Below are 288,358 nucleotides of genomic sequence, written 5' to 3' on the forward strand. Positions count from 1 at the left end.
ATGTCTCAGTACCTAGTCTAACTGGAACCTACATCCTGGTTTCACTTCTATCAGGAACTGACCACCCCAGGTCCACCAGAGCCAGGGTCTGCAGGATGACCTAGACCTGGGGCAAGAAGGAAGGTGACCAAACTGGCTTTCCAAATATATGAAGGACTTACCCTGGCCACTAACCAGGGTTTCTGCCCTAAATAAATGCCCACCATAAACATGTGTTCTTTTCTAGTCTATTTCTTAGTGTAAATACCCTTCTGAAGACTCCCTAGTCAGCTCCTGTGGTCAGACAACATCTCTGTGGTGCAGCAGCAGGTAGTCATACCACAGGGTAGGTGGATAGGGTCAGGAGCTATGGCCTGGTGCTCAGAGGATGGTATCCTGAGGTAAAGGATTTGGCTTGGCCCAGCGTTCGCAGATGAGGAACAGTTGATCTGATGAAGATTACGAAGCAATCTGCAGCATCAGAGATAAAGGTGTTTTCTTGTACTGGGGTTCATAATTAACTCAATTTTTTCATCCTATTCACATGCCATAGCTTATAAGCCTTAAACCAAACATTTAAAAGATACTAGATACAGAGAATTGCCCAGCATCATTGCTTTTAAGCTTCTTATTTTAAAGTAGTTTAAAACTCATAGAAAAGTTGAAAATTGAGTCTAGAGCAGTGGTTCTCAACCTTTCTAATGCCGCGACCCTTTAATACAGTTAGTTCCTCATGTTGTGGTGACCCCCAACCATAAAATTATTTTCGTTGCTACTTCATAACTGTAATTTTGCTACTGTTATGAATCGTAATGTAAATATCTGTGTTTTCCGATGGTCTTAGGCTCTACAGTAGCGGTTCTTAGGCTGATGGTCTTAGGTGACCCTGCTAGCGGTTCTCACAGGTTGAGCCTAAGAACCGCTACTGTAGAGCCTAAGACCATCGGAAAACACAGATATTTACATTACGATTCATAACAGTAGCAAAATTACAGTTATGAAGTAGCAACGAAAATAATTTTATGGTTGGGGGTCACCACAACATGAGGAACTAACTGTATTAAAGGGTCGCGGCATTAGAAAGGTTGAGAACCGGCCGAAACCGGTTTGGCTCAGTGGATAGAGCGTCGGCCTGCGGACTCAAGGGTCCCAGGTTCGATTCCGGTCAGGGGCATGTACTGTGGTTGCAGGCACATCCCCAGTGGGGAGTGTGCAGGAGGCAGCTGATCGATGTTTCTCTCTCATCGATGTTTCTGGCTCTCTATCCCTCTCCCTTCCTCTCTGTAAAATATCAATAAAATATATTTAAAAAAAAAAAAAAAAAAAAAAAAGAAAGGTTGAGAACCACTGCTCTAGAGGGTTCCTGTAAACCCTTCACCCAGATTCTTCAATTGTAATATTTTAACACATTTTGCCTATTTTCTCTCTTTGTCTCTGTCTCAGCCTCATACATACATAAATTTTTTTCTGAGCCACTTGGGAGTAAGATAGAGATATGATGGCCCTTAGCCCATAATACTTTGGTGCATATCTCCTAAAAAGAGGAAAATTCTTCTATATAATCATAGCACACCCTTAAAATTAGGAAAATTACCATATAATCACAAGATCCCATTTAAATTTTGTGAACTGTCCCAATAATGTCTTTTGTGGATCCAGAAACCAACCTAGGAACACACATTTGTGTGATGCCTCTTTAGACCCTCTTCCATCTGGAACAGTTCCTCAGGCCAGTTTTTGTGGCCTTCACATTCCTCAATTTTGGTTTGTTTATTATAAGTTTTTCTTAAAGGAAACCATTCAGTAAACATTTAATAAAAAACACTGTTTTATATTGATATATATACAGATGGTTGTTTTAATAGTTGCATAATATTCTACTGTATGAAAGGGCTATATTTAACCAATCTTGTGTTAAAGGACATTTACCTTGCTTCTAGTTTTCCACAGTATAAACCACATTACAATTAGTAGTTCTGAGCAATTTATGGGTTTTATGGGTGGAATTACCGGGTTAGAGTATTCAAATTAAAAATTTTGGTACAATTGCCAGATTGCCATCCTGAAAGATTATACTTAAAATTCCACCAGTGATTCACAAGAATGCCTATGCCCCACACAACATTAGCACTGGACATCTTTCCTCTTTTAATCTTGGCTAATAAGGCAAAAAAGTCATTTATCTGATTATTAATGAGGCTGAACAGCTTTCATGCTGTTTAAATTTCTTTTGCCCATATTTTTATTGGGAAGTTTCTGTTTTTTTTCTTTTCTTTTCTTGTTTTGTTTTTCCTTTATTTTATTTTTTTCCATCATCATTTATCCCCCTTATACCCTCCTCCACCTTGCTCCTTCCCTCTCCCTGCAAAGTTTCTGTTTTTAAAGTGATTTGTCACCTCATTACTTGGCATTTAAGTCTTGAGGGAAAGAGATATTACGCATTCACTTTAGAGCTTTGTTTGAAGCTCTGTTGAAATGGTTCTAGTTTCTTATAGAAAGCCAATTTCCTGCCCTGATCGGTTTGGCTCAGTGAATAGAGCATCGGACTGCGGGCTAAAGGGTCCCAGGTTCGATTCCAGTCAAGGGCATGTACCTTGGTTGCAGGTACATCCCCAGTAGGGGGTGTGCAGGAGGCAGCTGATCGATGTTTCTCTCTCATCGATGTTTCTAACTCTCTATCCCTCTTCCTTCCTCTCTGTAAAAAAATCAATAAAATATATTAAAAAAAAAAAGAAAACCAATTTCCTGAGAAAACACATGAAGAACTACAAGGTAATAGAATAGCTGTTGGTCAACTCAGCCCCACACAGCTCTCTGGTACATAGCTTCAGAAATAGGAGGTGGGTACAATGTGAGAAACAATAAAAGCAGAAAATGATGAAAAACATGCAGGCTACATTTCTCTCCACTCAATGTCTCTGGTTAAGTGTTTCAGTAAAGTTCTGGGTCAAGACAGAGCAGTTCCTCACTAACTTACTCTACTAGTTCTTGTTTCTTTCTTTCCTCCAAAAATATTTTAAATGGAAGGACAGATATACAATAAGTGTTGATCTGAATGTAGGTCTTAATTATTTAGGTTTAAATGCTATTAAAACCCATCATTTATATTAGGTAAGAGCACCTAGTTTTCAGGCAAGGGAAATTTGAAGCTTGGAAATAAAACTTAAGGCTAATGTAGGCTTCTTCCTTTATCCTTAATTGCAGAAATAGGAGCAAAAAATCTGCATATATCGATGTAAGCTTATATATGGTGCAAAACTCAAATCTCAACTGATACAATGAAATATGTCCACAAGGAAATGCATAATGTTTACTACTTCTAAAGAGAAGAGTCCTTTGTCAAAAAAGTAAATCAGAAACAAATATATTCAATTCTCACTTTTTAATCAATCAAATTCACCAGTTAACCAGTTACAGTCAATACTTACTAAAAGCCAAGTATAATGGTACTCTGGCAGATATAAGAGAAATATAATGTGCTCTTGAGGAACATACTATCTAGCAGGGGAACAAGGCAGACAAATGTGAAACATTAAGGGACAATCCCTGAGAATGCCAAGTTAGAGCACATATTGTACCTGGGGCAGGATTTCAGAGAAGGGGAAGTCACTACTCATGGGGAGTGGGGGTGTCTAGCGCAGTTAGAGAGGCTTAGTGAAAAAGTAGGATTTGAGTTGGGCCTGGACAGGTGGTCAGATGGTCAGATATGCATAGGCAGAGGGAAGGGGTGGATATCGGGGCCCAGGGAACAGAAGGCACAGAAGTGGCAGTTGACAAATTGCTGAGTGAGGAGGAGTGCTAAGGACGTGAGGCGGGTGTCCCAACCGATGCTGTGGCAGGCAGCTGGAAGTCACTGAGGTCTCCAGAGTAGGGAGCACCCTGAGGGACAGGTAGGTTGTAATGTTCAATCCCACACCAAGCTGTTCTAGAGCCAGAGGCAAAAGGAGAACTCAGTAATACTGATCCTATCTGTATTTAAAATGTTGATATTTTGTTAATTATGGATTTTTTGCATTAATTTTGAGTTTTAAATATGATTTATTTTGATTACTATTGTTTTTTTGTGTCACACATTTCTTTGTGCCCCAGGTAAGTGCCTCACTGGCTTTACCCTGGTGGAAGCCACATGTTCTATTTGTCAAGTTCAGTGATGGGCACACGGTATTTATATTATTATTATTAATTGTAGCTTATTCATGTTGCAAATATTCTTTTGCTTAGAAGACAGTATTTAATAAAAACAATTAAGATAAATAAATTAGAATTTTGAGATTAATTTGGAACTTTGGAGCCCAAAAAGCATGACCAAGAAAAGAACGCTTTGTACTCCTGAGTCAATCTCTAGAGCAGTGGTTCTCAACCTTTCTAATGCCGCGACCGTTTAATACAGTTCCTCATGTTGTGGTGACCCCCAACCATAAAATTATTTTCGTTGCTACTTCATAACTGTAATTTTGCTACTGTTATGAATCATAATGTAAATATCTGTGCTTTCCGATGGTCTTAGGCAACCCTGCTAGCGGTTCTCAACCTGTGGGTCGCAACTCACAGGTTGAGAACCGCTGCTGTAGAGAAATGTACATGAAGCAGGGAAAGGTACATGAACTCTAAAAATATCTCAGGGCTCCTTGCATCTAGGAGAAGAGGGGGTGTTTTGACACAAGGAGCATTAATAACACATCTAAGAATGTAAACCTGAAATCTATTGTTCATTAGTAAACAGATGACTAATGAAAGATTTTTTTGAGTCAATTAGTATGTAGCACAAATCTCAAAAAAGGCCAAGGGAGAGGTTAAAGGGTGCAGGCTGCTCCCTGTACTTGTCACCAGATGCACTTCTCTGTCACTTAATGTGGACCTCCCAGTCAGTACCAATGTTCAGCGAGAGGTTCTCCAGGCTCAGGGTGGATGTTCCGGCACAATATGTAAAAGCCACAGGCTGATCTTTACCATCTAAATATCAAGACAATAAAAGGGAAAATTTGATGAACATCTAGGAGAGAAAATTTCTTTCTTTGTCTCTGAAATCTTTCTGACTTAGTCATAAAACTTTATCCCCTACTTAGGAGAATTTTACCTATAATTTTTACCCATGGACTTTTAAATATGAAATACTCCCATGGTTTGAATGCAAGATCAGTTGAAAATAAACTATAAGGAACAAAGTGACTTGTCCAAGAAATTCAGTATGTTAGAAAGGATATATCTCAACATATGCACTTTAAGAAACTCCATAAACACAAATAGGGCTTCAGATATCTACAGTTTAACAAAAATAGTCAGAGAAGCCACAATATTATTTCAAGCTCAAGTTAATTTCCCTTAGAAAAATATCAACAGCTTACAGTGAGCAGAAAGACCAGTTGATGAAGAGAAGCAGGATGGCCTTGCTCCCTCTGGATACCAGTGTATTTGACCTCTACCAGGAAGTGTAGAGTCCACTTGGCTAAGACATTATGTCAGTTTTAGGGCTAATCATCTCTTCACCTTAGATATTTCTATGTTTACAAAAATAAATGGCTTGTTTCCTCACCAGATGAGTGGGTGGTCACAGAAGATGGCTGCTTCTTGAGGCCTAGGACAAAGATCTGCTCCACCACACACTTGCTGGTATAATGACCCCTCTCGTCAGCACAACTGAAATAAATATACATGGCATCAGGAAAAGAAGAGAAAGAGGGGTTTGGACTGGTTACCAGGTCCAACATCCCCAGCCTTGATAGTTCCCCTTCCTCCTTTTCCTATGGAAGCCTGAACCATATAGTTATCATATTTACTAGGATGGAAGGATGGAAACAGATGACTCTACATGCTGAGGGCTAAGTAACCAGTAGCTAAACCAATGTCTCTTTTTAAAGAAGTCATTTGGAGAGAAATCAGCTAAGGACACTGAAGTCATAAATATGACTTGGATACAGCAATCAAATAGGAAGAAATCAAATACTTAATTGTTGAATGGTTGAATAAATGGGACTAATGGGAACTTAAAATAGAATTTTTTTTTCTTAAGAGAGGGGAGGAAAGAAAGATGGCGATAATAAGGAAGAGAGGTGTATGGAGTGACTGAAAAAAATTATCCAGGGGACTCCAAACCAAGATGGTGATATAAAAGGTTCCTGAATTTCCCTTCTCCCTCAGATGAACCACATATAAAGCTATACATGGAGCAAGTCCCTTTGAGAGATATCCAGAAACTAGCTGACTGACTCCTACACATATGGTGACTGAAAAAATACCCACATCAAAACAGGTAGGAATGGCTGAGACACACTCTCTCCATAACCCCCAGACCCAGCACAGTGCCATACAATTGGGAGAGAACCTCAACTCCCAGCTTCTCCCTGAAGAATGAACGATCTGGACCATACTTCTAGCATCCCAACTTTTAAGTTCCCCACCTGAGGATTAGGCCCCCAAATCACCTAACTCTGATAGCGAACAGTGTTTATGTTCACAAGTTCTACAGGGTTAAATCAAACAAAGAATCAGTTGTTAATGGGTGTGCTGTAGCTATCCCCCTCAGACACAGCACAGAGGGAGCAGGCAAAAACACCATTTCCCAATTTCTTCCCGGAAGAGGTATGACTACAAACTTTTTCAGCTACTGCCTGGGGGTCCAGCTTCTAATTAGCCTGCATCTAGGTGCTGACTGCATTCTCCCCTTTGGGTCACTGATGGGTCTTGGTACATCCTCAACTACTGGCAGCCACTAAGAGCAAAGATGGCCGCTTGGATCATCACAAAAGCTTGAGAAGCAACCAGGAGCTCAGGCTGGGCTGATTGATGAAATTCATCTCCTACACAAAACCAACCTATTAGAACTGAAAGAGGCAGACGTTTTATCTAATGTGCAGAAACCAACACAGAGAATCAAGGAATATGAAGAAACAAGGGAGTATCTTCCAAACAAAAGAACATGATTAGTCTATAGAAACTGACCTTAATGAAATAGAGATGCTATTTACATGACAGAGAGTTCAAAATAATGGTCATAAAAATATCAATGTCAGAAAGTAATGCATAAAAAGAATGAGAATTACAACAAAGTGATAAAAATATTAAAAAGTACCAAACAGAAACCATAGAGCTGAAGAATATAATAACTGAACTGAAAAGTTCAATAAAGGGTTTCAAAATGAGATCAGATCAAGTAGGAGAAAGGATCAATGAACTCCAATACAGGGCAGTGGAATTCATCCAATCAGAGGAGCAAAAAGAAAAAAGCATATAAAAGAATAAAGATAGCTTAAGAGATTTATGGGACACCATCAAGTGGACCAATATATGCATTATAGTGGTCTCAGAAGGAGAAAAGAAGAGAAAGGGGCATAAAACTTATTCAAAGAAATATGGCTAAAAACTTCCCTAACCTGGGGAAAGAAACAGACATCCAGATCCAGGAACCCCAATGAGTTCCAAAAAAGATCAATTTAAAGAACCCACACCAAGATATAGTATAACTAAATTTTTAAATGTTAAAAACAAAGAGAATCTTAAAAGCAGCAAAAGAAAAAAAGAGAGAGAAAAGAAAAAAAACCAACAAAAAAACAAAACCAAAAAACTTATGTACAAGGATATCCCATAAGACTATCAGCAAATTTTTCAGCAGAAATCTTGCAGGCCAGAAAGGAGTGAGATGATATATTCAAAGAAAAAAAAATACCTGCCAACCAAGAATACCCTACCTGGCAAAGCTATTCTTTAGAATTAAAGGAGAGATAAGAGTTTTCCAGATGAACAAAAGCTAAAGGAATTCATCACCACTAGGCTAGCCTTACAAACATGTTAAAAGGAGTTCATGAAGTTGAAATGAAAGGATGCTAACTAGTAACATGAAAATATATGCAAGTATTAAACTCACTGGTAAAGGTAAATATACAGTTAAATCCAGGATACTCAAATGTTGTAATGGTTGTGGGTAAATAATTTATAACTCTTGTATAAAGGTTAAGAGAAAAAAATATTAAAAATAATTATAACTACAATAATTTGTTAATGAATACACATTATAAAAAGATAAAAATTGTGACATCAAAAACATAAAATGTGGGAGGAGAGTGTAAAAATGTAAAGCTTTTGTATGTGTTCAAAATTAAGTTATCAGCTTAAAATAGACTGTTATAACTAAAAGATGTTTTATGTATGCCTCATGATAACCAAAAAAAGCCAAAACCTATAGTAAGTACACAAAAGATAAAGAGAAAGGAATCAAAGCATACCACTATAGAAAATCATCAAATTATAAAGGAAGACAAAAAGAGAGGAAGAAAGGAAGAAAGGAACTACAAAACAGCAAGAAAACCATTAACAAAATGGCAATAGTAAGTCTATACCTATCAATAATTATTTTAAGTGTATTTTGACTAAATTCTCCAATCAAAAGAGAGAAAGCTATTGAATGGCTAAACACACACACACACACACACACAAACAAAAAACAAAACAAAAAAAAAACAAGACCCAACTATATGCTGTCTTTAAGTGACTCACTTCAGCTTTAAGGACATACAGAGTGAACATGAAGGACTGGAAAAAGATATTGATGCAAATAAAAACCAAAAGAAAGCAGGGGTAGCTATATTTATATCAGACAAAACAGACTTTATGCCAAAGACTGTAACAAGCAATAACAAAGGTCATTATATAATGACTAGAGGCCCGTTGCACGAAGAGATTCGTGTAATAGGCCTTCCTTCCCTTGGCTTCCAGCACTGGTTTTCCTCTAGCACCTGGGACCCAGGCCTTCGCTCTGGCCACAGTCTGCCTTCTTCATCTTTGCTGCAGGCTTGGCCAGAGTCTGCCATCTTCGCTGGTCTTCGCTGCAGACTCAGGCCGGAGTTTGCCATCTTCACTGCAGACTCTGGGCAGAGTCTGCCATCTTCATCTTCGCTGCTTCGCTGCAGACTCTGGCCAGAGTCTGCTGTCTTCATCTTCACTGTGGCCAGAGTGCCGCTCTTGTAGATCCCTTTGCCCCCTGCCCTCCCTCTCATAGCAGGCGTCCTGCCCTGCCCAGCCACTCCGCCTGGAGCAGCTGGGCTGCCGCCATCTTTCTCCTTCTAATTTGCATATTCCCTCCTGATTGGCTGGTGGGCGTAGTGGAGTGATGGTTAATTTGCATGTTTCTCTTTTATTAGTGTAAATTAGTGTAGATAAAAGGGTCCATTCATTAAGAGGATAGGATATTTGTAAGTATTTATGCACCCAACATCAGAGCTCCTAAAATATATAAAGCAAACATAAACAGCTCTGAAGGGAGAAATAGTTAGCAGTACAATAATAGTAGAGCACTTCACTACCCCATCTTCAACAATGAACAAATCATCCAGACAAAAAATCATTAAGGAAACATTGGACTTAAAACTACATTAGACCAGATAGATTTAACATAGTCAATAGCAGCAGACTACACACTCTTTTCTAGCACATGTGGAAATTTCTCCTGGACAGATCATATGTTAGGCTACAAAACAAGTCTTAACAAATTTAAGAAAACTGAAATTATATCAAACTTTTCTGACCAAACTTTACTATATTTGATAGTAGAAATCAAATACAGGAGAAACTGGAAAATTCACAAATATAAGGATATTAAATAAAATGCTCCTGAACAACTACTGGGTCAAAGAAGAAATCAAAAGGGAAGTAAAATATCTTGAGACTAATGAAAATAAAAACACAACATACTAAAACTTAAGGGATACAGCAAAATAATTCTAAGAGGCAAGTTTATAGCAATAAATGCCTATACTAAGAAAAAACAACCTAACTTTACACCTCAAGGGACTAGGGAAAAAAAAAAAAAAGAACAAACTAAGCTCAAAATTAGTAGGAGGGAGGAAATAATAAAAATCAGAGCAGAAATAAATAAAATAATATCTAAAATGACAATAGAAAAGATAGATGAAACTGAAAACTGTTTTTTGAAAAGATAAAAAAATAGAAAAACCTTTAACTAGACTCACCAAGAAAAAAGAGAGGGCTCAAATAAAATTAGAAATGAGACATTACATTTTATACCTCAGAAATGCTAAGTATTATAAGAAACTACTATGAACAACTATACACCAACAAATTGGATACGCTAGGAGAAATGGGTACATTCCTAGAAACATACATCCTATCAATACTGAATCATGAAGAAATAGAAAATCTGAACAGAGCAATTACAAGTAAAGAGATTAAATCAATAATTAAAAACCTCCCAACAAAGAAAAGTTTAGGACCAGATGGCTTCACTGGAAAATTCTACCAAACTTTAAAGAATACAAATCCTTTTTAAACTTTTACAAAAAAAATGTAAGAGGGGACACTTCCAAACTCATTTTTCAAGGCCATCATTACCCTAATACCAATGCCAGCAAGGATACTACACAAAAAGGAAATTATAGGCCAATATCCTTGATGAACACAAATGTAAAAATCCTCAAAAAATATTAGCAAACTGAATTCAACAGTTCATTCAAAGGATTATACACCACAATCATGTGGGATTTACCCCTGGCATGCAGAGATGGTTCAACATAACAAATCAAAAAATGTGATACACCACATTAACAAAAGGAAGGATACAAATCATATGATCTTATATACCTGAAATTTATATATTATTAATTAATGTTAACCTAATACATTGAATTAAAAAAATCATATAATGCAGAAAAAGCTTTTGACAAAATTCAACATGTTTTTCATGATAAAAACTCTCAAAAATTAGATATAGATGGAACATATCTCAACAGGCCATGTTTGGCAAGCCCACAGCTAACATTATACTCAAAGATGACAAGGATGTCCAATCTTGCCACTTTCATTCAACATAGTATTGGACATCCTAGCCAGAGAAATTAAGGGGGAAAAAAAAGAAATAAAAGGCATCCAAATCAGAAAGAAAAAAGTAAAACTGAGTCTATCTGCAGATGATATGATATTATATATAGAAAACCCTAAAGACTCCACCAAAAAACTGTTAGAAGAAACAAATTCAGTAAAGTTGAAGGACACAAAATCAATATACAAAATCAGTTGTGTTTCTCTACATTAACAATAAACTATTGGAAAGAGAAATTAAGAAAAACAATCACATTTATGATAGCATTGAAAAGAATACTCAGGAATAAATTTACTCATGGAGGTGAAAAAACTGTACACTGAATACTATAAGACACTGATGAAAAAAACTGAAGAAGATTCAAACAAAGAAAAAGATATTCTGTGTTCATGGTTAGAAGAATTAATATTGTTAAAATGTCTATACTATCCAAAGCAATCTACAAATTCAATGTAATTCCTATCAAAAGCCCAATGGCATTTTCCACAGAAATTGAAAAAGCAATCCTAAAATTCACATGGAATTACCGAAGACCCCAAGTAGCCAAAACAACCTTAAAAAGAAGAACAAGGCTAGAGGCATTACAATGCCTGATTTCAAACTACATGACAAAGATATAGTAATCAAAACAGTATGGTATTGGCATAAAAACACACATCAATCAATGGAACAGAATAGAGACCCCAGAAATATAAAACAGGGAAAGGAGAGTCTCTTCAATAAATGGTTTTGGGAAAACTGGATAACCACATAAAAATAAATAAATAAATAAAATAAATAAAAAAGAAAGAAAAAGAAATTGGACCCCTATCTTTCACCATACACAAAAATCAACTCAAAATGGGTAAAGATTTGAATGTCAGACCTGAAACCATGAAACTCCTATAAGAAAACATAGTGAGTAAGCTCCTTGACATTGGTCTTGGTGATGATTTTTTTTTGGACTTGACACCAAAAGCGAAGGCAACAAAACCAAAAATAAACAAGTGGTACAGCAAAGGACACCAAAAAAGCACAGCAAAGGACACCATCAACAAAATGAAAATGCAATCTGTGGAATAGGAGAAAATATTTGTTAGCCACATATCCAAAAAGGATATGTCCAAATATATAATTAACATCCAAAATATAATAGGAACTCACATAACTCAATAGCAAAAAATAAATAAAATAAAATAACCCAATTAAAAATTGGCAAAGTACTTGAGTAGGTATTTTTCCAAAGAAGACATATGAATGGCCAACAGATGTATAAAAAGGGGCTCAATATCACTAATCATTAGGGAAATGCAAATCGAAACCACAATGAGATGTCACCTCACACCTGTTAGTATTCTAATTATCAAAAAGACAAATGCTGGTGGAAATGTGATGAAAAGGGAACCCCTGTACATTGTTACTGGGAATGTAACTCATATGACCACTATGGAAAACAGTATGAATGTTCTTCAAAATATTAAAAATAGAACTACCATATGATCTAGCAATTCCACTTCTGGGTATACATATCTGAAGGAAATGAAATAAGTATCTTGAAAAGATATCTATCCTCATGTTCACTGCAGGATTATTCACAATAGCCAAGGTAGGGAAACAATCTAAATGTCTGTCAATGAATGAATGAATCAAGAAGATGTGGTATCTATCTATATATATGTACTAGAGGCCTGGTGCATGAAATTCGTGCATGGGGGGTCCCCTCAGCCCAGACTGCACCCTCTCCAATCCAAGACCCCTTGGGAGATGTCCGACTGCCGGTTTAGGCCCGAACCCCGGGATCGGGCCTAAACCAGCAGTCGGGCATCCCTCTCACAATCTTAGACCACTGGCTCCTAATTGCTCACCTGCCTGCCTGCCTGGTTGCCCCTAACTGCCCCTGCTGCTGGCCAGGTCACCCCCAACTGCCCCTTCCCTGCCAGCCTTGTCGCTCCTAACTGCCCCCCTCGCCAGCCTGGTCACCTCTTACTGCCCCCCCCGGTTGCCCCCAACTGCTCCCCTCTGCCAGCCTGATCGCCCCTAACTGCCCCCCCCCCGCTGACCTGGTTGCCCCCAACTGCCCCCCCCCGCCGACCTAATTGCCCCTCACTGCCCCCTCCCTGCCAGCCAAGTCGCTCCTAACTGCCCCCCCTTCCGGCCTGGTTGCCCCTAACTGCCCCCCTCTGCCAGCCTGGTCACCTCTAACTGCCCCCCCTGCTGACCTGGTCACGCCCAACTGCCCCCCCCCCACTGGCCTAGTCGCCCGCAACTGTCCCCCCTGCTGGCCTGGTTGCCCCATGCAGCCTGCTTGTTCAGTCGTTTGGTCATCCCTCACTAACCCCCCTGCCGGCCTGGTCTCCCCACGCAGCCTGCTTGTTCAGTCTTTGGTCGTCCCTCACTAACTCCCCTGCCGGCCTGGTTGTAGGCAGCCATCTTGTGAGGGCGTGAGGGTCAATTTGCATATTACCTCTTTATCTATACTAATAAAAGGGTAATATGCTAATTAGACCAGGAGACCTTCTGGACATTCTTCTGGACAAAACCGTGGTGGCAGAGCCGAGGCAGTGGCGGTTAGGGGCAATGAGGCCAGGAGGGGAGGGCAGTTGGGGGTGATCAGGCCAGCAGGGGGGGGGCAGTTGGGGGCAAGCAGGCCGGCAAGGGGGGGGGCAGTTGGGGGTGAGAAAGCCAGCAGGGGGGGGGGGCGTTGGGGGTGAGCAGGCTGGCAGGCAGAGTGGTTAGGGGCTATCAGGCAGGCAGGCAGGAAGGTGAGCGGATAGGAGCCAGCAGTCTGATTGCGAGAGGGATGTCCCTGTGGGATTGGGCCTAAACCAGCAGTTGGACATCCCCCGAGGGATTGGAGAGGCTGCAGGCTGGGCTAAGGGACACCCCCTGTGCTCGAATTTCGTGCACCGGGCCACTAGTTATCCTATCTAATAAAAGAGTAATATGGAAATTAACCACCACTCTGCTACACCCACAAGCCACGCCCACCAGCCAATCAGGAGCAAATATGCAAATAAACCCAACCAAGTTGGCTACAGCCACAGAGAGCAGGAGGGAGGCTTGGGTTTCCCCAGCAATGGAGGAAGCCAAGCTTTCCGCCTGCCCTTGCCGGCCTAGGCCTCCACTCAAGGCTACAAAGTTTCAATGATAAAAGATACATAAAACCAAACAGAAATGGCGGCAGGCACGGAGCTGGAAAGAGAAGGAGGCTAGGGTTGCCCCCGGTGATGGAGGAAGCCAAGCTTTCCGCACACCAAGGCTGGCCAGCCCAGGCCTCCGCTTAAGGCTACAGAGTTTCAATTATAGAAGATACATAAATCCCCCCAAAAATGGCTGCCGACTCGGAGCAAGCAGAAGGCTTGGCTCCACTCCAGGCTACAAAGTTTCAATTGTAGAAGATAAATAAACCCCAGATACCAGGGCCTCCGCTTGGGTCACCAGGGGGCATGGCCGGCCTGCAAACCACCACAGGCCCCTCGCCCAGGCTGCCCCACACCCCAAGGGAACCCCCACCCTGATCCAGGACACCCTTCAGGGCAAACCAGCTGGCCCCCACCCATGCACCAGGCCTCTATCCTATCTAATAAAAGGTAATATGCAGATTGACCATCACTCCAACACACAAGATGGCTGCCCCCATGTGGTCAAAGATGGCTGCCCCCATGTAGACAAAAGATGGCAGTTGGGGGGGACCAGGCCTGCAGGGGAGGGCAGTTAGGGGTGACCAGGCCTACAGGGGAGGACAGTTAGGGGCAAACAGGCTGGCAGGGGAGCAGTTAGGCATCAATCAGGCTGGCAGGGGAGTGGTTAGGGGGTGATCAGGCTGGCAGGCAGAAGCGGTTAGGGGCAATCAGGAAGGCAGGCAGGTGAGCAGTTGGGAGCCAGCAGTCCTGGATTGTGAGAGGGATGTCCGACTGCCCGTTTAGGCCCGATCCCACCGGGATTGGGCTTAAACAGGCAGTTGGACATTCCTCGAGGGGTCTCAGATTGGAGAGGGTGCAGGCTGGACTGAGGGACACCCCCCTGCCCCGTGCACGAATTTCGTGCACCGGGCCACTAGTTAAATAGGATAAAACCCTAATATGCAAATAGACCGAATGGTGGAACAACCTAACAACCGAACAACCAGTCGCTATGACGTACGCTGACCACCAGGGGGCGCGCATGAAACATGGCGGGCGTTGGCAGCAGGCACAGAGTGCGGAACATGGTGGGTGTTGGCCGTGGTGGGATGGTGGAGCAGGTGAGCGGGGGCGCCAGACCAAGGTGGGGCACTGGTTGCTGTCATCAGGGCAAGCCTCTGGTGGTTACTGAAAATTCTCTGCTCCCATGCACCATGGTCCAGCCTGGCGCTCGCACCTGCTGCTGGCACCAGCCCCTCTCGCACTCACTGCTGGCACCAGAGCCGCCGCTCGCACCCGCTGCTGGTGCCCAGTGCCGGCCCCGATCACTCGGCGTTGTCAGCAGGTGTGAGCGGTGGCTGCCGGCCTCGATCACCCCTCAGGGCTTCTCCACCTTCCCCTGCTCCTGAGGGGCGATTGGGGCCGGCAGCCACCGCTTGCATCCACTGACAGCACCGGCCCCGCTCGCACTTGCTGCTGGCGCTGGCCCCAATTGCTCTGCGCTGTCAGTGGGTGCGTGTGGGGCTGGCGCTGTCAGCACGTGGGAGCAGCAGCAGCGGGAGCGGGGCTGCTGGCAGACAGGGAACCAGGGGCCGTGCAGGAGGGGCCAGGTGGGGGCACGGAGGATGGGCGAAGACCCGCCTGTGTGCCCACCACAGACTCCCGGCCCATAATTCCTTTCAAGGTGCTCGAATTTGTGCACTGGGCCCCTATTATATACATAATAGAATATTATTCAGCCTTAAAAAAGAGGGGTAATTTGCCATTTGTGACAACATGGATAAACCTAGAGGGCATTATGCTAAGTGAGATAGGCCAGATATAGAAAGACAAATAACAGCATGATACCATTTATATGTGGAATGTTAAAAAACAAAGTTAAACTCATAGAAACAGAGAGTAGAATGGTGGCTGCCTAGGGATGGGAGGTGGGGGAAATAGGGAGAGGCTGGTAAAAGGGTACAAACTTTCAGTTATAAGATGAGTAAGGTCTGAGGTTCTAATGTATAACCTGGTGACTATATTGATACCATGTTGTATAATTGAAACTTGCTAAGGGAGTAGAACTTAAGTGTTCTCATCAAAAAAAGGTAAATGTGTGAGGTGATGGATGTATTAACTCTGTGGCAGATCCTTTCACAATGTGTACATCTATCACATCATCATGTTGTATGCTTTAAATATGTTATAGTTTTATTTGTCAATTATACCTGAATGAAGCTGAAAAAAAGTAAAGAAGAACACTCCATAAATGGCTTTCATCATTAACTTCTTAAATTGTATCTTAAAATATCAGCTGTGTATTTGAGGATAGCAAAAGAATAGCATAATTTACTTCAGAAAACACACAGATTTTTAGCTGTCATTACCTGTTGCTCAAAACACCTGAACAGAAACAAAACCTCCTGTGTAAGAATTGCTGCTTTTGGAGGTATTGGAATGAATGGCCATCATCGAGATACAATTCACCCACAGCAGAACCCTAGAGAGTGAATCACAGATAGAGAATGTGGTTATATAATAGTTTTCTGGGAAAAGAAGGCCACGCCCTAAAGAGAAATAATAGATTTAAAAATTTGTGAAAAATTATGTTGAACATAAGCTTAATATTCAAGCTGTACAAAGTAGTCATACAATCAATACCCATTAGTGAAATAATATAAATAAGGAAGTCACATAGGAAGAGCACAAAGAGTTAGGCCTTGTTGAAAGAAATTTAAACCACGAAGTATGGTCAGTGGCATAGGTGGCTTCCCTGAAAATACGATCCTAGAATGTGATAACAGGTCATAAATGAAAATGAAGTTAAAAAATTAGTATATAATGGATGAGATCAACTCTCTTTAGTAGACCCTCTATGTAGGGAATGATATCTAATTCCTGTTTTTTTTAGTAGGAGGACTCCCTTTGCATGTCCTACAATGTCAGCACTCCACATGGCAGCTTACTGTTTTGGACAACACTTGATGTGCTATGGATCTTGTGTTTTATTCTGTGGCCTCTTATGTGCCTGAAGGCCATAGTTTGGGCCAATAAAACATGACTAAGTGAAACAGATGGAAAAGAAGGATGTAAAAAAAAAAGAAAGCTGAATTATTTTATAATATTTGCATGAGTAAGAATTTGTGTTTGGTACTGCATTTGGGAAAATGGATAGGAAAGAAATATGCTTTCTCATTTTGGCTTAAAAGTACAGATCAATTCTGAATCCTTCCAGGCTTTACCCAAGGAGATTTCAGTTGTTTGAACCATCTGATGAGAACAGAAGTTAGTGTGTGTGTTTGTTGTGGGGCGGGGGGGAGGGGGGGAGAGGGCGGGGGGGGGGGGGGAGTTGTCCCTGAAACGTTGCACTGATACAGATACCTTTTTACAGGAGACTGAGTTTCAGGGACAGGCTGCCTAGGCCCCAGTGACCTTTCAGTCCAGTGGTATCAATGCCAAGTTGCAAAGCACCAAAGGTCACAGTGCCCCAGAAGAAATTTCTATCATTTCTAGTTCTCAGAGCTCTTTAAAGAACAACCCCAGGCAAGTCAGACAAGTTTCAGAAATGATTCAGAAATGATTCAAAACTTTGATTTCTAGATAAACATCTGAAGCACTTATCCCATAGATGGGGTTCACCACTTTTACACAGTGTCACACACTCAAGAGGCTACCACTGTGAAGAGATAGAGTGGTAACAAATGAAATGTGTAAAGGTAACATTTTCCAAATACCTTAGTGCTTAGAGCCACCCGGAGTCCATATGGGGAATCAGTCATCCAGCCTGTGGATTTTCCTATAGTTGTCTTTATAGGCACTACACTTCCACCCCGTTGAAACACTGGTATCTATAACAGAGCGACATTCTCAGGGAAGGAGCTTTCATATACTAGTAAGGCAATTTCAAAGTAGAATTTAAAAATGTTTCATTGTACAAGACTCACATTCCTTACAAGTATAGATTCAAAGCCAATATAAATTTATGGGGCCCTGGCATTAAAAGGAATAGAGTTCAAACACTAAACAAACTTCTCAACCTTCATCAATTTATTACCTATTCTGCCTATTCTATAAGTGGCCTCTCCTGGTTTATATTTTTAATTTTCCTGTTAATATAATAAACTTGTTTATTTCTAGAGCCCTGCTAAAGAGTGAATTTTTCTGACTGTATAAGTAGGTCCAGATGTAGATGTGTATAGATAAAAGATGGTAGTTCCTTTGTTTGTGGGAGGTAACTTTTGTTCTTATTCACTACAACCTATACCCATCTTGCTCCCTGATTTCCTGGATCATCAGGATGAATAATTCAATTCTGAGGATAAATCTGTGAAACTTCTGTTACAGAAGCCACCAAGGGCACTTTAAGTGACTCTAACAACAGGACTGGAGGCATGACCCATACCTACGGGTCTCCTGAATGCCATTCCCAGCAGGGAAAGCCCAGCAGGTGTCCTGTTTGCCAGGATGGTTCTCTGTAAGAAAGCTCCCTGGGATCACCTAAGGCAGTGGTCAGCAAACCGCGGCTTGCGACCATAATCTAGCCACAATCCTGGACAAGTAAGTTCACCTCTCTGAACCTCGGTGTCTTTACCTGTAAACATGAGAGATTGGAGTAAATGCAAGTTAAGGTCTCTTCTAGATCTGAAAGTTGACATCTGAAATCATTTTCTTTATAATGGAGTTCATATTGCTACTGATAATTAAAAGAAAATAACATCAATACCTATTTGTTAATCTTCACACTACTTAGGGTTTGTGGTGGCAATTCAGCTGCAGGAGCCACCTTCCCTTCAGAAATTCTATCCAGATGGGCCACTTTGATTCTAACATCATAACTGATTGCATTCCCTTGGGCCTAGAGGTCCAGCGTTACAATTCAAACATGTTTTTTGACTTGGCCCAGTAGAAGGACATTCTGTATGTCCTGTGTGGTGACTACCATGTTTGCTTTCTGTGTTCAGTGTTATTTTTCTTAGACATATTAATGTAAATATATGGGAAAGAGTTGTTTGTCCTTTATGTTTCAGCAGAGTATATATTATTGTACACTCCTTTTCTCATATTTTTTTTTAAATATATTTTATTGATTTTTTACAGAGAGGAAGGAAGAGGGATAGAGAGTTAGAAACATCGATGAGAGAGAAACATCGATTCAGCTGCCTCCTGCACACCTCCTACTGGGGATGTGCCCGCAACCAAGTTACGTGCCCTTGACCGGAATCGAACCTGGGACCTTTCAGTCCGCAGGCCGACGCTCTATCCACTGAGCCAAACCGGTTTTGGCCCTTTTCTCATATTTTAACAGCTTTATTGAAGTAATTCACATGCCATACAAGTCACCCTTTTAATGTATATAGTTAAATGGCTTTTAGTATATCCAGAGTCCTGCAACTATCACCACAATGAATATTAAAACACTTTTATCACCCAAAAAAGAATCCCTGTGCTCATTAGCAGTCACTTCCCATTACTCCCCAAATTATCTCCTTTCCCCAGCCCTAAGCTACCACTAATCTACTTTCTGTCTCCATATGTCCATACCATTTTGTAGGACTCTAATATCCTTGGTTCTTTCTATGTAAGCACATGTTATGGACTGAATGTTTGTGTCCCCCCAAATTCATATGTTGAAGCCCCAACCTCCAATGTGACTGTACACATTTGGAGATAGGGACTTTACAGAGGTAATTAGGGTAAAGTGAGGTCATAAGACTGGGGCCTTGATCCTATACCTCACTCTCCCTCTGTTGTGTGAGGATACAGCAAGAAGGCAGCTGTCCACATTTCAGGAAGAGAGTGAGGTATAGGATCAGATGCCAATTGGTTGGCATCTTACTCTAGTACTTTTGCCACCAGAACTATGAGATATTAAATTTCTGTTTTTTTGTTTGTTTGTTTTTAAGAGAGAGAAGAAGGGAGAGGGAGAGTGAGAAACATCTTTATGAGAATTAGCATCAATTGGCTGCCTCCTGCACATTTCCTACTGGGGATGGAGCCTGAAACCCAGGCATGTGCCCTGACCAGGAATCAAACCGACAACCTTTTGGTACACAGAACAACACCCAAGCAACTGGCCAGGGCAATACATTTCTATTTTTTAAGCCAACCAGTCTATGCTATTTTGTTATGGCAGCTCAAGCAGGCTAATATAGTACAACAGGTAAAAATAACAGTCTGAAAACAACTTACAGTGCCCAAGGCTACTGGGATCTTCACAGTACATGCTCTTTCCCAAGAAGCAAATGTCTTAGAGTCATACCAGACCTGGAAAGGAACATACCCCAGTGAAAAAGAGTATATGAGCAACTCTGCTCACAATTTTATTATTCAGTAAAACATCCATTTATCTTGATTTCAAATACATGTAACCAGAAAGCTAAAATAAGTATAATTTAAAAAATCTTGAGTAGAAGTTAGGAAGAACACATACTTTTAAGAAGATCCCAAAAGACTAACCTACTAATGTGACAGATTAATTTGACTAAAAAGGCCACTCATTTGTCCATCCATCCATCCATCCATCCATCCAAAAGTTATCAATTAAATAACCTACCAAGTGCCTAGCACTGCTAGGTAAACATGAGTGAACAGAAAGATGCAGTTCCTGACCTCATGGATTTTACAGTCCAGTTGGCTTATAAGAACTTAATGCGTCTATTAGTAAAAAATATGATGAAGGAGAGAAGGCAGCAACAAAGAAGGAAAGCACATTGCAAGCAAATGAATGACAGATGAGGCGTGGAAAAAAGAAAGTGTCAGAGAAGGAAGCATCTTGTAGAAAAACAAATGGAAACTTGAATGACTACAATAGGATCATTTTTTTTTTTTTTTTTTTTTTTTTTACAAAGTACAATTCAGGGACGAGGTTCAAACTCTTATCTGGGGCTCCTGTCCAGAGGGTTTCGTTGCTGAAGTACCAAAGAGGTACTACAAAGTAATTTGATGGGCTAAATCCTCAAGAAACCATCAGCGTGAAAACAAAAACCTCTTTTTCTCTCTTCCAATCCAGCCACAGAGCCTCCTTCACAAATTCATGTCCTGGGATTATCACATCCTTTATATAGCTGGGCTGTTGCGTCTGTCACTGTCCTGCTGTGACTGTGAGAGCTGTGACTTTACTATGATTAGCTACAGTGAACTCTTTAATTCAACAGGATCAATCCCACTTCATCATAATGTAGTATCCTTGGCTGGATTCAATTTGCTAATGTTTTATCAAGTATTTCTGTGTCTGTGTTTATAAGGGATATTGTCTTAGGTTTCTTTTCTTGTAATGTCTTTCTTTGGCGAATTCTAGTAGCTTTAAATAAAGAGATTTTTGGAGTAAAAGCTAAAAACAAAAAAAAAAATACTGACTCAAATAAGATTTTAGAATTACCTGTCTACCACTTTTAGAACTAATTAGAATGAGAGGTAGAGGGTATTTTTGCTGGTGCCATATACAAAGATCTCCAACCTAGAAAGAGTATAACTGGTATAAAACACCATATAGACCAGACCTAAAGCTCAGTCACCAAACTCCTCACCCAGCAAGTGTTTATCAAAGGCCTACTATGTGCCAAGAACCCATCTAGATGCTGAGGATGCAGCAGTGAACATAGATAAAAATAAGCCTTAAAAAAGCTAACATTCTAATGGGAGAGAGAGATTATAAACAAAACATCTAAGTAAATATACAGAATGTTAGGAGGTGGCACCATTTTGTGGAGAAAAATAAAGGATGAAGGAGGGCTGGACAGGAGCAGTGGGGGTGGTGTATAATCTTAAAGAGGTGGTCAGAGAAGACCTCACTGGGAAGGAGATGTTCAAGGAAAGCCTTGAAGGAAAGAGAATGGGCCATACAGAAACACGGGGAAAATGACAGTGAGGGACCTTTGATATTTCCCTTGCACCCTGTGATGTGGTGCTAGCCAATCAGTGAGGCAAATGTCTGGCAAGGAACGGCTTGGCTCTTCCACCCAGGCTTTGGGAAGATGTAGCAAGAGAAACAATTAAAGATGCTCTGGGAGACAGTGTTGAGGGAGTACATTACATAGTCACAACAATGTGCTTGCAATTATGACAGGCCATTCATAAAAATTTATGGCCAAATCAGAAAGGAGGCTGGTTCTTCTTAATGGGAGCCTATGCTTTGTTAGAATTAACTTGAGAAACTCTCAGCAGCAATGCTTAGCAGGGCAATTTAAAAAAAATCTTTATTGTTGAAAGTATTACATATGTCCCCCTTTTCTCTCATTGTTGGTTGGCAGGACAATTGATTTAGCTGTTGTATTTGACCTTTTTCTCAAGTTTCTACTTGGCAAGGGAACCTTTGTAAAGAGCCCTCAGCTTCAGAATTGTAAATTCCTGGAGAAACCAAGGGCAAAGACCATACTGCATGAACATTCTGGAGAAAAGCCTGGCTACTTCCTAATCCCTGAAGGAGTGAATATTACTGTCCATGGTAACAGATTTGACTAAAGTAAGGAGCTTGAGCTAAGGAGATTACCTGGGATTATCCAGGTGGGCCCTAAATGCCATCACATTTAAGAGAGAGAAGGAAGAGGAGACACAGACACAGAAGAGAAGGCACTGTGGCGATGGAGGGGTAGACTGAACTAATGCAGCTACAAGCCAAGGAACATCAAAGATTGTGGGGAGCCGCCAGAAGCTGGAAAGAGCCATGGAATAGATCCTTCCTCAGAGCCTCCAGAAGGAACCAACCCTGCTGACACTTTGATTTTGAACTTAAGCCTCCAGTACTGTGAGAGGATAAATTTTTGTCGTTTTAAGCCACTAAGTTTGTGGTAATCCATTACAGCAGCCTCAAGAAACCAATACACAAGATGAATATATAAAGAGAACACATTACGCCCTTTTATTCAACCTGAAAAAAAGGAGCCCGTGCAACAACCATACATGTAAACCTGGATGGAGGGAGAACACTGGCACTGGCTTCCTGGTGTTGCCATGACAGCGCTTGACAGTACTGAGCATTGAGCATGGCCTGGCTCAGCTACCTCACCACTTACCTTGACAGTCCAAGAATAGCTTGCCATGACAGGCCCATGTCAGTTCAGTATTCTTCATGGCTCTTCCCCATCTGCTGAAGCCTGTGGCAATGCTCCAGTGCTCACAGATCCTCTCCAGGATCTGCCTCCTTCCTGCTCTCCATCCCTATACTCTTCTCCTAGTCTGATGCCTCGAGTTTCTGCCCTGTCTCTCCTAAGCCCCTTTGGATAGATCCTTGGTTTGTCTCTGGAGACTGTTGCTCTTATCACCCTCGGCTGGCTGCTCTGCAGCCCTTTGGCTTATATTCACCTCTGCCCCTTGCCCTGCCTGAGTTCAGTGTCCAGGGCTTCAACAGGTCCAGGATTTTATACAGTGACAAAAATCAATGACAATACTCAGTACAAGAGCAGAAGAAGGCTAGAGGGGCAGAGAGGAAAGTCACTGTTATTACTTTTTATTCACCTTGGTGAATGTCTGGATACCAACTTTTGGTGACAAAAACTCAGGATTCAGAGAGAGCCAGAACCAAAGAGAAAAGTCTTTTTTTTATATATATATATATTTTATTGATTTTTTACAGAGAGGAAGGGAGAGGGATAGAGAGCTAGAAACATCGATGAGAGAGAAACATCGATCAGCTGCCTCCTGCACAGCCCCTACTGGGGATGTACCCGCAACCAAGGTACATGCCCTTGAACGGAATCGAACCTGGGACCCCTGAGTCCGCAAGCCGACGCTCTATCCACTGAGCCAAACCAGTTAGGGCAGAAAAGTCTTTTTATACTTGTTTTCCCCAGAGTTTGATACCTCATAGTAGACTAAAGATTTATTCCTACTTAAAATCTCAGTGTGTTTATAAGGAGTCACTTACACAAGTTAATGTGTGAAGACAAAGAACCATTCTAATCCACCTATTCAACTTTCTCCCTGCTCTTCCATTAAGTTTCTTGATCTCTGAGTACAGTGATCATGACTTATAAGAATCTTTAGTTGCTCTAATCATTTGGGCTGTCTTCACAACTGCATGATGAAGAAATCTATTTCCTAACAGGGGCTAATTCATCAGAATAAAGAATGAGACATGAGACATATAAAATATGTGACTGTCATTTACTCTTACCTCATTTGATCCTGGCAGAAACACATCAACCATAGTAGCTTTTGGCTCTGTGACTGGATGAACCAATAGAGCACTTCCTGAAAAAAATGGAGAAGAAATAAAGTTGAAAACAAAGTCTTAAAACATGTTTCCTTTTAATTGAGTGATTTTGTGGTTTTAAGGACCACTAGACTGAACTTCTTAAAAGTAGAGACCTTGGTGAGTTGAACCTATGATTCATCAGAGAGATGCATTGCTAGAAAAAGGATAGGTGCTCACAGAGGTGGCTATTATTGCCTGTCATCAACCCACTTACAGTATATTGAAATTCTAGGGAGGGACCATCAGTCTCTTTTTTGTACATCATTGTGCATCATTGTGGCAAGTAGTTGGACAAACATAGCAGAGTATGAACGACGGGCAAGGTCACCAGGGTGAAAGCTCCAGGTGCCTAGCATTGGGCAAAACTGAGAAAACAAGGACCTCCCCCCCACCCCCCCACCACCACGCTTTTCCTCCCTGGTTATGTGGTTTAAACCCCCTGAACATTCATATTGATGGTCATGAGATTCGGAACCTCCTCTGATCTTTCCTCCCTTGGCGTATTGCTAGTAAGTGGTTTTAGACATCCTTAGAGGAAGAATAAGAGGGCAGGAGAATGGCCTCATAGGATTCCCTTGCACGACCACACCCTTAAGCATTGGGCCCTCAGGACAATGAAGTTCTGACCCACATCAAATAATCTTAGGAACAAAGCTTGGGTCTGTTGACTATAGGACACAGTTTTGGTCAATCTAGAGACAACATTTAGGCCTCAGTATGTTTCAGCTCCAGGCCAGAAAAGCAGCAAAACCAGAGGGGGCAACACCATGATTGACATTAGAACCAGATGCAATGACTAATGACCCCTTCTCTTAGCTCTGACCAATCAGTGGAAACCAGGACCCTGAAATGACACACCTGGAAAGCCAATGAATATTCTATTGAGATCCTCCCCTGAGACCTCCCCAGAAACTTACCTTTAGAAAACAGATAAAACTTCTTAAGGTAACGGAAGCCAGCCCAGAGGGAGCCCACACCTTTCTTCTTCCTTTCTTTCTCAGGCATATATCTCTGCTCTCTTTCTCCTAAGTTCTAAGGATCCTCGAATGACTTGCAACCAGGAGAGCAATGGACAGCAGCAACTCATCCTGGGCTAACCCCCTAAGCCTGTCTCCAAGGCCCCCTTTTCTTGGACTTTTCAGTGAGGTAACAGCAGCCTCACCGTGGCTCACTCTATCACTCTGACTTTTACTTCTCAGTGAGTCCAAGCAGCCCAGCGTGGCTCACTTTTTTCCTATACTGTTTCTAGAGAGCCAAACCAGAGCACTGCCTAGGCTCTAGCCTGTTGCTTCTTCTATCCTAAGCCCTTCCTTTGTTTCACTGTCCCCAGCTTCCATAAACATACTCTCAAAATCACCTGGACTCAGGTGAAATCTTTCCACACACTACAGGCCAGCCCGAGGCAGACCCTCTCTGGACCTGGTGCCTTTCCAGTGACAAAACTGCTTGTGTGTCAGTAATCTGAAAGCACCATTGCACTTCCCCAAGTGCCTCATTGTTTGCTATAAGTGATTTTGGTGATGGTGAGCCTACAATTATTATCTAGAAGTGTGGTCAGCATGGACATTCAGATCTTTTTCCTTGACTACAGGACAGAGTTTTGGTCAATCTAGAGACGACATTTAGGCCTCAGTGTGTTTCAGCTCCAGGCCAGAAAGCAGCAAAACCAGATGGAGCAACACCATGGTTGACATCAGAACCAGATGCACTGGGAAGGCTAAAATTCTCCTAAACACGATCTGAATTGTTAATTTTGTTTTGGCCTTGGTACCACATATATGTAAAATTCATCCATTTATGAATTCAATTATTTACTTATTTTCTAGAGAGGAAAGGTGAGGGAGAGAGAAATAGAAACATCAATGATGAGAGAGAATCACTGATCAGTTGCTGCCTGCACACCCCCAACTGGGGATCAAGCCCACAACCCGGGCATGTGCCCCTGACCAGAATTGAACCTGGGACCCTTCAGTCTGCAGGCCAACTATCTATCCACTGAGCCAAACCATCTAGGGCTATGAATCCACTCTTTAATTCAACTAATATTTATAGAGTGCCTACGGAGTAATAGGCACTGTGCTGAGCTCTGGGGATATAGTGACAAATAAGGCAGACATGGTCCCTGCTCTCACGGAGTTTACAGTCAATGAAGACAGGTATTAAGTAAGTAATTACAAACTAATTAGAGTTCAGATGGATACCAAAAAGGCAAAGTAAAAATAAAATAAAAATTATGTAATAGGAGGGACTGACTTGGATTTAAATAGGTGGAATTAGGAATTAGGAAGCAATTTTGGTCCTTTGGAAGGAAATTTTTTTCCAAGAAAGTTGCTATTTCAACTGAGAACTAAGTATGAATGGAGACCTAAAGAGCAAGATGTTTTACATTTTGAGGTTTCCCTTCTCTTTTGTTCCATCTTTTTGGCAATTCTGTTGAGCCTAGCTTTTTTTTTTAATATATTTTATTGATATTTTACAGAGAGGAAGGGAGAGGGATAGAAAGTCAGAAACATCGATGAGAGAGAAACATCGATCAGCTGCCTCCTGCACACCCCCCACTGGGGATGTGCCCGCAACCAAGGTACATGCCCTTGACCAGAATCGAACCCGGGACCCTTGAGTCCGCAGGCCGACGCTCTATCCACTGAGCCAAACCGGTTTCGGCTGAGCCTAGCTTTTTGAACCTTATTGCCAAGATGACAGACTTCCATGTTCTAGATTTGGTGGTTAACTCTTGTTAAAGAGGAGGCCACCCTCTCTGCCCTGCCCCCCAATCCTATTTTGCATATGAAATAAGCTCCTTTGGGTCTTTACTACCTGTGTTTCCCGAAAATAAAACATCCTCCGAAAATAAGACCTACTTACAGGTTTCCTTCTGAGTGAAATATAAGACATCCCCCGAAAATAAGGCCCCCAGGCTCTGTCTCAGAATGAAAATTAATTTACCGTAAACTGGTCGCTAGGGCCACCCCGATTGGCGTCTAGCAACCAGTGACGTTACGCGGAGTCCTGACGTCACTGCTGTGTGGAGGCGGAGCGGAGGTCGGAGTGAGCGGTGAGCGCGGGGCGGGAGAGAGGAGGAGACTTTCGCAGATGCGTGTAGAAGAACAGGAGGATTAGAGCGGATGGGACGCGGCGAAGGTGGTGAGTGCTGGTCTGTCTCTGGTGACACTACCTGATGCTCGCGGCCGCCTTCATGATGACTGAAGGTTCTCAGTCAGTGGCAGACCCTGCTCCAGCCCAGATCCAGGCCCCAGCAAGCCCAGTGACAGTCCCCAGGCAGGCCCCAGGGGGTAAATGTCTGATAAAGGGGTAGGGGGGATGTCTGGTGAAGGTGTTCAGTGGCACAGGGGTGGGGGGAGGGGGATCACTTAAAATGACACAGGAGGATCAGAGGGGGCAATCAAAATGACACAGGAGGATCAGAGGGGGCAATCAAAATGACACAGGAGGATCAAAAGGGGTTACTAAAATGGTAATCCCCCCTCTGATTCTCCTGTGCCATTTTGATTCCCCCCTCTGATCCCCCCTGAATCATTTTGAGTGATCCCCCTCCCCCCACCTTGATACCCCAATTCCTTTTTTTTTTACCCCTAGAAATGAGGGCAAAAAGAAAAAGCTACTCCGTGGAGTACAAGAAAGGAATCGTGGAAGACTCTTGGGGCCAAAATCTTACTGCTTTCTGCAAAGAGAAGATGTTGAGTATCCGATTGGTCCGAAAATGGCGAGCAGAGTATGGTAACCTCATTGAACAAGTGGACAAGGGAAATGCTAAAAAGTGCAAGTGTGGATCAGGTTGGCAACCATTATTTTCCGAGCTGGAAGACCTGATCTGTGAATGGGTTGTTGACAGGAGAGCAAAGGCTTTGGTTGTGAATAGGGCTCAGATTCAAGAATTTGCCCTTGCAATGGCACCACAGTTTGACATAGCCCCCGAAGACTTCAAAGCATCACAACACTGGCTGGATAATTTCCTTCAGCGAAGTGAACTGTCTTTAAGAAGATCTACAACATTGTTTAGGTTGGAAGATACTCAAGTTATTAAGCGAGCACTTGCATTCAAGTCCTTTATTGATGATGCTGACTTCTCTAAATACAATTTTTCCAACATGATTGCTATGGATGAAACTGCAGTGTTTATGGGCCAATCATCTCAAACACAATTAAACAGCGTGGTGCCTCCTTAGTGTACATTCCCTCCACCTCTTACGAAAGTGCACATGTTTCCTGTATTTTGGCAATTCGTCTGGATGGCACTAAAATCCCACCTTTAATCATTTCTAAGGGCAAGAAGGAAAAGATTGAACGTGTTTTGGGCGTTTTTATTCTTGAAACTGAAAAAGCCTGGGCCACACAAGCAGTTATAAGGAAGTGGGTCGATTTAATGCTGCCGCTTGTTATGCGAGGGAGCCAAAGAGGTCTGCTAGTCTGGGATACAGCCAGCACTCACCGTGCTAAAGACATGAAGACATTTCTTCACGAAAGAAAAATAGATCAGATAATGATTCCCGCAGGAATGACGGCCTATCTCCAGACTCTTGATATTGCAATCAACAAGCCATTCAAAGACAATTTGCGCATGGAAATTAATGACTACATTGAAAATAGAATGGAGAGAAATCAGCGTGGAAACTTTGTGAAACCTAAACTGCAAGAAGTTGTGACTTGGGTGAAGAATTCATGGGAGAAAATCACTGACAGTTGCATTGCAAATGCACTGCGAGCAGGCTACCTTGACAAGAAGTACTCATTTAAAGACAGTGCTATTGCTAAACATGAGAGATTTGGTCCACTGATTCTGAAAGAAATGGAGTCACAAGAAATTCACCAGGAAATTCAGGAATTGGATTGTTATGATGATGTTCCAGAAGATGATGACATGATTGTCATTGAATAAATGAGTAAATTCTTGATACTGTAGGATTCACAGTTTGTCTGGTTTGTGTTGACAACGACCGTACTACCGTACCGTATACAGGTAATAAATTTCCTTTATTTTCATTTAACAATAAATGTGTACCGTATTCTTCTTCATGGAAAAATAAGACATCCCCTGAAAATAAGACCTAGCGTATCTTTGGGGACAAAAATTAATATAAGACACTGTCTTATTTTCGGGGAAACAGGGTACAACCATCAGGTCTATTTTTTTCTCACTTCTCTTCCCCTTAATGGCATCACAAGGCTTAGGAGTGGACCCAGAAGAAGAATACCAATTGCATTCACAAATAGGATGGATTTATTTAAAGTTAATATGAGCGGTACTACATGACAACAGAATACCTATGATTCCACTTAGCACTAAAAATCTTGGTGATGAAATTTATTTTTTTGGCTTTCTTGAAATTAGGGATTTTTTTTTAGTCCTCTTACGTTAGAAAGTATGACAAGAACATGATTACAGTATTTATCATAATTATAATTAATCAAGAAATGCTTACCCAGCATGTATTCATCTTCCACACCAAAAGTCTCTAATTCATCAGGGAACTCTACCCACAGAGGCCTGGGGTAAAAAAAAAATAAAAAAATTCTTTCTTCAATATTATTAGATTCTTATTATAATTCAATCACTTACTAGTATACTTTCAGTTTTGTAACCATTCAAAGGAAATTAGAAAAAGCCAGAGCCAAGTCTCCTTTCATCTGTTTCAAGATTTTTTATGAGCAGTTGCTATGATTACTTATATTTTTCTTATGTAAAAGAGCTATCAATTAGCTTAAATGTTTAAATGAAAGATTGAGAAATCTGGTACCTGCAATTTTTCCTTTTGATTGTTGAACTAGAAATAAATATTACTTTGACAGGCAGAATCAGAAGTCCAAATGCCTATCATGCTTGGTGTAAAACAAACTAAATGTTTGTAGGATCATTTTATAATGATATAAAATCTGTGCCATTTCTTCATGCTGTCACTGCCTTTCATGCATCCTTAATCATTACCTATTGAAATGGGAAGAACTATTTTTTTCTTGTTTTCAAACTGGCAACATTATTAGAGGTTTGAGAAACTGTTGTGTGGTTTTTGTTTTATTGTTATTGTTGTACATAACTACTTAGAAGGCATTTGGGCTTATAAAGAAAACCTTCAATATCTATGTATCTGAATATTAACTTAATGGTTCTAATAATATTTTTCAATTTCACGAGGAAATGATCTTTTTAAATAAGAGACTTACTTTTAGTTTATTCACTAGCCTTTGTAATAATGTATTCCCTCTTCTACTGAAAATGGTAACAAGGCAATGATCTCTAAAGCTGGCTGATGTCTAGAACCACCTGGAAATTTTCTAACAAATACAGATCCCTGGAACCTTCTCAAAGAGATTCCTAGTAGGTCTGGAGGTGTGGCCTTAGAATCTGTATTTTTTAAGAAGCTCCCAGATGATTCTGATCTGGACCAGGTTTAGGGACGGAGGATCCAAGAGACTTAGTATGTCTCTGTGTGATTCCTCCTCTAGCTTAAAAAGTTTTTTTCATTTCTGCCTTCCAAATACAATCAGAATATAATTTGTACACCAGGAAAAATGTTCACCTCAAACTTGGAACAATTTAGTCCTAAGGACGAGATAGAGCAGTGGTTCTCAACCTTTCTAATGCCGCGACCCTTTAATACAGTTCCTCATGTTGTGGTGACCCCCAACCATAAAATTATTTTCTTTGCTACTTCATAACTGTAATTTTGCTACTGTTAATGAATCGTAATGTAAATATCTGTGTTTTCCGATGGTCTTAGGCTCTACAGCAGGTTGAGAACCGCTAGCAGGGTTGCCGAAAACTATCGGAAAACACAGATATTTACATTACGATTCATAACAGTAGCAAAATTACAGTTATGAAGTAGCAGAAAATAATTTTATGGTTGGGGGTCACCACAACATGAGGAACTGTATTAAAGGGTCGCGGCATTGGAAAGGTTGAGAACCACTGAGATAGAGCTTAAGACTGGCAGAATAAAATGTTCTTCATGAGAGGATGCTTGTGGGTTAAATACTGAGTGAATTCAGTTACAAAGTCATTTCATATTTCTTTGAAAAAGCTCTATATCTGTCTCATATCAAATATTAACACTTGAATCACAGAGTTATCTTCTGCTACCTCCACTGCCAGCACTCTCCTCTCAGTTGGTGTTCAACAAGCTGAGTGACACGATTAAACACATGGCTTTCCTTCACCTGTTCTCTTGAAATCACTGTGTAATTACTCCGTTCCCCAGTGGTTGGTTAGATTGTTTGCTGGGGCCTCCGACAGGTGGAGCCTATTTACCTTATGATGGGTTCGGCGGTCACATGTGCACAGTAGAACAGACAATACCAATAGGGCAGGAGGGTGTAACGCTCTCTGATGGCTTCTCTGATGAGCCGGGTGTGTTCCTTCCCAAAGAGCCAGGGTTCCCGTCGCTTGCTGTTTATGGTGGCATGGCCACGAAAGAAGGGCTGGTAGGCTCCGGCCTGGTACCAACGCACTAGCAGCTCCGCCTCTGGATCCCCCACGAAGCCGCCGACATCAGCTGATTCATTAGTCAAAGAAAGGTTTGTGAGCCCTGGCCAGTGTGGCTCAGTGCTTAGAGTACCGAAGGGTTGTGGATTCAATTCCTGGTCGAGGGCAGGTATCTGGGTTGGGGGTTCGCTCTCCACCCCCTGGTCGGGGAGCATGTGGGAGGTAACCTATCCGTGTGTGTGTCTCACATCAAAGTTTCTTTCTCTCTCTCTCCTTCTCTCCCTTTCACTTTCTCTGAAAAGCAATGGAAAAAAATATCCTCTGGTGAGGATTGAAAAAAAAAAAAAAAAAAAAAGCTTGTGAGGCAACCAGGCTTCTAATAAATGATGCACTCCAGTAAAATAAGGCTTTGAAGACTGGCAGGAGAAAGGTGCTATGCATGCACTCAAAATGACACTGAGGCCTCAAATTAGGGAGCACACAGTAAAAAACTCTGTCTGTTTGGGGAGCTGACAGTACGCTCTTTTATATTCTATTCTTGTCAAAGGTCAGAGGCTTTACTGCAAGATCAACTTTCAGGTATGTTCCTGAACCCAGGTAACCCAGAAATTGCAAAATGTCTGTCTGAGTCAATGGCTATATTTAGGGGTGGGATAGCGGTGGAGGGCTAGCAATTGATTTCCTTTGAAAGCAACAGCTAGGGCAAGATAAAAATTACACTTATTTTTGAAGTCTAACTGAAGTCTGATTTTAGGAGGAACATTTATTATAGAAATAGCTAAAGAGAAACAGATAATGATAATGAGATGTTTAAGTAGAATTTCATGTTTAGTCCTTAAGCAGGATACATATTCCCTGTATGGACCAATGCCATAAAAACACACTTATCAAAAAGTGATATTAACTCACTTCTATTCCTAGAGAAAAGAAGGAGCAGCTGGATCTGTCACCATGCTGAGCACCTTCCATATTTAGATCTCTCATCTGCAGAGAATTATTAGGATTTGGGAAGGTGGCACACTAGGGAATCTTATTTTAACTAATTTATCTTTCCCAAGAGCATATATATATTTTTAACAGTAAAAATATGTCACAGAATTTTAAACTTGCAGAGCAAAAATTATTTCTGTAAGGCTGATTGCTTATTTGCAAAATTCTTTGTAGTTCTTTCCATTTTTCGTTCAAGACGAAAGGCATGTTTCAGGATGAGAAACTCAGTTACCAAGAGTGGCTGAGGAAGCAATAAGAGAATGAGGGAAAGCAGCACTCTGGCCCCCTCCTGACTTTATGTCTTCAATTCAAATTGAGGACATAACAAAACAGCTCTGAAGCTACCCTTTCTCTCCTCTCTAATCCCCCCTTCACTTTCCTCATCTTCTCTTTCCCACGTTCACCCCTATCCAAAACAGCCCATGAAAAGGGACCAGCTTTGACAAAAACACCCTCATTTTTTTTTATTTTCTCTCATTTCAAGCCTGAGGATATCATCTTACCTCCACAAAAAGAGATCCCAGTAACGCTGAGAGTGAGTAACATAGGGATAGAAATTTTCAGGTAACTCCATTTTGCTCTGTTGTCGCCTGTCCACACAGCACCTTTAGACACCAGTAACAAGGTATTAAAAAAAAAAAAATCACAAATCAGCCTATGCCCTTGATTTCATGTTTAGATTCCTTATTTGTATACACAAAATTAACATAAAGGAATGCATTTCTTCCTTACCTTAAAATATACAAATTCTGGTCTTCCACAATGAAAATATATTAATTTTCTAATGTGAAAAAGTCATTAAAATCGACAAAAGAAATTGTGAAAATATTCTGAAATCACTTATTTTTGAAGTCTAACTGAAGTCTGATTTTAGGAGAAACATTTATTATTATTTATTTATTTATTTATTTTAAAAAAAATATTTTTTTTATTGATTTTTTACAGAGAGGAAGAGAGAGGGATAGAAAGTTAGAAACATCGATGAAAGAGAGACATCGATCAGCTGCCTCCTGCACGCCCCCCACCGGGGATGTGCCCGCAACCCAGGTACATGCCCTTGACCGGAATCGAACCTGGGACCCTTTAGTCCGCAGGCCGACGCTCTATCCACTGAGCCAAACCAGTTAGGGCTAGGAGAAACATTTAAAAAAATCAACTTTACTAAGATATAATTTACATACAATAAATGCATTGTATTTTAAGTGAAGAGTTTGGTGAGTTTTTAAAATGTGTGCACCATGTAACCATCACCACAAGCAGGGTATACGGTGAGTGCGAAGCCTACCACCTGCTTCCCAGAAGGGGGGGCAGTAAAGAATGGGGGTGAGGGGCCGGGGAGAGGAAAGAATGTGGAGTGTCCTCAATGAAGAGGTGCTTAGGAATGAGGCTCGGAAACGTGACGGGGAGGTTTGTTCTGTTTGCCCTGTGGCTATCCCTTGGAAGGGCGGAGAGCGCGGCTGTGGCTGTGAGGCCTCCCTGCCTCCCTGCGTGCTGAGTCCAGTTCCACAGCCAACTGGAATTGGCTTCAGTTTCCTGGTCTGTAAAATGGATTAAGTGTGTCCCAGTGCCTTCGCTGACCTTTGAGGGCCAATTGAAATACTATATAAAGAAAATGAGGGAAGAAGTGAGAAAGAAAAGGAAAGGCAAACAACACAAAAGAAAGACTGGAAGGAATCTGTAAACCCATTGTCACTTAAATAGGGAATATAGTCAACAGTGTTGCAATGACGGTATGATGCCAGGTGGGTACTGGAAATATCAGGGAACATTTTGTAAAGTATATGATTGTCTAACCACTATGCTGTAACTAATATAAAACCTGAAACTAATACAAAATAATATTGAATGTAAAGAAATAAAAATAGGAGTGAAATTTTTATAAATTTCTAAGTTTTTATAAACTTCAAAGTTTAAATAAAGTTAAATAAATAAAGTTTAAAAAAGTTTACTTAAAGTTTAAGTAAAGGAAGGAAGGGGGAGAATAAAAAGTGTTTTTCATTTTACCACTTTATTGTCTTTTCAGTACATGAAAAACTTTATATGGTGCTTTTATACTTTTCTAAGTCATTATCTCATTTGATGTTCAGGGCAACTTAAAGACAAAATAATTATTCCCTCCACTATTCAAAGAAAGGAAATCTTGGTGTCTTGCCCCAATGATTCAATTGTTAAGCCCTTATTGTAAAGCAGGGTTAGTGAAATTTTCTGTGAAGGGTCATATCTATACTAATAAAAGCCTTGAAGGCAATCAGGCCAGCAGGGGAGGGCAGTTGGGGGTAATAAGGCTGGCAGGGGAGCAGTCAGGTGTCAATCAGGCCAGCAGAGGAGCAGTTGGGGGGCGATCAGGCTGGCAGGCAGAAGCGGTTAGAGGTGATCAGGCAGGCAGGCAGGTGAGCGGTTAGGAGCCAGCAGTCCCGGATTGTAAGAGGGATGTCTGACTGCCAGTTTAGGCCCAATTCCTGTGGCCTACACCAGCAGTTGGACATCCCCCGAAGGGTCCGAGATTGGAGAGGGTGCAGGTTGGGCTGAGGGACACCCCTCACCCCCTGTGCATGAATTTCATGCACTGGACCACTAGTCCTATATAATAAAAGCCTAATATGCTAAGTATCTGACTTTTGGACAGTTCAGCCAGTCGCTATGATGCGCACTGACCACCAGGGGGAAGACACTCCAATCAGTAGGTTAGCTTGCTGCTGGGGTCCGGCTGATCGGGACTGGTTGAGACAGGCTGGACACGCCCTGGAACCCTCCCCCGGTCCCTCCCTGGCCCTGATCATGCACTGGTGGGGTCCCTCAGCCTGGCCTGCACCCTCTAGCAATCTGGGACCCCTCAGGGGATGTCAGAGAGCTGGTTTCGGCCCAATCTCCGCAGGCCAGGCTGAGGGGCCCCACCAGTGCACGAATCTATGCACTGGTCCTCTAGTTTCATATAAATGAAAGCATAATACTAGTATATGCTTTTTTTGTGTTCTAGCTTTTTTCACTCAGTATAATATTGTAGTTTACTCCTTTTTATTTGCCGAGTAATATTCCATAGTAAGGATATATTGCAAGTTGTTTATCCATTCACCTATTGATGGATATTTGGATTCATTCCAAATTTGGGCTATTACGAGTGAAGCTGCTATAAACATTTGTGTACAAATCTTTGTGTGGCATATATTTTCATTTCTCTTGGGTAAACACCTGGGAGGAGAATTGCTGGGTCTATATGTGTATTTAACAATTTAAGAAAATTCCAAATTGTTTAGCAAAGTGGTTGTGCCATTTTACATTCACAATAGATGGGAGGTTCAGTTGCTCTACATCCTTTGACAACACTTGGTAGTGTCAGTCTTTTTAATTCTAGTCATTGTAATGGGTTTGTAGTAGAGTTCGTAGTAGTGTCTCTCTGTGGTTTTAATTTATAATTCTCTAATGACTAATGATATTGAGCATCTTTTCATGTGTTTATTATCACTCATATGTCTCCTTTTGTAAAGTATCAAAATCTTTGCTCATGTTTAAAAAAATTTTTTTTATTATTTCATTGTAAAAGTTCTTCATGTATTCTGGATAAAAGTTCTTTGAGAGATAGAGATGTATATCACAAATATTTTCTTTCAGTCTGTGACTTAAACTTTTCATTTTCTTAATATCTCTGAAAGGGTAGAAGTTTCTAATTTTGATGAAGTTCAATTTATCCATTTTTCTTTTATGGTTCATGCTTTTTGTGTTCTATTCTAAGTAATCTTTGCTTATCTCAAAGTCACAAAGATTTTTCTCCTGTTTCCTTTTAGAAAAATTTTTTTTTGTTTTAGCTTTTATAACTTAAGTCTATATTCCATTCTGAGTTACTTTTTGTGTATGGTACGAGGTAAGGATTGAGGTTCTTCTTCTCTCCTCCCCTCCCCCGACACACATGATATACAGTTGTTCTAGTACCATTTATTGATAAAAATGATTTTCTCCGTTGAATTGCCTTGGTGACTATGTTGCAAATTAATTCATCATATAAACGTTGGACTCTATCTGGATTCTCTATTCTGTTCCATTGAACTATATATGCCTATCCCCTTTCCCCCCGCAAACCCCCATTATAATTAGAGGAGAGTGGTACAGAACATATAGGGGAGACATAGTAACAATAGCAGTAACAACAGTTAGCATTTATCAAGCCCTTGCTGAACTATTTTGCTTATATTATCCCACTTAATCATCACAACAACCCTACCAGGTAAACACTATTATTAATGCCATTTTACAGATGAGGGAAATATGGCAAACAGTGGGTATTATAATCCATACAAAGTTATAGAGATACTAAGTGGTAGAGGAAGGATTTGAGCCCAAGCAGTCTGACTCTAAAGTCAGTGCTCTTGCCTGGCCAGAGGCTCAGTGGTTGAGCATCAACCCATGAACCAAGAGGTCACTGGTTTGATTCCCAGTCAGGGTACATGCCTGGGTTGCAGGCTTGATCCCCAATAGGGGCATGCAGGAGGCAGCTGATAGATGCTTGTCATAGATGTTTCGATCTCTCTATTCCTCTCCCTTCCTCTCTAAAATCAAGAAAAACATATTTTAAAGTCAGTGCTCTTTATTCATTGTATAATTGATAAGAGTTTGTGAAGATAGATTATATACCACTAAAGAGGTCCATAAAAAACCCCACAATCTTATTTTACTATTTCTAGACTACTCCTGAAGCATTTTTATCTATATTCTATCAAAATAGTTTTGTTTTAATCTTGTAGCTATTTTTGTTTTAATCTTTCATAGAAATTTTAGGTAGTCCTGTGGCCAGCAAAAATAAAAAAAATAATTCAAGGGACTGTTCTTCTTAAATAGTACTCTAATAATTTTTCCTTGACTTCAAATAAAATATGTATATATTTACATAAAGATTTTGAAATCCACACGATGGCATTCTCATCAAGAAAGAAAGTTCATATAAACATGCAGATGTTTTCATGTCTCATATGGTTGTTTAGTCAGAAGCTCTCTGACTATTGGTCTTAGCATATGACAACAGTGTTCTCTGTAATGCCTCACTACACTTTGGGGCGAAGCTGATAGCTTCACACAAAATACCAAAGACTAGCAGTGGGCCAACAAAGATTACTCAGAATGCATCATTTTTGTTATCTTAACAACTATTTGTAAATGCTTTCATTAAAAATACTTTATTCTTTTTAGTGATTAAAAGTGATGCTTGTAGAGAATTTGGAAAATAGAGATAGTTAAAAAGAAGAGAATTAAAATCACTTATAATAACCAAGGTACTATACTTATTTAGATTAACATATATAGTAATCTATATTATATATTATTTATTATATGTATACTAGAGCCCCAGTGCATGGATTCGTGAACAGGTGGAGTCTCTCAGCGTGGCCTACGCCCTCTCACAATTTGGGACCCTTTAGGGGATGTCGGACTGCCGGTTTTGGCCCGATCCCCCAGGCCTGTGGGGATCGGGCCAAAACCGGCAGTCGGACATCCCCCAAGTGATGTAGTATTGTGAAGTGGCAGGTGGCCGGGGAGGAGCCCAAGCCTGGGCTGGGCGCGCTGTCGTGGAGGCGGGAGAGGCTCGCACTGCTGCAGCTGCACTTGCCAGCCATGAGCCAGGCTTCTGGCTGGGCGACGCTCCTGCTATGGGAGCGCACTGACCACCAGGGGGCAGCTCCTGCGTTGAGCATCTGCCCCCTGGTGGTCAGTGCGCTCCCACAGGGGGAGTACCACTCAGCCAGAAGCCAGGCTCATGGCTAGTGAGTGCAGCGGTGGTGGTGGGAGCCTCTCCTGCCTCTGCCACAGGCCGGCAGTAAGGAGCGAGGGGTCCTGGACTGTGAGAGCCCCAGACTGCGAGAGGAATGTCTGACTGCTGACTTAGGCCCAATCATAAGCAGGCGGACATCCCCGAGGGGTCCCAGACTGCGAGAGGGTACAGGCTGGGCTGAGGAACACCCCCCCCCAAGCACGAATTTCGTGCACCAGGCCTCTAGTAGATATATACACACACACACAAAATAAGGATGATATATAAATACATTTAGGCTTTTTTTTCTTTTATCATGATGTCAAACATTTTCTCATGCAATTAAGGCTATTTTAAATAACTTTATGACAGTCTAACATATAAATTATAGTTTTATAACTATTCCCTTACATATTTGGATTTTCTTTATTGTTTTGTTTCAAGAACTAATACTGTGGTGAGCAAATCTGTACATGAATCTCTGCTTAAGATGACAATATTTTAGCCTTTTGAGTACCACAGGTGCTGGTTTGCAGGGGTGGAGTAGGAGGCCTAGTAATGGCTGTATACAATAAAGGCTGGATTCTTCAAATGAGAACCTAAGCTCCCAGTTATTTGTGCCTGGGGACTTAAAATAGCTTTCCTGCCACAGGGTGGTAAAGCTGAACTAGATCTGCATTAGCTAGTAAACCAAATCCAGTTATAGATGACCCTGACCATAAGCCACAGCTAGGTCTATTTTAAGGCATATTGCTGAGTGAAATAGGTGGTTGAAGGAATGTGTTAGAAGTGTATTTTCCCTGGTTTTGATAAATCAAAGAGACAGGATCAGAGATGACCATCCCTGCAAACAGATACTCTGAAGTCATTCACCCAAAAATTAAGTGGCCATTTTTTCAGTGGGAAATGAGTAACTAAACTTTATTAAAATTGATTTACACTGATCATAGGACAAAAGTACATACTTCAGGGCACATCTAAGGCCTGCCCAATGGCTACTGAAAAGGAAGGCATTAAGAGCTCTATAAAGATTTGTGTTTTTAAGTCTGATCATATGAGCTATTCCTTACCATACTTTTGAGATCCAGCAAAGAAAGAACGTGTAAGAACAAAGGGTCTCTCCTTTCCCTTAGATCGTTGTATCAGTCCTTCTGCAGTAGCCTTTTGCTATAAAGTCAAAGGAGAAAAATGTCAAACAGATGATTGGATTAAGGCATTGTGTAGACATCCCCAATAAACTACTTAACATGAAAAAACAAATAGTAGGTGAAAATGTGAAATGGGAAATATTAAAATAAATCCATCAGACAATTTTTATGATGTAATGAAACTCTAAATTCATATGAGCTATTCCTTACCATACTTATTAAAATGGAAAATTTATTTGATTAAAATAGCAATGAAATAATCTATATATATAAAAGCCTAAGTGACTGAACTACCAAATGATCGAACAACCGTTTGACCAGTCGCTATGATGCACACTGACCACCAGGGGGCAGACACTCAATGCAGGAGCTGCCCCCTGGCGGTCAGTGCATTCCCACAGCAGGAGCACCGCTCTGCTGACTAACAGGCACCAGACACCGGGCTCATGGCTGGCGAGCGCAGCTGCAATGGCATGAGCCTCTCCTGCCTCTGTGGCAGCGGCAGTGCACTACCTAGCAGCCGCCATGGCAGGTACGATGGGGCCAGGATGAGTGGGAGCGGCGAGGTGCCTGGCTGCCTACAGCTTTGCGCACTACTACATCCCTTGGGGGATGTCGGACTGCCAATTTCGGCCTGATTCCCGCAGGCCAGACCAAGCCTTTTGGTGCTTACTATTATCAGGCATATTATAAGATTTTCTCTTATAATCTACACAACAATCTCTGAGACAGTCTTCATTAATGAAAAAAACTGAGATTCAGAGAGGTTAAGTGACTGGCTCTGGCCTACATAAGGAAATTCACTAAAGTCATTTGCAATTATAGCAAGAGGCTATTAGAGAAGTAAACACAGAAAACCAAGCTATATCTAGCCAGCAGCTCCCACTGGAAAATACCAGTTGGTGGGAGGGCCATGAGAACAGTTACATTCTGAAAATAATGGAGAACCACGGGTATAAATTAGGGCCAGTAACTACCAAGTAGAATCTCTATACATGCCTGGGTCTTTTAGATGTGATTGGCCAATGGAAGACAATTCTATTGAGAAAGCTAAGTACTTAAGAAAGACTTTCTACATTTAAAAAGTGTATGTGTGTTCTAAATCTTACTCTCCTGGTATAAATATAAGACTTAATATATTTAGAAATTTGTGAAATTTCAAAACATTTGTCCTAATTTCCTTTATATATTTACACATGGTTTGTTTACTTCAATAAAAGTTTTGAGGTAGCATCCAATACCATTTACTAATGGCTCCTGTCAAGGAAGATATTTTTATGTTACCACTAATCTTACAATATCTAGGAATTCATCAAGTTCATTATAGAAGGCAAAGGTACAAAAGGAGAAATGAGTCTTATATTGGCTACAACCGGGTAAGACTCATTGCAGAAAAGACACACAAAGAGAAATGAACAATATAGTATGGCTATTACAAAGGAAACAGCTTTAAGCCCCAAAGGCAGGGTACATGGGTACAGTTGGCTTCTTCTTAGCTGTCTTACCTGATAAAAGCCATAGAGGTTGTGAAGTTCTCTGTGCTCCCAGTTGCCATGATGAATGGCATTCTTCTGCATGGTTTGCTCTGGCCCTCTAAAGACCGAGGGTTCATTCATGTCATTCCATATGTAGAGGATGTCAGTAGATCCCTAGGAAATAAATCTTGGTCAAGGTACTACTTCTACAGTGATTATGTTAATATAACAGCTGCTCCTATTCCTCTTTCCTACTCCATTTCATTTATTATTCATTATGTTTATTATCTGTGCTCTGTCCTCAGCTCCACTGCTAGAATGAAAAGCTCGACTGGGCAGGGAGTTCATTGATAGTTCCCAAACACCTAGAACAATACCTGAACCATAGAAGGTTTCCAATAAGTATTTGTTGATGAATGAAAGAATGCTGTGCTCTATTGTCTGTGAAATACATATTGCCCAGCAAATCTACTCCGAGGTCTATCTGGAGAACCTCCACAGGAAAGATTGTGAATGATCACAATTAAGCTCTATATCATCCATCATTTGCTACAACTCTTAACTGAGGGAAGGGCAACTGTAGTTGTACATGATAAAATTCTGCTTTTCCTCTAATACTCTGAAAAATTTGACAGCTAAGATGCCTGCTTGTTAGTATGATCTATAGTTTATTTGCTACATAGAATTGGTCAATACAGAGTGAGAAGGGGTGATTGAGTCATTTAGTCATGGTCTTACACTCTCTTTATAGAATCCCTGGTCTCTCAGCATTTGCCTCGATAGCTACAATGACAAGAAGTCCCTCAGGCAGCTCATTCCATTATTTTCTGCATGGTAACATTCTGTCACAGGGTCTAGCTTGATTTCTGGGATACCACAGAATACATCTGTTGCCTCACCCACATGATAGTTTTCCAAAAGCCTAAAGGAGGCTCATGTGTTTTCTTTTGACTCTTTACCTTTCACTATTTCTAAATGTGTATGTCTATGAACAAGGCTATATGGTTTTCAATATTTAACTACCTTGACTGTTCTTCTTTAGCACCCTCTAGGGCAAGGTTGGCAGTCTTTTTCTGGAAAGAGCCAGTTTTTTAACTTTGTGGGCTATACGATCTCTTTTTCAGTAACTCAACTCTGCTTTGGTAATGTGAAAGACGTAGACAACAGGGAAATGAATGAGCACGTGGCTCAAGTGTTGTTCATACTGCTCTTAGTTATTTTCTGTGTCCTAAAATATGATGCTCAGAAACTAGCATTGAGTGGTTAAGAGCTGGGTTTAAAACAAACAGAACTGAGTTCAAATCTTGGGTCTGCCACTTACTAGATGGGTGAACTTAGCAGGTTTTTAAATATGTTCATGTCTCAATTTCCTCATCTGTGGGAATAGAGTTATAGTTTTAACTTCAGAGGGTTATTGTGAAGATAAAAATGGCATATGCACAGAAAGTGTTTAGCACACTGCTTGGCACATAGCAAATACTCGAATTTATATTAGACACTAGAGGCCCAGTACATGAAATTCGTGCACCGGGGTGGGGGGTGTGGTCCTTCAGCCCAGCCTTGCACCCTCTCCAATATGGGACCCCTCGAGGGATGTCAAACCAGGATCGGGCCTAAACGGGCAGTTGGACATCCCTCTCACAATCCAGGACTGCTGGCTCCCAACCGCTCGCCTGCCTGCTTGCCTGATTGCTCCTAACCACTTCTGCCTGCCAGCCTGATCACCTCCTAACCAGCCTGATCGATGCCTAACTGCTCCCCTGTCGGCCCGATTGCCCCTAACTGCCCTCACCTGCCGGCCTGGTCACCCCTAACTGCCCTCTCCTGCTTACCTGGTCGCCCCTAACTGTCCTCCCCTGCAGGCCTGATCCCCCCCCAACTGCCCTCCCCTGCAGGCCTGATCCCCCCCACAACTGCCCTCCCCTGCAGGTCTGGTCACCCCCAACTTCCCTCCCCTGCAGGCCTGGTCTTCCCTAACTGCCCTCCCCTGCTGGCCTGGCCACCCCCAACTGCTCTCCCCTGTAGGCCTGGTCCCTGCCAACTGCCTTCCCCTGCAGGCCCGGTCACCCCTAACTGCCCTCCCCTGCTGGCCTGGCTGCCCCCAACTGCTCTCCCCTGCAGGCTTTGTCCCCCCCCAATTATCCTCCCCTGCAGGCCTGGTCCCCCCCAACTGCCCTCCCCTGCAGGCCTTGTCCCTCCCAACTGCCCTCCCCTGCAGGCCTGGTCGCCCCCAAATGCTCTCCCCTACAGGCCTGGTCCCCCTCAACTGCCCTCCCCTGCAGGCCTGGTCCTCCCCAACTGCCCTCCCCTGCAGGCCTTGTCTCTCCCAACTGCCCTCCCCTGCTGGCCTGGTCCCCCCCCCCCGCAACTGTCCTCCCCTTCAGGCCTGATCGCCCCCAACTGCCCTCCCTTGCAGACCTGGTCCCTCCCAACTGCCCTCCCCTGCTGGTCATCTTGTAGTGCCCATCTTGTGTCCACATGGGGGCAGCCATCTTGTGTGTTGGAGTGATGGTCAATTTGCATATTACCTATTTATTATATAGGATCATTATCATAATCATCACAATTGGTTGAAAACAGTTCTCTAGATGTGGCCTCTCCTGTTTTCTCAGTGAATTTTATAAGATTTAGGAATTAATTTATTATTGTACCTTACTTTTAATGACATACTTTGCAAGATATTTCCACATATATCATCACCTTTCAATAATAGTTATAAAATGCTATTTTATATAAAAAGTATATAGTAATTTCAAAATGTAATACATCTCTATAATTAAGTACTTTGATATATTGTAATAGAGGTCAAAATCATAGCTTTTTGCATTTAATAATACACATGGCACCTCTCCTGGCACCACCTAAGTCTGTAATGTGATTCTACCCTTCCCTTTTCATACAAGCATTATTTATTAGGGGCTACTCAATGAAGCAGTATAATTCTATTCAATCACTTCTTTTCATTCTTTCATCATTTCAAGTAACTAGGGAAGAGAAAAGGAATAAAAACATACCTGATAAACAGAAAAAGCAAAAAGACCTGAATACCACTCTCTGACCTTGGGGTTGGTGAAATCCAGGTAAGAGGAGAGACCTGTAGAGTTACAAGAGTAGTCAGCCTGTTAGGAACCGTGGTCCTCATGGTAAGATGTGTAGTAAGGAGGGCTATCAGATGTGAAAGCTCGGCAGTCAATGGGCATCAAACATAAAAGTCAGCTGATACAGAGGCATGGTCTGGTGAGAAGCGAATGAATGCTGGACTTCAGTGATAATCTACTAGACCTTTCAACCCCAGAGCATGCCAATGAACAAGTATCAAGGTGGAGCCTGTCCTTCACTGAAATAGCCCAAAGAAGGATGGCAAGTAGTCTGTAGTGATCTGTCTGTTCTTAAAAAGAACAGAGAAGTGTTCCTAACTGATAAAAGGGGGAAATTCATGGGGTTTCTCTACCATGCAAGGATTTATGATAGAGTACTATGCTTTGATAGAGTGGTGATTTCCTCAAGGAGTCTCTACCAAGGCTTTAAACTAATAATTTCTGAAAGGAATTGTCCAGAGTTGCCAGAGGCAGCTGAGGTCACTCACGAAAGTCTGGAAGTCAAAAGGTTGGGCTAACAGGGCAAAGACGAATGGCAGGGGGAGAGACTGCAGGGCCCTTTTTCTTTTAAAAAATGTATTTTTTATTGATTTCAGAGAGGAAGAGGGCGAGAGATAGACAGAAACATCTATGAGGAGAGAGAATCATTGCTGGGCAGCTTCCTGCATGCCCCCTGTTGGGGATCAAGTCTGAAACCCAGGCATGTGCCCTGACTGGGAATCGAACCATGACCTCCTGGTTCATAGTTCTATGCTCACTGAGCCATACCAGCCAGATGGCCCTTTTTCTTTCCTTCTCTTCCTCTCCTTTTCTCATTCCTTGGCTTTTCATTTTTATTTGCTTAGAGAAATAGCATGGTAGAGGTTTGCTTATTTTTTATTTATCCATTGACTGATAAATGGATACAATGTACACTGTATCAGTATTATGAAAGATATAAAAGAAGGTAATACCATTTCTTAAAGGAGCTTAAAATGTAGCAAAAGATATCTACAAGGAATAAGAACAGTGGCTGTGAAACCTTCGTTAGTTGGGACGGAACAAGGGAAGTAAGTGTATAAAGTAATATCTCACCTGGCCAACATACCCCTTCAAAGTCTCCCCCTTCGTGATTCCTCACAAAGTAGCCCTGTTCTTTGGCCGTAGTGTACACTGAGTAGTCAGGGTCAATCTTGATATGCGGGTCACTGATGACCACAAGCTGTCAGGAGGACATAAAGGTTTGAAGATCTCATCAGTTTCACATGAGCCATATATTCATTTATATGTTTCCATCATAGTTCTTGGGTTTAAATTTTACTCAGAAACAACTACTATTAGCACTGACGTATTCCATGTGCTTACAGAAATATAGATCGATGTCAAAACTAGGTCATTGCTCTTTTATAATTATTGCTGCTTAATACATTTTTTAAAAATAGCATTGAGCTTCTATCTGTCTGCGGTGCTGGTGCTATACATAAAGGAGTAAGTAGGCAAGGTCTCTGCTTCTTAGACATGTAGAAGCTAACATAACACTGACAAAAGCATACATTAAAGAAAATAGGAGAATAGAATGTTAAAAACCCAAAGGTATAGGCATATTGAGGAAGGAAGTCTGAGAAAAGCTGTGATCACAGCTGTGTCTCTACCACCTCTCCCTGCCTTTCTTACACCATTCTTTTGTTTGGTTGTTTGCTTTTTTTGTTTGTTTTGTTTTGTTAATCCTCACCTGAGGATATTTTCCATTGATTTTTTAGAGAGAGTAGAAGAGAGAGGGAAAGACAGAGAGAAACATTGATTGGTTACCTCCTCATGCACCCAGACCAGGACCTGGGCCGGGGAGGAGTCTGCAACCAAGGTTGTGCCCTTGACCAGAATCAAACCCAGGACCCTTTGGTCCACAGGCCGATACTCTATCCACTGAGCCAAACCAGCTAGGGCTCTAAAACCCAATCTTTACACATAGCCTCAAACCTCAATACCTTTTTATTTAACTAGAACCTTCTAATCATCCTTCCTCATTATCTATTTAAATCTATTCTACATACTGAAATTTAATTTTCCAGTGCTATTACCACCACCACCACCACCCTTGAATTATACACTTTCCAGTGTCCTTTTCCTTCCCCATTTTCTGTTTTAGTTCTTTCTTTGGCCAGATTGTCAGGAGGAATCCATCAGGGAGGCATGCAGGAAAAATGGAGTAATAAAAAAATCAACTCTGTTTTTGATGGACTGTTAAGAGCTTTTAAGTCCACCACTCCCCCTGACCTTTCTTCCTACATCTGTGCATGCCGACAAAGAAAGCCCTGATGCTCCACCCTTTGGTGCCAGCAGAAAGTTCAAACTCACAAGCCCTGGCACATGCACAGGGATCTTCACTCCCATCTAACGCTCTAATCATGGTAAAAGCTGAGCTGATCTCCTTCCCAGCTCTCTCAGGACAATTTCAAATGAGCTTGGGAGCCAGCCTTACTCCCCCCAGAATGCCTTACTATGTGACTAATTAATATTTTTAAATTATTTATCATTTTTTAAACTTTATTTTTATTCGTTGACACTATTACAGATATCCCCATTACCCGACCTTCCTCCTTTGCCCACCTCCACCCAGACCCTACCCCTTGCCCTCTGGCCATCAACACGCTGTTGTCTGTGTCAATGGGTTATCCATATATGTTCTTTGGCTAATTAATCTTGGTACCTGTGTGATGTCATCAATCTTGACATCAGAACCAAATTTCCCATGGGCAGGGGGATCCATCAAAATACTACACGGGTGGCCGTGACAAATGGCCTGAATGCTAGACCCCTGCATCCTTATGGAGACCTAGATAACTGAAGCAGGGATGGATGGTGTCACCACCTTGTCACCATTACTTTTCTGTCATCCCAGTTTCAATTACATTTGAAGGTACTATTTTCATGGCCATTTTAAAAATCAGATAGTTCTCCACTTATGTATCAAATCAAGTTTTAAAATGTGCTTGTAACTAAAAGGTTCAGAAATGTTGGTTCATTTTACCTTGCGTTTTTTGTTTCGGAGCAGCTCCTGCATCCTTTTGGGGTTGGGGAATCTTTTCTTGTCCCAGGTGAAGTACCTTTTGCCCTCGGTGTGCTCTATGTCCAGCCACATGACATCATAAGGAATGTCATGTTTGTCAAATCCTGCATCCACTGCTTTTACATCCTGCTCATCTTCATAGTTCCAGCGGCACTGGTGGTACCCCAAGGAGAAGAGAGGGGGCATGGCTTGTGTGCCTAAAAGAGGACAATAACAACTGAGCCAACTACCACCACAGTGATAATTCTATATTTGTTAAAACATTTTCTAAATGCCAACAGGGTCTAAGCACTCAGCTTGGTAGTTAGACTCCCACTTCTAGGAATACATCCTTAGAAACCCGAAACACCAGAAAGAATGCATGCACCCCTATGTTCATAGCAGAATTTATTCCATTCTTATTTCCATAGCACTAGGCTGATGCCTTTAACATAGCACTTATACCTAAGAGCACAGCAGTTCATTTATATGCCTGCCTCTTCAGCCAAATTGTTACAGAAACTCTGCAGCCATTAAGCAACAACTTCCCATTACCCATTTCATCCTCCAGACCTTGGTAACTGCTAATCTACTTTCTGTCTCTATAAACTTGCCTATTGTAGGTACTTCTTACAAGTGGAATCATATGCTAAAGCCAGTGGTATATTTTAATAGAGAAGAGAACATAGAAAAGGTTGGGATACTGATAATCTGAGATGAAGGCAGAGAAAGCCCAGGGGTTAAAGGCTTCAAAGAGGCAGACAGCAAGTATTAAGGATGAGAGAATGGAGAGTTCTAGCTCCAGAGCAATGTTTAGCCAAACTGAATAGAATGAGGGTGGGAAGAGAAATGCTTCTTAAAAAGCCTGGGCAAGTTGTTTATGAATTCTATATGGTATACAATAAATATTAACTTATAGCAATGATATAGGGGATAGAGAAAATATAATGGAACAAGAAATGGGTTCTTCTACATGCAAGTACCTGTAAGAGATGAGTACTGCTTGAAGACGTCAAAAGGTGTAGGCCCTGTCAGCAGAAAAACATCAATGATTCCACTCTCTGACATCCAATGCACATCAGTTCGAGATCTGCTCTTTTGTTTAGCATCAACTGGGCCCATCTGGAAAAGAAATGGAATGAAGGTTTGAAATATTTCCCTCTAACCTACAATGTCCATCCATATGGGAATAACAGTCTGTTCCTTTCATAAATACCATAAACTTTCACTGATTATACTGCAATGACTGGTGGCAGAGAACTGCCACTATAAGCCCAGAGCTATGACTACACTTGACTAGTTTTGTTTCTTCTGTAAGTAGGACATACAGACATGGTCCATAGCTTACCTTTACTGCAGGCTCTGTATTGATCTCCACTAGTGTTTCTGAAGAATTCAGCCAAAAAATGCCTAAAGTCCTACCCAGTTTGTGGGCCAAGAGATAAGGCACTGAACCATAAATGCCCATTTTGTTATGTATTTCATAGCCATAGACGTCCAGGTTATAAAGACGGTAAGCATCCTCATCACTGAAACACACAATAAGGATTATCAATTATCATCACAAATGTATTATTAATGAATAGGATGGCTCCATTCTCCCCTGCACTTGGATCCTATGCATCTTTCAGGTTCAACTTTACCATTTCCCTAAAGGTTTCTGATCCAACCTGGGTGAATATGATCCTCCTCCTTTGATTCCTTTGCATCCCCTCAACTGACAATTGGTATACATAATCTCATATTTAAGATATCTTTTCTAAATATCTCTTGTGAGTTTAGGACTGTTTCCTGTGAATCCCCTACAATAGCAAGCACACAATAGATATTTTTGACGAATTTTGTATTTCTCTGCCGCTTAAACAAAATCTCTTAACATGCTGACCCAGTGCTGAGTAGGAAAAATTCAGGACCTGAATTGGGGTGGGAGCAGAGCTCAGGTTGGTGTCAGAGCAGCATGGTTTCTGATGCACTTGTCACTATGCCGCCCTGTAACATAAACAGCATCTGGACCTGGCAAGCCTGATCAGACTCTGTGTATCTTTGGTTTTGCTTCCAGTTAGTCATATGCCTCTGGCATTTATTTGCCAGTAGTGTTAGTTTGAAATGATCTCCCTGAGAAAATCAAAGGTGATATGAAATGCCACACTTTCCCATTCTCTGGCTCACTGTCCTTTCTTAGTAAAAGCGTTTTTCTAGGTCAGTGTTTTTCACAGTGCATTCTCTCAGGGTTCCACAGCAAGGCTGTGAGAGGTAAAGGCAAAAACCAGGAGGTGATGTGACGAAAATTCCCCCTGACCCTCATTTCAACCACAGCAACTCCATATATTGACTTCATATATATTTTTGGGTTCAGCATTACAGTTTTTAGAATTATCTAATTTTTTGCCGAAAAAAAATTGAGAACTACTGCTCTGAGTGGAAGATTCTTTTTAAAAAAATTTGTTATTTTTATTAATTTCAGAGAGGAAGGGAGGAGAGATAGAAACATCAATGATGAGAGAGAATCATTAATCAGCTGCCTCCTGCATGCCCCCTACTGGAGATTGAGCCTGCAATCTGGACATGTGCCCTTGACCAGACTTGAACTAGGGACCCTGCAGGCTGACGCTCTATCCACTGAACCAAACCAGCTAGGGCAATTCAAGGAAGATTCTTCAAAATCTATAAGCAATACTTTTCCCGTAAGAATTGTTTTAACTTTACCCAGTATTTTTAAGTTGGTGTGATTCTGCATGTTGTGGGATCCCATAGAGATGCTCAAATCCATGCAAGGAGAAATCCAAACCAATGGAGGCAGGACCTGTGGGGATCAGGACATTGACTGAGTTTTGCTTCTCATTGGGGCAATCAGTTAACTATGAATGTAGTAAGATGATTAAACTAGAGATCTAGAGATCGGAGCTTTCCCTGATCTATCAGTAAACCACTGTGCTGACTTCTGTATTCAGGTGTTGTGAGGATACAATGCAAAAGGCAAAATTCTGGTCACTTATTACTTATGTTCACTTAGCTGTGTGCTGAATCTCTCTGTGTCCTCATTTATAGTAAATCTTTTTATTGGTAACATATGGTTACAAAGTTTTAGCTTTCTTTCTAATCTAAACTTTTAAAAAATATATTAGGTACTCCTTTGCTTTAGAAACCAAAGGATACTGAGCAATTTTAATCTTTGCTAGATGAAGAGTGGGTGTCTTGTGCCTGATTATTTTTCTCACTGTGTTCAGGAGCTATAATGTCAAGGAGGATCTTTCTTGGCTCCTCAGAATACCCTGTGATTGTAAACACATAAATTTCCTTTAACCAAAGACAAAGTCTTTTATTTAACCATTATTTTAGAGATATGGGAAAATTCAAATAATTAGGAAGGATAACACTGCCTTAAATTCATTTGTAGGTTAAAGTATTTGACCTGAAATGATCCTTATTTGGAGGAGTTTATAGAATGAGAGTGCTATAGAAAAGGTAAAAAAGATTATGATATTCCCCTTGCTTATAAATTTTGGGTAAGTTGTCAGCGCTGATCATATACTAGGCTATAGAGACAGATGCTAGAACAGGGATTTTCAAGGATTTAGGGAGGGTCTGGCCTTCTACAGGGCAGGGAGGAGGAAGGAAGAAAGTATTTTTTCCAGCTACATAAGTCCCAAATATCTGAAAGGTATTTCCCAAAGAGACAAACACACACACACACACACACACACACACACACACACACGCACACACGCACACACGCACACACGCTCCCATCACTAAGCCTAGGGAGAAATGTCACAGATGGGCATCTGATGGGGAGGCCTGGCAACCGTTGAGAACCACTGGCTTGGCATGTTGGAGCTGATGAGCTCTAGAAATTGTTTTGTCACCACTTGACTCTCATAAAAATAGAATGTGGAATTTGCAGCTATCTGATATAGTGGATAGTGCAAGTAGTGTGCTGATCTAGGGCCCTCCATGAGACCATAAGCCCCATGAGGCCTATAGTTCTTTTATACTCTCCACAAAAGGCATATAATCATTATTTCTTTGTTGCAATGCATTATGGAAGAATAGGGGACTCAAATCTGAGATTTCTGTTCATCTTGCAGAAGTTACTTGTTTAGGTGCCAAAGCTCCAGGAACTTTTGGATAGAGATATTTAGCCATTTTGGAAAGATCTGTTTTAGCACTATACCAGATTCAATTTTACCATTAACTTTGACATCCACAAACTTTCCAAATTTCTCCTCCCACAGGCCTAGATCCTCTTGATTTTTCTGTTGGCACAAAAAAAAGGGAGCAAATTAAATTTATACATTGCAAGCACATTTTATTTGGATTATTAAAAAATTAGACCAAAAAATTAGTTCATCTCAAGACTAGTTTGTGATGTCAGTTTATTTAACAAATTAGATCTGTATCCTATATAAATGTCAATAATCATCCTTATGAACAATAGCTGACAAGAATATATTTTTTTATTGTGGTAAAATACACATAACAAAATTTATCATATTAACCAATTTAAGTGTATTAACCATTTTAAGTGGCATTAAATACATTCACATTGTTGTGTAACCATCATCACCATTCATCTCTAGCACTTTTACATCTTCCCAAACTGAACCTTTGTACCCATTAAACAGTAATTCCCCATTCCTCCCTGCCCCTAGCTCCTGGCAACCACTATTCTACTTCCTGTCTCCATGAGTCTGACTACTCATCTAGATATCTCATGTAAGTGGCATCATAAAGTATCTGTCCTTTTGTGTCTGGCTTATTTCATTTAGTGTAATGTCTTCAAGATTCATCCATTTGTAGCAGGTGTCAGAACTTTCTTCCTTTTTAATGGAATAATAATCCATTGTGTGTATATACCACATTTTGTGGATGCATTCATCTGTCAATGACACCCGGATTGCCAGACTGCTTCCACCTTTTGGCTGCTGTAAATAATGCGCTGTGAAGAACATAAGTATGTACAAATATCTGTTTGCTTACTTTCGCTTTTGGATATGTACTCATAAATGGAATTGCTGGATCATACTGTAATTCAATGTTTAATTTTTTGAAGAACTGCCACACCATTTAACATGGTTTGAAATTAGGTGAAAGCACTTTGAAAAATGTGGTCTTTACATATATATTTTTTCCTTGTAAATATGTGAGGCAAAACATTTAGAATCAAACTACTTGGATCCATTTTGAGAGACCCTAAGAAAAGATTTTGGCTGAGATGGGCACTTTCACCCTGCTTCATTTATCCAAACTGATAGCTATGTTCCTATTGCTGGCTTTGGAAGTCAACTGGGATGGCAACCACTCAGGTTCATAAATTCTTGATCTAGAGTTATAAACTCTTTCAGCTTTACAAAAGTCTCAATTCTTCAGTAGAAGCAAAAGTTTTTTTAAAAAAATTATGTGTGTGTGAAATGCATTATTTATTTTTAAAAAGTGAGTCCTGCTCTGGCTGGTTTGGCTCAGTGAATAGAGCGTTGGCCCTCTAACTGAAGGGTCCCGGGTTTGATTTCGGTCAAGGGCACATACCTTGATTGCAGGCTTGATCCCCGCAGGGCCTGTGCGGGAGGCAACCAATGGATGTGTCTCTTTCATATCAACATTTCTCTCTCTCTCTGTATCTCCCCCTCGCTTCCACTCTCTCTAAAAATCAATGGAAAAATATCCTCAGGTAAGGATTAACAAAACATTTTTTAAAAGAGTGAGTCCTTTGCCCATTTCTAAGCTGTTTCTTCATACTTAAAGCTTCTATAAAGTGATCCTATGTGTGTGTTTTAAATCACACCTGAATTATTATTTTTTTCTTGTGTAACACTCCTTTTACTCAGCATAATGTTTTGTTTTTTAATAATTTTTTCCAATTATAGCTCACATACACTTACAGTTGACATACAATATCATATTAGTTTCAGGTGTATAACCCAATGATTGGACATTCTGTAACTTAGTGATCACACCAATAATTCTAATACCCATCTGACACCATATATAGTTATTACATTACTAGAGGCCCGGTGCACGAAATTCCTGCACGGGGGGGGGGGGGGGTTGGTGTGTGTCCCTCAGCCCAGCCTGCACCCTCTCCAATCTGGGACCCCTCGAGGGATGTCCGACTGCCCGTTTAGGCCCGATCCCAGTAGGATTGGGCCTAAACGGGCAGCCGGACATCCCTCTCACAATCCAGGACTGCTGGCGCCCAACTGCTCTCCTGCCTGCCTTCCTGATTGCCCCTAACCGCTTCTGCCTGCCAGCATGATCACCCCCTAACCACTCCCCTGCCAGCCTGATTGATACCTAACTGCTCCCCTGCCAGCCTGTTTGCCCCTAACTGCCCTCCCCTGCAGGTCTGGTCACCCCCAACTGCTCTCCCCTGCAGGCCTGGGTCCTCTTCAACTGCCCTTCCCTGCAGGCCCGGTAGCCAACTTCCCTCCTCTGCCAGCCTGGTCACCCCTAACTGCCCTCCCCTGCAGGCTTGATCACCCCCAACTGCCCTCCCTTGCAGGCTTGGTCCCTCCCAACTGCCCTCCCCTTCTGGCCATCTTATGGCGACCATCTTGTGTCCACATGGGGGCAGCCATCTTGTGTGTTGGAGTGATGGTCAATTTGCATATTACTCTTTTATTAGATAGGATAGAGGCCTGGTGCACAAGTGGGGGCCAGCTGGTTTGCCCTGAAGGGTGTCCCGGATCAGGGTGGGGGTTCCCTTAGGGTGTGGGGTGGCCTGGGCGAGGGGCCTATGGTGGTTTGCAGGCTGGCCACGCCCCCCAGCGACCCAAGTGGAGGCCCTGGTATCTGGGATTTATTTATCTTCTACGATTGAAACTTTGTAGCCTTGAGCGGAGCCAAGCCTCCTGCTTGCTCTGTGGCCGCAGCCATTTTTGTTGGGATTTATTTATCTTCTATAATTGAAACTTGGTAGCGGAGACCAAGGCAGGCCAGGGCTGCGGGAGCTTGGCTTCCTTCATCGCCGGGGGCAACCCAAGCCTCCTGCTCCCTCTGTGGCCGCAGCCATCTTGGTTGGGTTAATTTGCATACTCGCTCCTGATTGGCTGGTGGGCGTGGCTTCTGGGTATAGTGGAGTGATGGTTAATTTGCATATTACTCTTTTATTAGATAGGATTATTGACCAAATTTCCTATGATGTACTTTACATCCCTATGACTATTCTGTAACTACCAATTTGTACTTCTTGTTTCACCTTTTTCAGCACCATCCCAAATCCCCCTCCCATCTTTAGAAAACCCAGTCCTCCAAACCGCCTCCCCTCTGGCAACCAGTAGTTCCCTTTCTGTGTCTATGAGTCTGTTTCAGTTTTGCTTGTTTATTTACTTTGTTCTTTAGATTCCACATATCAGTGGAATCATGGTATTTGTCTTTCTCTGGCTGACTCATTTCACTAAGATAATATCCTCTAGGTACATCTATGTTGTTGCTAATGTAAGATTTCATTCTTTTTATGGCTGAGTAATATTCCATTGTATATAGGTACCACAGCTTTTTTATCCACTCATCTATTAACGGGCACTTGGGTTGCTTCCATAGCTTAACTCTTGTAAATAATGCTGCTGTGAACATAAGGGTGCATATATTCTTTCAAATTAGTGTTCTGGATTTCTTCGGATAAATTCCCAGAAGAGGAATTACTAGATCACAGGTAAAAGCAATTTTTAATTTTCTGAGAAAACTCTATAGTGTTGAAGATTTTTGCATATATGTTAATTCATCAGGGATATTGGCCTATGATTTTCTTTCTTTGTAGTATCTTTATCTTTGAGTTTTTTTATTACTGCTTCAATATTATTAGTTGTAATTAGTCTGTTCAGATTTTCTGATTCTTCTTGATTCAGTTTTGGAAAAGTGTATGTTTCTAGGAATTTATCCATTTTGATTAGGTTATCCAATTTGTTAGCATATAGTTGTTCACATTATTTTCTTACAATCCTTTGTATTTCTGTGGTGTCAATTTTTACTTCTCTTTTATTTGATTTTATTTATTTGGATCCTTTCTTTTTTTTTCTTTATGAGTCTGGTTAAAGGTTTGTCAATCTTCTTTATCTTTTCAAAGAACCAGTTCTTGGTTTCATTGATATTTTGTATTTTTTTTTTTTAGTGTCTATGTCATTTATTTCCACTCTAATCTTTATTATTTCTTTCCTTCTACTCACTTTGGGCTTTGTTTGTTGTTCTTTTTCTAGTTCCTTTAGGTGTAAAGTTAGATTGTTTATTTGGGTGTTTTCTTGTTTCTTGAGGTAGGCCAGTATTCTTAAGTCGTTCCCTCTTAGTACGGTGTCCCATAAGATTTGGGCTGTTGTGTGTTCATTTTCATTTGTCTCAAGGTATCCTTTGATTTCTTCCCTGATCTCATTGTTGTCCCATTCACTGTTTAGTAACATGTTATTTTGCCACACCTGAACTCTTAATGTAGGGATTATTATCCTGGGATCTATAGATGAGCTTTGAACTCCCTCAAACAGTATAACAAATTATTTTGCTATAGAGATGATTCACAGCTTTCATCTGATTTTTCCAAGGGATTTCGAAGTTGTAATCCAAGGGAAGAAATACTGAAAAATTTGAGAAGGAGGCTGCTGAGATGGGGAAGGGCACCTTCAAGTATGGGATAAACCAAAAGCTGGACATGAGCATAGTATCACCACTGATATATCCCTGTGGATATTTGAGACCAGCAAGTATTAATCAGGGGTCCTCAAACTACGGCCCACGGGCCACATGCAGCCCGCCGAGGACATTTATCCGGCTCGCCGGGTGCCGCAGCCTGTCCTGCTTAGCAGCCGACTCGTCCCGGGCCCACAGTGCACATAGGAATTTGTTCATAGTTTTTTTTTAAACTATAGTCTGGCCCTCCAAAGGTCTGAGGGACAGTGAACTGGCCCCCTGTTTAAAAAGTTTGAGGACCCCTGTAGATGATCATCATTGATGCCCCAAAAGACAGAGACTTCATAAAAAACATGATTCAAAATAAAAAAACAAAACAAAAACAATGAAAAAAAACAAACATGATTCAGGCACATCTCAGACTGACTGTGCTGTCCTGATAGTTGCTGCTAGTGGAATTTGAAGCAGGTATCTCCAAGAACGGCAGACCTGTGAGCATGCCCTTCTGGCTTACACACTGGGTGTGAAAAACTGATTGCTGGTGTTAACAAAATGGATTCCACTGAGCTATCCTATACCCAGAAAAGATACGGGAAATTGTTAAAGAAGTCAGCACCTAATTAAGAAAATTGGTTACAACCCTGACACAGCATTTGTGCCAATTTCTGGTTAGAATGGAGACAACATGCTGGAGCCATGTGCTAATATGCCTTGGTTCAAGGGATGGAAAGTCACTCATAAAGATGGCAATGCCAGCCCTATCCGGTTTGGCTCAGTGGATAGAACATCAGCCTGCGGACTGAAGGGTCCCAGGTTTGATTCCGGTCAAGGGCATGTACCTTGGTTTCGGGCACATCCCCAATAGGGGGTGTGCAGGAGGCAGCAGATTGATGTTTCCCTCTCATCGATGTTTCTAACTCTCTATCCCTCTCCCTTCCTCTCTGTAAAAAATCAATAAAATATTTTTTAAAAAAGGTGGCAATGCCAGTGGAACTGTGCTGCTTGAAACTCTGGAATTGCATTCTGCCACCAACTTGTCCAACTGACAAGCCCCTGTGTCTGCCCCTCCAGAATGTCTACAAAATGATGGTATTGGTACTGTCCCTGTGGGCCAGGTGGAAACTGGTGTTCTCAAACTTGGCATGATGGTCACCTTTGCTCCAGTCAATGTTACAACTGAAGTCAACTCTGTTGAAATGCACCATGAAGTTTTGAGTGAAGCTTTTCCTGGGGACAATGTGAACTTCAATGTCAAGAACATGTCTTTCAAAGATGTTCATCGTAGTGACAGCAAAAATGACCCACCAATGGAAGCAGCTGGCTTCACAGCTCAGGTGATTATCCTGAACTACCCAGGCCAAATCTGTGCTGGATATGCACCTGTGCTGGATGGTCACAAAGCTCACACTGCTTGCAAATTTGCTGAGCTGAAGGAGACTGATCATCGTTCTGGGAAAAAGCTGGAAGATGGACCTAAGTTTTTGAAATCTGGTGATGCTGCCATCGTCAATATGGTCCTTGGCAAGCCCATGTGTGTTAAGAGCTTCTCTGACTATCCTCCTCTGGGCTGTTTTGCTGTTCGTGACATGAGACAAATAGTTGCTGTGGGTGTCATCAAAGCAGTGGACAAGAAGGCAGCTGGAGCTGGCAGTTACCAAGTCTGCCCAGAAAGCTAAATGAATATTATTCCCAACACCTGCCACCCCAGTCTTAGTGGTGGAAGAACAGTTTCAGAACTGTTTGTCTCAATTGGCCATTTAAGTTTAATGGTAAAAGATTGGTTAATGATTACAATGCATCGTAAAACCTTCAGAAGGAAAGGAGAATGTTTTGTGGACCATTTGTGTGTGTGTGGGGGGGGGGGGCAGTTTTTAAGTTATTAGTTTTCAATATCAGTACTTTTTAATGGAAACAACGTGACCAAAAATCTGTCACAGAATTTTAAGACCCATTAAAACAAAGTTTAATGAGAAAAAAAAGAATTATTATAAGAGACTCTGCAGAATTGCCCCTGCCTGTTTCTCTAGCCTAGTTACATAGCACCCTTTCCTTTGCTGTCTTTTCTCTTGCTAAAAGTTATATGTTTGTGTATATATGTATGTATGCATTTATTTAATTTTTTCAAATGTGCTCCTTTGTACCTAAGATTTTTGAAAATGCAATTCCTTCTATTTGGAATGTGCTTTTCCCACCTTTTTATTTTTATTTTTTACTAGCTACTGTATCCACATGCATCAATTTCAGCTTTAACATTATTTCCTTCAGGAGGTCTTTCCTGACCCTCATCCTGGTCAAGTTTCTTGTTGTAATCTCCTAAAGCACCCTTTTGTAACACTCTTCATACCTGTAATTATTTAGTGCCTGTCTTTCCAAATAGATTCTAAGATTCATAAAGACACAGGAATTGCTTTATTCACTCCTGACTCCCTTTGCCTAGCATTTTTTTGTGGCTGGCACAAAGCAGGCACTGTTTTATAAATTAATAAATACATGTACAAATGAATGAATCAATGAGAAGATAAGATGAGCAAAAGAGACAGGTAATTACATTTACAGAGAATTTATCAAATATCCATCTGTAGAAGAAGGAAAGAACAGGACACATTATATACTACACAATGATGATGATGATTAAAATGAAAAAAAAAAAAAAAAGACAAATTGCTCAATCTAGATTACCTGAGAGGTGTCAATTGATGCATTCTCCTTTTCTCTGGTAGCTCTGTTGTAATAAAAATAAAATTGTTTTACACATGGTAAGACTGATGGAATTTTGTTCAATTATAAAGATTTCCATTTCCAACTTTTGAAACTCTATAAATTATAACTCTATAAATTTTAACTTACTAAAAATAACATCACTATAAAAATAAAAATAAAGTTATGAAATTGAACATTTATGATAAACATTAATCCAAGAGTTTGCTTTCTTATTCAAATATAGATATATTTGAATTTTCTTATTAACCCTTTTAAAAATATCTTCATCAGTTTATTATAAATGTAATACATGCTCATAATATTTAAACAAACATACACAAGGTAGAACACAGCTTCCCTCACCTAGTGTTACTGTAGTAGAGAGCAGCATAATGCCCTGCCTTCCAAAATGACTGTGACAACTTACTCTATCACCTACAATTGTATTTGAGTGCTCATTTCTCCCTACTCGTCACAATATTGAACTTTATGGATTTTTTAAACTTTTGCCGACCTAAAGTATTTTAGAAAAGATAATGCATTTCAATTTGAATTTCTATAATTAATGTAGACTTAAAAAAAAACATTTTTATTGATTTCAGAGAGAAAGAGAGAGGGAGAGAGAGATAGAAACATCAATGATGAGAAAGAATAATTGATCGGCTGCCTCCTGCACATCCCCCACTGGGAATCGAGCCCACAACCCAGGCATGTGCCCTTGACCAGAATCGAACCTAGGACCCTTCAGTCTGCAGGCCGACACTCTATCCACTGAGCCAAACCAGCTAGGGTTGTAGACTAACTTTTTATACATTAAATGCTATTTCTATTTCTTCTATGAATTGTCTATTCATTATACATTATTTTTTCTTTAGTATGAAATATAGCATGTATATTGAAGAGTGTATAATGTATGTGCAGAGTTTAGAGAATAATACTTAAGGGTACAACTATGACCCGCCAGTGAGCATAAGCACAGAAATGACTTGTTCCTTTGGAGTTCCTGTGTGCCTCTCTTCAAATGTATCTGCCTCCTTCCCTCACCCTTCAGAGGTAACAAATAAATTTTGTATGAAATCATTTTCTTGCTGTTTTTTATAGTATTGCCATGAGTATATGAATCCTCAAACATATATAACTTGGTTTTGCCTTTAAAAAACTTTTATACAAATAGAGATACACTATACATATTCTTTTGTGACATGCTTTGTTTACTCAATATTAATAATTTTGATATTCATTTTAATATGCACAGCTGCAGTTTGTATCACCCATTTTTATTTGCTTATTATTTTTATTATTGATTGGTATATGTTCTTTTTATATTGTGTATATTTCTTTTTGATTTCTTATATATGTTAAAATTCTCTAGTGCAATTTAAGATAACTGTTATGTTGCCTTTTAATTTTTTTTAATTAGTAAACTTTATTTTTTAGAGCACTTTTAGGTTCACAGAAAAATTGAGCAGAAAGTGCAGAGAGTTCCCAGGTACCTACTGTCCCCCACAATCTCCCACTATCAACATCTTGCATCTGAGTGGTCCATTTGTTACATTCAATGAACCTACATTGACACATCATTATCACTCGAAGTCCATAGTTTAATTAGGGTTCATTCTTGGTATTGTACATTCTGTGGGTTTTGAGAAATGTATAATGACATGTATTCATCATTATAGTTTCATACAGAGTAGTTTCACTGTCCTAAAAATCTTCTGTGTTCTAGTCATCACTCCCTCCTCAACGCCTTGCAACCACTAATGTTTTTACTATCTCCATAGTTTTGTCTTTTTCAGAATTTCATATAGTTGGAATAAAAAAGGTACATACTTGTAGCATTTTTCAGATTGGCTTCCTTTACTTGGTAATATGTGTTTAACTTTCCTTCATGTCCTTTCATAGCTTCATAGTTCATTTCTTCTAAAACCTGAATAATAATCCTATTGTTTGGATGTAACACAGTTTATTTATCTATTAACCTACTGAAGGACATCTTGGTCACTTCCAAGTTTTGGCAAGTATGAATAAAGCTGCTATGAACATCCATGTGCAGGTTTTTATGTGGACATAAGTTTTCAACTCCTTTGGGTAAATTCCAAGGAGCACATTGCTGGATTGTATGGTAAGACTATATTTAGTTTTGTAAGATGTCAAATTGTCTTCCAAAGTGACGATCATTTTGCATTCCCACCAGCCATGAATATGAGTTCCTATTGTTTCACATCCTCACCAGCATTTTGTTGTCAGTTTTTTGAATTTTGGCCATTCTAGTAAATGTGTAGTGGTATCTTGTTTTAATTTGCAATTCCCCAATGACATGATGTTGAATGTCTTTTCATATGTTTACTTGCCACCTGTATATCTTCTTTGGTGAGGTGTCTGTTCAGGTCTTTTACCCATTTTTAAATTGGGTGTCTGATTTCTTATTACTGAATTTTAAAAGTTCTTTGTATATTTTGGATAGCAGTACTTTATCAGGTGTATCTTTTCCAATATTTCCTCCCAGTCTGTGGCTTGTCCTCTCATTTTCTTGACATTGTTTTTCACTGAGCAATAGTTTAATTTTTATAAAGCCCAACTTATCACTTATTTCTTTCATGGCTCATGCCTTTGGTATTATATCTAAAAAGTAATTGCCATGCCCAAGGTTATCTAGGTTTCCTCCTATATTATCTTCTAGGAGTTTTATAGTTTTACATTTTATATTTAAGCCTACAATCCATTTTGAGTTATTTTTTTGTGAAGGATGTAAGACCTGTGTCTAGATTCACTTTTTTACATGTGGATGTCCAGTCATTCCAGACTCTTCGTTGAAAAGACTATCTTTGCTCCATTGTATTGCCTTTTTCCTTAGTCAAAGATCAGTTTCCTATATTTATGTGGGTCTATTTTGGGGGCTCTCTATTTTGTTCCATTGATCTATTTGTTTATTTGCTAATACCATGCTGTCTTGATTACAGTAGGTTTATACTAAGTCTTGAAGTAACATAATGTCAGCCCTCTAACTTTGTTCTCCTTCAACACTAAGTTGGTATTCTGGGCCTTCTGCTTCTCCACATAAACCATGGAATCAGTTTGTTAATATCCACAAAATAATTTTCTGCAATTTTGATTGGGAAGTGTTGAATCTCTAGATCAAGTTGGGAAAAACTGACATTTTGATAATATTGAATCTCCCTATCCACAGACATAGAATCTATCTCCATATATATAGTCCTTCTTTGATTGCTTTCATCAGAATTTTGTAGTTTTTATCACATAGATCTCGTACATATTTTGTTAGATTTATACCTAAATACGTCATTTTGGGGGTGCTAATGTAAATGGTAATGTGTTTTTAAATTTCAAATTCCACTTGATCATTGCTGGTATATAGAAAAGCAATTTACTTTTGTGCATTAACTTTGTACCCTGCAATCTTGTTATACTGCTTATTATAACAAGCTTTCTTTTTTGTGTATGTATGCCAGTTTCAGACATTCCACACAGACAATTATTCAATCTGTGAACAAAGAGTATTTATCTCTTCTTTCCCAATCTATATAACTTTTATTTCTTTTTCTTGTCTTATCGCATTATCTAGGACTTCCAATATGATGTTGAAAAGTGGTGGTTACAGGGAACATCTTTGCTTTGCTCCTGAACTTAGTGGAAAACTTTGGGTTTCTCACCATTAAGTATGATAGTAGCTGTAGGATTTGGGTTGATGTTCTTTATCAAGTTGAGGAAGTTACCTTCTATAAATTTTGTCAAATGCTCTTTCTACATCTATTGATATGATCATGTGATTTTTCTTCTTTAGCTTCATGCTAAAAGATTACATTGATTGATTTTATGAATGTTAAACAAGCTTTGCATGCCTGAGGCAAATCTCAGTTGGCTGGGTTGCATGATTCTTTTTAGAAATTAGAGTCAATTTGCTAATATTTTGTTGAATATTTTTGCATTTATGTTCATAATAAATATTGGTTTGTAATGCTGTTTTATTGTAATGTCTTTGTCTTTTTTTAAAAATAAATCTTTATTGTTCAGATTACAGATGTTCCTCTTCCCCCACCCCACCATAGCTCCCCTCCACCTGATCCCCCACCGACCCCATGCCCTTACCCCCCGCCACTGTCCTCATGCATAGGTGTAAGATTTTTGTCCAATCTCTTCCCTCACCCTTCATATCCCCTTCCCCCCGAGAATTGTCAGTCCACTCCCTTTCTATGTCCCTGATTCTATCCTATTCATCAATCAATTCTGTTCATCAGATTTTTTATTCACTTGATTTTTAGATTCACTTGTTGGTAGGTATGTATTTGTTGTAACTTTGTTGTTCATAATTTTTATCTTTACCTTTTTCTTCTTCTTCCTCTTCTTAAAGAATACCCTTCAGCATTTCATATAATCCTGGTTTGGTGATGAACTCCTTTAGCTTTTTCTTGTCTGTGAAGCCCTTTATCTGACCTTCAATTCTAAATGATAGCTTTGCTGGGTAGAGCAATCTTGGTTGTAGGTTCTTGCTGTTCATCACTTTGAATATTTCTTACCACTCCCTTCTGGCCTGCATAGTTTCTTTTGAGAAATCAGCTGACATTCGTATGGGTACTCCCTTGTAGATAACTGTTTTTCTCTTGCTGCTTTCAAGATTCTCTCTTTGTCTTCTGCCCTTGGCATTTTAATTATGTGTCTTGGTGTGGTCCTCTTTGGATTCCTCTTGTTTAGGGTTCTCTGAGCTTCCTCGACTTGTAAGTCTATTTCTTTCACCAAGTAGGCAAAGTTTTCTGTCATTATTTCTTCTAATAGGTTTTCAATATTTTGTTCTCTCTCTTCTTCTGGCACCCCCATAATTCAGATGTTGGTATGCTTTAAGTTGTTCCAGAGGCTCCTTACACTATCTTCATATTTTTGGATTCTTTTTTCTTTTTGTTTTTTTGGTTGGGTGTTTTTTGCTTCCTCATATTTCAAATCTTTGGTTTGATTCTTGGGGTCCTCTAGTCTACTGTTGAATTTCTGTATATTATTCTTTATTTCAGACAGTATATGCTTAATTTCTGACTGGTCCTTTTCCATTTTTTTGGCATTCTCATTAAGATCCTTGAAGGTCTCACTAAGTTTCTCGGAGGTTTCTAGAAGATTCTTGAGTAACCTTATAACTGTGGTTTTGAACTCTATATCCAGTAGTTTGCTTTTCTCCATTTTTTTCATTCGTGACATGTTTCTTTGTCTCCGTATTTTGGCTGCTTCCCTGTGTTGATGGAGTGGGTTTGTGTGGTAGGTGACCTATAAGGCCCAGTGGCTCAGCCTCCCCAATCACCTGAGGTGGACACTTTTGGTGCACCCCTTAGTGGGCTGGGTGCACAGTCTTCGTGTAGGTAAGCCTGGATTGTTGTTGGTACACTGGGAGGAATTGACCTCCAGGCCAATTGGCTGTGAGGACCTGCTGTGTCTATAATGGAAGAACTGCTGTGCTGACGACACCCTTATGGGGCAGGACTTGCTTCAGTGGGGCTTTGGTGCTCACTGAGTCTGCCTCTTGAGTGTGTCACTTATGGATGTGCGGAGTTGAAATCTGGTATCGTCTCACACTGACAACTAGGTACACTGGCTCCTGGATCTCCAAGGAGGTGCAAAGTCAGCCACTGCCTAGGCCACCCATCAGGAGCTACAGCGAGATCTGCAGATTCCTCCTCTTTGTTTGGGATTTGGAAGTTTTGGAGCTGTCTGACCCAGCTGCAATTTGTTAGGTTAAGCTGCGAAAGGGCAGGCCATTCATATGCAAAAGCCGCTGCGCACAGTTTGGGTGGGTTTTTAAATTGTGTGGGGCGGGGTCTCAGGGAATCACCAGGGTGTAGCAAACAGCGATGGCTGGCAGTCAGCCATTTCTGTGTCTGTGTCTCCATGTCCTGCACCCCAGCACAGTAAACAATGATTCCTGCAAGCACCTCTGCAAGAAAGCCACCCTCACTTTCCAACCTGATGCCAGACAGTCCAGCTTCTCCCTGTAGGAGTCTGGGTCCCCAGAGTCTTGCCGGAAACTGGAGTTCAGAGCAGTCGGGAGCTTGTATCTCCTTCCAGATTGAAAAATACAGCACACCCAGTCGCCAGTCCGATTCGCGCGCCTCCGTACCTCTGCTTTTCCGCACTTCTGCACGTCCTACCCGGTCTCGATGCACTTTTTTCTTTCCTTTTAGTTGTAGAACTTCTACTCAGCCAGCTTTCCCGTGGTTCTGGGTGACAGTCGTTTTGTCTTTTAGTTGTAGTTTTGGTGTGGTTGTGAGAGGCAGCACATACAGGTGTATACCTTATGCCGCCATCTTGGTTTCTCTCTCTCTGTCTTTTTTTGATGTTAGATAATGCTGGCTTCATAGAATGAGTAAGAAAGAATTCCCTCTTCTTTTTCTAGAAGATATTGTAAAGGATTGTTGTAATATCTTAAGTGTTTGGTAAAATGTACCAGACTCCATCTGGGCTTGGTTCTTTCTTTTTTGGAGGGTTATTAATTATTGACTCAATTATAGGCCTATTCAGATTGCCTATTTCTTCTTACGTGAGTTTTGGCAGATCGTGTCTTTGAAGAAATTGGTCTGTTTTATCTAGGTTATCACATTTATGGGCTTAGAGAGTTGTTCATAATAGTCCTTTATTATCTTTTTAATTCCAGAGGAAATATAGTGATATCCCTTCTTTCATTCTGATATTAGTAATTTTTGTCTTCTCTGTTTTTCTCAGCCTGAATAAAGGCTTAATTATTTCATTGATCATTTAATCTTTTACTTATTTTTATTTTTTCCATTGATTTTTAGAGAGAGTGGAAGAGAGAGGGAAAGAGAGAGAAATATTGATGTGAGAGAAGCACATTGATTGGTTGCTTCCTGCAGGAGCCCAGACCACAGCCTGGGCTGGGGAGGAGCCTGCAACCGAGGTACGTGCCCTTGACCGGAATCGAACCCAGGACCCTTCAGTCCACAGGCCAATGCTCTCCACCGAGCCAAACTGGCTAGGGCATCATTTATCTTTTTAAAGAAACACTTTTGGTTTTGTTGATGTTCTCCTTTGATTTCCTTTTCAATTTCATTGATTTCTGCTCTAATTTTTAATATTATTTTGCTTCTAGTTATTTGTATTTAATATGCTCTTATTTTTCTAATTTCCTAAGGTGGAAGCTTAGATTACTAATTTATGTATTTTATTTATTTATTTATTTCTATTGAATCCATTGGGGTGACATTGGTTAATAAAATTATATAGGTTTCAGATGTATAGTTCTGTAATACATCATCTGTATAGTGTATTGTGTGTTCACTCCAAGTCAAGTCTCCTTCCATCACCATTTATTTCCCTTTTATCTTCTACTGCACCCTCTCCCCTTTCCTTCTGGTAGTCACCATACTATTGTCTGTCTATGAGGTGGTTTTGTTTGTTTTTTGCTTAATGCCTTCACCTTTTTCACCCAGTCCCCCAACTCCTTCCCCTCTGATAGCTCTAAGTTTGTTCTCTATATCTGAATCTGTTTCTATTTTGTTAGTTTATTTTATTAATTAGATCCTGCACATAAGTGAAATCGTATGATATTTGTCTTTCTCTGACTGGTTTGTTTCACTTAGCATAATACTCTCCAGGTCCATCCATGCTGTTGCAAAAGGTAAGACTTCCTTTTTTATGGCTGAGTTGTATTCCATTGTGTAAATATTCCACACCTTTTTTTTTTTTTAATTCAGTCTACCTTCTGATGGGCACTTGGGCTGCTTCTAAATATTGGCTATTATAAATAATGCTACAATGAACAGAGAGGTGCATATATTCTTTCAAATTAGTGTTTTGGGCTTCTTAGGATATATTCCCAGAAGTGGAATAGCTGGGTCATAAGGCAGTTCCATTTCTAATTTTTTTGAGGTAACTCCATACTGTTTTCCTGCACCAATCTGCATTCTCACTAAGAGTGTACGAGAGTTCCTTTTCTCTGCATCCTCACCAATGTTTGTTGTTTGTTGATTTATTGTTGATAGCCATTGTGACAGGTATACAGTGATATCTCATTGTGGTTTTCATTTGCATTTCTCTGATGATTACTGGAGCTGAGCATCATTTCATATGTCTATTGGCAATCTGTATGTTCTTTTTGGAGAACTGTCTATTCAGGTCCTTTGCCCATTTTTTAATTGGATTGTTTTTGTTTTTTGGTGTTAACTTGTATAAGTTTTTTATAAATTTTGGTTATTAAACCCTAATCAGATGTATTTTTTCTCTTCTAATATATTTATTCAATGCTAAAAATTCTCTCTAAGCACTACTTTTGCTACATGCCACAATTTTTGATAAGTTGTATTTTCATTTAGTTCAAAAAATTTTTTAATATTTTTAGAGGTTTCTTCTTTGACTTATGTGATATTTAAAAGTGTGTTGTTTAATCTCCAAGTATTTTGGAATTTTCCATCTTTCTGCTATTTACATCTGGTTAATTCCATTGTGATCTGAGAGTTAGCATGGTATGATTTATATTCTTTTACATTTTTTAAGGTGTGTTTCATGACTCAAAATATAGTCTATCTTGGTGAATGTTCCATGTGAGCTTGAGAAGAATGTATTCTACTGTTGTTGAATAAGGAAATCTATAGATGCCAATTATATCCAGTTGATTGATTTTGCTGTTGAATTCAACTATGTTCATACTGATTTTCTCTCTGTTGGATCTGTCCATTTCTGATATAAGGGTGTTAAGGTATCTAATTACAACAGTGGATTCATCTATTTCTTCTTGCAGTTCTATCAGTTTTGCCTCATGTATTCTGATGCTTTGTTGTTAGGCACATACACATTAAGGACTGTTATGTTTTCTCAAAGAATTGACCCCTTTATCATTACATAATGCTCTTCTTAATCCCTGCTAACTTTCCTTGTTCTTTTTAAAAAATATATATATTTATTGACTTCAGAGAGGAAGGAAGCGGGGGAGAGAGAGAGAAACATCAATGATGAGAGAGAATCATTCATTGGCAGCCTCCTGCATGTCCCCTACTGGGGATCAAGCCCACAACCTGGGCATGTGTCCTTGACAGGAATTGAACCTGGGACCCTTCAGTCCGCAAGCTGACGCTCAGAGTCTATCCACTGAGCCAAACTGGCTAGGGCATAACTTTTCTTGTTCTGAAGTCTAATCTTTCTGAAATTAATATGACTACTTTCACTTTATTTTCATTAGTGTTAGCATGGTATATCTTTCTCCATCTCTTTACTTTGAATCATGTGTCTTTATATTTAACATTTCTCATAGACAAGTCTAGGGCAACTCATGTTATTGTAAAGGAATAAAGTGAAATTCTGATTAGTTCGTATTAATATTTATCAAGTCAACAGAATGTTTAAGAGGGTGCAGTGGGTTGAGAATGCCATTACCTAGGATGTGTTAAGAGTGTTATGCTTGGAGAAACCAAGATGGCGGCATAGGTAAGCACCTAAACTGCTGCCTCGCACAACAATTTCAAAACTACAACTAAAAAACAAAACGGACATCATCCAGAACCACAGGAAAGCTGGCTGAGTGGAAATTCTACAACTAGAAGGAAAGAGAAAAGCTCACAGAGAATTGGAGGTACGGCAAAGGGTCTTCGTGCGCGCAGAGAGGAAGGGCGGCTGAGAGCCTGGCTGACTTTCTCTGGCGGAAGGGGGAAGGAAGCCCCCGACCGCACTGAACCCCAGTTCTGACTGCACTGAACCCCAGTTCCGGGCGAGCCCCTGGGGACCCATGCTCTTACGGGGGGGGGAGTCTGGACTCTTGGGCGGAGACTTGGGAGCTGGGAAAGGCAGAAGTCTGAAGGCGCGCGTGTGCCAGTGCGCACAAAGGCTGCAGAGGTTGCCACAGGCTTTCCCTAGTGGAAGGGAGTCGGAGGCTCCTAATTGCACTGAGCCCCAGTTCTGACTGCACTGGACCCCAGTTCCAGGCGAGCCCCTGGGAACCCACGCTCTTGTGGGGGGAATCTGGACTCTCAGGCGGAGACTCGGGAGCCGGGGAAGGCGGAGGACTGAAGGCGCGTGCGTGCCAGTGCGCACAAAGGCTGCGGAGGTTGCCACAGGCTTTCCCTGGTGGAAGGGAGTCAGAGGGTCCTGACTGCACTGGGCCCCAGTTCTGACTGCACTGAACCCCGGTTCCAGGCGAGCCCCTGGGGACCCACGCTCTTGTGGGGGGAGTCTGGACTCTCGGGCGGAGACTCGGGAGCCGGGGAAGGCAGAAGTTTGAGGGCGTGCACGTGCGCGCAAGGGCAAAGCTGACTGGAAGCCAAGACTGAGACTCCACCCCACCCAAGCTGAGCACAGAGGCTATTGCAATTTGGCAAGTCTAATCCTATAAGGCTGTCTCCAGCACCGGGCTTCTGCCAGCATAGACACAGCTGATCCTTACAGCCAACTGGCCTGGAGGTCAATTCTTCCCAGTGATACCAACAACAATCAAGACTTAATTACAACAAGGCTGTACACACAGTCCACAAAGGGGTGCACCAAGAGTGTCCACCTAAGGTTAACTGGGGAGGCAGACCCACTAGGCCATATTGGAAACCTAGCACACAAATCTACCTTACCAACTCAGGGAAGCAGTGAATATGCGGCGTCAAAGAATCAGATCACAAACGAAAGAAATGGAGGAAAACGAACGACTGGATATAGAATTCAAAACCACGGTTATAAGGCTTTTTAAGAATATCCTAGAAAAGGCCGATAAATATAATGAGACCCTCGAAGATATGAAAAAGGACCAACTAGAAATTAAATATACACTGACTGAAATAAAAAATATTATACAGAGACCCAAAAACAGACTAGAGGAACACAAAAATCAAGTCAAAGAATTGAAATACAAAGAAGCAAAAAACACTCAACCGAAAAAGCAAAAAGCAAAAAAAAAAAAAAAATCCAAAAAGTTGAAGATAGTGTAAGAAGACTCTGGGACAACTTCAAGCGTACCAACATCAGAATTATGAGGGTGCCAGAAGAAGAGAGAGAGCAAGATACTGAAAACCTATTTGAAGAAATAATGACCGAAAACTTCCCCCACCTGGTGAAAGAAATAGACTTACAAGTCCAGGCAGCGCACAGAACCCCAAACAAAAGGAATCCAAAGAGGACCACACCAAGACACATCATAATTAAAACGCCAAGAGCAAAAGACAAAGAGAGAATATTAAAAGCAGCAAGAGAAAAACAGTTAGTTACCTACAAGGGAGCACCCATACGACTGTCAGCTGACTTCTCAACAGAAACTATGCAGGCCAGATGGGAGTGGCAAGAAATTTTCAATGTGATGAATAGCAAGAACCTACAACCAAGATTACTCTACCCAGCAAAGCTATCATTCAGAATTGAAGGGCAGATAAAGAGCTTCACAAATAAGAAAAAGCTGAAGGAGTTCATCACCACCAAACCAGTATTATATGAAATGCTGAAAGATATTCTTAAAGAAGAGGAAGAAGAAAAAAGTAAAGATAAAAATTATGAAAACCAATACATATCTATCAACAAGTGAACCTAAAAATTAAGTGAATTAAAAACCTGAGGAACAGAATAATCTGGTGAATATAATAGAATCAGGGGCATAGAAAGGGAGTGGACTGATAATTCTCAGGGGGAAAGGGGTATGGGGGGTTCATGAAGAGACTGGACAAAAATCATACACCTATGGATGAGGACAGTGGGGGGGAGGTAAGGGCAGAAGGTGGGGTGGAAACCGGGTGGAGGGGAGCTATGGGGGGAAAAAGGAGAAACAATTGTAATAATCTGAAAAACAAACAAACAAACAACAAAAAAGAGTGTTATGCTTGCAAAAGTATGGAAATCATTCTTATCATTAAGCCTGCATTCACCTGCACAGGTGAAAGATGAAAAATTTCAGAACAATATTCCATAAAATAATGCAAACCAATTTTCTGTGTTGATATATTATAGATTTAGACAACTGGTATTCACAATCAGGTTTTCTTAAATTCTTTATGTTGCCAAGTAATGTGCAAAAATACCTTTGCTTGAGAGGAATCTGCAGATGCTCAAAATACAATTGGCCCAGGGCGTTTATGCTCATCACAACCTCTTCTTTAGACACCAAGTCTACTTTGAATGGGTTTGCCGTGATATGACACTTTAGATCTCCTTTTTCATCTGCCAATATGAGACTGCCTGTATCTCCTGAGCATGAAATCAGCCTAGAAAACAAAGCAGGAATAGAAAAACAAGTTATTATAGGTTTTGGCTCAACATATTTCTCAATTCAAATTCATTAATTAGTAAACCAATATTCATGTGACATAGCATAGATAAGGCAATGGAGAGCCATAACTGAGAGCATAGGCTTTGGTGTCAGAGAGCCTGGATTGAAGATAGCTCCATGCAATAGGTATTTAACTTTGGACAAGTTAATCTTTCTACTTCTCAGTTTCCTCATCTGTACTGTGGAAATAGTAAAAGCAAGAATAAATAGATCCAGTCAAGATAAACGTGGTACTTGCATACTCCCATGATATAAAAAATACAACTACAGAACAACTACCATTCAGAACCACCTGAAATCTAGCTAAATGGAGTCCTACAACTAAGGATATAAAGAAGAAGCCACACAGAGACTGGTGGGAGTGACGGAGATGTGGAATGTGCTAATCCCACACCCACATGTGGTGGACAAAAATCAGGAGGGATATCTTGGCTGCAGAGGTCCTCCCTGAGGAGTGAAGGGTTCCAGCCCCACACAAGGCTCACAAGCCCAGGGTTCCACTGCCAGGAAGAGAAGTCCCCATAACTTCTGGTTGTAAGAACCAGCCAGGACTGTGGCTGAGTGAGACAGAGAGCTTCTGGAGTCCCAGGTAGTAAGTAAGTCCTGCTCTGTGGGGTGGGCCTCCGTACAGGTGAACCTCTACATTGGTTGCAGACAGTCCTTGCAGCCAATCGGCCTGGGGGTGAAAATCCCTTCCACTGACATGCCAACAGTAATCAAGGCTCAACTATAACAGGAGATTGTACACTGCCCACACAGGGGTGGGGGGAATGCACCTGGAGTGCCCAACTCAGGTGAATGGGGAGGCTGTGCCACTGGACCCTACAGGAACCTACTGCATTAGGCCACTCTACCAAGCCTGGGAGACATAGAAGCTCTACCTAATATACAGAAACAAACACAGGGAGGCTGCCAAAATAAGGAGACAAAGAAACATGTCCCAAATGAAAAAAACAGAACCAAGCTCCAAAAACAAAACAAAAAAAACTCCAAACAGAGACAAGCAATCTATTAGATGCAGAGTTCAAAACCCTGTTATAACACTGCTCAATGAACTTAGGGGAAGAGTAGATGAACTTAGAACTTCAACAGCATAAAAAAGGACATAAAAAAGAACCAGTCAGAAATGAAGGATACACCAATTGAAATGAAGAATAATTTATAGGGAATCAACAGTAGAGTAGATGAAGCTGAGAATTAAAACAGTGATTTGGAATATAAGGAAGCAAAACAAAACAAAACACCCAATTAGAACAGCAAAAAGGAAAAAGAATTTTAAAAAATGAGGATAGTGTAAGGAGCCTCTGGGACAACTTCAAAGGTACCAATATTTTGCATTGCAGGGGTGCCGGAAAGAGAAGAGACAGAGCAAAAAATTGAAAACCTATTTGAAAAAATGACAGAAAACTTCCCCAACTTGGTGAAGGAAATAGACATACAAGTCCAGGAAGTTTAGTGAGTCCCAAACAAGATGAACCCAAAGAGGCTCACACCAAGACCAATCATAATGAAAATGTAAAAGGTTCAAGGCAAAGAGAGAATCTTTTTTTAAAAACTGATTTCAGATAGGAAGAGAGAGAGGGAGAGAGAAGAAGAGAGAGGGAGAGAGAGAGAGAGATATCCATGATGAGAGAGAATCATTGATTGGCTGCCTCTTACATGCTCTCCACTGGAGATTGAGCTTGCAACCTGGGTCTGTGCCCTGACTGGAAATTGAAGCATGACCTTCTGGTTCATAGGTCGATGCTCAACCACTGAGCCACACCAGTCGAGCAAGAGAGAATGTTAAAAGCAGCAAGAGAAAAGCTGTTAGTTAGCTACAAGGGAATTCCCATAAGACTGTCAGCTGATTTCTTAACCGAAACTTTGTAGGCCAGAAGAGAGTGGCAAGAAATATTCAAAATGATGAAAAGCAACGACCTATAACCAAGATTACACTACCCAGCAAAGCTATCATTTGGAATTGAAGGACATATAAAGAGCTTCCCAGACTAGAAAAAGCTAAAGGAGTTTATCACCACCAAACCAGCATGAAATGTTAAAGGGTCTTTTTGGAGGAGGAGAAGGGGGAATAGAGTGGGGAGGGAAAGGAGGGAGATGAGGATTGAAAATATGAGCAATAAAATGGCAATAAATACATATGTATCAACAGTTGAATCTAAAAAACAAATAAGCAGAGCAGAAACAGACTCATAGATATAGAGAACTTTTGATGGTTGCCAGATGGGAGGGAAGTTGGGTGAAAAGGTGAAGGGATTAAGTACAAATTGGTTGTTACAGAATAGTTATGAGAATGCACAGAATAGGGAATCTATAATAATAAAAGCGTAATATGCTAATTAGACCGGAGAGCTAAATGACCTTCCGGATGCCCTTCCGGATAACCTTCCAGATGAAGCCAGGGCTGTAATGGCTGAGGCAGCTGCCGTGGCTGCAAGGGCCAAGCCCCTTGCATGAATTTCATCTATCAGGCCTCTAGTATAGGCAATAATCCTATATAATAAAAGGCTAATATGCAAATTGACCAAACCGCAGAATGACCAGTCGCTATGACATGCACTGACCACCAGGGGGAAGACCCTCAATGCAGGAGCTCTCCCCTGGTGGTCAGTGCACTCCCACAGGGGGAGCGCTGCTCAGCCAGAAGCCGGGCTCATGGCTGGTGAGTGCAGCGGTGGTGGCAGGAGCCTCTCCCACCTGCTTCCGCGGGAGCCTCTCCTGTTTCTGCGGCAGCACTAAGGATGTCTGACTGACATCTTGTGGGGAGTGGGCTAAACCCATCAGTGGGACATCCCCTGAGGGCTCCCAGATTGCAAGAGGGCATAGGCTGGTCTGAGAGAGCCCCCCCAGAGTGCACAAATTTTGTGCACTGGGCCTCTAGTATTCTAATAACTGTGTATGGTGTCAGATGGGTATGAGATTTATTGGGATGATCATTTAGTAAGTTATATAATGTCTAATAACTGGGGTGTACACCAGAAACTAATATAATATGTATGTCAATTCTAATTGAAAAATAAAAAATTGATTTAAAAAATAATAGAGGGTTTTTTTTTTTTTGAGAGAATTAAATGATATCATGCAGGTAAAGCATTTGTCACAGTGCCTAGCACATAATAAGCACTAAATAGTGTTAACTAGTATCATCATTATTACCATGATCCAGATAGTAGAGAAACACTGGCACATAGAATCTAAACATTTTGCTTTTTCTTCTCATTCCAATCACATACTCAGAAACTGAGAAAATGACATAGATTGAATTATTGACCCCCTGAGTCCACAGGAGATGGAACCAGGTCAAAATTTTGTTTATCACCTTTCAGCACCCCGTTTGATGGGTAGACTCTTAAGATGTTTTGGATCCCCAGAATTTATGTAAACTCAAAGGCAGCACTAAAAATCCCTCAAAGGTTTAAATATTTTTTTCTCTGGTATATAGTCACCTTGGTAAATGGTCACAGACCTCTTTAGGGAAGGTTAGGAGAGATAGTTTATTCTTTTTATGTCCTTACAACATCCTTCTACATAAATTCTAGTCCTCCCACCTCAAACAAGATGTTTGGGTTCTGGAAACTAACTCTATTTGGAATTGTTTGAGAGGTTCTGTCTTACTGTCCATCAAATATAAATATAAATAGAATTCTTTTGATTATTCCATCAAGTAGGATGCCAGTCCATCTGTTTCAGTTTAACAGGCTCCTTGATATTACTGTTCTCTGCCCTGAATGTTTAACCATTAAAGCCCTGCTGCATATTATGGAAACATGTCCACCTTGTCTCTAACAATTAAGAGCTGCTACTATGATGAGTCTCATCATCTCCACTGAAATTAGAGGGCAATTTTAATGGCATTATTTCCCACCATTATCTCTAGCTTGCAAAAGATGTTCACGCACTACAATGCTTTCCAAGTGTTCCATCACCAAGATATTTCTCAATGAAGGGAGTATCTTCTGGATCCTCTTGGAGAACAGAATTAGGGGCTAGATGAGCTGTTTGATATATATGTATGTGTGTGTATATATATATATACCAGAGGCCCGGTGCACGAAATTCATGCATGGGGGGTGTGTGTCCCTCAGCCCAGCCTGCACCCTCTCCAATCTGGGGCCTACCGGGATCGGGCCTAAACAGGCAGTCGGACATCCCTCTCATAATCCGGGACTGCTGGCTCTCAACCACTCGCCTGCCTGCCTTCCTGATTGCCCCTAACTGCTTCTGCCTGCCAGCTTGATCACCCCCTAACCACTCCCCTGCCAGACTGATTGATGCCTAACTGCTCCCCTGCCAGACTGATTGATGCCTAACTGCTCCCCTGACAGCCTGTTTGCCCCTAACTGCCCTCCCCTGCAGGTCTGGTCACCCCTAACTGCCCTCCCCTGCAGGCCTGGTCCCTCCTCAACTGCTCTCCCCTGCAGGCCCGGGTCTCCCCCAACTGCCCTTCCCTGCAGGCCCGGTCACCCCCAACTTCCCTCCTCTGCCAGCCTGGTCCCCCACAACTGCCCTCCCCTGCAGGGTAGATCACCCCCAACTGCCCTCCCTTGCTGGCCATCTTGTGGCGGCCATCTTGTGTCCACATGGGGGCAGCCATCTTTGACCACATGGGGGCAGCCATCTTGTGTGTTGGAGTGATGGTCAGTCTGCATATTACTCTTTTATTAGATAGGATAGAGGCCTGGTGCACGGGTGGGGGTGGGGTCAGCTGGTTTGCCCTGAAGGGTGTCCCGGATCAGGGTGGGGGTTCCCTTGGGGCGTGGGGCGGCCTGGTCGCGGGGCCTGTGGTGGTTTGCAGGCCGGCCATGCCCTCCGGCGATCCAAGCGGAGGCCCTGGCATCTGGGATTTATTTATCTTCTATAATTGAAACTTTGTAGCCTTGAGTGGAGGCCTGGGCCTGCCAGGGTGTGCAGAAAGCTTGGCTTCCTCCATTGCCGGGGAAACCCAAGCCTCCTGCTCCCTCTGTGGCTGCAGCCATCTTGGTTGGGTTAATTTGCATACTTGCTCCTGATTGGCTGGTGGGTGTGGCTTGTGGGTATAGTGGAGTGATGGTTAATTTGCATATTACTCTTTTATTAGATAGGAGAGATATATGTATATACACACACACACACACACATATATATACATACATATATATATATATATATATGTATCAAACAGCTCATTCATCCTATATAATAAAAGGCTAATATGCAAATAGACCAAATGGCAGAACAACTGAACAAATGGTCGCTATGACGGGCGCTGACCACCAGGGGACATGCGTGGAACATGGCGGGTATCGGCTGCAGCGGGATGGTGGAACAGGTGAGCTGAGTTGCCAGACCAGGGCAGGGCACCGGTCGCTGTCATCGGGGCAAGCCTCTGGTGGTTACTGAAAATTCTTTGCACCCGCATGCTGCGGTCCTGCCTGGCGCTCACACCTGCTGCTGGAGCCGGGCCTGTTCACACCCGCTGCTGCGCCTGGTGCCGGCCCCAATCGCTTGGCGCTGTCAGCGGGTGCAAGTGGTGGCTGCCGGCCCTGATCGTTCCTGAGGGCTTCTCCACCTCCCCCTTGCTCCTGAGGGGCAACCACACCCATTGATAGCACTGGCCCTGCTCACACCCGCTGCTAGCACTGGCCCCAATTGCTCCGCTCCGTCAGCGGTGCAAGCAGGACCCACGCCACCAGTGCATGGGAGTGGCAGCAGAAGCGGGGCTGCAGCCAGACAGGGGACTGGGGGCCGCAGCGGGAGGGGCCAGGCAGGAGGCGCAGAGGATGGACTGAGACCCGCCCCATGCCCACCGCAGCCTCGCGGCCCACAGTTCCTTTCAAGGTGCATCAATCTGTGCACTGGGCCCCTAGTATATACATATATATGAATGATATATCCACTTCAACATCTTTATATCCCTAAGCTTATGGATCATTTCTTCTACAGTGTGCCAAGAAATTTCTGGTATCTCAGCTTCATTCGGCAGACTTCAATATAGCTGAATATAGACTATAGGTAACCAACCAAGCAAATAATTAGAACCACTTCTAGCTACCTTATCAAATCTAGATTCTCTAGTACATGTGCCCATGTCAATAAATTTAGTGTGATGCTAAAATTATATTCCTTCTTTTGGTCTAGGAATCCCTGAGAAATCATTTCCATGTATATTTCCCATGTTTTTGCCAATATAAAATCATAAAATTCTTTAGGTGTGTACACCTTCTCCTCCTGGATTTGACTGTATTTGGCTCCCTAGGCATGTTGGACTCTGATTGTGATAGTAGGTATGGAGGCAGTGAAGGGAGGTAAGGGTGAGGCACAAGGATCATTGGAATCCTCTTGCATGGCATATCTTAGGTGAGGTCAACATAGGATGTCCAAGCAAGGGAAGATTAGCTTTATCAGAAGAAAGAGCTGCTTCTGCTGAAATGGAAGACAGTGGAATTTTGAGGTTTGTATTCGGAATTATCCAAATCTTCTCAAATGTTGATATTCAATTTTGAGGGGTTCTACCTTTTCCCAGTTAATGCCCTAAATTCACAGACCTGATGAGACTGTGAATTCAACTTTATGGTCTAATTGAGAAAATCATGGAATCAAACAGCATCTGATTTTTAGCTACAAGGACTTTGTAGCTACAACAGACATAAGAGACTTTATTTTATTTTATTTTATTTTTTTAAATAAATCTTTATTCAGATTATTACAATTATTTCTCCTTTTTCCCCCCATAGCTCCCCTCCACCCCTTTCCCACCCCACCTTACCTCCCCCCCACTGTCCTCATCCATAGGTGTATGATTTTTGTCCATTCTCTTCATGAACCCCCCATACCCCTTTCCCCCTGAGAATTATCAGTCCACTCCCTTTCTATGCCCCTGATTCTATTATATTCACCAGATTATTCTGCTCCTCAGGTTTTTAATTCACTTGATTTTTAGGTTCGCTTGTTGATAGATATGTATTTGTTGTTCATAATTTTTATCTTTACTTTTTTCTTCTTCCTCTTCTTTAAGAATACCTTTCAGCATTTCATATAATACTGGTTTGGTGGTGATGAACTCCTTCACCTTTTTCTTATCTGTGAAGCTCTTTATCTGCCCTTCAATTCTGAATGATAGCTTTGCTGGGTAGAGTAATCTTGGTTGTAGGTTCTTGCTATTCATCACATTGAAAATTTCTTGCCACTCCCGTCTGGCCTGCATAGTTTCTGTTGAGAAGTCAGCTGACAGTCGTATGGGTGCTCCCTTGTAGGTAATTAACTGTTTTTCTCTTGCTGCTTTTAATATTCTTTCTTTGTCTTTTGCTCTTGGCATTTTAATTATGATGTGTCTTGGTGTGGTCCTCTTTGGATTCCTTTTGTTTGGGGTTCTGTGGGCTTCCTGGACTTGTAAGTCTATTTCTTTCACCAGGTGGGGGAAGTTTTCGGTCATTATTTCTTCAAATAGGTTTTCAGTATCTTGCTCTCTCTCTTCTTCTGGCACCCCCATAATTCTGATGTTGGTACGCTTGAAGTTGTCCCAGAGTCTTCTTACATTATCTTCAACTTTTTGGATTTTTTTTTTTGCTTTTTGCTTTTTCGGTTGAGTGTTTTTTGCTTCTTTGTATTTCAATTCTTTGACTTGATTTTTGTGTTCCTCTTGTCTGTTTTTGGGTCTCTGTATAATATTTTTTATTTCAGTCAGTGTATGTTTAATTTCTAGTTGGTCCTTTTTCATATCTTCGAGGGTCTCGTTAAATTTATCGGCCTTTTCTAGGATATTCTTAAAAAGTCTTATAACCGTGGTTTTGAATTCTATATCCAGTCGTTTGTTTTCCTCCATTTCTTTCGTTTGTGATCTGATTCTTTGACCCCGCATTTTCACTGATTCCCTGAGTTGGTAAGGTAGTTATTTGTGCTAGGTTTCCAATATGGCCCAGTGGGTCTGCTTCCCCAGTTAACCTGAGGTGGACACTCTTGGTGCACCCCTTTGTGGACTGTGTGTACAGCCTTGTTGTAATTAAGTCTTTATTGTTGTTGGTATCACTGGGAAGAATTGACCCTCCGGGCCAGTTGGCTGTAAGGATCAGCTGTGTCTATGCTGGGAGAAGTTCGGTGCTGGAGACAGCCTTATAGGATTAGACTTGCCAAATTGCAATAGCCTCTGTGCTCAGCTTGGATGGGGTGGAGTCTCAGTTTTGGCTTCCTGTCAGCCTTGCCTTTTGCGCGCATGTGCGCTTTCAGTCCTCCGCCTTCCCCAGCTCGAGTCTCCGACTGAGAGTCCAGACTCCCCCCACAAGAGCGTTGGTCCTCAGGGGCTCGCCTGGAACTGGGGTTCACTGCGGTCAAAACTGGGGCTCAGTGCCGTCAGGAGCCTCTGACTCCCTTTCACTAGGGAAAGCCTGTGGCAACCTCCGCAGCCTTTGTGTGCACTGGCACGCGCACGTGCGCTTTCAGTCCTCCGCCTTCCCCGGCTCCCGAGTCTCCGCCCGAGAGTCCAGACTCCCCCACAAGAGCGTGGGTCCCCAGGGGCTCGCCTGGAACTGGGGTTCACTGCAGTCAGAATTGGGGCTCAGTGCAGTCAGAATCCTCTGACTCCCTTCCACTAGGGAAAGCCTGTGGCAACTTCCGCAGCCTTTGTGCGCACTGGCGCGCGCGCGCGGGCACTTTCAGTCCTCCGCCTTCCCCGGCTCCCGAGTCTCCGCCCTAGAGTCCAGACTCCCCCCGTAAGAGCGTGGGTCCCCAAGGGTTCGCCCGGAACTGGGGTTCAGTGCTGTCAGAACTGGGGTTCAGTGCGGTCGGAAGCTTCCTTCCCCCTTCCGCCAGAGAAAGTCAGCCAGGCTCTCAGCCGCCCTTCCTCTCTGCGCGCACAAAGCCCCTTTGCCGTACCTCCAATTCTCTGTGAGCTTTCCTCTTTCCTTCTAGTTGTAGAATTTTCACTCAGCCAGCTTTCCTGTGGTTCTGGATGGTGTCCGTTCTGTCTTTTAGTTGTAGTTTTGAAATTGTTGTGCGAGGCAGCAGTTTAGGTGTTTACCTATGCCGCCATCTTGGTTTCTCCAGACATAAGAGACTTTAGATTGTTATAGAAACTTATTAGGTATCTGACAATGCCTTAGGCTAAGAATTTAAAGCCTCGAAATTGCTGTTTTCTTTCTTAAGCTCTTCACGGTAGCCAGGCCACCTCACAGTTTTGAATTCTGTATGGTCCTACCACTTGGTCTGCCATAGCTATGTTTTCAATAGTCACTTTATTTCAGGTTACTATAGGTAGTAATTTAAGTAACTTTGCCATGGAATGATGTAGTTTATTACTAGTTGTATTAGCTTGCTAGGGCTGACTAACAAAAAACTACAGACTGGGTGGCTTAAACAACAGAAACTTATTTTCTCACAATTCTGGAGGCTATAAGTCTAAGATCAAAGTCTCAGCAGTTTTGGTTTCTTCTGAGACCTCTCTCCTTGGTGCAAATGGCTATCATCTTGCTTTGTCCTGACACGGTCATTTCTCTGTGTTAGCTGTGTCCTAATCTCCTCTTCTTAAAGGACACTAGTCATTTAGATTATGGCCCGCCTCACGACCCAATTTTAACTTAGTTACTTCTTCAAAGACTCTCTCTATATAAAACCCTAATATGCAAATAGACCAAACAGCAGAACAACTGAACAACCAGTCTCTATGACGTGCGCTGACCACCAGGGGGCGCATGCGGAACATGGGGGCATTGGTAGCAGGTGGCAGAGCGCAGAACATGGTGGACATAGGCTGCAGTGGGATGGTGCAGCAGGTGAGTGGGGGCGCCAGACCAAGGCGGGGTGCCAGTCGCTGTCATCAGGGCAAGCCTCTGGTGGTTACTGAAAATTCTTTGCTCCTGCGTGCTGCGGTCCTGCCTGGCTCTTGCACCTGCTGCCGGCACCAGCCCTGCTCGCACCCGCTGGCCCTGATTGCCCCTGAAGGCTTGTCCAACTCCCCCTGCTCCTGAGGGGCTATTGGGGCCGGCAGCTGCTTTTCGCACCTGCTTGCATCCACTGCTGGCGCTGGCCCCAATCACTTCACGCTGTCAGCGAGTGTGAGCGGGGCCAGCGCTGTCAGCACGTGGGATCAGCGGTTGCGGGAGCAGGGCTTCAGGCAGACAGGGGTCTGGGGGCCACGGCGGGAGGGGCCAGGCCGGGGTGCAGAGGATGGGCCAAGACTCGCCCCTGTGCCCACTGCAGCTTCGCGGCCCACAGTTCCTTTCAAGGTGCACGAATTCGTGCCTGGGCCTCTAGTATCTAAATAAGTCACATTGTGAGATACAAGGATGAGGGTTTTAACATATAAGTTTGGCAGGGAGCACACAATTCAGCCAATAACACTAATATCTCATCCTCTAATGAAAATCAGGTCTTCACAGCCTTCAAAGCCAACTAGATCAGCTAACCAACTTCATGTTCCCATCCTTAATTATCTGTTGCTTCTACTCACTGCTGATATCACTGACTATATCAACCAAGACTCAACTGTAGATAACAGAAACTGGCTATTTTAAGCAGAAAGTAAATAGCTTCATATGGGAGAATTAGGAGCTTACAACATCATGGGAAGGGCTGAAGTAGCAGGTTCCTGTCTGGGCATCTAGAAATGACCTCTAGAACAATCCTATATAATAAAAGGCTAATATGCAAATTGTCTCCTCAGGAGTTTGACTGCCCGCTATGATGTGCGCTGACCACCAGGGGGTGGTGCAGAATGAAGGGAGGCCCCAGCTGGCAGCCAGTAACTGGGGGAAGGAAGGCCCCGATTGGCCCTGATCGTCGGCCAGGCCTAGGGACCCTACCTGTGCACAAATTTGATGCACCGGGCCTCTAGTACTACATAACTATATGGCCAATGGAACTTCCACCTCAGCTAGAATCAGGAAGTTGGGTAATCAGAAGTCACTGTGGCAACTGCTGGGGCTCCAGGATCATGCCACCAAGGCTGCAATCCAGAGATCAGGAAACCACTGCATTAACCAGTGTAGCTTTAGAGTCATTCTATATCTTCCAAATCCATACCAGCAAAATGGGAAACTCAGTTCTGAAATCAAGATACCTGTAAACGCTTGTGATTGATGGAACCTGACTGACACCTGAAACTAGCTACATGGGAATCTGGGAAATGGAGAGATGTAGTTTTTAGCTCTCTAGTTACTGCAATAGCCAAAGGCCTTCTAACAAAGAGATTGGAATAGAAGCAGAACTAATATACCATATTTCCTACATAAAGTTGTTATCACCCTGACCCCCAAACATGGCAAAGACAGCACAGAAAAAGAAAACTACAGCTTTGACAAGGATTTAATATCCAAAATATATAAAGAACTCATACAACTTAATACACAAACCAATTAAAAAATGGGCAGAGGACCTGAACAAACACTTCTCCCAAGAAGACAACATACAAATTAATGGTCAACAGACATATGAAAAGATGCTTAACTTCACTTGCTATTAGGAAAGTGCAAATCAAAACTACAATGAATATCACCTCACAACTGTTAGAATGATTATTATCAACAAGGCAAATAATAACAAGTGTTGGAGGGGTTATGAAGAAAAAGGAACCCTCATTCACTGCAGTGGGAATGTAAACTGAGGGCCACTATGGAAAACAGCATGGAGGGCCTTCAAAAAATTAAGAATATAGTTATCATATGACCCAGCAACCCCTCTTCTGGGTCTACCCAAAAAATTTGAAAATATTTATTCAAAAAAATATATGCATACCTATGCTCACTGAAGCGCTATTCATGATGGCCAAGACATGAAAACTTTGAAGTGTCCTTTGATAGATGATTAGATAAAGGAGATATAGTACATATATACAATGGAATACTACTCAACCATAAGAAAAGAGGAAATACTGCCATTTGTGACAACATGGATAGATCTTGAGAATATTAAGCTAAGCAAAATAATGATTTCATTCATGTGGAATATAAAACTGAAAATTACAAGTAAACAAACAAGATAAACAAAAAAACACAACTTATCACCACAGACAACAATATGGTGGTTACCAGAGGGAAGGGGAAAAAGGGCAGTAAGGATTAAGGGAGTCAAATATATGGTGATAGAAGATTTGACTTTGGGTGGTGGGCACCCAGTGAAATATACTAGTGCAGATGATATATCATACAATTGTACACTTGAAACCCATATAATCTTATTAACTCCAATAATGTCAATGTCACCCCAATAAACTTAAAAAAGGAAATATATACACACAACAAAAAAACTACAGACCAATTTTACTTTTGAACACAAACATAAAAATGTTAAATGATCTATTAGTAAAATGATTCCTTCAGGATAGTAAAACATAATATAGTATGGCCAAGTGGATATGTGTGTGTGTGTTTGTGTGTGTGTGTATGTCTTACATATACAATCATTTGCCAAACTGCAAAGCCTTGAGAACAGTTTCTTTTTCATTCCCATTTTCTAAATATTGGCATATAGTAGTGGCTTAATGAATAGACATATTTTAAATTTATGATGGTTCTATCATAACTGAATTAATTTCTCCTTATAACCTACTGATGTTTTATTTTCATTGAAATAATAAAAATTACTTTTCATGGAAAAATAATCTACATAAAACTATGATAATGTATTGAAAATTAAAGCATCTGGCATAATCTTATATTCCTTTAGGGGAATAATATGAAAAAATAACGGAAGTCAACAGGCAGAACCAAGTTGAGATATCACTGGAAAGTGTGCAGAGAAGTGATAAAGATTCTGCAGGTATATGAAAATGCTTTAATCCCCAAAGATTTTATTTCACCTAGAGACTGATTATTAATTAATCTCTGCCTCTAAGTCAATTAGATGTTACACTTCTAGGACTACCCTTAATTAAAAGTGAGTCAATCTAACTGTAAGTATGGGAGTTTGGCTAGTGTATTAAATCTCTGGAGCCCTGCTGATAATCAGAGTGAGTAAATGAAATAGCTCTTCTTCTATTTGCTCCCCAAAGTCTGGCTGATCAGCTGTTTGCTTTGTGAGGAAAGAAGGGATCAAAAGCTCCAGCTCTATTCTTTAATAAGTGTTGATGAATCAAATGGTAGATGAGAAAACAGAATGGATAATTTACAAAATGGAAACTAACTCTGCAAGTGATTGTGGATTTGAATGGACAAACTATGAGGTGTACACAAAATCTACTACTCAAAATATGATAAAATAACACAGTGAGGGTGTACTCAAGATATCTTGATCCTTGGCTTACCTTACAGTACTTAGTTTGCTTGTGATGACATCTGGGACTTCATACCTGGGCTTCAGGGGAGTTTCTTCATTGATTTTAAGCCTGAAGATATTTCCCTCTATACCAAAAACTTCAGCCAAAAGAGGAACCTAGGCACAGACATATGAGATTAATTTCCATAGGTTAACCCAGTGATGATCAGTTCTACAGTCAAATGACAATAATTAGAAAACTATGTTTAAATTATTACAGGCCAAGCAAACTGGACAATAATGGCAATCATGAAGAAATAAAGCTCCCCAATCTATGTATGTACTTGCTTGGCTATCCCTGTGGGAGACAAGAAACACCTTCTATGTGTTGTATGGCTAGGAAAACATAATTGTCTGGACCAGGACCTCCAAGCGTATAAATTAGACTATAAATTATTAGATTATGGTCTCTATTAATTATTATACTGGATTACACACATAAACTGAAACTGTTCTTGCAAAATTGGGACATATGACCACTGTATCTCTGACAAACTACAGATGTCTAGAGAATAAGAGTTTGATGTTAAAACTAGAGTAATTGGATTCCAGCTGAATGAAAGATGAAGGGTAACAAGCCATGGAATAGAATAGAATAGAATAGAATAGAATAGAATAGAATAGAATAGAGAGTAAAACAGTGGTCATTGGGGCTCTCTAGTATAGATATATGAGGCTTGTTACATAAAAATCAAGGTTCTTCCTGTACATCTGAGCGTATGGCCTTGGGAACTTTCTCAAGAGGCTGGGATATTCTCAGCTTTCTTAAGAGGCTTGGATTTTCTCAGCTTTATTAAGAGGCTTGGCAACTTAGGTAAAATTCTGCTTACAATGGGAGATGGAAGCAACATAGAATTATGAAGAGAATACAGGATTTGAAAAATAAGACACAAAACAACAAAACCCAAGAGAGTAGAAGGGGCTTCATTAAGGTTACAAAATGAGGCATTTAGATAAGAGAAGTATTTTAAGACTGTGTTTTTCAACTGTTGTGCCTTGGCACACTGGTGGACTGCAAACCCTTCATTAAGTGTGATGGCAAATTCGGTTGTCACTGGGGACACTGTTTCTATAATGTCTGTAAAATGAAAGGCTAAGCTGGGTAGGTTGTGTGACATACTAGCAGTATAGAGCAGATACAGTGTGCAAGTAAGAGATAGGAAGTAGGAGAATACCAAAGCAGCACCAAAAACAGTGATGTTACTGGAACCTCGCTTTGGGGAATACAGAAAAGTAGTCAGGGCGCTTAAATGGTGACATGACACTGAAGAGTGACCAGGAAAATAGTGCAGTGGCTGTGGCTGCTTTTTACAGACATTTTAAAGACAGGGTTATGTTGTAGTAGTAATAATATTTTAATTATTTGCCCCAGATTTATTGAAATGTAATAAATATTGAAATGTAATCAATAAATCTAACATGCAAATTGTCCCCTCGGGAGTTCGACCGCTCACTATGACGTGCGCTGACCACCAGGGGGCGGCACAGAACGAAGGAAGGCCCCAGCCGGAAGCCAGAAGGCCCTGATCGGCCTGATCGCCAGCCAGGTCTAGGGACCCTACCCAGGCACTGGGCCTCTAGTTGGTATATAACATTGTATAAATTTAATGTTTACAATGTGTTGATACACTTATATACTGCAAAATGATTACCACCATAGCCTTAGCTAACACTTGCATCATGTCTCATAATTATCATCTTTTTGTGGTGAGAACATTTTAGATCTACTCTTTCAGAAACTTTCAAGTATATAATAGAGTATTATTAACTGAAATCACTATACTGTACGTTAGATATCTAGAAGTTATTCACCTTACAGCTGAAAGTCTGTAGTCTTTGACCAACATACCCTCTTCCCCCCGACCCCTATCATACTGTAATTATTGATTAGGTGTTTAAAGTTCTTTTATATATTTGAATTATTGTGCTGTCAGAATTCTAAATTTGAAAATGTGTCCAAATATAAAACTAAAATCCTGTTAGATTACACATTCTCTCCCAAATTAGACAGATATTTCTATTGCCCTCCCAAATTCAATTCAACTAACATTTATTTGGTATCTAATATTGTGATGCGCTGTTTGTTGTGAAAAAGATGGCTGTACTCTTAGGGAGATGGCAATTTAGAGACAAAACATACATAGAAAACATAAAGCATTTTATGATGAGCTAGAAGGACAAGGAATGTGCTGTGGGAGAACAAGGAAGGGGAATATTAATGATGATTCTAGGAGAGGGGTTCTGGGAAATCGCTCCAGAGGAAGACGGACTTGAGCAGGGCCTTCAGGGACTTTGGGAGGCAAAAATGGGCAAAAAAAAAAAAAAGTTAAGCAGAGGGTACATGGGTTGTCTGTCTATATATGATTAACAAATTGTGTCTAATTTATGCACTCAGTAATCCTACTATTTTAGTGAAATCGCTTAAAAAATTTTTTTTAAAACCAAAGACTGCTCTGTATGTTTTGTTCTTGAAGCTGCATCCCAGGAAAGAATCCGAATTATATGAGAGGATGTAGCAATAACCCTGCTTTTACACAATAACCTTATGCAACCAAACTTAAAAAGCCCCATTTTGTTGTCTTTTTAACTTAATTAAGCAAGCCAATTTTTCCAATTAGGTAACTCTTTTTAAGGTCAATATCTAGATTCAATCTTATCTCTTACCACCAACATAGCTTCATGTTCCAAGCACATAATTTCCTTAGTATACATTTGCTCCTATGATCTGTTTCATGCGGTTTTTAGTGGCTTAAAATTTTTTTAAACAGTAGTGGACTCTCAGAAGTTCAATAAGAAAAGCTATTCAGGTTGAAGATAGTGGGGCGTAGCTCACAACCCCGACCTTTAAGCCCCCTCCCCTCTCTGCATGGAGTGTGAGATACCTCCATGGAAGCCTCAGGGCTCTGTGGATGACAGTTTATGAACCACTTCCCTGGGCTTCTTAACTGCCAGTTATTGCCCAATTCTTCCACCAAAACCTTGCTGTGTCAAAAAGTCTGGCCCTAGTCAGTTTGGCTCAGTGGATAGAGCATTGGCCTGTGGATTGAAGGGTCCCGGGTTCCATTCCGGTCAGGGCACATGCCTGGGTTGTGGGCTCCATCCCCAGTGTGGGGCGTGCAGGAGGCAGCCCATCAATGATTCTCTCTCATCATTGATGTTTCTCTCTCTTTCTCTCCCTCTCCCTTCCTCTCTGAAGTCAATAAAAAAATATATATTTTAAAAAGTCTGGACATGAATGTTTCATTCTTCTATCTAAAACATTAAGAATTTCTAGATATTCCTGCTCTTCTCTAGGGACCTGTCTAGACATTTATTAAACAATAATATACAAATAAATTATCCATTCTCTTCCTCTATTAGTGATGATTGGAAATGACAATGAAAAAATGTTAACATATTTAAGTTAGATCACATTAATTAAGAATTATTTAGTGTTAATACTTAGATAATAGTAGCAGTTACACTCAAATTGCAGCAAGATGGATTCATGTAAAATAAGTAAAGAAATATATAACATTTTAAATGAGGTGAGACAGCATGGGCTTTACTCCTTTAAAGAACTTAAGATGTGTAAATGTCCACCTATACAGAGAAGATGAGATAAATCCTCAGAGAAAGGAATATATTTTGGAGGTTCCTTTTAGTACAAGTCTCTACTTGTTTTTTCATAAACCTTTATTCAGAGGTTTACCTCTCATAGTTTGGGAAAGAGTATTAATTCCCTTTTCCTATTTGATTTCTCCCATACTTAATACAAAACCTGGTAGTCTGTCATCCATAAGTCAAGTTTTTTTGGCCATATGGGCAAAAATATCAGACAGGTTGTAAAAATCATGGCAATAGAAACAGTCTTGACTATGTATTCAAGTAGTGGCTTGATCATAATAATATTTAAACAAAACTTTTTGCCCTAGCTGGTTTGGCTCAGTGGATAGAGTGTCGGCCTTTGGACACAGGTTTAATCTGATGAAGGGCACATGCCTAGGCTGCAGGCTCGATCCCTGGTAGGGGGCATGCAGGAGGCAGCCAATCAATGATTCTCTCTCATCATTGATGTTTCTCTCTCTCTCCCCGTTCTTTCCTCTCTGAAATCGATAAAAAAAAATATTTTTAAGAAACCAAAAAACTTTTTGTTCACCCAGAACTGGGAATCACAACTACTAGAAACTGTGACTGAGTTAACAAATGCCCCTAAAACACACATTTAAATGGCAGTGGGTATTAAAAAGGGAAATTATGACATCAAGTTCTCCCTGATGGGCAGAGTTCTTGTTTTTCCTCTGGCACCAGGTCTCTCTACTACACTATATGGAACAGTTAACCTAAAAGGCCTAGAAGAGTGAGCAAAAAGCTCTCTCAGCAATAACCTCTTTTTTAAAAAAATATATTTTATTGATTTTTTACAGAGAGGAAGGGAGAGGGATAGAGAGTTAGAAACATCAATGAGAGAGAAACATTGATCAGCTGCCTCCTGCACACCTCCTACTGGGGATGTGCCCGCAACCAAGGTACATGCCCTTGACCAGAATCGAACCTGGGACCTTTTCGTCTGCAGGCCGACGCTCTATCCACTGAGCCAAACAGGTCAGGGCTCAGCAATAACCTCTTGATCAAGACCTCCAGGGATGCAGAGAATGGTCTAAGATTTAATTAAATTGCCGTAGGGCACCAACTGACCGGTCACTTCCACAGTTGCCGCCAGTTGGTTTATTGCAAGCACCGATTCTCTATGGAGAATGTTAGCAAGTTCATGCTGGGTTAATGCCCATTCTCCAAGTACAATTAGCCTGTCTAGGTGTGCTTCTGATTGTCTGGCCAGTTTCCAAATTAGCTTCCTGTTCCTGGCCATTTCTGCAGAAACAGTGTTGGTTAAAAAATGGTAGTTGTGCCTCATCTGCTGAGGAGATAACTGGTTAGGCAAAGTCCTATTTTCATCAGGCTTAGATGAAGAGGCAAGGGGTTACTTCATGGAGGTGCTCAGATATATCCATTCATCCTTGGAGAAGCTGCTAGAAGTGTTGTCTCTGTTGAAAACTTGCAAACAGGCTGCAAAAGAAAGTAAACATGTCATGAGAAAACATCAAAATTAGCAATATGAAGTAGGTCAAAGACAAGATATAGCTTTTTAGCTAGACTCAGAAGACAGCATAAATTTCCCTGCTCTGATGTCATAAGACTAGGTCTTCTTTGTTTTTCAATCCCGGTCAAATTTTCACTGAAGGTAAAAAACTGAAACCACTACAACAAAAAACCGTTCTAAAAAAGCTGTCAGTTAACCTAAAAGGCCTAGAAGAGTGAGCAAAAACCTCTCTCAGCAATAACCTCTTGATCAAGACCTCCAGGGATGCAGAGAATGGTCTAAGATTTAATTAAATTGCCGTGGGGCACCAACTGTCCCTTCCATAGTTGCAGCCAGCTGGTTTATTGCAAGCACCGATTCTCTATGGAGAATGTTATCAAGTTCATGCTGGGTTAATGCCCATTCTCCAAGTACAATTAGCCTGTCCAGGTGTGCTTGATAACTCTTTTCTTTTTAGATGTTCTTCTGTAAGCTTCTTTATTAAATATCTATCTTATTATTCTATCATCAGAAATAGGCAAGATACTACACTGGGACCCTATTGAGAAAATATATGCATTTGAACCTGCAACCAGCTCTTCTTCAAAGCCTAGATGTCCAGAGCATGACCTGGAGATAATACACAGGGTAATACTTCAGCTTGTATTATAACACTAGGGGCCAGTGCATGAAATTCATGCACGGGTAGGGTCCCTAGGCCTGGCAGGCAATCAGGGCTGATCAGGGCCTTCTGGCTGCGAGCCGAGGCCTCCCTTCCCCGGCTGCCGGCTGGGGCCTTCCTTCATTCTGCACCGCCCCCTGGTGGTCAGCGCACATCATAGCGATAGAACTCCTGGTCTCCCAGGCAAACTCCCGTGGGGACACTTTGCATATTAACCTTTTATATATATAGATTATTGTGTCCCAGAAACATCATGTTTGCTATGACTGAATTGTGTGTCCCCCCCAAATTCATGTATTGAAGCTCTAACCTTCAGTGTGATGTTATTTGGAGATGGGGCCTTTGGGAGGTGATAAGGTTTAGATGAGGCCATGAGGGTGGGGTCATGATGGGATTAGTGGCCTTACATGAAGAGATCAGAAAGTTGGCTCTCTCTCCACCATGTAAATATACAGCAAGAAGGTGACAATCTATAAGCCAGGGATAGAGTCCTCAACAGACACCTAGGTTTTGGATTTCCCAGACTCCAGAACTGTGAGAAATAGATGCCTTTTCTTTTAAGACCTCCACTCTATGGTATTTTGTTATGGTAGCCTGAGCTGACTAAGATATTGTTGAATGAAGCCTGGTTATTTTCTGGTTGCTTATTAAAAGGCAGATTGGGAAGAAGGATTTCAAAATTTAACAACGGATCTTGCTAACAAGGCTACTGCTTTAAGAGTTTTAAAGGTGTGGGGGAGGCTGGCACTAAGAGTGCTGGTTTTGTCAGAATCTGTCTCATCAGTGAAATCTGAGAACTACAGCTGTGAGCTGAATAGGATCCTCTTACACTTTGGGCTCTATTTCTCTGAACCTCAAATAAAAAGTTGTTATTCTGAATAAGTGGATATATGCAGCTTGTTTTAAACCTCCAGACCACACCCATACCATAGGCTAATGTGAAATCACCATAAAACTCCAATCTCATCCCTGAAACAAGCTCTAACAGAGACTCCTTGACTATGCAATAAGCGAGATACAAGGCTCAGACAACTTTAGAGATTACTGGCTGGATTTTTTTGTCCCTATCAAACAGACAGAGGGCATAAGGTCTTAAATCACTATCAGTCATATCATTAAAATGGAGTTCAGCTCAGAATTTCAGGGTGACCTCCCAAAACATATACATTTTCATGCATTTGCCTGAGATCAGGGTATGTAGCCCTGATATTTCCAATACCTGAAAATGAGGTCTGTTTCAAGGGGTCCTCGAAGTTCTGTCTTGAGAGCCATGTTGCTGACATCTGGATAACTTGTCTTTGCTTGTTGGGCTCCTCAGTTTGACCCTTGTGAGCCATGTGCTGTCTTGTGCTGAGATCCTGTGGATCCTCCTGGACTGTGGTTTCTTTTCCATTGAAGACATCCAAGATCTGGTGGGTTCTGGTTCTAGCACCTGATCTGAACCGCATTATTCCTCACATTTTCAGGATCCAAAGAGAGGTGTGTGCAGAGAAACTGATCTATAGTCTGAAAAAGGCCGTATGTGGGGAATCTACCATTAACTGTATGGGCATCAAGCTGTATTGAGAATTTTCATTTTGGCCCACCCTGGTATACAGGGTGCTTTTGCCTCATTTACTTTTCCTCAGCATGTGTCATCATGACACTGGATTGTTCAGGTGGTGCTCAATATAAGCCTCCCCAAGGATGGAGAGGGATGGCATCTACAACTCTGTAGGGTTAGACACACTCAGGACAGGAAGGAAAATGAACAATGACAGAGAAAATGAGACAGGAAAGGTACCTGACTTTTGGTAGGAGGCCTAATGCCTCCTGGAAGGTCTCTGGTGGATTCCTTGCATTTCCTGGAGCCAACTGTCTCTGCTGACCCTGAATAGAGGTGTTTGGCTGGGTGTCAGGCAATTAGACCACACACAAATGTCTGGTGGCTCTCTAGGAAAGAAATTAGTGTTGCCCCATGAACAGCTATCAGATTAGGCTACAAAAGGATGTATAGTTTGGGAGATTCAATCAGCAGTAGAGGATCTATAACTTCAGGGATATCATGAGCTGAGAACTCAAAGGGGTCAAATTCTTCCAGAAAAAAAATGGGTGGTATAAGAAGCAGCACTCAATTTTGGAGAAAGGATAACCGTCCCATCTGTGTAGTTAAAAGAGATAAACTAAGTGTACTGCCACCATAACTACATCCTTAAGTAAGCAGAAGTGGGGGACAGGGAACAGGGATAGAGAACACAGAACTGTTGATATGATTCCAGTCTCTATTTTGAATTCAGGCAAGAAAGCTATGTCAGACCGACTGGTGTGGTTCAGTGGTTGAGAGTCTACCTATGAACCAGGAGGAGGTCATGGTTCCATTCCCAGTCACGGCACATGCCTAGGTTGTAGGCTCCACCCTCAGTAGGGGGCGTGCAGGAGGCAGGTGATCCATGATTCTCTCTCATCATTGATGTTTCTATCTCTCTCTCCCTTTCCCTTCCTCTCTGAAATCAATAAAAATATATTTAAAAAAGAAAAAAGAAAGCTATGTTAGAAAATTCCACACTTATGAAATAAGCTAAAATCTGTAACACTTCATAAGAAGGTAGCCTTCCTCATTGTGTAATTACTCCTTCTATCTGAGAATAAGTTGGGGCTCTAAATTAAAGGGCTTACAAATGTTACAGAGAACCAGGTTTTGTGGGGTAGTTTTTGTTCTATCTTCTCAGAGGAGATTCCTCAGTGTGGTACTATAGAACCAGAGCTATGATAGTTGCCAGGAGACCTCTCACAGCTTCGCAGTGAAAGTGGGGATTTTGTCTCCATCTGCTTCTCAGAACTGGTATTTTTTAGTGAATGGGTGGAGTTACTATCCAAGCTATTAGGGACCTAGACAACATGGTTTTAACGATATCTTTCAGTTTTATGAGTTTCCAATTAAGCCAGATTGGTCTGGGAGGCCTTACAAGCTTAGGATGCCTTTCAAGATGGCAGAGGATCTGGAAACGAGGGTCAAGTTGGGAGCAACAGGTATTTGTGCATAGTCATACTTCCTAGCCCAGTCCACAGCCCTTCCTCTATAACTAGCCCATCTGTATTGGCCCATCTGAAGTAGTCTGGTGACTTGACAGGTGAGGAAATGAACTTAGACTATAATACTGCTCTAATCTTTTCAGTATATAATAACTAATCTGGCAGTGAAGCAGCTCAGGAGATGGGCAATTTCTGGCTTAGGTTTTTCAACTGCACAGTCCCTTGCTCCTCTTGCCCACCCACAATTTGAGGTTTGGACACTCACTGAGTCTGTACCATGCTCAGGCTGCACGATCAGCTGTACGTTGTGTAATAGTGACAGAAAGAGCATGATCGCTTGATAGAGTCCACAGATGCAGGTGAAAATCCTGGTCAGTAGCTGTCACTAGTAAAGATTCTAGTTACTAGCTGTGACTTTGAGCAGGTGACTTTTTAGACTTTAATTTCCTTATCTGAAAATTGGGGATAATATGAAAAGCCTTTGAGATGTAATATGAAGACTACTTAAGAGGAAATAACATTTGTAACACATCTAGGAAAGCATCTGATATACAGGTAACCTATACTATTGATATTCATGTTACTTTTAAAGTAATATTAATTAGATATGAAGAAGTTTATAGTACTTCCCTAACAAAGTTTATTTTTAAAACATACATAGTTTTAATTAGCCTTTGTGGAAATTTACTTCATTGAACCCAAATAAATGTAGAAATAAATAATTCTTTGTAGAAAATACTTGTATCTCACCTTAGTTGCTTCATTGATGATTTGGAACCTGGTGCTGTCTTTGCCTGTTGTGACTGAGTCTAGTAATGCCTGATAGGTGGACTTCTTGGAGAGCTGCTGTTTCTGACGCCTACAGATGTGAAGTGTACAGATGCCTGAGCATTATTTGTGACTGTCAACATTCAATAGACTATATTACTAGGGACAAGTCATTAAAATTTACTATGATAGTAAGTGAATTAGGCACAGACAGTAATACTATTCCAATAAAGTACTAACAGGAGTACTTTGTTATTAGAGTGCTAATAAAATTAGTAGTAACAAGAAAAATACTAATAAAAGTGTTTATAACATAACACTACTAAAAGATGGTCCTTTGTCCTCTTTACTGAGAAGATGGGGCAGTTTTCATAGATGACTTTTATTAGCTTATTAATTTCACTCCCTCTTTCCATGAAATGTACACTTTAATAGAAACTCAGTCATTTCTCGTAGAAATCAACATAATCCAGTGGTTTAACAAGGTGACCAGGAGTTCACTATACAATTCCCTCTAAGGTACTTGTTCAAATTAAAATGATAGAATTTTCTTCCTCCAGAGTAGTGTGAATAAATTAGGAAGTTGTAATATGTGATACTTTCAGGATCACATAAGGCTCTAGGGAAACAGGCAATCTTATATAGTGATGATGGCAATAAAAAATGATACAGTCTTATGGAGGGATAACTGGTAATAGCTAAAATTTCAAATACATTTACTCTTTGATCCAGTAATCCCACTCCAGGAAATTTATCTTATAAATACGCTTGCATGTGTAGGAAATGACATATGTATAGCTTTTCATTGTGGCAGAGCTATTATATCAAAACAGCCCCAAAGCCTACCCATATGAGAAAAACTGAATAAATTATAGTATATTTACCCAATGGAATACTATAAAGCTGTAAAAAGAGAGGACAATCCCCATATACTCATGCAGAGCTCTTCAGAATAAACTATGAAGCAAAAAAAAAAGAGGTACATAATAGTAGGTAGAAAACTACTTGGTATAAGAATGGTGATATAAGAATATATGCAGTCACAAAAATTACTGGAAGGATAAATAAGAAATTAATCTGGTTACAAGGACAAGATGTGGAATTGGGTGTAAGGGAACAGGAATGAACATAACTTTTCAATGTATATCTTTTCATATTATTTGATTTTTGAACCATGGAAATGTATTATCTATTAAAAGACAAAGTTTTAACATCATTTAAAATACTTTGACTTTTAAAATAAGCTACCTATTTACTGAAAGTTTAAATACTTCAGTAGTCATCTGTAATACTTTCAACAATAAAGATAAAAATACTACAGTAGTAAGTATATAAAGTTAAAGGCACATGTCTGAGATAAATTCCTTAACCACCAAATTTCCTAATTGGTTCTTTCCTTATAAAGCCTATCAGTTCTCAAAATTTATTAAACATCAGTTTTGAAATAATGTCAGAAATATTTTGATCTAAGGAATTAATTTCTTCTCCTTACCTGTAGAAAGCAATTTTGCTGCAGTTTTTAAAAATGTTTTTATCCACAGCTTCATCTTCAACACTAAATAAACAGATATTTTTAAGAGTTATTTTACATAGGGTTTGTGAATCCATTATTTGTACCTCTCTATCTATAGTATGAACATGAGAAGTAAACCTCTGCAATGCAAAATTGTGTCATGGCCATAACATAACACAGTAATATGTGCTATAGTATGAGATCCTTTTAGAAATCATCCATGGTAAAGAACAAAACATGAAGTTCCGGGATTACTCTGAAAGCAGTAGAAAAAGAGCACTGTCACTTATGAGGAAGGGTTCTTTGAAAATAATGAGCGAAAAATGGTCATGGAAGGAGGCTTGGCTTGGGGTGGTGACAAGACAATATACAGTTGATGTATTATATAATTGTACACCTGAAACCTATATAATTTAATTAACAGATATCACCCCAATAAATTAAATGTATAAAATAAAATAATTAGTGAAGGCTATGAATAGAACAATAAAATCTTAAGGAGCAAAAACAAACACAAAAACCCAAATCAAACAAACAAAAACCAATCCATCCATTTACTTATTCAACAAAATATTTTCAGAATATTCTTACTAAACGCTGGGTTCTGAGAAAGATACTAAAGACCGTGTCCATGATTTCTGTGAGAACCTAACCAACAATCACAAATCAACCTGACAAATGCTACAATGGAGTTATGTGCAAGGTGCTAGAATAAGAAGAGAAACAGGTGTAGAAGAAAAATCTTTAGCTTTTTACGATGATGATGACAATCTAGGTATCAGTGTTTTATAAGACCAACTTTCCAGAAAAGCTGGTTCTGGACTAGAACATGAACAAAATGTGTATATATATATTGCTAATTGAGATTATGTATTTAACATATGCCCAGTAACAACTACAAGGTATAAAGGGGGGAAAACATTGGATTCCATGCAGAGATGTGGCTGAATGCAGCTATGGTCAGCATATCCATGATTAAAGCTGTGATTGAACACCAATTTCAAAATATGAAAACAAGTCCAAACAGATATACTTGGCCATACTAAAAAATGATTTATCGTGGAAGTAATCAAATCCCTCACTGACTCAGTCTATGTTACTGTTTCTTTTAATTAAGTGTGCAAAGATTAAGAAATTGGCAGCTTTCTGTTTCCAGCTTTGAAGAATGACTTGGGAAAAGGTGGGAATAGCGGAACTTTGTAAGCAAGATGCTTGAAATTCATGTGTTAGAATTCTGATCACAACTCTTCCAGTTTTGTTAACCATCCTGAAAATATTTTATGAAGGTCTAGCTATTAATATCAACTAATCCCCAGGGAAGTGAGAAAAAAACAAAACCCGATGGAGTAAATGCACAAATATAAAGCATGCAAATAAGAAGTGCAATCAAACAATAAAAACATCAAAGCCAGAATGTTGCTTGCAGGCCTTCCAGATACTATCTATTATCCCCTGTCTCCCTGGGCCCTGGAGTCAGTCCCTGCAGGATCGCTCCGTCTTTACCTGATTTCTTCTTTTTCGGATACTTCCATGGTTTCCAAGTCACTTCACAGGCTCCAGGCTCTCTGTCCAAGTCCCTGGGCGACCTTTTCAAAACGGGGATAGCCCTCTTTCTAAATTATCACCAGCACTTCACCATCGTCAAGTTTCTGGGAAATGGGAGTCCCCTCCAAATACTTAAGGAGTGACAATTCGACTCTTCCTCCTGGAATTCCCAGGCCCAGCCGAGTGTTTCTATAGAGACTTACTTTATTTGGCAATTTTTTCTTGGTAATGAGTGGCCCATGAGAAACTGCTTTCGTTAGAAACCAAAACTGTCTTTGCAGCAGAGGGGGCGTGTACGCAGAGTTCTAGCGGATGACAATTTTGAGAGCATGAAAGCCAGGAAGTACCTAGATGGCCTGCCTGATTGTGGCGAAGCTTCTGCAGGTCTATCTCAGTGACGATCACGCCATATACAGAAAACCGACCCACTCCCTCCCCGTCTTAAATTTTGAGTGGGACGTGCCGGCCAGGTCTTTGCTGGAGCTTTATGTTCTCCACCCAGACTCCACAGTAGCGTCATACTTTTCAGGGCTAGAAGAGGCTTTTTAAAGAGGTTATATATTATATTCTCCAGTTTAGGAATCGCTTATACTGCACCACCGCCAAATTCCAGTCTTTGCTTAATTAACTCTAGACACTGATAACTCACTACTAGACCCTAAACAGGCAGCCAGATTACGACGGCTTTCCCGGACTTCTGACCCTGAAGTCTGACTTTGACTTAGACGGGATAAGGGGCAGGAACTAACAGGAGGGGGAGAACCAAACACTAATGGGGTGTTTGCCTCGTCCCCAAACCTGTGCAGGGCTGGGAGAGAGAAGAGCTGACTGAGGCGGGGTGGCTTTTGGAGACCATCCTAACTCACCAAGGTGACCAGGTTATGACAGAACGACGCCTGCGCAGTTTCCCCAAAGCCTCGCACCGATCAGTGACGACATCAGGAGGGAGGGGCCGCTGAGTCGCAAAACAAACGAACCTCGCGAGGCTGCGAAGACCCGGATGATCCGACCCCCGCCCCCGCCCCCCTCCCCAGCAGAGCCGGAAGAGGGCGGGACGAGCCGGAAGAAGGTGAAATGCTGTCGGTAGACGCTCCAAGGCTGTGAAGATGGCGGCGGCTGCGTGGCTTCAGGTGCTGCCTGTCATTCTTCTTCTAGGGGGTCAACCGTCCCCATTGTCGCTTTTGGGCGCAGGACCGGTACCCGTCGCTGCTGCCGATCGGTCCAAGTGGCACATTCCAGTACCGTCGGTGAGTGTTCCGAAGCAACTGAGCCCGGAGGAGCAAGGGGTGGGGCTACGGCGGCCCAAGGGGTCCATGAAGGTTTTGCAAAAGTCCGCTTCCAAAGGGGTGGGATCGCCGGGAATGTAGTTGCTTCGCTGGGGCCCACCTCCCTGGAGCGGAAAGCCGTGAATTTCTGTAGATGAGCAGGAGTGTCAGGGCCACACCAGGAGTGCAGAGGAGTGGCGAACGGTTTCGTAGCCAAGTCAGAGAACTTTCAGTGCCTGGCTTGAGACAGGTAGACGTGATGTGTAGGTCGGGAGTGGTTTCCCTTCCAGCTGAAGTTTTACAGAATTCAGGGACCCCGGGTTGGAGAAGAGGGATATGTAAATAGGCGTCTTTCTTTCCTCCCCTCTGCACTTTTTTGTTGCTGGATAGTTTTACGTACGAAGTTGTATGATTTCGTTTGAACTTTGAAATGGTTAGTCTAAGTTTTGCCGTGTGATTAGGAACCCTAGGCATTAACAAAATGTATTGTAATATTAGAATGGCTAAAGTGGAAGACATAGTATTCTAAAATTTGATATGGTAATAAGGCTAGTCTTTCTTTTGGACAGTTAACTAGATAGGTTTACCTTTTCTATCTGTCCCCTTCCCCCTTTTTAAACTTAATTTGAATAAGAGCTATCGTCCTGTGAGCAGACAAAAATCAGATGCAGGTAGGAGATGCGGAAAAGTATGAGTACTACTAAAACCACGGTGGCCTTTTTGTTTCTTTCTGCTCTGCTCACTGCTTGAAATGTCCAAAACTTACTTGAGATTTTATATGGCAAGCATGATAGTTTTTGTTCATTTGGTGGAGAACTTTAGGTTCTAAATTTAGGTGTTTACTTGTTACTAAAATGAGTTAAATCTGGCTATCTTCTCGTTGAATAGTTTCTTTCTTTTTTTTTTTTTTTTTATGATTGGTTATTTTGGCCAGTGATGAGTGGGTAAAGGGGATGAGCTGATTACGGAGTACCTCCTGTGACGATTTAAGTTGGGATTTCTTGCAGTCTTCCTTCTAGAGTACTTGCCTTATAGCCTGAGGGAGTGTGTGGGGGGGGAGGAATCATGTCTGTACGAAGCTTCAAAATCCTGCAGTTTGGATATCGTGGAATTTTACTAAAAGGGAGGCTATAGTTGCCTTTTTTTGTTAAGAAAATAAACTTCAACATTTTATAAATTTAGGTTTTTATACTATTTATATTTTACCTTGGGAGTTCTCATGCTAATTACCTTTCTCCTTTATCTTTTCAGGGAAAAAATTATTTTAGTTTTGGAAAGATCCTCTTCAAAAATACCACTATCTTCCTGAAATGTGAGTTTTTGCATTTCATGAAGTTTTTGTTTGAGTTTTTGAGTGATCTTTAAACTTTTAAATGACTTCTTTTCTACCTCTATTGACTTATTCTCAATATAAGTTCTGAAATTTAATAGTCCACTATCTAGGAATTAACATATGTGGTATAACTAATGTCCTTTCACTGAATAATCTTCAGAATATTTACTTGTGTGAACTTGCTTTTTTTTTTTTTCTTGTTTTTCTGGTGTTTATACAGTTGGCCCTTGAAAAATGAGGGGGTCAAGGGCTCCGACTCCCCACACAGTAAAAAATCCATGTGTAACTTTTGACTCCCCCAAAACTTAAGTTGTTCTTCAGTATCTCTGGGCGATAGATTGGTTCCAGGACCCCCACAGATACTAAAATCAAAGGATCAAGTCTCCTATATAAAATGGCATAGATCAATGCATACATTCAGCCCTCTGCATCCATGGACTCCTAGCTGCTGCTGAAAGCAATACGGGTATTTATTGGGGGGGGGGGGGGGGGAAGGGCATGTATAAATGGGCCCATGCAGTTCAGAACATGTTGTTCAAGGGTCAGCTGTATCGTTAGATTATGTTGGTTGATTGCTGGCATGGTGTTTTAATCTGTTCTGAGTTATACAGACAATACCGATTTTGCTTTTGTGTGCCTGATGGATGTTTACTGAACATATGACGTAGGTTTGTCAGATCACTGGCTGTGAATGAATATGTATAGTTTATCTTTTGTTTGCAAAAGGAGTATTTTACCACTTGGATCTTTGCAAGAGGAAACTCAAAGATATTCTTTATTAGGAAATAGGGGTTATGTAGAACAAAACCAGTCTGTCCAGTTTTAAAACCACTGAATCCAGAATATCCCATTGTGCATTAAAGAAAAGCTTCCTTTTATTTCTGAAACTGGCTTTATTTTAGAGAACATAGGCAGCTCTATTTCAAGATCAAGGATAAAAATCTAAGTCATCCATGTATATTTCTATGGATATCTCCAAGAAGTGCAAGGTTGGAAGTCATAGTTTCATGATTTTATCCTTTTAATAATTTAGTAAGTAGTTATTAAAAACTTACTATGTGCCAGGCACTATTTGAGACAGCAGGGAAGTGATAGAGAAGGACCTTTCTCTAGTTGATTTACTGGGGTTGAAGGAGGACAATATAATCTCCTGATAAATGACTTAAATTTGATTTAAATCAAATCTACTCTGACACACTGGTCTTTCTTATGAGGTTAATTTACTAGATTAGAGTAGCTTTTAGGGGTAGCAGTGTTTTATCTTTTGTCTGACAGTCTGTGTTGTGGTTTGGCTAGTGACTAGGGCTGTGAAAGAATTCACAGTTAGAAGAAGAGATGCAGAGAGGAAATTTTTTTTTACTTCCCAGGGAGCAAAGGGCCAGTCAGTACAAGGCTGGGAACCAATGGTTGCTTGCTCTTTTAAGCAGTGGCTATTGCAAGAAAGGGAGGGGGGGATTCTGTTGAAGTTGAGCAGATACCAGGGCAGGTTGTCTTGAAAAGTTAGTTTGCTTTCCAGGAGACAGTCTGGCAGATGTCCTAAGGAGGTGTCTTATCAGTATTTTTTCCACCTCTGTAAAACATGCTTAGAACAAAAGTTAATGAAGAGTTCAAAAGAGGCTTGTTTGAAGGGGAGTAGGGAAAGGAACTTTTCTACTAACTAGAGACTACTTTGGTATGAATTATTCCTTTGTTGTTAAAATAGCAGGGAGGAGGAGGGAGATGCAAGAATGTAGCCTTGAGAGTAGCTTATCTTGTCCTGCAGTTTGAATCAGAGGAGCCAATAATCTTGGGGTTTAATTACCAGGTTGCTTTTCATAAATTGTGGAAGGCCAAAGCAAAGAAAAGGAAAGGGCTTTTTCTGTCCTTACAGCCTGTATGCTATTCTTTACTTTTATTGTGTACAGTCTTTTCTCACCTGTTTTTTGATCTAGTGGTGTTTTGCCAAGTTACACAAGCTACATATTTTGAAGCTACATATATTTCATTGTTTTTGGAGCATTTGCAGCTCCTTAAAATTTACATTATTTTTCACTTCTTTGCTTTCTCATATTTACCATGTCTCTGATCTTATATTTTTGTGGGTGTGTTTTATAGCTTTCCATGAAACTGGCAGGACCATTTTCATGATTTCTTAAAGCCACCCATTCAAAGTTCTAACTGGTGTTTTTTTAAACATAAATAGTAGTATTTTTGCAGCCAAGTTTCCTTGCAAATCTCCTCTTTAGGGGCACTTCTCTTTTTTTTTAAGCTTTATTCTTTGTTTTATTTTATTTTATTTTACTTATTTTATTTTATTTTATTTTATTAATGATTTCAGAGAGAGGAAGGGAGAGGGAGAGATAGAAACATCAATGATGACAGAGAATCATAGATCGGCTGCCTCCTGCATGCCCCCTACTGGGTATAGAGCCCACAACTGGGCATGTACCCTGTCCTGGTTCACAGTTGATGCTCAACCACTGAGCCACACCAATCGGGCTAGGGGTACTTCTTACCGGCTTTTATTTAATTAATCCTGTCTCTGTATGGTTCTTTTGAGTAGTTCATAGCAAGCTAGCACTATCCTTTTATCATTCCCATAAATTCTGTTCAGCACATCAGATTTTTGTGTATTTTAATTGAACCTTGTAAAATTGTGTCATTTAAACATTAGTTTGAAAAACCAATTTAAAACAAAGAAAAGTGAAAGGTTATAACTTTAGGTATGCTGCTTTTGTTAGAACCAAAATAGGTTCCTAGGTACAGTCATGTTTATTTGTCATGTTTGCATAAAGTTGGAATTTCTAGTATATTTTCCCTTCTATAGCAAGAAGCAAAGTAAAAGGTAATGTTGACCCTCCTTCCCCCCCAGACAGCGAATCACTTCCAAATCTTACAATGCCTTGGTCCACTAGAATATTGTGTTCCCGACTAAGTTAATGAGGCTTTTATGATTTCGTAAGGTTCCTTGAGGTTTCTCTTAAGGTGGGTTTTGAAAAGAATCTAATATTCTTTTATTTTTGCTTTTGCTATTTTCTACCTTCCCCAGCCAGGTTTGCTTTTTATTCATAGTTCTTCCTACCCAATCTTGGTATCTTTCAAGGTTTAAATCATGAATTTTCTCCTTGGTGGAACTATTTTGAATATTGCCTTGTGATATGTCTAATGTTGTTATTCCTTATCTCTCCAACTAGAATGGAGTCTTTTTAAAGGTTTTACTAATTTTTCCCTTCCTATTTCCATCTTTGGCCTATCACAGTGCCATGTAGCACTGTATTTAAGTGCGCTGCTCAATAAATATTTGGATGATAATAGAAGACTGGTTTTAACTTAGAACTGCTTTATTATTTCCAGATTTTTCAAGGTTTTAAAGCATAAAAGTAGATACAGTTTCAAAGTTTAAAAACTGCTTAACTGCTTTTTCTTTTTGTGGGTAACTTAATTTTATACGAAGAATATCCAGTTCTTTTTGCATGTATTACTTCATTACCTTCTGTGCAGAGAAGAGATGGCCTATGAATATCTCATTTTAGCAGAAAATAAGTGGGGTGGTGGGGTTTATCTTTTATTCACAAAGATTCTTCTTTTATAGTTGATGGAGAACCTTGTGATGTATCTTTGAATATAACCTGGTATTTAAAAAGTGCTGATTGTTACAATGAAATCTACAACTTCAAGGTAAGGAACATAAAATTACAGACTTTTCTTGGACTTTAGAGATCGTCAGGTCCTAATCCAAGAGAGGAAGGAGTGTCATGAAACCATGGGGGAGAAAAACAAATTAGAGTCCATGCTTCCCAAGTTGCAGGCGTAGTTAATTGCCAGCAGTTCTCAAACTTTGTAGTCTCAGAATTGTTACATTTTAAAATATTAGGTAGACTCCAAAACGCCTTTGTTCATATTGTATTTATATTAAAAATTAAAACTGTGCTCACTTTGACAGCGCATATACTAAAATTGGAACCATATAGAGAAGATAGCATGGCTCCTGTAGAAGGATGACATGCAAATTGGTGAAGTGTTCCATATTTAAAAAGAAAAATGAGAAAATAGAGAAATATTTATTCAGCAATAATAAACTCACTGCATGTTATAAAACATTTTTAATAAAAAACTTAAAAAACCACCAGAAGAGTGGTATTATTTTGTATATTTGCAAATCTCTTTATTTAATGTCTGGTATAGTAGAAGACAGCCGGAATCTTATATCCTTCACTCAGTCTGTTTCAATGTCATTTTGGTTGAAGTCTATGCACAAACTGTAGGCTTACACAGATATGTAGTCGGAAAAGGGGAACAGTATTTTAAAAATGTTTTCAGTTAATTGTGGATATTGTTCTTTGATTCAATGCCCAAATGTAACAAGTGGAATTTCATAAAGGTTCGTGGTAATGTGGAATCTGAAACCATGTCCGTGAACTTTTTTTTTTATTCTGTTATATTAAATTGGTATGTTTTTACTTTGAATGGACTTTTACCCATCTTTGATTTTGTAACATCATTCATTGGTCATTTAGAAAATATTGGTTGGTTAAATTATATAAACTTTCCCAATATTTACTCATTTTACAATTAACTCAAAATTATTTTTATCAGTATCACCCTTCAGTTTCATCAGAACCTCCTTAAGTATTGGAAGTTATTAAGCTCATGGTGAGGCAGATACCAATTTTTCCAAAATTCCAGTTTTTACTTGAAAATTTAAATTTTATCATTGGCAATACTACTGTCAGTTGTCTTCCTTGAAGTGACAGCTTCCCTTTGCCCATTTTCAAGAAAATATCTTCCAACTAACCAAGTCTGAATAACTTGTTTGTCAGTCATTCTTTCAAGTAAATGAAAAAAGTAGACAGTTTAGCTTGTAAGTTAAAACAATTGCAAAGTGCTTTATCTTGACACAATCATTTATAGTATTTTGCACATTCCTATTTTGTCTGATAGAATATTAAAAAGGCATGTACTCAGAGGTTCAGATTTAAGCCCTGGCTGGGTAGCTCAGTTGGTTAGAACATTGTCTCAGTAAACCAAGGTTGTGGATCGATCCCTGGTCAGAGCACATATACAGATCAATGAATGAATGCATGGATGGGTGGAATAACAAATCAATGTTTCTCCTCTCTCCCTCTCCCTCTCCCTCCCTCTCTCCCCCACCACCCCTCCCCCCCCTCTCTCTCTCTCTATATATATATATATCATCCTTCTCTCTCTCCGCATTCCTCTCTCTCTCATAAGTCAATAAATAATTTTTTTAAAGTTCAGATTTAATAACTTCAATGATGATTACTGCTTCATCAAGGACATTCTTACATAAAACTAGCTTTATTTAAAAAAAAATACTGCAACTTTGCCCTGGCTGGTTTAGCTCAGTGGATAGAGTGTTGGCCTGCGGACTGAAGGGGCCCGCGTTTGATTCTGGTCATGGGCACGTAGCCAGGTTGCGGGCTCTATCCCCAGTGTCAGGCGTGCAGGAGGCAGCCAATCAATGATTCTCTCTCATCGTTGATGTTTCAATCTCTCTCTCCCTCTCCCTTCCTCTCTGAAATCAATAAAATATATTAAAAAAACACAACTGCAAGTTTGTTACTGTGAAGAGTACAATGAGTACTAGTACAGTTAGGTGCCATTGCATTGGTTCCTGATAAGGGGCAGCAGTTTACTCATCATTACTTTTGCGCTATTAGTACAAGGCAAATAACATGATGATGATGATGATGGCAAGGCAAATAACATACGATGAGGAAGAAGAGGAGGAGGAGGAAGGGGGGAGGGAATAGTTTTGACCTCTTAGACCTCATAAATGAAAGGGTCTATGGACCATACTTTCAGAATTACCATTGTGCACTGTACTTGAGCATTGAAGATTTATGGTTCCAGTATGGATTTTTTTTAGGCCTTTTTCATTCTTTCTTAAAAAAATTTTTTTTTATTACATTTCTCCTACTATTCTTGAGGTTTCTTTTCAAAGATAATCTGACTGGTCTTAAAAATATCTACCATTCAATCAGTTTTTCAAACCATAAACATTTTAAATCTCTGCCTAATATTAGGGTTTAAATTATCTTTTTGTGGTGTTGTAATTGTTTTTTTGCATTTGTTATACAACATTGGGTAGGATTAATAGGAGGAGGACTAAAGCACTGAAGAATTTAGAGTGATGATAATATCAAAATATAATTTGAAATATTGTTGGCTGATCTTTTTCTCCTAATTAATTACTAATGCATTTACAGTTAAAAACTTTATATATTTGAAACTTTTGATAAAATTGGTCAGGAGCTTAGCAGATCCAGTCTTCATAGGTAGTATAAGTTAAGAATGTAAAAGTTATTTTGTCATGGGACAAAATTATGGAAATGACAAGCAGATAGAGATGTGATACTGGACCTTAGAAAAAAGAGGGTGAGGTTAGGCATGTAGATATCTGAGAAAAATACACAGAACTAGTTAGGGAAGCCACAAAAATGGAATGTTTTCAGAGAGTATCAGCAGTGGGCTATTAATGGCTACAACAATTCTGTGCTCTATCTTAGCTTATGGGCACAAGTATATCTTTTCATAGGTGGTGTTAATTTAGTCAAGTAACTTTTAAATATGTACATGTATTTTTGAGGTGATGAATGTTAACCAAATTTATTGTGACATTTATTTCAATACATATATACAATTATATCTCAATAAAACCAGGAGGGGGAAGATTTACAGCTATCAAAGTTGAAGAAACCCATGTACTTATTTTACCTCACATCCCTCTATCTTCATATTTGTTAGCTATATTATTTTTTTTTAAATATTTTTATTGATTTTTTACAGAGAGGAAGAGAGAGGGATAGAAAGTTAGAAACATCGATGAGAGAGAGACATCGATCAGCTGCCTCCTGCACACCTCCCACTGGGGATGTGCCCGCAACCCAGGTACATGCCCTTGACCGGAATCGAACCTGGGACCCTTCAGTCCGCAGGCCGACGCTCTATCCACTGAGCCAAATCGGTTAGGGCAGCTATATTATTTTTATGGTACCCTTTCTCCCATTTTCCCCCTCTAATCTGTTTACCTTTTCTTTTCTTTACCTTATTGGTCTGGCTAGAATCTCCAGTCTGATTTTGAGTAATGGTAGTAAGAGTGGCTATCCTTGTCTTGTTCCTGATATTAAGGAAGAAGCAGTCAGTTTTTTACTGTTACGCATGATGTTAGCTGTAGCTTTTTGGTAGATGGCCTTTATCAAGTTGATGAAGTTCCATTCTATTCCTAGTTTGCTAAGAATTTTAATCATGAACGGATGTTGACTTTTGACAAGTGATTTTTCTGCATCTGTTGAGATTGTAAAAATCATATAAATATATTTTCTTGTAACAAAACCCTCTAGAGTCTGTTTCCCAGTTTTGCTAGAATTTTTAGAGGACCTACCCTTTCTTTAGAGTCTAACACTATTAGAGTCTAGGATACTATTATATAGAGTTTTTATCTGCTGTTAATTTTTAAAATAGTAAACCCCAAACTATATTTGTATAATAGGTGATCTATATGTTTTAAATATCTTAACTTGTGAAAGTAAGTTAAATACTTTGTATTTCTTTATTTTTCCAGACAGGAGATATGGAGAAATATTTGGAAGACCTTAGGGAAAAAAAGGGCTTGTCTGGGAAATATCAAACATCATCAAAATTGTTCCAGAACTGTAGTGAACTTTTTAAGGCACAGGTAATGTTTGGTAGTGGTGGGAGGGAAATAGAAAAAAATGAAAAATGTAATGCCTGTATTTTTGGTGATATCTATTTCCTGCTCCCTTGTTCGATCTTCTCACAGAAATAAGTTAGAAGCATGTTTTGATTGGTGCATAGTCAGTCACATAATTTCTCATCATAAAAGAGGATGTACTTTGTGTGTAAAAAGCAAACCCCCAATTTTTTTTTATATTGGTAAAGATACATAACATAAAATTTACCATTGTAATCATTTTAAGTGCGCCATTCACATTGTTTTGAAACTATAACCACTAAACATCTTTAGAACTTTTTCATCTTCCTAAATGATACTTTATAATGCTTAAACAATAATATCTAGACACATGTTCCTGGTAACTATTCTACTTTCTGTCTCCATGAATTTGACTATTCTAGATACCTCACAGAAGTAGAATCATAACAATATTTGTTTGGCTTCTTGCACTTAACGAAGTGTTTTCAAGGTTCATCCATATAGTGTGTACCAGAAATTCTTTCCTTTTTAAGGCTGAATAATGTTTCCTTGTACATATATAACACATCTTGTTTATCCATTGATGGACATTTGAAACCCCCAATTTTTAATTATTTTGTCATCTCATCTAATTGGTATATCCCCAGAAAAGTCAGCATTTTTAGATTTTACTGCTATAGACCTGAAGTGAAAGGGTTGAATTTTACACATATAAGTGGGATTTATATTGTAAAATTATCTTCTCTTAGAAATAAGATTAGACACAAATTTTTAAACAAAAATTATATATCTTATAGGTGTTAAAATAGTTACTGTAATTATAGCCTTTGCTTTGTGTTTACTGAATTTAAATATTGCTTCAGAATATTTAGCAAATTTCCTTGAAGAGGCAAGGAAGTTCATGGAGAGCTAGGTTTTCTGTCTAGTTACTAGAAGTAGTTTATTGATAAGGCTTTAAGGAATAGTTAGTAATAAGCAAATGAAGTAATTGATAATTGAACTGTAAAGATTGAGTTCTTATAACTTAGATTTTATGGACTTGGAGAAAAAGAAAATACCTTGTAATGGTGAAAGAATGGTAGAAAAAGAAAACTAGGAACAATGTGATATTGAGTAGGGGGTTTTCTGTTTGTTCTCCTAATTTATCCCCCTGGCTAGGAGAATCATTTGGCCTTTGCTGGATTTGATTGGGAAAGCTACCTATTTATACTGCTGCCCAAAGTTCCCTAATTTTAGATCTGCTATAATCTTTCCAGGGTGTCGGCATATACCCCTATTGGTAAGGTTTCCTCTCCTCAGTCTAATGTAACAGAGTTGAAATATGTGCTCTAAATACTCAGGAAGGAAAATGCCTCAACTGCTGATAACTAGTAAGAAAGATAAATGTTATAATTAGAGTAGGTTTTTTATAGCCAGGGAGTGTGTTGTGGTGGAAGGAGCAGTGGACCAAAGAGGTAGGAACCTTAGGTTCAAATCCAAAGCTTTGTAGTTTTGAGCCACGTTTTCCTTATCTGCAGAATGATGGGGAACTATAAGATTCCTCCATCCAAAGCATATATCTGATTGGACACAAGCCCATGGCAGGCACACTGGGGTCGGGATGAGCGGGAGCAGCAGGTGGGAGTTGCAAGTGGCGTTGGACTGTGGGTTTCGGCCCAATCCCTGCAGGCCAACCAAAGGGACCCCATCTGTGCACAAATTCGTGCACTGGGCCTCTAGTGTTATTATACTTACTGTTTTAACATGTTTTGCTTTAACCATTTTTATGAATTTAGAAATATACTTTTATTACATACCTTTAATTTTAGTTTTATATTTCTTTCATAGAGCTTTTCTGGGGATTCTGTGCATCGATTGCCTCTTTTAGGAGAAAAGCAGGAGGTAATTGTTTTCCTTGTTAAATATTTCTGGGAGTAAATAGTAAAATTTTTGAATTAATTTTCTTTTCTTTTTTTTAATGTTTTAAAGGCTAAGGAGAATGGAACAAATCTTACCTTTACTGGAGAAAAAATTGTAAGTGTAGTAGGGAATTCAGCTTTTCTGTTTGTGTATTTTGAATTGTCTTGATATGCTAACATTTAAAAAGAAACTTAAGACTGGAAGCTGTACACCAAAATGTTGATAATAGTTGTCCCTGGTTGGTGATATGAGTGATTTTTATTTTCTTCTTGGTGTTTTCTGTATTTTTCATATTTTCTGCAATGATTTTTTATTGTTTTTGTAATTATTACCCCATACATATATTCACCTAAAAATAAAAGCAAAGGTGACAGGCAAAAGAATATATTTGAGATCCAGGAGGAATTGCAATCCTGGGAATCACTGATTCTGACAGAAACCCAAGTAGAGTTCTGATTGGGCGGTAAAGGCAAGGGGTATTTATGAAAAAGGGGAGGAATTGAAGCAAGGAATTACTGTTGATGTTAATAAGTTAAGGAAGGAATTTCTATAAGTGCAAATAAGCTAAATTATTCTTTCACTCTACATGGTGGTGCTAATTCTAAAGAATGTCTTTAGTTTTCAGTCTGGTAGTCTGGCACTCTGCTTTTTAGTTAGCTTTGCAAACAGTTGTTTAGAATACAGTGTTGATTTGGCCCATTCCAAAGATTTGAGGAATAAGATGTGCAAGGCAATTCCCCTGGGGTGGCAGCTCTAGCTTCATTTTGAAGTGGTTCCGGTTATATTATTTTTCACAAATATTACTTGTAAAAAGGAAGAAACTTTTTTTTTTTTTAAATATATTTTATTGATATTTTACAGAGAGGAAGGGAGAGGGATAGAGAGCTAGAAACATCGATGAGAGAGAGACATCGATCAGCTGCCTCCTGCACACCACCCACTGGGGGTGTGCCCGCAACCAAGGTACATGCCCTTGACCAGAATCGAACCCGGGACCCTTCAGTCCGCAGGCTGACGCTCTATCCACTGAGCCAAACCGGTTTTGGCGGAAGAAACTTTTTTTAAAAAAATATATTTTATTGATATTTTACAGAGAGGAAGGGAGAGGCATAGAGAGCTAGAAATATCGATGAGAGAGAAACATCGATCAGCTGCCTCCTGCACACTTCCCACTGGGGATGTGTCCGCAACCAAGGTACATGCCCTTGACCGGAATCAAACCCGGGGCCCCTCAGTCCGCAGGCCGACGCTCTATCCACTGAGCCAAACCGGTTCCGGCAAAAGGAAGAAACTTTTATGAAAGAACCTTTAACTCCACCTTAAATTATCTTAGAATATAACTGGAAGAGATTTTGAAAAATTGAGATAGATTGAAGTCTATAAATATGCCTAAAAATTTTCATAATTCACAATAACTAATTCATCAAAACTTTGCCAGTTAAAAATATAGAAGAAATAATATAGTTATCCATGTTGGGTCATGCTTTTGCAAAACTGATTTAAGCTTTTAATTTTATAACAACTTTATTAAGACATACACATATCTCAGAATTTACTCTTTTAAAACATACAGTTCAGTCGTTTTTAGGATATTGACAACCACCAGTTATTATCTAGTTCCAGAACATCTTCATCACCCCAAAAAGTAATGGCATAGCCGTTAGCAGTCACTCCTCATTTCATCCTCCCCCCCCCCCCCCCCCCCCCGCTCCCGGCAACCACTATTCTCTGTCTCTAAGGATTTGCCTGTTCTGTTCATTTCATGTAAATGGAATCATGCAATTTTTGGCCTAATGGCTGACTTCTGTCACAATTTAAAACTTCCTGGACTTTTACTTTCTTGTTGTGCAGAGCCTGAAGATCAGCCAGAGGTGAGTGATTAGGGTCTTCTCAGGCCTCTCTCAGTCATGTGTGCACAGTCTCACACATACATGCACAGCCTTGCATGTGCTCCTTGCCTTCTAGATTTCCAGGGATAGCTTAGAGCTCTTCAAAACGCCTATGGACATCTTATTTCCAATTTTTCTTTTTAAGTTTCAGTCAGCCTCTTGATGCCCCCCTCTAGTAACACTGACGGGGCATCTGTGATCTTTCACAATTAATTGCTGAGTGTTTTTGCGAGTGTTGTGAGTACAGGGTCCTCCACTGCATGGGCTGAGTGAGGCCATATAAATGTTAAGCCCTGGGAATGGAGCTTTTCTGCATCTTCCAGAGAGCTCTGGCAACTGGGCTTTATGGGGACTCCAAACTTGTTCCCCCAGTGGTTGCCAAACTTCTGTTTTTCACAGTTACAGTTGTGAGCATTTTGGTTTCAAGGAGCTTGGAACAGGGCATAGGATTAGGGTGAACAAAAACACCACAAGCTTGCTTTTTCTACTGGATTCAGCTACTTTTCTTACTGAGATTACTCTTCAGTTATTTATTTTTCGTCAGGAAACAGTTGTAGAATTTCCAGAGTTCCCAAAAAGTTTATTTTGATAGTTTTTGCCCATATTCTTGTCGCTTTCATGAGTGAGTGTATTTTCAGAAGTCCTTATTTTGCCATTCTAGAAGTATCTCCACCCTCCCTCGCCCTATTATAATTGTACCGAATTTTAACCTAAAAATAAGTAGGCATGGCAGAGACTATCCATTGGATTTTTTTTTAAAGCAGAGAATATCCATTGGATTTTTGCTTATTATTCATATGTATATATTTAGTACTATAAAATTTTAGAAAATATACATAAATGAAAAAATAATCATCCGTAATACTACCACACACTGAGACTATAAATATATTTATCTTGTCTTTTGTCTTTGTGCATATTTATATTTAACTTATTTAAAAATAGGAATCTTCCAATATGTATTACTATAACTTTTTTAGCTTAGCAATATAACTTGGACATCTTTTCAGTTCAGTAACTATTTATGGCATCATTATTTAAATGCCGGAATAGTGTTTTATTATATGAATACATTGCAGTTTGTTAACAGATCCTGGACACTTGTGTTTCATTATCTTGTAATTTTAAACAACACTGCAGTGAATATTTTTGTAGATATATTAGTTTTTAGATTTAACAATTTCTTGTTTGTGAACGTTTTGCTTCTATAACTTTTGCCCTGGCTTGAGTTGCTAAATGGTTAAAGCATTGGCCCATGCACCAAAGGATGGCAGGTTCGATTCTCAGTTAAGGGCATGTACCTGGGTTGCAGGTTCCATCCCTGTTGTGGTGGGAGGCAACCAATCACTGTATCTCTCTCACACATTTTTCTTTCTTTCCACCCCCACTACCCACTTGCACTCTCTTTAAAAATCAGTGGAAAAATATTCCTGGGTGGGGATTTAACAACAACAACAAAATCCCTTGTAATTTAATTTTCTAGTTGTTTCATGTGATTACACAGAACACATGCATATTAATAAAGATGAGGTTATATTTTATATACTGCTATGTAATTTTTTCATTTTACTTGACAAATTAGTACATTTAGCACTACTTCACCTTTTTATGTCTGTGTGCTATTTCACTTTACCGGGATTTTTATAATTAACACCCAACTGATGTGCATTGGGTTGTTTCCAGATTTTCACTGTTATGGATAAGGTCACATTCATAATGTCTAGTTATATCTTTTTTTTTTTTTTAATTCTCACAAAAGGATATTTTTTCTTTTTTCTTTTCTTTTTTTTTCCAGAGAGAGTGGAAGAGAGAGAGGGAGAGACAATAGAGAGAAATATTGATGTGAGAAAAACACATCAATTGGTTGTTTCCTGCACGTGCCCCACCAGGGCACCGGCCAGGGAGGAGCCCGCAACCTAGTATGTACCCTTGACCGGAATTGAACTCAGGACTCTTTGGTCCATAGTCCGATGCTCTATCCACTGAGCCAAACTGGCTAGAGCTGTCTAATTATATCTTTGTGCACATTTATAATATTTCTTTGGACTAAATTCCTGGAGGTGGAATTGTTGGGTCCAAGTTCCTGTATTGATTTTTAAATTCTTTTTTTATGTTTTGTCAAAGTGCTCTGGAGGGAAATGTTGTAATTTGTGGTCAAAAGAAAAGACTTGAGTTTCCCTATTTCCTAACAAACTGGCTATTTTAATTTAAAGCATTTTATGCAGTTTGTTGGGTTAAATTGTTTAAATTGTACTTTTAAAAAATGGTTGTTAAAACTGAACATTTATGTATATGCATATTAGCTATTTGTAAATTGTGTTTTATTCAGTGACCTTCTGTATATATGCTTTTAAGTTCTACTCAAGGCTTGAGTCCTATCCTAGTGATTAAGGATGGCTGAAAGATGATGTTGAATATCACAAGTAATTCTTAGAAATATTTATTCAGATTATAGTAAAAAAGAAGTGAAAGGATTATCTGCCTTTTGATTATTCTTCCTAAAAATTGAACCTAAGGGAATACTTTATAATCCTATTTAAGGGATACAAGTTCAGTACCTCTCTACTCTGATAAAATATTATATTTTAGAGGAAAGGGCCTCTCACTGTTCCTTTACTTAAGAAAAGATTTAATATTTGATAAGTTCACTTTTCGGTTTGATTTCAGCAGTAATGTAATATACTTACCATAATATTTTTTCAATCAATAGACTTATTTTTAGAGCAGTTTTAGGTTCACAGCAAAATTGAGCAAAAAGCAGAGAGCTTGCACATACCCCCTCTACAGATGCACACTCAGACTCCCACCCCCTCTCCCCACCCACCACCACCACCACCACCATTCTGGTACATTTATTACAATTGTTGAACCAACTCTGACACATCGTTATCAACCAAAGCCCATGGTTTTTACATTAGGGTTAGTTCTTTGTGTTATACATTGTTTGGGTTTTAACAAATGTATAATGACAGACATAGACTGTTATAGTATCACTAGTGGCCAGGTGCACGAAATTTGTGCACGGAGAGGGGGGTTCCCTCAGCCCAGCCTGCACCCTCTCCAGTCGGAGACCCCTTGGGGGATGTCCGACTGCCGGTTTAGGCCCAATGGGATCGGGCCTAAACTGGCAGTCAGACATCCCTCTCGCAATCTGGGACCGCTGGCTCCTAACTGCTCACCACCTGCCTGCCTGATCGCCCCCTAACCGCCTCTGCCTGCCTGTCTGATTGCCCCAACCCCTCTGCCTGCCTGCCTGATCACCCCTAACTGCCCTTCCCTGCCTGCCTGATTTTGCCCCCAACTGCCCTCCCCTGCTGGCCTGGTTGCCCCCAACTGCCCTCCCCTGCCGGCCTGATCTCGCCCCTAACTGCCCTTCCTTGCTGGCCTGATCTTGCCCGCAACTGCTCTCCCCTGCTGGCCTGATCTCGCCCCCAACTGCCCTCCCCTGCCGGCCTGATCTTGCCCCCAACTTCCCTCCCCTGCTGGCCAATTTTGTTCTGATTGGTTGGTTTCTATGCCAGTCAGCATCTCTGGGCCTATCTCTGGGCCAGATCAGAGTAGTGGGGCTGATCAGCATCCCCCATGGAAGCCCGGAGAGAAACAGAGGCATGGCTGCTGGCAAAGCCTGGAGAGAAAGAGAGAGGCAATGGCTGATCAACAGCTGCCACAGAGGCTGCAGATCAGACCCTGCCTCTCTCTTCAGGCTTCTCTCTGGGCCTGATCCACAGCCCCCTCGGCTGTCAGTGCTGGGTCGCCACGGCAACCCAGCACTGACTGCAGGACTGACTTCCGGTGTTTGGTCAAGCCTTCATTCTGTCGTTACAGACCCTGGGTTTTTATATATATTAGGATACAGAATAGTTTCATTGCTCTGAAAATCCCTATGCCCCACCTATTCATCCCTCCCTTCTCCTAAGCCCCTGGTAATTACTGATTTCTTTTACTGTCTTCATAGTTTTGCATTTTCCTGAATGTTAATTAATTGGAATCATAATATACAGCTTTTCAGATTGGCTTCTTTCACTTAGTAATATGCACTTAAGGTTCTTCTTGCCTGTGGCTTCATAGTTAATTTCTTTTTAGTGCTAAGTAATATTCCAATGTCTGTTATCCACTCTGAGGTGTTTCATAGATCAATGAAGCTTACCCATTGGTCTGTGGATAGAAGTTCTCTGGATGTACCACAGTTTATGTATCCATTCACCTATTGAAGGACACCTATTGAAAGAACTGTTAATGGTACCTATTTGATAGGGTTATTGTGGGTATTAAATAATATAATAAATAAGTGTCTGCCATATGAATGTTATTTTTACAGTGTCAAAATATCTATCATTTCAAAATTAAATGTAAACTTTGTCAAATTTGGGAATATGAGAATTATTCAGTCCCTTTTGAAATTTTAAGAGGTAGTTTTAAGATACATGAAATTTATAGCAGAGCAGTGTGTTACACCAAAGTTGTATTGGTTAATGAGCAAGTAAGTTCAGTAAAGGTTCAGTCAATTATGGGTAAATAGGAAATGATATATTTACAACTTTGAAGCTATAAAGTTTTCACACAAACTGCTCCTGAATTTTGTCAGAAGAAGACCATCAGACAGGAATAAATATATGATTCATCATGGCATTTATGTTAAGTTACTAAGATAACCTAGAAAATGTATAGCTGAAAAATCATTTAATCTGCTTTGTGTGACACTTTGGATTTGTATATGAACTATAATTTTTTAAACTCTTGTTTAGCCTTTTCTTGGGTTGTAGGATAAGTTGAGCATTTGAGAAAAGCTGTGATTCCATAGGAAAATGCATAAATGTACAAAATCTATTATCTACTCTGGGGTTTTATAGAGCAATGAAGCTTACCCATTGGTCTCTGGATAGAAGTTCCTTTTAAGACCATAAGGTAATAAATTTCAAGTCTAAGTAGCAATACCTCCTTTCACACATGAGGAAGAAGCAGACATTCGTTTTCTATGTTCATCTCCTTTATCTTTGAGTCTTGGTCTTGTGTTTTGAAGGTCCATACTCTAGAATGTATGGCAACAAATCCTTTGAAGACTTTTTCCTAGGGCTATGCACAAACTAACTGGCCTTGGAACGGATGCTTCCTAAGTAGTCAATTCTAAATATGGAGGCTGTAACTCCACTTCCTGGACTTGGCGCGTCAGTGACTCCTGCTTTTCACATAGACTAGCCAAGATTAAATTTCATGTAAATGTGAGACCTGATCAGCAGAAATTCTGGTAGTCTTGGAAAGACCACGAGTAAAGGGAAATTAGATTCAGGAAGTGGTGTTTATAATTCACTAATTCATTGATGTCATCATGGGTGTTATTTTTTTAGGTGATTTAAATAATTTTAGTTCAGGATATTTATGTTTAAAAATACAACCTAGTGTCCTAGCATGGCTTACTTAAACAGATTCAATTTAGTGGTTTTAGTTGACGTTTTCCTCGTAGAAAAATAGATAAGTAATAACATGATAGATCTCCTGCCTTTTAGTAATTTATAACCTAACCTATTTTTTTATATGTACAATAGGCCTGTTTGTTTTGTTGTGTCTACTGTTTTAATGAACGAACACAAAGGACTCAACCATGTTTCTGGGTACATTCTGAAATAATTTTCATACTGTATTATTAACTTATGCTCTTAATTCTTAAGACTTGAAGTTTTAATGCCCTTTTTCTCTCTAGGCAATGCATGATCCATTGAAAACTTGGCAAGATGCACCATACATTTTTATTGTACATATTGGCATTTCATTCTCAAAGGAATCATCAAAAGAAAATTCACTAAGTAATCTTTTTACCAGTAAGTACATTTCATTTCTTTTTACCATTTGCATTATTATCTAGTTGTGTCATGTATGGTGAGTCATGTGTAATTGCTTTCAGGGAGGGAATAATTAATTAAGAATGTTCTGACATAGAAAAATTGAGGGAGAGAAATTAACATTTTTCTGTACTCAAGATGTAGCAGTCTTAGGCACTTAACATATGCTTTCTTATTATATACTAGAGGTCCAGTACACAAAATTCGTGCATGGGTACGGTCCCTAGGCCTGGCTGGCGATCGAAGCGCGAGCATCTGGCGTGGAAGGGCAGGTCCCAGCTGACCTCTGGGCCCTGGGCAGCACCTGGGCACCCAGGTCCTCATGCATCCCCTCTGCCTGAGTCATTGGGCCCCCACCCGGCTCCCTCAGCGCCTGAGGCTGGACAGTGGCCCCCCCACCCCACCCCCCACCCCCGCTGCCGCCACTGGTCGCTGTCTGTGGAGCGATCAGTGGGGCGATTGGGCCCCACTCGCACCCACCTTGGCTTGGTGCCGCCCGCTCACCTGCTCCACCATCCCGTTGCAGTCCCACTCTTGTTGGGGCCCATTGTGGCCGGCAGAGCCTCCACTACTGCCTGCTGCCAGTGCCGCATTGCCAATGCCCGCCATGTTCCGTGCTGCTCCCTGGTGGTCAGCACGTCATAGTGAGCAGTCGAACTCCCGGTCAACCTGTCAGTCGAGGGGACAATTTACATATTAGGCTTTTATTATATAGGATGATAGATTCTAGATTTCATTTCCTTTCATTTGATTCTCCAGCTTTTTAAATTTTTAATAGTATCATGTTCTTGGTACTTGGTTAGTAAGCTACTGCAAAATTCCAGAAAGAGATGACTTGTCAAAACTTGGTTACCTAGTCAAAACCTGGCAATTTAAAAATTAATGGACTTTGGTAATTATTTAATATCTCAATATTTTTTCTTTTTCTAAAATTTATTTTTAAATTATAGTTGAGATACAAAATCATAATATTACTATGATGTACACCTGGAACTAATATAATTTTGTATGTCAACTGTCTCAATTTTTCTTGATGTTCTCCTTTCCACTCTTGCTGCCCAGTTCATAGAAGTCATCTCTTTCTGGTATTTTGCAGTAGCTTACTAACTGTTCTTATTTCTTATAATTTTTTTGTCTTGTTTTGTTTCTTCCTTCTCTGTGGTTTCCTTTCCTCCTCTGCTTTCTTAAGGAGAATATCGAATAGAAACTATTATGGTGGCCATGCTTATCTCACAATATTAGCACATACCACCATTAAATATCATGTTAACTATAGATTTAAAATAATGTATTCTTTATTTGGTTAAGGCTATACCTTCCTATTACAAAATTAAATATATTTTATTAGTATTAAGAATGAATGCTCAGTTTTATCAGATGCTTTGATTATATTGATTAAAATGATCATATAGATTTAGATTTCCTCATTTAATCTGTTCATGTGATGCTTATATTAACTGGTTTTCTAATGTTAAACTGTTCTTGAATTTCTGAGATGCCATTATTTGGTCTTGATACACACACACACACACGTTTTCCAGCTTATATTCTTTTTTTGTTTTATCCATCTATTGTTTGGAGCTAAGGAGAAACTTTAAAGCATAGACCGAGCTACATTATGTGAAAGTTTTCTCTCTCAAACAGTTTTATCATTTTTCTTCCCTTCATTAAAACCTTTGAAGTCTCCCTATTGCCTATAAAATGTCAACATTTATAAGCAAGGTTTATAAAACTCTAAGTTGTCCCAGTTTACTTTTGTTGCCTTGTAGCAAAATGCTATGATATGGTACTGTGTTATCTCAGTCTACATGTTCTTTAAATATATTATGCATTTTTACACCTGTCTTTGTTATTTCTTCTGCCCGGATGGCTTTTTACTTTATCCTGGAAAATATAAATTTCATTCTTCTGGGTCTGTCTCAGAGGACAGTTCTCTGTGTTGCTTTTCAACTAACTCTCTCTTCCCTCTAGATGGTAATCCACTAGGATGGCAGAAAACATCTTATACATCTGACCATCCCCTATTTTCCATAGTGTGTATCATATAGTAAGTGCTTAAGTTCTATTTTAGCATAGAGCAGGGGTTAGCCAACTTTTTCTTGAAGGGTCAGACAGTAAATATTTTCTCTCCTATAACTACCTAACTTTGCCATTGTGTGAATGCAGCCATAGAGAATATGTAAGTGAATGGATATGACTGTTTTGCATTAAAATTTTATTTACAAAAAGTGGATGGCCAGATTTGGTCCATGTGCTGTATTTTACTGACCTTCTGGCATAGTGTAAGCAAAGAATGTGACAAATATTTGCTAATTATTTTATTTGCTTTTTTATTAAATTAAGAAGGTATAGATTTAAAAACCAGTTCTGCTATGACATTTTTATGATTGCTATTATGGGATGTTCCTTTTGTTCATAAAAGTATTAGATCCGATTTATTTATTTATTTTTAATCCTCACCCGAAGACATGCTTAGAAAGAGGGGTCATGAATGGGGGGAGGGGGAAGAACACAGATGTGAGAGAGAAACATTGATTGATTGCCTTCCGTATGCTCCCCAGCTGGGGATTAAACCAAACACCCAGGTATGTGCCCTGACCAGGAATCAAACCGGCAACCTTTCGGTGCACAGGCCTTATTTATTTTTAATAATGGTATGTCCTTTCTGCCTGATAGAAATTGTGGGGCCCAGCTGGCATGGTTCAGTGGTTGAGTGTCGACCCATGAACCAGGAACTCAGTTTGATTCCTGGTCAGGGCACATGTCCAGGTTTTGGTCTTGATCCCCAGTGAGGGGTGTGCAGGAGGCAGCCAATCAATGATTCCCATCAGTGATGTTTCTATCTCTCACTCTCCCTTCCTCTCTGAAATCAATAAAAACATATTTTTAAAAATGAGTGAGATATTTTTGTTGAATAGGCATTTATTAGTGTGTCTCTGGAGATAGATACTACTTTTTATTTGTTAATCAAATATAAAATTTATCCAAATAGTTTTATCCATTAACAACTTAAAAGTAGTCATAGGCTTGTTTCTGTAAATCAAATCTGTCTTTCAGATATTTGTTACCTTCATTTGTTCTGCTTCATTAAACACTTTGTTGTTATTAAGCACCTTCTAAAAATGATACATTAATGTAGCAAAGTCATATGAAATTGAAGTAGGTAAAATAAAAAACAATATGAAAATATAAGTAAGGAGAGAGAACAGATAGAGGGAGTCAGAATGAAGTCCTGTAATTTTCAAAACATATTAGTGCTGTGTTGTAAGAAAAGTATATATGAAGTGTGTTTGGAATTTAGAGGAGATGGGGAAGTTCCAGTTGGGTAGCTCACAGAAGGTTTTATGGAGGAAGTACATTCAACCTAGTCTTTAAAGGATGTGAGTATGGGAACAAAGGGCTTTTCACTTAAGATATTGACTGTAGCAGAAGCATGGAGACCTATGCAGGACATAGCACAAACCATAAGAACACTTAGTGAATTTCAAAGTGCTCTACACCTGTAATATTCGCCAGAATTGAAATGGTTAAAAGTAAATGACCCACTGGAATTTTCATTAATTTTTATCAGACAAATATCAGATAATGTTTTTGTTTAAACCCTGCATTGTTTACATTAACTCTGAGGACTGTGTTTTGGCAGTGACTGTTGAATTGAAGGGTCCCTATGAATACCTCACACTTGAAGAATATCCATTGATGATTGTAAGTAAATTTATATTCTTTAACTTCAACATTAAATGAAATTAACTTGAAAGAGTATCCATGTTTTGTGGCAATTTTCCTTTTTAAAGAATTGTTCCTGAACAGTTCACAAAATATTGTTTGTACTTTGGCACTTTTTACTAGAATGTGACCTTGTGAGTGTCAGTGAACCCCTTTGTGCCTCATTTTCTCATCGTTAAAATGAAGAGGTGATGATGTGTGGAATTGTAGAGTTGGAAAGTACCTCAAAGATTGTTTCAAGTCTCACATCTTCTCAAGGATCCAAAGCAGGACACTTCTTACTAGGTGTACCGGTTAATAATGGCGGATTTTGTAATCAAAGAAAACACGATAATTTCAAGAGAAACATCAAATGTGCTTTATTCAAAGTAATGTCCATCGCTAGCTACACATTTCTCCCATCTTTCAGGTAATTTGTGGGTACTGTCCCAATAGAACTTTTCTTATTTTGAGGCAATCCCTTCAGAGATCCAATTTTCCACTTTTCGTATGTTTTGAAGTGCTGCTCAGAAAGTGCGTGTGCCGTCGATCAGAACAAGTGGTAATGTGAAGGAGCAAGGTCTGGTGAATACAGTGGGTGGGTTAATACTTCCCAGGTGAGATCTTTTAACGCGTCTTTAACTGGTTTTGAAGTGTGTGATGGTGCGTCATCATGAAGCAAAATTACTTTGCCGTTTCTTCTGGAATATTCTGGTTGTTTCACAATCAAAGCATGGTTCATATTGATTATTTGTTGTCGGGAGCGATCAGCACTAACGGTTTCACCTGGTTTTAGAAGCTCATAATACACCACACCTTCCTGATCCCACCAAACGCAGAGTATTGTCATCTTTCCGAAGCTATTTGGCCTTCCAGTCGATGTTGATGGTTGACCTGGATCAACCCATGATTTTGTGCATTTGGGATTCTCAAAATAAGTCCACTTTTCATCGCCAGTCACAATTCGATGCGAAAAAGACTTTCTTTTGTGTTGCTGAAGCAACATTTTACTGATGACTTTTCTGTTTTCCATTTGTCTTTCGTTCAGTTGATGTGGCACCCATTTTCCTTCCTTTAAAATCTTACCCATTGCTTGTAAACGATGGGAAATTGCTTGCTGAACTATGTTTAATCTTTCTGCAAATTGTTTTTGAGTTTGACACGCATCTTCATCCAATACTTGTAATTGTTGGTCTTCAAACTTTTTTGGTTGACCTGGCCGTTCTTTGTCTTTCACATCGAAATCATCACTTTTAAAGCGTTTAAACCAGCGTTCACAAGTATCTTGAGATGGAGCATGTTCACCATAAGCTTCCCGAAGTATCCGATAACTTTTTCTTCAAAATAAAGTAATGAATTAAAACTTTCCGCAAATGCTCTTTTTTTGGCACGAAATTTGACATTTTTAAGAGTAAAAATATCTATGATGTTAACATCTTCAGCAAATTTGACATGAAGTTTTGAAGCTTGTTGTCAATACAACAAAATAGCATACATATCAAATCGCATATGTATAACTCCATGTATTGAAAAAAATCAGCATAATTAACTGGTACACCTAGTACAACCCTATAGTTTCTGATCCCACTTAAAGTAATTAAATGATGAAACTTCATCCTTTTTAGTGTGTGTGTGTCTATGGGAATACCCTTAATGTATTTTTTAGATTTCCTTTGTTCAATTTTTTTTTCTTCCTTTTCCTTTTATAGTTTGCCCACTTGGTCGTGTTTCATTTCCTTGCTAAACCTTTTTTTCTTCAGTGTTCTCTTCATTTATATAATTTTACATTGTGAGCTGAAAAAGCTCAATTAATACACATGAGCAGTCACTTGATGACAAGCCCTTAGGTAGTCTCCCTCTGCTCAAGAGGAGATAATTATTTTGTGTGTGAGTATCAAAATCCAAAGAAATAAAATAATTATCTTTCAAGTAGAAGGTATGATATGCATATTTTTTTTATATGTTGTTAAGAGTGTGTATTGATGCTAAATTGGCTCTTGGCCTTAATCCTCTTTTTTTATTTCTTACCCACTTCTGTGACAGTTTTTCATGGTGATGTGTATTGTGTATGTCCTGTTTGGTGTTCTGTGGCTGGCATGGTCTGCCTGCTACTGGAGAGATCTCCTGAGAATTCAGTTTTGGATTGGTGCTGTCATCTTCCTGGGAATGCTTGAGAAAGCTGTCTTCTATGCAGAATTTCAGAATATCCGATACAAAGGAGAATCTGGTATGTAACCAAAAAATGCCAATTTGTGAGTGAACAGCAGGTGAGACGTGACAGTTTTTCCTAAGGTTAGCAGTCATTAAGTAAGTTTAACTTTTCAGTTATTTAATTATTAGAATAACTTTGTGACTTTTGTTTTTAATCTTGTAACTTCCAGGTTCAGTGATTTAGGAGTATTTTACTAAAATATATTCACAAAAGTAGTGACTTTTGGGAAAGACTGTTAACATCATTGAATCTCATTGCCATTGATTTTTAAGGCACCATTATTATATGCATCTAAGAAAGTAAATACTGTGAATTTAATTTTAAGATACCATTGATTATAAGAGACACTTTGATTTTAAAGATGTTAAAATGGGGGTGGGGATACATCTAAGAATTGGTGAAATATAGTAGTACCAAGAAAATAAGAGGGTGCTTACAGTTTAGTAAGGTGAACAGATAATGACAGAAATTGTTTTGTACTGAAGTTTTTTTATGATAGATTCAGTTCTCTCTCTTCAGATCGTTTAATTATTGATAATTATTGTTACAAGTTACACTAATTAAATATTTCCCTGGTCTTTGAAAGGACTGAAAAATAGTAGATGTGAAAATGAATTGAAAATTGTGTGTGTGTGTGTGTGTGTGTGTGTGTGTCGTACTTTTCTATGGATAGTTATATTTCATACTTTTTAAAAATGGGGAGAATATTTCCTAGTTGCTATGAACTGTCCAAGTAGGGTAAAATATTCTGCTGAGGTTTTAGTGAAGTGAGGGGTGGGGAGGGAAGGTAAATTGAACATAGCCAGATTGCTATTCACACGAATAAGATTATGTTATATCAGTTTATATACTTGTAAAAATTAAAGAAGTATTTTTTTTTTAATAGAACTAATACCAGTGCTTATTCTGAAGAGTGTTAGAGATCTACTAGTATATTCTGGTTCTAGAATTGCACCTTTTCTCAAACCTAGATTTACAGCACTTTTTCCCCTTTCTTCTTTCTCATAGTTCAAGGTGCCTTGATCCTTGCAGAGCTGCTTTCAGCAGTTAAACGTTCACTGGCTCGAATCCTGGTCATTATAGTCAGTCTGGGATATGGCATAGTCAAGTAAGTATTCACTTCCTGTATGGAAGAACAAATTGAAACACTGATTAAATTGAAACAGTATTGCAGCCTCCCAGTGTAGTAGCCCTGTAACAGTTGGTAAAAAAAAAAAAAAAGTTCTGAAATAAGAAAAGGTATCTGAAATTTTGTAGATTTGTAAAAGTTGGAAAAACGTTAGTTTCATCTCACAGCTGAGAGTTCAAGGAGCATCTCCATATAGGAAAGCATGCAATTGTAGCAAAGGACATTGAAACACCAAACTTTTAGAGTAAACTTATAGTGACTTTACTCTTCCCAAATATTTTGCAAATCAGATTTTTTATGGGAAGAGCATTCTTGCTGTAACAGTCTGGAAACAATTTGTTGAAAAAAATGTATTTATTAAGTGCCTTAGCATTGTTCTAGACCCTGGAGAATATAGCAAATAGAAAACTTGGAGCTTACATTAGGGGAAAACGGATAAAATCAGTGAGTAAATATCTAGTATGTCAGTGATAAGTGCTAGGGAGCAGATAAAGCAGGCAGAAGGTATAGAGAGACTGCTAGACAGGAGGTAGGGCTTCCAAGTGTTAAATAGGGTGGTCAAGGAAGGCTTCACTTACATTTAAGCAAAGATCTCAAGTTGGTGAAGGAACTGCATGTATCTCCAGAGGAAGAGGTGCTAAAATGCAGTCAGATTCTGTATATATTTTGAAGGTAGAGCCAGTGGACTTTGCTGACAGATCAAATGTGTGATGTGAAAGAGAGAGTGATCAAGGATGATGCCAACTATTTTGGTGTGAACAAATGGAAGGATGCAATTGACATGTACTGAGTTCAGGAAGATCTTAGGTGGGTTAAGTTTAGAGTGGGGGCAAGATTAGGAGTTCAGAGTTTAGTTAGGTATACAAACGAGGGAAGTAAGGGGGAGAGATATAAATTTGCAAGTCATCAGGATGTAGATGTTATTTAGCCATGAGATGGGATGTGATCACCAAGGGTATAAGTGTATTTAGAGGAGAGGTTAAAGGATTGAGTCCTTGAACATTTTCTATTATTTAGAAGTCAGTGAGACAAAGTAGAATTAGAGTAGAGGAAATTGAGGAGGATGACCAAAGCTGTTGGAGGCAAGCCAAAGACTTTTAAGGAAAGAGTGAATAATTTTGTCAAAGAGGATTGAGACTTGACCATTGGATTTAACTACATGCAGGACATAGTGATCTTAGCAAGAATAGTTTTGGTCAAGTGCTAGGACTTAGCGTGAACTTTGTTGGAGTAAGTTCAAGTGAGAATAGAACAGGAATTGGAGTTAGCCAAGTATAGACAGTTATCTCAAGGAGTTTTAAGTGGGTTAAAGAAATGGGAGATTTTCACTTTTAAAACTCATTCATATAAATGAGACTAGAGGAATGGGGGAGTTACATTTTTAAACTTATTTAACAAATATTTCAATGCCTCCTTTATGCCAAAATGTATACCTGGTTTTTAAGATACAGCAGTGTGGAGAAAAATCACAGCCTGTATATAGAGCTTTTCTAGTATGTAATGCACTAATCAATAACCCAGGGATCTTGTTAAATTACAGATTCTGATTCAGTAGCATTTTGAATATCAAGGATCCTCCTTTAAGCAGAAGCTGCTTAAAAGATTTTTTGTATTTTGTTGGATTTTGAGCTCTATAATGCACTATTTATCTAATGAGATTCAGTAGGGTATTTGATTATGTTAAGGAGTTGTTTAAATTTTTCTATTTGAAAATGATATGATTTCTTTTCTTTAAAAAATTATCTATTTAAAAACATAACAAAACGTAGACAAATAAAAGATAGGATGTCTAGGATTTGTTTCAAGATAATATGAGAGGATGAGAAGTGGATGGGTTGTGCATGGGACAGGATTGGCCGTAGGTTGGTGGATATTAGGACTGGATAATAGGTATATGGGGTTTATTATACTGTTGAATATGTTTCAGAATTCTCTACAATAAATTTATATTTTTAAAAATGCTGCAGTGCCCTGGCTGATGTGGCTCTTGGGCATCATGCCATGCACCAAAGGGTGCTGATTCAGTTCCTGGTCAGGGGACATGACTGGGTTTTGGGCTTGGTCTAGCGTAGGAGGCAGGTACGGAGTGGGTGGGGGGTGGGGAGAGAGAATAATTGATGATTTACTCTCCCTTTCCCTTCCTCTCTAAAATTCAGTAGGGGGAAAAATTTTAAATGTAGAATTAAGGGGATCTGACCTAAAATTCTAGTATTCAGTATCTTGTTTTAAGAGCTTAAATTCTGAGTTTTTCTCTCTCATGTGACTTTACAGAGTATGTCTGGCTTACCTCCACTAAGTTGTTGTCCTATATAGTCAACATGAGTTTGTCTCAGGGTCTGTCACATTTGTACTCAACTTTATCTCTTTGCTTTCTCTTTAGACCTCGCCTTGGAGTCACTCTTCACAAGGTTGTGGTAGCAGGAGCCCTATATCTCTTGTTCTCTGGCATGGAAGGGGTCCTCAGAGTTACTGGGGTCAGTACTGCTTAATCTGAGTTTTTGTGGTCAGTTCAGACATAACTTTTTGTTTTTGAGAAGGTGAATTGGGAGTATCTGTGGGCTTCTTTACTGTTTTCTCTAAGTCACCTTTGGGCTCTGATTTTTAAAATGTATATGTAATTCACTTTTTCTTTTTAATCTGTATTAGAGCTTTAAATTCAGTGTGTGACCAGAATGAATGCTTTCCCACCCATCCCCAAATTATTATTGTTTAGTTCTTCCGGACAGTGGTTCCATTCTTTTGTATAAGTGGCAAACTTTGTAATCATGCACTTGCTGGTAATCTAATTTTTGTTTTAAAGTGACAGTGCTTTTTGCTTAACCAGCACTTGAGTTTCAAAGGCTTTCTTAAAATGTAACTAAGTTTCACATAATTCTTGAGAATTACATAATTATGCCCTTTTAGGGGAGGAAACCAAAGCACTGAGGTAGATATAAGCAATAAAGAAATTTATGTTAGAGCTGGATTAATGTGAAGAAGTGGGCCTCCCTAGGTCAGTGGTCGGCAAACCGCGGCTCGCGAGCCACATGCAGCTCTTTGGCCCCTTGAGTGTGGCTCTTCCATAAAATACCATGGCCTGGGTGAGTCTATTTTGAAGAAGTGGCGTTTGAAGAAATTTAAGTTTAAAAAATTTGGCTCTCAAAAGAAATTTCAATCGTACTGTTGATATTTGGCTCTGTTGACTAATGAGTTTGCCGACCACTGCCCTAGGTCATTGCTGTTACTTTCTTATTTAAAAATCACTCTATAAACTCCACATTTCCCTCAAGTAAACTGGGCTCAGTTAGTTTTGCTATAAATTGCTTCTTAAATAAAACACTTTTGAATGCAAATTAGATGTTCAGATCACACTGTCCTCTGTATGTAATTTTCTTAGACTTTAGCAACTTTAACCCTCTGTCAATTGCGTTTTCTTTCTTCTGCTGCTGTAGTATTTTGCTCATACCTTGGCTTTGATAGTAAACCTGGCCCTGTCAACAATTGATGCCTGTATTATTTTATGGATATCCTTTTAATAATACCCTGGTAATTGGGTAATTAGAGTTATATAAATAGCACGATACACACACACACACACACACACACACACACACACACACACACGGGCAAGCAGCATAGTTTGGGGGACAAATACTTGTATTAATATCTTATTTTGAGGTGAGCTCTTTTTTATAAAATTACATTATATTACAATTCAGGAAATCAATAATTCTTAGTATGTTAACGATGTAATACTTTTAAGTATAAGAAGGGCCTTTCAAGACTTGTAGCCAAAATAAAAATGATAGGAAATGATAAGATGGATGGAGACTTATATCACCATAACGTTTTTGATGTGGTCATTTAAAGTGGATTTTAGCATGCTAGGAGCTTGTTGGAGGTTAGCAGCATGTTTTATTGTATTGAGATTGTAATTGACAGTTTTCATGAAATACAGTTTTATATTCTGCATGATGGTTGTCAGAGGGGCACGATGATGAGGTACCAAGTGTTATTCCTATTTCTTTTCTTTCAGCTCAGATGCAAAACCATTCCATGTGATGATATAAATGCCGAATTGTGTGCTGGTCTCTTCTCTGTGCATCTCTAGACTCTCTTTTTACCACCTCTCTTTCTTTGTCTGCAGGCCCAGACTGATCTTGCTTCCTTGGCCTTTATCCCCTTGGCTTTCCTAGACACTGCCCTGTGCTGGTGGATATCCTTCTCATTGGCTTGTTGGATGGTGGTCCATTTTCTCCCCTTGAATATGGGTTTCCGTCGATCTTTCTGCAAAGGGTTTTTACCAGTTTTGTTGATTACTTCTTAATTTGGGGATTAGGATATTTCTGTTTAAAAATCTGAGCGCTCAGGTAAGCAGTTTTGTGTGTGTCTTTTTTAATTTTGAAAAGTGCTCGTAACTGTGGGCGGAACATAAAGATAAAAGCTCTGGTTTTTGTTTTTATTTTTAAATGAGCATTTTTACCTCAAATTTGGACTTATTTGTGCACTCCAATTAGTGTTAAAATCACTGACTTCTCTGCTCCTGCTCTTTCTTTCAGCCTCTAGGAATTATTAAATGTTTTGAAAATGATGAAAAGATTTTAATTCTTAAAATATGATTTTAGGAACTACATAAGATGGTTTGACTCTCTTAAAATTCTATGTAGGTTTAGCAGATTATAACCCTTATAGGGTTAGTGTTTTGTACCTTTATTCAAAAGTTAACTTGGCATTGTCTGAAGACTTCCACTGTAAAATAAATGTTGATTCATTTACAGGCAAAGTTAACCAGTAGATAACAAGCATATTTATATTTGGATAATCTTTTTCTCCTGCTGCTTAAAATTAGACACTTGTTTATTAGGGACTTGATCTGTTAAAGGAAGGATTAAAGTTTTTGGACTTTTATCTTTTTTGGGGTTTTAAAAATTAGTTTTGGTTGTGGAATTCAGTCCTATGTGTAATTGTGCAATATTATTGTTTTGCTAGACTGTGACTGTTATAAAAAACTAAATGTAAACCAAATTGTAATTTTGTGAATTTGAGTGGATTGTCATATATCAAAAATGTTTGAAATTGAAGTGTCTTGGGTTTAAATAGCCAAATCTTTTCTAGGTCAGTATCTTTCAGGTGTGCTTTGTAAACCTCTATGAATATTGGGAAGAATGGAGAGAGGTGTGGAGAGAGGGACTGGACCATGCAATAATGTAACCCAATGGATAGGGAGCAGCTAAGTCTCTGTCACAGGGAAGACTAAGGTCCAACTCATGTATTTTAATACCTGCTGATTCTCAGAGTTGGACATGAGAGCAGATATCATCTTTGGTAGTCATCACTTCCCCTCCTGTCTTTCTGTGGCAACTTCTACTTGGGAATAATGCTCTGAAAATAGAAAGTGGCTGATTTTAGAGCCTTTCTGCCTGGGATTTTCAGCCAATTGTAACTGTATGGTCCTATTAATTCAGAATTGAACAGGCAGGTGATGGCACAGGGGACTGACTATAGAACTCTGAGAGGTTATTGGCATGACTGTATTCATGACCCTGGACTGGATTAGCTATGACGTAGAAAACAGAGCTACCTACCTTAAAGGAAGAGAGATTTTACTCATTTTCATTTCATTAGTCTGTTACTTGTCTGTTTCCTTGTCTGATACTCATTTTCATTTCATTTTCTTCCATTTGTCTTCCTTTTTCATCTTTGTTTCTCTAAAAAACGTCTTCTGGTCTTTCTCTTTTTTTAATATTTTTTCATTTTTATTTTATCCTGATTCTGTATTCTCTTCAGTATCTCATTAAAAATGAATACTTTCTTAGTCATCATGGTCAGGCTTGGGGTGTTTGTGACACTGAGAATAAGAGAGCTGTAAGGCCTCTGGGATATCCAGAGCTCTAATATGACCCCAGATTCTCAAAGAAACTTGAGGATTAATTTACTAGCTTATTGTTTTTTTTGAATGTTGATTTCCTTGACCTGCAAACACATATTTATTAGCCTGACTCAAACAATGAAGCTATTAAAACTTCGGAGGAACATTGTAAAACTCTCGCTCTACCGACATTTCACCAACACCCTTATCATGGCAGTGGCAGGTAAGTGGGGGCTTCTTCCTGCTGTTTAAATGCCATCCTTTTAAAACAGATATTCTTAACCTGAGAGACCATAGGTGGGCTCTCTAAAATTATCTAGAAAGTTTTGTACATTTCACTTGGGGGAAGAGTCTTTGTCTTTTAGCTTTTGTCGAGTTCTCAGTGGGATCTGTGGTTCAAAAAGATTGAGAACCACTTATTTTAAGTATAATAGCTAAAAATCAGTTATATGTAATTTCAGTTCATGTATATCTCTCTCCTGTCTCAGTTCTTTTTCAGAGGCATTTTTTTTTTCCTTGAGGCAAGTTAGCTTGAGTGCCATATATCATTTAGATTCCTTTTAGAAAACATGAATACTGGCTTATTTGGCTTTATTAAATACCTATATGGTTTATCGCTATTATTTGGCTTTTACATGTGTCATAAGCAGCCATAAAATACAGACATTAGGTAGATCATAGCCAAAGTAGGCTAATTTAATTTGCTAATTTGCCTGCCTTTTGCCCCTTGTACCAGGAATGGGAGGTCTGGCCTATGAACCAACAACTCTGTCTTGCAGTAATTTTATCAACCTTTTTTCCCCTCCTGACCAGCCAAAGAAAAACTAGCATTATTATACTAAGGATGAAGGAAGGGAAAAAACTATTTTGTTGGTAATGCTGGGAAATGCCATGTTTTCAATACCTTCTTTTCCAATTTATGAGGATTACTGAAGTAACCAGATGGTAAAATTAGTCTTTAAGTACAGAAAGTGTTGACAAGAGTGTGGGCCTTGCTTATAGTAGTTGTGAAGGAAATTTGCATTGAATAAATTTGTTAAAATCACTTGATAAAAAATGATCGTGATATTTTGGGTGTTAGGGATGTGTGGGATTTCACTTAACCTGAGAACGTAATAGGGGATGTAAACCAGTATTCATATTCTGACTAGATTTTTCATTTCCTGTTAGCATCTATTGTGTTTATCATCTGGACAACCATGAAGTTCAGGATAGTGACTTGTCAGTCGGTGAGTTATAAACACATGCATTTATGAATAGGGTACTGTTTTTTATATGCAGATAGCCATGTTGATGACAATGGTAAGGTTCACACCTTACAAGAAATTAGGGCTAGGACTCTACCCTGAGTGTTAGAATGCTTCCTTCCTCCTAAGTATTCTACATTACTATGGCTCTTGGTATGATAGGATTTTTTGTTCTGTTTTAGGGGCGGGGGATCTAATTATCCCAATGGTGGGAAAAAATTTTATAAATGATAAACCACAGTCTGTCATAACCCAGTCTTAACTAAAAATTCTCAAGAAATTCAGAATCCTAAACATTAAGTATATATGAATAATGCTAATCTGAATAGAAGTCATGCTCCTAAGATCTGAGCACAAAGATTGTGGCCAATTTCTTTGGAGGTGCAAAGGCTCCATTTTGGTAAAAATAAATTAATTAATAGGAAAATCATAAAAAGTAACAATCTAATGTTACTTTTTCTTGCCTTGTATAAAAACCCGTCCCCAGAGATTCTCAGAGCTCTAATGAAGCACTCACAAGTGCTCTACTGTTGGTGCCTTTTTATTCTTTGTATTTTTAAAAATATGTTTTTGTTGAATTTTAGAGAAAGTAAGGGAGATGAATAGATAGAAACATCGATGAGAAGCATCATCGATCGGCTGCCTCCTGCACACCCCCCACTGGGGATCAAGTCTGCAACCCTGGTGTGTGCCTTGACCAGGAATTGAACCGGTGACCTGGTTCCTGGGTCAACACTCAACTGCCGAGCCATACCAGCAGGGCTGTTTGGTGCCTTTTCAAAAGAAATGCACTGATTGATTTTAGAGAGAGAGGAACATCAATTTGTTGTTCCACTTATTTATTTGTGCATTTATTAGTTGATTCTTGGATGTGCCTCACTGGGGATTGAACCTGCAATCTTAGCTAGCTAGTTGGTGCCTTTTCTCTAATAATAGTAAATACTACAAGGGAAGAAACTATGTTTCTTCACTTTTGTATTCCAGTCACTTAGCACAGTGCCTAGCACATAGCAGGCTCTTAGTAAATATAAGGTGAATTAATAAATAAGTGATCCTTGTTCTATGCCATAGGGCTTCTGAACAAAGAAATAAGATAATGTAATACATGTTATACTTTTTCCTCTTTGGTAGGATTGGCGGGAGCTATGGGTGGACGATGCCATCTGGCGGTTGCTGTTCTCCATGATCCTCTTTGTCATCATGGTTCTCTGGCGACCATCTGCCAACAACCAGAGGTTCTTGGACACTTCCTATTTACACAGCTAGACGGTGTTATCAAGGGTGGTGCAGTGGGTGTCAGTGTTGGGGTCATAATGGAAGGAGGAGCACTCACTGGGTCTGGAATCAGGAGAATTAAGTTCCTGTCTCAACTCTTCTATTAATTTGCATTGTGATTTTTGGCATGCTGCCTCTTTTCACCAATCTGAGCTTTAATTTCCTCTTTGTATAATGTGGGGGAATTGAACCAATTGATCTGAGGTCCCTTTCAGTTCTGACAACTGATAATAGATGTATTTGAATGGGAAAATAAGGAAGGTGGATAGATTTGACACTGGTAATGAGAGTTGTACCTGTCTAATGTCCAGAAGGAAAGAACAGTTTCTACAGTCAGTAGCCTAGCCCACTTTGTAACAATAGAGGCAAATCTCAATTAGTTAGGAATTATCTTAATTTTGTGACTATCTGTGCCTTTGTTTCCCTTCGTTTTTTTCCTTCCTTTTGTGCGTGTGGACAAAAGTATAGATTACACAACCATACCACCAAAGAAGGAAAAGGATTGAGATGCTATTAGACATACCAGTAAAATATTCAGAAAGAAAATAAATGACATTCTTTTACCCCATGAAAATAGTTTTGTCTTTTCACACTGTACTCTTAATATTTGTGTTCCTTGAAAAAAGTTGAAAACAAATGGTGTGAAAGAAAATAAAGATCTAAACTCATGCTATTCAGAAAGAGCCTAGACATCCTGGTGACCATCTTTTACATTGATCTATTACTCTGTCCACATGCTAGCTATATCTATGGATGGGGTAGGCAAAAGTACGTTTATAGTTGTAAAAAAAGTTTATTTTTATTTATTTTTTGTTGATTTTAGAGAAAGAGAGAGAAACATTGATGTGAGAAACATCGATTGGTTGCCTCCTGTACACTGACCTGGGGTCAAACCCACGACACTAGAGATGTGCCCTGAGTAGGAATCGAACCCATGACCTTTCGGTGCATGGGACATCACACTAACCGAGTCATACTGGCCAGGGCAGAGTTTATTCTTGTATTATTATTTATTAACTAGAGGCCCGGTGCACAAATTCATGCATGGGTGGGGTCTGCCTGGCCTGCCCCAATGGGGGCCCATTGGGCCAGGCTGGCAGGATGGAGGGGCTGCAGGCAGATGGGTGGCTGGCCCCGCACCCAGGGTGTGAGGGGCTGATATGGGCCTGGATCAGGCTGGTTGGCTGTCACAGTGCGTGTCATAGTTACCTCTCATTCTGGTTGTTCCAGACGCTGGGCTTTTATACATATAGACTAGAGGCCCGGTGCACGAAATTCATGCACAGGGGTATATGTCCCTCAGCCCAGCCTACACCCTCTCCAATCTGGGACACCTCAAGGGATGTCTGGGATCGGGCCTAAACGGGGAGTCGAACATCCCTCCCACAATCCAGGACTGCTGGCTTCCAACTGCTCGCCTGCCTGCCTTCCTGATTGCCTCTAACCGCTTCTGCCTGCCAGCCTGATCACCCCCTAACCACTCCCCTGCCAGCCTGATTGATGCCTGACTGCTCCCCTGCCAGCCTGTTTGCCACTAACTGCCCTCCCCTGCAGGCCTGGTCCCCCCAACTGCTCTCCCCTGCAGTCCTGGGTCCCTCCCAACTGCCCTTTCCTGCAGGCCTGGTCGCCCCCAACTTCCCTTCTCTGCCAGCCTGGTCACCCCCAACTGCCCTCCCTTGCAGGCCTGGTCCCTCCCAACTACCCTTCCCTGCTGGCCTGATCGCCCACAACTGCCCTCCCTTGCAGGTCTGGTCCCTCCCATCTGCCCTCCCTTGCTGGCCATCTTGTGGTGGCCATCTTGTGTCCACATGGGGGCAGCCATCTTTGACCACATGGGGGCAGCAATCTTGTATGTTGGAGTGATGGTCAATTTGCATATTACTCTTTTATTAGATAGGATAGAGGCCTGGTGCATGGGTGGGGTCTAGCTGGTTTGCCCTGAAGGGTGTCCTGGATCAGGGTGGGGATTCCCTTGGGGCGTGGGGTGGCCTGGGTGAGGGGCCTGTGGTGGTTTGCAGGCCGGCCATGCCCCCCGGCAACCCAAACGGAGGCCCTGCTATCTGGGATTTATTTATCTTCTATAATTGAAACTTTGTAGCCTTGAGTGGAGGCCTAGGCCGGCCAGGGTGTGCGGAAAGCTTGGCTTCCTCCATTACCGGGGAAACCCAAGCCTCCTGCTCACTCTGTGGCTGCAGCCATCTTGGTTGGGTTAATTTGCATACTTGCTCCTTATTGGCTGGTGGGCGTGGCTTGTGAGTATATCAGGGGTACAGTCAATTTACATATTACTCTTTTATTAGATAGGATATTATAACTGTAAGCCTACTTTTGCCCACCCCTTCAGTCTCTATAAGATTTTTTGGGAGAAACCAAGATGGCGGCATAGGTAAGCACCTAAACTGCTGCCTCGCACAACAATTTCAAAACTACAACTAAAAGAACAGACACCATCCAGAACCACAGGAAAGCTGGCTGAGTGAAAATTCTACAACTAGAAGGAAAGAGAAAAGCTCACAGAGAATTGGAGGTACGGCAAAGGGTCTTTGTGCGCGCAGAGAGGAAGGGCGGCTGAAAGCCTGGCTGACTTTCTCTGGCGGAAGGGGGAAGGAAGCCCCCGACCGCACTGAACCCCAGTTCTGACTGCACTGAACCCCAGTTCCAGGCGAGCCCCTGGGACCCACGCTCTTGTGGGGGGAGTCTGGACTCTCAGGCGGAGACTCTGGAGCCGGGGAAAGCGGAGGACTGAAAGCGCGCGCATGCCAGTGCGCACAAAGGCTGCGGAGGTTGCCACAGGCTTTCCCTAGTGGAAGGGAGTCAGAGGCTCCTGACTGCACTGAGCCCCAGTTCTGACTGCACTGGACCCCAGTTCCAGGCGAGCCCCTGGGGACCCACGCTCTTGTGGGGGGAGTCTGGACTCTCGGGCGGAGACTCGGGAGCCGGGGAAGGCGGAGGACTGAAAGCGCGCGCGTGCCAGTGCGCACAAAGGCTGCGGAGGTTGCCACAGGCTTTCCCTAGTGGAAGGGAGTCAGAGGGCCCTGACTGCACTGAGCCCCAGTTCTGACTGCAGTGAACCCCAGTTCCAGGCGAGCCCCTGGGGACCCACGCTCTTGTGGGGGGAGTCTGGACTCTCGGGCGGAGACTCGGGAGCCGGGAAGGCAGAGGTCTGAAAGCGCGCACGTGCGCGCAAGGGCAAGGCTGACAGGAAGCCAAGACTGAGACTCCACCCCATCCAAGCTGAGCACAGAGGCTATTGCAATTTGGCAAGTCTAATCCTATAAGGCTGTCTCCAGCACCGAACTTCTGCCAGCATAGACACAGCTGATCCTTACAGCCAACTGGCCTGGAGGTCAATTCTTCCCAGTGATACCAACAACAATCAAGACTTAATTACAACAAGGCTGTACACACAGTCCACAAAGGGGTGCACCAAGAGTGTCCACCTCAGGTTAACTGGGGAGGCAGACCCACTGGGCCATATTGGAAACCTAGCACACAAATCTACCTTACCAACTCAGGAAAGCAGTGAAAATGTGGCGTCAAGGAAACAGATCACAAACGAAAGAAATGGAGGAAAACAAACGACTGGATATAGAATTCAAAACCACGGTTATAAGGCTTTTTAAGAATATCCTAGAAAAGGCCGATAAATATAACGAGACCCTCGATGATATGAAAAAGGACCAACTAGAAATTAAACATACACTGACTGAAATAAAAAATATTATACAGAGACCCAAAAACAGACAAGAGGAACACAAAAATCAAGTCAAAGAATTGAAATACAAAGAAGCAAAAAACACTCAACCGAAAAAGCAAAAAGCAAAAAAAAAAAAAAATCCAAAAAGTTGAAGATAATGTAAGAAGACTCTGGGACAACTTCAAGCGTACCAACATCAGAATTATGGGGGTGCCAGAAGGAGAGAGAGCAAGATACTGAAAACCTATTTGAAGAAATAATGACCAAAAACTTCCCCCACCTGGTGAAAGAAATAGACTTACAAGTCCAGGAAGAGCACAGAACCCCAAACAAAAGGAATCCAAAGAGGACCACACCAAGACACATCATAATTAAAATGCCAAGAGCAAAAGACAAAGAGAGAATATTAAAAGCAGCAAGAGAAAAACAGTTAGTTACCTACAAGGGAGCACCCATACGAATGTCAGCTGACTTCTCAACAGAAACTATGCAGGCCAGACGGGAGTGGCAAGAAATTTTCAATGTGATGAATAGCAAGAACCTACAACCAAGATTACTCTACCCAGCAAAGCTATCATTCAGAATTGAAGGGCAGATAAAGAGCTTCACAGATAAGAAAAAGCTGAAGGAGTTCATCACCACCAAACCAGTATTATATGAAATGCTGAAAGGTATTCTTAAAGAAGAGGAAGAAGAAAAAAGTAAAGAGAAAAATTATGAACAACAAATACATATCTATCAACAAGTGAACCTAAAAATCAAGTGAATTAAAAACCCGAGGAACAGAATAATCTGGTGAATATGATAGAATCAGGGGCATAGAAAGGGAGTGGACTGATAATTCTCAGGGGGAAAGGGGTATGGGGGGGTTCATGAAGAGACTGGACAAAAATCATACACCTATGGATGAGGACAGTGGTGGGGAGGTAAGGGCAGAAGGTGGGGTGGGAACTGGGTGGAGGGGAGCTATGGGGGGAAAAAGAAATAATTGTAATAATCTGAATAAAGATTTATTTTTTTAAAAAAAGAAAAAAGATTTTTTGCTTTACCTCTCCTTTTCCTTTCTCTCTTATCTTTTTAAAAATATTGTGCCTACTGCCTGTAACTCCAATGTTACCAGCCTAATGTGATGTGTCCTTCCACATTTTACTCATTTAAATATGGGCTCTTCTTTTACTCAATAGTGGAAATGCCTTTGCAAGACAACTGCTTTAAATTAAACTTAACTATTTTCATGGATGGCACAATTTTACATGGTACAGATGTAGTAAGTACAGTTAATTAACTCATTTCTGTATTGATGGGCATTTGGACTATTTCCATTTGGGGTGATTCAGGGTCCTAAGATCACCGATATGTTTAGAAGGACTTAAGGAACTCAACATTTTCTTGTACTTAGAGCAGAGTGGGTTTTTTTTAACAGCAAAATGATGTGATCAGTAAGGGAAAAAGACACAGGTGGAGTCTAGAAAAATCCATATTTTCTTTCCTTCCTCTGAGGAAGTACATCAAGCGTGCTCTTTTCCTCAGCAACAAAAAGTGTAATAGCTGTGCTTCTTTTCAGGGGAGCCCATTAGAGACTCAGCACTCTGGTTTTTATTGGGGGCTTGACACATAAGCACCCTCTACTTAATATGTACCAAAATTCCAGGTTCCCAGAAGGTAAGCAAAGCTTATTATAGATTGAATTGTAGAGGTAATCTAGGCACAGTGATTACCCTTACCCAGTTAGGAAACAGGTCCAGGGCCAGGTTCCCAGACACCTTCCATGGGACATCCATGTAAGCAGGCCCCTCTAAAGGCCTGCTATGTTACCTCTTACGCATAGGGGTCATTAAAAATAGGAATAAGGTACAGTGATATTTTAAATACTTTTGTACATCAATTCTTATACACTTTAGTATTCCTTTGCCTAATTTTTTCTCCATCACACTTATAACTATTAACTGTACCCAGAGTTTGTTGGTTAACTTTAAACTTTTTTATGTGTTCTTGGTTATAGAAAAACTTGAAAATGGGGAGTCAAATTTGTCAGTTTTTTCCCCTCAGGGATTGTATATTTTGTGTCTTATTTAAGACATCCTTTCCTAGCTTGAGGTGAAGTCATTGTTACTTTATAATTTTTTACAAATTTCACCTTTGAGATTCCATTTATCCAGAATTGTTTGATTATAGGTTTTCCGTTCTCTTCAGTTGCTCTGATCCTGCATCAGTAGCACACTTAAGTAGTATCTGGAAGGCCTAAACCATGGTTCCTCTAATCCAGCCGTGGGCAAACTACAGCCCGCAGGCCGGATTTGGCCCGTTCGGTTGTTCTATCTGGCCCGCGGAGCCGAAAGAGCGGAGGGTTCTCTTGCTCTCCCCTCCGCTCCTTTACTTTGAATTTATATTAGTTCACACAAACACTCCATCCATGCTTTTGTTCCGGCCCTCCGGTCCAGTTTAAGAACCCATTGTGGCCCTCGAGTCAAAAAGCTTGCCCACGCCTGCTCTAATCTCTCCTTTTTTTAAAAAATATATTTTATTGATTTTTTACAGGGTGGAAGGGAGACGGATAGAGAGTTAGAAACAACGATGAGAGAGAAACATCGATCAGCTGCCTCCTGCACACTCCCTACTGGGTATGTGCCCACAACCAAGGTACATGCCCTTGACCGGAATCGATCCTGGGACCCTTGAGTCTGCAGGGCGACGCTCTATCCACTGAGCCAAACGGGCTAGGGAAAATCTCTCCTTTTTTTAAAATGTCCTTTGCTATTGGATCTTTTGCTCCTCAATAAAAATTTACCTTGATTGTTTAATTCTAGGAAAACCTTATTGGATTTTTATTGGAATTTAATTGAATTAATGGATTAATTAGGGAAATCCTTTTAATAATTCCATCTTTCATTATGGTATATGTCCTTTTATTTTTCTTTCAATGCTTGAGTTACATTTTATAATTTTAATTAAATGTTTTTAAAAGTTTTTATGACTCTTAGGATACATACTTTAAAAATAATACATGACTTTCCCAAATATGTCGGAAGGCTTTGGGCTTTGTATATTTATCATAGCCATACACTCTCCTACATTACCTTGTTAGTGCTGATAATTTTTAAGTTTTCTCAGTAGATTGGTTATTAGCTAAACTAATGACAGTGTTATTCCTTTCTAAATAATCTTGCTTCATTTCTGATTTTTGTGTTGGCTAGGCTATTGAATTGAGGCAGTGAGAGTGAGCCTTCTCATCTTAATCACTTTAAAATAAGTGCTTCTCAGGTCATCATTAACTTTGATATCTACTGTGAAATTTTGTTAGTTAACCTTTAACATGTTACAGGTGTTCCCTATTATTCCTGCTTTATAGAGTTGTCTCTTTTAATCAGAAGGGAGATTTAATGACAAGGTAAATGAAAGTAACAGGCAGCAGTAAGTACAGAGCAAGTTCAAAGATAAAGGTAAATGAAAGTAGTAACAGGCAGCAGTAAGTACAGAGCAAGTTCAAAGATAAAGGTAAATGAAAGTAACAGGCAGCAGTAAGTACAGAGCAAGTTCAAAGATAAAGCGTTCTAGGAATGTCCTGTCTGCTGAGTCTCTTGGAAGTTGTGTAGGAAATATATCTGAGATGTACCTGATTAGACCTTCATCTTCCCACTTCCACACTTGGAAACAGATTTTAAATTACTTGAAACACACAAGATCAGAACTTCCAACTCAGCTACCTAATTGAAGGCTGAGATTTTAAATTTCACGAGAATTTACTTACCTTTGAATGATACATATGCTTGTAAATGAACATTTATTAAATGCTTGCTGTGTGTCAGGTACTTTTTAAAGTGACTTATTTACTTTTCAGAGAACACCTCTGAGTAATGTTCTGTTATCCCCATTTGCAGATGGGAAAACAGGAGGTGCACAGGGAGAATAAAGAATAAGCAACTTGCTAAGTCATGGGTAGCATTGTAGCTGAGCCTGCATTTATAAGTACGGTACTGTCCTGCTTCTCCCTTGCTAATTGAGAGGAAATCGAGAGCTTTCTAAAGGGGAAGAATTATTTTAGTATTCAGCAAACTGATTTTATGAATGACTGTAATTGGGAGCTTCAACAGTCAGTCCTGTAAAATCCAGATAGTGGAGCAACTTTTGTAGTTTTCTAATTTTTTCCCTTATATTCTACCTTTGTTCTCTCAGGTTTGCCTTTTCACCTTTGTCTGAGGAAGAGGAAGAGGATGAACAAAAGGAACCTATGCTCAAAGAAAGCTTTGGTAGTGATAAAATTTACCTTTTATTTGTGCCTTAAATATTCTTTTCTGGTTTTTAGAAATAAAGTAAGTATAGTTGACCCTGAACAACGTGGAGGTTAGAGGTGCTGATTCCCCATGCAGTTAAAAATTCATGTATAACTTTTGACTCCCCAAAACTTTGCTACTAATAGCCTACTGTTGACTAGAAGGAGACCTTACTGATAACATAAAGTCATTTAACACATATTTTATATGTTATATGTATTATATGCTATATTCTTAAAATAAAGTAAGCTAGAGAAAGGACAGTATTATTAAAATCATAAGAAAAAAATACATTTACTGTGTTTATTGAAAAAATTTCACATATAAGTGAACCCACACAGTTCAAACATGCTTGTTCAAGGGTCAGCTGTATAACATTTTGAGTATTAAAATTAAGATACTTTGATGTAATTACATTATTATTTTATAGCTGTGTGGGGGTGAAGTTAGGGAGAAGCAAAAATAAGGGCATGAATCTTAAGATGAAGCTATGGTAAACTCTGTAAATAATTGGATATTAAATGTTCAGTTTACTTACCAGAGATGAGCTGGAAATCTGGTTTTGAATTTCCCAGCATAAATGTAAGGATAGAGAAGCATCTGTTGTATAATTCAATGTCAGTAAACTTAAAATAAAGGTCTGAATCTATTTTTGTGATCCTTGCTCGTATATTGACATAATTAGCCAATCTCCTTTTTTTTCCTTCTACAGAAGGGATGAAAATGAGAAGTACCAAACAAGAACCAAATGGAAATAGTAAAGTAAACAAAGCAGTAAGTGTGACTTCTTTTCTTTCCTTTGCCCTGCCCTCCAGCCTGTGGTGGAGCTCAGCAGTATGTGCAGGCCTTAATGACTTAATTCACCTGTGCTGTACTTAAGCTTGCTTTATAAATCTTTTAATGTCTGTTACATTTACTTTTTTTTTTTAATCCTCCTCTGAGGATATTTTTTTCATTTCTTTTTAGAGAGAGAGGAAGGGAGGAAGAGAGGGGGAGAGAGAAAGAGAAACATAAACATTGATATGAGAGAGACACATGGACTGGTTGCCTCCCACACAAGCTGGGGAGCATACCGCAACCCAGGTACATGCCCTTGACCGGGAATTGAACCAGTGACCTTTCAGTGTGTGGGCTGATCCTCCGACCATTTAGGGCAACATTTACATAGTTAAAAACAGAGACAGCAAGTGATTCTATCTAGGATAGAATCTTGAACTATGTGGTTTGCTACTATGTCCTGAAAAAGTACCAGACAAGTCTCATGGTTTTGTTTAATGGTTTTTATCAGTGAAGTCATAGCTTCATCAATAACCTAAAATATTTTCTGTAGTAAACTTCAGAGTTTTTAGTCAGCATTTGTGTGTGTGAGTGTGTGTGTGTGTGTTTTGATAATCCTCACCCAAGGATATTTTTCCATTGATTTTTTAGGGGCAGTGGCAGGGAGGGGGATAGACAGAAACATCGATGTGAGAGAGACATATCGATTGGTTGCCTCCCACACAACCAGGGCTGGGGATGGAGCCTGCAATGGAGGTATGTGCCCTTGGCCGGAATCGAATCCAGGACCCTTTAGTCTGCTGGCCGACACTCTATCCACTAAGCCAAACTGGCTAGGGCAAATTTTTATTTTTTAGAACTGCATTTACTCTACATTAAGGACTTTATCTCAGTTTTAAGAAGCAAAGCTTACATGAAATGAAAGTTAGGTATTAGATCCTTGAGCAGAAACCATTTAAGGATATAGAACATCATTTTACATTTTGGTGATGTAGTTTTTAAGTTATTTGACTTTACTGTTAGCAATCCCATTTGTTATGTGAATATACTACTTCAGAGTGACAAAAGATTAAATTTAAAGATGTTGAGACCTTTAGATTATTGCTCAAGATGTATTATTTTATGCATTTTAGTAACAACTGGTACTTGTATGTTCCCAGCAGGAAGATGATTTGAAGTGGGTCGAAGAAAATGTCCCTTCTTCTGTGACAGATGTGTAAGTTTTTGAATCATTACTATAAGAATCCTATTTCACAGTTAGTATTGAGGGCCAGAGTATACTAATGAGAATGTTTATACTTAACTTTTCAAAAGAATAATTAAAAAGATGTTTAAAAATAAAGATTAGGAATGATATACAAACAAAAGTAATTGAGATTATTCAGTCAGATGACAATTTTTGCTTAGAAAGATTTCAGTATAGATCTTTCCAAAATCAGTGGGATAATTCTTTTTTTCTTTTTTTACTTTTTCGTAAAAATTACCGTTTACATTCAGTATTATTTTGTACTAGTTTCAGGTGTACAGCACAGTGGTTAGACAATCATATACTTCACAAAGTGCTTCTCTTGATATTTCTAGTACCCACCTGGCGCTGTACATAGTTATTACATTATTATTGACTATATTCCCTATGTTGTACTTTATTTTATAACTACCAATTTGTACTTCCTAGTCTCTTCATCTTTTTCACCCATTCCCTCAACCTCCTTCCCTCTGGCAACCATCAGTCTGTCTCTGTATCTATGAATCTGTTTCAATTTTGTTTTTTCATTTATTTTTGGAATTTTTGAGTTCTTTTCCATTGCTATAATTTTGTTTATTTATTTTTAAAATATATTTTTATTGATTTCAGAGAGGAAGGGAGAGGGAGAGAGAGATAGAAACATCAATGATGAAAGAGAATCATTGATCAGCTGCCTTCTGTACACTCCATACTGGGGATTGAGCCTGCAACCCAGGCATGTGCCCTGACCGGGAATCGAACTGTGACCTGGTTCATAGGTCAATGCTTAACCACTGAGCCACACTGGCCGGGTATAGCTATAATTTTATTAAACATTGGTTCTATTACAATACAGAACGTGTTTTGTTTTTTAATACAGTTTTAGTAATTTTGATTCTTGTTTTTTATTTGTCCCCCCCCCCCAAATAGCCATTAATAAGATACAAATATTATATACTTAACAAAAAAAAAGGCTTTATATTGCATTCATTATTCCATTGTCCTTTTTGAACCACATTTGGCTTTATTTTTACATTATTCTATTTGGTGTTTTTCTCTCTGCAGAGCACTTCCAGCCCTTCTTGATTCAGACGAGGTTAGTAATCAAATCATGTGCATAAAATATGGGTCTAGTGACTTAATAGGGAGTCATAAGTTCTTTGTTCAGGGAGATTTTATTTGACTCAGTAAGAGTATCATTGAAAAGGATGAGAACAGAAATACTAACATTAGAACTCAAAATATTCAGGAGGGTTTACTTTCTGTATATGTCCTCCTTTTCCAAAGTTTTATGATCAGACTTGAGAATGTCTTTAATTTGGGTAGCAAATAACCATACTGTCCCACTTTCTACTTCCTTTGTCTTTAAGAAATTCAGATTTAACCCTTACTTAATCTAGGAAAAAATAATAAAAGGATTGAGAAAGGACTATCATAGACCAAAGCAAAATATAAATTATTTTAACTTACCTGTTATTCATTATTGTCTATGCAGCTATCTCCTTCATATATTAAGGATTATAATTAGTATCTCTGATGTTTATGTTGATTTTTAAAAATATATTTTCATTAATTTCAGAAAGGAAGGGAGAGGGGAGAGAGATAGAAACATCAATGATAAGAGAAAATCATTGATCGGCTGCCTCCTGTACGCTCCCTACAGGGAATGGAGCCTGCAACCTGGGCATGTGCACTGACTGGGAGTTGAACCATGACCTCCGGGTTAATAGGTCTATGTTCAACTACTGAGACACACCAGCTGGGCTTATGTTGATTTTTAATCTTAATATGCTTCCATACAATTCATCTGGAAGGCTTCACAATAATTGCCTGAGTTAATGGGAACTGGTTCTGGACATGTTCTGAATATTGGGTTAGAGTCTTTTGGTTTCAGGAAGCCTTTTGAGCACACCAAAAAATTATGGTGAAGAACAAATAAAATGACCATCTTAACAATTCTCAAATGCAAAGTGTTAACTATATGTGCATTCTTGGGCAACAGATCTCTAGAACTTTTTCATCAATGTAATTTTAGTGAGTATAATCTAGACTTATAATAGGGTAATATGCAAATTGGCCAGGACGCCATCACATAATGACCGATCAGCAGGAGGGTGGGGCAGCGAGCTACAAGCAGTGGAGAGCTACAGGGGGCGAGGAAGTGAGCTACGAGTGGCAGAGATTTACAGGAGGGCTGGGCAGCAAGCTATGAGTGGCAGAGAGCTACAGGAGGGCGGGGCAGCGGGTGGAGAGCTACAGGAGGGTGGGGCAGCGAGCTACGAGTGGTGGAGAGCTACACAAGCGGCAGTGGGCAGGGTGGCCAGCTGAGGCAAGCGGCAGCGAGCTACTTGCGCACGGATTCGTGCGCAGGGCCACTAGTTTATTTATAAGGATACTAGAGGCCCAGTGCATGAAAATTCATGCACTGGAGGCGGGGGGGTCCCTCAGCCTGGCCTGCCCCCTCTAACAGTCTGGGGGCCCTCAGGGGTGGGAGGTGACCCAGCGATCAGGGGAAGGCAACACCTCATCACACCTCTGCTGCTGCCACTGCCGGCAGCGCAAGCCTCAGCTGGCCCTGATTACCTGAGCCTCGGGCGACTCTGGATGGCTAGGCACCCACCATTTCAGCTTGCCTGTGCCTCAGGCTGACCCTGGGCGGCTGGGCAGCTACCATCCGAGGCTTACCTGCGCCTAGGGCTGGCCCTGGGTGGCTGGGCAGCCACCATCTGAGGCTTGCCTGCACCTAGGGCCGGCCCTGGGGGGTTGGAGGGCTGAGGGGACTGGGGGACTCTCGAGGCAGGTGCGTGGAGCGGCTGGACCTGCCTGGGGGTGGGCCCGGCCATGCTGCATGCCTGCCGCCCCAGCGGGGCTGAGGGGACTGGGCGCCGCTGTCTTGCCACCATCTTTGAGGATGTGGCAGTCAATTAGCGTATTCCTTCCTTATTGGCTGTGGGCACTGCCATCTTTGTGAGGGCATGACAGTCAATTAGCATATTCCCTCTTTATTGGATAGGATACCGTAGTTTGTTTATACAATTCTGTATTTTTGGACACTAAATTCTTTCTGGTATTTTATTATAATTCTGAGTTGCATTAGAAATTCTTGTGACTAAATTTTTGCCTACATCCCTGACTATTTCTAAATCAGTTAGAGGAGGTACACATTTTTATTAAAGTTTAATCTTAAGTAAATAGTTGTTTTAACATCTCAATTGACTCTAAAACATGCCGTTCCTTTTGATTTGTGGTTTTATATACAGAGGCCTAGAGATTTTGACTTGGTTAATCTTGTGTGGGGTCTGGACATGTCTATCTTTCAAAATCTTCATAAATGATTAGGAATCATCTCTCCTAAGTATTTAATGAACATAAACAAGTACTTGTAGGAAATGCCTGTGTGCCTCATCTATATAGAAGATACTTGGAATGTAGGCCATCATTTAAAATTAATGTATTTTGAACAAACCTTTTTTATTTTTTTCTCTAGGAACGAATGATCACGCACTTTGAAAGATCCAAAATGGAGTAAAGAGTGGGAAGATGTGCAGTTGAAGATGCTAGCACCTGGGAAGAGATCATCTGTCAATCCTCTGCACTGCTCCATGGATTAAAGGAGCAATGACATCCTGATCTGTTCCTTGATCTTTGTGCATTGGAGCTGGCGAGAGGTGTCAGAACTAGAACATCTTATTGAATGATGTTCATAGGATGAAAAAATTCTACAAGTTACTTATTTACAACATTGATGTCCCATTCCCTCCCGCACCCTGACATGGATGTTTATGCAACTTATGTGTGTTCTTCCTGAACCTTCTGTGATGTTTAAATTGTTTAATCTGTCAAACTAAAAAGTTCAACATCTTTTAAAAAATGTGACATCACCACCATAACATGTAATCTCCAGGAGCAACTGCCTGCAATTTTTATTTATTTAGGGAGTTACATAGGTGATGGGGAAATTGTTAATTATCTTTCCGTTTCCTGGGAAGCGAAGGTTACATCTTGCAGAGGTAGTTTTGAGGAAAAGTCCTTATGACTTGAGCCATGGTTCTACCAATAATTAAAAGATAGAAAGAAAAAAAAAAAAGAGCGAGGGAGAGAGAGAAACTGTTACAGTGTAATTCAGATCATTTTAAAAAGCAAAATCAAGTGCAATTTTGTTTACAAATGGTATATATTAAAGATTTTTCTATTTCAGATGTACTTTAGAGAAAAATATTAGCTTAACTCTTTGGACATCTGCTATTGTGACACATCCCATTGCTGGCAATGTGGTGCACACTCCAGAACTTTTAACTACTGTTTTGTAAGCCTCAAGGTAACATTGCAGACTCCAGACAATGCTTTGTTTGCCTTCATTCACTGGGTGTTGCACTAGATGTAGCGAGGCACTCCATCTAAGTGCTTGTGAATGAGCACCCTGTTAAAAACTCTTAATTCTTCAAAAGCAGGAGCTAATACAAAGGAAACAGTTCCTTCTGGTTTAAGTTTTGCTGCATGAAGTAGTATGGAGACCCTGGACTGCTGCTCATTCTTTAGGGTAAACGGTTCTTGTATCTGGTGTTGGTTTAGAGACTGTTTATAAGAGACATCACAAGGTGATGGAATTCATTTGAAGCACTCTATTTCTCTTTTAATGGTTTTGTCTACTTTTTCCTTCCAAGAGTTTTGTTCTACATAGAAAGTTCATGCCGTTTTTTAATATAAAAAATTTTAACAAAATTAATGTGTTTTCTGTCTTTTTTTCTTTTACTTTATCTAAAATGCTTTTTTCTCCCAAACTCTCATAGGATTTTCCTTCCATGGTTTTTATTCTGTATCGTCTTCTTGTTGAAGCCAATAACCACATAACCACAATCTTCACTAACTAATACTATAGTGAAAGTGTTTACATTTTTGTAACATTTCTCTACAGCTGTTTGTGGTGTGTTTTTAAAAAATATATATTTTTATTGATTTCAGAGAGGAAGGGAGAGGGGAGAGAGATAGAAACATCAGTGATGAGAATCATTGATCGGCTGTCTCCTGCACGCCGCCCTACTCGGGATTGAACCCACAACCCCGGCATGTGCCCCTGACCAGAATTAAACCCGGGACCCTTCCATCCACAGGCCGACACTCTATCCACTGGGCAAAATGGGCTAGGGCTGTGTTTTGTTTTGTTTTTTGTTTTTGTTTTTAAATCACTAAGGCAGTATATCTAAGGAACCCTATGAGGAATTGACTATATTCTTAGATTAACCCATTACAAAGGGCTGTTTTCTTGGGGGTAAATTGCCAGATACTGATCATTGCAGTGCTTCTCAAACTTTCAAGTGCGTGGGCTCACCTTGGGGAATCTATTAAACAGACTACTGGGCACCCCCTCCTCCATCTGCCACTCTTCAGAGTTTCTGATTAAGTAGGGTGGGAATGTGGCCTGAGACTTTGCATTTCTAACAAGTTCCCAAATGCTGCTAGCCTAGGGACCACCCTTTGAGAACCACTTGCTTGGAACACCTTTAAAATGTAAGGGTAAGGCTGTGATTATAATGGTAATACTAAAACTATCATTTATTGAGTGCTGTGTCAAGCATTGCTAAGAGCTCACAACGCTAGATAGGTATATAAAGTCATCGTTTTGCACATAAGGAAATTTAAGTCCTTGGGAGATTGAATTTTTTAAATGTCACAGCCAGTTTCCTAAATGGCAGATCTCCGTCCCAGGTCTGACGCCAAAGCCCGAATTCTATACTTCCTAATCCTATACTTCCACCACCACACTATACTTCCTAATACAGTTCTAAGATTCTATCATTTTCCCTCCTTTTTAAGCCCATGGCTACTCCATAATGGAGAAGCTCTAGGCCTAGGGTGAAATGGGAACCTAAGCATTGGTGCAGTCCTCAAAGGTGATTTAAGAACTAGGGCGGAAGGGGCGGGCTTCGGCTGCGGAAGGGGTGGGCTTAGGCCAGCAGGAAGTCCGGTGTAGGTGATGGCTCTGCTGCCAAAAGGCCTGTAGTTGGGGTCTCAGGCCAGCTCCTGTCCGGCCCTTTCCTTAGCGCGGTTCTCGGTTCTGTTCACGGCCCGGCCCGGCCCTCTCAGAGTGAGACTGTCAAGGCGAATCTCTGCTCGCCGCCATGCACGACGCCTTCGAGCCGGTGCCGATCCTAGAAAAGCTGCCTCTGCAGATAGACTGTCTGGCTGCCTGGGGTGAGTCGGGGGACCGAGGGGCCGAGGCGGGGGGCTACGCGGGAGCGGCACGGACCTTTCACAAGCCTGGGGAAGTGGACGGGCGTCTGGCTATGTGGGCCCCGGTCGGACGCCGTCCGAAAGGGAACTGGGATGAAGGAGTCAGAGCATTGTAGATAGCGAGGGCTCTTAGGACGATCCCCTGGGATCCAAGCATTTTAGGGAGGTTCCGCCTGCACTAGCTCTTGGTGCAGAGTTGGAGGTTGAGCTTTCCTTAATTGTGCTCAGCTTTGGCTTATTTCGATTCCCAAGAAGTCTTTAGTTTGGAGGCACAAGCAGTGGGAAGTTTTCAGGTTGCCAGGAACTTGAGCTTATCTGATGATTGTGTTGTACTGGTTTGGGGGGAATAGAGGGGGGGGGGGGCGGGGGATGAATGAGGGGGTTTTGAACAAGTTAACACCGTCTGCCATTTTTCCCTTAGTGATCATACATTGTTCACTTCTCATTATTGTAGGTAACTCATGTTGTTATTTAAACTCTTAATCTAGCCCAGCGATTTTCAACCAGTGTGCCACAAGAATTTGTAAAATATGCACTACCTGACTATTTAGTCAAGGGCACCGACCTCTTTTCCCTTAGATTGTAAAAAATAATAATAATAAAAAAATGAGAACAGCCAGCACAACAATAGCCATCCGGGAGTGAATGAATAAGAATTGTACCCATTTTTGGTCAGATCAGCAAAACAAACAGTTTTTGGTGTGCTGCAGAATTTTAGTAATTAGTTTGTGTGCCATGAGATGAAAAGTGTTGAAAATCGCGGATCTAGTCAAATTGTTCATTGCCTTATATTCAAGTGCCCAAGTTACCTTAACTCTGTAGGTAGAACTTTATCATTCCAGGCTGTCCTGAAATTTAACCCATAAAAACTGGCATAAGCCTCTTGGGAGTGGCCAGTGCAGAAAACAGACTCTAATCTCTTGTATACTGTGGAATAAAAAAGGTTTCAGCGGTCTAAACTTGGACTCAACTATGAACATTATGACTGGTTGTGTCTAACAGCCCCCAAAGACCAAACTGAAATCATTTTAATTTTTCCTGTTAATGTCCAGGTACTAGAAATCAAGGACTATAAAAAGGTAGCTCAGAACCCTTAATCAGATCTTATACTGAGGGCCTGGTAGGAATCTCAGTGGTGGCTGGCATTTTATGCATCATCTTATGGACAGTGCCACCCAGTCAGCCTTGCCCGTGATGGGCCTGGTGGAGTCTTGGTGGTGGCTGGCATCTTATGCATCATCTGTGGACAGTACCACCCAGTCAGCTTTGCAGAGTTCTTCACAGCCTCTTCAGTAGCATGCTTTCACTACAGATCTTCATGTTAATGTACACCCCTCCTGCCTTTAGCAGCCGTGGGCCTCTTTAAAATCGCATCTCCATAGTAAGCAGTCCTAGTTCTTTGGGTTAAGGAGAGAATCCTGCTTTCTCCAGATATCTCAAGAAGGCATTCATTTTCTGTCATTAAGTGCTCTCAGTAAGAATTTAAAACTTTAAAAATGAAAGACCTGGCACTGCACAAAGGGATTCATTCCCCTATTTCTTCATCAAATATGTATTAAGTGCCTACTTAGACCAATCTCTCTGCTAGGGACAGGAATAAGGATGAGTAAGACACAGTGCCTGTGCTTCTAGGACACACAGTGGGGGACAAAGACATAAAGAATTAATTCCCTTTTAATGTGCAAGATTATGATACAAGATAAATGATAACAGAGACATGCTGCTTATTAGGAAAACATGGAGGAGGGGTACCCAACTCTGCCTAGGACTTATGCTTCTGAAAAGGATGGGTGTAGTTGCTTACCACACTCTACTTAGTTTGTCAAAATTTGACTCTGATACCCTGTGGAACTAGTAGTAAACATATCTCAGCCTCTCTCACCAACAGCACTTTGTCACGGTAAAGATTCCCTCCCTGTACCTGTGCTTTTCAGGAAGACAGGTTTGAAATGGTAGGTAGCTTTGGACCTGCCTTGATCTTCCACCGAACAGGAGATATGCCTGTTGCCTATTAGGATGTTGTGGTAGGTATTGGGGCCACAAGAGGCCATTTACTGCCTCTTGCCTCAAAACTGCTTTATTTTCAGGCTTTAGCAGCAATCAGTATTGCTCTTTCTAGTTGCTATCCCTTTTACCTGATGTTCATCCAGGAACTTGCAGGACCAGACAGTATTTGAGCTAGAAGATGTCTTCAAGACACCATCATCTCTCTTCAGAAATGGAAATAAGGAGGGCACTGATGATGATGACCTCTCTAAACTCCAATTGTAGAATCCAGCTGCCTTTTAAGCATCTTCATTTTGGGTGTCTAGTAACATGGCCAGAAAATTCTTGATGATTACACTCTCCCAAAACATGTCTTTTCCTCATACCATATCTCAGCAAATGCCTTTTCTGTTTACTCATTTGGTTAAGGCCAAAAGCCTTGGAATCATTCTTGACTTCTCCTTTTCTCTTATACACCACATTCATTCCATTGCAAATCTTGTCTGCTCCTCCTCCAGAATAAATCTAGATTCCAGTTATTTCTTTCCATCTCCACTTTTCCTACTCTTGATGAGGTCACCATCCTCTCTAATCTGAATTACTATGGTATTCTTCTGACTGATTACCCTGTGTTTGCCATTATGCTGTTTTCAGTTTTTTATCCACATAGAGGTAGAGTGATCTTTCAAAAACTTAGCCTAATTACATCTCTTCTCTGCTCAAAATCCTTCAGTAGCTTCCCATAACAATTAGAATAAGTTCCAAAGTCCTTACCATGGCTGGCTACGCCTGAGATGGTCAGGCCTCTGGTTTTACTTCCCTAACTTTATTTCCTAGGCTCTTATCCCCCCTGAACCTGTCCGGTACTAGTCACACTGACTTTCTTGTTCCATGAACAAACAAGGTACATACCTACCCCAGGGCCTTGGCACTCACTCTTTCCTCTGCCTGGCATTCTCTTGTCTTAGATGTTTCATGGCTCATTCCTCATTTCATTCAAGTCTCCTCTGAAATGCCACATAAATCAGCAAGATCTTCCCTAACTATTCTGTATAAAAGAGAATGCTATATCCATCATTGTGCTATTCTCTTATTCAGTCTTATCATTCCTTTCATCATGGATTGTCATCTAATGCTATTTTATATGTTATTATTATTGTCTCTCTCACTCTATACTAATAATAGAGGAATATGTAAATTGGCCGGGACACTGTAACGTAACGACCAAACAACAGGGACCTGAGGCTGCATGGTGCCTGGTCGGGGTGGGGGATCTCAGGCCGCACCCCCTGCCCAGCGGGGCTTGACAGGAGTGGAGCCGGCCGGGTCTGGGTCTCCTGCGTTTTCGAAGTACGTGTGGGTGGTGGGCAGGGACTTGACTCTAGGTTCCGTGGCATACCCCCAGACTCTGACAGGAGGGAGATTTTCATATACATTTTACTAATTTTCTTTCATCTCTGACACTTCTATTATAGAGAAAGGGCAAATAGCAATATTAAAATATTTCCTCTTAATTAATTCCCTTTTAATGTGCACGAATTTTGTGCACTGGGCCACTAGTATTAGAATATAAATTTCTTCAGAGTAGGAACTTTGTCTTGTATATCACTTTATTTGCAGTGTCTAAAACAGTTCCAAAGTCCTAATGGGTATCCATTAAGTATTTGTTTAATTAATGAATAATATTATTAATTGTAATAGTTTCTATTTATTGAATGCTAATCTATTGAGCTTTTATAAATAATTTTGCAGAGGAAGAACCTGAGAATTTAAGTAATTTTTTCAAGATCATGTATCTAGTAAATTATGGCTGATTCTACAGCCTGGTTCCCAAACTTTAATGCATATTCAGAGCCTATAAAAAAAAATAAAAAGCAGATATGTATGTGTGTATCTGTATATGCATATACACAATCATATTTGCTTATATTATCCAAAGAAACAATGGAAAAATAAATCACAAACTACTAAAATGCTTACCTATAGTGGAAGGGAGAGAATAGTAGAGTGGACAAGGATGGAAGCTAGATTTCTTACAGTTTTACTTTTGGAACTACATAGATATCTAATGTAATAAAATAAAATATAAAAATACAAATTTCAGGGCACTCTTCCTTGCAGAATCATTGATGTGGGATCTCTGGAAGCAGGGCTCAGGAATGTGTATTTTTAATAAGTCCAAGTGATTCTGATGTGGCTAATCAGGAGCTTATGCTTTCAGAAACACTGTTCTTTGCCCTATGGCCTAATGAAGGGAAGTGACCACCAGCTTATTCCCTTCAGTGGCCAGCATTGGGCCAGGAATGGAATTGTTAATTACATGAGGTTGTACTGGGTTGTACTGCTGGACAGATCTTCAGTAGGGTAATTATGAGCAAGAAGGGCCAGCCTTACTCACTTCCCAGGTTGTATCTCAGATTTAGGCTGTCAGGAATTTTCTAGGGCTCACCATCACCTGTTTATATATGTGTTACTTGTGCATTCCACTTTCTAATGTGCAGTGTTGCATCTCAAAATGGACTGTTTAGCCTGTGCTGTGCTTGCTCTGCAGGCTCTTCATTCTCTGTGTTTTGCATGTATAGCTGTGTTATATGGCGACATGTCAATAGAATGTGAAGGCCCAATGTGGCTCAGGTCCTCTGGCCACCTGAGTCGCCACTGACTTCTGTAACCAAATTAAGCCTCTTCGAGGTTCTGTGCTGTTATTACATTTTTCTTATACTTTGAGGATTAGGAATGAGTATGTATATAGTGCTTTTACTATTTAAAGGAAAATTGTTATAATACTTTCCATATAAGATGAAGGTATTTTTCCATAACACCTCCAAATGAAAAAACTTAAAAGCGTTAAATAAAATTTCTTTTAAAAACAGCCCTGGCTAGTGTGACTCAGTTGGTTGGCATTGTCCTATGCACTAGAAGATTGCTGGTTCAATTCCCTGCTAAGGCATATGGCGGGATTGTGAGCTCCATCCCATGTGGGAGGGTGTGAAGGAAGCAGCTGATCAATGTTTCTCTCATCAATGTTTCTCTCTCTCCGTCTCTCCCCCATTTCTCAAATCAATAAAAACGTATTAAAATTTTTTTAAAGTTTTTCAATGAACTTATCAGACTCCTTTTGATGACCAGTAGAGTAGACATTTGATAAAAGCCATCTATTGGCAAATAAATATTTTTTTAAAAAATGGAAAATGGGCTCTCAAATGCCATGCTTATGAGTTTGACTTCATATTGTAGTGCAGCTTCATGAGAATTTAAGCCCCAGTGGAACAGCGTCAGAGATCTTCTATAAAGTAACCCATATGGAAGAACATGTGGAGTGAGACCAGTTGAGGCTATCTATCACAAGGGTCCCTGGAGAGACTATGAGACAGGGCTGTTGGGAGGTACCTTGTAGAGGGAGCATGATAGGCCTTGAAGACCCAGTGGAAGGTGAGACTGTTAAAAGAGAGAAAGAAAAACAGGAACTGGCAGGTGTTTGTGGGGCATAGTGAAGAGGAAGGATTATGTTGGCCTTTTGGTTATAGATATTTATGTATGCTATAAGAGAATTTTTTTAAAAAATTCACACTTCATTTTATTTATATTTGAAATATCAGTGGGTTTCTTAAAAATCAACTTTAATATTACCAATTACTCATACAGTAATATCTTTTACAAAGCAAGCACTGTAAGCTGAATTATTTTTCTATTAGAGGCCCAGTGCACGAATTTGTGCACCAGTGGGGTCCCTCCTCCTGGCCTGCAGAATCAGGCCAAAACCAACTCTCCAACATCCCCCAAGGGGTTCCGGATTGCAAGAGGGTGCAGGCTAGGCTGAGGGACCCGACTGGTGCACGATTGGGGCCTGGGAGGGACGCGGGAGGTTGGTCAGCGGAGAGGGACCACGGGAGGGCTCCAGGGTGTGTCTGGCCTGTCTCGCTCAGTCCCCATCTGCCGGACCTCAGCAGCACACTAACCTACCGGTCAGAGCATCTGCCCCCTGGTGGTCAGTGCATGTCACAGCAAGCGGTTGAGCAGCCTTAGCATATCATTAGTGTATTACGCATTAATTGGTTGAATGGCCAACTGGTCGACTGGGCACTTAGCATATTAGGCTTTTATTATAATATAAAATGCTCTGTTCCAACATAAATCTCCAGCATTCCATTAGAACTAGTGTTATTTCTGATTTCGACTTATGTCATTAAGAGCACACTGTGTTTGCCCATCCAGCATGGCTCAGTGGTTTAGCATTGACCTATGAACCAGGAAGTCATGGTTCCATTCCTGCTCAGGTCACATGCCTAGGTTGCAGGCTTGATCCCCAGTGTGGGGTGTGCAAGAGGCAGCCGATCAATGATTCTCTCTCATCATTGATGTTTCTGTCTATCCTTCTCCCTTCCTCTCTGATATCAATGAAAATATTTAAAAAATAAATAAAATGCACAATAAAAGAAGACAGAATCACTTTCTTTTTCTGGAAGACTAAGGATATCAACCTGGAAAATGTTCCTGAGGTGGCTCCTGACTCGTTTTTATAAATATAACCACTGCCTTCCTGACCGCCTCTGGCCAACACCCAGTCTTTTGCTGTGAGACGCCTTATTAAGTGCATCACAGCATGTGGTTAGGTCCTGACTCACATGCATATCTTACTACATGTGTGACTCTGGACAAATAGTTGTCCCCAAGGCCTCAACTCCCTCACCTATAAAATGGGGATTTATAAAAAGGACATATTTCGCCGAAACCGGTTTGGCTCAGTGGATAGAGCGTCGGCCTGCGGACTGAAGGGTCCCAGGTTCAATTCCGGTCAAGGGCATGTACCTTGGTTGCGGGCACATCCCCAGTGGGGGGTGTGCAGGAGGCAGCTGATTGATGTTTCTCTCTCATCGATGTTTCTAACTCTCTATCCCTCTCCCTTCCTCTCTGTAAAAAATCAATAAAATATATTAAAAAAAAAAGGACATATTTCAAAGGATAGTCATGAGGATTAATGAAATAACATTAATGATATGTGCTCAGTATTTTCTGGAATACAGTGCATGCTCAGTCTGTTTGTACCATTATCCAGTATTTTATTTTACAAAGGAGCAAGAGAGTGTATGACTGATTTCTGTTACAAGATCAGAAAGCTGAGGAAGTATCTGTATGTGCTTAGCTTCTTTTAATGAGTTAATATAGATTTGTCATGGTAATTATTTAAACACTTTCAGAGCCTCTTTAGTTTTACTATAGACCACTGTCTCCCAAAATGAGGCCCCTGAATCAACAGCATCAGCATCACCTGGGAACTTCTTAGAAATGCAAGTTCCAGGGCCCATTTCCAGACTTATTGAAAAAGAAGCAGGTCAGGGCCCAGCAATGTGTTTTCACAAAGCCTCACATGATTCTGATACACACCAAAGTTTTAGAACCATGGGCCTCGACCATCTTTTTTTTTTAACAAGAGCTTTATTGAAATGTAATTTACATACCATACAGCTCACCCATTTAAAATGTATAATTCAGTGGTTTTTAGTATGTTCACAGAATTGTGCAAGTATCGCCACAGCCGATTTTAGAACATTTTCATTACCCTAAAAGGAAACTCCGAACCCATTAGTATTCATTCCGCATTTCCCCCCAAGCCCACCAGTCCTAGGCAACCACTAATCTCTGTCTCCACAGATTTGTCTAATTCTGGACTTTTCATATAAATAGAATCATGAAATATGTAGCCCTTTTTGTCTGGCTTCTTTCATTAGCATAATGTCCAATTCATCCCTGATACAGCATGTATCAGCACTTCATTTCTTAATTTCCGTTGTATGGATATGCCACATTTTGTTTATCTCTTCATCAGGTGATTGACATTTGGGTTGTTCCCACCTTTTGGCTATTACAAATGATGCTACTCTGAACATTTGTGTAAAAGTTTTTGTGTAGATGTATGTTTTCATTTCTTTTATTTATATGCCCAGGGGTGGAATTGTTAGGTTATATAGTTACTCTATGTTTAATCTTTTGAGGAACTGCCGGACAGTTTTCCAAAGTGACTGCACCATTTTATATTCCTGCCAACAATGTATGAGGGTTCCAGTTATTCCCATCTTCATCAACACGTTATTATCTACTAGACCATCTTTTGAGATAATGAATTCTGTAACCTTAATATACCATGGCACTTCTTATTTTCCCAAAGGTTAAATCATTAAACTTTCAAAGGATGCCTTTTAGCTGTTATTTCTGAGATTACTTAGTTTCATGTTTATACTATCCATTTTATGATTTTATAAACTTCCATGATGTTTTAGGGCAGTTTAATTTAGAAACAATGAAGCCAGGGGCATTTTTTTCTTCTCTAATATGTCTAGTCTGGTAATTGTTGAATAAATGCTTTTTTGATTGGTTGATTCTCAAATAGTTCTTGACTATAAACATTGTTTAGCTTTGCAAAACACCTGCTATCAAAAAAACACAACTCACTTTCTTGACCCTTTGATTCTGATTACCACCCCCAGATAAGGAAAGAGGATCTGACAAAAGCTGACTGATGTTTCTCACAGCTCTTTTCTTTTCCAGAGGAATGGCTTCTTGTTGGAACCAAACAAGGACATCTTCTCCTCTATAGGATTCGGAAGGATGTTGGTAAGTGGCCACTTTCCAGAACTGAAAAGAAATGACTTACTGTCCATGTAAAAAAAAAAAAAGTTTCGATAGTTAGCTAATGTACAACTGTAAAATCAGTGATTTCTGGACCATTAAAAGAGGGGTTGGGGATTGGGAGTAGCACTGTGGGAAAGTGGGGAGAATCATGTGAGAATCTTCAGGGTTTTCTTAACTTTCAGACCATATGCCCCTGTGTCCATGGGGATGGTGAGGCCGGGGGTAAGGGGATTAGATGTTCCCCCTTCCTCATTTTTTGGAGACTTACTGCTAGAAATAAGAAATGATACGTTGGGAAATAAGATGTTTTGTAAATGATATGGTAGCAGAAAAATATTAGGAACCATTGATTTAAAAGACCTCATTGATTATGATGGGTAAACTAGGAGAAAAAGGATCTAGGTTTGAGTCCAGCTTTATTTCTGTTTGGCTACTTGACTTAGTAGGTCCTTTTCAATGTCATTTTTCCCTTCTATAAACTGTCAGTTTTTTGTTTTTTTTTAAATATATTTTATTGATTTTTTACAGAGAGGAAGGAAGAGGGATAGAGAGTTAGAAGCATCGATGAGAGAGAAACATCGATCAGCTGCCTCTTGCACACCTCCTACTGGGGATGTGCCCGCAACCAAGTTACGTGCCCTTGACCGGAATCGAACCTGGGACCTTTCAGTCCGCAGGCCGACGCTCTATCCACTGAGCCAAACCGGTTTTGGCATAAACTGTCAGTTTTTAACCACAGATTTGTTGGGGTCAGATTCAACAAAATGTTTGAAAGAACTTTAAAAACTAAAGTTCTAATCAAAATGTGACTTAGAATAGTAACTAAAAAGTATGTGAAATTTATTGTTAGAGTATCCTCTAACAGAAAAAAAAAGTACTTCACTTTCTTTTCCTAATTTTATTTCTATGCTCTCTTTATGGAAAATTGTTATGTTTGTATATTAAGCCCTGGAGCTTCAAGTCTGTAGAAATCTGCTGTTAATGCCACAGTAGGTTGAACCATATGAAATTGTCATTATTCAGCCATATTAGAAAAAACAAAATGTCATAGCTTTCAACCTGATAAATAACTTTCTATAGTAAATAGCTTAAGGAAACATGAAAATAGAGCCTTCTCTTTAGAACCTAGAGCAAAGGTAATATAGGGGGAAAAGAACATCTTATTAGTATAGGGAAAGAGAAAAATTATTTCCCCTCTATTCATTTTAGGTTAATTGGCTAAAGACCTGTAAATTAGACAAAGGACAGATTAACAAGAGGAAAATAAGTAGAGGTTTATTAACTTGCACATTGTACATACACATGAGAGCACTCAGAGATGAATAAGGCAAAGGGGTGATTCGAACTTGGGCCTTTGTATCATCCTAACAAGCAAACAACAAATTTTTAGAGAAGTGACCAGATAAAGGAAAAGGACTTGTGAGTTTCTAGAGTGGCAAATTGTGGGATAGCAAATATATGGGGGATCTAATTGGAGATAAATTTGCTATGTAGATTTCTCTGCTGCCATCTCTGGGCTGATAGGGTCTTGAGTTGTTTCCAGTGATTAAATTCTGTCCTTCCTGATAGAAAGGGGAGAGACAGCTTTGTAAATTTATGTCGTGCTTTTAGGCAAGTAGTAGGACAGAGAGAGGTTTTTTTTTATATATATATATTTGTTTTTATTGGTTTTAGAGAGAGAGGAAGGGAGAGGAGAAAGTGAGATATTGATGAAAGAAACATCTATCAACTGCCTCCTGCATGCTTCCTACTAGGGATCGAGCCTGCAACCCAGGCATAAACCCTGGCCAGGAATTGAATCGGCACCCTCTCAGTGCATGTGATGACGCTCAACCAACTGAGCCATATCAGCCAGGGCAGAGAGCGTTTATCTTATATCTGTTTCTTCTCAGCTGCCTCAGCTCAAAATAATTCTTAAGCCAAAGTAGCATATTTGGGGTGGCGTATTTGTCTACCCTTCACTGTGGTGCAGTGAGAAGAGAAACCAGAAGTTCAAAACAGTGGGTTTATTTCATTTCTAAGTATTTCAACTTTCTTTTCCATCAGCAATCAGCAAACTTGTTCCAATTAGGACCCAAGTAGTAAATACTTTAGGCCTTGCAGGCCATAAGATCTCTGTTGTGACCACTCAACTCTGCCATTGTAGCAAAAAGGCAGCCATAGGCAATACGTAAAAGAAAGGGTGTGGCTATGTTTCAATAAAACTATTTACAAAAACATGTCAAAGGCTGGATTTGACCCATGTGCAGTACTTTGCTGGCCCTTGCTATAAATTTTTAGTTTTCAGAGCCAGAATATTTGCATTCTGTGACATCTACCCAGTCTATAATTTGAAAATTAAGCTTGCCTTGGATTTTATTCAGCATTCAACAGCTGTGTTTTGACTCTACTTTGGGCTCAGCTATTGTGCAGAACAGGGAGATAAGAGCCTAGTATTCTTTTCCCCTAATAGATAATTAGTTCTTTTACCATCAAACACTAAGTACTACAATAAAGCCACTTGTTTCATATACCATTTCTGCATAAGTGGTGAGGAATTGACAACTAGACTATAAAAATAAATCTTTCAACATGGTATGGACTCAAACTGATAATATCAGTGTTAATCTGACATGGACCCGTAGTGTGAATGTTACTTGTCCTGTGATCAATTCACCATGTGCCCTTTGACAAGTTAATCTCCTGGGCCTCAATTTTCTCATAGACAACTTGAATAGCAATATTAGCCTACCTTAGACTATTAGGAAATCAAACTCTGATTAGAAACTTTCCTTCTTCCTATACCCTTAGAGAGCAGTTCAGTTCTGGCCTAGCTCTGCTCTGCTTAAGGGCCAGAAATAGGCCTGGGCCTCCGTGAATCAGCCATGGAACTAACTTGGTTTCTCAATTTGAGATATTATAAAGCTGGAGAGGTCTGCAACTGGACTGTCTTTCTGAGGAAAGGGAGTGGGTAACAAGATGTCATGGAAAGACCAGTATTAAGGGGACTGGGTTCTGATCTGACCTGAGCCATCTCCTTTAGCTCAAAAAGTCTCTAGGCCTCATTCTACTCATATCTTAAACAGAGGGGTTAGATTAGTTCACATCTAAGGTCTTAACAGCTTTAGGTTTGCTTCAGTGGTGCTGTCTGCCCTAGAGCAGTGGTTCTCACAGTGTGGTCCCCACGTCCTTTCAGAGGATCCATAAGGTCAAAACTAAGTTCACAGTAACAATAAAAGATTACTGTTTTTTTCACTGACAGTTATTGACATTTGCACCATGATACAAAAGTAACGGTAGCTAAAACTGCTGACCCCAACCCCACTGGTGTGACTTAGTGATTGAGCGTCGAACTATGAACCAGGAGGTCAGGGTTCTGTTCGTAGTCAGGACACATGCCCAGGCTGCAGGCTCGATCCCCAGTAGGGGGCGTGCAGGAGGCAGCTGCTGAATGATTCTCTCTCATCATTGATGTTTCTATTTCTCTCTCCCTCTCCTTTCCTCTCTGAAATCAATAAAAATATAAAAATAAATAAAGAAAATAAAACGGCTTGCCCCTTAGCACAAGTTCAAGACAGTGGTCAACAAACTCGTTGCTACCAAACTGTACTAGTAGTCGTGTTGTTCTCCATCATGCACTCACAGTGGTTTGGGGTTTTGTTTTGTTAAAGCCAGTTCCACTTAAGAATATTCTTTGTGCCGAAACCGGTTTGGCTCAGTGGATAGAGCGTCGGCCTGCGGACTGAAGGGTCCCGGGTTCGATTCCGGTCAAGGGCATGTACCTTGGTTGCGGGCATATCCCCGGTGGGGGGTGTGCAGGAGGCAGCTGATCGATGTTTCTCTCTCATCGATGTTTCTAACTCTCTATCCCTCTCCCTTCCTCTCTGTAAAAAATCAATAAAATATATTAAAAAAAAAGAATATTCTTTGTGAGGCAGTAAAAAGTCTTCATTTCATTATATCTTGACCTATGAGAACACATCTTTTTAATAATCTCTGTGATGTCATTGGAAGTTCTCATAAAGCTCTTCTGCTGGGTGCCCAGGCACGAAGCACAGTGGCAGTCTCGGTTTGGAAAAGTACTTGTGTTTTTGAGTTATGAGCCAAACTGGCCACTTTTTTTCACGGAGCATCGTTTTTGCTTGAAAGAATGACTGACAGATAGACTATGGTGTTTCAGATCATTTGGGTATTTGGTAGATATTTTCTAAAAAATGAGCAAAGGGAATCTGTCACTTCAAAAAACAACAACTGGCATTTTATTGCTAATGATACAATTAAAGCTTTCAAGAGAGAATTAGAATTGTGGAAAACTTGTACGCACCCCCATGAGCTTGACAGCTTCTCAATACTAAAGATTTTTTTTATGAGACTGGGGACAGGGGATAATGAGTGATTTAAAAAAAAAAATCCTATAATGAAATGTGCCAACATTTAGAAAATCTGCATAACTCAGTGAACCAATATTTTCCAGTGCATGTAGTTTCTAAATTATGAGTAAAAGATCCATTTAAAGAGTATGATAGACCAATGGACTTTAACAGAAAAGTTCATTAATAGGTTTCGAATTCCACATTGTAAGAAACTTCATTTGTCAAGTTTTGGAACAGTATCAAAGATGATCACAATTAATCTAGAAAAGCTATTAAAATATTCCTCCTGTGTCTAACTATATGCCCATGTGAGGACAGATTTTTGTCGTATGCTTCAACCAAAACAATGTATCAAAGCAGATTAATTGCAGAAGCAGATATGGGAGTGTAGCTGTCTTCTGTTAACCCAGACACTAAAGAGATTTGCAAAAATATAAAACAATGCATTTTTTTAATTTGGAAAAATAGCGCGTTTTTTTATTAAAATATGTTATGCTAAATGCAATGGGTTTATTGCTTGTTATTTTTGAGTTAATAAATACATATTTAAAATTTTTTCAGTTTTAATTTCTAGTATGGCAAACATTGCTAGTTGTAACCCACATAAAAGTTTTAGGGTCCTCAGTAATTTTTAACATTATGAAAGGGTCCTGAGACCAAAAAGTTTTTAAAATCGTTCCCTAAAAGCCAGGGGTGGGGAACCTTTTTCTGCCAAGGGCCATTTGGATATTTATAACATAATTTGTGGGCAATGCAAAATTATCAACTTAAAAATTAGCCTGCTATATTTGATCAAACATTTATTAACTCACTCCTAATGCCTTGGCAGGGCCAGACCAAATGATTTCTTGGGACTCATGTGGGCCTTTTCTTCTTTTTTAACATGAATATTTCAAGAAAAATGATTTTAATGTTACATGCAATAAACATTAAATGGGCCCTTCTTCATCTTCCCTGCGGAGTTACACATTGGGGAAGTGTGACCAGCTTTGGTGGCATGGGCCCTTGTGGCTGCCTCAGTGAATCTCTGCCGACTTTGGGGTGGGCAGGAGCCCACCTAGGAGTGGGGAGCAACAGGGGTCAGCAGTGTGAGCAGTTTGTCCACACGGTGAGAGGCAGGGAGCAAGGTGTGGACTCCGCACAGGCTGGAAGGTCAGCCCCGAGTTTGTTCTGGGCTGTCTTTCACGTTGCTGCTAGCGAACTGCTCGACCCATCAGGCCCCTCAGATAGGAAATTGGAATAATAGTACTGATTTCTTGGGGGTAGTTGTGAGGTTATAGAAAACACTTATACATTTTTAAACCCAATTAATGATAGCTGCTGTTATTATTAATTATTTCCTTTTTGACACTTTGGTGACTTTTGAGGCTGAATATTTTTATCATCCCAGCAAGGCTGGCTTCACATATTTTTATGGTACATAACTTCCCCCCCTTTTTTGCAACAGTGCCAGTAGCTGTGGCATCACCTGAAAGTGGCAGTAAGTGTAGATGCATTAAATTGCTTGAGCTCTGGGGATGGTGTTGAGTGTGTTTGCTCTGTCCCAGAATATCGGGTAGCAGCTGGGAGTTCGTTGGATTTGGATCTAAGGCTGCTTTGGGCTGGTTCTCATTGCTTGGTCTTAAATATTTGACTGTTACTCTTTATACTCTTTTTTTGTGTGTGAAATACTTTGCCAAGGTACTATTTTGTAGGATAAGATGTTCAGACTCACAAGTACCTTGCAGCTTCAGTAAACTTCTGTGGTGTCATACTGCCTGCTAATGCCACGTGGAAGCGCATGAAACCCTCTGCTCTAAAATTGGAGTTGAAAGCAACTTACTGTACGCAATAAAGACAACTGGCTCGTATACATCTCTGACTTCTAGTCTTTTAGGAATTGTTAAAGATTCATGTAGGAGAGCAGTATGGAGCAGCATTTTGTGTTGTTATTTTTAAATATGGCCCTGTGTTTGGAACTGTGAGTGTTTCTTTCTTTTCCATAGGCTGCAACAGGTTTGAAGTGACACTAGAGAAATCCAATAAGAATTTCTCCAAAAAGATTCAGCAGGTAGGCAGTGATGGTGATTGCTACATTTATATTTGACTTCTCTGAGACCCTGTCAGAACTAGAACTTCGGTAACATCATTTAACTCTTTGAATCCTCTGCTTTGACCTCCCATTTATTCAGGGATTTCTGTCTATCCATCATGTGTCTGAGATCCTTTCACAAGCAGAAACTGTGATTGCACATAAATATAAGTCAGATCCCTGTCATTGGTGTAGGCTCTTTAGTCCCTTTTTATTACTGTAGTTAAATGAATGTTTGTTAACCCTTGTCAGGAATGTTTAATTAAGTCTAATGATTTGCTGTTTTCCAGATCCATGTGGTTTCCCAGTTTAAGATTCTAGTCAGCTTGTTAGGTAAGAAAGGGGGCTATGATTTTATTTCATGTGTCAAAAAAAACAAGCTATGACCTAATTAATCCTTTCATGGTTAATTTGATAATAGTTACTAACAATGAAACTGGCATGTTCCAAATCCTATATAAGAAAAGGCTAATATGCAAATTGACTGAATGCCGGAATGACCAGTTGCTATGACGTGCACTGACCACCAGGGGGCAGATGCTCAACGCAGTAGCTGCCCCCTGGTGGTCAGTGTGCTCCCACAGCGGGGGTGCCGCTCAGCCAGAAGCTGGACTCACGGCTGGTGAGTGTAGCGGTGGTGGCGGTAGTGCTAAGGATGTCCGACCATGGGCCTAAGCCATCAGTTGGACATCCCCTAAAGGCTCCCAGACTGCAAGAGGGCATAGGCCTGGCTGAGGGATCCCTCCACACCACCACCCCCCCGCCCCCGAGTGCATGAATTTTATGCATCGAGCCTCTAGTAATATATAACAGGCTACACAGGTAACTAAGGCAAGAACAGCCTCCATAAACTTGAGTTCTGTTCTCCAAGAAGTGTCACTTCATTTATTCACTTATTCATTCATTCATTCATTCATTCAGTAATAGAGCAAATATTCATTGAGACCTACTCTAGGCATTGGGGATACTATGTTGAATAAGACATGGTTTCTATCTTTTGTTCCGATTGTGAAGACTGAAATGATAGAAAGTAATCATAATACAGTGTGGTAAGTTACAGTGGAGACTTATAAAAAGTGTTGTGGGATCTTAGTAATGGGAGGGACAACATTATCTAGTGGGTGATTAGGATTTTGACAGAAAGTGGTAGGCAGAGCATTATAGGCGGAAGAAACGGCTTAAGCAAAGGCCCTGAGAACAGGCCAGACTTAGGTGGAGAGAGGCAAGAGGAAGGTGAAAGACAGATCAGGGCAAGACTGTCTAGGGCCTTGTGTGACAGCCACAGTCTCATGGGAGGCAGCCAGAGGACTTTCCTTGGCGAGCAGACGACTAGAAGCCTGCTGCACACTCAGTACTGTTCAGCCCAGGGCCCACATGGTAGAGTCGTGTTAAACTTGGATTTAAAATGGAGAGAAGCATTGAAAGTAACAACTCTTCATGACAGAAGCTAGATAGGAGGCCTGAGTGAAATTCTCTTGCATCCTTTGCTAGAAAAGAAATCCTTGCAATTGGTTTGTACAAAATCCACGGGGGTTTTCTTTCTCTTATTGGAGCCTCCCCATGTAAGTAGCTTTGACAACCATTTCTTATACAAACATTGCATCACAAATTTCCAGACTTGAGAAGGAGTATGAGAGTGCTTGGAAGTGAAAGAGGTCTTTTATTTAAGCCGGCCACAATTTAAAGGAGCAAAATATCCAAGTTGAGAAGACTGAGTAACCTCTTCCAGGTTTTGTAACAGACCAGAGTAAATCATTGTTAGTGAAACTGAAGGTGCATCTACAACCAACACTTGCCATTTGCTTCTTCTGGTTGATACAGTTTTGTTTTTGTCTTGAAGGTGGCTATATTAGAGAACTGTGAAAATTAATTGTGATGTTTTGCCTCCTTCTAAACAGAAAATAATATTTATGTCCATGACCTATTGACATTTCAACAAATCACTACAGTTTCAAAAGCAAAGGGAGCATCGCTGTTCACATGTGACCTCCAGGTAAGTGTAGGCAAGATGAAATTCAACTTTGTGCTTAAATAAAAAGTCTTTCCTTTGTCGCTTATACTATTAGATGGGAAGAATAACATTGATATCCAATCCCAGCAGAGACTCTAAAGAGAATATTTGATTTTGGATTGTATTAGAGAAATTTCCCCATTAGTATGTAGTCTGTTGTTGAAGCATTTGCATTCCTGGTATGTGTGCCAATTAAAGCACCAGACATCTGTATGGCAGGAGGCAACTAACCAAGGATAAAAACACCTGTGATGGAGAAACCATTACTGGGAAATGAAACCTGTAACAGTATCATGAACATAGCTATGAGACATTAAATTGACTCTTATTTTAAGCATATCATCATGGCTTCTGTCTTTAGGGAGCTTTTGTCATTCAGGAAAGACATTTCTCATTTTTTGCTAATTCACCACCCTTACATTCTTCAAAATCTGCCTTACCCACAACTTTGATCACTTTTTAGCATTTATGATCTACATTGTTTTATGCGTAGACATTTTCTTTACCACCAACTCCTTTTTCTTTTTAAAATTTTTTAAAAAATTGATTTCAGCAAAAGGAAGAGAGAAGGAGAGAGAGAAACATTGATGAAAGAATCATTGACCACCTGCCTCCTGCACACCCCCTACTGGGGATTGAGCCTGCAACCTGGACATGTGCCCTGACTGGGAATCAAACTGGCCACCTCGCCGAAACCGGTTTGGCTCAGTGGATAGAGCGTTGGCCTGTGGACTGAAGAGTCCCAGGTTCGATTCCGGTCAAGGGCATGTACCTTGGTTGTGGGCACATCCCCAGTAGGAGGTGTGCAGGAGGCAGCTGATCGATGTTTCTCTCTCATCGATGTTTCTAACTTTCTATCCCTCTCCCTTCCTCTCTGTAAAGAATCAATAAAATATATTTAAAAAAAAAACAAAAAAAAACTGGCCACCTCTTGGTGCATGGGATGATGCTAACCATTGAGCACACTGGCTGGGTTTTCCCCCCTCCTCCCCCACTTCTTTAAAGGATTGAAAGTGACCACTGACCATGCTGATCTCAGATCCATGAGCTAGAAGCATTTAAAGGAAAAAAAGGAGGAAGCGGTTATGTAGGTAAAGGCCTGCCCTGAGATTTTTCTCTCTGAATTGTGAATGTCCACAAGATTTGCTGGTGCGAGGGCCTTTGACCAGCAGCCCGTGGGAAGGAAGTGCTCTCGGCCTGTTGTTTCTGAATGCATCTTAGAGAACGGTATTCTTCAGGTCATGATGGGATTTTCAGATTAGTAGCCATTTCAAGGTAGAAAATCTCTAGTCTAGTTGTCATTCAGTTACAGAGTAATTGTGTGCATATCCTCATTTGCTCTGGGTATGTATTTGCAGCACATAGAGACTGGTGAGGAGGTGTTGCGGATGTGTGTAGCTGTGAAAAAGAAGCTGCAGCTCTATTTCTGGAAGGACAGGGAATTTCATGAATTGCAGGTAAAGTCCACTGTCACCTGGTCCATGGGTTGGGTGGGAGGTCCTGCTATAGTTGACTCACAGCTTGAAAGACTAACGGTTCAGTGTAGTGAAGGTCATGATCCCAGTCTTGGAGTTCTCTCCAGATGAATGCTCTGCTATGTATACACAGAGCTTATTCATGCCCATTGGTCAAAGTCTCGTGGTCTCCAGAGGCCGCAGTAGTACAATTGTAGTGCAACTGTACAGATTGGTTTTTTCAAAGTGAGTTTTCACCTTTCCAAATGCACCTTGTCCAGTACTTGGGTGACTTACAGTAAGTCCTCACTGAACATTATTGATAGGTTCTGCAACTTTAAGCAAAATGACATGTAACAAAATAGGCCCATTGCTATAAACAAGATTTAAATTCCTACAGTATCTTGTCAACATTATAACAAAATGATGTTGAATGAAATGATGTTATTCAAGGACCAGCTATATTTTTATTATGGGTGGTTTCCTGGTCTTGTGCTTATGGAATTGAATTCAAATGAGGATGAGGGTGATTTTGCAGAATGGGAGTGGCATAATAGGAACGTTGTGATTTTTTTCTTTTTAATATCTTTCCAATTGAACTCTTGCTCTCTTTCTTCAGGGGGACTTTAGTGTACCAGACGTGCCCAAATCCATGGCATGGTGTGAAAATTCTATCTGTGTGGGTTTCAAAAGAGACTACTACCTCATAAGGGTAAAATTATTATTTTGCAAATATCATCAGTTTGCTTTGGGGAAGATGATTCTTTGCTTCTGAAGTATAAGTCAAGAGACTGCCTTAAGTAGAGTTTTTGGCATACAAGGGTTTATGCTTGTATGTTTGGTTATTTTTCATGCTCTCAGCATCTTTCACAAATATGATGTCTGTGTATCTTAAGCCAGGCAGAGTCAGCTCTCAGTTCTCTACATAATGAATTATCCACATCCTGAATCTAATTATTGGAACAGATCATTAGGGCTGCTTGCCTCCAACAGCGTTATCATGGACTGCTATTTTTTTTTTAAAATATATTTTATTGATTTTTTACAGAGAGGAAGGGAGAGGGATAGAGAGTTAGAAACATCGATGAGAGAGAAACATCGATCAGCCGCCTCCTGCACCCCCCCTACTGGGGATGTGCCTGCAACCAAGGTACATGCCCTTGACCGGAATCGAACCTGGGACCCTTCAGTCCGCAGGCTGACGCTCTATCCACTGAGCCAAACCGGTTTCAGCAGGACTGCTATTTTAGTATTAAGTATTTTTAAGACTTTGAGATATCTGCCTCTTTTAGTATATTTGTTTTAAAAATTGTTTTCATTGCTTTTTTTCTAAACTTCAAAAACCATACATATTTATTATATAAAATAAGAAAATATAGATAAAAGGAAAATAAATGAGGTGCAAATCATCCATAATCCCCCCACTCAGAAATAATCACTGTTAACCTTTTGGTATAGGGCTTCTATCCTGTTTATAAAAATACCAGGTTATACACGTATATGTATTGTATTATACTGTATATATTATGTAATATACGGTATAACCTGCTTTTTCTTTTCACCTAAGCAGTAAATATCCATGACATTAGTCTTTTTTCCTCTACTATGCAAACTATATGTACACAACTGTAGAAAAAGGTTGATAATCATTTGTTTCGTAATCTGAATTTTTTAGCTTCATATCCCTCTCATAATCCAGACTTGGCATTTCTAGAAGCCGTTCTCACCCTCTCCCCACTTCCCTACCCCCATTGTGTTAGCTCATCATTGTTTATCTAGTTACTGTATTTGTTCCATATTTACATTGTTGGAATAGCCTACCTTTTAGCAACATCAGAGTTGCAAGTTCGTAAAGGAGTTACTGGTGTACAGTTGACTGAATAGCAAGCTTGCATCTAGGCATATAATTGCTAAGAGAAGCCCGGGGGATGGGAGACAGCCAGAAGTTGGAGTGTTTTTATTACCTGACAACCTTGGATGCTTCCATCTCCCACTTAAGGCTAGAGTCATTTGAGCGTGGAAAATCTTGCTATGGGACCCAGGATATTTAAAAGTTATTCATTTATTTACATATAGTAAAATTCATTCTTTTTGATGTATAGTTCTGAGTTTTGACAAATTGCCCAGAGTTCTGTAACCACCACCACCACAATCAAGACTTAGAACATTTCCATCACTCCTGAAATTCCCTTATGCTGCCTCTTGAGGTCAGCCCCTCCTTCTACACTCATCTTCCAGTAATCTGTTCTTGCTTTTGCCAGATGTCAGATAAACAGAAGCATCAGAATCATACATATGATTAGTGTACTGTAATGCATTTGACATCCACCTGTGTTGTGTCAATATATTCTTTTTATGGCTGAGTAGTATTCTATGGTACAAATGTATTATAGTTTGTTTATTCATTCATCAGTTGAAAGGCAGAGTTGTTTCCAATTTTCAGCCATTATGATAAAGCTGCTATAAACATTTGCATATAGGTTTTTATGTAATAAAAAATAAATTTTATTTCTCTTGGGCAAGTGCATAGTAGTAGAATTGCTAGGTTACATCGTAAGTGTATATGTAACTTTAAAAGAAACTAACTAACAGAACAGCTATACCATTTTGCATTCTCACCAGCAGAGTCTGAGCATACCAGTTGCTCTTCATCCTGGTCAGCACTAGACATTGTTATTTGCCAGGCTAGATGCTTGTCTCTGTGTTAGAGAAGAAGAGAAGTGGTTCTACATAGTGATGACAAAATTTTTCTAACAAATTCTATTTGTTATCTATTTCCTTGTGCCAAACAAGGACTATTTTTGACTTCTATAGGTTTTGGGTTTTATCTTGATTTTTTCCAGGCCGTGTTCATGCCTCGGGTCAGAGAATGCTGGGTGACTGACTCTCTACCTTCCCGCAGGTGGATGGAAAGGGGTCTATCAAAGAGCTCTTCCCAACAGGAAAACAGCTGGAGCCCTTGGTTGCCCCTCTGGCAGATAGGAAAGTGGCCGTGGGTCAGGATGATCTCACCGTGGTGCTCAACGAGGAGGGGATCTGCACACAGAAATGCGCCTTGAACTGGACAGACATACCAGTGGCCATGGGTGAGACCAGCAGTAGCTGCTGTTGCCTGCTTTGGGCTAGATCTGTGTGCCACCTTCGAAGAATGGAAGAATAGCTTTAGCAGACTATGGTTAACAGTGTCATTGACTCTCAGTTCCCCTCTTATAACTAGGCAACTGTGGTAGGGTTTTTGAAAATGGAATATTCTGGTTTTTGTAGAAAGCTGATGTTTGTGCCAGAGGCAGGGAAAATCTAAGTAGAACTGCACATTTTATAAGTAATTGTCTACTGCTATCTTTACTTCTTAATTTCTTTTTAATGGTTTTATTGTGTCCTCTGCCAGGCAGTGGAAATTCCTTATTTATTTCTGTAATACATATAACTCAGTTTACATGGTGGTTATTGCTGCTGTTTTTGTAGCTTAGAGGTGCAAACTGCGTTTAGGTGTCAGTCTCTGTCCTTCGTTTCTGTCCCACACCTGCCTCAGGCTCCCAGCTCTCTGCGAAGGTGTTGCCAGTTGAAAGAATGAACATTTTAATAATAGTTACTGTTATGGAGTGGGGCATGCAGACTTTAAGGACTTTAGCTCTGGACACAAAAATTAAATTTTGTAAAAAGTGATGAAACTGCTTTAGGCGCTGCTTAAAGTGTTAAATTGGATGAGCTGAGATTCAGTAGTTCAGAAAGGGAAAGTTCATTATTCAGTAGTCAGAAGGTAGTTTCGTTACATCCATAAGATTGCACTAAACTGGCAGGGAATTTAGGATCTGGCTTAAAGAAAAATTCCCTTTCACTCCAGGTAGAAAGAATAGTTTGAAAAGCGAGTAAAATGTAGAAGACATGCTGATCTGTGAGAGGGCATGCCAGAGACTGAGCTGGCTAGAACAGGTGGTCTGAATTATCTGTACTAATAAAAGCCTAGGTGGCCCTTGCGCCCTCACATCATCACAAGATGGCTGCCACAAGATGGCCACCACAAGATGGCCGGCAGGGAAGGGCAGTTAGGGGCGTGATCAGGCCAGCAGGAGAGGGCAGTTGGGGGCGATCGGGCCAGCAGGGGAGCAGTTAGACATCAATCAGGCGGGCAGGGGAGCAGTTAGGTGTCAATCAGGCTGGCAGGGGAGCAGTTAGGGGGTAATCAGGCAGGCAGGCAGAAGCCGTTAGGGGCAATCAGGCAGGCAGGCAGGCAAGTAAGTGGTTAGGAGCCAGCAGTCCCGGATTGTGAGAGGGATGTCCGACTGCTGGATGTCCCACAGGGATCGGGCCTAAACTGGCAGTCGGACATCCCCCGAGGGGTCCCAGATTGGAGAGGGTGCAGGCTGGGCTGAGGGACACCCCCCCTTCCAGTGCACAAATTTCATGCACCGGGCCTCTAGTGGAAGAGTAAGGTTAGGGCCAGTTGTTAGAGGCCCATGCCAAGGTTGGAGAGGCCAATAGATTCCGCAGGGGTAGAACGTCTTATTAAAGTTCTAGGGTGGTTATTCTGATGGTGGTTAGAGACTAATACACCAGAAGGAAGAGAAATCAAAAGGATAGCATTTGATAAGGCCCAGGATTATGCATATTAGTGAGTTTTAGGGGTTAAGAGCTTCCCAAGAAGTTTCCTGAGGTCCTAGGGGCCCTTGTTCAGAAGAACGTTGGTAGATGAGATGAAGATGTGTGTAATATGCATGAAGCTTGCTTCTGACTCTCCAGTGTGAGAGTTCCTGTTTTAAAACCTCTGTCAGTGCCCAGTGCTTTCAGCAGTGTTTCTCAGAAACATTTCTGTGCCTTAACATTTTGAAGGAGAGGGCATTCTTTCTGGGTAGGGTGGGACTCACCTCTGACAGGAGGAAGACTAAGCTCAGAATGGCATACATTTTAAACCGCACTTTTATTTCTGCTCTCATCTTGACTACTTCACACAGGCTCCAGTCATTTTCTTTTTGTTTTGTTTTTTAATCCTCACCTGAGGATATTTTTGCATTGATTTTTAGAGAGAGTGGAAGGGAGAGGGAGAGACAGAGGGAGAGAAACATCGATGTGAGATTCTGGCTTAAGCCCCGATTAGATCAAGCCTGCAACCTAGGTATGTGCCCTTAACTGGAATCGAACCCGGGACCCTTCTGTCCGCGGGCCAACACTCTATTCACTGAGCCAAACCGGCCAGGGCAGGCTCCAGTCATTTTGGACTCCCCCTCACTGCCATTGTCTGCACTGTTTTCCTTTCTTCTCACCCAGCAGCATCCTGCTCATATGACAAGGCCCCATGCAACGGCACTTCCTCTGTGGAGGCTTCTCTGACCCACAGGCAGAGTTAGCCACTTCCTCCTTGTTGCTTCCAGAGCCTTTCAGGTTTCTCTGTCACGGCACCCACATGGTCCCTCTGGGTGCAGGGAGTTGTCACCTCTGCTACTGTAGGAGCTCTGTGAGCTCTGGACTCCTGTCTCCATCCACTCTGGGGAGTGTCTGAAACATGGCCTTTTAGTAAATGCTTGAGGAATAGATGAGTCATGCCATTGTCAGCCAGTTATTATGTCTGCTGCACACTAGCCACTGTGCTAAGTTTTGAAGATACAAAGATATCCAGACAATTTTTATTGTGTTTGAGAAACACTACTGAAGAGTTGGGGAGACTGAACAAATGCAGTATCACAACCAACAGGGTTTCTACTATAGATTACCTTTAAAAAATTATTAGACCTGCTATAGCTGGTTTTGCTCAGTGGATAGAGCATCGGCCTGTGGACTGGAGGGTTCTGGGTTAGATTTTAGTCAAGGGCACATGCCCAGGTTGCAGGCTCAATCCCCAGTAGGGGGCGTGCAGGAGGCAGCCAACCAATGATTCTCTCTCATCATTAATGTTTCTATCCCTTTCCCTTCCTCTCTGAAATCAATAAATATGTATTAAAAATAATAATTAGACCTTATTAAGATTAAAAAAGGAGAGAAATTTTATATATTTATACAAATTAACACTGAGGAAAATTATACTAGCTTTAAAAAAATGAGACCAACATTGAAAGAAAATTTAAAAATCAAGTGCAAAACTATGTTTTTTAATTGTGTTTTCTGGTAAGATGAAAAATAGCAGCATAGTAACAGTAGCATTTAAATTGATGAAAATATTACTTATGCTCCAGTTTCTTCATTTCTGAGTTCCCTTCTGGCTTTAAAATTTTATTGTACTATTCATTTAGAGTATAAATTACAAATATAAAATCAAAAGCTTTTTATCAGAAAATAGATGAGAAAAATTAAATCATAGCAAGTTAGCCACACTAAGAAACTATTCTTATGAATATATTCTTTGCGGTTGAATTTCTGTATGACAATTATGTCATCTAGTGGTTCATTTTTTATAATTTTTAAAAAATTTTAATTGTAGTAAAAAACAACATAAAATCTACCTTACCATTTAAGTGTACAGTTCAGTAGTGTTACATACATTACCAAGCAACAGATTTCAGAACTTTTTCATCTCCCAAAACTGAAACTTTATATCCATTAAACAACACATTTCTCCCTTCCCCTAGCCCTTGGCAACAATCATTCTCCTTTCTGTTGCTATGAATTTGACATTCTAGATACCTCATATAAGTGGTAGAAAGCAGCTGCACGGAGAACACAATCCAACTGCCTTCTCTGTGAGCCATTAAATGTTAAGGGGAGCCCTGGCTAGTGTGCCTTAGTTGCTTAGGCATCTTCCCATACACCAAAAGGTTGCTGGTTCCATTAGGTGATGTGCTGGAGGCAGCTGATCAATGTCTCTCACATTGATGTTTCTCTCTCTCTCTCTCTGTCTCTGTCTCTCTCCCTCTCTCTCTCCCTCCCCCCTCCCTCCCTCTCTCCCTCCCTCTGTGCCTTGCTCTCCTTCTCTAAAAATCAATAAAATTATATTTAAAAACAAAAATGTCAAGTGGAATTTTGCATCTCTTCCCTGTGAAAATCTCAAACAGAAACAACAGTGGCCAGAAATGTGGGACTCATTTTTTTAGCATAATTTTAGGGGTGAAGGAGTTGCACTCCTCTTGCCTTACTTTGTGACTGATGAGAAAGGAGCAAGTGAAGCTTCCACCCAGTTCTTTGGGAGAAATGGTAGGAGTAGGATCAGGTCACTCTTAGCAAAGCTGAGTGCATCCTTTTCGTGTAAGAGATTTCTCTTAGCATCACTCAGGCAAACAACCTTTTTGTCTTTATATATCGCACTAGAGGCCCGGTGCACGGATTCATGCAGCAGTGGGTCCCTTGGCCTGGCCTGCGGGAATCAGGCCAAAAGTGGCTCTCTGACATCCCCCGAGGGGTCCCAGATTGTAAGAGGGCAGTTCTCAGGTGATGCACCCCAGAATTGGGCTCCCTCCTCTCTGGGTCTGGGGTGTGGGTGAAGCAGATTTGGGGCTGACAGTGCCCCAGCAGCAACTAACCCACGGCCGATTCCACAAGGAATCAGGCTCCCTCCTCCCTCCTCTGGGTTCAGGTGCAGGTGAAGCAGATTCAGGCCGACAGTGCCCCAGCAGCAACCTAACCGATTCCATGAGGAATCGGGCTCCCTCCTCTATTGGTTGGAGTGTCTGGCCCCTGGTGGTCATTGTGCGTCATAGCTACCAGGCGAGCGGTCGAACCATTGGACTTAGGCTTTTATATATATAGATGATAAGATCCTGGCTTGGTATTTGACCTGTGGGCTTTTTGGAGATCCTGTTTAAATGCAACTTAGAAATGGGCAACTGACAGTTCATAGACCTAAAGCCTTAGATCAGAACTGCAACTCAAGGTGTTCTCTTTTGCACAGAGCACCAGCCTCCCTACATCATTGCAGTGTTGCCTCGATATGTGGAGATCCGAACACTTGAGCCCCGGCTCTTGGTCCAGAGCATTGAATTGCAAAGGCCTCGTTTCATCACTTCAGGAGGGTAAGGAGTTTCTTTCTTTGCTGTAATTGCCATATCATTATCATTACAAAGCTTTAAAGTCACCTATCCTATATAATAAAGAGCTAATATGCAAATGTTTGTCATGCCCTCACACCGTCATGCCAGAATGGCTCAGATACTCATCACTGGGGAGAGAGGAATGGGGATCAGCCAGGAAAAAATGAGCTCATGAGAGAGGAATGGGGACCAGCCAGGCTGCGGCCCAGGAGAGGGACAAGCTGCCCGCCCCGCAGTCCCAGGCGCCAGCAGCTGGGGCTGCGGCCTGGGAGAGGGACAAGCCGCCTGCCCTGCAGTCCTGGGCGCCTGCGGCTGCGGCCCAGACAAAGCCACCTGCCCACAGTCCCCTGCAGCTGTAACCTGCCCGGGCGAAGCCGGACCAGGTCCTGGGTGCCTGCAGCCGGCCAGAGGGAGGGAAGCCGGGGTCCAGGTGCCTGTGACCAGCCAGAAGAGGGAATTCTGGGTCCTGGGTGCGGGGCAAGGAGAGGCTGTTAGGGGTGGTCAGGCCAGCAGGGGAGCAGTTATGGTGATCAGGCCAGTAGGGGAGCATTTAGGGGCTATCAGGCAGGCAGGCAAAGGTTGTTAGGGGTGATCAGGCAGGCTTTTAAGCAGTTAGGAGCCAGCAGTTCAGATTGCAAGAGGCAGTTGGACATTTCCTGAGGGGTCCCGGATTGGAGAGGGTGCAGGCTGGGCTGAGGGACCAACCCCCTGCGCACAAATTTCGTGCACCGGGCCTCTAGTGTCATCATAAAGCCATGTTGTTTTGCTGATACTTTTTTTGCTCCTGCCTCCAGATCAAACATTATCTATGTGGCCAGCAATCATTTTGTTTGGAGACTTATTCCTGTCCCCATGGCAACTCAAATCCAACAGCTGCTCCAGGACAAACAATTTGAATTGGCTTTGCAGCTTGCAGTAAGTCTTGTTTCTAAGATTTGGGTGTGAGTCTGCCTTTCTCATTGTTCTCCAAAGTAGGTGATTTGGGTTTAGTTTTTCATATTTGGTTTTGACCGGTAGAAAAGCACAGAGCTGAAAGTCTGAGACCTTGGATTCAGGGTCTGACTCTGCCACAGAGTATCTATGTAACTTGAAGTGATTTCACTCTTTCAGTTTGCAAATGTAGAATTAATGTCAATTATAATTATAGTGCTTCATACAATTAATAGAATAAAATAATTTAGTATATAATGATCTGGTCCTGAAAAATTAAAGACAACGCAAATGTTGGAGTAAAGTAACAATTGTAAATGTAAGATTATAGTCTGGTTGCCCTGCCAGTGTGGCTCAGTTGGTTGAGTGTCCTGTGCACTAGGAGATCACGAGTTCGATTCCCAGTCAGGGCAAATACCTGGGTTGCCATTCATTCTCTAGTCAGGGCACATACGGAAGGCAACTGTTGTATCTTTCTCACATCCATGTTTCTCTCTCTCTCTTCCTTCCTCTCTAAAATAAAAAATAAATAAAAAACGATTCCGGTGTGGGTGATTGTAACCACTAGAGGGCATCAGCATCTCTTTCAACAGTAGACCATTATGTTTGAACAAGCAGGCCGTTAGGTATTCTATTCTCATCCTAAGTTGCTGCATTCAGCAGGCTGCGCCTTTATATTTATGACTGTCACTCTCCTTGAATGTTTGCATGGGATGATATTCTCGGCAAAGTACTGACCACGCTCTGGTTCCAGCGATGCTCCCAGGGCCCACAGACATCTTGGACACTGGCTTCTGAGGCTTGTCTTATTCTTTTAAACATCCCCGGTGTGGATTAGACATCTGTAGAGAGTGGGTTTGATTTTAGAGAACAACCAAAAGTCATTCTGAACCTTTCCTAGTCATTAAACCAGGTGTAATTTGGTAATAGCAAAGTGTTTATGAAGACAGTAGTAAGAAAAATTAATTTCTAGAGTAGCTTGTAAATTATTTCTGAAAGGAAAGCAGTTGTCACACAAAATTTTGGTATATATGCTTATGTCACATATGGTGGATATTCTTTTTTTTTTTTAATCTTTATTGTTCAGATTATTATAATTGTTCCTCTTTTTTCCCCCCATAGCTCCCCTCCACCCAGTTTCCACCCCACCCTCTGCCCTTACCCCCTATACTGTCCTCATCCATAGGTGTACAATTTTTGTCCAGTCTCTTCCTGCACCCCCCACACCCTTTTCCCCGCGAGAATTGTCAGTCCACTCCCTTTCTATGCCCCTGATTCTATTATATTCACCAGTTTATTCTGTTCATCAGATTTTTTATTCACTTGATTTTTAGGTTCACTTGTTGATAGATATGTATTGGTTGTTCATAATTTTTATCTTTACCTTTTTCTTCTTCCTCTTCTTAAAGAATACCTTTCAGCATTTCATATAATACTGGTTTGGCGGTGATGAACTCCTTTAGCTCTTTCTTATCTGTGAAGCTCTTTGTCTGCCCTTCAATTCTGAATGATAGCTTTGCTGGGTAGAGTGATCTTGGTTGTAGGTTCTTGCTATTCATCACTTTGAATATTTCTTGCCACTCCCTCTGGCCTGCATAGTTTCTGTTGAGAAATCAGCTGACATTCATATGGGTACTCCCTTGTAGGTAACTAACTGTTTTTCTCTTGCTGCTTTTAACATTCTCTCTTCACCTTTTGCCCTTGGCATTTTAATTATGATGTGTCTTGGTGTGGTCCTCTTTGGATTCCTGTTGTTTGGGGTTCTCTGCGCTTCCTGGACTTGTAAGTCTATTTCTTTCACCAGGTGGGGGAAGTTTTCTGTCATTATTTCTTCAAATAGGTTTTCAGTATCTTGCTCTCTCTCTTCTTCTGGCACCCCCATAATTCGGATGTTGGTATGCTTGAGGTTGTCCCAGAGGCTCCTTACACTATCTTCATATTTTTGGATTCTTTTTTCTTTTTGCTTTTCTGGTTGGGTGTTTTTTGCTTCTTTGTATTTCAAATCTTTGACTTGATTCTTGTGATCCTCTAGTCTGCTGTTGGATCTTTGTATAATATCTTTTATTTCAGTCAGTGTATGCTTAATTTCTAGTTGGTCCTTTTTTATATCCTTGGGGGATTCACTAAATTTATCGGCCTTTTCTAGAAAATTCTTGAAAAACCTTATAACTGTGGTTTTGAACTCTATATCCAATCATTTGCTTTCCTCCATTTCTTTCATTTGTGACCTGTTTCTTTGTCTCCGCATTTTGGCTGCTTCCCTGTGTTGATAGAGTGGCTTTGTGTGCTAGGTGTCCTATAGGGCCCAGTGGCTCAGCTTCCCCAGTTACCTGAGGTGGACACTCTTGGTACACCCCTTTGTGGGCTGTGTGCATAGTCTTGTAGTTAAGCCTTGATGATGTTGGTATCACTGGGAGGAATTGACCTCCAGGCCAATTGGCTGTGAGGATTAGCAGTGTCTACGCTGGGAGAACTTCTGTGCTGGAGACACGGTGATGGGAGAAGACTTGCAAAAGCCTCTGTGCTCAGCTTGGATGGGGCGGAGTCTCAGGGCAGAGCAGACAGCAATGGCTTCCCGTCAGCCCTGCCCTAAGAGACCCCTGGGTCTCAGTGTCCCTCGGTAATCGCTGCAAGTACCTCTGAGAGAGAGCCACCCTCGAGTTTCGCCCACTGCCAGACAGTCCAGTTTCTCCCAGAATGAGTCTGGGTCCCCAGAGTCTCGCCCAGAACTGGAGTTCAGAGCAGTCGGGAGCTTTTGTCTTCCTCTCGATTGAGAAAGCCAGCCGCGTACTCAGTTGCCAGCCCTCTCAGCACGTGCGCCTCCGTACTTCTGCCTTCCGCAGTTCCTCTGAGTCTCCGTGTGCTTTTCTCTTTCCTGACAGTCCAGTTTCTCCCCGAATGAGTCTGGGTCCCCAGAGTGTTGCCTGGAACTGGAGTTCAGAGCAGTCGGGAGCTTTTGTCTCCCTCCCGATTGAGAAAGCCAGCCGCACACTCAGTTGCCAGCCCTCTCAGCGTGCGCGCCTCCGTACCTCTGCCTTCTGTAGCTCCTCTGAGTCTCAGTGTGCTTTTCTCTTTCCTTCTAGTTGTAGACTTTCCACTCAGCCAGCCTTCCTGTGGTTCTGGATGATGTCTGTTTTGTCTTTTAGTTATAGTTTTGAAATTGTTGTGCGAGGCAGCAGTTTAGGTGTTTACCTATGCTGCCATCTTGGTTTCTCTCATGGTGGATATTCTTGAAGAACAACATTTATTTTGGATGTATGAGTTCTGGATTTAAAACTAAAATCCAGTCTTAATAGTTGAACATGTTTAATATCCCATAAAAATTATTTCTTTCTTGGGACATTTAATGTCAGCATCTTTCTATTCTGTTATTTTCCACTCATGCATTGTTCTGTATTATTTATTTCTATTTTAAATTAATGAATACCCACCACCTTAAGAAAAAGAACTGATAACCTTGTATGTTCTTCCCCAACCCATCCTTCTGCCTCCCCTCCAGACACAGCCATTATCCAAAATTATGTGTTTATCATGCCCTTTAAATTTTTTTAGGTATGTTAGAATATGTATTTAGTTTTAAAGTTAATAAAGAAACAGTATCATGCAGTACATAGCTTTTTTAGCATCTATATTTTTCTTAACACGAAGGTTTCAGATCTTTTCAGTGATCTTTCTGATGCAGGTTTTCTGTTTAATCTTCTATAGGAAAGATGGAAGTGGGCTTCCATTTTTCCTTCTCTTTGCTAGGCTTGCACTTACTAGGTGGTCTGCCCTATGATGAAAGAAGGTTGGTCCATAACATCTTAACTCTTGAGGAACCTGTCTTTTATTTAAATAAAGACCATATATGTCCCTTTCAGAGGGCAATAATATACTAAACTTCAGTGTTGACAAAATGTGAGAGAAGGGACAGTTCCCTGAGGGCTAGAGAAGACATCCTCAGATTGGACCCATTAGGGATAGGTAAGATCAGGAGCAGGAAGCAGGGGAGCATTGAGGAGTCCAAGGAAGTTAAAGAAGTGGTAACAAGTATTTCTAAGATGTTAGAAGCCCATCTTGACTGGAGTGGAGGGTATGGCTTGAATGTCTGGAAAGAAGCTGGATAAGAAAGTTGCACAATGTTTTGAAAACCTTTAGTGCTTCAAGTGGGAGAGCTTTAGGCGAGGTGCTGCCTCATGTTGATGGTGGTCTGGACTAGGGCAATGGCAATAGAAAAGGAGAGGAAAGGAAGAGAGAAAAATGCAAAGCATTTTGAAGGAAGAATTTAAATTTAGTAAAGATTGGTTAAAAGGGAGACAGCGGGGGAAAGGGGTTGTAAGTAAGGTACAGAGATAATAAATGCTGTGCCTGCTGTGTTAAGTGTCTTTTATTCCTGAGCACACTGTGTTCTCTCTCTGGTATTTTAGGGCCTTGACGTCTGCTGTTTTCTGCTTGGAGGAACACAGTCTCTGTCTCCCCTCCCATCTGTCACCTGCCTTAACTCCAGCTCATTTTTTATACCTTAGTTCACTTTCTCCCGAGAATGCTTCCCAGAGCCACTGCTCAGGCTGTTGCTTACCCCTTTTAGGTGCTTCTGTCATCTCTCTTCCTCTGTTTTGTTTGGGTTTTGATTATTTTTGTTTTTAAACTAAATTCTAGACTTTATTCATATTTTTCCAGTTTTTCCATTAATGTCCCTTTCTTCTGCTCTAGGTTTAAATTCAGACATCACATTGCATTTGGTCATTTGTCCTTAGTGTCCTCTGATCTGTGACAGCTTCTTAGTCGTTCCTTGCATTTTATGACCTTGGTCATTTCAGGAATACTAGTCAGGTATATTTTGTAGAAACCCTGTTGTATTTTAATTGCATAATTGCTTATCAGTCTTATGATTAGACTGTGAGGGCAGTCTTTGAGAGCAGATACTATGTGACTGTCTGTACATGTTGAATTTGTACCTCCTGGGTGTTGTTTAATACCTAGTGTGTACTGAATAAATATTTGTTGAATGAGTGAGCTCTTACCTATTCTACTCTCTTATTAGGAAATGAAAGATGATTCTGACAGTGAGAAGCAACAGCAGATCCATCACATCAAAAACTTGTACGCCTTCAACCTCTTCTGCCAGAAGCGTTTTGATGAGTCCATGCAGGTCTTTGCTAAGCTCGGCACAGGTAACAAGTGGGTGCAGCCTTGGGATAAGGAAGTAATGGAGGAAGGGAAACTGGACAGGAATAGGAGAAATGACACCAGATTTCTGAGAAAGGGGAAAGTTTACACTCACCTAAATTGATCCTCATACCTAACAGGATCCTGCAGGTGACATATTTATAGTCCTAATCTTAGGAATCTGGTCTCACCTGTAAATATGGACAGACTTCCAGTTTTCCAGGATGAGTTGCCCTAGCCATTAGAGAAAGGTAACAGAATGTCATTCATTTCAACAAATGTGTATCCCATAATCGAGTGTTTGTTGAATACTGTTCTAGACAAAAGTCCCTGACTTGAGCTTAGAATCAAATAGCAGGTCATTTTTGAGAGGCAGCACAGGGCAGGGTTGTGAAGCCCTTACTTTTCTCAGTGTCTTAAAAATCCTGAGCATCACGGTGACAAGCAGGCACTTTGGTGTCAGATGGCCTAACCTCCAGCAAAATTCCTGGACCTCTCTGGCCTTCAGTTTTTTTCTCTGCAAAACAGGGCAAATAATAATACCTCATATGAGATTATGTAAAATGCTTAGAACAGTGTGTGATACTTAATAAGTGCCATTTAAGTGTTTGCTATTATTACTGAATTTTTTATTTCTATATATTCCATTTTTTTGCTTAATTGGGATCAATCTATATGGTTAGACTCTATATAATATTATTTATCTCCTCTTTTCTCCTCTTTGTGCTGCCTTTTTCCCACCTCCCCTCATTTTTGGCCAATAATGAGCTGAGGTAACTCCCTGTATCAGTTAAGGTTCTTGGTTGTGAGCAATAGAGACCAGTGCTGGGTAATTTAAGTAGTATCTGAATAAACTAAGCATGGTTAGTGGAACATAAGGGGAATGGCAGTAGAGGAGCCCACAAAATTAATAGGCACCAGGCTCAGGAATGATAGGAACCGAAGGAACTTCAGAGGACCTCCTAGCAGGAAGCAGAAAGCCGAAGAGTAACCCCTTTGTGGCATGGGCAGGCTGGGCAGACTCCTCAGCACAGCCACTTCCTTAGCTGTTGCTGCCACCACCTTCCCTATTGTTGCTTCCTCAATAAAAATTGCCCCCTGCAAGCTTATATTACTATCTAAAGCCATGTTACAAACCACCCCAAAACTTAGTGGCTTAAAATAACAAATCATCTGTTACCTCTCTCGGTATCTGTTGGTTAGGAATTTGGGAAGACTCAGCTGGGGAGTTCTTGCTTAGGGTCTCTCATGTGTTTGCAGTTGTATGTGGGCTGAGCTACTGTCATCTGAAGTCTTAACGGGGCTGAAGGATCTACTTTTAAGGTGACTCCCTCTCATAGCTGACAAGTTAGTGCTGGCCATGGGCTGGGGCCCCGGTTCTTATCCAAGTGGGTCTTTCTACGAAGCTACTTGAGTGTCTTCGTGCAGAGAGACTAGGTTTCCCAATGGAAGCCTCGTTGCCTTTTATGACTCTCCTACCATATTCTGTTGATATACAAGGGTCCTTCCAGGTTTAAGGCAAGGGAACACAGACCAACCTCTTGATGGGTGAGTGTCCACATTCTATGAGAGGAGCATGTAGGATGCAGTATACTTTGGTGTGTGCCGCACTGCTTGTCATTCTTGAGTCACTTTCTCAAGGTCAAGGGGCTCTGATTGTCCAGATTAGGTCGTAGTCTCACTCCCTCTGCCAGAGGTGGGGAAAGAGTTTGTGGCCCCTCTCTGCTTCTGAAGACAAAGGTAGGTGCCCAGAACTATTCTGTTACCAAGACTACACCTGGCGTGGGAGAGGGAGTTGCCAAAAGGAAATAAGTTGCTGTTAAGAGGGGATATGGAAGCTGGGCAACCTGAAATCCATAAATATCTACTGTCCTTCCTTTGAATGAACTCATTTGGGACATTTATCCACCAGCTCTTTGAAAAGACACTGGAATAAGATAGAATTTTTGTAGTAATTTGATTCTTTTTCCATATACCAACGATGCTTGAACCCCAGTCCAAAGGTTTAAATTCATTCCTAATAAAGCTACTACCTTTGAATTTATTCATTCCACAAATATGTACTGAGCTCCTGGTGAGTTCAGTGCACTCTGCTGGGCCCAAGAAGAACTAATCAGATGGAATTCTGCTTTCAAAGATCAATCTAGTAGGAAAGATAAGGCACAGTGGATCCTTTCCAGTGGCAGGAGGACGTGCTGATGGCAGTGCTGTATAGGGGCATTTGGCTATTGATGACCTCTCGGCAGGTCCTCGGTTGACTAACCTTGGTCTAAGTCAGCCGTGGGCAAACTACGGCCCGCGGGCCAGATCCGGCTGTTCTATCCCGTTCTCTTGCTCTCCCCTCCGCTCCTTTACTTTGAATTTATATTAGTTCACACAAACACTTCATCCATGCTTTTGTTCTGGCCCTCCGGTCCAGTTTAAGAACCCATTGTGGCCCTTGAGTCAAAAAGTTTGCCCACCCCTGGCTAAGGTCTGGTCCTCCTGTCCAGTAGTGAATATTCTTAGCATTTGCAGAGATCATTTGTCTCTTCCTCATCCAAGCTTCTTTTCATGTGTATATTCCAACATAGTTATAATATACTTTCATAGCTTTTGTTACTTAAAAATTATTGTTTTTCCATGTTGCTAGGTGCCTTTTAGAATTTGTAATGACTGCATAATACTCTACCATTTGAATGAAAAATACATTATTTTGCTGTTGAAGGAATTCTTCATTGTTTCCAAAATTGCATTGTTACAGGTTTTGCTACCTGTCCATACAAATGTTGCCCTCCCCCACTCTTTTCCATTGTTTTTTTTTTAGGATTAACTCCTAGAAATAGGATTGGAGATGTTAATGCTTTTATCCTTTTTGAGGTAGAAAAATTTTTTGCCTTAGCAGTGTAAGGGTGATTGTTTCACAATGTTGCAAGCACTGGGTAATATCATATAAAAATACTCTTATTGCCCTAGCTGGTTTGGCTCAGTGGATAGAGCATTGGCTTGCGGACCAAAGGGTCCCAGGTTTGATTCCGGTCAATGGCACATGTCCGGGGTTGCAGGCTCTATCCCCAGTAGGGGGCGTGCAGGAGGCAGCCAATCAGTGATTCTCATCATTGATGTTTCTCTCTCTCTCTCTCTCTCTCTCTCTCTCTCTCTCTCTCTCTCTCTCTCTTCCCCTTCCTCTCAGAAATCAATAAAAATATATTTAAAAATAAAAATAAAAATACTCTTATTACTAATTAAATGGATATGAAAATGCCACTTGATATTTGTTATTGTTTTATAATATTTTATATTTATTGGTTTCAGTTTTATGGAAGTATAATTGACAAGTAAAATCATAATATATTTAAATATAAATATATTTAAAGATTTGCACAACCAAGTTAATTAACAAACCCATCAACTCACAAAATTAGCTTTTTAAAAATTTTTATGAGATTGCTTAAATTTTAGTCTCTTAGGAAAGACAAATATCATATGATTTCACTTACATGTGGAATCTAAAGAACAAAAGTAAACAAACAATAGATACAGAGACTCATAGATACAGAGAACAGACTGATCAGGCTGCCAGGGGGAAGGGGAGTTAGGGAATGGAATGAATAAGGTGAAGGGATTAAGAAGTCCAAATTGGTAGTTACAGAATAGTCACGGGCATGTAAAGTAGAACTTAGGGATATAGTCTACAATATTTGTAACAATTATGTATGGTGTCAGGTGGGGATCACTTCATAAATTATATAAATATCTACCTGAAAACAATATAAAATAATACTGAATTCACCTGACATTTTTAATGGTAAAAACGCTTTGATTGTTAATGTAGCAGAACATTTTCCCACTAATTTGTATTCTTCTTTTGTCAGTTGTTATGTCTTTTGCCCTGTTATCAAATGAAATCTTACGTGTTTTTTTAACCAATTTGTGTGCATTTGTTTTATGAAATCAACATATTAGCCTTTTGCCATATAAGCTGCAAATTTATACTGTAGTCTGTTACCTGGTCTTTTTGTTTTATTAATATTCCTTTTTGACTTTTTTTTTCTTTCAGTTTTTTTTTTATCTTTTCAACTTCACTGTCTTTGCAGTTTTTCCTTAGAAGTTTTTTTCTTCTTTGCTTTTAGAGAGTTAATAAATTCTCATTTCTAATTCTGCATATATGTGTGTGTGTGTGTATTGGAATATAGTCATGCCATTTTTGTAAAGTGACATGTGTATAAATAGTGCTCAAATTATAAGTGTATAACTCACTTGAACTTAGTCTTTATGAACTTAGTTATTCTTTTTTTTAAAAAGTCAGGAACTTGTTTTATTTTATCCTTACACTAGTGGCCCAGTGCATGAAATTCGTGCACATTAAAAGGGGGACCCAGAGTCAAGTCCTCGCCCACCCACATGCGCCTCAAAATCGCGTTGAGACTCAGACCCGGCCACCCCCCGCCCATTGGGCTAGATCCAGAACTGGCCAGTCCCACCCTTGTCAAGCCCCACCAGGCAGGGGACATTACCTCAGGTCCCCTGTCCGGATGGGGGGCGTGGCCTGAGGTCCCCTGTCAAGCCCTGCTGGGTGGGGGACACGGCCTGAGTTCCCCTGACCCAGCACTGGAGGTGCACCTTGAGGTCCCCCGTCAAGCCCTGCTGGGTGGGGAGCATTGCCTGAGGTCACCTGTCAAGCCCCGCCAGGCAGGGGGGCGCAGCCTCAGGTCCCCTGGCCCGGTGCTGGGGTGGGGGGTGTGGCCTGAGGTCTCCCAGCCTGGCACTGGGGCAGGGGGAGCAGCCTGAGGTCCCCTAGCCCAGCACCAGGATGGGAAGTGCACCTTAAGGTCTCTCGTCAAGCCCTGCTGGGCAGGGGGGGTGGCCTCAGGTTCCCTGGCCTGGCACTGGGGGCAGTTCCCTGGCCTGAGGTTCCCATCAAGCCCTGCTGGGTGGGGGGCATGGCCTGAGGTCCCCCGGCCTGGTGCCAAGGCAGGAGGCGCAGCCTGAGATCCCCCAGCCTGATGCCAGGGCGGGGGGCATGGCCTGAGGTCTGGTCCCCTGTCAAGCCCCACTAGGGCAGGGGAGGGCATAGCCTCAGGTCCCTGCTGATTGCTCATTAAGGCTCCTTAAGGGAACTTGGCCTCAGCTGTGGCTGCAGCCATCTTTGTGACGGAGTGATGGTTAATTAGCATATCCCCTCTTTATTAGATAGGATTATTAGATAGAATTGCTGTGCTTTCTGGGGACTCATGTGTACCTTCCATTCTAGATCCTACCCATGTGATGGGCCTGTACCCGGACCTGCTGCCCACAGACTACAGGAAGCAGCTGCAGTATCCTAACCCCCTGCCTGTGCTCTCTGGGGCTGAATTGGAGAAGGGTCACTTAGCTCTGATTGACTACCTGACACAGGTAGATATAAGAGAGAGGTGTATGGAGGAGTGACTCGGGAGTTTATTGGAACTGCTTCTTTACGGCAGGGCTTTTTGTAATACCACAGACATTCCATAAATGAACACTAGAAGTCTGGGCGGGCGGAGTGTCTTTCTGCTTCTTCTCCCTGCTTACCAGTACCATTGAGCTGCTTTTTGCCAAATCCTGACACTAGGAAACACACTCGATTCCTAGTAAATTCACAACTAACTAAGCTGTTCAGGGACTAAAAAGAGTACATTTTAGTTAACAGAAAATAGTAAATTTTTAACAGCAAACATTTTTTTTAGCATACATAATTTTAGAAAAAATACTGCGTTAAGCAGAAAACTTGGAAAACACAGTAAAAATACAGATCACCTGTAACTCTACCTAGAACCCAAAGGAAAGTAACTATGTTTTAGTGTTGTCCTTCCAGACTTTTATATATGTATTTGTGAACTAGGTTTTATTTATTTATTGGTATATTTATTACAAAGCGATATCAAACTATATAGCTTACCTTTAAAAAATTTAATTATGCATTGAGAAAGTTTTTTCTTGTTAATAAATAATTTTCTAAAACGTTTTTTTAGGTGAATTATTTTTAGATTTAAAAAATTTAATTTGTTGTTATGGACAGATAAGAGAAATTTTAAAGGCAACACTAAAACTAACATCTTCACTGAAGCTTCTTAACACCAAAGTTCTTTCACAGACGGCTGTGCACACACTCAGCGTCAGAGAACTTAGTATATTTTTCCCTCTTAAGTGTTCTGCAGACCTTTGTAAGGGCCCCCTGGGTAGGCACTGAGAAGTATTGCTAGGAAAATTTTAAGCCAGCTTCCCGTCTACTTCTGGGTCAGTAGGTGTCGCTCAGGACTAATCAGGCATGCAGGGCCTTGGCTCTTCCTTGACATTGGGTCCCAGCAGTACCCAGCTGTGGCGGGCAGCCTGCAAGGAGCACACAGACTTGCCTGTCTGCACACTGCGTGGCCCATGGACCAAGTCAGACAGGCTCCTGGAGCAGCATGTCTCCTGAGCCTGTGGCTTTACAGAAGGCCTTCAGTACTGGCAGCTTTAGCACTCTAGGCCCACAGTTTTCCCTGGCCTTCTCTACGGATGTTAGGAATGTATGAAGTTAGCTGACACTGGGATTATGCCAGAGAGATGGTAGAGCATATAAGGCGATGGGCATTGCCAACACAATACAAACTTGGTGATTCCATTATATAAAGTTCTGGAGGTGGTAAAAACTAATCTGTAGTGATAGAGATGGATCAGTGGGGAGAGGGTGGGTGGGACTGTTTGGAAAGGAAACTTTTTGGAGTGATAGAAATCTGTTCCTTGATTGGGGTGGTGGTCACATGCATGTATATATCTGCCAAAATGCACCTAATAGTGCATTTAGAAGGTGTACATTTTACTACATGTAACTTGTACCTTGATAACATTGACTTAAAAAAAAATAATAAAAGAACATGAGCTTTGGGATCAGACCCTAATTTGAAACTTGCCTCTGCAGTATCTAACATCTGTACTGTGGGTTCTTCATTCATAAAATGGGGATAATAATACCTGCATTTCTTTTAGCTTTAAAATAGAATAATACATGAAGTGCTTGACAGTGCTGGTGTGCAATAAATACTCAATTATTATCTGTGGCAGTTTGGCAATCATCTGAGGTTTTTTGTTTGTTTGTTAATCCTCACTTGAGCATATTTTTTCCATTGATATTTTTAGAGAGAGTAGGAGGGAGAAGAGGGGAAGAGAAAGAGAGAGCGAAACATCGATGTGAGAGAGACACATCAGTTGGTTGCCTCCTGCACGGGACCCAGGCCATGACTGAGGCACGTGCCCTGGTCCAGGTATCGCACCTGCCTCTCTTTGGTCCGAGGGCTGACGCTCTAATCACTGAGCAACTGGCCAGGGCTGGCAGTCATCTGTTTTGATCCCTGATAAAAATTGTGCATTATCACAGGGAGTCTCTTGAGGATTAAATGCGGAAAATCTGCGTTAAGGAAAATCTTAGCATTGTGTTTGACACATTAAAAATGCTCTGTAGGTTTCAACTATTTTAAAAAAGGTTTTTCTCAAAGAAAAAGAAAAAAAGAAATTTAGCATTGTTTCTTTTACTCCTTGAACTTTCATTTTTATTCCACTTTCTCCATAGAATTTGATCCTGATATATGCATTTGGTGCTTGAAGATCTTTCATTGAGTCCTCTGTCATATCTCTGTAACAGAAGTGTCATTTCAATTTTTAAAAATTTCCTGCAGCCAAATAACTTTGTGTTTTTTAAAATGTCATCTGAGTTCATTTGTAACTACTGTTAATGTACAATCGAGCAATACATCATAAACTTAAGTTTCCAAGAACCATTAAATATTTAAACTTCCAAAATATTGCATGCCAAGATGAGATCAGGGTGTGGACAGGTATGAGCTGATTTGGAGGTATTTGAAATTACCCAGTAGATCAAGTGATAAAGGAAGATTAGACCTGGCCTTGATCCCACATTTTTGGCTTTTGCAGAAACGGAGCCAGTTGGTAAAGAAGCTGAATGACTCTGATCACCACTCTAGCACTTCCCCGCTCATGGAAGGCACTCCCACCATCAAATCCAAGAAGAAGCTGCTGCAGATCATCGACACCACCCTGCTCAAGTGCTACCTCCATGTGAGTCCCTAGAGCAGGCGGGTACCCACAATCCCCAGCCTGCCGAAGCTGGAAAAGGGCCACTTTGGGGCACCTGCTGTTAACAAGAGCGAAGTCTTCAATGATGGGAACCACCTAGTCTTTGCCTTGATGCCTGTGAGCTTCTTGAAATTAAAGGTTTAAGTCAAGATATTGACCAGAGTGGGCTGGTCTTCTCTGGTAAGATTGGGGTTAGTGGTGTGGTGTGACCAGTGTTCCCCCAAAGGAAATATCTCCTTCCTCCCTGCCCCCCAAAACCGTTAAAACACGTGAAAGATTATAGTGCTGTAAAAGCCACTCCTTGTAGTCCTGAAAAAGGATTGTTTGCTGTCTCTGCTTTTGTTAAATCCCTGGCCTTTCTGCCTGAAGCAGGTCTTGGCTGGGGAAGGGCGGGGTCTCCAGGAAACACTTCCGCTCCAGGAAGCACTTCCGCTGAAGCCCTGCCTCCTCTGCAGACGAACGTGGCCCTGGTAGCCCCCCTGCTGCGCCTGGAGAACAATCACTGCCACATCGAAGAGAGCGAGCATGTGCTGAAGAAGGCTCACAAGTACAGTGAGCTCATCATCCTGTATGAGAAGAAGGGACTCCATGAGAAAGGTGATCGAGGCCGGGAGGGCAGGCCGGTGGGATGAATCTGTGGGATAAGCCTTGGAGGAGGCCTGTGACCTTGTTCTTGGGCTTTGTGGCCAGCCCTGCAGGTGCTGGTGGACCAGTCCAAGAAAGCAAACTCGCCACTGAAAGGCCACGAGAGGACGGTGCAATATCTGCAACATCTGGGTAAGTCCAGCTTTTGAAACCGGAGTTGGAAAGTGTTCAAACAGACCTGATCTCCCTCCATCTCTGATTCCAGCTGGTCAGTCCCCTCCCTCCTTGCTCCACCAGTTGGGGGAAAGTGCCCTGTGGGGGACCCAGGATAGCTCAGAATGTAGCCAGCCCAGCAAGCAGCTCTGAGTGACTGGTGCTTGGACAGAGCTCTCTGCTCTAGAAAATAAATCCTGGGACAGCCTGGGCATCTGCCTTCCCAGTCTTGTGAGCAGGGTAGGCTTTACCTGCTGACAAGTCTTACTTTTCCTCCAGGCACAGAAAACCTGCATTTGATTTTTTCCTACTCAGTGTGGGTGCTGAGAGACTTCCCAGAGGATGGCCTGAAGGTAGGTTTGAGGGGTCTTTGGGTTCATTTGGCACCACAGTTGGTCCTGATTCTGCTCTGGAGATGGGTGGATGGAGGAGGAAGGATTCATGCAGTTTCTCTTATGTTCAGAAGAGTGGACTGGGAAACGGGAGATGCCAGTGTGGGGTAGTGGGAAGAGCTTTACACAGGCACCAGGAGACCTGCCTAGGCTGTCACACACTGCCTGGCGACAGAAGCCTTGCACATTCCCCGCCCCCACCCCAGAAGTCTGTCCTGTGAGCCTGCACAGTTGGCACCGTTGCGGTCAGATAGTTCCGCTGCTGGAACTCGGGATTGTTTTAACAGATATTCACCGAAGACCTCCCGGAGGTGGAGTCTCTGCCCCGGGACCGAGTGCTCGGCTTCCTGGTAGAGAATTTTAAGGGCCTGGCTATTCCTTATCTGGTAAGATATTGTTTGGTCTGAACTAAAAAGCTTCAAACCCAGGAACCAGGCCTCATGGGTCAGCTCTTAGATGATTCCAATTGCAGTTTGTGTCACGTGGGGACTAATAGAAATGGACAGAAGAGGGTTATTTCAACATGCTCTACAGAGAGATTGCAGTGGGCGAAGATGGAAGGGTCACTTTTCATCGATACTTTCTAAACCTGGGTAGAGGAATAAAAGAGAAGGATGTTCGAGAAAAACATTTCAAAGCCATGTTGCACAATCTAACTCACTGTGGCCACAGGACAGTGAAATCAGTTTGAAGTACCAGAATGCAGATATTTAACCTTAATTACATGGGCTGATGTGGAGGAATATGAGACAAAATTAACAAAGGAACTTAGATTGGAAATCAAGAAAATAATTTCCAGTGTTGCTGGGTTGTATTGCGAAATTTCCCAGTGGTTTCAGAAGAGCTGTCCCTTGGTAGCCTTTGCAGCGTAATTAGGAAACAGTCTGGATGGGACCTATTGGGCCTTAAAAGTGTGAGGGAGCCTGGGTGACTGGGCTGGGTCAGAGTGTTGAGGGTACAGGCAGACCTGTGTCTCGCTTCAGGAGCACGTCATCCACGTTTGGGAGGAGACGGGCTCCCGGTTCCACAACTGCCTGATCCAGCTGTACTGTGAGAAGGTTCAAGGTCTGATGAAGGAGTATCTCCTGGCCTTCCCTGCAGGTACCAGTTCTCGTAGAAAGTCACAGGGCCCCTGGCCTTAGAGGAAGCTGGGCCCCAGGATACTGTGTGTGACATGGGAAGCAGATTTCTTTCCTGGCCCCAGGTGGGCAGGAAGTTCCTCAGAGGAGCCAGGGCAGCTAAGTGACCCAGAATGTGAGACTCAGCAGCTCATCCGGGTCTGGGCATCTCTAAGCATCGTGGCATCTCCCCTGGGGGAGGGGGAAGAAACAATCTGTCTTTAAGGTAAGAAACAGGTTTGCCTACCAGAGTGTTTCCTAGGCAGTTGTTTTTGTTTGTTTTTCCACCTCAAACTGATGTTTGGGGTCCATGTAGAGACCATAAACTAGAGAGGCCAACTGGAAACTACTCTGGAGGCCCTTTCTGATGATTATGGTGACATCACTGAACCCCATCCCCTCGTTTTTCTTGACAACCTCATGCTGCTGCCCAGCAGCATCCTTTCAGGTTGAGCTTTGTTTCCCTTAAAGGCCAAACTCCGGTTCCTGCTGGAGAGGAAGAGGGTGAGCTGGGAGAATATCGACGGAAACTCCTTATGTTCTTGGAAATTTCCAGCTACTATGACCCAGGCCGGCTCATCTGTGATTTTCCTTTTGATGGTGAGGGTTGGGTTGGGTCCAGAAGCTGCTTCAGCTGACAGTAGTGCAGAAACTGACCTTTCTCTTTGCCAGCTCCCCAAGCCTCTAAAAACCTGGGCCTGGGAATAACCACGTGTTTAGGCGAGTGCTCCTGCTCTGTTTCTGTTGAGGACTCGCTTTTGTACTGTGATTGAGGAGTCTCTTGGGGTGTGAGCCACGTGCTAATTGATAGCCAGGTTCAAACCTGTCTATTGCTTCAGTACATGTTCTTGCCCACCTTCATTATTTAGCAATTGTTGTAATTTGGCATAATTTGTCTAAAAAAGACATACCTGTCTGATGTGTAAGCTCAGTGAGAACAGAGACAGGTGTTTATTCCCCTTATTGGAAGAGCCTAGCACATTGTAGAGTTGCTCGATGTGTAAGTGCTAACAAAAAGATGGGATAGAGTCCCTTCTAAAGTAGCTCCCTCCCCCTTTTAAAAATTGTAGTAATAAATCCCAAATAATAAAAATATTTTCTCCCAGTTTAAGTTGCTCCGGTATCCATCCCTCTAATAGTTAGCCCTGGCCCTGTGCTTGCCTCGTGGTGGTAATGGTTACCTACATTCCTTTTCTTCACAGGCCTCTTAGAAGAACGTGCTCTCCTGCTGGGGCGCATGGGGAAACACGAACAAGCCCTCTTCATCTATGTCCACATCCTGAAGGATACAAAGATGGCTGAGGAGTATGTTGACCCTGCCATCCCAGCTCCCCAGGGGTCTGAAAGCAGGTCCCCCAGAGAGACAGGAGGCGTGAGAGACTAAGAGAGCCACCACCCCTCCACTCGGCCACAAGGAGAGTCACCTGTGCTGGCCTCTCATTTTGGCTGCCATTGGGCTGCTCGTGCAGGCAGCATCGATAGCCTTTCTGGAAACGGGGCCCCTCTGGCCTCGTCTAAGCATTTTCTCCTTTGCAGGTACTGCCACAAGCATTATGACCAAAACAAAGATGGCAACAAAGATGTAAGTAGTGACCCTGGTCCTAGAGAGCATGCATGCCTTCCACCGTCCCCCTCGGCCTTCCTAACGTCCTCTGGTTTGGCCGCAGGTGACACAGTGTGAATTGCTAAGACAAGATGGCATGGGTCAGGGTACCGACTGGATTTGCCTGTACATCTTCAGGGATTGGCGGGGTCCCCATGTCCTGGTTTGCTTGGCATAGCTCTGGCTTCCATCTGTTGTCATCCATGTGATAATGAGTGGCATCCTCACCCCTTTACTCTCACGAGTCCTGACTTGTATTATAAACAATGTGGTTAGCCTGTTGAGAAGGAACATCAGATGTGCTCTGTCGAGATTGCACATGGACTTGTCAATGTCTGGAGACATCTTTTATTGCCAGGACTGGGGGTGGTGGTGCTTCTGGAATCTAGGAGGTAGAGGCCAGAGTTGCTGTTAAATGGGACAGCCCAATGAAGAATTATCTGGCCCAAATGTTAAGTGCTGAGTTGAGAAGTCCTGTGGCACTGGTGCCAGTAGGAAGTGCAGATCTTATCTTGGTTTAATCCTTAGACCCAAAACATGACAGGGTCTCGGCCTTCAAAGCCAAAGGAAATGAGGGAGTGCTTTGTGTCATTTCGTAGTGCTGGCATTCTGACAATGGTTAACAAACAAGGGACACCACAATCCTTAAATTTTTATACCTTCAGTTGACTCTGACTTTACCAAAATCTTTTAAAAGGTGAAAATGATGAGTTTTAAGTGCTCCATGACAGCTGTTACTGTAGACCATCCCTCTTACTGGGCGTTCTGGGGGGTGCTGCCAGCCTGACCTGCGTGCCTGTACCTGTGTGAGACAGGTGTATCTGTCCCTGCTCCGGATGTACCTGTCGCCCCCCAGTGTTCACTGCCTGGGGCCCATCAAGCTGGAACTGCTGGAGCCCCAAGCCAACCTCCAGGCTGCCCTGCAGGTCCTCGAGCTGCACCACAGCAAACTGGACACCACCAAGGTCAGCTCTTCTCAGGGGGATGGAAGGCGCTTGCAGGGAGCACGGAATGGAAAGGGGTAGAGAAACGCTTGGGATTCTCCAGCTCTGGGGCTTCAGCCATTCCCTTGGTTTCATTCCTGTCCCGCCTCACTCTTTCCCATCTGTTTCCATCCTAGGCCCTCAACCTTCTGCCAGCGAATACTCAGATTAATGAGATACGCATCTTCCTGGAGAAAGTCTTGGAAGAAAATGCACAAAAGAAACGGTTCAATCAAGTGCTCAAGAACCTTCTCCATGCAGAGTTCCTGCGGGTATGAGCCTGGCAAACCCTAGGGTGGGCTAGTACTTTCTATTATGAGACAGTTACCACATATTCCTCTAGACAGAAGCAGACCTCTGTTCCTTTAACACAACTTTAACCAAGTGTTCCAAGTAGAGGAATCTTTGCGGGCAGACCATGGTACCCTCCCCAATCTCTCTGCCCTTCCAGGTCCAGGAAGAGCGGATTTTACACCAGCAGGTGAAGTGCATCATCACGGAGGAGAAGGTGTGCATGGTGTGTAAGAAGAAGATTGGGAACAGGTGAGCCTGCTCGCACCTCTGCGGGGTCTGCTCTGGATGGGTCACGCTCTGCCCTCTAACCCAAGGGGAAAGCGCAGATGCTGACCGTCTGGGCCCGTTTAGCTCCTGAGGCCCGAGAGGACAGTCCTTGCTGTCAGGAGTGAGCTTTGAGAATTTAAAAACCTGGAATGTATGGCATGGGGCTGTTGACTTCTTGCCCATAAAGTCCTTCCCCTCTGGCAGCTAGAAATTGGGATGTAGCCAGTGGGTATGTGAGAGTTGTATATGGGGAGAAGGTCCTTATCTTTTAGGGATGTACCTGTGAAGGAAGAAAAAGATCTTTCAGCCTGCTGCCTCATGATTTGAGTAAAATCATGAGCCAGGATCATACTGTTTTAAGGCATATACTCTAGTCCAGTGGTTCTCAACCTTTCTGTGCCGCGACCCTTTAATACAGTTCCTCATGTTGTGGTGACCCCCAACCATAAAATTATTTTCGTTGCTACTTCATAACTAATTTTGCTACTGTTATGAATCGTAATGTAAATATCTGTGTTTTCCGATGGTCTTAGGCGACCCTGCTAGTGGTTCTCAACCTGTGGGTTGCTGCTGTAGAGCCTAAGACCATCAGAAAACACAGATATTTACATTACAATTCATTAACAGTAGCAAAATTAGTTATGAAGTAGCAACGAAAATAATTTTATGGTTGGGGGTCACCACAACATGAGGAACTGTATTAAAGGGTCGTGGCATTAGAAAGGTTGAGAACCACTGCCTAGTCGATCCCCTTTCCCTCAAAGGAGAGTTATTTGTCCTTTGTCTTACATGGAAGAATTCTTTTTTTTAGAAAGACCTAACCCTGTCCTTTGTTAGAATTAGCCTGAATTGTTCTGAAGAGCATCGTTGCCTCTCAGTAAGCTGGTGCCAAGCTAGGCCGGCGCGCGGGCCTTTTCACTCATGTTTCACGTTGATGATTAACAAGAACATTCATGTACTCGAACTCCGTGGACCTCATCCTCTGTTCAGCTATTGGACAGGGATGATGGCTATGTAAATCCAGAGACACTGGGGCAGGCTGCTCTTTGTGGTGAGGGAGGGCTGCTGCTGGGATGGCTCCCAGGTAAGTGCCCGTCCTAGGTAAGAATCGGTCTCTATAGGCAATCACTCCCAAGCCATTTGTCTTCCCTGCAGCGCATTTGCGAGATACCCCAATGGAGTGGTCGTGCACTACTTCTGTTCCAAAGAGGTAAACCCGGCGGACACCTGAGTTCAGCGTGCCCAGGACTCAGCAGATGGACAGCTTCGTCACCCCAGAGAGGAAAGCAGGCACCGCCTTAAGAATCGGGCTGATGCCACCACAGGTGTCTCCCATTTGGACACTATTGGCTCCCTTGCGCCCTGGAGCATCTCTGAATTAATCAGACTTGTGGTCTGGTGTCGTCAGCTTTTTAATAGAAAAAGATTAGATAAACTTTGTAAACCAGGATGTTGCAGGCAGTTCCAGAGAATTTAACACCTGCTTGGACTGGAGGAGGAGGTGATGGGCACCGTCTTGCCTTTGCATACCAATCACCTGAATCAGGAAACTGCCTCCAGCTTTTGCAACCCCAGTATTTATTCAGTTTTCTATCAAGCCGCATGCAGGACTTCACAAGGAGCCCTTAGCATGGCTGACGGAGTCCATGAGAAGAGACCAAACCAGAACTCTTCTGCCTGCCAAGGCCAGACACTCCTTATCTAGGTCATGACAGTCACTTCTCCATGGTCACCGTGCCGTGCCCCCAGGAGCCGCCCACTCCTGTCTTCATTTCCAGTCTCCTTTTCTTTTGTATCTCCCCTCACTGCTCCACTCTCTTGCCCACTTTCCCGACACCAGGAATAACGTACGTAAGCAAGGCAGATTGAGAAGCAAGGGGAAGTCCACTTTCCAGGGCTTCCTTGATGTGTAGTGAATAGATCCTCCTTGGACTGTACGCTCTGCCTGGAAGCTGAGCAGTGCGTCGTTCTCGGCCTAGGAAAGGCCTGTGCACCTCCCTGAGGGCCGAGTGTGGCGGTAGCTCTAAGGATGGACAGCACTGCACAGAGTGTATGACCCCTTAGGCTGCCATCGGCAGAGGCTCCTGCTTCTGTTTCACCCACCAGCCATCCAGGCGGGTTAGTTTAGTCTTGGTGAGTGAGCGCTCTGTGTTTGGGCACCTCTCTCTTTCCAGCCGGTGTGACCCACTTTCAGCATGGCCTGGCCACCATTCTCCAGCTGGTTTTGCAGAGGTTGGAGGGCTGCACTGGGGTATCGTAGGTACACACAGGAATGACCCGATCAGGCACTGACAGTGACGTCGTGTCAGACATACTTGTGAGGTGCTTGGGGACTGCGAGAGTGCTACAGACGGCAGAGCGGCAGCACCTGGGTGTGTGAAATATCTCACCACCAGACCCGCTGAGCACTTGTGTGGGGGGACACCCTGGCTCCCAGAGGCACCAGGAGTGTCTAGCACTGCAGGCGGAGGACACGCGGGAGAGGGGTCTGCACCCTGTCCTCCCTGGGGTTTTGCAGTGTCTGAAATGGTAGTGAGAGTGAGTGACGGTGCCCAACGCTGACCCCCGCAGGGGTCTGTCCTTTGCCACTGTGCTGTTCGGGGCCTGTGCTGCAGACTGACTTGCTGGTGTTGTAGACTAGGCTTCTCCCAGCACGTGCTCTGTGGAGAGTCTGAAGGAACAGCGAGTGCCGGTGGCACCTTCACAGAGATGGGGGATTCTGCTCGGGTTTTGGAGGCCGAGCAGCACTTCATAAGAGTCACCATCCCAACTGGTCACACCCGCCCACAGGAAGCAGTGCTGTCTTGGCTATTAGCGCCAGCGAAGACCAGGCTCCTCCAGGAGCAGCAGTGACATCGGCAGGCCTGCCCTCCACTGTGTGGCAGAAACTGTCCCCACCACGTGAGCCCTGCCTCCAGGTCCGCTGTTTCTGTGTCTTCCATTCCCACTACCTGTGTGGCACATCTGTTTGAAGCACATCTGTTTGAAACAAAGAATGTGTGTTTTCTCCCCTGCTGGATACTTAAACGGACCAGTTTTCCCGGATTCCAGTCTTCCTTCCCTAGACTGTGCCCTCTGCAGTGGTGTGGAAAAGGCTGGCAGTGAAAGCTCTGTAGTGAGGATTGATGAAGGTCTCGCATAATAAACATCATAAAGTAACTAACCAAGCCTATTTGGGTCTCTTTTTCCGCCCCCTTCCTGTGGAGTTTGATGAAAATAATGAGGATCATAATTTCGCTAAGAATTGAGAAGAGTAAGCCCATCAGTTACTATGGAAAAACGTCAGTGTAACCCATCTGTTCTGTGTCTCGATCTGTGCCGTCCAGCACCGCAGAGCAGCAGATGGATCGACAGAACCGATGGGGAACGTTTCCAGCATCACAGTCTGCTGGACACACTGGAACCTAGTGAATCCCAGGGCTTCATGCCTCTTCCTGCAGCTCATAATGACTGGGAAGGCCATGGAAGCTATGGAATTGGTAGGATGGACAGACCCAGTGATGTTTGAGAAGTGGAGATGTGTTGGTCCACTTTGGCCAGTTCCAAAAAGACCATTCGATCCTTTATTCCCCCACTCGAGCCTTCAGTGGCCATTCCGAGCTTTCTCTGGGAATGAAAAACATCTGGAACTAAGAGGCATAACTTGGCTGAGGCACGGCCAGATGAACCCAGCAGAGTGGTACAGCCCAGAAAGCACTCCAGGCTATCTGCCCACCAGGCCGGCTTGCTTCACACCCCTCCCTCAGGCTCCTCTGTGGATCCGGGCCTTCTACATGCTGCCCTACAGGTCACCATGGGGTTGGGCTCTAGCATTCCTGAGACCCCAGCACAGGTCTTGGCTTCATGCTCCAAATTGAGTAGAAACAGTACCTGAGGTCCTGGGAGTTTCTGGTCTGAATTTGCCTACAGGGTTTGTTTTAAAGTTGAATCACCTGTGTTTTATTTTTTTTATTTTTATTTATTTTTATTTTTTTTCACCTGTGTTTTAGATGTTTGTTTTTCTCAGTCTCCAGCTCCTCCACCTCAGCTTTGGGAAGAGGAGTGGATGGAGATGACTGGGTCTGGGTTGAGGAACAGACATGTCTCTTCCAACAGCTCACTGCCCAGAGATGCTTTCTCCTGGAGCTGTGCCTTGTCTTGGCCACCTGGATGGTCAAGGTCCACAGAAAAGGGGATATCACATACCTCTGTAGCCTAAGGTTTATGGTGGTCAACAGAGGACCTTAAAGCCTTTACCTCCAGTAGTTTAAGGACTGGCAGGCCTGCTTTTTACCTGCCCTTACTGATACCCTTCCTCTAACCTGGACCAGCTAGGTATTTCCACTGATCTGGGAAGAGAGCCTGGGCAGAAGCCACAGGGAGTCATGAGATTGTCAATGTCTTCAGGATATGGGTGGGCCCTCCTTACCTTTGGTTCTAAGGCGTGGTGCAGGTCCTGCACAGAGCAGCCTCTCTTTGGAGAACAAATAAGGGAGGCCAGGAGAGATTAGAAATACCTAGGAGTCAAATGAAACACTGAACCAGGAACTTGAAAGGTATTGGTTTTAGGCTTTTTCTGATTGAGGAGATTGGCCTCCTGACACAGCACCTCCTGGCAGCTGTTCCCTCATCAAACCAAGTCCTGGAGAGTGGTGGGGTGGGGCTCAGGTATCTATTTTACATAAGCAGCCCAGTGATAACCAGGGTCTGGATTGGGAACCAGATTGCCTCCTGCCTAAGGAAATTGGTCACTTCCTGGAGCCTGTCAAACCCCGCCTCCAGCCCCAGGGCCCTCCCCACCCCAGTGCTACCTGTCAGACCTGAGCTAGCAGCGATTGTATGCAGAAGTGAGGAGGTGGCTCTGGGAAGCAGACGGGTTCTTGCTGGGAAGTGGGCTGCCTGGCCATGCTCTGGGCGCTCTGGCCAAGGGGACTGGCAAGCAAGGGGCTGCCTCTCCTGGGGGTAGTGTTGCTGCGAAAAAGAGAGAAGAGGGGACCTCAATGGAGTCACTGCCGGGTAAAGTACATGCTCTTCCCTGGGAAATGTGGACTGGAGGGGTCCTAGGAGTGCAGTCCCCCGTGAAGACAGGCCAGCCCAGTGACTGGATTTTGATGTGGGTGGGACCAAATTACTCCAGACAACCTGGGGGAGTTTAAATTAGAGAGGCTGGCCAAGACCTTGGCTCTTGAAAATAATCCCCTCAATTAGGAATGGAGGGCTAGGGCATGTAACACTTTGGCTGGGTTTTGCCTGGAATGCCCTAGTCTGGCTGTTGGGTTTTGAGGAGATAGACTCACTCCAAGGAGTTGCAGTCTGTTGCTCTCTCCTGAGCTCAAGCTGCAGTCTCCTTAGCAACTCGTCTGACCTGCACCAGCCGAGTGATTTTTGGTTTCCCTTCACCTGCCCAGCCTCCTAGGCCCGTGGTCGGCAAACTCATTAGTCAACAGAGCCAAATATCAACAGTACAACGATTGAAATTTCTTTTGAGAGCCAAATTTTTTAAACTTAAACTTCTTCTAACACCACTTCTTCAAAATAGACTCGCCCAGGCCGTGGTATTTTGTGGAAGAGCCACACTCAAGGGGCCAAAGAGCCACAGTTTGCCGAACACGGTCCTAGGCCACTCAGCCTTTGTCAGGGAGCTAGTGGGTGTGATTGATCACATTTTCTTCTAATATTTAATCTCCTTAAGCACCTCACTGCTGCACCTCTCCAGCTACAGCAGCGGCACTGTGGTCTGAGGGGAGTGCAGGTGTGTGGTGCATGATAACTAATAATTAGCAAAAATGGCTACAGGTATTAAGCACTTAGGCCAAGCACTTTACATGACTTCTTATTGAAAACTCACCACAACCCTATGAGATAATCATCATAACCCCCATTTTATAGATGGGAGACCTGAAGCATAAAGAAATCAAATAACTTGCCCAAGGCCATCCAGCTAGTCCATGGTAGAGCTTAGATTTGAAGCCAGCTTGACTGATTCCAAGGTCCAGGCTTGTTACCAACATGTTGAACTTCCAGTGCCTGCCCTGCCATGGCATTCCAGGTCCCAGTTATCCTGGGCCAATCTGCTGCTCTGTGATGAGAGAGGGAAACAGCAGCACTTAAGGGAGGTCAAGCCCCACCCCTGGCTCCTTGGAACTGAGTCCCCAAGTTCTATTGTTTCAGCGGGAAACCCACCCATACTATGACCTCCAGGTGAAGGTGCTGAGGGCCAGAAATATCCAGGGCAAAGACCTGCGTGAGTGACCTTCAATTCCACCTTTTCTCCTCTTCCTTTCCCTGCGGCCTCTGCAGAGCTCAGCAGGGGCTGGCCTGAAGTGAGTGTGTGTGTGTTTGGAGTGGGCAGAGGGCTGGTGCTGACTGAGGAGGGAGGTGAGGGAGCTCAGGCCACAGCCCCAGAGCTGGCAGGTAGGAGCTGGAGGGGAGCACTGTGCAGACCCTGACTCCTCCCTGAGCCTAGCAAGTAGAGCAGTGACAGCCTGGGAGAGTATGACACCTGCTCTTGCCAGAACTCTCCAGGTCAACGCTCACACTGGCAGGGGAGTTTGTCACCTGAATCAAGTCCTTTCTGGGAATTAATTGTGCAGTGGTCTGTGCTGCCATGTGATCTTTCCAACTGGCCATGGCAGGATTCCATTCAGTTGAATGAGAGGTTTAACTGCGGAGCGGAGTCAAGGATGAGGGCTCTGCCTCCATCTCCCACCCTACCCTGCCACCTGGGCAGCCTCCTCTCCTGGCTCTGCTCCTTCCTCCCACGCCAGCCTCCTCCAGGCAACCTTTTCAGCAATAAGAACTTAAAGCTAGGACTCCTTCCCCATCCCCGCAGTGTCCAAAGCTGACTGCTACGTGCAACTGTGGCTGCCCACGGCATCTCCCACCCGCGCCCAGACAAAGGTGATAGACAACTGCAGTGACCCTGAGTGGAATGAGACCTTCCACTACCAGATCCATGGCGCTGTGAAGGTGAGAGCCAGCGAGTGGCTGGGGTGGCAGGGGGAGAGGGCTCCTTCAGGGTGCCTGCCCTGCCTCAGACTCCCACGCCCTGCCTGCCCTGAATCCAGAATGTCCTGGAGCTCACCCTCTATGACAAGGACGTCCTGGGCAGTAATGAACTCTCCCGGCTGCTGTTTGACCTGAAGAGCCTCAAGCCTGGTCAACCCCACAAACACACCTTCCTACTCAACCAACAGGTGAGCTGTCCCACCTGTGCCAGCAGTGAGCTAAGCTCAGGGAGAGGACGCCCAGTCAGTCAGCAGAGACCAGGTCTCCAAGACAGACCCTCCATCCTGCACCACTGATCCTACCAGGGGGTCCCTCAAATAATTCTTCCCTGAGTAGAGTCTACATGTGAGCTCCTTGAGGGCAGAGCACTTTTTCTTGATCATTGCTGAATCCTCAGCGTCTAGAACAGCATCCGCACAGCGTTCAATGGATGAAGCTTCTCATGGAGATTCCATTATCCTTCCTGTCCCAGAGAAGCCACACATGGCTCCTCTTCTAGTCCCTGGGCTGAGGGTACGGACACTCCCTGAGGCTTTTGGAGCTCTTTGAAAACTGGTGCTTCCTTCCTCCCTCCATTAGGATTCACAAGAGCTGCAGGTGGAATTTGTTTTGGAGAACAGGTGAGTCCAAGTGGAGCCTAGGTCCTCCCATTTACTCTGAAGTCACAGACAGCTCCTAGCTGCCAGTCTCCAGGTCCTGTGCTGGCCTGGCCTGAGAGGGGATGTCCTGGTCTCAAGGCGAATTTGAGTTGTTGGCCAACACCCACCCCTCCCCCAAAACCCTGCCATGCTCCCAGGCTCTCCCAACTACTTTGGTCACATTATTATAGTAACAGCCACCTTGAGGGGCCCAGAAATCCAATGAACCCACCATCCTTTCCAGTCAGGTGCCTGCATCTGAAGTCATCACCAATGGAGTCCTGGTGGTAAGTAGGGGAGACACCAGCTTGGGGCTGTCCAGGGCTGGGAGCCATTGAGGAGTCCACGATTGAGCCCATCGTACCCACTTGCCTCTCTGAAGACCACTCGACCCCTCCTCAGAGTGGAGGTGTGCTTGGTAGGCATCTCCAGCAACAAGAGGAAAGAAGCTGCCTCACGGCTGAGTGGACAGCCTAAAAGCCAGCCTTCCTACCTGTGCACAGCACATCACTCACTCGGAACCCTGTCTCCTGCAACTGAAGGAGCCTCAATCAGGGCCCTCACCTCCTCCCCCTTTCCTGCCAGGGGCCATTTCCTCTGAGTCCTAGGAGTGGGGCTGCTACAGAAGATCCCTGCCTACAAGGCATTGGCTGGGAAGATTGCTATCTGGACACAGCCCCAGATACCCCTCCTTCCCTTCCCCCTCTTGGTCCGGGTCCTGTGCAGGGTGATGTGTCTGTCTGTCTACCATGGGCCTCTGCTTTCCTCAGGCTCAGCCCTGTCTGAAAATCCAAGGCACCCTTGGAAATGATGAGACAGCTCCACATCAGAAGTATGGTGAGTCTGGCCAGTGGCCTTGAGTCTTCCCTTCTCTCTCTTCGTGGGTTGAGGGGCTGCTGATTTCAAGAAGATGGGTCTGGGCAGAAAGATTTTAATTTTCACTGCTTAAAGCTGACCAAAGATGAAACGGATTGCTTCTGGAAGTAGTGAATGCTTGTCCCTGGAAGTATTCAAGCATAGTGGTTGTATCAGTCCAACTACTCTCTATTAAAACTCCCTCAAATCTCAGTGGCAGACAGCAGGAAGCATGTATTTAGCTCACACATCTGGTGGTCAGCTGGGACTGATCTTGGCTGGGCTTGGTGGGAGTGACCTGGCTCTGTACCATGTGTCCAGTGGGCCACAAATTTCATCTCCCCCAAGGTCATGAGCACAGAGGTTCTTGGGGCAAAGGCACGAGCCCCGTTGAGCAAGTGCTTTTCAAGCCTTCGGTCACATCATGGCCACTAACATTAAGTTGTCAAAACAAGTCCCAATGCTGACCCTAAAGGTGGAGGGCAGGGAATTTAGCCTCTCAGAGGGAGGAACTGAAGTCACCTGGTAGCTGACCCTAAAGGTGGAGGGCAGGGAATTTAGTCAGCCTCTCAGAGGGAGGAACTGAAGTCACCTGGTAAAGAGTGAGAATTCCAGAGTGAAGAGCTGGGCACACCCACGCATCTGCCACAGAGGCAGTCCCTCAGGAGGGGGGCCGGTGGGGAGGAACAGAGGCTGTGTGACAGCTAAGGTCCCTTCCAAGGCTGAGAAGCTGCCAGTCAGCTTCCAGGATGGGTCCCCACCTGAGTAACATCCAGCACTCATTATGAGTCAGACATTGTGCTAAGCATTTGATACGTGTTTTATTGTTTAATCTTCATAACAACCCTGTAAAGTAGGTATAATCATTTTCCTCTTTTAATTCATGAGACTGAGGCTCAAAGAAGGAACTTGCTTAAGGCCACACAGCCAGTGAGTGGTGGAGCCAGGACCAAATGCAGGTCAATGACGCGCAGGGCATCTGCTTTCTCCACCAGATCAGCTGTTTCTCACTGTGAACAGCACATGCTATCAATACCAGTCCATAACCACGGTGTGAAGGAATATACTTTTCTTATTTCTCTAATTCCTCCCCCCTGGGTCATACCAAGTCTCCAAGTCTCATTTACTGCCCAGGAGTGTGCACAGGGAGCGGCATTCCACATGGACCTCTGCTCCTGAGGTGTGTGGGGTCTGGGGCTCTTCTATAAGGCTGCCAGGGTGTCATGCTCAGCCATTTCTCTCTGGGGTCTTGCCTCTCCTCCAGAATGCTGCTAGGAACAGGCGGCCCTGCTGCTCCTGGGCTGCAGGCCTCTCTCCTGGCCTCACACCCCCTGCTTCTCCCAGCCACCTATTCTCTCTGTGCCCAGGAACCCACTTCTTTCTTTTACCTCCTTGGCAAACCTTCTGTGTTCTCCCAAGATCTTACACTTTGGAAACAAAGGACTGAGAAAATTGTGGCCTGGCCACAAATCTCCCTCAAGGCGATGAGCACAGAGGTTGAATGGGGGCAAGAGATAGGGGAACTACTAGTTGGAAACTGGTAATTAATGTAATGATTAATATATGATAATTACAATACAATTTTTGTGGAATGATAGTTTATATACTTAGTATAATAATCTCAAAATCATCAGCCCCATTAGCTCTGGGCGGGGGCCCTCTCCTCCTTGCCTTTCCCTTTCCCAGGCATTGTTTCCCACCCTCTCCCAGGTTCCCAGTTCTGACCAGGGCACATCATAGGTTCCCTGAGTGTCCTTCATGATACCTCTGCTATGGGTCACAGTGCCCGAGAGTGTTTCCAAGGGGAAGAAAAGGGCAGCTGCTACTAGTGGTGCTGCCATCATGACACACACACACACACACACCACCCTCTGATCTTACCCACTCACCCTGGCCCTCTGCTCCCAGGCTCTAGGCAGATTCGTCTGGCAGTGCCCGGGGCCTACGAGAAACCACAGCTCTTGCCCCTGCAGCCTCCTGTGGAGGCTCACCCCCCAGACACCTTTACCTTCCATGTGAATCCAGTGCTTCGCTCCAGGTTGCACGTGGAGGTGGGGGAGAAGCTCACGGTCCTGCAGGTGAGTGAGCCCAGAGCCTGGAAGAGACAGATGGTCATTGTGCTGGAGCAGCACCCCAGGGCTACAGAGTGCACGTGTCCTTCACTCTGGGGGCTCCATGCTGTTTTCTTTTCTGCAGAGCGACCCGAGTGCTGAGCTGGAGGCTCAGACCAGCAGTCTGGGCGAGGGAGGCATCCTACTCTCCTCTCTGGCCCTAGGTCAGGAGAAACAGCGCTTGGTGGCTGTGGGGAAGGTAAGGCTCCTGCTTTGTGATCACCAGAAGTAGTCTGGGCCAGGGGCCTGAGAGGAAGTCCACATCTGGGCCAGAGTTACCAGAGCAACAGGGGCTGCAGGTGGGAGAACCCACCAGTGTGCTCAGGGACAGATGTTGTCTCTTTCAGGGCCAGGAGGTGCCCCTGAGGGTGAAGGCAGAAATGAGGTGAGGAAGGCCCTGGGCCTGGGCAGGAAGTGTGGGGGCTCTCCTGCCTGCTCCGCTCAGCAGAGGCGGGAGGGGTGATGGGGGTGTGTCAGGTTCCGGTGGGATCTTTCTGAGGGGTCCCATGGAGTGTGGGTCTGCGCCTGTGAAGACTCGGCTTGGTTGAGGCTCTCCTCCACTGAACAGTCATCCAGCGCCTACTGTCCCCACCCCGCCCACCCCGCCCCACGACAGCTCTGGGGACCTTGACCTGCGCCTTGGCTTTGACCTCTGTGATGGGGAACGAGAGTTTCTGGACAAGAGGAAGCAAATCATATCCAAGGCCCTGCAGCAGGTGCTGGGATTGAGCCAGGCTCCCGCCAGTGAGCAGGTATGGAATGGAGGAGGCCCAGCATCACAAGAACCAAATCCAATCTCTTCCCTTGAGAGGACTGTGTGGCTAAGACCTGACAGGAAGCCTGGAGGAAGCATGGGGAGCAGAGGAGGAAGGGGGAGGCCTGTCACCTCAGCTGACTGGAAAAGTCAGGACCCCATATGGAATGAGGGCCGAATAGCCTTGGCCCAGGGAGGTGAGCAGTCAGCTTGGTGGCCATAGCAGAACACTGCAGACTGGGGGCTTAAACACAAACACTTATTTTCTCACCTGGAGGCTGGAAGTTCAAGATCAAGGTGCCGTCAGGGTTGGTTTCTGGTGATGCCTTTCTTCCTGACTTGTAGATGGCCACCTTCTTGCTATGTCCTCACACGGCCTTTCCTCTGTGCATGGGCATGGCTGGAGAGCTCCATCTCTCCCTCTTACAAAGACACTGGTCCTATTAGATTAGGGCCCCACCCTTATGACCTCACATAACCTGTATCACCTCCCTATAGGCCCTTGCTCCAAATACAGTGTCACATGTAATAAAAAAGAAGTCTCTGGCTAGAAATAAAAGATGGAGATTTATTCAAGGGTCTTAGAAACTGGAATAAATAGGAATAAATCTAGAAACGTTCTAAGAAACAAAGAAAAATCATTTATTTTTATGATGTAACTGAATCTCAAGAGAGAAAGGGGCCTTGCACTCTTAGCTATTTGATTGGCCCATTACGATGGATGATAATGGAGTTCAGGTGGTCACGCCAGCACCAGGCAATCTGGTCACGTAGACGTTGTATTTGAGGAGGTCTTACATTTGACTGGAGTCCAGGCACTGTGGGTACTGTACTGATGGTAATCTGTGTAGCGTCAAATGCAGGACTGAAGAGTTCCAGGCAAGTTAAAAGTTTTCCTCAAGCTTCAGGTTCTGTGAATAATTTAGCAGTAAGGCTGAGAAGAGACCCCATTAATTTCCCCCTAATGTTATTCTCTCCTCAATAACCACACTGGGCTTCAATGTTTGAATTGGGAGTTGTGGGGGGAGGGTGGGGAAGGGCAGGAACACAATTCAGTCCAAAACAGTAGACAGGAGGAAAGGCAGTGCTGAGGCGAGACCTGTGGTAAACCAGGAACAAGTTGGTGGCATTTTCCCGGCTGCGAGAGAACTCAGGAGCCAAGCCTGTGCCCAGCGCTGACAAGCTGAGCAAGCCAGGACTGTTCGTTTGGGTAATGCCTGCTCTGCGCTACTCTCCATTCTGTAGGTAGAAGGTTAGGAGGGCACGAGGGCACAGACCTGCATACAGGGAGCTCTGTCTCATCCAGGGGCGCTGCCCTTGTTGAAAGTGGCCAGGGAGGTGGGTGTTTTTTTTTGTTTTTGTTTTTTTTGAGAAAAATAAAGGAGGACAAGGAAAGGAACCAAAAATCTTGGGTGGAAAACATTCATGGAAAAGCTGAGCAACCAAAAAACTTCCAGTCTGATCCCACAGACACCTCTGATGTTGGGGCAGGTCCAGGCTGCTTGGTGGTTTTTGTCATTTTGGCAATTTCACTCTTGGCAATTTCAACCCCTCTCACCTCACACAGGGGACATGTTTTATTGTCACAACTGGGGGAGGGGAGAGGGATAATGCTGGCATCTACTGGGTAAAGGCCAGCGATGCTGCTAAACATCCTACAACACACAGGACAGCTCCTCACAACCAAGAATCATCTGGTCCACAACCATCAGTGGTGACAACACTGAGAAACCCCACTTTAGCTGTTTTGGGTGAATCCAGTGTACCTCACAGGTACTTCCTTTCACGATGTCATGGTTAAGAGCCATCTCTGGAGCTGTACTGCTTCAGATAATGGGCCCATCACTTACTAACTGTGCAGTTCCCTCATCTGAAAAATGGGGATCTCCTTGGGTTTCTGTGAGGACTCAGTGAGATAATAATGTGCGGATCGAGGTCTGATACTATAGGCAGCAATATAGAAATGGCAGTGGTAGTCGGTGTTGTTATCTTGCACATTCTGTACCCAGGTGCCTGTGGTGGCTGTGCTGGGCTCTGGAGGCGGAACCCGTGCCATGTCTTCCCTGTACGGCAGCCTGGCAGGGTTGCAGGAGCTCAATCTCCTGGACACTGTGACCTACTTGAGTGGGGTCTCTGGGTCTACCTGGTAAGTGAGGTGGGGACAGGGTAGGAGAGCTCTGAAGTGGCAGGGGTGTGACCTGGTGATCTGGTGGAGTCCTTGGAGTGGGGTTGGGAAGGTTGCCTCCAAGGGGGTCAGGAGGGACAAGAGTGGGTGATGTAGGGCAGTGGGTGCAAGTGATGGAGGAGGAAGGGTCACTCATAGATACCTGCTGTGCTCCCCTGCCCCTAACTGCCCTGAATTCCCTCCATGCCCAGGTGTATCTCCACACTCTTTAAGGACCCAGCTTGGTCCCAGGTGGCCTTGCAAGGCCCCACTGAGCAGGCCCGGGCTCGGGTCTGCAGCAGTAAGAAGGGGGCGGTATCCACAGAGCGCCTACAGTACTATGCTGAGGAACTGAAGAACCTGGAAAGCAGCAGCCATAGCATCTCCCTCATTGACCTCTGGGGCCTCCTCATTGAATATTTCCTGTACCAGGAGGTAAGAGAAGGGCAGGTAACACGTAAACATAGCTCCTTTCCACCTCTGCCCCTGCAGCACTTAATTCCACCTTAGCCGCGAGGCTAAGAAAATTTGATATTTGCAAAGCTACCCCTTAGGTCTGAGCTCCCTGGGAACAAAGAGTGAGCTCCCTGGGGGGGCTGCACCCCTTCATCTTTCCTGGCTCCTAACCCTGGGCGGGGAGAGGCTGGTCTGCGGTTCTCAGGTCAGAATCACTTGTGCAGCTTTTCAAAAACACCCCATGCCTGAGCCCCGCTTCTAGAGACACTGATTCTGATTGGTCTGGGGCCCAGCGCTAGCACAAGTGTTTTCAAAGTGTTCCAAGTGATTCCAACCTGCAGCTGAGGCAGAACACCACTCTCACCCATTGGCCAAGATGCCATGACTTTCGCCACCTGGTGGTTTCTCCTGGGACTGCAAGCCCAGAATGCCCTGGGAGAGGAGAGATTCAGAGCTGAGTGAGGGTCTCAGCCAGGGGGTGTGGCCCACTAGTGTGTGGTTCTTAGTGATGGATGTGTATCACACGTGGTTTCTAATTTCCAAAGGATTCATGTTTTCTAGTGATTTACTTTTTAAAGAAAGTAGACTAGATTTTCAGTGATTCATTTAAAAATGGCGCTCTGACTCTCTCTGGTTTTGATACGCTTTCTTGAATGGGAAAGAAGGGGAGAGGGTGTTACCAGTGCCCCTGGAACTGCACAAAACCCACAGAAGCCTTGCCTCTGCTGCAGCCTAAAGCCTGCCCCTTAGACCACTGGCCTTGGCAACCAGTCTTGTGGGCTCGCCACATCCTGCAGGCCATTGGGATGGGAAAAGCCAATCAGCTTCCCTTCTTTCCTACCCAGGAAAACCCCGCCAAGCTGTCTGACCAGCAGGAGGCAGTCAGCCGCAGCCAGAACCCTTATCCCATCTACGCCAGTGTCAACGTCCGCACCAATGTCAGCGGGGACGACTTTGCAGGTGCCTGGGTGTGGCGGCGATGGTTGGTCAGAGTGTGTCAAAGGCCAGGCTATCAGGGTACAGATGGAGCCTTGGAGCACAGTGGAGTTGCTGCCTCCCACTCTTGGCAAGGCAAAGATTCTTGCTCAGTCACAATGGCCAGAGGGAACACTGGGGTCCTGGTGGGAAGCCCTAGTGACATTTCCTTTACTCTGGGTCCCCAGAGTGGTGCGAGTTTACCCCCCACGAGGTCGGCTTCCCCAAATATGGGGCTTATGTTCCCACCAAGCTCTTTGGCTCAGAGTTCTTCATGGGGCGACTGCTGAAGCTCTGGCCAGAGCCCCGGATCTGCTACCTACAGGGTGAGTCTAAGCTGGAGGGCTGGGGACAGGGCAGGTCCTGGCCCAGCCCTGATGTGGGTGCAGGAGCTGTGAGGGCCTGGGCCCTGCCTGTGTCTTTAGGTATGTGGGGCAGTGCCTTTGCAGCCAACCTGGATGAGATCTTCCAGACGGGGGGCTTCAGCCTCGGCTTCCTGGACTGGCACCGAGGCAGTGTGAATGTCACAGGTGAGGGTTCATACCTGACCGTCCCCTCCCCTCCATTCTTCTTTCCAGCAATAGGGTCCTGGCAGAGGCATAGAGAATGAGGGAGAGGATGGTGAGGGACTGGCTATCCCACTGGGTTCAGAGAAGTCCTGCAGGGCCAACTTCTCTGCAGAGGCCGTGTGGGTGGGGATAGGGCCCAAGTCAGGAGACCCAGTGGGAACCGTGGGTGCTCTGTAATCAGGCTACACCTCTGCATTCACTGCTTGAACTCCTAATAGGTCAACTCAGCCCCGGACCACTGGGCATCTGGCTGATGCTCTGCCCACACACCTCAGGGCTCCTTAAATGGCCTATGAGCTTCCTGCTTCGAGAAATATCTTTTCCACCTTTCTCCCCTGAATGACTTTTGCTCAACTCTTAAGAGTCAGCTGAGCCATCCTTTTGTCAGGGAGTTTAGCTGTCCCATGTCATCCCTCCAGGCTGGTGAGGGTGCGACCACCAAGGCCCCTGCAAGACTACATGCAGGCCCCATCATTGTCCTTGCCTCAGGATGTTGTTAGGATTCGTTCTCTCTTTATATGACTCTCCCCTAGGTAGTGTGAGCCCCGAGGGCCAGGCCCCAGTCACCTTTGCATCCCTTGTGCTTAGCCCAGTGCCTGGCATGTAGCAACAGCTCAATAGGTGTTTCACAGATGAAATTTTGATTGGAAATTGTATATACAACTTTATTTTCAAAAGGGTGGAAAATAAATTATTATTTAATAAATGCAATGTCATGAGCAACTTTCAAAACATGGGAAAAAGGCATTTAAAGGGGGTTCTAGGAACAGTGGTCAGTGGCCTGGGAAGTGGGGGAGAGGAGGAGGGGTGACAGGAGGAGAAGTAGGAGTGCCCCTGCACCATGAAAGCCACTGGACAGAGGCTGGCACCACTTCTCACTGCATGTCATCATCCCACCCTCCCTAGACGACCACCAGAAGCTTCGAGACCCCACGAGGCTGCGAACGAGGCTCTTCACCCCCCAGGGGCCCTTCTCCCAGGCCGTGCTGGACATATTCACTTCCCGCTTTACCTCCGCGGAGAACTTCAACTTCACCGGTGGCCTCTGTCTGCACAAGGACTATGTGGCTAGCAGGGAGTTTGTGGCCTGGAAAGGTGGGTGCTGCTCTGGGTGGGGCCCTCCTGCTGTCTGTGCCTCTGGCTCACTGGGGCCAGTGCTATCCTTTGACCCAGGGTTGGGGTGTGGGCTCCTGCTATCCAGAGGGTGATGGGGGATGGGACTGGGGAAGGACACTACAGAGTGGCTGTCAGAGAGAAGGGCAGAAGCAGAGGTCTCCACAGAGAGGTATTCCCAGTGGGAAGAGAAGAGGGTTGCTAAGAAAAGCATAATTTTGTCCCTGTCCAGACACACACCCGGACGCCTTCCCCAACCAGCTCACTCCCATGCAGGACTCCCTGTGCCTGGTGGATGGGGGCCTTGCCATCAACTCTCCATTCCCGCTGATCCTGCTGTCGCAGAGAGCGGTGGACCTCATTGTGTCTTTTGACTACTCCCTGGATGCCCCTTTTGAGGTAAGGGGTGGGGATCCTCTGTTAGGGCCGCCTGACTGGGTGGGGTTTGGGGATGGTCCTTGGCGGAGGGTCTGGGTTCTAACCTGCAGGGGGCACCACTGTGAGTGCACTGGCCTCCTAGTTGGAGGAGAGGGTGCTGAGGTTATGGGAGGGAGTGGGAGTCAGTAGAGGAGGCCAAAGGGGGTCCTCAGGTGTCTTCTATCCTGGTGAAGAGAAGACCCCTGTTCTGAACCCTGCCTGTGCCTGATAACATTCCTTGCTCCCATCAGGGCCTGGTCTGGGTCGGCTGTCCCTTTGTTACTATGGTAACAACAGAGCCATCAGGTTCCCCTCAGGGGTCTCTCAAACCCTGTGTGGTGGACAGCTTTCACCATCTGCATGCAAGTCCTGGTTACCCTGCTGGGCCAGCTCTTCCCTCTTTGGCTTCCTCTCCCTCCTCCTCCTCTCGGATCCAACAGGACCTTCTGTAATCATTCGGTCTCAACCTGTGAAATTGAAATCAGCCCTTAAGAGGGAGTGGGGAGGGTTAAAGAAAGAAGCAGTGAGCAGTTCCAGGGAGGAATGGCAGCGAGAATGCTGGTGATTATTGTTAATCTGCACAACAACCCCTACAAGAGGGTTGTTCTCATTTTTATTTTATAAATGAAGAAACTGGCTCAGAAGGGTTATGTCACCTGCTTGAAGTCACTCAGCTAGTAGCAGGCAGAGCTGGTCTTGAAAACTGGATCTGTGTGAGTCCAGGTGAGAGCAGGCAGGTGAGAAGTCTGCTTCCTGCTCAGGTCTTACAGATGACAGAGAAGTACTGCCTGGACCGAGGCATCCCCTTCCCCAGAATCGAGGTGCTCTCTGAGGATCTGGAGAACCCCCGCGAGTGCTACCTGTTTGCCAGGGCCGAGGACCCCCGCTCACCCATCGTGCTGCACTTCCCCCTTGTCAACCGAACCTTCCGCACACACCGGGACCCAGGTGAGGGGAAGCCCTGGGCCTGGGTCTGGCCCACAGAGCCCTGGGGTGGTGATGGTGTGCTGTTCTGAGAGTGAATCCCCTTGTCAAGGTAGCAGAGTACCCTGGAGGGCCTGAGCCAGCCATTGCTTCCTGGGCCTCAGCATTGGCACAAGCTCAGCTCCTTCTGATGGGCAAGAGAGCAGAGATGTGAGCCCAGTAAGAGCCCACAAAAAACCAGCCAGATGTCCTGGGCAAGGGGCGGGGGGCGCTCCTGGGCTGGCAGCTCCTAGTCACAGAGTGCCAGCCTGGTCTCTCCACCTCTTCCAACCCACAGGTGTGGCGCGACAAACAGCTGAAGAGAAGGCCTTTGGGGACTTTGACATCAACGGGCCAGACACCCCCTATGGCATGATGAACTTCACCTATGAGCCCGAGCAGTTTGATCGGCTGGTAGCCCTGAATCGATACAATGTTCTGAACAACGTGGAGACCATCAAACAGGCCCTCCAGCTGGCTCTGGACCGGCGGCAGGCTGGGGCCCGGGCTGGAGGCTGACCCGGGCTGGAGGCTGACCTAGGCTGGAGCGAAGGACTGTGGTGCAGGAGGGACTATGGGGTTCCAGACCAGGGCTTGGTAGAGGGAAGGGTGGGCTCTGTGGGGCTTCTGTTTCCCATCTTCCCATCTTCCCTGCCTTAAGGTCCACCAGGCTCCAAAAGCTCCTACAGAATTTCAGCTTGTACTTGGCAGAGCCCTTCTCATATGTGTTTCTGGGAGAAGATGGGGCAGTAGGTCTTTCCGGGGGCTCTTGGGGATGTGAGGCAGAAGTGAGCAGTGCTCATTTTAGAGGTGATCGAGGCAATAGTCTAGTCCCACCCCACATGCAGAGGGGCCTCTGACCCTCCCAGAATGGGAGCTGTGAATGCTGAGGTGCAGGTTACTCTCCTTAAACTGAGGCTAAAAGCAAAGAGGCATCCATCCAATACACACATGGCCCAATCCCTGGGCCCCTCTCCTCCCCAGCCCCTGCCCTGTCCCCAGCTCCCGGGTGCAGTGTGAGTGCTTTCAAGAATAAAAGGGAACCACATGGGTTGCCAGTCTGGGTCACTAACTTTATCATCCTTTTTTTCCCCAAAAATATATTTTTATTGATTTCAGAGAGGGAGAGAGAATGGAAATATCAGTGATGAGAGAGAATCATTGATTGGCTGCCTTCTGCATGCCCCACACTGGCGATCAAGCCTGTAACCTGGGCATGTGCCCTGACTGAGTATCGCACCGGGACCTGGTTTATAGGTCGACACTCAACCACTGAGCTATGCTGCTGGGCTCCATCATCCTTTTTGCTAACCTTCCTTTTGCTAACCCCCACCCCTCCTCACTGTTCATGGCCCTTCTCTGCTCAGCCTCCTGAAGGCTGTGGGGTGATGGCCAGTCCTGGCTCCAGCTGATGGGTGTGTACACTGTCTTCCTGCTAATCACTCACACTGCACTTTTTAGACTTGGGCCACATTCCCTAGTCATGTGTACAGCTCCCACCCATGCAAATAGTCTCACCATTCCCATCAGGGTGTGTCTAGAGGCGTATCCATGTGTCAGGGGGCAGAGTGAATGTGCCCCTGCATGTGTGTGCGAGTTCCTAGTGAGGGCAGGCCGCAGAGCAGCTGTCTGTTGGCCAGGGCTGTGCAGTGGTAGAGGGAGCCTGGCTGGGAACTCAGGCGCGTTGGCTCCTGCCTCTTTCACAGACTCGGCCGATGATCTGGGCAATCTCTCCCTGTTTCTCATTTCTCCTGACCCACCTGGGACACTTGAAATACCTGGAGCCTCTCCAGCATGGGTAGGTTTTAGGTCTGTGGAGAGGAGATCACTCTGACCAGGCTTGGTCTGGGGGCTCTCCAGGTCCCTCGCCTGCGGCCTCACAGCCTTGTTCTCCTCAGCCCTGCCCCTGGGCTGCCTGGGGCCCTTCCATGACCCAACTGGCATAGCCATGTGAACACTCACTCCTACTGCCCCCTCCACCTGAAGTGCGCTCTTTGGCTGCACCTCCTCTTCACACGCATGCTCTCCAGGACCAAAGTCACCATTCCTCTTTCAATCAGGACACCTACTAGTATGCGAGGAAGCCACACGTGTGCTGACTCTGGGAAGAAGACCCTAGTTCTGGCTTCCATTGGGAAGAAGGCAGCTGGGTCCCAACCTCTGTCCCTGGCCTGGCCTGGCACCCCCAGCCTCCAGCTGGACACGAGCTGGAGGACTGAGGGAGTCGGGCCTTGAAAGCCCAGTGCTTTTTGCTGGCGGGGGGTGGGGACAGCTTGGTTCTCTCCTGCCTCCTCACCATTGCTGCTCATCATAGGCCAACACCGTCCCTGCCTCTCAGCTCAGCAGTAAGAGGTTCCCTTTGGGGCAGCCCCAGGCTGGTCCCTGAGCTCCTGTTATGGCAACTGTTATCACCACTGCTGCGCCCACCATCATCAATAACTTGTTATTAGAACCTCCATAGAGTTTATAACTTAGAACTTCATAGATTTCTTAGGACTTAAACTCATAAAGTTCACAGAGTTCTTAGACCTTTCTAGGGCTCAAAACCCAGAATCTTTAGTCTGTTTCATTTAATGCTTCACACAGTCTCAGGCTGTCTCTGACTCCCGAAAAGCCCAAGGGCAGAAATTTGTGTCTGTTTTGTTTGCTGCTGTATCCCCAGTGCTTAGAGCAGTAGCTGGCACATAGTAGGTGCTCAGTAAATATTTGACAAATAAATGAATGGGATCCTACAGTCTAAAGAGATGAATCACTAGCTACCAACCACGAAAAGGTGTATATCATTCTACTCCAGTGGTTCTTAACCTGTTTGGATCTTTTTGAAAAGCCCATGAAAGCCTTCTCCCAAGAAAAATGCAAATGTATATGAAAAGTTGTGTACAACAAGGTCTCTGCTTCACTATGTGATCACCACCCCCAGGGTGGTGGGAGCCAGAGTTTGCCTTCCCAAACCAGCAAGTTTTGTAAAGAAAGCAGGCATGTGGGCTTGTGCAGAGCTGGTTGGTGCCTTCATTCTCACAGACGCATAGGAAAAACCATGATAGCTCCTGTTAGGTTTCGAAAGACATAATGAGACAAGCTGGGAGGGCAGGACGGGGAGGCTGGTCCAGTGCTATAGCCAAGAACTTGGTCAGCAGGTGCAGGGGTAATCTCAGCTACAGAATGAGAAAACATCTCCAGGATTAAATGTGGGAGCCAATGAGAGTGAGAAGTTGGGAGGTCAAAGATGTCCTGGCCAGTTTGGCTCCTGCTCCTTAGATATGGCTTCTTCAGACATCTCCAGGCATTCAGAAGAGTCTTCTGCAGAAAAAAAGAAAGGCGAGTGGTTGGAAAGAAGGGTGGGAGGGATGGGAGGTAGGAAGGAATGAAGTATACAAATTTACATCCACATGTAACCATCACTATAATCAAGATATAAGCCCAACCAGCATGACTCAGTGGTTGAGCATCGACCTATGACCCAGGAGCTCACGGTTCTTCTGTCAGGGCACATGCCCCGGTTGCAGGCTCCATCCCCAGTGTGGGGCATGCAGGAGGCAGCTGATCAATGATTCTCCCTCATCACTGATGTTTCTATCTCTCTCTTTCCCTCTCCCTTCCTCTCTGAAATCAATAAAAATATATTAAAAAAGAAAAGATAGAGAATATTTCCACCACCTTCAAAAGTTCTCTTGCGTTCCATCCCAGTCAATCTCCCATTCCTGGTCCCGGTGACCACTGATCTGCTCTCTGTCACTATAATGTGCACTCTTTTTTGTCTGGCTGCTTTCATTCAACATAATGCTTTTGAGATTCATCCATGTTGTTGTACGTGTTAGTGGTTTGTTCCTTTTTACAGCTGAGTAGGAATTTATGGATATATCACAGTTTGTTTATCCATTTACCTGCTGATGGAAATTTAAGTTATCTCCAGTTTAGGGCTCTCATTAAGCTTTTAATACTTAAACTTCCAATTTTAAAAAATATGTATTTATTTCAGAGAGGAAGGGAGAGGGGGAGAGAGAGAGAGAGAAACATCAACGATGAGAGAGAATGCCCCACACTGGGGATCGAGCCCACAACCTGGGCACGTGCCCTTGACTGAAACCAAGCCTGGAATCCTTCAGTCCACAGGCCAAGACGCTATCCACTGAGCTAAACCGGTGAGGGCTTAAACTTCCATTTTTTTAACAAAGCCAGGCAGTCTCCATCTTCTCTCCCCAAATAAGACAAGGACCTTAGCATGCTAACATGTTTCCTGTGTTTCCTGCCCGACATCCTGCTTCCCACCCACCCAAACTTTCTATTCACTACCTAGGGGCTCTTACCTGAATTTTATTTCCAGTGTATTGCAAACTTCAAAATAGAAATATTTAATTCAGCTTTACAATATATTTTACTGGTTTACTTGCTCTTCATTGCTTATAACTCCTTCCTTTTGGGTTTATTTTCCTTTTTGTTGGACTCCAAAATTAGTTTTTTAATAGAGGGTCCATGGCTGGTAAACTTTCTGAGTTCTTATATGTTTGGAATTGTCTTTTCTTGCCCTGACTTATGAAGAATATGCAATTTTTGGTTCAAACTTACAGATATGAATGCCTTCTTGTATTTTTGATATTGCCGATGGTAATCTGATATCAATTGAATTCTTATTCCTAGGTAATTTGTCTTTAACTTTTAGGGCTTTCTCTTTGTCTTGGATTTTCAAACGTTTCACTATGATTTTTTTTTAAGTGTGACCTTAAAAAATATCAGTGAGCTCTTTCAATTTTGGGATTTATGTCTTTTTGAAGCTCTAGGAAATTCTCTACCAACTTTATCTGAACACAGTCTTCTTCGTGCTCTCTTTCTGGAATTCCTATTAAATGGATTTAGAAATACATATCTGAGTTGATTCCCTATGTCTCTAAACTTTCCTTTTATACATTCTATCTTTTCATTTCCATGTTCCATGAATACATTTTCGTCTGTGTCCAGTCTGCCCCTCTGCCCAGCTCTTGTGAGTTTTTGTTTCACTGTTGACTATCATATTGTTCAGTTTAAAGTGCTCTAGTAGGATCTTCCAAAACTGCTTGTAACTCAAATGGTGTTAATATATAGCATTTTAAGGAATTTTTCTGATTGTTCTGTGAACTCTTTACTTTGGGTAGGTTCTTTACTTGTTGCCCCTCTTTCATGGACTTTGCATTCTTTATATCTTTGGTAATTCGTGGTTGTAGTCTCTTCTCTAAAGGTGCTGGGCTGTGATGGCTCCTGGTCAGGTCATTGGCCATGCAATGGCAATAGTGGCCATTAGGCGGCAGTGTGGGACTTGGGGAGGAGGCAGAAGTGCCTCAGTTGCAGTGACTGAAAAGCTATGGTCCCGCCCCTGGGTGACAGTACAGCAGTGGCATGGATGGCACCTGGCAGTGGCACCCCGGGATACTGCTGAGGCTCCAATCTGTCTCCTTATTTAGTGTTGCCTCAGAGTTTTTGATCCTTAAAGAGCTCCCTTCCTTGTTTTTCAATCATGAGCTATGAATTTATACATGGATGTCTTTCCCATATTAATCTGGAAAGTAAAGTATTCTAAAGGAGAATTTCCAATTTCAAGATAAAAGAGGACAGGCTAAGATCACTCCCCAACCTTTAAAAAAAATAATTACACAGTAAGTTTACTAAATTTGTTTTTTTTTTTAAAGAAATATTTCTAAGTTGGAATTAACTATTGTACATCCTAAATAATAAAGAAATTTTAGGTATTATTATTTCATAAAAGTTTATTCTATTAACAATATCTGAGTTTTTTTTTTATCCCCACTGTACTTTTTAGTCCCCAAATGCACCATCAATCTGAACTGGCACCCACTCTTCCTCTGGACCAGCTGAATCTGACACATTCGAAGGAGAGAAGCCTCTTGGTCTGAGAGCTGCCCGCCTCCCTGAGGCTCGCAGGGGCCGCTCACAGAGTGCCGTGAGGGCGAAATGAGACAAGGTGTGTGACAAGCTGAGCATGGTGGCTGGCACGCTGCAAATTCTCAATACATGGCGGTTACTCTTTTACATGGGGTGCTGATTGCTCCGAGCTGCCAAGAAGAAAGGCCTCTTGGCTGGTCCTAAATGATTGGTCCTCACTGTTGCCTGCACCTGCCGGGTGCATTCAGAGCAGGCTGGCTCAGAACTGGGCCACACGACGGCAGTCAGGGGTGGCTGTGATGCTGACTAGAGTGACGGATACTCAGGTCCAACTCTCCCCTAGGCCAGGGTAGGACCTGGTCTTCTGGGACAATTCACAAGTTTCTTTGCCTTTGCCCCATGAATCTGCCTCATTTCCTTCCCTCTTCCTGGCCTGGGAGGAGATGTTCCACCTCGCATGTCTCCGTGTGCACACGCATGTGCTTTCTCTTTCTTTTATCAGCTGTGCCAGAGGTTCCTGGTGGTGCTGGCTGACCTCCAGGAGGTTGGGGAAAAGCCCTTGGCATGAGAACCAGCCCGAGGGCAGAGATCTGATCTCCTCGCAGGTCCCTACCTTGCTGAGCTGGGCAGATCGATGGTCCATCCTCGGGTGATTGTCTCTGTCATTGCTCAGGGAGCAGGTGTCTTTGTCAAGAGCTGGATTTGGAGTGAGCCAGAGCAGGGCTGGAGCCAGGGCAGGAGGGACTGGCAGGGTGAGCTGGTAGCTGAGGGCAACCAGGTACTAGCTATTGTTCCCAATATTCCTGGGTGGGAGACGCTGAGCTCCTCAGACCCTGAAGGGCTGCCCAGGCCTGGGTGTTTGGAGCCTCTGTTTTCCTCTTCTAGCTCCCGCAGACTTGTCGTTTACCCCGGTGTGCCAGGTCAGGGCTCCACTCTGTGGGAGCACCACCCATATGTAAAAGAGTGGAGAAGTATAGGGCCACTACCCTGAGGCTCCTTGTCTCACTCCCAGACTGTGCCTGGCTTCTGGAGCTTTGACCCTGAAAATGTAAACCTGGCCTGGGTCTAGATCAGGGGTCCTCAAACTTTTTAAACAGGGGGCCAGTTCACTGTCCCTCAGACTGTTGGAGGGCCAGACTATAGTTTAAAAAAAAAACTATGAACAAATTCCTATGCGCACTGCTGGCCCGGGACGAGTCAGCTGCTAAGCAGGACAGGCAGCGGCACCCGGCGGGCCGGATAAATGTCCTTGGCGGGCCGCATGTGGCCCGCGGGCCGTAGTTTGAGGACACCTGGTAAGCAGCTTCCGATTGGAAATCCCAGAGAAGGCTCCCTGTGGGGTCAGGTTGACTCTAGGGAATTCAGGAATGAGAGGCATTTGGGGGCTCCAGGGCCAGAGATCCCCTTTCATGGAGGAACAATACGACCAGGGGCTTGCCACCATAGCTTATGTCAGCCTGAGGTCCTGATGTTTCCAGCTGCTCCAGAGAACATGGTCCATTAGCAGGTGAACATGTCTTCTAGGGGCTGGGAGGAGCCAAGGCTGCAGGAACGGGTGGGTGGGAAAACAGAACTAGAGAGCAGGCTGGCATCCAGGACTGTTGTGGATCCTGCTTCCTGGGTCGTCTGATGCAGGGAGAAAGCTACTTCTCGATGGTGCAGGGCCTCAGCTCTGTCTGTAGTTCTACACCCTTTTTCTGGAACCCCCACCCCAAACCTCCTCACCACCACTTGGCCCTAGTTTAGCAGCTGAGTAAACGTCTTCCTTCAGAGGTCCCCAAGTCACCCTCATACTGGAGGCTCCTGTCCCTGGGACCTGAATCTCAGTCTGCAAGTGCTGGGCTGGTGGAGAATCTCTTCCTGGTGAGCACAGATGAATGGGTATAGAGGTGCCGGGAGCCAGGGGAGGACGCTGAGAGCTGGGAAGGATGGCAGAAGCTTTCTGGGTCAAGCCCTTCCTTCCAGGATGTGTAGTGATGTTCCTCTTTCTTCTTCTTTTTTTTTTTTAATCTTTATTGTTCAGATTATTACAGTTGTTCCTCTTCTTTCCCCCCCATAGCTCCCCTCCACCCGGTTCCCACCCCACCCTCTGCCCTTACCCGCCCCCATTGTCCTCATCCATAGGTGTAAGATTTTTTTTTTAAATATATTTTATTGATTTTCACAGAGAGGAAGGGAGAGGGATAGAGAGCCAGAAACATCGATGAGAGAGAAACATCGATCAGCTGCCTCCTGCACACCTCCTACTGGGGATGTGCCCGCAACCAAGGTACATGCCCTTGACTGGAATCCAACCTGGGACCTTTCAGTCCGCAGGCCGACGTTCTATCCACTGAGCCAAACCGGTTTCGGCAGGTGTAAGATTTTTGTCCAGTCTCTTCCCGCACCCCCCACAGCACCTTTCCCCCAAGAATTGTCAGTCCACTACCTTTCCATGCCCCTGATTCTATTATATTCACCAGTTTATTCTGTTCATCAGATTTTTTATTCACTTGATTTTTAGATTCACTTGTTGATAGATATGTATTTGTTGTTCATAATTTTTATCTTTACCTTTTTCTTCTTCTTCCTCTTCTTACAAAAATACCCTTCAGCATTTCATATAATACTGGTTTGGCGGTGATGAACTCCGTTAGCTTTTTCTTATCTGTGAAGTTCTTTGTCTGCCCTTCAATTCTGAATGATAGCTTTGCTGGGTAGAGTGATCTTGGTTGTAGGTTCTTGCTATTCATCACTTTGAATATTTCTTGCCACTCCCTTCTGGCCTGCATAGTTTCTGTTGAGAAATCAGCTGACATTAATATGGGTACTTTCTTATAGGTAACTAACTGTTTTTCTCTTGCTGCTTTTATCTATTTATTTTTTTAAATATATTTTATTGAGTTTTTTACAGAGAGGAAGGGAGAGAGATAGAGAGTTAGAAACATCAATGAGAAACATCGATCAGCTGCCTCCTGCACACTCCCCACCGGGTATGTGCCCGCAACCAAGGTACGTGCCCTTGACCAGCATCGAACCTGGGACCCTTGAGTCCGCAGGCCAATGCTCTATCCACTGAGCCAAACCGGTTAGGGCTCTTGCTGCTTTTAATATTCTCTCTTTGTCTTTTGCTCTTGGCATTTTAATTATGATGTGTCTTGGTGTGGTCCTCTTTGGATTCCTTTTGTTTGGCGTTCTCTGCACTTCCTGGACTTGTAAGTCTATTTCTTTCACCAGGTAGGGGAAGTTTTCTGTCATTATTTCTTCAAATAGGTTTTCAATATCCTGCTCTCTCTCTTCTTTTGGCACCCCAATAATTCGGATGTTGGTCCACTTGATGTTGTCCCAGAGGCTTCTTCCACTATCTTCATATTTTTGGATTCTTTTTGCTTTTCCAGTTGGGTGGTTTTTGCTTCTTTGTATTTCAAATCTTTGACTTGATTCTTGCGATCCTCTAGTCTGCTGTTGGATCTCTGTATATTATTCTTTATTTCAGCCAGTGTATGCTTAATTTCTAGTTGGTCCTTTTTCATATCCTCGAGGGATTCACTAAATTTATTGGCGGTTTCTAGAAAATTCTTGAAAAACCTTATAACCGTGGTTTTGAACTCTCTATATCCAGTAGTTTGCTTTCCTCCATTTCTGTCATTTGTGATCTGTTTCTTTGTCTCCGCATTTTGGCTGCTTCCCTGTGTTGATAGAGTGGCTTTGTGTGCTAGGTGTCCTATAGGGACCAGTGGCTCAGCCTCCCCAATTACCTGAGGTGGACACTCTTGGTGCACCCCTTTGTGGGCTGTATGCACAGTCTTCTTATAGTTAAGTCTTGATTGTTGTTGGTATCGCTGGGAGGAATTGGCCTCCAGGCCAATTGGCTGTGAGGATCAGTTGTGCCTATGATGGGAGAACTTCTGTGCTGGAGACACCCTTATGGGGCAGGACTTGCTTCAGTGGGGCTTTGGTGCTCACTGTGTCTGCCCCCTGAGTGTGTCCCTTATGGATCTGAGGAGTTGTAATCTGGATGGTCCCACTCTGACCCCTGGGTACACTGGCTCTTGGATCTCCAAGGAGGTGCAAATTTAGCTCTGCCTGAGGCTGCCCAGCAGGAGCTATGGAGAGATCTGCAGATTCCTCTTCTTTGTTTGGGGTTTGGAGGTGCCTAGATGAGGCCCAGCTGTGAAGCAATGCAAGCTGCTGTGGAGCCTTGTGCATTCTTTTGCAAGTTCTGGGGCTCTCTGACCCAGCTGCAGTTTGTTAGGTAATTTTAGATTGCAAAGGGCCAGGCCATTCATATGCAAAAGCCTCTGCAGACAGCTGGGGTGGAGTTGTAAATTGGGTGGGACGGGGTCTCAGGGAATCAACAGGGTGGAGCAAACAGTAATGGCTGACCTTCAGCCCTGCCCTAAGAGGCCCCCGGGGCTCAGTGTCCCGAGGTAATCGATGCAAGCACCTCTGAGAAAAAGCCGCCCTTGTGTTCCAGCCCGATGCCAGACAGTCCAGTTTCCCCCCGTATGAGTCTGGGTCCCCAGACTCTCGCCCAGAACTGGAGTTCAGAGCAGTCGGGAGCTTGTGTCTCCCTCCCGATTGAAAAAGACAACCGCATCCTCAGTTGCCAGCCCTTTCTGTGTGCACCTACGTACCTCCGCACTTTACTTCCGCACCTCCTCTGAGTCTCAGTGTGCTTTTCTCTTCCCTTCTAGTTGTAGAATTTCCACTCAGCCAGCCTTCCTGTAGTTCTGGATGATGTCTGTTTTGTCTTTTAGTTGTAGTTTTGAAGTGGTTGTGCAAGGCAGCAAATTCAGGTGTTTACCTATGCTGCCATCTTGGTTTCTCTCTGATGTTCCTCTTTCATTCCTGATATTTTTCGTTTATATTTTCTCTCTGTGTGATCTGTCTAGCTAGGAGGTTTATCAATTTTATTATTATTCTCAAAGAGCTAACTTTTGCTTTTGTTGGTTTCATGTATTATTTTCCCATTTTCTATTTGGAAGAGTTCCATTCTTTGTTTTCTTCTACTATAAGTTTAATTTCCCCTTTGTCTAGCTCCTTAAGGCAGAAGCTTAGACCACTTAATCTTGGTTCTCTTCTAACATATGTATTTAAACTTATAAACTTGGCTCTAAGTACAGCATCCCACAGATTTTGTCTAATATTTTTTTATTTAATTTAATTACATTTAATTGAACTTGCATTTCATTTAATTGCTGGTAATTAAAATAGTATTCAAGTCTTAATTGATTCTGTCATAAAAATAAAATTAACATATTTTAGAAAGTTACATTAGCTATATTGTCTAATATTTTATTGGTAGAATTGTCCAACGCAATCAGCTGTGAGAAAATAATTACAAGTTTAAGATCTGGACAAGAAGTAAAACTATCTCTGTTTACAGATAATATTATACCAAAAAAAAAAAAAAAAAACACACCAAAAGAATCAGTGGTAAAACTAATACATACAATAAAATAATTCAATAAGATGGCAGGATAAAAAAATTAAGAGCCTTCATATATACAGTCAATTAGAAGAGATAACAGGAATGAAGATCCTATTGTAGTAAGAAACATGAAAAACCTGTATTAAATATCTATAAGAACTTTTGAAAGGCATGAAAAGCTCACTTGAATAAATCAAAAGGCTTCTCTTCTTAAATAGAATGACTCATTGTCCCAAAGATGTTGATTTTCCCTAATGTGATTCAATTAAAAATAATTTTTTTTTCATCTAGACAAGTTGATTAGAACATGAAAAAGAAAAGCAATGTTTGCATGTGTGAATGGGGGACAGGGGACTAGCCTTATCAAATACTACAGCATAATAAAGCCTTCATAATTAAAATTATAAGCTTTTGGCACATAAATAAATCAATGGAATGTAAAGTATAGAAATAGATGGAAATATGTATGAAAATTTAGTGCATAATAAAGGTGATATCTCAAGTCACTGGAGAAAAGATGGAATTTTAAATAGGGGTGTGGTGACAACCAGATAGTTATTTGGTAAAAGATAAAATTGAATCCACACACCTCATATCAGGTACTATGAAAGCTCCAGGTGGACCAGAGACCTAGGTGCACAAAATGAAGACACAAGTACTAACAGTAAACATGAGCACGGGCATAGTTTCTATGATACAAAATACGTGCAATCTCTGAAAAAATGGATAAGTTTAATTACATTTAAAAATGTTAAAACCTTTTACATGATAAAAACACCAAATAAGTCAAAAGATAAATGACAAATTTGGAGGACTTTTTGTAGTTCATGCTAAGAACTCCTTTATTTTATTTTTTCCATCACCATTTATTCCCTCTATGCCCTCTTCTACCTCCTCCCTCCTCCCACATCCACCACACTGTTATCCATGTCCATGAGTTCTCTCTCTCTTCTTTTCTTTTTTGCTCAACCCCTCCAGCATTTCCCCCAACACCCCTTCTCCACTAGAGCTGCTCTCTATCTATGAATCTGTCTCTATTTTGCGTGGTCATTCAGTTTGTTCATTAAATTTCACATATGAGTGAAATCATATGGTACTTGTCTTTCTCTGGCTGGTTTATTTCACTTATATGCTAAGAACTCTTAAAATTCAAAAAAAGGAAAGCCCAAAGACCTGATAGAAAAATAGGCAAAGTAGATGAACAGGCAGTACATAGAAAAGAATGTATAATTGCCTTGGATGTTATATGTAATTAATACATGTTATTAATTATACATTAATATATTGATATATTATTATATCTAATTAAGATACATGACTATATGTTTTTATATACACATTCCAGTTTCTGGACCGGAAATCCATTGCCTTAAAGGAAAGCCAGGTCCCCAGAAAGAAGGACTCAGAAATATGAGCCTGGAATTGGGGGGCCTGGTCTAGTGATATAAATTTGGGAACCATCACTTTAGAAATGGCACTTAAGGCCAAGAGACTGGAAGAAAATCATTAAGGGAGCGAGTATAGACAGAGAAAAGAAGACACAAAGAAGTCTAAGAGCTGAGTCATGGGCACTCCAACCTTGAGAGGTCAGGAAGGTGGGAAGAGGCAGCGGAGGTGACTGTGAAGGAACAGCTGGTGAGGGAGAAGAAATACCAACTAAGTGTGGTGTCCGGAAGCCAGCAGAAGAGAGCATTCCCAGGAGGAGAGCATCACCAACCGCCTTACATGCCACTGAGAGGCCAAGTAAGGTAAAGCTGTGGACTCATCACTGGATTAGCAATGTGGGTTCACTGGGGGCCTGGTGAGCACTTTGGTGAAGTGGTAGGAGTGAAACCTGATGGTTCAAGAGAGAGTGGGAAGAGAGAAACTCTTTTGAGGGGCTATAAAGAAGAACAAAGGAATGGGGAAGTAGCTAAAGAGATGTGATATGTCGGGGGGCAAGAGAGTTTTTGTTGTGAGAAGGAGGAATTACTGCATGTTTAGTCAATGACAGGCATGATCCAATAGAAGAAGAAAAATGATGATGCAGGAAAGAGGATGAAAAATTTCTGGAGCGGAACCCTCCTGCACTGCTGGTGGGAATCGGACTGGTGTAGCCACTGTGGAAGACAGTATGGAGTTTCCTCAAAAAGTTAAAAATGAAACTCCATTTGACTCAGTAATCCCACTTCTAGGAATATATCCCAAGAAACTAGAAACACCAATCAGAAAGGATATATGCACCCCTATGTTCATAGCAGCACAATTTACAATAGCTAAGATTTGGAAACAGCCTAAGTGCCTGTCAGCAGATGAGTGGATTAAAAAACTGTGGTACATCTACACAATGGAATACTATGCTGCTATGAAAAAGAAGAAACTTTTACTATTTGCAACAGCATGGATGGAACTGAAGAGCATTATGCTAAGCAAAATAAGCCAGAGAAAGATAAATATCACATGATCTCACTCATATGTGGGATATAATGATCAACTTAATTTGATGAACAAGAATAGATCCAGAGACAAATGGCAGGGGAGCCGGCGGGGGCGGGGGTTAGAGAGCAACCAAAGGACTTGTATGCATGTATATTAGAATAACCAATGGACACAGGCACTGGGGCGGTGGGGACTTGCCCGGGTGGGAATGGCTGGCGGGGGGGTGGGGGGTCAATTGTGGAAAAAGCCGACATATGTAAAACTTAAGATTAAAAAAAAATTCTGGAGCAATGTCCATGAGTTAGGGAGCAAGGATAGGATCTAGTGGACAGTTGGTGGGTTGGCCTTAGATAGGAGATGGCCGATTGACCACTAGTAACGAAAGGGAAGGCTGGGGACACAGCAAGAACAGAGATGGTTGGTGGTGAGAGCTTGGGGAAGTTCTTTTCTAGTTGTTTCTATTTCTCAGTGTACATGAAAATAGGAATCAAGGCCCTCAGCTGAGAATTTGGAGGAGGTTTTTGGATAGAGGAGAAAGTATGACCCAACCATTAGAGTGAAAGAGCACATCGAATAGAGACACAGACTAGATCTGCTGAGCTGCACAAGGACCTACTTGATGCTCACGGTCATGGAGTTAAAGTGAGACTATCAGCTATGTGGGTGCAGGTGCCAAGTTGTCCAAGAGCTGGATTCCATCAGGGTTGTGTGCTGCCAAGCGAATATAATAAAGCAAGAGATGGGCAAGCAGGTTGAGAGTGGAGGTCAGTGAATGATTGCAATGATAGACCATAGACCTGATGATTGTCCTTATTATTCCCAAGAAAGAATGATAAATAGCAGGGTCCCTTTGGAGTTTCAGTGGGGACCAGTCTACCCATATTTCTAGTTCCACACATGAAAGCCAGCCTATGCCTATCCTGGAGGCCTCATCTTACCAGCTAAGTGGGAGGCCTCTGTGACCTGCTCCTGAATGCCTTCTCTCCCGCCTGAGGCAGGTGTCCCGGGCAGCCAAGTAAACTTTTCAATTTCTCCTCACTCTATTCTTTTTCCTACATTTATGTCCAAAGGGAAAGAGTTTGACCATTTCTGGCACCCATGTGACAACAGTGACATGCTGCAGACTGATATCCTGAAGGTTAGGGGCAGGAGGAGGCCTCCAGAGACCCCAAGAGCCACTCTCTGATCCTCCAAGGTCTGGAGGTTTAAGCCAATCTGGACTGGGCACAGCCAGGACCTTCTCTGGGCTGGAGTTTCCTGGCCTTCCAGACCTGGCCCCTTAGCAGCTGGTCTCAGTGCCGAGGGGCTGCATCCCACCTAAAGTTCTCTCTACTTCCATGGCTGGTTTGAGAAGAGCTGGCAATAAACTTCTCCCCAGTCCTATGGGAACACTGGTCCAACCAAACAATATTCACAGTAATTATTCTCGTGCCCCAGAAGAATGGATTTGAAATGTGGGCCAGAGGGCTCAGACCAGGGCGTGGGGGCAACAAGAGTCAGGGATGGCCTGGCCTGAGAGGCGACTCCAGCACAGAATAGAATGTGGGACGTGAGGCATGAGAAGACTCACCTCCCACTTCCCACTCAAGATTTGCATCACCCCAGCTGGCACACTGCAGGGGTTTGGGACAGACTCTCCTCTCATGACCCCTCTCAGGGTTCTTCTTCTAAGGAAGCCCCACCTTAGGGATGGGACCTGTGTGGATTCAGGTTCCCTGAGAAGGGTCTTTACTGTGCAAGAAATGTATTGGGAGAAACACCTGTGAATGAAAAAGAGCAAATTCCAGCTTGGGGAGTTCTGGAGCAAAGTTGCCAACAGAAAGCAGGACAGCCTCCAAGAGCATTCTCGATGTCTTCTGTAAAAGAGAGAGACCAAAATGTAGCCAGGCTGCTCCCAGAGCCTCACGGAAACACGGAGCAAAAGGGAGACTCGCACTGCAGGGGGCGGGACACTCAGTTTACTCATGCTAATCAAACGTCTCAACTCAGGGTTTTTTATAAATTCCAACATGCAGGCAATTAACCACCATACCACCCTATATCTTTGAGTGCTTACTTAAAGTATGCTCTGTTTGGGGCATGGGTGTGGAGAACATCATGAGAGGCTCAAGTCTAAAAAGAAAAAAAGGACTCTGCACCTGGGGAATGTTCAATAAAGTCAGAACCAGGGCTGAAAGGCACGCCAGAGTGAGCCGGGCTAAGCCTCAAGAACAACATGTGGTGTATCTGTCTGTTTGTCACATACTGACCCAACTGGCTGCTGTTACACCCAGGCCACCAGCCCCTCGAGGGCCTGTCAGCCCCACCCTCCCCTGGGTGAGGACTGTGACTTGGGCAGCTGTCAGGCCCCACCCTCAGTCTCCCTTGAGCATTGCACAAGGTACTTCCTGCAGCCTGTGGGCCCCTTGGGGGCTGGGCCCAGAGCCAGCTGGTGGAACTACTCCCCAGGCCTCAGCACAGGAAGGGCCAGCAGGCTGTTAGTCAGGGACACAGGCCCTTTCTGCCCAATCTGCTGTACGACCTAACAACCCTGCCATCCAATGGGCCTCAGCTCCAGCCCCCCCGCCCCCCGCCCCCGGCCAGTCTGGGGATGGGGCTTTAGGACTCAGCTTGTGGAAAAGATGAGCAGTCATTCAGCAGTTTTTGTGGGAAGAACAGAGCTAGTTGCTGAGGGGTGAGCTGCCTGGTGCTGGCTGCCCGTGTGAGGAGACCGAGGAGAAAGGCACATCCTCATGAGAAGATTTCTTGAAGGAAGGGGCTTAATAAGGTCACAAAGAATAGTGAGAGGAGGGGAGAGAGGCCATCAGGGCGAGGGAGAGGGGAACAGAGGGTGGGGGAGGGGTCGTCCTGGAGGGGACGTGAGAAGAGTTCCACTGTGGCTGTAGGAGCAGGAAGGTCGCTAGCTGGCTGTGCCAGGGAGAGCCAGACAGTGGGGACCCCGCAAGTCGGTAGGAGGGTTTGGATTCAGTAAGGTTGGCAAGTCAGAACTCTTATATGTTCTTGACTGAGGGTGTGCATGTGTGTGACAAAGATGGAAAATAAAGGAGGAGTTAAGGAGCTCACACTGACACCCACACCACCAGTAGCGGACACTTGCCCAGCAACTCCAGACCAGCTGTGGCCTGGCCAAACCAGGAAACGTCTCTGCCAGCCAGAGGGCCGGACCCACCTTCTCCCACAGGGCCGACCCCTTTCCGAGGTTGTCCCTCCTTGGGTGCTCTTCCTCAGTGGTAGGCTAGCTTATATTTATTCTTTTACCTTAGCTAACACTTCTTTATATGATATTAAGCATCCCACTTAACCCACTCTTGATTGGACCCAGACTGCCACAGTTTCTCTTTCTGATTAATCAGAAATTTGCTTTTTTATTTTATTAAAACAAGGAAGAGTTTATAAGATACCATGGGCCCTTCTCACTTTGTGCCCTATCACATGGGCATGCAGTGCCTTTGTGAGGAATTGCATAAGGCACTCCCTGTGGGAAAGCAAAGTACAAAGCAATCCCCTCTGTATAAAATCTTAGGTAAAACTTGTCAAGTTTCATTGAAAACTGTTCGTGAATTTCATTTGGAATGGCATTAAATGTACAGATTAACTTTGGAAACAATTCACATCTTTAAGTACGGAGTCTTTCTATCTAGGAACATGGCATATTTTTCCATTTTTAAGGTCTTAGTTAATGATTCAATTTTTTTTTTTATCCCCGATGACCTTCCCATTAAAGTCTCTTTTACCTGCATGTATACCAGTTTCCTGATGATCAGTGTTTCCTGATACAGCTTTTTCTAGTCTCTTATTTTCCACTTTTTGGGTCCTTATGTTTTCAGTGCACCCTTGAACATGGCAATTGGTGGTTTTTAGAAACCCTAGACTGACAGTCACTCTTTTAAAACTGTTTTATGATGATAAACTTTAATCACACAGAAAAGTAAATTGATGAATTTGTCTGTTAATATTTATTGTGATTATTGAAATATTTAGATTCATTACCACTGTTTTATTTTGTGCCTTCTATTCACGCTGCTTTTTCTAAGTTTTTTTTCTGAATTCTTTTTTATTTTTTAACCCCCTTCTTATTATATTGAAATTTATCTGCTCCGTTTCTATTCTGTTTGTAAATATGTTAAATTTTACTTTGTTTACTTAATTTGCTTACTTAAATTAGCAAAGTTTAAAGTTAATTTCTTTACTCCCTTCCAACACAAACCTCAGAATGCATTAGCTCCGTCACATTTTCCATTTGACTTGACATTGTTCTGTTTTACTTCCTTCTTTATTATTGCCAACATTAGTCATCATCATCATTATTAGTATAGTCAGTATTTTGATTTACCATAGGTTTACTAACTTGTTTTCCCACCAATACTATCCTTTCACCCTTTGTTCCGGTTCTATTTCCTTCTTCCAGGAGTAAATCTTTAGAAGTGGTTGATGAGGGGTGCTGGTGATAAATTTTCAGTTGTGGGGCTGATAGGCTCTTCATTTACTCATCAGTTTTAAGTTTGGCTGAGTCATAATTCTTACTTGGCCGTTTTTCTCTCTCAGCATTTTGAAGATATTTTACTGTCTTTAAAATATAAATATATATATATTTTATTTCAGAGAGAAAGGGAGAGGGAGAGAGAGAAACATCAGTGATGAGAGAGAATCTTTGATCAGCTGCCTCCTGCATGTCCCACACTGGGGACTGAGGCCAGAACCCTGGCATGTGCCCTGCCCAGGAATCGAACTGTGACCTCCTGGTTCACAGGGTGACCCTCAGCCACTGAGCCACACTGGCCTGGCAAAGATATTTTACTTAATTCTGGCTCTTTTTCTGATTGTCAGTCCTTTGTAGGCAACTGGTCTCTCCTTCTTGAGGGCCTTTAATATTTTGTTCTTTATCTTTGTTATTCTGCAGTTACACTACAATTTGTCCAGGATGAATATATTTTTTAAAATATTAATAGTACAGTTTTTGGATGATGAGATTATGACTATTTTTTTCACTCTTTCAATTTTCTGCAGTTTTAAATTTTGTTTATATTTATGTGTCACTTAATATATCAGATTGAACAAACACACAGTTTTATGTATACGTATATATTTTAAATATGTTTTTTTATGGATTTTTACAGAGAGTAATGAAGCGGGATAGAGAGATAGAAACATCTATGAGAAAGAAACATTGATTGGCTGCCTCCTGCACACCCACTGGGGATCGAGCCCAAAACCTGGGCATGTGTCCTGACCAGGAATTGAACCAGTGAGCTCTCGGTTTGTGGGTCTACGCTCAACCCCTGAGTGACACTGGCTGGGCAGGATGAATATTTTTATTAGTCCTCCAGATTTGTTGTGATTACTGGATAATAGCTTAGAACAGTGGTCGGCAAACTCATTAGTCAACAGAGCCAAATATCAACAGTACAATGATTGAAATTTCTTTTGAGAGCCAAATTTTTTAAACTTAAACTTCTTCTAACGCCACTTCTTCAAAATAGACTTGCCCAGGCGGTGGTATTTTGTGGAAGAGCCACACTCAAGGGGCCAAAGAGCCGCATGTGGCTCATGAGCCATGGTTTGCCGACCACTGGCTTAGAATAATAGGTATTATCTATTAAGTGTTGGCTATGTACCAGGCACTATTTAAAATACTTTAAAATGTTAACTCATTTCATAGTCACAACATTCCTATATAATAAAACCCTAATATACAAATCGACTGAACAGCAGAACAACCGACAGAATGACCCATCACTATGATGCGCACTGACCACCAGGGGCAGACACTTAACGCGGGAGCTGCCCCCTGGTGGTCAATGTGCTTCCACAGGGGGAGCGCCGCTCAGCCAGAAGCAGGTCTCACGGCTGGTGAGCACAGTGGCGGTGGCAGGAGCCTCTCCCACCTCCACAGCAGTGATAAGGAGCAGTGAGCTGAGTGGTAAGGAGCAGCAGGCAGGCGGATAGTAAGGAGAGAGGGGTTCAGGACTGCGAGGGGGATGTCTGACTGCCGGCTTAGGTCCTGGACTGCAAGAGGGCACAGGCCAGGCTGAGGGGACCCCCCCGCTTCCAGTGCTTGAATTTTGTGCACTGGACCTCTAGTACTATTATAACCCTCATGTTATAGGTGACTAAAGTATCTCATCCAAGTTACACAATGGTGAATGTTGAAGATAAGATTGGAACCTAGGCTTCTCCCAGGGTTTCCCTTGGACTTCATGGACTCCGCGAATTGCTTTTCTGCTTAAGCCAGCTGGAGTTTGCTTTCTGGTACTTGTACCTGGAAAAATTCTGACAATTTCTGGGCAATTGAGCGGATGTTGCTGCTACTTACTGAAAAAGAAAACTCAGGAGGGAAAGTTTCCCTTTTGGAAAAGAAAGGCACAGCATAGAATTACCTTGTCCAGGAATCTGTTGAATGTCTTCCTGGATGTCAGGAACTTTTAGAACCATCACTGTAATTTGCTATTGCTGTACCCGCAAACTCCCCTGTCTCTGTGGCCTCTGCTGGAACTGAGCATCTGAAGGAAATGAACTGACTCTGAGCTGTGGTTTGCAGCCATGGGTGCTGAAGCACTGGGAAGTGGCAATAAATTGTGATGTGTATTATAAGTGGTCTGTTAATGACAAAGCATCCACATTTTCAGATAATATATTTATTTTTATTAAAGTAATCTATGCACTTAGTTTTTTAAAAATCAAATAGGCCCTAGCCAGTTTGGCTCAGTGGATAGAGCGGTGGCCTGCCGACTGAAGGGTCCCGGGTTTGATTCTGGTTAAGGGCATGTACCTCAGTTGCAGACTCCTCCCCAGCCTGCGCCCTGGTTGGGGCACGTGCAGGAGGCAACCAATCAATGTGTTTCTCTCACATCTATGTTTCTCTCTGTCTTTCTCTCTCTCTTCCACTCCCTCTAAAAATCAATGGAAAAATGTCCTCGGATGAGGATTAAAAAAAAAATCAAATAGTTTTACAAAGTTTATAATGAAAAGCATTAACCCCCTGCCCCACTCCCACTCACTGGCAGCAACTGCATTGAACTCTTTTAGTTGGTATTTGCCTCCATATTTCTAAGCAACATGCTTATACTGTTTTTTTTCTTGATTTTTATTTACTTCCTACTATGGAAGATGAGGACTTAGTTCTTTTATCCTATTCTCCCTCAACTCTCAATATTGTTATCATTTTTTTGGTCAACATTTATTATGTACATTATTGTGATTATGCAGTATACGATTATATCCTTTTATCCTTAACTTTTAGTTTTCTTGGAGTTAATACTTGCCTCACTTTTCATTTGCTTAGCTTTCTTTCTTTCTTTCTTTTTGCAACAATTAAATTTTATTTCTGCTTCAACAATAAATACACCTGAGTTATTTTTTCAAATCCTTCCCTCCTAATCTAATGCCCTTAAAATTGAAATCTCACATTATCTTTAATTGTGATCTAATTCCACTTGGAAATTCATGTTTAGTTTTAAAACCATGATTTTAAAGCTCAGGCTTCACAGCATTGGCTGCTGAGGCACCTCATTAGTTCCAATAGTCACAGAATAGCAGCACCTATGGGCTACATAGGCCTCAATTTTCACGTAGATGCAGCATCTACAGGAAATGGGGGCTTTTAACCTGCCCAGAAGCTAAGTTTTGATGGATTTGCCTTCCATGGCATCAAACATGTCTTCTAGGCCTTATGCGCACATTGGAGAAACTCCCAGGCATTGTGGCTTGTGTAGGAGGAGACGTTGCAGCTTATCCAGTTGTCATGAACGGCATACCCAGCACCAAAGCCATCAGGGACCACGGGGGCAAATCCACCAATGTTCACTGCTGGGCTGGTCAGTGTGCTAGTGGACAGGATGTTGTGGTTTATCTGCCCACACGCAGGGTCCAGATACAGCTCAGGCAGGACAATCCCTTTGGCTGCTGCCAGGTACCGCAGAGCAAATAAGTGTCAGTCAAAACCCTGGCCCATTGCCGCTTCTTTGGTCAGCTGGCCGTGGTTCTGGAGCACTCGCCCATCATCTGCTTAAGCTCTCCCTCACTGTGCTTGGAGGGTTCCCTGACAAAGGCCTCAGAGCACCTCTTTGTGTAGATGGAGGCAGGTGGATGGTCTCGGTGCGGCCATGCTTGAACGCTGCAGTGCTGCAGGATTCATAGGTGGCCACTGTCTGCCCACATTGCTGCAGAAAGGCCATCTGGAAGGCCAACTGGGCCACCAAGTCAGGACTCAGCTTCTGCTTCTTCAAGAATTCTTTGCCTTCTCTCTGAACCTGGATGAAGTTTTCATGGTGGCATCAAACTTTTCCTTAGCAGCAATGATGCCCGTCTTTAAGGCATTGTTCAGCTTGAAGTTGTTTCTGCACAGCAGCAGAAGAGTCAGTGCTGGCCGGCTGGCTCTGAGGAGTAAGGCAGGGGCCTTAGTGCTGCCTTTAAACACTTCATTGAAAAACCTGAGCACTGCAACCCCATCGCCCCAAGCATGCTCAAAGTGACAGCGGCTGTGCCACCTTTGGCTATAATGAGATTAAAGAATTTATCAAACCAGCGGTGTGTGCCATCACTGTGCAGCATGGTATGTGGACAAGGTCCTTAATGGGAAAGTCATCTAGGCAGAGACAGAACACAGCAGAGTCCATTTTCCTCAGGATCTCCTCGTTGCCACCACTTACCAGCTTCTGCCTGAGCTCTGCCCAGATATCTCGGTTCTCACTGGGCAGATATGCCAGTGGAAACTCGGGGGTAGGGCTATTGTCTGAGAGAATGTACTTCAGATGAGCCTAGATTTCAGAGGCACTCACAATGTTCCCATTTTGATCCAGGACATCAAAGACATAGAAATGTCCTTTTCATAGGACCAAGAGGTGTCTGGCCTTATCATCAGTGAAGAGTCCATCCTGACTAGGTCTGGGTTTGAGTTGAATTGAAAAACCAAAAATGCTGGGACATATCCAGCGGATATGCATTGATCAAGTAGGCACCATACCAAGACAGAGAGGAAGGACAAAGCGTATGAGTTTCTTGAAGGTATCAGTGCCACTTTTGGCAGGGCTCAAGTGGAATGCTTCTGCTTCCAAAAGACCAGCTGGGAGTGTCTTCAGAAACCGGATGGCAGAAACCGTCATGGTGGTTGCCCGGGTGAGCTGTTCATTATACTCAGTCTTTGGGTCAGGGTTGAATGCCATAAATGGATTAAAGTTCAGGACAGTGGAGTCTCAAGCAGTTAAGTACATATCAAACCAGGGGCAATAATGTTTCTGAAGTTCATCAATGTTGTAGCATGTATCAGTTCTTCATTTCCTTTTATTGCTGAACTAGAGGCCCAGTGCATGAAATTCGTGCACGGGGGGGGGGGGGGGGGGGTTGTCCCTTAGCCCAGCCTGCACCCTCTCTAATCTGAGACCTCTTGAGGGATGTCCAACCGCCCGTTTAGGCCCAATCCCATGGGATCGGGCCTAAATGGGCGGTCGGACATCCCTCTCACAATCCAGGACTGCTGGCTCCAAACCGCTCACCTGCCTCTGCCTGATTGCCCCTAACTGCTTCTGCCTGCCAGCCTGATCACCCCCTAACCACTCCCCTGCCAGCCTGATTGACACCTAACTGCTCCCTGGCTGGCCCAATTGCCCCTAACTGCCCTCCCTTGGTGGCCTGGTAACCACTAACTGCCCTCCCCTGCCAGTCAGGTCGCCCCCAACTGCCCTCCCCTGCAGGCCTGGTCCCCTCCCCCAACTGCCCTCCCCTGCAGGCCTGGTCCCCCCCCCAACTGCCCTCCTCTGCTGGCCTGGTCACCCTTAATTGCCCACAACTGCCCTCCCCTGCAGGCCATCTTGTGGTGGCCATCTTGTGTCCACATGGGGGCAGCCATCTTTGACCACATGGGGGCAGCCATCTTGGGTCTTGGAGTGACGGTCAATTTGCATATTACTCTTTTATTAGATAGGATAATGTTCCATTATATAGATACTAGAGGCCTGGTGCATGAAATTCATACACGGGGGGGGGGGGGGGCGGAAGGGGGCATGCGGTGTCCCTCAGCCCTGCTTGCACCCTCTCCAATCTGGGATCCCTGTGGGATTGGGCCTAAACTGGCAGTTGGACATCCCTCTCACAATCCGGGACTGCTGGATCCTAACTGCTTGCCTGCCTGATTGCCCCCAACTGCCCTCCCTTGCCAGCCCGATCGTTCCCAACTGCCCTCCCGTTCTGGCCCAATGGCCCCCAACTGCCTTCCCCTGCTGGCCTGATCGCCCCCAACTGCCCTTCCCTGCCGGCCTGATCGCCCCCAACTGCCCTCCCCTGCTGGCTTGATCTCACCCCAACTGCCCTCCCCTGTTGGCCTGATCTTGCCCCCAACTGCCCTCCCCTGCTGGCTTGATCTCACCCCAACTGCCCTCCCCTGTTGGCCTGATCTTGCCCCCAACTGCCCTCCCCTGCTGGCATGGTCGCACCCAACTGCCCTCCTCCACAGGCCTGGTTGCCCCCAACTGCTCTCCCCTGCTGGCCTGGTCGCCCCACACAGCCTGCTGTTCAGTTGTTTGGTCGTCCCTCACTAACACCCCTGCTGGCCTTGTCGCCCCACGCAGCCTGCTGTTCGGTCGTTACTGTGATGGCGTCCTGGACAATTTGCATATTCCTCTATTATTAGTATAGATAGCACATTTGTCATCAGTTGATGGACATCTGGGTTGTTTCCACTTTTTGGTTATTATGAATTCTCTTGGGGATATAACTAGGAGTGAAATGGCTAGGTCATGTGTTAAGTATATGTTTGACCTTTTGAGGAACTGCTACAGTCTTTTCCAAAGTGCCTGCACCTTTACCACCAGCAGTGTATGAGGGTTCCAATTTCTCCACATCCTTGCAACATTTGTTATTGTTTGTCTTTTTGATTGGAGCCAGTCCGGTGGGTAACCATCATTGTGGTTTTGATTTGCATTGCCCTAATGTTTATTAACTGCCTTTTCTTCCTCATTCTCTTTCCTTTCTTGACTCTGAAATGTAGCTTGTATGTTTATTCTGCTTGTCCTGAGCAACCAGCTGATTGTGCAATTCTTTTCCAATCCTATTTTCAAAATTCTTGCAAAAGTCTTCTGTTTTCCTGAACTGCCCATCATCCAAGAGAGCCTTCTGTGCAGAGGTACCTTCCAATGGTGTCTTCAAGTTTGGGAACAGGCAGCCTGGGCAGGCTGTCCTGTAGTGCATGGTGGGCACAATGCTGCACTGCAGGTACTGTCCGGGCCAGAGCAGGCGCTCAGGGGCTGCTGGGGGCGCTCCCTGGCCGACGGCAGGGGCCTGGGGACAGGCACACAGTAGCAGGCGGGCCACCATTGTCCCTGGAGGAGGCAGCTGCATGATGCTGAGTCTCATTTGCTTAGTTTTCTATGTTACTGTCATTAATTTGTCCTCAAACTCTCATCAGAGTATAAGTTGACTGTTAATATGTCAAGTGATTATCAGTTTCATAATTTTCTCTCTTTGACCTCCTCCTGCTTTTGATGTTTCCTGATGTTCCAGTTTGGACTGGTTACCCTGTAGGTAATGTCCTGCGATTTCCTTTCAACATCCTTCTGGGTATTTCCTTTGACTGGCTTTTATGCTGGAGCCTTAGTTTCTTGGATCTTTAATCACATCTGAGGGTTCTCTTTTATCTTCTCCCAGAAAGTAATTCCAACCAAAGGTAACCCCTTTTTAACTTCTGTCAATAGATTAATATTGTCTGTTCCAGAGCCTGGCATACATGGAATCATGCAGTGTATACTCATTCTGTGTCTGGCTGGTGTTTCTTGGTGGTTAGAGTGTCAGCCTGCACACCGAAGGGTCATGGGTTCAATTCCCTCAAAGACACGTACCTGGATTGCAAGTTCAATCCCTCACCCCAGGTCAGGGTGCATGATGGAGGCAACTATTGATATGTCTCTCTCACATGGATGTTTCTCCCTCTCTTACTCTCTCTCTCCCTCCCACCTTTCAACTCTCTCTCTAAAAAAAAAAAAACAAAAACAATGGGAAAGTCAATGCTCAGAAGTTGAGCATTGACCCATGAACCAAGAGGTCACAGTTCGATTCCCAGTCAGGGCAGATGCCCAGGTTGCAGGCTCAATCTCTAGTAGGAGGCGTGCAGGAGGCAGCTGAAGGATGATGTTCCTCTCTCAGCAATGTTTCTATCTCTCTATTCCTCTCCCTTCCTTTCTCTCTAAAAATCAATTAAAAACAGCCCTAGCCAGTTTGGCTCAGTGGATAGAAGGTTCCTGGGTTCAATTCCTGTCAAGGGCACATACCTGGGTTGCTAGCTCCTCCCTGGCCCGGGCCCTGGTTGGGGATCATGCAGGAGGCAACCTATCGATGTGTTTCTCTCATATCGATGTTTCTCTCTGTCTTTTCTTTACTCTTCCATTCTCCCCAAAAATCAATGGAAAAATATCCTTGAGTGAGGATTAATAGCAACAAAACATTATGTCTATACAGACACTTTGTTTTCAGTTGCTGGTCTTGGTTTCTCTTTCACCATCCTTTCATCTCTTTCTCTTTGCTTGGCAGCCACTCCCAGCCCTCCTCACAACTCAGCACCTTCTCTGCCCCGCTTCCTGACGGCTGTGGGGTGATGGATCCATGCTGGCATGGCTCGCCTTAGTGGGTTTGCACAGTTTCTTCCCTGATTAGCCACAGTCGGCTCTTTGAACTTGGGCCAGGTGTGCAGCCACCACCGTATGCAAATAGGCTCATTGTCCTGGAAGCTAATGTGTATGTGAAACAATATGGGTGTGTGTGCATGCGAGAGAGCCTGGCCTGAATTTCTGGCTCTTTCACAGATGCTTCTTTTGATCTGAACAAGTCCGTCTCTCCCAAGCCACTTTGGTCCACCAAATATTGAGAACTTCTCCAGGGTCAGAGGGTTTTAGGTTGATGAAAAAGACTCATTCTGACCCAGCGGTCTGGTCCCTCTCCACTCAGGCTCCCCTCCCTGAGTGCTGAGCGGCCCGTAGTCAGGCTGCTGCATGGCCTGCGCCCTGCTCCCACAGCTCTTTGCCCCACTTACATAAATATCACCATTACATATGCATAATATGTGGTCAGCATAGAAAGTAGATAAAAATATTTGAATTAGCAAATGAAACATTATATAAAAAGGTGACTAATAATGAAAAACTGAGAAATAATATTATTTGATACTTTAAAAAAGTATGATATTAAGAAACTAAGTATGTCAAAGGTGTTATCTTGGAGTTAAGACCCAATAATCCCAGGTGCTGGAAAAGCTCTTTCTGAATCTATACAAGTGGAGGAATGGTCAGTAGCTAATTGGAAGCTAACTTGAAACTCTCAAACTTCTAACATTCCTCTGGGTCCTTCTTCAAACAGGTCCACCCCTCATTTGATAACTTTGAAGATATAGTATTGTAACTTGTTTAATACCTTTTTGTAGAGATGTCAATCTTTTCCTATCTAGCTATGTTTGTTGTTTCAAAGAAAGCATTTACTGATAGTTTTGGTTTTGTTTCATCGGGTATAGACAGAATATCCTGTTCAGAGTTCATTGATTTTAGTCCTGTCACATTTATATTCCAGGTGTTCCGAGAAACCTTTCCCTGGAGTGCACATGATTCTTGCAACAGAAGTTTTGCCTTGTGGATTATAATTTTCTTCCTTTTCTTAAAGATTAAGGAAGTATAAATAAGCGCTTTCTTAGAACGGTCCTTAATTTGATACAAAATGTTGCTGTAATGCCCACCTCTGAAGGGAATGAGTTGTGCTCAGTCAGTATGCTCAGCATAATGGGACGTTATGTAGAGTCATTGACATTAGCCTCAGATGGAAAGACTCTGATCCTCTAGCAAGGCTGACTCTGCCACCTCCGATCGCAGGGCCCTCCTGCCTGGGTGTCCTCAGCGGGGAATCCTCCCTCCCACCTCTACCCTCCCACCCCCTATTGCAGCTGGTCCTTTGCCTGCTGTCTGAGCCTTCTGGGAATGGGGCTCCTGGGACTTCAGCTTCCAGACACTCCTCTGCCCTGGGGTGAGGGTGGCGCGGGGGGAGGGACTCTGTTGGGTTCCTAACCCATGCCTAGTGGGAAGCTTCTGCTTTAGAGGGCTCCTGCACTCAGCCTTTCTGGGGAAGGGGAGATGGGAAGGGCTGGCAATATGCTATGAGCCAGGAGAAAGAGGTTGTAGGAGCTGAGTGACGGAGAGGGCTTCAGAGGGCCTGTGGTGAGAGGTCTGGGAAGGGTATGCAGGGGAATGGGGAGGGGTTACAGACAGCCCAAAAGGATGACCTCTGAAATAACATCTTACACCAGGAAGTATGTCGGTACTCTACTTTTAAGTAGCACAGAATACTTAATGGTGTTGCAATAACAATAAGTACCTACCCATCTCCAAGTACATACCCAAGTCTCCGCTTAAGGAATGTCTCCTCTGTGACTCTTTTCCCAGATGTCCCATTTAGATTTCTTTTCATTTTTATAACTCGTGTTATCTCATTTCTAAGTCCCCAAGCCTCTGGATGGTTGTGTAAGGGGGAGGTTGCCAAGGAATGGGAGGAATTAAAATCTGCCACTTAACATAAACTAAGTTCAGTTTTAGATTTGGGTAAACTCAACCTTTTTTAGGAAATGCATATTTCAGAGCCAATGTGGCAGCTAGGCATAGGGAGGGCCTCAGACCGCCTTGGGGGGTGGGGAATGTGAGCTGCATCTATTTGAGGTTTTCTGGAGTCTTCCTGGCCTGGCCTTTGGGCTACTGCTGGCTGAAAGCACAGCTGGTGGGGCATCTGTCCTATTCTATGCTGGTGAGGTCAGGGCCACTGGCTGACTTGGACCCACCTCAGCTCTTTGGAGGCCTGAGAATACTCTGTGCCTCATTCAGACCCTGTCCATCCTTTGGCTCAGGCTGGGCACCCCCAGGTTCTGTCACACCCCACCACTCTCCATGGCAGCCCCAGGCAGGCCTTTCGCTCTCAGCTCAGCTACCTTCTACACCCTCAGTGGGAGTTCAGGAAGACTTCTGGGTCCCTTCTATAGCACAAGGGGACCTAGGAAGCTTGGGAGCACCATTGATGGCCCCTGCCTTACATAGACCCTTCCTCAATCATTTCTAACAACCACTGTGGGCATCCCTGTGTCGGACCAGTGCTTCCCTCAGGGGACATGATTTTCCCATTGTGCACCTGTAGAAAGAAGACCAAGCCCACAGTTATGGGATTTTACCCAAATGATTTGTTTGTACATAATTGTCCCTCAGGGTTGGAGGCTGGGCCAGGAGCGAAGACACACAATGGCCCCCACTCTTGTCCTCCCTGCTCCCCCCCTGGAAGTATCAGCTTTCTCCCTTCATCTGGTGTTGTTGGATGGGCACGTCCCCTCAGTACTCTCTCTCTAAACAGGACTTTGCTTATGATATGTAAAAGGAAACTCTTGGAATTTAGAAACTCCTTTATTTTCTCACAACATTCAGCCTTCAAGCCTTGTCTCTGGAGAGTTGACTTTGGAACTGAAGCAGAAGGAGGGCCCCTTTTTCTCTCCAGCTTTTAAAACGGGTGCCATTAGCCAAAGAGGGGAAGGTGTACAGGACAAAAGGTCAAAACATGAAAAGCACATTAGCATATACATTTAAAATCCTGCTACATGAGAAAAAATGTCTAGTGTGGCTGTGGCTGGGCAGTGCGATGACCCTCAGGGTTCAGCTCCATCTCCAGGCACCGCTTCTGCCCCTGGTGGAGCAGGGAGGGACGGGGGTGTCCTCAGCACTGCGGGCGAGGCAGCTGGCACGGCTTTCCCAGCTGCAGGTGAGTTGGGGATCCAGGCCTTGCAGGTGGCACCGGTATAGGACACGCCCCTCCCGAACCCAGAAACGCTGATTGCCTCATGGTCCTTGCCCTTGGGGGTTGCAGGTTTGTGGGGTGTTCACAGGAAAGCGACCACATCGCAGATGAGTCAAAGCTGGGTGAAAGGAGAAGGGTGCATTTTATATGAACTCCTAGCAACAGAGCAGGATGCCTGAGATTCTGGACATGGGTTTGGGTGGTGTTGCGGGGAGAGGTCACCACTGGAGTTTAGAGAAAGAGTTTTTCTATTGAGGTAAACTAACCCCCGGAAATAAACATCATTAGAAGACCCATTCATGCTTAAAACAGCTTAGTTTTGGTTTGTGTTTTGAAAACATATAAAAGCCTTAATGACTCTATTTTAAAAATTATGAGCTAGGATATAAAAGTTATACACACTACACATTTCCAATGTGTGGGAGGTTTATGGGAAGAGGAATCGAAGAGAAAAAGACCAACAGGGCAGAGTGGGGGGCAGAGAGAGCCCCGCAGAGAAGGAGAGGCCAGATGGGGGAAGGCAGATGAATCCTGAAGGAAGATTGGTCCAGGTCCATCAGACATGCTCCTGTCTTAACATCCTGCAGCTCACGTACCTGCTATCACTGCCTCCAGACAAAGGTGATGAGCTAAATAATATGCGTTTACAGCTCTTCCATAGCTCTTCACCTTGACATTCCAGAGGCTCTACTCTCAGATACCTGCCGCGGCCCTCAGGGGCCTGCCCTGTAAGTCCCAAGTTCTAAGACGCTGGTGTGCCCCACTGGCTGAGGGACATGGAGTGGAAGGCAGATTGCACACCCGTCAGAAGCTTCCCGAGGTGAGAGCAGGCCTGTGCTTACTCACCTGGCCCTGTCTGGGGCACGGTAGACGCTCAATAAGTATTTGTTGGGTGAATGAGTAGCTTGGCTGGGTGAGAGGCACGTCCTTTTCAAGAGCCTTAGAATGAGGCCAGGGGCCAGTGCTCCTTTCCTGATTGGTCCTGAGCCATCGTGAACAGGAAATGTCCCTTGTCTCTTGTCATCTGAGTGAGTAACCTGTTCCTTGTGACACAAGAGCACAGGCCTGCCTGTGCCTTGATCCTGACATGGTAATTGGTGCCAAACATTGAAGCGTGTGTCATCCCTGCCTCGCACAACACGTCTTGCCACCTGTCCCACCACCTGCTTTTGCTAGAATCAGCTGGGCCTCAGCTCTGTCTCCTTCTCCACCCCTGACAGGTGCCTCCTCTCCTCTATGACAGTCATTGAGTGTTATTCTAGGGAAAGGAGAGGGAGGGGAGTGACTGAACCCTTCCTTCCCGGAGCTAAAGTAGATGAGGAAGGGCTGAGATCGAAATGAGAAGCCCAGAACTAGATTTACTCCTTCAGGCAAGGCTTGATCCAGGGACTCTCTTGTGCTCCCTCTTGCCTGCACTTCTGCTGGAGAGAGACCGTTTCACAGGTGATGGTTAAGAGTACTGCCTCTGGGATTATTTTGAGGTGATCTGGGGGCAGTTCCTCAACTAATTCCTGCCTAAGCTGTCTCATTTGTAAAGTGAGGATAATAACACCTGCCTCATAGGGTTTGGGGAATCAATAAATATGTTTGATCTATAAAGTGCTTGAGCAGTGTGACACATAGGCTATGAAGCCTGAATTTTATACAAACTGATGCATAATTAGGTAAGAATGTGAATGTTTATCTAGAATTAAAAAAGATACAAATTTTGAATGGCTGACAAATGCCAAAACATCACACAAAAATACTTTTTAAATAACATAACATTAATTAACCTCTATGCCTTTCCCTTCATTGTTTTGATTGCCTCTTTATTCAACAATTTTGTAATACCATTTTCTTTAGAGCAAAGAGAAAGCAATTTTCCCTCTAGTCTGCTTGATTGAGATTTCTTTTTTTTAAAAAAATTCATAGTTAATAATAGTTAATTATTGATAGTTTCTTTCCATTTCACAATTCTTCATTGGCAATGCCCTGTAAAAGTTTAGGATTGTTAGCAGATCTGGGAAAACCTCTGATTTTATTACTATGGCGACAGACCACCTAAACTAATGGCATAAAATAGCAACTACTTTCTTAGGCTCATACACTATGTGAGTCAGGAGTTCAGAAAGGGCACAGGCTGGGGTGACTCCACAGCTGGGCTGGAGTCATCTGAGGGCTCATCCTCATGTCTGGACCTGGGCTGGAAGGACCTGGAGATGAGGATCCCCGACTTGGGCACTGACTCATGGCCTCTCCATGTGGATGGGCTCCCTCACAGCACAGGGACCTCAGGGGACTTGGGCATCTCATGTGGTGGCTCTCAGCAGGAGAAGCTGCATCACCTTCTATGACCTACACTCAGAGTCAAGCAGCATTAAGTTCCTCACATCCTATCAGAGTCTCCAGCCCACCAGATTCAAAAGGAGGGAGAGGCATGGTTCTAGAAGAGCATTGTGGATGGAAAAAGGGGTTCTATGGAAAGTAGCTCACAGGGGGATCTGATCATGAAGTCCTAACTGGGAAGGTCATGGTGAACAGTCACACACCAATCACATAACTTTTTAAAAAACATATTTTTATTGATATCATGGAGGAAGGGAGAGGGGGAGAGAGCTAGAAACATCAACCTTGATCGACTGCCTCCTGCACACCCCCTACTGGGGATCGAGCTCACATCCTGGGCATGTAACCTTGACTGGAATTGAACCTGGGACCTTTCAGTCCTTGGGCAGATACTCTATCCACTGAGCCAAACCAGCTAGGGCCCAATCACATAGCTTTTTAGTAAAAGGTTTATCTTTGCCTTAAGCAAGCCCTGTCCATTGTTTCTATGCATCTAGGTCAGGGGTGGGCAAACTTTTTGACTCGAGGGCCACAATGGGTTCTTAAACTGGACTGGAGGGCCGGAACAAAAGCATGGATGGAGTGTTTGTGTGAACTAATATAAATTCAAAGTAAACATAATTACATAAAAGGGTATGGTCTTTTTTTTTATTTCAATAGTTTTATTCATTTCAAACATTTTAACAAGAAGAATGTAAACACTAATTATTATAATTTGAAACTTCAAAAAATGGAGGAATCATAGCACAATAACATACCTTATATTGAAGATGGCAAAGGCAAAATAAAATTGCCTAACAAAGGAAAGGTACAAAAGCCTTTCAAATTAAACTTAAATATAATAAAATAATTTAAAACTAAAACAAATAGAAAAGAACAAAATGTGTAAACAGTAAATTAAACATTTTCTTTAGTGCAACTTCCAAATTATGCCCGGGACGTAGATGTAGATGGCAATGTAGACTGGGTTGAAAGGTTTTTGGTCTTTAAAACATCAACTTCAGTGGGAACAGTGTTGTTGGTCTCCTTTTTAGCTAATGCTCTGATACTGTGCTCTCCAGGGGCGTGTCTCCCTACATCACCACGATAACGTGTCTACTCATTCCCAGGGTGATGTCGGGGGACGCGTCCGCGGGCATTACAAGGAGCCTCTGGAAGATTGAGAGGTTGTTCCTTCTACTGAATGGGCAGATATAAATCCGCTCACTCAGAAGAAGGAGCTGTGGCCGAAACCGGTTTGGCTCAGTGGATAGAGCGTCAGCCTGTGGACTGAAGTGTCCCAGGTTCGATTCCGGTCAAGGGCATGTACCTTGGTTGCGGGCACATCCCCAGTAGGGGGTGTGCAGGAGGCATCTGATCGATGTTTCTCTCTCATCGATGTTTCTAACTCTCGATTCCTCTCCCTTCCTCTGTGTAAAAAATCAATAAAATATATTTAAAAAAAAAAAAAAAAAAAGAAGGAGCTGTGGCCGTGTTTCCCAACGTTGCCATGTTAACACTGCTGCTGGTGAAGGGGCGGAGGGGAGAGCAAGAGAACCCTCCACTCTTTCGGCTCCGTGGGCCGGATAGAACAGCCGAACGGGCCGGATCCAGCCTGCGGGACGTAGTTTGCCCACGGCTGATCTAGGTTAACACACCTTTGAAATAAGCTGTAACCACCCTCACGAGAGCACATAGTGTTGTTAACTATCCTGTAATCCAATGCCTGCCTTGCTTCTCCCATCTACATGGAATCTTCCTTCGTTCCCTTCTTAATTTCAAATGCATAAAAGAAGCTGCAAAACTGTTATTCTCCAGAGCATTTGAGATCTTACTCCCCAGTATATGTCGTCAATTTGACTCATAACAATTCTCTCCAGATTTGGACATTTCCTACATGGACAACATGAAGGACAGGATATATTGTTGCAAACATTATTAGAAAAATAAAATCTGCCACAACCTTTATCAAGTTTTTCTCAGATCTAAGCTATTGTAGATGTGCCAACTATTGTCATATAGGTAAATAACGTCTGTTTCTCAATTCCCATTCAATAAAGGGAACGGGGCCTTTATGACATGATTGAACACAGCCAAAGATCAGGTGGCCCTGGAAACGAAATCTTTCACTTAAATTTGTATGTGTCTGATTGTAAGAATTTGCCAGACTTCTTTCTGGCTCTGTTTTTGTTTTTGTTTTTTAATATTTTCTCCTATCCTGTGGGTTCTTTTCACTTTCTTTTTTTTTTTAATATATTTTATTGATTTTTTACAGAGAGGAAGGGAGAGGGATAGAGAGTTAGAAACATCGATCAGCTGCCTCCTGCACACCCCCTACTGGGGATGTGCCCACAACCAAGGTACATGCCCTTGACCGGAATCGAACCTGGGACCTTTCAGTCCTTAGGCCGACGCTCTATCCACTGAGCCAAACCGGTCAGGGCTGGCTCTGTTTATTTCAGACCTTGTTTCTCTTCCTCTCTTCTCCTCCCACTGCAGTACCACCTCTGGCTTTGTGTACCTGTGTCACCATGCCAGATGAGTTGGCACAGCGGGTGGTAGGAGTCTTTTTGGAAATGATTCCTAAACCAGAATGGCTAGCAGTAACCTCGCTATACAGGAAACTGACTCCAAACCGCATAATTATGTCCCACTAAACTGAAATTAGATGCATCTCTAACTCAACTTCTCCTTACTCAGATTCTAAAAATAGGATCAGTCACATCAACACTAAGAGAGAAGGTGAAAGAATGGGAAGAAAATGGTCTAAACTGGTTGTAGTTTAAATAGTTTACTTTTGCAATTTTATGAACTTGTGAACGACCACCAGACCCTATTGCCGGGCTCTTCGGAGCCTTGGAAGGGCGCGCGCAAGAGGAGGACCCAGTTTAAGGCCCATTAGCTCCACAGTTAACCCACCTCTGCCTGGACACGATTGTTTAAGTATTACATGATCAGCTCCATTGTCTGACAGGTCATGAGGCGGCAAGATGGCTACAGTAGCAGCTCCAGCTTCACATCCTCCCAGGTGCTTATTCAGCAGGAAAGAGGAGGCACATCCCTCTGCACTTCATGCACCAGGATCTACTTTGCACCAGCCTGGGTCATGGGTCCAACGAGCCAATCACCCGGCCAGGGACGTTCCACATGCGGGGCCACCAGCCTGCTCCCGGTGCTGTGTTACCACGGCTGGCTGGAGGCGGTGGAGCAACACCACCCAAACTGTGGGGCTGAGGCCAGGGGGAAGGTTGGTTCCACAGAAAAAATTTGGGGGGAGGGGTGGGTTTTAGAGGGTCTATAAATGCTGAGTGAGTGTAGAGAGTAGTAGAAAGGGGGAAGCCAAGTGGGGGCGTTAAGAGCTAGTCACCCCAAGATGCGCTTCTGTGGTGGGCGGGTTGTTTTGAGCTAAGGGCGTTTTAGAGGTGGGCTCAGGAGAAACTTCTGCCTCTCCCTTGACTCCCTTGAGATAGGGGCCATGCTCAAAATGCTCAGAAATGAGCTCTTCTGTAGGGCAGGACACACTTCCATTTACTGAACATCTGCTCTTCTTATTCTATAACTGCCCTGCCTCTCATCAGCCGGGGACTTTGTGCATTGCTTCATCTATAACCCACTTTGGAATAAGTTGTTTGTAGGTTTCTACATTTTCCTCTTTTTCATTAGATTTTATATCTGGTTCATGCAAATTATTTCTTTCATTTGTTCATAGACCACTATTTTCCTTTTTTTTTTGGCTGATTCTGTAATAAAACATTTTACATCCATTTGCAATAATTTAACATTAATTCAGTTTCAGTTGCCTTGGAAAAACAAATCATTATTGCTCAATTGCATAGTGAATTGACAGTAAAATGACTGAATTTATGCCATTTCAGGAGAATATTTAGTGTTCTTGTGCACATTAAATAGTTTAAACACATGATTTCACCACGTTCTCCCCTCACCCCCTATAATACCATTTACGAATTTCCTTGACTGGTCTCTTCCACCTTTATTACAAAGTTTGCCATTTGAGTCTAATGAAAATCCTCTAAACTCCTGGGCCCAGCCAAATGGAAGGAGTGAGGGTAAAGCTGAGGGTGAGTGGTGGTGAGTGGTCTAGAACCAGAGTCCAGAGCCCCTGGCAGCTCTCAAAGGCTGCTCAGGGCCTCCACCGTGACTGCCTTTATCACACACCCAGGCTCCTGGCCTCTTGTCTGCCCCCAGAGGCACAGCCCTCCTCCCTCAGAGGCTGGCCTGGCTCAGGCTGGGCTGGGCTGTAGGGTTTTCTCAGCTCGCCCCCTCCCACCCTAGGCCTGCTGCCTCAGTGGAGCAGGTTCCTGCCACTGTTCTGGGACTCATCTCCCTGCCTTGCTGCATCTGCAGCCCTGACACCCCACATCTGGAAGTGCTGCTCCACCTGCTGGCCCTGGAGCCCTGCCAGAGGTTTCTGGAGATGCTGGTTGACCCAGCCTCTTGGGGAAGAAGAGAAGGCTCTGGGCTGAGGGAGTGACCTGAGGGTGGAGCCCCAACCTGTTTATAGGACCATGGCTCCTCAGAGGCTGGCAGGTTCACAGCCAGTCCCATCCCATTGGAAGAGTTGCTGCCAGCCAGCCAGGGAGCTGGGCCTGGAGCAGAGCTGAAAGGATTGTCATGGAGAGACTGACACCTAGGGAGCCACCTGGCCATCCTCATCAGGTAACCCTTCCCCTCCTCCCCTCAAAGCAACACAGATCCTGCCAGGCCCCCAGCCCGCCACTGCAGACAGTGGACTTCCTGGAACCCAGGAACCACCCTGTGCGTCTCCAAAACTCTGCCAGCCCAAATCCCCATCCACTATCAATTATTTACGCTGCCCAAGAGTGATGAGGCTGAAACCAGGCCAGGGAAGCTTACAAACTGCTCACCCTAGCCCTGCCCTGTGCTTCCCTTCAGCCCAGATTTCTCATTCTCTGCAGGGACAAGGCCAGAGAGACTGGCTGTTCAGGTCTCCCCTGGAGCCCCAGTGGGTGGCCATGAAGAGGCAAAGTGTACCAAGTACACTAAGCAGAGGCATATACCTTATTTGCAAACTTTCCTGGGCTTTTGGAGCCTTGGCCCTGAGATCCAGGCCTGCGTTGGGTTCAGACACCAAGGAATCCTGGGAAAGGCAGAGAGGGACCCACCCACCTGCGGCCCCAGCTGTGTCAGCCTGAGGTCTGGAGGACCCTCTGCAGGGCGGATATCAGTTCAAACGCCCGGATGGGGTCTGGGAGAAACTCAAAGCTGCGGGAGCAGGGTGGTGAAGGTGCTAGAAAGCCCTGGCTCCATCGGCTCCTCTAGCTGGAGCCTGAGCCCCGAACCCAGCCACAGAGGTTTCTGAAGTGTCCCTTTTATCCTCATCTCCCCGGAGAAAGCTGGGCTTCCTTCTCCTCCCACCCTCTGCCTGCTCTAAGCCTAGCCCAGGGGCAAAATTAAAGCCCACGGTTTAGTGACCTGGGATCCTGAGTTTGCCCTCACACCTGGAAAACACCTTGCCTCCTGCTGATATTCCTGGAACTGGCTGAGTCCCTAACATCAGGCCCTTGATACCCAGCCTTCAGGGTGAGCCTCAGCAGCGTCTTCACCCAGGCTCTTCTGCTGGACGGAAGACTGGAGCCTGCTCTGGCGGCAGGAGCTTGGCTGCCAGGACAGGCCGGGCACCTGGGACTTGCTTTGGGACGCGCCTGCTCTGCTCAGCCTGACTCAGGAGGCGCAGGGCGTGAGGCTGTGCTGTAGCTCCCACTCCTCTCCAACCTCCTCACTGCCCCAGCATGCATCACTCGGTGCCAGCAGGGAAAAGGTGGCCTGCTCATCTCTCTCTTCCTGCTGAAGACCCCGTGGTCGCGGATACTCTGGACCTTGGTTGGGGACTCCCTTGGGCCACATCCCCCATGATCCTCTGCACAGAGAGGAGGATGGGGTAGGTCCCAGGGTCCTTGCTCCGGGGGAGACAGTGGCTGGAACTCTTTGCAGGGAGGCACTCCCAGGATCCTACAGGAAGCTGGGTAGGGGGTCCCTGCTGGAGAACTCCTCCACAAGTGTCCAGGGTCAGTCATCAGTGAACAGTATTCCAGGTGAGACCATCTTTCAATGGGGAAGATGGAGCCCCAAGGCCCCAGGGGGAAAAGAATCCTATGAGTTAACATGTTCGTTCAATATCGTATTTGGCTAAAACAAACCTATGAAATTCTAGATACCCACAGGGCAGTGGGGGCAGTTTGCATGGTTTGACAGAGAAGCACAGTCCTGGGAAGGTAGAACAGCACAGGGTCATGAGCTTTGGCCTTGCAGACCTGGGTTTGAATCCTAATGATGTCACCGACTAGCTCTGAGGCTGAGGGCAAGTTATCCTTCCTGAGCCTCAGTTCTCTTGTCTGTGAAATGAGAAGAAATGAGGCTACTATCTTATAAGGTTGTTGGGAGATTAAATCAAGTTCATATATGTAATATGTTAGTACAGCACCTAGAAACATGACAAGCACATAGGACAATTATATAGAAACTGCTGGCTTTTTGCTAAACATTTTATCACCATTAATACCTTTAGCCTCAGAACACGGTGTGAGGTTGAAACTATTGTTAGTCCCACTACGTATGAGGAAAAGAAGGCACTGAGATGTTTAGTGACTTGCCCAGAGTCACACAGCAAATAAGTGGAGGACCAGGGTTTAGATCCAGACAGCCTGGCTGGGAGGCTGCCCTTGTCCACTCCACTCTACTGCCCCTAGTATGACCAGTCAGAATTGTTGCCAGAGCCCATCCCCTGGGTGTTCATGTTAGCGATGTCTAAGAGGTGAAGAGAAATGGGGTTTCGCTTCATTAGGAAAAAAGTCCTGCCAGGGGATGGGAGGCTTTCTGAGGTTGAGAGGCTCTCCGTGACCCTGAGGTTTGAGCATGAGCAATAATGCTCAAATTGGGCAACGTGACTGGATGAAAAGTGAGCATCTGGGGGCACTTCTTAGTAGGCCCAAGAGACTTTAGAGGGTGGGCTGCCCCTGCCCTCCCCTCTGTTTTGAAGCGGGCATTGCAGCACAGCACCCTACAGGGCCCGGGACCCCAGCCAGCACCTTTTCTGTGGCATGCAGTGACGGGATCTGGGTGCAGGGAGGAAAGGGAACCAGGTGTCTGAAAACGCATGAAATCCCTGCCAATGTCAACCTCTGGCTGAAGAGTTGCAGAGTTGACATGTTGCTGGTGTCACTGGAGCTAATCCCTTAGTAATGACCTGTCATGATCATCAGGGAGGGGAAAACAAGCCTCCTTTGCTGGGAGGATTACATGTGCTCTGCCAGAAAGATGACGGAATGACAGGGACACTCAGCATGGAGCCACGGGAGCGGGGCGATGCTGGGACCCGGGGGAGGGGTGGGCATGAGTCCCAGGTGGCTTTGCTGTGGTTCATTGTCCTGTAAGGCCCTCTGTGGGGAGTGGAGAGCCACGTCCCGTGGACACTGAGCCAGCCCCTAGCGAGGAGCACCTGCGCGGAGCAGAGACCGGCTCCCGGGGGGAGAAAAGACTTCTGCTCACAAGCATGGCAGTGGGACAGGTCCTGGGAGGGTGCGAGGCAGGAAGCAGCTTTGGCTTCCTCACACACGTCCCCTCCAGGCCATGACAAATGTCCACCTTGTGAGCACGGTGCTGCCTCTGCCTTCTTATCAAAAACGTGTGCAGGGCGCCCAGAAGAAGCAACACAGCCAGGCCTGGCGAAGAGCAGAAACCCTGGGTCCCAGCAGTGCCAAGGACCTCCATCGTAGGGCTTTGGGGAATCTCCCCAGTGGCCTGTGCCCAGGAGGACTTAGCCACACCCTACCTGTCCTCTGCTTTCCCCTGCCACCTTCTTCTGCTCCTCTTCTCTGTCTCCCCCCGCCTCCCCCAGCTTCTGCCCACTTCGTTTCTTCTTCCTCCTCACTGGCTGTCTCTGGGCCCACTGATCTCACCAGCATCGTCACACACAGTGACCCTTCACCCACTGCTCACAGCAACGCCTGATGCTCTTGGAGTTTCCTAATTTCCACCCAAGAGAAGGTGAATACCTGTGGCTCCCCAAGGCTCAGCCTCCCTGGAGTCATGCGTCCACTTGCTGTCCAGAGGGCAGGCTGGGCAGTGGGGTCACACGCTTTACCAAAGGGCTGCCCTCTCTGGGAACTCTGGGATGGGGTGACCCCGAACTGACATGTCCAGTGTGGTGGCCATTCCTTAGTCCTCAGTTCCCTGCTTTCTCCACCACACTGTGCAATCCTCTCTGATGGGAAGAGAGTCCCACAAATTCCAACCCCCCTGCTTGGTTCCATGGCTGCTGCAGCCCAGAACCACTGCCCCAGGACAGAGGTGGGCAAAGGCTGTCTGGCCCCAGAGCACCTGGAAGTGCCACCAAGCCTCTCAAGAGAAGCCTGGCCCAGACTGGTGGGCTCAGGAATGAGCAGAAAGGACTCATTTGTCTGCCGTTTCTCTGCAGGGGGAGGCCTCCACCTGCTGGCGACTGACCGTGAGGGTCCTGGAGGCTCGGGGCCTGGGCTGGGCTGACGTGTGTGAGTAACTGTCTCCTGGGCTTCAGGGCTATAGGGGTGACTGGGTCCCAAGGGAAGGGCCCAACACGTGCCTTGGGACTGGCCTGGGGTGGGTTGTCCACTGTGGCCTCCGGGGTCTTTGTAGGAATCTGGCAAGGCCCCTGGAGAGGGGTGTGAGGAATTCTCTCTCAGGATGATTCTCTTGACATTGACAGTGAGCGAGGCAGACCCCTATGTGGTCCTACAGCTGCCAACCGTACCTGGAATAAAGTTTAAGACCAAAACAGTCACCAACTCCAGCCATCCTGTATGGAATGAGACCTTCAGTTTCCTAATCCAGAGTCAGGTTAAGGTAAGGTCATGCCACCCACCTGAGGACAGGCGATACCTCGCGCAGGGAGGGCTCTTGGATTAGAGCACACTTTCCTCCAGGGCTTAGAGAAACTGGGGAGAGGGTGTCTCTGGGCCCCAAGCCTGGATGTGCTGTATAGGAGACCGTGTGTGAGCCCAGTGCCTGTGGGCCTGACCTCCAGCAAGTGGCTGGTCCTCTCTCTGGCCATCCATGGAATGGAGACAGTAAGAATCCCCTCCTGACTTGGGTTGCTGTGAGGTTAAAGATAATGCACTCCAATACACTGCCTGGTACATGCAATGCCTTAGGGAACCGGCAAAGCAGGGGTGTGATGGGGGAGGAAAGATGCTTTGAAAGAATTTTATAAAAATAAAAATTAGCAGGGTAAATTGGGAACTTTTCTGGGTTTTCTTTTACTACTTGTAAGTTTTACTGTTATTTTTATTTTGAAGTACAAAGCATGGAGGAATAATCTTTTCTGGCTCTCATGTAGGCTGTAGCCATGAGTAAAAATGTACTAAGTTGTTCTCTGGTCCTAGAATGTTCTGGAGCTGAGTGTCTATGATGAGGACTCAGTCACAGAGGATGACGCCTGCTTCAAGTTTCTCTATGACATCTCAGAAGTCGTCCCTGGCAAGCTGCTCCGGAAGACCTTCTCCCTGCGCCCTCAGGTGCATGGGGATCCAGGCTAAGGAAGTTGCACAGATTCTCCCATCTGTTGGGATGCTGCTGGGTTGAACTGATTCACCGAAAGAGGCAAACCCCTCCCAGAGATATTTACATTTTAATAGGAAAGGCAAAGCTCAACTTGATAGTTATAGACTAAGTCATTCAATGGAGATTTTTACTGTCTGTGGGAGGAGGTTTTGGTGGAGAACTTCCTACTGTCCTCAAAAAACAACTTCGTACAACTAACCCTTCGGGCATTTGTGGCTTCTTAATTCCTACTTACTGCCTCTAACCTCCGTGTGCCCAAGGCCTGCTTGATGAAGGTGTCTGTTCTTTCTCCAGCAGGTGAAGGCGGGGGTGGAGGAGGCCAGAGTTCTGGGGTTGGATCCCACTCAAGAGAAAGAGGAAATGGGCCCTGGGCATCAGCCTCTTTTGGCTTGTGCTCCTTATCTCCCCGCTCAGCTTTGCCAGAGACCTGTTCTCTGCAGACTTACCAACTGTGGTAACTTTGGCAGATAGCCCATCCATCTTTCCCTAAGCCTCAATGTCCTCATCTGTAAAATGGGAAGAATTGTAATACTGTGCCTTCCTTAGAGACTTGAGGTGATGAAATAATGAATGTAGAAGAATTCTGTCAACTCTAAAGACTTATATAAATGTGGATGACTTGCTCATCTTTGATTCCAGGGACAGGAGGAACTGGATGTGGAGTTTCTAATGGAAAAAATGTGAGTACTCAGAGGGAAGGTGGAGGCGGGTAGGGGTAGGGTAAGAGATCAACCAAAGGATTTGTAAGCATGCATATAAGCATAATCCATGGACACAGGCAGTAGAGGCGTAAGGGCATGTGCTGGGGGATGGGAATGTCTGGGGAGAGGTCAATGGGGTGAAAAGGAGACATATGTAATACTTTAAATAATTTAAATTTAAAAATTTTTAAAAAGAAAGCAAAAAAAGTGAGTAGTCTCACACAGCCCAGGGAGTGTCTAAGGACCCAGGCTTTATTTAGGAAAATGTCATTGTCCCAGATCTTCCCATTGGTCTGTCCAGCCCAGATTCCCTGTCCCTCATCTCCCCAAACATGCCAGACTGGGGGTGGGATTCTTTTTTAAAAATAATTTTTTTTAAAATATATTTTATTGATATTTCACAGAGAGGAAGGGAGAGGGATAGAGAGCTAGAAACATCGATGAGAGAGAAACATCGATCAGCTGCCTCCTGCACACCTCCCACTGAGGATGTGCCCGCAACCAAGGTACATGCCCTTGACCGGAATCGAACCCGGGACCTTTCAGTCCGCAGGCCGACACTCTATCCACTGAGCCAAACCGGTTTCTGCTAAAAATAATTTTTTATTGATTTTATTTTTATTTATTTCAGAGAGGAAGGGAGAGGGAGAAAGAGAAACATCCATGATGCGAGATAATCATTGATCAGCTGCCTCCTGCACACTCCACACTGGGGATCAAGCCTGCAACCTGGGCATGTGCCCTGACCGGGAATCAAACCGTGACCTCCTGGTTCATAGGTTGACGCTCAAGCACTGAGCCACACGGGCTGGGCTAGGGGTTCCTTTTAGAGAAATGAGGAGAGGAAGGTCAATGTTTTCTCTGCCCTACTCTCTCTCTCTTCACCTTTCACTCTTCAGAAGCATCTCCCCGCACCCTGCATAGTATCCAGGACTTAGAGAACCCTCAGCATCATCCAGGAGTCCCCATGGGGTGGAGCCTGGGCTGGGAGGGGGCAGGTTAGCATAGGGAGCTTTTGCTTTTGCAAGGCCAGACTGTGGACTGTTTGATTTTCCAGGTCAGACCGCCCAGAAAATCTCATCACCAACAACGTCCTTGTGGTAACCATTGCCTTCCCAGGCTTATGAGGGGAGCTGAGGTGGGGGTGGGCCAGATGGGACAAAGCAAGGACAATGCTTTGCGGCAGACCACCCCTGGCCTCCCAGCTAGGTGGTCACCTGGGAATGTGGTCGGGGGTTGGGGGCTGAGAAGGACTAAAGGGAACATGGAGAGAGGGAGGCTGAGACTCTGCTGTGAGAAGGTTCTGCTCAAGGCTGTATGGCTGAGGGGGTGATGGGGGAATTGTTAGTCCGTCCTGATGTGTTTGGTCACCTGTAATGAACTCATAGTTCTCAGCCCCAGAAGAGGAAGCCCTGGCCAGAAAGCCATGTTATTAGTTAATATGGAGGTAACTGAGGCTCAGAGGGAGTGTCCAGGGGGTGCACTTCCAATCCGGGAGCTTTGGGATAGCGTCAGGAGGGTCAGTCAGCTCTTCCTTGAGACAGTGGAGAGTCCTGGTCGGCAATCCTAAACACAGCAAGCTCACAAAGCTGCCATGGAGAGGAAAGGGCACATGGTGGTGAGAGACGCATTTGAAACTTTCTACTCAAAGTGCAGTCCCCCACAAGCAAGCTGACCGGGAGCAGGGCCAGGCCCAGCAGGAGGTGGATAAGGCACTTAGAGCCCCAAATTGAAGGGGGCACCACCTCAGGGTCCTGCGACTGCCTGTTTGATGGACTGGCATTACTTTTGCGGATGCAGGCATACCTCGCTGTATGGCGCTCGCTTTATTGCTCTTAGCAGATGTTGCATTTGTTTACACATTGAAGGCAAGACCTTCCACCGGCAAAAAGATTCTGACTCACTTTATTGCGACTCATTTTATTGCGCTGGTCTGGAAGGGAACCCACACTATCTTCGAGGGATGCCTGCACACATTAGAATAGTCATCCTATGGCAGCTGCCCCTTATCTGAGGTGATGGAGACCCGGGTTGGGGGGTGCTGATGAACTTGGCAGTTCTGCAGGAGTGGGCTGCAGCTGTCAGCTGGCATGCATTACAGAGAGAACGCAGCAGTCTCGTTTGGCAAGTCAGTTAAGTGGAGGGCAGTCGGGAGGTACTCTAGTTGCTAAAATGTCAAGGATTTATCTGATCCATTTCATTGCCCTGTAGACCGGTGGTTTGTATAATACTCTCAGGGAGCAGTTGTAGTAGAATGAACGCATCCTCCAGGTTGAAGCTGTAGAGAAACGCAGAGACTGAAAAACACACACAAAACTGTGCCTGGCAGCTGGGGGGCCTGCAGAGATTCCAGAAGTTCGGCAAATCTAGGAGAGCTTGGGGGTGGGTAGAGATGGGGCTCCCCTGGCTATCCCAGGACATCTGGCTTAGCAGTTTCAGTGCATCAGAGGTGGGGTGAGGGTTTTCTGGTCCAGTCCCACTCTGGACCCCACTTCTTGTTCTGTGTGTGGTGGATTTGGGACGGTGGGGCTCAGAGGGTGAGGCTGAGGGACTGCAACCCTGCCCATGATGTGGTCTGCCCCAGGCTCGAGAGCTGTCATGCCTGGACATCCGCCTGGAGAGCACGGGGAACACAGCCGAGGTCTCAGGTGAGACCCGCTCAGAACCAGGTCTGACCTCTGCTCGGAATGTGGCGGGTAGATGGGGTGGCTGGGAAACCCAGACAGGGCAGGGGGTGAGCGGCAGGGCAGAGCTTGCCTCTTCTTGCCCACAGAGCAGAAGGGCAACAGGTATCCCCTGGGCAGGAGGGTCCCCCTGACCTGGAGGAGGGCATGTCACAGGAGGTGGGAGTTCCATGGGGGATGGGGCCCAGCAGGCTGGGGAGAGCCCTTTCCAGCATCCTGTTTGCCATGGCCCTTCATCATGTCCAGGCAGTACTGCCGGTGTTCTGGGTCCTTCCCCTAGTGTTACCCTTCTCCCTCTCTCCCTAGATCAGGACAACCTGGAGCTGGAGCTGGTGCTGAAGGGGTCATATGAAGACACGCAGACATCGGCCCTGGGCACAGCCTCTGCCTTCCGCTTTCACTACATGGTGGCTCAAGAGGCAGAGCTGAGAGGGCGCCTGAGGGTGGGTCTTTGGGTCTCGACTCTGGAGATTTTTCACCAACCTAGGCCCTGGGCTAGCTCCAGCTGCTGCAGGCTCCTCCCTGGCCTTCCCCCTGCCAAGGCCAGTCCCCTGTGGCTGTGTCAGCCTCCCCCAGTTAGGCACATGCCCTTGGCAGACAGGAGGGTCACAAGGGCCTGGCGGGGGTGTGGGGAGGGACTGTTACACTGTGTCTGTCTGAGCCCTTTAATGGCTCCTCCAGTGATGCTCTCAGAAAAAAATCTTGTTTCTGTGCCCACAGACCCTGCACAGCCTGGCCCCTGCCCAACCTCTGCTGCCTCATTTGACCCACGTTCCCCTCATTCATGATGCTCCAGCCATAGCTTGTCCCTTCTTGCTTTTCAGACATGCCCGTGCTTTCCCTGTCCCCCTTTGTCTCCTTCCAAGGCTGCTTCCTCCTCCTTCTCCTTTTTCTCTTCCTTCTCCTCCTCATGTAGATCCCAGCTCAAATGGTACCCCTTCTGAGGGGCTCTCCCATCTTAAATAGACCTCATACATCCCACTTCTGGTTATCTTATCACACTGCTTATTTCCTTTACAACACAGGAATATTAGTTCATTACCCGTTTCTTGGTAAATTCTTTGTAATTCATACATGATCCAGTTAGAACAATGTCAGAGGCAGCAAGAGCTCTGCACCAGCACTGCTGTTCTGAGTTGCTCTGAATCCATGTATTCCTCTCAATTCTTCCCGACTACGCCAGGCTAGGTTCCTTCTTGAACCCCGCTCGCTCCACTAACTGTTGGGAACTTAGTCCAAGTTCCTCCTTTATCCTCTGCTCACTAGTTACAGGTGTTGGGTCTGAGCCCCTCTCCCTGGGGCTGGACCTCCTAGGACGCCGGGTCTTAGACAGAGAAGCCCAGAGAAGTTGTGGGTGTACAAGAATGAGTCTTTGTTGCAGAAGCCAGTGGCCACATAGCCCAGACAAGAACAGTCCTCACAGCAAAGTCCATACAGGCAGCCATACTAGCACACTGGCTGGTGAACACATATCTTTCCCACATAGTAGCATTATCTCTGTACCCACAGCTGTTATCTGAGCAGCCGCACGCTGCCCCCTAGACTCACCGCTTCACATAGCAGCAGCACCTGAGCTCTCTACCTCAGCAGCTTCTCCTGTCTCCCCTGCCTAGCACACTGGCTGGTTAACATCGTAGCTACATCTGAGCTCTCTGTGAGCTCGTAACCTTACATCGTAGCAGTACCGACTCTCAGATCCACCTCAGCAGCCGCCTCTAGCTGGTCAGTATCATGCATGATACCATTTAGACAAAGGAGGCCTCTAGCCAACAATGTCATCAATCATTTGGGTTATAGAAGGGCACATTGTACTGTGAGATCGCTGTGGCCTTGCAGCATGTTCAGAGTGGCCTTGGACATTCCAGCATACTATCCACACTCTAATTAGCCTTTACTATCTGGGGACTCTGGCATGGTTCTCACAAACATAATTAAATATTAGCTATTATTACATTAAATAAATATTAGCTTTTATTATTTTTATTTGTTTTTTTATTAATTTTAGAAAGGAAGGGTGAGGAAGAGAGAGAAACATCAATGTGAGAGAAACATTGATCAGTTGCGTCCTGAAACCTGGGTATGTGCTCTGACCAGGAATTAAACCCACGATTCTTTGGTGCACAGGACGACACTCCAACCAACTGAGCCACACCAGCCAGGGTGATATAAGCTATTATTTTTATAATTATAATTATTACTAGAGGCCCAATGCACAAATTCATGCACCAGTGGGGTCTCACGGCCTGGTTGGCGATCGAGACCTATTGGGGGGCCAACTGGCCGCGGGAAGCTGGCTGTGGGAGCACACTGACCACCAGGGGGCAGCTCCTGTGTTGAGCATCTGCCCCCTGGTGATCATTGCACATCATAGCAACTGGTTGACCAGTCATTCTGGTTGTTCCAGTCATAATGGTCGCTTAGGCTTTTATAGATAGATAGATAGATAGATAGATAGATAGATAGATAGATAATTTTAATAATTATAAATATTGTAATTATTTTTATATTACCAGAGAAGGACTGTGTCTGTCTGGATCACTGTTTAGCTACTCAGTAAGGGTTTGTTGAGTGAATGAATGAATGAATATTTCCCTCCAGAGCTCCAAAAGCAAAGACTGGAACTCAGACACCTCAGCAGGGCTCCTCACTATGCCTCTGAAGTCCTTGACTATGGGGAAGAAAATGATCATTGATGTTCCTGCTACAAATGTAAGTGGACTCGGCTGGATGGGAAGTGCCAGTGAGAATAAAGACGGGGGAGCCCAAGGCCCCCAGTGGATACTCATATTCCCTGCAGGGTCTTGGACATTCTGAGCAAAGTCTCTTTCTTTGATTTCAGGCCCCAGGAATGAGGCTACAGCTCAAGGCTGAGGGCTGGTAAGGGACATTTATATCTGTCGGGGACAGTAAGGGGTGGTCATGAGGCAGGGGAGTGCTGTGGAAAGACTGGTCCTTGGGGTTTGGAGCAGGGATGTTATTTGGCAGCTATTGTGCACTTGGCCAACCAGTGGCTGAGCTCTGCAGGTGCCCCCTGACCCTTGGACCCTCTGCTGTCCCAGCCCTAAGGAGCTGGCGGTGCACTTGGGCTTCGACTTATGTATGGAGGAGAAAGCTTTCCTGAGCAGAAGGAAGCAGGTGGTGGCCAAGGCCCTGAAGAAGGCCTTGCAGTTGGACAGAGACCTACAGGAAGATGAGGTTTGGGGGATACATAGGGGTGGGGGTGCAGATACCTTGGACCGGCCTTAAGGGAGTACCTGATTCCTATGCCCTCTCCAGACACTCCAGTCAGCAGAGACTGGGGAGTGAGCATGTGGGAGGAGATATGGAGCATGGGTGAGCTCTGGGGTCCTCACTCCCTTTGGAGCTGTGTCCAGGGCTGAGAGCAGTCACTTCCTGGGGAGGGTCTGGGTGATAGCTCTAACTCTGACTGCACCAGGCCCTGACCCCGTCCTGATCAGGTCCCTTCTCTGGAGGCAGGAGGCAGCTCTAACGTTGTCCTTGTTAAGCCAGCCTGTGTCTTTGTGTGGTCCAGGTCCCCATCGTGGGGATCATGGCCACAGGAGGAGGTGCCCGGGCCATGACCTCTCTCTATGGCCACCTGTTGGCTCTGAAAAAGCTGGGACTCCTGGACTGTGTGACGTACTTCAGCGGCATCTCGGGAGCTACATGGTGAGGGCCCTGGGGACTGGAGAATCAGAGATGACAGGCCACAGAGGGGAGTGGAATGGACACCAGAAGGACCCTCTATATGGGGAAACCAAGTAGTTGTGAGCAGTATGGTCTGATGGGTGCCATGTGGCTGTCTCAAAGGGAGGAAACAGAAATTACAGAAGTCCTGCCATGAGGGAGGCATTACAGGATTTCCTCTCCATACTTCTGAAGAGGTCTAAGGCAACTGATTCAGAAGGAGCTGGGTTTGAGTCTCCCCAACACCACTTACTGGCTGGGTAATCTTAACCAGCTTATTTCCTCTGATTCTCGTTGACTCATCTCCAAAATAGGGGTAATAATAGCACATCCTCCATAGGATTAGAGTGAGACAGCCCAAGTAAAGCACTTAACTCGTCTGACACATTCCCGGAACTCCAAATTGATAGCTCTTTTTTCTTTAATTGTTATTCCCTCATTTAATATTCAAAACACTCTCTAGGGCGGTTTTTTTTATTGTCCCTATAGTATAGATAGTATAGATGAGGAAATTGAGGTCAGGAGGTGCTATTTTACCTAAAGACAAAATTGTCTCCCTACACACCAGCCTGCCTATAATGAAATGAAACTTTTCACTGTTAAGAGATGCATTCCTTTGAATCTTATTGAAATGTGACTTAAAGAAGTGAAAGAGGATATTCACCTCAAAGGGTTTAGGTGACAGCCGTTGACAAGTAGCCTCAAAGGGCTTTAGGACAGACCTCTGAAGATGGAAATAGGGTCTAGAGCTGTGCTGTATGTTACAGTAGCTGTAGCCATGTGCGATTATTGACCACTTGAAATGTGCTTAGTCCAAATAGAGCTGTATGAATTTTGAAGACTACGTTTGGAAAAATATAAATTTATCTTAATTTTTTATATTAATTACATATTGGAAATGATCATTTAAATTAAATATATTATTAAAATTAATTTTTACTGATCTTTTAAAAAGTGTAGTTACTACGAATTTTTAATTACATACGCGGCTCACATTATATCTATATTGAACAGCCCTGATCTAGAAGGAGGGAAAGCCCTGAAGCATTTTCCAGAAAGGCGGAGCTTTGGTGGCAGGAACAAAATGTTGGGAGAAATCTCCAGCGTTGGACGGAGTTGCAGCGTTGGAAGACGGAGTTGTGCTGGGCCTCATCAGCCTATTGTACTGTCCCTTTGTTCTCCCAGGACAATGGCCCAACTATATGGGGACCCTGAGTGGTCTCAGAAGGACCTCGAGGAGCCCATCCGATATGCCCGGGAACACCTGGCCCAGAGCAAGCTGGAAGCCTTCTCCTCGGAGCGGCTGGCAAGCTACCGCCAGGAGCTGGAGCTGCGAACGGAGGAGGGGCGCCCCACAACCTTTGTGGACCTGTGGGCTCTGGTGCTGGAGTCCATGCTGCACAACCAGGTAGGGCACCTGTGCATGCGGGGTGGAGCGTGAGTGCATGGGCAAGGCTGTGGCAACCCCGCAGCTAGCTGACGCGCATGCGCATGTCTGCAGGTTAAGCGTCCTGGACCCTTGGTTAAAGAATGTGGAAACCACTGTGTTTCAGTGTCTGCCCAGCTTCGGGATGCTGCCTTTATGAGTCAGGCTATTCTTCAATTAAATTGCCATCAAACTGAAATTTCTGGGCCTCCCAAGGACTAGGGACCAGACAATGCTAAAGTCGGTTCAGCAGACAAAGCTTTTGCATGCGTTTAAGAGTCAGTGAGATTGTTCAAACAGCTTTTATTTTATCTATACTACAATATGAAATATATTCTTCCTCTTCATCGTCATGGTAGTGTAAAAGCAAGATTCTGGTGCCAGATTCCTGGGTTCTATCCCCTATGCGTCTCACTAGCTATATGTCTTAGGCAAGTTACTGACCCTCTCTGTGCCTCAATTTTCTCACCTGCACAATAGGAATGAGAATGGTACTTACCTAACAGGGTTGTTGTGAGCAATCAATGGTACTTGGCACAGAGTAAGCATTCAGTGTTAGCTAGTATATTTCTTTACTATTTTCCTAACACCATTAAGACAAATCTGAGCATATACATTTTTTATAAATTGCTTCTTTAAGGAAAGCTTAGTAAGTTAACTACTGAATCTTACATTAAACGATACAATTATTAAAATCAGTGATTTTTTGCACTATTGTTGTACCACATATAATTATCTGAACAAAGTTTTTTTTAAAGCATTTGAAACAACTAAAACACAAAAAAGTATATTTAACATGCATAACAAAAGTAAACTATCAAATATACTAGCAAAGGAAAGATTCTTACTTGTCTTATCTTTGAGTGTCAGGAGTTTGACAAAGAATAATTATCATGTAAACTAACTAAAAATGAATTTGCTTTGATTAAAAAATTATTTTTATTCTTGCTGGCAAGCACAGTGCTACTTGGAAATTACCAGCCATTCTTATTTTTTTATTTATTAAAAATATTTATTTTAGCCCTGGCTGGTATGGCTGAGTTGGTTGAGCATTGTCCCATGCACTGAGAGGTCACCGGTTCAATTCCCTGTCAGGGCACAGGCCCAGGTTGTGGGCTTCACCCCCTCCCCCGCCCATCCCTCTCTCCCCCTGTCAGGTACCTGTGGGAGGCAGCCATCAACGTTTCTCTCTCTCACATCAGTGTTTCTCTTTCTCTCTTTCTCCCTCTCCATTCTTCTCTCTCTTAAAAACAAAACAAAAAATACATTTATTTTTCAAAAAATCTTAATGTTGTTAAATATTTATTATGATAATCTTCAGTCCTAATAAAATGCATAAAGCATAAAGAATAATGTAATGAATATTCATGATCTCATCAACCAGCCTAAGAAATGAAATGTAACAGAAAGAGTTAAAGCTTCTGGTGGTCCCCTCCCCAGTCCCATTTCCCTCCCGCTCTCAGGGGTAATCACTATTCTGAATTTAGGTTTATGAGCACGTATCTGCAACCTATATACATATTTTACTATATTATGTAACATATAACATCTATTGTATATGCCGTTATTATGTACTTTGCTAGAGGCCTGATGCACGAAATTCATGCAAGCGTAGGCCTTCCTTCCCCTGGCTGCCGGCACAGGCTTCCCTCTGGCACCCAGGACCCGGGCTTCCCTCGCAGCCCCGGCTTCGTCTGGAAGGTCATCTGGAAGGACATCCAGTCTAATTAGCATATTATGCTTTTATTATTATAAATTACATATACCTTTACTAGGTATACTTTTATTAAAAATGTATATCCTTAAGATAAACATATTATTTACACAAATGGCTTTGTACAGGTCTCCCTGTGCACATGTGTTAGAGATTCTCTGTGCCTTGAAGTTGTACACCCAGTAGTGCAATTGTTAGGCCACTAGGTACATGTACCTTCAACTTTCTTAGCTATTGTTCTCCCAGAGGGTTGCATTAATTCACACCCCTACCACCAGTGTATCAAAACTTCTTTTCCCTACATGTTCTTCAGGTTTTAGAATTTTTATTTTATGGGTATGAAATGAAATTTTATTGTAGTTTTTCATTTTCTTGGTTTTTAGTGAAATTGATCATATTTTCATTGAAGTATATTTTCATTGGGACTTCCTTTTCTGTGGATTACCTACTCAAATTCTCTTATATTTTTCTATTTAGTTCATCTTTTTATATGATTTTGTAGGAATTCTTTATATATCTTGGATATTAATCCTTTACCAAATCCAATAGATTTTGATGCATAATTTGAATATAACCCAATATAGTATTCTTTTTATTCATGGTTTGTGCTTTTTGGGTCTTCTTAAGAAATCTTTCCCTATCTTGAAGTTATAAAATATTGTCCTATATTCTATATAATAAAAGGGTGATATGCAAATAGACCAAATGGCAGAGCAAGCAAACAACCAACTGAAGCATAATATGCTAATAATATGCTAAGGCTGCTCAACTGCTCACTATGGTGTGCACTGACCACGAGGGGGCAGATGTTCCAACCAGTAGGTTAGCTTGCTGCTGGGGTCCAGCCGATGGCCACTGAGCGAGATGGGCTGGACATGCCCTGGAGCCCTCCCTTGGTCCTTCCTGGGCCTGATTGTGTACTGGTAGGGTCCCTCAGCCTGGCCTGCACCCTCTCCCAATCCAGGACCCCTCAGGGGATGTCGGAGAGCCGGTTTCAGCCCGATCCCATAGGCCACTCTTTTTGGAAGGGCACCAGGTGCAGGGCTCATGGCTGGTGAGTGCTGTTGCAGCAGCGTGAGCCTCTCCCTATCGGGACTGATTGGGTGTGAGCCCGCAGTAGGCACAGCGGGGCCAGGATGAGTGGGAGTGGCAGGTAGGAGCTGCAGGTGGCTTTGGACTGCAGGTTCTGGCCTGATCCCTGCAGGCCACCCAGAGGGACCCCACCCATGCACAAATTTGTGCACTGGGGCTCTAGTATTCTTATAAAAGTTTTAAAGATTTGTCTTTTATAATTAGGACTTGAATCTGCCCAGAGTTTATCTTCAGGTATTACATGAATAGGAATCCAGGTTTTTTTTCCCTCATATAGATAGCAAACTTTCCCAATATCATTTATTGGGGTTTTTTTTTTCACTCCACTGATCAGTCTTGTTGCTTCTGTCATGTGTCAGCTTTCATATATTCACAGGGCTCTTCCTGAGCTCTCTGTTCCGTTCTGATGAGACTGATTCTTGATCCTGTGCCAATATCACACTGGCTTAGTTACTCTGCCTTTGTAATACATCTTGGTATCTGAAAGGGCAAATTTATCTGTATCTGCCACCTTGGTTCTTCTCAGAATGATGTTGGCTGCTTTTGGCCCTCTGCTCTTCTGTATACAGAATAGAATCAGCTAGTCAAATTTCATGATAAATGGGATTTTCATTGAAATGGCATTGAATTTATAAAACCAACATAATTACTTGAAATATTTTTATTTTATTAATATATCCTTGTATTCTTTCATCTACTGTTTAAATTCATGTTCAGTTTTGAGGATGTTTGTTTTATTAACGGACTTTTCTGCCTAGTGGCACCAATTAGTTACTATAGAATGGGAGAAGCTTGTTAACTGTTCATTTTACAAGGCGCTAGAAAATGCAGTTTGACCCTAGGCCATAAAGAAGACTAATTTAATTACCATTTGATCCTCCAGTAATGACTCAGTGCACAGTTGTTGTTTTATAATACATATATGTGTGTGTACATTTTATTGATTTCATAGAGGAAGGGAAAGGAAGAGAGAGATGGAAACATCAATGCTGAGAGAGAATCATCAATTGGCTGCCTCTTGCACGCCCCCCACTGGGTACCAAGCCCACAGCAACCCAGGCATGTGCCCTGACTGGGAATTGAACGATAACCTCCTAGTTCATAGGTTGATGCTCAGTGCACAGTTTTATGTACAAGGTTCATCATAGTTATTTTTTAAAAAGACAAAACTTAATTAGTTTTTTCTGTTCACAAGAATGAAAGTTCTTGTGGTATTATTGAGCAATAATGTATTCCTTAAAATGGGCACCCATTTGGCTTTTAAAATGTCCCAATAGGAAAGCTTTTCAAATATTACTTTTTTTCTTAGTTATCATGCTTTATCCCTTTCTTAAAAAATATTTTTATTGATTTTAGAGAGGAAGGGAAAGGGAGAGAGAGATAGAAACATCAATGATGACAGAGAGTCATTGATTGGCTGCCTCCTGCATGCCCCACACTAGAGATCGAGCCCACAACCCTGGCATGTGCCCTGACCAGGGATCAAACTGTAACCTTCTAGTTTATAGGTTGATACTCAACCACTGAGCCACACTGGCCAGATCATGCTTTATTTCTTAAAGCTGACATTCATTCTGTGCTTTTAAAAATAATTCTTTATTCAGCCCTAGCCGGTTTGGCTGAGTGGATAGTGTAGGCCTATGGACCCAAGGGTCCCGGGTTTGATTCCTGTCAAGGGCACATACCTTGGTTGCAGGCTCCTCCCTGGCCTGGGCCCTGGTTGGGGCATGTACAGGAGGCAACTAATCGATGTGTTTCTCTTACATTGATGTTTCTCTCTGTCTTTCCCTCTCTCTTCCACTCTCTCTAAAAAAATCACTGGAAAAAAATATCCTCAGATGAGGATTAAAAAAAAATTCTTTATTCAGACAAATTTAGTGTTGATTTTAAACTTGTCTTTAGATAAAAATAAGTATCTGTACTATACTAATCTACAGTACCAAAAGTAATTTTAAAATACTAGAAAATGTAATTCCCTTCACATCAAATTACAATTTCATTAAACATTGTCAGAGAAATATTATACCTTGAATTTTACTCAGAACAACTTTATTAGTTCACATACTTCTATAATATTGCTTCAGTTTTTGTAAAAAAATCCTTTGTAAAATACACTAGTTATAATCAGTGCTTCTCAAACTCTCCTTCGAAACTTTTGTCTTTAGCCTTTTACTGGCAAGCACTGAACTGCTTAGAACCTGTTCGCCATTCAAGGAGAAGCTCATTTTTCTCTTATCTTTTCCTGAGTGACGGTCTTACATGATTTTCTTTAACTTTGGACGAAAGGTTTCACACACTCATTCGCCCCACCCTGTATATCCCGAGCACGTCACCATGTCACCAACACTGCACCCGGCGCCCTTACTTCAGGTGGCCCTCCAGCATCAGAGTGGCATTCTGCTGGGTTAGGGGTCCTCATTTGGGAACTAGGAGGCTAGAGGCCCAGAGGCCTGCCGTGACTTACTGGTGAGCTATTCCAGGAAAAGGAATCCTGTTTCAGTCGATGGATGGGGTGTGCTGATCCTTTTCCAAACCTTTCCTCAGAGCAGAAATTGTGCATCTGAGTAAAAGGACACATCTCCCTTCATCATACATGGCATAACCAGGCCAACAGGATTCCTAACTCAAAAGACTTTGAGAATGGAAAATCAGGTATTAATCAGGCCCCCTCCTTTCTCAGCACACACACATTCACATCTGCAGGACTGACTTGCAGATAAGACAGATCATCAGTGTCCGTGGCTTAAGCCATATGGGTTTTTTTTCCTGTGGATTCCCTAAAACTCAAGTCATATTGGGTGTCACCGAGGAAGTGGGGGAGAGACTGTGGCTGACACATAGGTGCTTTCATCCAATGACTGCGGGCTGATGGGAAGAGTAACTTCACCGGTGGAGGGGTTTCCTTGCTGGATGGGCTGGGCAAGCGTCCTGGGACACACATCTACCTGGCTGATCCTCAGAATCACCTGGGGGAGATTTTTAAAAGGCAAATTCCTAAGTGGTTTCTGCTGATTCTCAGAATAGACCCAGTAATCTGTATATTTGCCAAACTCTCTAAGTAAGCCTGAGGATGAGGGCTGATATGGCAGGTTGGGAACCGCCTAGGCCTCACTGCTGAGGGAGGTGCCCTCCAGCTCAGAGCCTCAGAGAGGGGCAGCACGTCATGGTACGTGCACTGCTCCATCAGAAACAGCCCGGGGCCTGTGGCAGCAGGATTCCCCGCAAGGTGGGGCTCCAGGTAGCCACCGGCATTAACCTTGCTGATGCTCGAGATGAACCCTGTTTGCATCTCTGGTCAGGGATAGAATGAGAACTTTCTGTGCCCCTAGAACCCCAGAAGGCCAGACACAGCCCTTGCCATCAAACACGGAGCCTGGAGTGTTACTGAAGAGAAAATTAGAAACAGAAGGCAAGAATAAACTAGGGGATGATGAGGGGCAGGTAAAGACCCTAGGAAAACGTTTGGGAGGGGCTAACCCTGGAACAGCATTAAGGTGAACCTAAAAGGGCAGCTGTCCCCTGGCAGAGCTTACCGTGTACACTAAAGGGGCACTCTTTTTTTAATTTTTCACTTATTATTTATTTAGTAATTGAGGTAAAATTGCTATAGTATATTTTAACTGACTTTTAAATGGGCACAGCTGCTAATACAGATAGCTTACATATTCAATATACAATTCCTACTTATAGTAAGAAACATCCTATGGGACCAATTTCCCAGCTTAGTTCCTTTCCTCGCTCTTACAGTTACCTAGAGAATAGGTATTAGGGTCTGAATTTCCTTGCAGATGAGCTCTCACTGTCCCTTTGGGCAAAAGTCAATGACAGTAAGTAAGACATTTTTCTTGACGACCCCAAGAGAGTTTTTCTTATTTGCTCTCCATCTACTCTAGTTTGCACCCAGAGTTTCCTCTCATTGTTCCTCTAACCCAGTGGTTCCCAACCTTTTTTTTTTTTTTTTTTTTTTTTTAGCCATGCCCCTAAGAATCTCTAAAATCCTGATGACCCCCCTGTGACATATAATTCTTATTATTCAAAAAGTGAACTATTCACATGGAGGAAGCCTAAAAGGCAATTAACTTGGTCTAAACAAGCTTCCAAAGAAGATGGCATCCATGAAAGAGAAAAATAGAATAACGAAAGGACAGTTGAAGTACTGAGGAAGAAATCACTAAGAAATTGTTAAAAAATAATAATAATATGAAGTGATATGAAAAATAGCAAATAAAGTTTCAAAACATATAATAGAGAACTGAAATGCACAAATATGTGACAATATGTACTTATATACTGTATATGAGGCCACTAGAACCATAAGAAATGCCAAAAATTCACTGTTAATATCTCATTCTCCAATTGCCTCTCTTAAAAATCAAAGTGCCCCATGTTGGGAACCACTGCTCTCACCACTACCACACTTCAATTGTGGATTGAATAAGGTGGACTGTAAAATCTGGGTGACCTTCTACATTTGAAAAGACCCTGCAGGGACTTCACCCTGCTCCTGGAGCTGTGACCAGCAGCCCCCTACCTGCCTCTCATGCCCCACATCCAACCAGGCCAAGTGGTAGTGATTCTACCTCTAAAACATTCCAACCTCACCGCCCCTGCCCTGACTCAGGCCATCTCCAATCCTCCCCAGTTTCCCTCCTCATCTTCCTGCCAGTTCAACTTCCAACCTACGAGGAGATTCCAGTGTCCTTTCTAGACAATACGTGTGCTTAGGTGTATGTGCACCTTCGTGTCTGTGCGTCAGGGACAACACCCCCTCCACCCTGAACCACAGGATGCAGGGCGGGGTTACTGTTGACACTGCAGTCCCTTGTGAGGGGCACTCTCTGGAGAGGCACAGAGCACAACCTGCATAGCCCACAGTGTGACCCTGTGCTCAGAACATCGGGGCAGGAGTGGTAACTGAATGCGTACAGCGACCCATACCACCCAAATCCTAACGGGGAGCTGCCTCCTACCTGCAGCCTGTCCCCACCACCCTGTCCCGATGGAGTTGCCCCCTCTAGGGTGCTCCTAACCTCACTTAGGCCCTGTGCCCCTCTGCCCCCCACCCAGGTGATGGATCGGAAGCTGTCAGGACAGAGAGCTGCACTGACGCAGGGCCAGAACCCTCTGCCCCTCTACTTGAGCCTCAATGTCAAAGAGAACAACCTGGAGACTTCCGACTTCAAGGGTACAGTCCTCAGTCCTGCCCACTCCACCCTCCAACGTGCACACACGTGCGTACGCCCACAGCTGCTCTGGACCCTGTGGGTCCCCAGAGAATTCAAACAGGAAACTCCTGCATAGATGGCCCAGCCTTCAGGGAGGGTGGTGGTTCTGGTGGTGATGAGCCAGACAGTGGACCTTGCTGGCCTTGAGGTGGGTGGGGTGGTGGTGATGGTGGTGAGTGGGTGGTCAAGGGGCTGGGTAGGATAGTGGTCAGCTCAGGAGTCAGCCAGGCAGGGAGGAGGCTGAGGCCTGCTGGGGGCAGAACCTTTGACTCCTATCAGAGCTGGGGCTCCCCCTGCCCATTCTTCCCTCATTCCCATGCTCCCTCCTGCCCCTTAGAGTGGGTCGAGTTCTCCCCCTATGAGGTCGGATTCCTGAAGTATGGAGCCTTTGTCCCGTCTGAGCTCTTCGGCTCCGAGTTCTTTATGGGGCAGCTGATGAGGAGGCTCCCTGAGTCCCGGATCTGCTTCCTGGAAGGTGAGGTCACCCTGAAGGCCCTGGCCAGGCCCGTGCCAGGCCTCCTTGACTGGATGTGACTCCTGTGCTCAGGTCTGGCAGAGCCCCTGAGAGGGCCACACTGGGCTGTGGGGAAGAGGCATTGCAGAGGCAGCCTGCCCCTCCTCTCATTTTCCACCTGCACCCAGGGGTGGGGACCGCTGGCTTCCAAGCCATGGGGGGCAGGGCGCTGAGGCCGGGGGCTGACCTTTCATGGGGTTTGGTCTTCAGGCATCTGGAGCAACATTTTCTCCCTGAATTTGCTGGATGTCTGGTATGACCTCACCAGCTCTGGTGATGCCTGGAAGCAACACATCGAGGACAAGATCAGGAACCTGGGTAGGAAAAGAAGGCAGCAAGGGGAGCCTGGAATGAGGTCGCTTCCCCTTCAGATGCCAGGGGTGGGGGGCTGTCAGAGGGAGGCAGGACCAGGCATCGCCAGGACCAATGTCTGTTTCCCTGGGCCCAGAGGAGCCCCCTACCTCCTTGAGGACCTCCTCATGGCTGGAGGCCTTGTGGCTGCAGCCCGGAACAGCACTGGCCCAGGCATTTAAGGGCGTCCTGACGGGCAGGTCACTCTGCCAGCACAGCTCCAACTTCCTCCAGGGCCTGCAGCTGCACCAGGACTACCGCAGCCAGGAAGAGTTCTCTACCTGGGCAGGTAAGGGGACTGCCGTGCGTCCTTGGGCAACAAGGTTAGACTCCAAGGTGGAATTGGACTGTGGCTGGGACTGGCAGAGGCCTTGGGGGTCATAGCACCCAATCCTGGGGAGTGGCCTGGGAAGGTAATGGGAAGGGCAGGTGTCATGTGCATTCAGGGAGTGACACCAGAGGTAAGAAGGGGACGTGGGAGCAAATGCAATATGAAGGAGGGGATTGTGAGTGGGTGATCCGTGGCAGAGTGGCTGCCCCTGACTGTCTCTCCTCCCCCATCAGACAGCCAGCTAGACTCCACCCCTGGCCAGCTGACCCCGCAGGAGGCCCAGCTCTGCCTGGTGGATGCCGGCTACTTCCTCAACACCAGCGCTCCCTCTATGTTCCGGCCAGGCCGCAGGCTGGACCTCATACTCTCCTTCGACTACTCCCTGTCCTCGCCTTTTGAGGTGCTTCTGATTGTTCGGCCAGACTGAGCTCCTGGGGCTAGCAGCAGGGCCCCTGGGTCACTGGCCCAGACCACTTGAGTCCCCAAAGGGAGGGAGGGGTGAGAGGCTCTGACCAATGCTCCTGCCAAGTCCTTGGTTGGAAAGGCCTTGGAGGTGCTGGAGTGCTGGACTCCCAGGACAGGTGGACAGGGAGGAAGCATGCCAGGCCTGCCCCAAAAGGAACAGCTGGTCAGAGCGGGGAGGAGACCCTGTCCCGTCCATATCCATCCCACCAGAGCCTCCCTGGGACTCTGGGGAAGTGGGGGCTGGGGCCGTGATACTGAAGTGGGTCCCCTCCTGAGGCCCTCTAGGCTCTGGGACTTGAATAGCCCAGCAAGAGCAATCCGAAATCGGGCCGGAGGTGCGGGGTAACCCAACTAAAGATTTTATTATTATTTTTTAATATGTTTTATTGATTTTTTACAGAGAAGAAGGGAGAGGGATAGAGAGTTAGAAACATTGATGAGAGAGAAACATCGATCAGCTGCCTCCTGCACACCCCCTACTGGGGACGTGCCCGCAACCAAGGTACATGCCCTTGACCGGAATCGAACCTGGGACCTTTCAGTCCTCAGGCTGACGCTTTATCCACTGAGCCAAACCGGTTTCGGCCCAACTAAAGATTTTAACCAAACAACATTGCAGACCAATGGCATCCTTTGCTTCCCTCTGAGCATCACAGGGCCATGAACAGGAGCCAGTTGTCTGGATACTGGGCAGGCAGTCTGGGTGGGAGCCATCCTAGCATTTCTGGAGCGCAGACCTGGATGACCAGGAAGTAGCTGGCTCTCTCTGGGGCCCTCTCCCCAACCAGACGCTGCAGCAGACTGAGGTGTACTGCCGAGGCCTGGGGCTGCCATTCCCCCGTGTGGAGCCCAGCCCACAGGACCAGCGCCAGCCCAAGGAGTGCCATCTCTTCTCGGACCCCACCTGCCCCGAGGCCCCTGTCTTGCTGCACTTCCCATTGGTCAATGCCTCTTTCAAGGACCACTCAGCCCCAGGTGAGGCAGCCCCTCCCTCCATAACAGCCTGGTAGCCTTGGGCCCTCCCCAGTGCCCTTGTGGCCAGCACAGAGGGAGGAGAGTCTTAAGGCTAGTCCCTTCACCCCCCGTCTTGGACATGGCAGTGCCCTGGTGTCTGTTGCAGATGCCCACATCCCTGCAGGTGCCCTCTGTTTGCAAAGTCACTGTGCTGCTGTCCTCTTTGTCATGACCCCATGCTCTTGTGCCACCCCCCTTGCCTCGCAAGTTCCCCTGGCTACACCTGGGCCCCCCAGCTCTCCTGCTTTGTGGGGTGGAGTTCCAAAAATCCCCACATCCGGAGGCCACCTGCATTGTCACCGTCTGCAGCCTGCTCCACTGCTGCTCCACCAGGCACCAAGTTGTTGGAGGAGTTCATAAAAGCTCCCCAGGCTAGACAGCCAGGAAAGAGAGGTCCCGGTCCCCCTCTCTCAGAGGCCCCTAAACCCCCCTGGGGTTTCACTTGGCTTCTAGTGAGCTGGGCCTCTTTCTCAGTGAGCAAGGCCTGTCTGCAACCCCTGAAATCTAAACCCTTATCACATTCCGTCCCATCCTTGCCTTCCACCAACTGGTCCGACTTTTCTTTCCTTTTGCTGGGAAAACCAACTTCCTGCCTTTGTGCATTATTCCTGATTTTCTACTTCCCACCATAATTCCAAACCTTCCAGCTTTACTCTTAACATGCTCAGCACACATCTTGGAATTCTCTTCTCCTCTCAGCAAATACTGGTTCTTCCAAAGCAAAAATCCTTTGGTTTTATCATTATTAAGAATCCATTCACTAACCTACTTGACTTTGTTGTTCTGGCTGTTTCCAGCTTACCCCTGAAGGTGATATAGATATATAAGGCTACCTGAATATTCAGGTGGGATATTCAGTTACCTGAATAGTGGAAGACATGAATGCTACAAGGAAATAAAATGTGAGGAGCAGCAAACTCTTCATATCTCAAAAGAGAATCCTACTATCCACATTTATATTTCTGGGCAAAGACATAGAGGGCTGGGAGGGAAGCAAGGAGCCCCTTCAGTGGGGAACAGCCCACCCTTGTGCCCAGTTGTGGAGGCCTCTGAGTGCTGCTCCTAACTCCCTCCTACCCCTGAGCAGGTATCCAGTGCAGCCCTACAGAGCTACTGGCCGGCCAGGTGGATCTCACTGGGGCCACCTCACCCTACTCCCTGTTCAACATGACCTACAAGGAGGAAGACTTTGACCACCTGCTGCAACTCAGTGCTTACAATGTGCAGAACAGCCAGGGTACCATCCTGCAAGCATTGAAGATGGTTCTGAAGCACCAGACCCTGGAGGCCAGGCTTCCAGGGGCACAGTCTTAAGGCTGCTCAAGACACCTTTGTTTTCCAAAGCAGCTGCAACATTTTACACTCCTGTCAGCGTTGAGTGAGGGTTCCAGTTTCTCCACATCTTTGCCATACTTATTATTGTCTGGGTTTTTCATTATAATAATCCTAACAGGTATGAAGTGGTATCTCTTATGCATTTCTCCAATGACTAATGATGTTAAGAATCTTTTCAGCCCTGACTGGTATGGTTTAGTTGGTTAGGCATTGTCCCATGCACCCAAGAGTTGTCGGTTCAGTTCCTGATCAGGGCATTTGCCAGGGTTATGGGCTCGATGCAGCAGGCAGCAGATCTTTTCACATATTATTGGTCTTTTATATATCTTTGTGGAGAGCAGCTACAGTGTTTAGACAGGTTCAAGCCTCAGACTAATAAGAGGGCATGGTCCTCTCGGAGCAAAGCCATGTGCAGGTCCCAGCTTGGAGGGCAAAGCTTGACCTTATGGTCTGAACCTGTGGTCCCACATGGCTGAGTGATATAGGCTGCGGGAGATGCAGCAAGTTTTGCCAAAACAAAGCTTGATAGAGTTCTCAGGTGCATGTAATTAAGTAGATCCAAAATTCACGAGAATACTGTAAACATCTTGACCATGCCCTTGCTTTGCCTTGTGGGATCTGACTATAAAATAAAGAATCAGCTTGCAGGCTGTGTCACTGTCTCTCCATCCGAGAACAGTGACCCACCTGGCCCCAGCTATATTCTTTTGTCTGTTTTCTTTAATCCTTCACTGCCCCTCCTCAGGTTCACCACTGGCCATGCTGAGCACAGTTCAATCTTCATTAGAGAAATGCCTATTCAAATATTTTGCCCACTTTAATTGGAGTATTTGTCTTTTTATTGTTAAGTTGTATGAGTTCTTTTTTTAAAAAAATATATTTTATTGATATTTTACAGAGAGGAAGGGAGAGGGATAGAGAGCTAGAAACATCAATGAGAGAGAAACATCGATCAGCTGCCTCCTGCACACCTCCCACTGGGGATGTGCCCGTAACCAAGGTACATGCCCCTGACCGGAATCGAACCCAGGACCCCTCAGTCTGCAGGCCGACGCTCTATCCACTGAGCCAAACCGGTTTTGGCATGAGTTCTTTATTCTACATAGAAATCCCTGTTCCAATGTATGATTTGCAGTTTTTCTCCCTGTCTGTGGGTTGTCTTTTTACTTTCTAAAATTATTATTATTGATTTCAGAGAGGAATGGAGAGGGAGCTAGAGACAGAAACATCAATGATGAGAGAGAATTATCAATAGGCTGCCTCCTGCAAGCCCCCCACTGGGGGTTGAGCCCACAGCCTGGGCATGTGCCCTGACTTGGAATCAAACCATGACCTCTTGGTTCATAGGTTGATGCTCAACCATTGAGCCACACTGGCCAGGCTTTTTACTTCGTTGATGATGTCCTTTGAAGCACAGTTTTTTATTTTGATGATGCCCAATTTAATCTATATTTTCTTTTTTTAGAATATATTTTTATTGATTTCAGAGAAGAAGGGAGAGGGAGAGATAGAAACATCAATAAGAGAGAATCATTGATCAGCTGCCTTCTGCACACCCCACACTAGGGATCGAGCCTACAACCTGGGCATGTGCCATGACCAGGAATCAAACCATGACCTCCGGGTTCTTAGGTTGATGCTTAAGCACTTAGCCATGTTGGCTAGGCTATATTTTCTTTTGTTACTTGTGATTTTATTGTCATATTTAAGAAACCATTACCTAATCCAAGGTCATGAAGATTTACACCTGTTTTTTAGCTTTAGTCTTACATTTAGGTCTTTTACTCATTTTGATTTAACTTTTGTAAATGGTTGTAAAGTACAGATTTGCCTTCACTCTTTTGCACGTGGATATTAAGTTGAAAAAGCTGTTCTTGCCCCCATTGACTTGTCTTGATACCCTTGTTGGAAATCAATTAGCTGTAAATGTGAGGGTTATTTCTTGACTCTGATTCTGTCATTGATCTGTTTGCCTATCCTTATGCTGATACCACATTGTCTTGATTACTGTAGCTTTGTAGTAAGTTTTGAAATCAGGAAGTATAAAAAAATGAAGTCAGGCAGTATACGTCCTCCAACTTTGTTTTCCAGATTGTATTGGCTATTGAATTTCCATATGAATATTAAGATTAGCTTGTCAAATTGTGCAAAGAAGACAGCTAATATTTTGATGGGGATTGAATTGAATCTGTAGATTAATTTGGGGGTACTCTCATTTTAACAATTGAAAGTCTTCTGATTCATGAACATGTGATGTCTTTCCATTTATGTAGGTCTTCTTTCATTTCCTTCAACAATATTAGTAGTTTTTTGTACAACAGTCTTAAACTTCTTTGATTAAATTCCTAAGTATTTTATTTTCTTTGATGCTAGTGTAAATTGAGTTATTTTCTCAATTTTATGTTTGTGTTGTTCATTGCTATTACAAAGAAATACAATTATTATTTTTTATTGATATTATAGCCTGTAATCTTGCTGAACTTGTTTATTAGCTCTAATAGGTGTTTTTTTTTTTAATCCTTAGAATTTTCTACATATAAAAAGTTCATGTCACCTCCAAATAGAGATGATTTTACTTCTTTCTTTTTATCTAAATGCCCTTTATTTCTTTTCCTGGTCTCTTCAGTATATTACTAGAACCTTCAGTATAACGTTGCATAGAAATGGCAGACATCCTTGTTTGTGCCTAATATTGTAAGGAGAGCATTCAATCTGCAACCACTAAGTGTGACATTAGCTGTGGTTTTCCTTAGATGTCCTTTGGCAGGTTGAGGAAGTTCCCCCTCTATTCCTACTTTGTTGAGTGTTTTTATTATGAAAGTTGTTGAATTTTGTCAAATGCTTTTTTGTGTCTATTGACATAATTATGTAGTTTTCCCCCTTTATTCTATTAATGTGATGTATTGGAATAATTGTTTTTTGGGTGCACTCTTGGGAAAAATCCCACTTGGTCATGATATATAAGGTGGGATAAAAGTAGGTTGACAGTTGTAAGTACCCGAAACACAGAGTTTATCTTGTAGTAGTAGTATTTTGCTAATCCTCACCCGAGGTTATTTTTTTCACTGATTTTTTAGAGAGAGTGAATGGGAGGGAGCGGGGGGAGAGAGAGAGAGAGAGAGACATCCATGTGAGAGAGACACTTCAATTGGTTGCCTCCTGCACATCTTCAACCGGAGCCAGGAATTGAACCTCCAACCCAAGTACCTGCCCTTGATTGGGAATCAAACCCACGACCCTTTGGTGCACAGGCTGATGCTATAACCACTGAGCAACATTATCCAGGGCTTGTATTATTTATTAATTATTGTATTATTGTCCATACGAACAACTGTAAACCTCATTTTGCCCAACCCTGTATAATCCTTTTTCGGTATTGCTGCCATGCTCACTTATGATCTTCCACACTCAAAAGGACACACATACACACACATACATACACACATGCACACACACACAAACTCACAACTATGGCTGCCCTGTCCCCATAGGTGGGTGTCACAGTGACAGACCCTGGCTCTGGGATTGTTCTCGTCTGACGACCTCTCCTCGGGACCCTCTTCCCTCTGCCTCTTATGTATTTGGCTTTATTTTGATTCTATAATTTCTCCATTTATTCAGAAACACTTATTTTTCAGTGATGATGATGGTACATACTGGCTGGAGTAGGAAAAAACACTCCTGTATTTCTCCTTTACTACTCACACAGGACTCCTCTGACACTTCTGGCCACCAAATGAGTGGGCTTTTCTCCCACATCAAGCAATTCTCTGTGATACCAGTTGGTGTCCTATAATTCAATTAAATTCTGAGTTAACATCAGATCCCACAAGTTAAGAGATCAGCCTCATAAGACAGCCTCCACTTCAGATGCCAATTGCAGCCAGTTGTTATCTGTACTTCCTACTAACTGGCTATAAATTGGGGTTCTACACCCTCTCCTTGGGTTCCATAATTTTCTGGAATGGCTCCTAGAACTCAGAAACACTTACTGATGTTTACCAGGTTATTAAAGGGTATGAGAAAGGATACAGATGAACAGCCAGATGAAGAGGTACGTACAGAGAGATCTCGAGGGTCCCAAGTGCAGCTTCTATCCCCGTGGATTCGGGGTACCTCCTCCTCCTGGTGTGGATGTGTTAACCAACTTGGAAGCTCCCTGAACTGCATACTATTGGGATTTTTATGGAGGCTTCATCACATACGCATGACCAATGATTAACTCCAGTTCCAGCTCCTCTCCCCTGTACAGAGAATAGGCAGTGGGGATGAAAGTTCAAGTTCTAATGATGGCTTGGTTCTTTCCAGGGACCAGCCCCCAGCCAGAAGAGTCATCTCATTAGAACCAAAGATATTCCTGTTACCCGAGAAATTCCACAGAACTTGGTATCAGATGCTCCTATCGCTCGGGAAATTACAAAGGTCTTAGGAGCTCCGTGTCAGGAAAGGCGTCAAAGAGAAATATCGAAACAAATGATCTCCTAGAACCCCCTTTTTAAAACACTTTTAAAATATATTTTTATTGATTTCAAAGAAGAAGGCGGAGAGGCAGAGAGAGTTAGAAACATCAATGATAAGAATCATTGATCGGCTGCCTCCTGCACGCCCCCTGCTGGTGATTGAGCCTGCAACCCGGGCATGCACAGGCTGATGCTCTATCCACTGAGCCAAATCAGCTAGGGCTCCTAGAACCCCTTTTTACAGGAGTTTTAGGAGCTCCGTATCAACAACCAGGAACAGAGGCAAACATACTGGTATATATTTCTTATTATTTTACATGACTATTGTGTTTTATTTTATGGCAGGCATTTCACGTTATTTCCCTTAATCCTCATAGCTGCCCAAATAGGGTTCAGTAGAATTATTATCCCCATTTTATTTGCCAATAAAACTCAGGGCTGAGAAATAAAAGTGTAAGCCCCCAACTCCGTCAGCTGGGAGCTGACCTGGCACTGGCTCCTGCTGAACACAATGCCACAGCACACCCATGCCCAGCACAATGCAATGTGCTGGAGGGAGACAGAATAACCCCCTCGGGAATATGTCTGAGCATAGACAAAAACAAGGTCACTGTGAAACCACCAAAATGACTGCATTTTGCCATCTCCTCTTAGCATGAGACATTGCTGCTGCTTTACCAATTATAGATAAAAATCATTAAGATGCCCAGTCATAGAATCGCCCTTGCTTTCTGATAGCACTCAATGCAGACCAACACTTGGCTTCCTTGAACATTTCGTAAATCACCTCACACAAGCCCAGATCTGACAAGAAGCCCTTCCACCCTCTCGAACCCCTCCCTGTCTCTTCCTTTGGCTGCTTTTAATTTGTGTCCATTTACCTTTAAAAAAAAAAAAAAAGAAAAGAAAAGTTGTAATCATAAGTATAGAGCTTTATGAGTTCTGTGAGTTGTTCTAGAAAATTACCTAACTGAAGGGTGGTTCTGGGGATCTCTTGAATTTGTAACCCGTTGGTCTGAAGTGACGGTGGTCCTGGGGACCCCTCAACTTGCAGCTGGTGTCTAGAGTGGGGGCAGACTGCACAGCTTGGTAAGTTTCCTGGCAAGTGGGGTCAGAAGTCCTGGGCAGACCTGGCTGTCTGTGCCCTCAGCCTTGCAGTTTAATGGACTCAGGGTACCTATGCTCTGAAGAATGAGAGGGGGCACAAGCAGGAAAAAAGACGCATTCAACTTGGGAAAGTGTCAATAAAGCCAGAGAGAACACTGAGGAGTTCTGTACAGCCCCTAAGTGGGCTGGGCTGAGGCCTAAGGCCTAAGGCCATACCTGGTGCATGAACGTGCATGTGAGTGTGTTTGTCTGTCTCTCCCCTGCCTAGCTTTTGTTACCCCAGGTCCCCAGACTGCCTGAGGGCTAGGAGGTCCTGTCAGCCCCACCCTGATCTGGCAGCTGTCAGGCCCCACCCATGGCTTCTGTGGATTGCATAAGGCTCTTCCTGCAGCCTGTGGGCCCCACCTGGGCCAGGCCCTGAGCTGGTGGCGGAGGCAGGAAGGCCCTACAGGCTGTTTCATCACCAGGGCTGGCACTCTGCTCTCTGCCCGACACGACACGGGTGGTGGCAGATCAGGAATGGCGAGCAAAGGGTGACCTCAGACGTTTCTTTTTTCTGATCAAGTTGTATTTATCTCAACAAGGCAAGAATAGTTTTATATTATGAAACTTCTGCATCTTATTGAACAGTACATAGACCAAATGAAGATAGGAATATAAAAGTAATTCCTTGATAAAATTTGACATAAACTCAGAATATAAAAACCTTTTTAAAAACTAGCAATAAAAGGACATTTACTTAACCTGATGTAGCATATCTATGATGGTTAATTTTATGTGTCAACTTGGCTGGGCCACAATGTCCAGATATTTGGTTAAACAGTATTCTGGTTGTTTCTGTGAAGGTTTTTTTTTTTTAATGAGATTAACATTTAAATTGGTGGACTTTGATCACTGGTTCGAGTATAGATTGTGTTCTGGGTTGTAGCACTTGCCAATAGTTTGAAAAACTGGCAATTAACTTCTATGAGTCCTGGTCGCAGTGCAGGCGGCTGCCATCAGGGGGATGTGTCGTCCCATGGCCGTTGCCAGGACGAAGAAAGGTGTGCTGTGTGGGCCCCAGAATGCACAGAGCATATTCATCACTCGGTATACCTTTCCACAATATATACTTTAAAACTCATATAGCAACCTTAAGTATTAATTTTTAAAAAATATATTTTTTATTGTTAGTATTACAAATATCTCCCATTTCCCCTCCCCCTTTCTCTGCTCCTCCCAGCCTTTACCCCCCACCCCAGGTCAATGCTGGTTAATAATTAAATGTTAATTATAAATGTATATTTATATATAATTATGTATATTCAAAGAAGGACATAACTGAAAGCAAAGTTCAAAGACAAAACCTCTCACTGAATTAGTATCACAATCCAATGGCACTTGGAACTTCCCTCTTTCTGGTGAGGCTGTCCACCAGCAGTAAATGCATAAATAAGCCTTGGTGTATTCATGCAATGGAATACTATGCAGCTGTGAAAATGAACACGGTGTCTACACACAAAACAATATGGGTGGATTTCATAAAGTAATGCTGCGTGTATGAAGCCTGACACAAAAGAACAATGCTGAGTGACTGCATTCATGCGAAGTGCCAAGGTTGATCAGATGAATTATGCTACAAAAATGAGGATGTGTTTGCCTTTGGGGTCAGGAGAGTAGTGGTTGGAAGGAAGCATAAGGAGGGTTCCCAGGATTCTGGTCATAATGTTCTGTCTCTTGATCAGGGTGCTGGTCTGAAGGTGTGTTCAACAGTGAAAATTCCTTGACCTGCACACAGTGATTCCTGCACTTTTCTGTAAGTACATTAAGCTTCAATGAAGAGTTTATTTTAAAATGCTTGGGGGACCTGGCCGGTTGCTCAGTGGTTAGTGTTGGCCTGCAGACCGAAGGGTTTTGGGTTCGATTCCTGGTCAAGGGCACGTACCTCTGTTGCAGGTTTCCCTGTATGGGGCATGTGCAGGAGGCAACCAATCGATGTGTCTCTCTCATGCTGATGTTTCTCTCTCTGCCCCCACCCCCACTCCCTCCCACTCTCTCTAGAAATCAATGGAAAAAATATCCTCTGGTGAGGATTTAAAAAAAAAATGCTGGGGTACCAGCATCTGCATAGTGGGCTGTAGTAGCCCTCCATTTGTGCCGCCTACCCATGCTCTTTTGTCAACAACCCCTGCCCAGTGGCCTCAGGCGAGAGGGTGTGACCAGGGCTAGTCTATCTCAATCTGTCATCTCTTTGACCCAGGAGCCGACAGTGAACTTAAGCTAACTGATCAGAGCTCGTCCCTGGGATAAAGGTGCCTGGCAAAAAGTAAAACTTGCCCCTCGATGGATGGGGGCTTGCTAAGCTTGGGCTGCCAATGGCTATGTCCCTGGAGGCGGAAGGGGACAATCTGCCTTAGGAGAGAATGAGGTCAGGGCTCAGAGAAGCCGAGGAACAGGAGATGAGAGCAAGAGAGTCTTCCTGCTTCAAATCCCAGGTTCTGTCCTTCCTCAGCTTCCCAGGATCTTCATTTCTCAGTTTGGTGACGTAACCTAGCGTCTTTCTAAGCTAGATGAGCAACAAATGGCTGTTTCTGAAAGAGCCCTGACTAATCAATCCGTTGAGCAGCTAGGTGGGTGGCAGGGCCACTCCCTGAAGGAGGCAGCAGGAAGAGGAGGGGCATTCTCCTCGGAGAAAGTGTGATCACCCTGAGTCCCTCTCATCCGGGAAGGGGAAGTCCGCTCCCCTGTTTTACATGATCTTCCTCTTCGTCAGGGGTGATGATTTGCCCTCAAGGTAACGGCTTATAATTACTCTCCCAGCTGGGGGTTCACATTGAGATTACATCAATCTAATTGACTTCAAACCTCCAACCAGTCGACTTAGAAATGTCATTCCTCCCTGTATTTCTCCTGTCAGTGAAAACCACACACTACACCCCCCATCCCACCCCAACCCGGGTCCAAAGGGGGTGGGTCCAGGCCATGAAACTCCTGAGCAGGGGAAACTGAACAACCTCCTTTCAGCCAAGATTCTCAGACTTTTTGGCTGTTTTTGTTCTGGTTGCCACAGGGTGTCACTGTTGAGGCACATGCAATCTTAGCTCCCAGTCCACAGCACTGATGAAAACCCAAGAAACTAGAAACACCAATCAGAAAGGACATATGCACCCCTATGTTCAGAGCAGCACAATTCACCATAGCTAAGATTTGGAAACAGCCTAAGTGCCCGTCAGCAGATGAGTGGATTAAAAAACTGTGGTACATCTACACAATGGAATACTACGCTGCTGTAAAAAAGAAGGAATTCTTACCATTTGCAACAGCATGGATGGACCTGGAGAGCATTATGCTAAGTGAAATAAGCCAGTCAGAGAAAGAGAGATATCACGTGATCTCACTCATATGTGAGATATAATGAACAACATAAACTGATGAACAAAAATAGATTCAGAGACATAGAAGCATCGAACAGACCATCCATCCTCAGAGAGAAGGCAGGGGAGGGGGAGTAAGAGATCCACCAAAGAATTTATATGCATATAAGCATAACCAATGGACACAAACAATATGGGGGTGAAGGCCTGGCTGGGGGGAGAGGGGGGAGGCAGACTGGAAGAGGACAATCGGGGAAAAAGGGGACATATGTAATACTTACAACAATAAAGAATTTAAAAAAAAAAGAAACACGGAAGCTCTAGCCACTCTGGGGTGGTCCTCATTGCTGTTCGGGGCCCCGCCAGCATCTACTGTCTGGTTTGCCTGTGACCCCATCTCAGGGAGGGACGCTGAGAGGTCTTTGCGGAGCATTCACCCGGAGTAGCCACTTCCCTGGAGTCGTTTTCCTGGCTTAGCCCCGCTGAGCCCCTCAGCTCCTGATGTTTGCACCAGCCCACAGCTGCTTTCCCGGGCCAGAATGGCAGGGTCCAAATGGGTTTTTACTTTGCAGCTTTGGCCACAGGCTGACCCTGAGCCACTCTTCTTTCCCTATTTCTGCATCCTGGCCCCTGGAATGAGGACATTTTTAACTCAAGTCAAATCCTGTCATTTCCTGCTCTGTGATATATGGGAGGGGGCGGGTGTGGGGAAGTAATGCCAAATGCACCAGCTTTAAAGCTGGTTCTTAAAGGAAAGTTAGGAAAATGGTCACCCTTCCCTTCACGGGATAAGAAAAAAAAGGCTATACTATAATTTTTAAAATTAAATTTATTGGGGCTTTATATATAATTTTTAAAAATTATTGGTATATTGAGATAATTTTAGAAGTTGCAATAGATCTATAATATTCATATACATCCATTCTGGTAGCAAGCTGGGTTATTGAAGCCACACTTCCTGTAATGGGGGATTGCACAGGAAAGGGATTAACACTGATTACAGACTACTAGTTGCCAGGCATAAATTCTCACACTTGTGTGAGGCTGGCATCATCTTTATTGCCCCTGATTTACAAATGAAGAAACCAACGCTCAGAAAGGCTGAGTAACTTGCCGGCAGGGCGGCGTGCTCTGCAGCTGTGGGAACACCGCCCGCCCATCCCGCCCGCCCCCGAGAGCCCACACCAACTCCCGAATGGCCTTGCTCCATCCAGGCTGGAGCCAGGGACTGCTGGCGGAGCACCAAGCCTCTCCTGGCTTTCCTGGTGTCACCCAAGCCTTTTTCCATGGACCTGTAAGGAGATATTCTGATTGATTATTACCTCCCTGTATCCATGGCTGAAGATAAACCACCTCCTTTTGATAAAGCCCCCCCCCCACCTTTTTTGAGCAAAATGCAGTGGGCTTTTGTTGCTTGAAAATTGCTTCATCTTCCTTCTCTAAGAAAAGATGTTTAGGCACTTTTTTTCCGAGACTGAGGCACAAGCCTGAAGTAAGAAGCAGGCATGGACCGGGGCTGAATCCTTCCAGATGCGGGGCTTGGAGAAGAGGGAACTGTCACCAAGGATGTCTTGTCCCTCATTGCCTCAGGGGATTTACTAGGTTCTCTGCCTGGGGTCATGTAAATTAGATGGACAGAAAAGACAGATTAAGAAGAAACACACAGACTGTCATTAACCTGTGTATCCAGCATGTAACACAGGGGAGCACTTGGAGATGAGTAACTCCGAGTTAGTTGTTAGAACTTGGGTTTATATAGCATCTTAGCAAAGGGACAATACATTTTTAGACAAGTGACAAGCCCAAGGAAAAGGACCTGGAGTCTCTAGGGCAGCCAATTGTAGGAAGGTGCACCCCTGGGGGAACTAACGGGAGATACGGGCTAGTTACCGAGCACAGTATGTGGGTTCCTGTGGTGCTTCTCTGGGCTGATGAGGGTCTGGGCTGTCTCTGGTGATTACCTTCTGCCCCTTCTGGTGGAGAGGGGAGGAGGGACACCTTTGTAAATGTATGCCATGCTTTCAAGCAAGCAGGGGGAGGTCATTTTCTTGTAGCTGCTTCTTCCCGATAGCCTTCTGCTTGAAAGGATCCTTATGCCAACGTGGAATAAGCGGAGCGGGAATCCTGCTGCCCCTCAGCAAAAACAGGAAAAAGACACTTTACACACTTCTTCCACCCACACGCCTCCGGTCAGCCAGACTGCGGGGTCTGGCTGTTTCGGCCAGAGATAGGCACCACAGGAAAATCACAGCCTCAGTGCTGGTTTGTGTTTCTCGGCATCTAGAAGGGTTCAGGAATCTGGAGAAGTGCTGTGTGTAAATTAATCAAGAGTCCAGAGGCGAAACATAATTTTGGAAGGCATTTTGGGGGGCCAGAGAAGACTTAGCTAAAGGAACCAAGTTCTCTCTTGTCTCAGGACCCCTTCCTTTTTATTAACACAGATTGTCCTAAGGCAAAGTAGATATACACATCAAAGGCCAGGGTTTAGTATACAGAATTCATTGTCAGATTGGAAGAATTGCCTTCGGCTGTTCAGGTGTTTGGCCAGTAGGAGGCAATAACATGTAGATTGAAATGCCCTCAGCTGTCTGGCAGCAAGCAATATTTTATGCATCCTTTTCAGGTTTGGGGAAATGCCCTCAGCCATTTCTAGATGATTCAGCCCTGCTGACATGCTGGAATTGGCTTCTGGCACCTCAGGAAAGAGTGTTCTGAAATGGGAGTGATAGGGTGTCCCCAACAGAGGATGCTGGGTCACTCAGCCGACACGTGGAAAGACCAAAAGTGTGCGAACACTACACAGAGAGGGTTTGTTTTTAGTTTTGTATTTTTGTCTTTAACATCAAACTGTGATGTCTCAAATGACAAAACTAAAACAATTTAGTAACAAGTTTGATGTCTTTTATTCAAGAAAAAACAGTCCCTGGGGTTCTTGATAGACAAATTAACTTTATCAGACACCCTCTCCTTCAGCAGCCAGACATGGCACCAATTAAAGCGAAGGAAGGGTTGAAATGAGAGGCAGAGTAAGTTATTAAATCCTCTCCTGGCCACGGGCCCGCAGCCGGCCCTGAACACCAGGCCAGGCATTTCTTTTCAGAGCTCAAAGGGGAGATCTGGGAGTGTCAGCCAAGAGCTGGGCACGCGGCTTCATCTTCCCAGGAAAGTGCATCTCCCTCAGAGGCCTGGCGCCTGGGCCACTTCCCCTCCAGCCCTCCCTCCCTCCCTCCTCCCCACTGACATACTGAGTTTCACAACTTTAAAAATAGCTTCTGAGCAGTAAGAAGTTATCTCTGGGCCTGGATCTCAGCCAGGAAATACAGGCCTCCCCTGACCAAGAGCTGCCCTATGTGAGTGTAATTCTAGCTCTCCGCTTACTTTTCATGCAGCACAAGAAAGTTCTCTCCACCAGCATAAGCTCAGGTTGTTTGAAATAGTCACAGAGCTGTGACTCCTTTAGCTAAGCCCGACTCCCTTCACCTCCTCAATAATTCACCAGGACATTTACTTCAGGAGGAAAATGATTGCATTGCTTTCGCTTTTTTGCAAAACTTGAAATTTCCTGGGGATGTTTGGACACCTCGCTGGTAAGAACCACCCCAGCTCCACACAGCCTGTCCAGAGCCCCAGAGAGGTGGACGTGGCTGGGTTGACTGCCCAGGCCCTGGAAAGCCAGCCTGGCCTGAGGGCTGGTGTGTGTATCTCACAGAGTCTACAAGAGGATGAAGAAGACTGCAGTTCAGCAAGAAATGTCAGTGAGTTTGAGCATACACAGGACCTGAGAACTCCTGATCTCCCACCTCTCCTTCCCATGGCCCCCTGGGGCTCTCAGGTATGTCTGCGTTCCTGGGCAGAGGGCTCCTGGCACCTTATGTTTTACCCCCATTTTCCCGACTCTGAATAATTCTACATGCACCCCCACCCTCATCACCTATCTGTCTTTACCGCCTCTGTGCCCCAAAGAACTGTTAACTAAATCAGTGAGTGCATTCTGTGTGCCTGACGCTCAGCTAGGAAGGGATTAGTAACGCCATTTGATGAAGAAACTGAGACTCGGAGGGATTAAGGTCACACAGCTCATTGATGGGAGATCTGAGATTGAAGATATTTCTAATAATATGATACTCAGAAGAGTGGACGAGATCCTGCATGTGAAAGACCTAGCAGAGCGCCGGAGACATAATAGAAGCTCACATTGTGCAATCTAGCATAGTGGCAGGGCAGGGACAGGAATGCCATCATGTGCAACGCAGAGGGAGTTGGAGGAAATGACTGATTTGGCCTCCCTCGTGGCCTCCACCTATTGGTCAGTGAAGAGAAAACCTGAAAAAAGTCCGATCTGGTAAATGCAGTGGCTATAAAAACTGAACAGTGTCTTTAGGTTTTTATCACTGGATCCTAATCTGCCTCCCCAAGCTCTCCTCTGGGTGGCATGTGAGCTCCCTGCAGGCTCCCAGCCACTGAGGAGGGGCAGTGTGCTGTGCTCTCTGGTTGCTATGGTCTCGGTGACCGTGCCCAGCTGAGCTCGGCAGGGCCCTAACCTCCCTTCCTTCTCACAAAGGGCACGTGGTCCCTTTGCCTGCTGTGCCCTCTGACTCTGTCTCTGCCTCATCCTCTATCTGAACCTTGGCTTGGTGGAACCATACTGGGCCTTGACCGTGGGCTGAACTTGCCTGGCTCCAGTAGGTCCCACTTCATACTTGTGGCTGTCAACCTGCTGTTTACCACACAAGTTAGCTGAGGGCTGCTGGAGGTTGACCAATCGTCTGAGGACACCACCCACCCCTTGACCAGACAGATTGCCCCATGGAAGCGCCAGTGACTCCTCTGCCCGTGACTCCTCTCAGAGCCACAGGTGAAGAGTGATCAAGAGTCCCGCCCCAGTGCTCACACCTTCCCACCCTTCCTGCAACCCTCCTGCCCCCAACGAGCAGGCTTTCCTCCCCTTTCTCTTCCTGATTCTACCTCCTGTCCAGAAGTCTGTGGTCCCGTGGGCCAGGCCTGTTCCCGGTACGCTGCAGGGGGGCTATGTGCCTGGTGCTGGTCCTGCTAGAGAGGTCAGAAGCCTCCTGACTCACACATAGAAGTGGAGGGCGGAAAGTTAGAAGAGCCACTAAAACACAGTGGTTCAATATTTGTAAGAGTGGTAAAAGCACGGGTTGCAGAATCAGACCAGGGTTCCATATCTTTCTCTTTTGCCAGCCCTGTGACCTCAGACCAGTTCCCTCCCCTCTTCAGACTTCAGTTTCTTCACCTACGGGAAAAAAGATTGCGAGGAGTCAATAGCATGCTTAGCAGAGTGCCTGGAGCACACGAAGTTGGAGAAATGCTGGCCATTGTTGCTGTTGTTGTTATGACTTTATGATCGTTTCTTCCCGTCTGCTCCCAGTCACCCCCACACCTGGCATGGCGAGGAACGTGGCTGTGCCCATGGCTCCTGTCTTGTTCCAGTTGCTTGAGGGAAGAGCAGAAAGCCACATGGCTGCACAAAGACATTGTATTTAATTTTACATATTCATTTGTATATATGTAAACGTAACTTTAAAAAATTTTTGGAAGCATAAAGGAAAAATCCACCATAATC

At 43.3% G+C, this 288,358-nt stretch overlaps 5 protein-coding genes and 2 pseudogenes across 11 annotated transcripts; 4 read left to right on the plus strand and 3 right to left on the minus strand.

Moving 5' to 3' along the window:
* Nucleotides 1–3,346: 3,346 nt before the first annotated feature.
* On the minus strand, nucleotides 3,347–97,377 carry GANC (glucosidase alpha, neutral C). Of its 2 annotated transcripts, XM_080645453.1 has the most exons (25): nucleotides 97,217–97,377; nucleotides 96,309–96,391; nucleotides 94,785–94,847; nucleotides 93,275–93,383; nucleotides 83,761–83,888; nucleotides 70,303–70,485; nucleotides 58,289–58,331; nucleotides 51,186–51,252; nucleotides 49,703–49,799; nucleotides 48,345–48,525; nucleotides 47,980–48,118; nucleotides 46,979–47,214; nucleotides 45,046–45,172; nucleotides 43,888–43,967; nucleotides 40,904–41,047; nucleotides 39,321–39,417; nucleotides 33,017–33,118; nucleotides 31,350–31,593; nucleotides 29,524–29,588; nucleotides 24,002–24,078; nucleotides 20,080–20,154; nucleotides 17,625–17,738; nucleotides 16,278–16,390; nucleotides 5,513–5,616; nucleotides 3,347–4,932 (listed from the first exon to the last, which is right to left on the minus strand). In XM_080645453.1, exons 2-25 carry the CDS (start codon nucleotides 96,335–96,337, stop codon nucleotides 4,823–4,825), a joined length of 2,727 nt encoding a protein of 908 aa, XP_080501579.1. In that variant the 5' UTR covers nucleotides 96,338–96,391; nucleotides 97,217–97,377; the 3' UTR covers nucleotides 3,347–4,822. The 2 variants fall into 2 exon arrangements, with proteins under 2 accessions (XP_080501579.1, XP_080501580.1); XM_080645454.1 differs by lacking the exons at nucleotides 17,625–17,738; nucleotides 97,217–97,377 and having other exon boundaries at nucleotides 96,309–96,543.
* Nucleotides 88,382–91,093, minus strand: LOC308236143 (annotated as a pseudogene). The gene is made up of 2 exons (XR_013961672.1): nucleotides 90,732–91,093; nucleotides 88,382–88,817 (listed from the first exon to the last, which is right to left on the minus strand). The product of XR_013961672.1 is annotated as an uncharacterized misc_RNA (transcript).
* On the plus strand, nucleotides 97,291–146,352 carry TMEM87A (transmembrane protein 87A). 3 transcript variants are annotated; one of them, XM_080645478.1, is made up of 20 exons: nucleotides 97,291–97,597; nucleotides 98,867–98,927; nucleotides 102,520–102,605; nucleotides 106,513–106,626; nucleotides 108,451–108,504; nucleotides 108,592–108,636; nucleotides 116,110–116,227; nucleotides 119,892–119,953; nucleotides 121,997–122,180; nucleotides 123,174–123,273; nucleotides 125,675–125,768; nucleotides 127,421–127,489; nucleotides 129,257–129,365; nucleotides 130,313–130,371; nucleotides 131,521–131,624; nucleotides 139,535–139,608; nucleotides 140,345–140,406; nucleotides 141,570–141,625; nucleotides 142,700–142,730; nucleotides 145,122–146,352. In XM_080645478.1, the coding sequence occupies exons 1-20, from the start codon at nucleotides 97,457–97,459 to the stop codon at nucleotides 145,161–145,163; spliced, it is 1,665 nt and encodes a 554-aa protein (XP_080501604.1). In that variant the 5' UTR covers nucleotides 97,291–97,456; the 3' UTR covers nucleotides 145,164–146,352. The 3 variants fall into 3 exon arrangements, with proteins under 3 accessions (XP_080501604.1, XP_080501606.1, XP_080501605.1); XM_080645480.1 differs by lacking the exon at nucleotides 127,421–127,489 and adding an exon at nucleotides 126,726–126,808 and having other exon boundaries at nucleotides 97,433–97,597; nucleotides 129,268–129,365; XM_080645479.1 differs by lacking the exon at nucleotides 97,291–97,597 and adding an exon at nucleotides 97,699–97,865.
* Nucleotides 146,353–147,564: 1,212 nt separating this feature from the next.
* Nucleotides 147,565–197,093, plus strand: VPS39 (VPS39 subunit of HOPS complex). Of its 2 annotated transcripts, none has more exons than XM_080663711.1 (25): nucleotides 147,565–147,826; nucleotides 156,398–156,463; nucleotides 162,819–162,883; nucleotides 163,195–163,237; nucleotides 164,803–164,897; nucleotides 166,274–166,372; nucleotides 166,989–167,081; nucleotides 169,272–169,455; nucleotides 174,186–174,306; nucleotides 175,119–175,239; nucleotides 180,278–180,407; nucleotides 185,636–185,778; nucleotides 188,314–188,457; nucleotides 188,931–189,072; nucleotides 189,166–189,252; nucleotides 189,553–189,626; nucleotides 189,953–190,051; nucleotides 190,649–190,766; nucleotides 191,255–191,383; nucleotides 191,986–192,088; nucleotides 192,320–192,365; nucleotides 193,202–193,351; nucleotides 193,507–193,641; nucleotides 193,821–193,912; nucleotides 195,086–197,093. In XM_080663711.1, exons 1-25 carry the CDS (start codon nucleotides 147,754–147,756, stop codon nucleotides 195,159–195,161), a joined length of 2,628 nt encoding a protein of 875 aa, XP_080519837.1. In that variant the 5' UTR covers nucleotides 147,565–147,753; the 3' UTR covers nucleotides 195,162–197,093. The 2 variants fall into 2 exon arrangements, with proteins under 2 accessions (XP_080519837.1, XP_080519838.1); XM_080663712.1 differs by having other exon boundaries at nucleotides 190,652–190,766.
* A 1,721-nt stretch (nucleotides 197,094–198,814) lies between these two features.
* Nucleotides 198,815–212,451, plus strand: PLA2G4F (phospholipase A2 group IVF; the record flags this gene model as incomplete). Its single annotated transcript, XM_080666210.1, has 20 exons — nucleotides 198,815–198,925; nucleotides 200,081–200,153; nucleotides 200,742–200,878; nucleotides 200,977–201,105; nucleotides 201,497–201,537; nucleotides 201,800–201,842; nucleotides 202,326–202,392; nucleotides 204,319–204,488; nucleotides 204,607–204,720; nucleotides 204,869–204,906; nucleotides 205,138–205,273; nucleotides 207,285–207,421; nucleotides 207,652–207,874; nucleotides 208,741–208,855; nucleotides 209,059–209,196; nucleotides 209,296–209,400; nucleotides 210,346–210,534; nucleotides 210,785–210,951; nucleotides 211,731–211,917; nucleotides 212,231–212,451. The coding sequence occupies 20 exons, from the start codon at nucleotides 198,815–198,817 to the stop codon at nucleotides 212,449–212,451; spliced, it is 2,541 nt and encodes an 846-aa protein (XP_080522336.1).
* Nucleotides 212,452–233,253: 20,802 nt separating this feature from the next.
* On the minus strand, nucleotides 233,254–236,944 carry LOC308238964 (carnitine O-palmitoyltransferase 2, mitochondrial-like; annotated as a pseudogene). Its single transcript has 2 exons — nucleotides 236,607–236,944; nucleotides 233,254–234,859 (listed from the first exon to the last, which is right to left on the minus strand). The product of its transcript is annotated as a carnitine O-palmitoyltransferase 2, mitochondrial-like (transcript).
* An 11,427-nt stretch (nucleotides 236,945–248,371) lies between these two features.
* On the plus strand, nucleotides 248,372–273,833 carry PLA2G4D (phospholipase A2 group IVD; the record flags this gene model as incomplete). Its single annotated transcript, XM_080644715.1, has 20 exons — nucleotides 248,372–248,416; nucleotides 252,195–252,267; nucleotides 252,462–252,598; nucleotides 253,138–253,269; nucleotides 253,955–253,995; nucleotides 255,074–255,116; nucleotides 256,601–256,664; nucleotides 257,007–257,143; nucleotides 259,299–259,409; nucleotides 259,540–259,577; nucleotides 259,760–259,895; nucleotides 260,233–260,369; nucleotides 261,573–261,795; nucleotides 269,687–269,804; nucleotides 270,182–270,319; nucleotides 270,569–270,676; nucleotides 270,807–270,998; nucleotides 271,274–271,440; nucleotides 272,294–272,480; nucleotides 273,607–273,833. 20 exons carry the CDS (start codon nucleotides 248,372–248,374, stop codon nucleotides 273,831–273,833), a joined length of 2,454 nt encoding a protein of 817 aa, XP_080500841.1.
* Nucleotides 273,834–288,358: the final 14,525 nt, after the last annotated feature.

This window comes from Plecotus auritus, assembly GCF_963455305.1.
Source record: "Plecotus auritus genome assembly, chromosome: 1".
NCBI classification, from domain to species: Eukaryota; Metazoa; Chordata; class Mammalia; order Chiroptera; family Vespertilionidae; genus Plecotus; species Plecotus auritus.

Coding starts and splice junctions, on each gene's coding strand:
- TMEM87A (XM_080645480.1), top strand. CDS start 97,457: ATGGCGGCGGCTGCGTGGCTTCAGGTGCTGCCTGTCATTCTTCTTCTA. Junction 108,637..116,109: donor CCTTTACTGGAGAAAAAATT/GTAAGTGTAGTA, acceptor TTTTCTCTCTAG/GCAATGCATGATCCATTGAA. Junction 131,625..139,534: donor CCATCTGCCAACAACCAGAG/GTTCTTGGACAC, acceptor TTGTTCTCTCAG/GTTTGCCTTTTCACCTTTGT.
- GANC (XM_080645453.1), bottom strand. CDS start 96,337: ATGGAAGTATCCGAAAAAGAAGAAATCAG. Junction 48,119..48,344: donor ATACAGAGCCTGCAGTAAAG/GTAAGCTATGGA, acceptor TTTCTTTTCCAG/ATGGGCCCAGTTGATGCTAA. Junction 5,617..16,277: donor TCAGGTGTTTTGAGCAACAG/GTAATGACAGCT, acceptor TATTTATTTCAG/TTGTGCTGACGAGAGGGGTC.
- VPS39 (XM_080663711.1), top strand. CDS start 147,754: ATGCACGACGCCTTCGAGCCGGTGCCGATCCTAGAAAAGCTGCCTCTG. Junction 174,307..175,118: donor CGTTTCATCACTTCAGGAGG/GTAAGGAGTTTC, acceptor TCCTGCCTCCAG/ATCAAACATTATCTATGTGG. Junction 193,352..193,506: donor GCAAACTGGACACCACCAAG/GTCAGCTCTTCT, acceptor TTTCCATCCTAG/GCCCTCAACCTTCTGCCAGC.